This window comes from Vipera berus (assembly GCF_964194415.1).
Source record: "Vipera berus genome assembly, chromosome: 12".
NCBI classification, from domain to species: domain Eukaryota; kingdom Metazoa; phylum Chordata; class Lepidosauria; order Squamata; family Viperidae; genus Vipera; species Vipera berus.
The window spans coordinates 9,274,875-9,563,232 of NC_138215.1; the positions used below are offsets into that span (position 1 = coordinate 9,274,875).

The 288,358-nt window shown below is 40.7% G+C and overlaps 4 protein-coding genes and 1 long non-coding RNA gene across 8 annotated transcripts; 2 read left to right on the forward strand and 3 right to left on the reverse strand.

The window, feature by feature from the left end:
- Window positions 1-9,327: 9,327 nt before the first annotated feature.
- Window positions 9,328-89,458, forward strand: MEF2A (myocyte enhancer factor 2A). 4 transcript variants are annotated; one of them, XM_081337672.1, is made up of 12 exons: window positions 9,328-9,555; window positions 34,280-34,473; window positions 43,231-43,434; window positions 61,043-61,174; window positions 61,239-61,376; window positions 62,884-63,100; window positions 63,215-63,274; window positions 73,482-73,672; window positions 76,376-76,399; window positions 80,526-80,652; window positions 82,642-82,768; window positions 83,818-89,458. In XM_081337672.1, the coding sequence occupies exons 2-12, from the start codon at window positions 34,420-34,422 to the stop codon at window positions 84,188-84,190; spliced, it is 1,647 nt and encodes a 548-aa protein (XP_081193798.1). In that variant the 5' UTR covers window positions 9,328-9,555; window positions 34,280-34,419; the 3' UTR covers window positions 84,191-89,458. The 4 variants fall into 4 exon arrangements, with proteins under 4 accessions (XP_081193798.1, XP_081193797.1, XP_081193796.1 ...); XM_081337669.1 differs by lacking the exons at window positions 9,328-9,555; window positions 61,043-61,174 and adding an exon at window positions 9,829-9,889 and having other exon boundaries at window positions 76,376-76,420; XM_081337671.1 differs by lacking the exons at window positions 61,239-61,376; window positions 76,376-76,399.
- A 1,751-nt stretch (window positions 89,459-91,209) lies between these two features.
- On the reverse strand, window positions 91,210-100,993 carry LYSMD4 (LysM domain containing 4). The gene is made up of 3 exons (XM_081337527.1): window positions 100,073-100,993; window positions 97,402-97,692; window positions 91,210-93,072 (listed from the first exon to the last, which is right to left on the reverse strand). The coding sequence occupies exons 2-3, from the start codon at window positions 97,675-97,677 to the stop codon at window positions 92,497-92,499; spliced, it is 852 nt and encodes a 283-aa protein (XP_081193653.1). The 5' UTR covers window positions 97,678-97,692; window positions 100,073-100,993; the 3' UTR covers window positions 91,210-92,496.
- Window positions 100,994-115,412: 14,419 nt separating this feature from the next.
- Window positions 115,413-241,524, reverse strand: ADAMTS17 (ADAM metallopeptidase with thrombospondin type 1 motif 17; the record flags this gene model as incomplete). The annotated part of the gene is made up of 24 exons (XM_081337520.1): window positions 115,413-115,564; window positions 116,364-116,541; window positions 119,441-119,593; window positions 122,824-123,028; window positions 130,217-130,352; window positions 132,589-132,748; window positions 138,288-138,445; window positions 142,629-142,709; window positions 147,856-147,930; window positions 149,429-149,549; window positions 155,394-155,521; window positions 156,542-156,708; window positions 159,008-159,153; window positions 159,804-159,905; window positions 161,679-161,829; window positions 162,842-162,982; window positions 177,535-177,640; window positions 193,665-193,708; window positions 199,735-199,892; window positions 201,904-201,987; window positions 209,017-209,189; window positions 224,818-224,980; window positions 236,335-236,702; window positions 241,440-241,524. 24 exons carry the CDS (start codon window positions 241,522-241,524, stop codon window positions 115,413-115,415), a joined length of 3,435 nt encoding a protein of 1,144 aa, XP_081193646.1.
- Window positions 118,152-130,148, forward strand: LOC308673660. The gene is made up of 5 exons (XR_014027711.1): window positions 118,152-118,174; window positions 119,341-119,535; window positions 125,587-125,696; window positions 126,650-126,755; window positions 128,778-130,148. It is a non-coding gene; the product is annotated as an uncharacterized lncRNA (long non-coding RNA).
- An 8,907-nt stretch (window positions 241,525-250,431) lies between the features above and the next one.
- CERS3 (ceramide synthase 3) lies at window positions 250,432-274,456 on the reverse strand (the record flags this gene model as incomplete). The annotated part of the gene is made up of 10 exons (XM_081337703.1): window positions 250,432-250,563; window positions 260,623-260,779; window positions 261,013-261,119; window positions 262,441-262,569; window positions 264,329-264,421; window positions 266,728-266,778; window positions 268,331-268,388; window positions 269,419-269,537; window positions 273,216-273,333; window positions 274,275-274,456. The coding sequence occupies 10 exons, from the start codon at window positions 274,454-274,456 to the stop codon at window positions 250,432-250,434; spliced, it is 1,146 nt and encodes a 381-aa protein (XP_081193829.1).
- Window positions 274,457-288,358: the final 13,902 nt, after the last annotated feature.

Here is a 288,358-nt window from a genome sequence, read left to right on the forward strand (position 1 = left end):
CAGTCACTTATCTGAAATGAGGGACTCCTCCTTGAGCAGGGGGCTGGACTAGAAGACCTCCAAGGTCCCTTCCTGCTCTATTCTATTCTGTCAACCCTAAAGGAATACCATATATCCTTCTGAACTGACTCATCCAATTCATCTCTCTTATTCTGGATTTTTTTTTGAGACTTTGAGGCGAAACAGTTGTTTTGTCATACATGAGTTTTTTTTTAATAATGCTGGATTTTTAAAATCCTTCGATTTTAAATGACAGCCACGCAGAGCTGTCTTTAAACATTATTCACACTGGTATTTGGTAAGATCTTATAAGCAGAGGAATTCCCCCCTTCCCCGCTTTTTCTTCTGGCTTTTTAAAGGAAGGTGGCGAGCAGAAGGATGTGAACATGTAATATTACCCCCCAAGGAAACGAATGAAAATGTTTTGGTTAAGCTGGCAGTCCAAAAACCCCAGCTAGGTTGTGTCAGAAGGTTTGACTTGAAAGCTGCAATTTAATGAATGGAAAGATAGGGCTGAAAGCAGGAACGCAAGAGAACTTGTGGAAATAAAATCCCAATGGCTGGAGTGGAAACAGAGACCTCAGCTCATATCCCTGCGTGTACAGTATATACTATTACAAGGAGACATTCAGAGAGTCACATTCCCTCGGCATGAACCAGTTACCATTTAATACCAATGATTAATTTCTAAAATTGGGAGGTGTAAAGCTCACACTGTAAGGCCTGTTTCTGAGGCAGGCTGTCTCAGCAGTGGAGAATCTGCTGTACTCATGGCATGCCCGGACATATTCTCCTTTAGCTATCATTTCTTGCTTTCTTGCTGAATCCTTGCAAGACATGGCTTGAATTAAGTCAGCATCACTTGCCAAGGTCTAGGAGCCTCAGGAGAGAGGTGGCCACCATCACCAGTTCCTCTTCCCCAACCCGGTTGAGGTGATGGAGCGAGAAGAAACAGAAACTGGCTCAGAGAAACATTGGCGCTCTGAAGGATGGGAAGAGCCAGCAGCACAGGATGAGGTTCTCAAGAACCTGGGGCTTCTGAATTCCTAATCATTGGTTATATCAGGTAGGAATTCTGGGATCATCTTTCTCACAGGCTTGGACTTAGATGGTTGAGTTAAAAAATAGTGTCTTCCTGAACATGGCCGTTGTGAGAATAAAAATGTGCATAACCAAGCTACACTTTTATACTGTATCAGCCTACTGGGAGACAATTTTAACCCCTACCTTGGCTGATCTCAGAAAATTAAATGGAACAGCTTGCCTTCAGAAGTTGTGGAGGCTTTCAAGAAGAGACTGGACAGCCACTGGTTTGGATCTCCTGCTTGAGCAGGGGGTTGGACTAGAAGACCTCCAAAATCCCTTCCAACTCTGTTATTCTGTTAAACATTGTCAGGCCTGGCTTGTTCTTGGGTGTGAAAAATCTGAGAACCGAAACAAACAACATTTATTTATCACTTTTATATCGCCGGAGCTCTCACAATAAGTGACTCTGGGCAGCACAGAACAGTCAATAAACCAGCAAACATATTTTTTAAAAATCATCATTAACAATGTAAAAAAACCAACCCCTACTACGATATAGTTATTTATTAATCACAATTGAGAAAGAAGGCAATTTCAGAAGGATGTCACTGTGTGTGTGGGGGGGGGAGGGAAATAGAAGTCAAGAGTTACATAGGACTGCCTTGAACTCTTCAGCAAAACGCACACCAGAAATCTTATAATTGGATAAATAAATGGATCATCTCCATAGTTTTGCCAAGGAAATTGTGTTGGCATGCCCAAGTGATGAGTCAAGGGCAGCTGTCATTTAGTACGGGAGAAAGAAAGAAGATTATATAGCATTATTCAGAGGAGGGGAAGGGATTCTTTCATTGCGTAGGGAGCCACTACCAGTGGGGAGGGGCGGTTAAGGTTGCAGCAGGATCCTCGGTTTCGGGGGGGGGGAAAGCAACTGCTTTTATTTATTTATTTTAATTCCATTTATATCCCGCCCTTCTCCGAAGACTCAGGGCGGCTTACAAGCTTAGCAGTAGCCTTCATTCTATGTATATGCCTGCTTATTAGGGCTTTCATACACACCCCAAGCGGCATTATTACAAAGTCAGCTTAATTGCCCCCAACAATCTGGGTCCTCATTTTACCTACCTCGGAAGGATGGAAGGCTGAGTCAACCTTGAGCCTGGTGGGATGCGAACCTGCACTAATTGCAGGCAGCTGGTGTTACTTAAGGAGGCATCAGCCCACTGCTCCACCAAGGTATGGTGGTGCCATACTTCAGCACCACCACCACTCATAATTGTTCAAAGCTGGGTAAGAGATTCTGGGGTTGTCTTGTACGGCAAGGCTCCTCAACCTTGGCAACTTTAAGACTTGTGGATTTTAACTCCCAGAATTCTGGCTGCGGAATTCTGGGAGTTGAAGTCCACAAGTCTTAAAAGTTGCCAAGGTTGAGGACCCCTGTTGTAGGGGTATTAAGACTGAAAATGGGAGCAGGAGATCTCTCCGATGCTTTCTGCTTCCATTTCCATCCTTAGTTTTGAAAACCAAACAAAATCCTGTACCTCTAAAAAAAGAAAGAAAGAAAGAAAAACCCCAAACTCTATTCTGCAGCCAAATTCCATCTTCCCTTCCCTTCCCTTCTTAAAATATCAGCCGTTTCTCTTGAATACAGGCCAGTCTGTAAGGCAGATAACATCAAGAGTACAAATACTTCACTGTGGTTTAACAGCAGGAGATCGAAGAAAACAGGCAGGCAGCCTACAGAAGCCAACTCCAAAAATCAGATGTACAATCAACATTTGGATGTGTTCAAAAGAGGGTTTTTTTCCCCTACCTGTTCAGTTCGGTCTAGGAAATCGGTGCTTCTCATTGCAACGTTTTTATCCAAGCAGCGTCTGATTTAATCTTACGCCATTTGTCTTAGAAAAGCAAACACTCCTAAAGCCACTGATATATTGAATGCCGTATAATATGATGATGATAACTTTATTGTCACTTTGGAATGTACACCAATCGGCATACATCAAAATGAAATTTCGTTGCATACAACTCTCAAAGGGTCACCACCTCCGATATACAGTATACTCCTTGTTCGTGGCCCACTCAAATTTCACATTGTCCATTTTAGTCTCTAGGGAGTGAACGATGGCAATCAGGACAGATGGAAATGGGGCTCCATGTGGATTAGCCCTCAAATTCGCTTGTATTCCGACAACCTCGCCTTCTTTCCTTTTTCTGATCCTGACTCTTCCACCTTTTCCTTAAAGAGGCCTTGCTTCTTTTCGCCCCTGGAGCACGCTGCTGCCGCCGCCACCAACTCCTCCAAAAACCTCTCTCTCTTCCTCTGGGCCTGCCGACAGCCTCATCCAGTTCCTTCGCTCCATAAGCTCCAGGTCCTCTCCTCCTCTGCCTCCTCTGGAAACAGCCCTGATTTGCAGTAGAATCCATCACTGGGCCAGCAGTCAGATCTTGCTGCTGGTAGAACAAATTCAAACAGCGCCAACATATAAAATGTTATGTAGGGCATTCGATATTTTGAATGCCATACATAACATTTATGGAGCAGTCCCAAACTAGGAATTTATGAAGTATAGCTTTTATTTAGCCAAAATGACATTGATCACCGTAGTTTTGAAATTTAAATATGGTTTTTATTCAACAACCCACAATTAGATATCTAACCAATGAAACTTTAATCCAATGAATATGCTTCTGTAGGTTTTATGTGTGAAGAAGCAGAATAGGAAGAGTCTTGAACCTTGTGAATTTGGGTGCTGGAGAAGATTCCTGAGAATACTATGGACAGCCAAGAAAACCAATCAAGGGATCTGTCTATGGCAGAGGTTCCCAACCTTTTGGGTACCAGGGACCGGTTCCGTGGAGAGAGGTTTTTCCACGGACCAGAGAGTGCGTGGTTTTGTGTGCTGCCTACATCTCACAGATGGGGCTTTGCTTGTTTGTGCCACCCGGTTGCTGGCATGCTACAACTCTGGTACTAGTCAACGGACCAGGGGTTGGGGACCCCTGTTCTATAGACATTCTCAGTCATGTGGATGGACTCAAGAGTAGCAATGTGAACATGGTTGGTAAACTTGACAGACCATATTAGGAACAGATCACGATAGAGAAAAATCTATCTACAGTAGGTGGTTGCTAAGAGTCAACGCCCATGGCCCATAATAAATTGTTCCAAAGCTGTTTAAATCTTACATATTTTCAACCCACATTGAAGGTGGCTAAGAAGAGATGAGTACATAACAAATCAGAACGAAGTGGGCTTTTTAGAAGACGTGGAGAGACGATGCAGTGGATAATTATAAAGCCAGTGTGTGGGTAGAGGCAATTGTGTTACTTCTTGTAAGGAGCTCAGGTGATTTGGGCGACTGTCACTTTAAATGAAAGTGGAGCCACCCTTCAAAATCACAGAAGCTGCGTCATACTTGGGGAATTCCTTAGTTCTATATAAATCTCTGGGTATGCAACACTTTAAAAGAAATGGCTCTTCCCCCGTGACAACTTTGGAAAAGCGGTTGAAAGTGGATTGCATCATACCAGGTTGTTTGCAGACTTTAGGTTACAGTATCTTAAAAGCACCCTTGGCAGACCTTAGCAAGGAAAGGTGGAAGGCTGTATATTTGGTATCTCTTTCCGCTTGTAAAACCTACACACTTCTGAGATCTACAGGGTTATACTGTGAAGTCCTTGGTGCCTCTCTAAGCTTGGCCTTCTGCTTGCAGACCTTTTGCTACCAGATTAGAAGGGAGCGGGGTCGTCTTCTCAGAGTTGGTGCAAGCCTTGTTTTCTCCTTGGTAGTTCCATCATGAGGCTGCTGTTTACTGCTTGGTTGTTTGTTGCAGTTGGTAGTTCTTTGATGAGGGTTTTTGTTTACTGTTTGATGGTAAGTCTGAAGTTAATCCCTGTTTATCCGGGGGTTGATTGCTGGCAAGATGTTCTGGTCTTTTTGTTTCCTTTTTTTTAGCTTTTTTTAAAATTGTCTGTTTCAAATGATGTGTAAATGTTGTCTCTCTCTATGTGGCTGATTTTTCTGAATGCCTAGCTTCCAGAAATCCCCTAGCATTTTTTTTTATTTAGTTGCTCACAGTTTCCCCACTGAAACTATGCTAAGTCTGTCCACGTGTTGTGAAATTAAGCAGCTTTCATTGTGCCTTCTGATGCCAGTGGGTGTTCATGGATGCAGCTCTGCTAATCTTCTGTCGTCTGTCTGTCTTAGACAGTAGCAGTTAGAGCAGACATGTCAAACACAAGGCCCGGGGGCCAGATCTGGCCCGCGAAGTGGTTTCATGCGGCCCATGAAGCCATCCTGGAAACAGTGAGGGAACGGCCCCCACTGCCTTGGCCCTGGCCCAGAGACCCTCCTTCTGCCAGAGACCCTCAGAGCTGTCCCACTCCTGCCCAGCCCCCCATAGGCACCCCTTGATGCGAACAATGTAGAGCTGGCCATGCCCACCCAGTAGGCCACACCCACTCAGACCATACCCACCCGGCCCCCTGAGGGCAACCACAATGCTGATGCAGCCCTCAATGAAATTGAGTTTGACACCCCTGAGTTAGAGTCTTTACATTCTAGGCTGTAGATGACTTTTTTTTGGTCTACTCCTGGGTTGTTTGACTTACTTAAGATGCTTTGGAGAGCTTTAGTTAGCTTGCATGCTATGGTGATACCATGTCGTAATATCCCTCCCAGTATTCACACTGGGCCCAAGAATGCAGCTCAGACTTGCTTTATCTATTACGAGAATAGAAGGGAACACACCCACTTCAAACATTATTTGAATGTGAGTGTTTACTGAGGATGACTCAGAAAAATGTGTTCTAATGGGAGCGCAATGGGAAATACCCAGATTATAATATTGCCAGGTGCTTTGTCAGAGTTCATTAAAATTATTTATATCTGGTAGAAAATTCACTAGAAATGACCTTAGGGGAGAACAATAATATCATCCAGGTAGAAACAGGGCCTGCCATTATTATACGATTGATTGGCTAATCCTCTGGGTATTACATCTGGAGATATTAAGGATAGTTCTATTAATCCCTTAACAGCTTTACTATGATATAGAAAAGAAGGCAGGACTAAAAATGCGAAAACATTAGATAAAATCATGTCACCAAATTATTCTTGGATATTAAAGCGATCTCAAAAAAAGGGACCAAATTATAGGGTCCATAAGTAGAATCGTAAGGCTTGATGGGACCTTGGAGGTCTTCTAGTCCAACCCCCTGCCCACAGCAGTTTTCACACCATTGCGGAGATATGCTTGTCCAATCTTTTCTTGAAATCCTCCAGTGATGGAGCACCCACAATTCTCTGAGACAAGCTATTCCATTGATTAATCATTCTCACTATCGGGAAATTCCTCCTTATTTCCTGATTGGTTTTTGCTCTGATGAGCTTCCACCCATTGCTTCTTGTCCTACCCTCAGGTGCTATTGAGAATAAATTAACCTCTCCTTCCTGATGACAGCCCTTCAAGTACTGGAAGATTGCTATCCTAGCTGCCCTCCGCCTTCTTTTCATTAAGCTAAGCTGTCCCTTTAGTTGTTCTTCATAGGATTTAGCCTTTGGACCCCTTATTGCAGTTGCCCAGGCCCAGGATGGACTTCCGGAAGTGGCATCCACACAGAGAACAAGTTGTTCACACAGTTGAATCCCACCACTGCCTTGTTGTCTTTGTTGCTCTTCTCTGTAATCTTCTTAGGGTGATCTTGTATTGTGATGAACAGAACTGGATGCAATATTCCAAAAATGGCCTCACCAGTGCAGTACAGGTAGTCCTTGACTTACAACAATTTGTTTAGTGACTATTCAAAGTTACAATAGCACAGACAACAGTGACTTATGACCATTATAGCATCCCCATGGTCACACGATCAAAAATTGGGTGTTTGGAAACTGGCATGTATTTATGACAGTTGCACAGTTCTGGAGTTATGTGATCATCATCATCTTCTGACACACAAAGTCAATGGGGAAGCCAGAGTCCCTTAACAAGCGTGTTATTAACTGGACTTCAGTGATTCACTTAACAACTATGGCAAGAAAGGTCATAAAATGGGGCAAAATTCAGTTAACAACTGATTCACTTAGCAACATAAATTTTGGGCTCAACTGCGGTCATAAATTGAAGAGTACCTGTATAGAACAATATTGACTATATTTTCTTGGAACAAGCCTGAAAAAGGGGGTGGGGCTAATTTATAAGGGTGGAAAAAATAAAGAACAAAAGTAATGTTAATGTATAAAAATTAAATACACTAAAGCTCAGGTTTTTGAAATCAAGGGCTACCCTTCATAATAAAGGGCATATAGCCAGCGTCCCAAGAAGGGACGCGGTGGCTCAGTGGGTTAGGACTCTGAGCCTGTCGATCAGAAGGTCGGCAGTTTGGCGGGTCGAATCCCGAGTGCCGCGTAGCAGAGTGAGCGCCTGTTACTCGTCACAGCTTCTGCCAACCTAGCAGTTTAAAAGCACGTAAAAAGGCAAGTAGAAAAATAGGGACCGCTACGGTGGGAAGGTAACAGCGTTCCGTGCGCCTTTGGCGTCTAGTCATGCCGGCCACATGACCACAGAGACGTCCTTGGACAAGCACTGGCTCTTCGGCTTTGAAACGGAGATGAGCACCGGTCCCTAGAGTCGGAAACGACTAGCACGCATGTGCGGGGGAACCTTTACCTTTACCTTTAGCCAGCGTAAATATAGGTCATGTCAATTCAACTGCAAGTCAGTAGAGACAGAGAAAGAAAATTCTGCCTGGCTAGGTCAAGATTTAGCAATGTTGCATGCAAACCTGGGAGTTCCCAGGAATTCTTCAGAGTTGTTGGAAACTCAAGACATCCGCCTGCAGTTTGATGGCAGGAGAAAAGTATTGCTTCCGTGTAGAATTGACTTTGCAATTTCTTCTATCCTTATGCTCCACATCAGCATTTACACATTTGTGCTCTTATTAATCCCTCTGGAGTGGGAGGGACTGTTTTTACTAGGACTTATGAATAATCAATTAGAAACTTGATGGAAGATTGATTTTATTTATGGTAAGACTATTATATGCATATGGATAGAGAAATATTGAAATTCGGTACCCACAATGGTGGCTTAGGTTGCGAAGAGGACAGAATTAGCAGACATGGCAAAAATTGAAATGTTTTATCAGGGGTAAAACAGGAAGTACCTTTATAAAAGATTGGAAATCTTTTATGAACTTTCTCCTGCGGAAAGAAAAAGGTGAAATGATGAGTTCTGGATTTGCCTACTGGAGTTAAATATGGGATAGAAAGAATCTGTGTACAGAAATTAAAATCTTAAAAAGGATAATTAATTTGTAACTATTGTAAAGAAGACGGGAAGCCATTTATTTTTCCTCTCTGATTCTGTTGCCTTTTTCACTTTTTATTTTACCCTTTCCCCCACTTAAATTTTCCTTTAACAATTATGTACATATATAGTGGGCGGGACTGATAGAACGCGTGCTCCTAGGAGGACCGTGATTGGCTGACAGCGGCTTCTTAAGACGCCTTTCAACCAATCACGCTTCTCCTCTCCCAGCGGCCGCTTTCCACGTCTCCCCGAGGCCTGTGGATGAGCAGCGTGTAAAGAAGTGATGTGATGCGTGCATAGCGAGTTTTAACGGTGCTGTGCAAAAAGAAAAGCTGGCAAGAAGTTAGTGCCCGCGAAATAGGCCTTCTCCGTAGGAATAGACTGGCGAGAGACGACAAGCCACTTCTGCGCATGCGCACATCCGTTCTCGCGTCTGCGTCATTTTTCCCTTAAGGAAAAAGGGGAAGGGGCTTTTGTGCGCATGCGTGCTATCATTTCCACTCTCCGTTTCGCAGTCAAGGTCTCTTCGAGCAGTACCCTCATCCTCCTAGCTCTGATTGGTTTGCTCTATCCAGTTTACAGCACCCTGATTGGCAGCGCGTCCTGTCCAGCAAAGGAACGGGGATCCACCTATCAACATTTCCACGATTAGCCCATCGCTCCTCACTCCCCTACATCATCCCTTGATTGGATCCTTGCTGCCTCCGCTCCCGCCCACCGCCCAATCCGCTCGTGCCTTCGCGCTCTGACGTCATGAACAGCGTCACGGGCCCAGCCGCTCCCCCTACTGTTAAGTAAATGTAGTTCCAAGCCGGGAAAAGCGGGGGTGGCTGGGAAGTGAGAGACTTTCAAGAGAGAGAGAGAGGGAAAAAAAAAAAGTCAGCGGAGGAGTATCCGCGGAGGAGTCCCTCCGGCTTCCTCCTGCGAAGCTCCCTCCCAGCCCACCCTCACGGTGTCAACTAGGCCGGGGCAGGCTTGGTCATGAGAAAGACCCGCGGGAGAACACCAAGGTTGAAAGAGGCAGTGAGCCGTCCTACCCCGCTCGGAGAACCTTGAGGCGAAGGGAGGGAGGAGCGAAAGCAGTTCCGGCCGCGTCGCCTAAAAATAGCGCCCCGTGGATATCCATGCGCTCGTGTCAGTGTCTCCGGAGGAGACTCGGCTTCGGAGGCGACGACGAGGAGGAGGAGGAGGCGGCAGAAGCGGCGGCGGCGGATGGGTGAGTGAGTCTGGCGGCTTTGCCGGGAAGGAGGGAAGCCGGGCCCCAACGGGGTGTGGGGGCTGCGAAGAGTCAGGGCCGCCAAGCCCCTCAGAAGTGGGGCGGGTGGAGGGGCGCCTGGTCGTTGCCTCCCCTCAAGTCTTCCCGAGTTCGGGCTGGAGTTGACGGCCTGGCCTTTGGGGGCCCGGGGGGGGAGGGGCGGGGGGAGGGGATGGTCGGGAAGCCAGCAGCGGGCCGGCGAGCCCCCCCCTCAAACTTCGCCGCCCCGAGAGTCGGCGCTGGGATGGAAACAGCCGCTTCTCGCCGCTCTTCTCTCTCCATCCCGACGCGCGGGGTAAGAAAGCCACCCCACCCAACACCTCGCCCTCTAACGTGGGAATGGCCGGACCCGTGTCTGCTGGGAGTCAGGAGGGCTTCATGGAGGATGCTGGCCGTGCGGGAGTGCTCTGGGCCAGCGGGCATGTCCGAAGGGCACAGGCGTGCATGCATGCGTGTCCCTGGGCGTCGTCTGAACGGATATTTGCGTGGGGTGGGGGTGGGGCGTTAGGACGGGTTTAGGGCCATATGCAGAAGAGGAAGCGGGGGGGGCATCGCGTCTGCGTGTTTGTAAACACCTGTGATACGTTGGGGTGAAGCCTACATAGAATGAAGGCTACTGCTAAGCTCGTAAGCCGCCCTGAGTCTTCGGAGAAGGGCGGGATATAAATGTAATAAAAATAAATAAATAAATAAATAAAATGCGTGGCAACCCGTTGGTGTGGATGTGGGTGCAGTTCTTTGATTCTCTCCATAGTAGACGTAGGCATGTGTTGTTTTCTATCTATCTGGATTGCGATTGAATTGACCTGTATTCGGATTTTTCACTCTTTTGGGGGGGGGAGGGAAGAAATGTTCTTTTTTTTTTGTATGCTTAGCAGAATGTGGAGTGGCAAGAATAAGGGCCGAAATGTACTTCTCCAGAGGTTGTGTGTTTTGTGTATACAACCAGAATGTTTTGGATTATTATTTTTTTTTTAAAAAAACACTCCGCCTTTTACCCCAAGCCTTTTTCCGTGGGATCTGTTAGAGATTGGGAACATTGTTTTCTGCGTCTCTTTATTTCTTGCTTTACTGTACAGACTAAGATGTTCAAGGCAGTTTACAAGCATATTAAGATGTCAGAAGCAGGCTTCATTTTTTTTAAATTTAATTCATGCCATCTTGTCTGTTTTTTCAGGGTTTTTTTTTCTTTTTAAGGAAGTAGTGAGGTTGGTGAATAAGAGAAATGTCAGGGAATAAGTTATCTAAATGGCAATCTTCCTAGTATTAGCTCTTTAGAATGAGGAAAAATGTCTTTTTCTTGATATTATACTCTGGTTCCCTCTCACAGGCTGTCAATTCTTCCATATATACTCTCTTGGCAATGTCCTTGTTTTTCCCACTTTACCCCAACCACCATTTGTCTATGAGGTTGCGAAGAGTCACACACAAAAACTTCCTTATGGCCAAAGACCAGCCCCCATTCCATAATGTAAAAAGGATATAGATGTGTAAAACTATAAAAGTGTTAATACAGTTTGTGGAAAGGTCTGTTTTGTGTTGATGGTATGATACTTGGGAGTGATGTTGTATTAGCAGTGTGTGGTTTTTTACTTAAAATTTCTGTTGTCAAAAAGAACTATCAGATGCTGAGACTTGAGTTTTGGATATTTTTGATTCTTAGTTTGCCTGGGTGTGAAATGTGGATGGTAAGGAGGGAAGCATTTCATGGGTTGAGCAGGAGAAACTCTTTCGAATTTAGGGCTTATGCTCACATTATGGCAGATGAAATGGAAGGGATGCTTTCTCATCAGCAAACAGGAGCACATTGCTCTTTTTGTTTTTACTTAAAATTTTGAGCTGGCTTTGACCAGAGTGGCGAAGTCTAGCTGGAAATATTTATCCACATTCTGTAACATCAATAGAGATACCTGTTTTGGTCCACTGGGAGAAGACAACCATGGAAACATTTTCTCATGCTTGCTAAACAATTTAATTTTTCAATTTTATTGTCAATGCTTTTTTTAAAAAAGCAACTTACTATTAAGTTTACTATTAAGCTTGATTTTTATTTTTATTTGCCAGGAAAAAACATAACAAAGTAATAAGAGTTCTTTTTATTTCATTGCAAAACATTGTTCCTACTTGGTGATTGAGAACCCACTTGTTTAGAAATAATTCTGTTTTTATTAAGTGTTTAATGAGTGGCAGCAGGCGGTTTCTTTCAATGGGTGTTGATAGTTTGGTATTGTCTTTCTGGCTTAGTATATAAAAATGGTGTAAAACTTGTAAGCCTTGCCAGGGGTGCTGTTTAGCTCACAGGTTTTCCTTGTGAAACACTTAGCTCTAGGAAGTGAATAGAAGGCAGTATTTTTCCCCCCAGAATTGCAACAATGTCCCTTCCCAGATAATACTAGTTCTTCCAAACAAGAGGTTTTTGCTTGTTTTCTTTCAAAGTGTTCTACTTCAAACCTAAACAGCCAAAACAATGTATCTAATGTGACAACTTAAAGAATAAAATCAACCTTGTGTAGAATAAGAATATAAAACGATTCCAGATTATGGTATTGATGTATAGATACTGGTATATCTATTTTTATTCATGAATTCATGAGGCACAGGTTGCCACATTTCTTAAGAAAATATAAAAGCATATTCTGACAGTTCATTGTTTTTAATATAAAGCTTAAAAGAAATGGCAGCATTTTTTTTAGTTAGCCAAAATTGTCCTAAAATGTTCTTTTTTTCTGTGCTGAAAATTATATGATTTCTTTCTTTTTTTTACTCATTTTCAGGCTAGTTGCTGTTCATACCAAAGATGAAGGAAAACAATTTAAATTAGTATTATAAGCCAGCAACAATAGATTTGCATTTATTTTAGTCTATAGTTATGATGGAATTGTAACTTCTAAAGTTTAATAAGAGTGGGAATAACATGTATTTGTTACCATGAATGATTGGAACGCTTATATGTTGGGGAAGAAAACCAGTCTAAAGCAAGTGGCTTGGGGACCATTATAAAACAAAAATGCAATGGCTCTAAGATTAATTTTGCATATTAGTTGATGAGCAAAGTATGGGTAAAATAAAAGAATGGTTATCCTATGATTATATATTATAAAACATGGCTTGGAAATATCTAACATGAATGTAATAAGATGAGCCCTGGAAGCAAATGCACTGGACTAATTGGCAAATGACTTTACAAAGTGAAGTTCCTCAGTGTAAAATGGTTATAAGTGTACTAATGCTTGCTTACTGCTCTTAGCTAATGTTTTTTCTGTATTTGAGGTAATGTGGGGGAAAGGGGTAGGGAAGAGCAGACGAGTGGCATCTGGAAATGGAAATAGGTGAGGTGACATGATGAGATATGTTCAATAGCATTTTTAATTTGGGTCCATGTAGCAGGTGGATTAAATATAGAAGGTGGGTGTGATATTTTTTTTGAGCACTTGAGAGTCTGATCTGAGAGTCATATTTTAACACTGCTTTCATTACTGCTCTCTGCCTGAAACTCTTTAACTGTTTAAGAAATTTAAGCTGATGATCCAAGTGAAGTTCCTTGTTCTCCAGTCAGTTACTTAAGGATTGAAGACTTGTTTTCTCCTTTAGTATAATACAGGTAGTCCTCGACTTATGACTAGAACTGAGTCCAAAATTTCTGTTGCTAAGTGAGACATTTGTAAAGTGAATTTTGCCCTATTTTATGACCTTTCTTGCCACAGTTGTTAAGTGAATTACTGCAGTTGTTAAGTTAGTAACATGGTTGTTAAGTGAATCTGGCTTTCCCATTGACTTTGCTTGTCAGAAGGTCACAAAAGATGATCCCAGGACACTGCAATTGTCATAAACGGTCATAAATCAATTGACAAGGGTCTGTATTTTGATCATATGACCCTATGAAAAAGGGTCATAAGTCACTTTTTTCAGTGCTGTTGAAACTTCGAACAGTCACTAAGTGAACTATTGTAAACTGAAAATGACCTGTACTACATCTTTTAGATCTGTGGTTCTTCATAATTGCCACTGTCCAATGTTTCTGAAAGAACTGACAATAATATGTGAACACACTTAAGCATTAGAGTGATTATATCATGGCACATAGTATAAAGTTTCATACTTGTGTCTGAAACCTTTGAAGATTAATATGTACCTTTTTCTCTTCTTAATGATCCTATAGAGCGTAGCTATTTGGAAAAATGTACATATGGTAGTTACTGACGTTATACTTGAGGAAACAAGGGAGCCTTATCTTGAGTTCCAGAGCTTCCTCACTTTGTGCATATTTAATTGTATGTATCAACTGCCTACAGTTTTTCCAAATACAGTAAATGTCAAATGTCTTTGATTATGATGTCAAATACTCTATTGGCCACTCTGAGCCGTGATAGTGCAGTGGTTAGAATGCAGTATTGAAGGCTAATTTGGCCGACTGCCAGGAGTTCGATTCTTACCAACTCAAGGTTCATATTCAGCCTTCCATTCTTTTGAGAGCGGTAAAATGAGGACTCAGATTGTTGAGGACAACATGCTGACTCTGTAAACTGCTTAGAGAGGGCTGTAAAGCACTGAAGGGTATATACGGTAAGTCTTAAGTTCTATTGCTATCGTCAGTGACATTATACTTGAGGAAACAAAGGAGCTTCCTCACTTTGTTTCACATTTCATTGTATGTAACAACTGCTTACAGTTTTTCCAAATACAGTACATGTCAAATGTCTTTGATTACGATGCTAAATACTCTTTTGGCCATTCTGCTACGATACTAGGAGTGGCAACCTGCTGTTATGGAAAAACCCAATTATTTAGTGAGAATTCCTCCATTTTTCCCCCTCTACTACCAGAGTTGCAAGGAGCAATATGATAATGTTGCTTTTTATTTAGGTGTCTGGTAACTTGTGACAGTATGTTCAATTCTAGAAAATGCTACTTAACTGAAATTATTAATGGAAATATGCTTGCTTCAGAATAATTTGAAGTTGGCTTATTCCCATTGACACATTAATCAGAAGATAATAGAGAACTTAGACACTAATTCTTAATACGGCTCTTAAAATGGCCAGCATAGAAGTATGCTGACAACAATTAAAAGATAGGTGCTACACTATAACTACAGATACTAATGACCTTCAGTAAACAATAAGTGGTTTAATCTCTCATGTAAATCTAAAATGCAGCTAAATGTTCGTCTTATTACTGAGATCATGCTGGAAGCTGCAAATCGTTTTAATTCCTGCTACTCCAGGTAAAGCTTAAATGACCTCTATCGCTGGTGGGCCAGCTGCTATTTATATGGCAGTTGCTTCAAATGAGTTCCTTCCAGGGAGGCCTGGGCTGGCTGATAAGAGTGACAGTAAAAACTGAAATGGTTCCTCCTCCTGTTTTTGCTTCTCTCTTTGTCATCCTCCATTTTTACAGCAAGCTGGAAAATGTCTGGGACTGTAAGAGTAATTGTTGCTTTACATGATTTGTTTTTAATTGAACATGCCTTTATTTATACCTTCATTACAAATTAATCTGAAATAGTTCTCTTTCCTCAGATTTCCATTTTTGTTCAATTTCTTCATTTCTCATGTGCATTCCCTAAATATTTCTTGTCCTCATAGGCTTTTTTTCCCTTGGTGCTGATTGTACTGATAGCAGTTGATAATTTATGTCTGTATTATGGCTCAAGTGTATAACAAAATGTTCTGAATTTTTGAAATTTCCACAACATACTCCTGAAACTTGAAGGAGAAGTTAATTTTCCTTATATTAGCCTCCCTGTTTTAAACTACCGGTAAATTACATTTTCAGTGTGATGGCTGTTGTTGACAGAATTGGAGATTAATGAATAAATAAAAGACATGCTATGATTGAGGATTCTTTAGGAAATTAACAATAGTCTATCAAAGCTTTGTTCTGCTTTAAATTGTTTTATTAAAAATGATTTGGCTGATTCTATTTACAATAACATGAATGTAAAAGAATAGGAAAGGACAGGTTGAGTTAGCTGGAATTGTATTTTAGTAAACATCTACAAATGACTATGTATTGTCATATGAATAATTATGCAGTAACTTGAGTGGAAGAAGTTTTTCCCTTTATCAAGTGTGGTACTGTGGCCTGACCTTTGGGCCTTTGAAAATAAGTATTGATGTTCCTAGCAGTTGGAGGAAGAAGAGGCAGAATTCTGGGCTCTGGGAATCAGCCACAAAGGACATAATATTAGAGCTTATTAGTCATGTATGTTGCTGCTAAAGTTCTTGCTTTGCAGGAGGAGCCGTTATTCATATGTCCAAATTGTTAGGGCTGCTAAAGTTCTTGCTTTGCAGGAGGAGCCGTTATTCATATGTCCAAATTGTTAGGGCTGTAAAAAGTGTGATCACCTCTTACAGTAATTACTTGTTAACGTTACATCCCAGGCTCTTAACTTTTTTTTTTAATTTAAGAAAACCAGGTGGTATACACGATGCTTCCTTCTTCTGTTTTTCCCCCCCACAACAGCTTATCTGAGAAATCATAACTGATCAAAACTCGGTGACACTGATCTTCTATAGCTAAGAGTAGAGTAGTACAAGAGCCTGGGTATTCTAAAGCTAATCCACCTTAACCTGGAATGATCTACTTAACATCTGATGCCGTGATCCAGATAAGCTATGTGCTTCTACTCAAAACAGGTGGAGGAGACTGCCTGAAGGCCAGCAAAGGTGAGGGAGGAACCCTTGCAGGGTCGAGCCGAGGAATTCGGTCAATATCTGCTGGATAAAATTGCTCGGATTCGAACCGGCCTGGACTCCAACTGGGCTGAGCTGGAAGAACAAGACATGGACAGTCTTGTCGACGTCATCTGGGAGGAATTTGATCCTGTGACTCCTAAGGAAGTGGACAGGATTATGAGGAGGTTGAGCTCCTCCACATGCTTACTGGACCCGTGCCCTTCCTGGCTGGCTTATGCAGCTCGAGAGGGGACACGAGGCTGGTTCCTGGCGGTCATCTCTGCTTCTCTGAGTGAGGGTCACTTCCCCACCGCCTTGAAGGAGGCGGTGGTGAGACCTCTCCTCAAGAAGCCCACCTTGGACCCATCCTCTTTGAATAACTTTCGTCCAGTCTCCAATCTTCGCTTCCTTGCGAAGGTTGTTGAGAGCGTGGTGGCGCACCAACTTCCTCAGATCCTGGATGAAGCGGTTTATCTAGACCCGTACCAATCGGGCTTCAGGCCGGGCTACAGCACGGAGACGGCATTGGTCGCTCTGATGAATGATCTCTGGAGAGCCCGGGACAGGGGCCATTCCTCTGTCCTAGTCTTATTAGACCTCTCGGCGGCTTTCGATACCATCGACCATGGTATCTTGCTGCGACGCCTCAGGGGACTGGGAGTGGGAGGCACGGTTCTGCGGTGGTTCTCCTCCTTTCTCCAGGGTCGCTCGCAGTCGGTGCTGGCAGGGGGACAGAGGTCGACCCCGAGGCCTCTCGCTTGCGGAGTCCCCCAGGGGTCGGTCCTCTCGCCTCTCCTGTTCAACATCTACATGAAACCGCTGGGTGAGATCATTCGCAGCTTTGGAGTAGGGTACCATCAGTATGCTGATGACACCCAGCTTTTCATCTCAACTCCAAACAACATCAGTGATGCCCTCGACGTGATGTCCCGCTGCCTGAAAGTGGTCCGGGAATGGATGGGGAGGAACAGGCTTCAACTGAACCCGGACAAGACTGAATGGCTGTACGTACCGGCAAGCCAGGATACTCAGAACATCCCATCTCTTAACATCGGGGACAAGTTACTACCCCCTGTTGACAGGGCCCACAACCTGGGTGTCCTCCTAGACTCGCAGCTCTCCCTGGAAGATCACATAGGAGCGGTGACCAAGGGGGCCTTCTCCCGGGTTCGACTAGTTCGCCAACTACGGCCTTATCTGGACCTGGATGCCTTACGTACAGTCACCCATGCCCTTGTGACCTCTCGCCTAGACTACTGTAACGCTCTGTACATGGGGCTGCCCTTGAGATCCACTCGGAAGCTTCAACTGGTGCAAAGTGCAGCGGCACGGACACTCTTGGGAGCCTCCCGATACTCCCATATCACACCTCTCCTCCGTGCGCTGCACTGGCTTCTGGTTGCCTTCCGTGTGAAGTTCAAGGTGCTAACAATGACATACAAAGCCCTACATGGCATGGGTCCGGACTACCTACGGGAGCACCTTCTGCCAATGTCTGCACCCCACCGTCCTGTGCGCTCCCACAGAGAGGGCCTCCTCAGGGTGCCACCGCTCAAGGAATGTCGGCTGGTGGCCCCCAGGGGGAGGGCATTCTCAGTGGGTGCGCCAACCCTCTGGAACTGCTTGCCAACCGAAATCCGGATGGCCCCCGACCTCCGCACCTTCCGGCGCGACTTAAAAACTTACCTGTTCCAGCAGTCCGGCCTGGCCTGATAGCTCTAATTGGGGTCCCAGTTTGTTTTTACTATTGTTTTTCACTATTGTTCAATCTGTATACCTACCTTACTCTGTACACCGCCCCGAGTCCCTCGGGAGAAGGGCGGTTTATAAAAACAAACAAATAAATAAATAAATAAAGCTGTGTTTTACATGACACAGATGTCCTGATGTCATGCTCAGAGTGAAGTGCTATTTCATTTTCCATAGCACATCTCAAGGGAGTGGGGGGTCCATCAGTGAAGCATTGATTGAAAATGAACTGCCTCTTGAGGCTTCACAGAAGCCTACAAACTGTGGTTTTGGTATGAGCTGTGATAAAGTCCAGGCAGTTCCCCGATTCAAGGAAAGTTCTTTGAACAGATCAATGACTGGAATAGATTAACTGATTGTAAATGTATTGTAAAAGGTATAAATGAAATCCATTTTCTTCCTATTATATGGGAACTCTCTTAAGTTTATCAGTTTATATAGAGTATCTGCTGCCTGTAAATATTTTATTTAAAACATATAGCCAGTATATAATAAATGCATGAATGATTTCAGTAGAAAGATTTGATTATGGTATAATCAGTACACTTTATTTACTTTATCTTCCTCATTCTATCCTGATTCCTGCTAATGGTTGGAACAAGCTTGTTACAAGATATTATTGCTTCCTGAGTTTTCCTTAAATAACACTTGCTGAAATGTACTACATGTGGTTGACTGTCTGATTTAGAAGTGTATCTGGCATAGTATCCAATGAATGAGTAAAATATAGTGGCAGTTGAAAACAAACATTGAACTACAGCAATCTTACTCCTGCTGTGTGGGAGAATTTTTAATATGCTCCCAGAGTTTGAGTTAGTGGCTGCATAACTAAGTACTGTATGTACAGTAAGTAAGCTTAAAAAGTTATGAAACAATTCATCATTCTGGCAAAATTGACCGAAAGCCCAGTCTTATTACTTATTACTATACCTTTGTTTGTTTCATTTTCAATCATGTTTCCTTGTACAGAGATTAATGGAAGATTTGTTACAGTGTCGCTAAAATCCTTAATGAAATCATTAAGTTGGACTTGCTTAGAATTTTATAATACTTGGTACATAATGGTGTTTTCACTTACCTTTTGAAGCAAAGAATAGCAATCTATCCCTTTTCAGATATATATTGAATAGTACATTTCAACCATAGTGATCTGAAAGCTACTATATAGTTGCGTTGCAAACTAGCATTCTTACAAACAACAGTTTTTGGTAATTTTAAATTGGATCTGTCTTCTATGCCCAGAGAACATTAAAACGGCCCTGCTAGATCAGATGAGGGCCTATTCTAGTTCTCCATTTATTCATTTTATTAAATTTATATGCCACCCACTTCACTAACCGCAAACTCTGAGCGGCTTTCAAACATAAAAACAGAAGTACAAGCCTTGAATATTTATTTCAATTCATATGGTGATCAATTGGAATGGCTTTAGTCAGGCGGTGGAGAAATAAATTCCACTTCTACCTTCCAACTTGTGTTGAATCATGTCTTCCATCATAGTATCTCTTGATAGACTTGTCCTCCATGAATTCATTGAATAATATTTTAAAGCCTTTCAGGTTGGTAGATATCACCACATCCTGTCTTAATTAATTGTATGGCTCTTTGAATAAATACTTTTTTTGGCTGTTATACAAGTTGACCGTGACTTACAAGTTTTTTTTTAGTACTGTTCAAAATTAGAATGACACTGAAAAAAGTGACTTATGACCAGTTTTCACACTTATGGCCGTTGCAGCATCCGCATAGTCATGTGATCAAAATTTGGGCGGTTTGCAACCAGCGTGTATTTTTGATGGTTGCGATGTCCTGGAGTCACATGCTGATCATTCAGAACCCTCCCAGCTAGCTTTTGACAAACTCAATGAAGCAGATTCACTTAACAACTGCATGATTCACTTAATAACTTCAGTGACTTTCTTAACAATTGTGGCAAAAAAAGGTTATAAAATGGGGCACAGCTTGCTTACTTGCTTAGTAACAGAAATTTTGGGCTCTATTGTCGTAAGTCAAGGACTGCCTGTAGTCAGCTTTATTGTTCGAATTCTAGTGCTGAGTGTTTTGAGAAAGGGCAACAGTTTCTCCCTATTTACTTTCCCTGTGCTGTCTGTGATCTTACACATCTTGATCAGATGCTCTTTCAGAAGCTTAAAAACAAATCAAGATGTATTTAGCCTTATAAATGCAGCGAACTGGAATGCTGGATTGTGATTAACATCATTCAGCTTAGTAGGAAGAAGCAAATAGGAATAACAAGTCAGATGTTTTGGCACAGAACAGAGGAACGTAAAGTCAGGAATCTGTATTTCTAATGGCTTCTTGTATGTGAGTCAAAGCCTGCCAGCTGGATTTGGGCTAACATAGGATTAAAACTCACAACCTCTCATTTTTTGCCCAGTGCCTTTAACAACTACACCAAGTTGGTGCTCAGAAGATATATGTAGAAACAAAATAAGCATCACTGAATTTGTGTGATTGCTACTTTTTTAAAGTTCAAAACAAGCATTGCTAGAAAGGTTAGGTACAAATGCCTTAAGTGGTTATTTGTAATCTATCTCACTGTGAACTTCACATTAGTGTGGGTATGTATCTATATATGTATAATAATTTATGTGTCTGTAAATATATATGCATATACACAATTTATTATCAACCCAAATCAGAGTTGATAAAGGCCTCTTCAATGAAGGTTGTGGACTATAATCTGGCACACTGATTGAATGCAGGTTGGTAATGTTTTTCAGCTTCCTAGTCTAGCATACACATACATATATGTATCTCTCTGTGTGTGTGTGTGTGTGTGTGTGTGTGTGTGTGTGTGTTCGTGTGCATAGCCAGACTTTTATAGGATGAAGTTGATGTTACTGTACCTGTAACTGGAAAAGTAGTCATTTTTCTAATTTATTCTCTTGAAAGAGCAAACATTCATGCAGGAACTAACAACCTGAAACCACAAAAGAATATGTGGTAAATAGTTACCTCCTCAAAATGCAAGCTCTGTTGCAGCTACAAGTGAAAACTTTAGGTGAAAAGGGCACAAAATGTTTCCACAAAACACTGGAAAACTCTGAACAAGCATTTAATAAAAAGTTATCCATACCAACAATTTTAAATGCTATGTACCTAGAATAATCAGATTTAAATGTTCTTTCCAATTTTGGCAGCATAAGCACTAAAACACGTTGTAAACTAGTTTGGATTACCTGGTTGTATAACATTTGCTTGGTGAGAAGGGCATACAGTTGTCCAGCGTGGAGACCAAACAGCTGAAAAGCAGCATTGAACAGGATAAGAAAAATAGTTTCTTGGATTAGAAATAAGCTACATTGCTTTCTTGTGCCTCTTTGTTCATATGTCTGCAAATGATAATCCATATAATGTAAAAGATTCCATTTACTTTTTCCACCAATAAAAGTAAGGGGATATCCATTTCAGATTTACATTTATCACTCAACTATTCTGTTGCTGGTAGTGGGTACCAATAAACTGATATACTTTTTAATAGTATTTATTAGTAGTAATGGTATTGATAGACTTTGACAAACTTCAGAGTGATAAAGGTCCTAACCATAAAACAGAATTACTGAAAAAGGAGGAAAATAATTTTTTGTCACCAGTGACCACATCAATAAAATTGTCTCAAATGTTATATTGAAAAATCAGGACTCCAGGTGAATTCCACAAGAGATATTTTGTAATAAAGGTGCTGTCATTGAGACTACAGTGTGTATTTTCTACAATGACAGGTCAGATAGACCTATCTGACCTCCCCGTGCATTGGGCTGATAAGAGAAAAGGCATTTATTTGCTAGGGCAGCCTTAAGATAGGTAAATGCTAAAAAATGCTTTTAAAATGGCAGACAAAACAATTTAGCATGAGTGTAGCATGTTCCTTCCAATAATTTATTATTATGAAATATTTTCATTTGAAGATTAATCAGAAGAATATAAAACACATGGCCTATACTAGTATGAATTTAAATACACAGTGCTGAACGTTCTTAGTTGAAATGTTAATAACACAGTTTTCATATTAATAATACAAAGGTAAAGGTTCCCCCACACATGCGTGCTAGTTGTTTCCAACTCTAGGGGCTGGTGCTCATCTCCGTTTCAAAGCCGAAGAGCCAGTGCTTGTCCAAGGACATCTCCGTGGTCATGTGGCTGGCATGACTAGATGCCAAAGGCACACGGAACGCTCTTACCTTCCCACCATAGTCGTCCCTATTTTTCTGCTTGCATTTTTACGTGCTTTCAAACTGCTAGGTTCGCAGAAGCTGGGACGAGTAACGCGGTCACTCTGTTACGCGGCACTCAGGATTCGACCCGCCAAACTGCCAAACCTCTGATCGACAAGCTCAGCGTCCTAACCCACTGAGCCACCACGTCCCTAATACAAAGGTACCTGCAGTTAAATTGTTAAACATTTTGGAATTTATAACTTTCTGGTATCTTAAATTAAGTTTTGATAGGCTGATTTGAGCATTAAATCCATTTTAAATTCTGTGTAGATGTTTTATTTTTATGTAACTGCAACAAGTGCCTACAAAAATATTGATTGGGATAGATATTCAGAAAACAATAAGACAATTATTCTTCATTTATTATACAAATCGTCACAATTACCAGGTTCATTCCCTATGTTAAGCCAGAATCAAACAAAGCCCAGCATACAAATATTAGAATTGTGCTTCCAGTTCATGTATGGCAGACATGTCAAACTCATGACGTGACGTGCAATGTATCGGAGCCTTTTCGCCATTGCCAGCAATGGGGTGGGCGCAGCTTCCGGAGGATGCATCCGGCCCGCGGGCCGACAGTTTGACACCCCTGATGTATGGGATGATACATGAGAGTAGGTTTTGATAGACTAATAAAATATCTCTCTCAGTGTTACTCATTTTAGTGAAGTTTTGTTTGCTGTATTGTGGAAAATAATGTTTCACTTTTTACTGATTAAATAGTTGAAGGTGGAAGAAAAAGAAGCTACAGTATTAACTGGTAGAGAAAAACAGATTACTAAAATTTGTCACTATATTGATACAATAAGCACTTGATTTACAACCCCAATCAAAGGCATGCTCCAGATTAAAAATGAATAACAATTTCAAGGGATGCTGATACTCCCCAGCCCCCACTTTTTGCTGATGCAAGTTGAAATAGTAGATCAGTGTGGTTGTTGGTATTTCAGCTGTTGCCAGCCGATCATAAGCAGACATTGCTTCAGCTGCTATAGTTCTTCAGGCAAGGAGATAGTGAAAGACTTGAGGATGTACTGCCAACTTTGAATTATTTGGCAGGGAATCCTCCTCCTGTTGCATTAGATTTGCAGAAGCATCTGGCATGCACTATAACTCCACTATTTCCAGTTTGTAGTGTCTACTCAAAAAACATGATATTGGAAAATACAGTCATTATCACCTTTCCGTTTCTAATATATCTGTTTGGAGGTGAGTCTTGGAGGGGGCTGAATTGTTGCCATTGGTATCACTTAAAGACAATTTCAAATTGGTTTAGATTTTGGCTTACTCCGAAGCTTCCAAACAGGTTATTTTTATAGAGTTAAGATTATAAAACACCAAGATCAACTTTAAAAGGGAATATTTAAGTGAGCTACAGAAATACATGCACAGCACAGTCCATTTTGAATACCTTTAGAGAGAGCAATATCTAAGTAATAAAATGTCCCATGCAGCGAAGAGGGTTGTTTTTATTTAAAATGTATTAAATGTTAATGGGTTGATTTCTTACAATCCAGCTTGAGGCAAAGGCCCAATTAAAAGGAAAATAATACAGAAAAGTAAAGGAGTTAAAAAACCCTAATTTTTATTGCTTAACGCACACCACCTTCCTGTCACTCCTTCCTTTTCTGCTCTGGCATTCTAGGAAGCCAGGAAGTTTTCAACTAAACTTAAAGCAGAAAGAATTATTTTTTAACTTTAAAAGTTGTTTCTAGCTTTAGAAGAAAGCACTTGCACTTTCAGTAAAATGAGACAACGCTAGCATAATGTATTTTATATATAATGCTGAATTATTTCCTGTATCTTGATATCAGTTTGCTGCTTGAACATGGGTAGGAAAAAAATGCATAACTTGCATGAAACTCTCATCACCCATCTGGATAGTTTGGTTTGGTGCCTCCATTGATTTGCTAATTTTATAGGGTTCTTTTTCTTATGTATGTATCATTACCGGTATGTATGGATTTTGAATGAAATGTAAGCCATATTAACTTGTTAAGGAGTTATATTCTTGAATCTTGTGATGTCTATCAAACACAAATTTTCTCCTTTCCATTAGCTTTTTGGTTCAATGTTTTATGACTAAATAGATAGCAGAGATAATCTTTTCACTTTTTTCCCCCCAGTGTAATTTTTCCACTGAGAATCTGCAGAGAGAGGGAATTTTGACAATTTTATCTATGAGCGCCTACATTTTGACAGCACTGTCAGAAATTCATAATTAAAGAAACTATTATCCATATAATTAGAGCCTGTAAAGTTGCATTTTATTGAGCTAGTGTGTGTAGCAATTAAGGCATCAGGTGACTGAGTTTTGTTCTGCCCTGAACATGGGCCAGACATTCTCTTTCAGCCCTAGGAATGAGGCAATGGCATGCAAAACTCTGCCATGGAAACTTTAGGGATTAGGTCAAACAGTTATAAAGAGTCAATAGTGACTGGAAGACTGGAATATTTATTACCATATATATGATTGATTGATAGATTGCATCTTATTGAATGCAGTATATAGTGTACTGAAGACCCTGAGCTGAAAGTGTGCTTCCAATGGTTAATATTTAAAAAACACCATATATCCCAAAATATATACTGTGAAAAATAACTTTAACTGCAGCTTTTTCCTAGGACACATTTTCCTGCTCTTTTCCTTCTTTATGTTATATGTCGGAAAGGCGTAACTGACAGCTCACATATTGGTTTTACATTTAAAGAAGCAGCCATTAAATATCCAAATTAGTGTTAATGCTTCAAACTGTGAACTTACATTTAGAGAAGAAAATTGAATGTAAGCTTCAGCCTCCTTGGGTTGTCCTTATGATTTTGCTTAGTCAAAAAATCTTTTTCCATTCCAAACTAAATCAGGTTTACTTGTATGTATATGCCACTGAAGTTAGTTGCATAGTTTATAATATTTTATCATGATGAGAATTGCAGCCTTTAGTTTATTATGTTGTGTTTATGCACTTGAAATGGTCAGTGAAATCTTAAGACAACTTATGCAAACATTGAAAGTTCAACTTTATGATATTAATCATGTTGGAAAAAATACGACACCTATGCCTTAAAACATGGTATAGCAAGGGTTGCAATGGTAGAGATATAAAATATGTGTACTTAAGTGTACCATGCATCACCAGGCTTTTTTTTTCCAAAGCTCATCATGACACGTTAAATAAGTATACAGACCAACAGTTGAATTATAAAGGTAAAATACTTTTCCTAGGTGTTCTGCTATGTTCATGCCATCCATTAAGCTATAATATTTGGTCAGAAATATTGCTGCTTAAAGAATTTGGGGATATAATGCACACTGCCCTTGAGACATCCACCTACACATAACCCTAGATTAGCATTTCAAAATTAAAAGGGAGAAGTAGAAGATACAGGCCATTTCAGAAGAAATGGCTTTTTTCATTAATAAAATAAAGTGGTACATAGAATAGTACACTTGGTAAAACCCTGGTGGTGAGTAATGATCCTGTTGGCCCAACCTACGTGTTAGGTAACACAGAGCTGTGTTAGATTATGAGTGGACTTCCCATCTAAAAATGGGAAAACTTGGGGTGTATTTTTTTTCCAAGGGTGGTACATTTGAGGAAGGAACTGTAGACTCTTTGTTTTCACTCCCTCACCTTGATTTCTTGTAGACTTTCATTTGCTCTTTTGTTTAGGTGCATATGGGCCCACTGCTGTTGCCTACGTTATTATCTCAAACTAGTTGCGATCAGAAGATAGTATAACTTCCAACAATTTAGTATCTGGGGCTAGTCGCACATACCCAGCCTTAGGTAAAACACAGTGGCAAGTAACTTGTGAAATCTTGCCAGGGAAACTTGTCCAGGCAATCAACAGGAGGCAATACTGACTAGAAAACACAAATAAACATACAAACGTTAGTATTATATGGTATGTATGTGTGCAGACTGCGCAGCCTGAAACTGCATTCTTGATAATTTGACACCCCTTCACTGTAGTATTCTAAAACTGATGTCTGTTTTATACCTCTTTCCCTGCCCTATGCATAATCATTTAGATAAGATTAGAAGGAAGGAGATAAGGTTGGAGCTCCTATTTTTAGACTTAAAAGCAATTTTGGGTAGGAGCACTTAAGTTGTGGCTGTGCCTCTGCTCTTCTAAAACTATGCAAGTTGGTAGCCATTACATAATATGCATCATATGACAGTGAATTTCATTTATTGTATTCTAAGCTCCATGAAGAATTTCCTTTTATTCTGAAACTCCCATTATTCTAAAATTGCAGCAGAGGGGGAAACTATGCATTGTCAATATATCCTACATAATGTTATACAACTCTTACATAGCTCTCTTGAATTTATTTTTCAAAAGCCCTAAATACTACGAACTTTTATCATAACCTTTTTTTCTGGTTACCACTTTTCCAATTCAGCAATATCCTCCTTAAGATAAACTGATAAACTCTTATAGAAGTGCAAATAAACATTTGCAAGAAGAAGCATTTCCAGGAAAAATCACCTTGAACCCTACACCTTGCCACCTAGGTTTTGCTTCCTGAATCACAGTTACATCTTTTTCTAAGTGAGTGACTTCATAGCTTCTGGTATAGCTTCTTGAAAATCTACAATTTCATGACAGTAATAATAATTAGTGGAACGGCTTGCCTCCAGAAATTGTGGGTGCTCCCTCACTGGGTTTTCAAGAAGAGATTGGAGGAGCCACTTGTCTCAAATGGTATAGGTCTCCTGCTTGAGCAGGGGTTGGACTAGAAGACCTCCAAGATCCCTTCCAACTCTATTATTCTGTGTTTTGTTGCATATTTCTGCTTGACATTAGTGAGGTCTTTAAAGGAAATCTTAGTTGCTGATTTTGTTTAAAATAAATATTTGCACTGCAGACAACAGCAGCTCTTTGAAATGAGCTATCTGTGAAAAGGTGAACAAGGTGGCTAGTACTGGAATGGATGGCCACCAGGACACTGCAGGACTCTGGATTAAAGTGGGGAATTTAAAAAAAATCTTTGAAAGAAAGATTGATAGGTCTGCCCATGTATTAACCAGTTGCAAAGCCTTTTTAATCAGCTGTGTTAAGGAATTTATTGTGCAGAGGTCTCCTTGTGCTACCAAAGAGTTGCACAGACAAGGAAGGGCACTGAGAGCAGTAAAAGTCACACAGAAATACACTGAGTTCTAAAAGCAAAAAGTATTTTACTTTGAGGTGGTGTAAAAACAAAAATGCACAGTCAAAAATAAACAGTCCAAGTCACAAAGTCTTCTTACCGGTCCAGAGGTCAATACACAGTTTAGGTTACAACAGTAGTAAACCAACAGCAGAGCAAAAACAGTAATAGTAGAGATCAGTGAATTCAGAGAGAGAGAGAAGCTACGTTCCTAGCTTCCTCTTATGGCCATGAGAACACTTACACACCCATTGGCCAATTAACAACTTAAAGACATAGCATTATGGTTAATATATTTTCAACCCAACATTGTAGGCTAACACCATATGCCTAACATTCTCCCCTTTGGGTAGAATAATATATAACTCTTACAATCTTATGCACATTCTTTCACAATTAGCATTGTGTTTCACAGCACTTTGTACCTTCGTAAAATGGTCTGCAATATTTACATCAGATGGACAATACTCTAACTGTATTAATTTATCTTTGACACATTGTCTGACATTTAAATAACGAAGATCAGTATGTTTAGATCTTGTTCTTACTGCAGCATTATTAGCCATCTTTATCGCAGCTTGATTGTCCTCATACACAATAAATGGATCATTTACATTTAAACCCATATCTAACAATAATTGTTTGTACACTAGCAGTTCTGTACATAACACTGATAGACATGAAAATTCAGCCTCCATTGTAGATAAGCTTATGTGTTTTTGTCTAATAGACTTCCATCCAATCAAAGAATCACCCAACATTACAGCCAACCCTGAGGTAGATTTACGACTGTTTGTATCAGAGGCAAAACTCGCATCTGCATATGCAGTAAGGATTAACTCACGATTTGGCTCTAGATATAACGAGTAGTGAATAGTCTGCTTCAAATACCTTAATACTCGTTTAGCTGATTGCCAGTGTCTAACAGTTGGATTATTGTTGTACCTAGCTAATTGATTTACACAGTAAGAAATATCAGGTCTAGTCCAATTACTCAGATACATAAGACTTCCTATCAAAGATTGGTACATAGTCTTATCAAATACAGGACTCTCAACATTAGTGTCCTTAAAATCCATAGCCATCGGAGTTTTAGCTGGTTTACACATTTCCATATTGTATCTCTTTAATAACTGAGATATTTTACTGGCTTGTGACACCTTAAAACCCCTATTCGTTTTCACAATATCTAACCCCAAATAGTGGCTTATTTCCCCAAGATTTCTAATTGTGAATTTAGTTTGCAATCTTGAAATGATAGTTTGTGCTTCTAACTCAGTTTTTGTTATTATTGCAATATCATCTGTGAATAATAAGAGAAAAGATAATGCTCCGTTGTGTTCTCTTCTAAACAAACAAGGATCAGCATTACTGGCTACAAAACCTAATGCACTTAACTCATTAACTATACATTTGTTCCACTCATAGCCTGATTGTTTCAATCCATAGAGGCTTTTCTTTAATTCCCAACAATCATGGTCTCTATCACTGGTCAATCCTGGTGGTATTCTTAAATAAATAGTATGTTGCAATGGAGCATGTAGATATGCAGTTTCAACATCTACATGGTTAACCATATATTGGTTTTTAGCCGCCCATACTAAAGCTGCTCTTAAAGTAGTTGCCCTTAGACTGGGTGCAAACACTTCGTCATAATCCTCAGTAGTTTGGGCAAAACCTTGTGCAACCAAACGTGCCTTATGGGTTACAGTCCCGTCTACACCCTTCTTTAACTTATATATCCATTTACAACCTATAGCTTGCTCACCAGGTGGCAGTTTAGCTTTCACATAAACCTTAAGATCCTGCAAAGAATTCAACTCCCTGTTCATTGCAGCTTTCCATGATGCTTGTTCTTTTTCAGGATACATCCTGATCTCATCATAGTTAGATGGCTCTACACTAACTTGACATATTATACTAGCTTCATAGCGATCAGGTGGATGTCTGATACGCATTGAACGCCAAGGAATTACAGGGCTTTGAATTTCTGTCTCCTTTCCTTCCTCTGATTCATCTATTATCTCCCCTATCTCCTCTTCATCTTTTATATTTACAGGAGATGTATTATCATTACTAGTTACGTTATCAGAGGAGTCCTCAAACACTAGAGGATCAGTATTAACAGTTACTTGCTCTAACCTATCCCAACCAACGTGCTCAAGGAATTTTGCACTAGCACTGTTATATACATTAGTTGTGCCTCGTTCCCAGAAACGATAGGATCTGTGATTAGCTTCGTAACCTACGAAGTATAATTGCCTAGCCCTATGTTGGCCTTTACTCCTGAGTTGTGCAGGAATGTGGACCCAAGCTGGGGTGCCAAATGTGTGCAGGTAATCAAGGTTTGGTCTTCTACCATGCCATATAGTATATGGTATTTTACCAGTAGAAGTATTAACAACTATATTCAGAACATGGTTTGCACATTTTGCTGCCTCCCCCCACAGTCTATCTGTTAAGCCAGAATCTCTTAACATAGTTCTCATCATGGCTTGTAACGTTTGCCCACGTCTCTCAACAAAAGCATTATGTTGAGGCCTATAAGGGGCTGAACGTTTATGCTCAATACCAGCAGATTCTAGCATATCAACAAAGCGCTTGTTTGTAAATTCAGTACCATTATCAGTAATTATGCACTGAACCTTTCTCTTTGTTTTTCTCTCCACGAACTTCAGCCAGTTTGCAAATTGTTGGAAAGTATCTGCCTTTGACTTAAGCAGATAACAAAAACCATATCTAGAGTAGTGGTCCAATATACTTAAAACATAACATGACCCTCCTAAACTTGGTTTCATGGGTCCAATTAAATCAGCAAACACAACTTCCAAAGGTACAGTTGTTTTGAAGCCGTTTATCCTGTTTGCAGGAGTTGCCTTGCTCTTTTCCTGATTACAGGCATTGCAATTCAAATACTTACTACATGGCTTCAGTTTAACTCCCTCTACTAATTCCACTGTTTTACGTAGTGAGTTAAAGTTTACATGCCCTAACCGCCTATGCAATAAATGTATACATTCATCATGTGGCTTCTTGTTCTCACATATTGAGTTAGCTTTAACTGTACTAACCTGGTTACTTGTGAGAATGAATAAACCATCTTTCAAATTAGCAGTTACACAGGTTCCATTCCTCTCAATAGTGCATTGCTCCCCTCTGAATGTTACCACAAACCCAACCTTAACCAATTCCCTTACAGATAACAAGTTGAATCTTAGTTTAGGTATATATAACATAGGTAACTGTTCATCAATGCATGGACAATAGGAATTACCTTCACCAGAGGCCTTCATCCTCCAACCGTTTGCTAGTGAAACATATTGGTTGCTGTTTTTCATAGTAATAAACCTCTTTTTCACTTTAGTAATGCATTGTGAAGCCCCACTATCAACAACCCACAATTCATTATTTCTGGATGTTGGTTCACCAGAAATAGCCAAACCAATGCCCTTCTTAGCCTTCCCACTGCTATTTACATTCTGTTTTTTACCCTTTCTACAGAATTTGGCTATATGCCCTCTAGCCCCACAAGAATAACATTTCTTGACGTTGTAAGCAGTGGTGAATTGCTGCTTCTCTCGTGGCTGTGTCTCTCTCAGCTGGTCTCTGTCACGCCTTCTTCTGGACTCTTCCAGCAGTCTCCCAGTAATGTTGGTCAATGTCAGTTCCTCTCTGGTCAGGACTTCCAAAGAAGAAACATACTCATCATAACTCTCATCCAAAGATGACAGAATAATGTAGACCTGATGCAACTCTGAAAAAATCAGCTCCTTTTCATGAAGCTCTTGAAAAGTTGCCTTCATGTAATTTAAATGGGTCAGCATATCTCCATTCTTCTGCAGACGAGCCCTAAACAGCTTACGTGTAAGGTGTATATGTGCACCCACACTGTCACGAACATAAAGCCTTCGCAAAACATCCCAACACCTAGCAGCAGACTCCTCACCACGAATATGGACAAGCTGCTGGTCATTCAGTGTTAGTCCAATAATGCAAAGAGCTTTCTCGTTGCTTCGTTTAAAGTCGTCTAACTTCTTTGCATCCTCTTCATCATCTGGATCCCAAGCAGTAGTATCTGGTGGGTTATTTACAACAGCCCATAGTCCTTCCTTGCGCAAAAGCAAGCAGCATTTTGTGGACCAGGAAACATAGTTTGTCCCATCCAACCGGGTTATCCAGGAGATGCCTGACAACAGTTCTTGTGCCATTTTACACCAAAAAGCTAACACAAACTCAGCTAGGAATACTGTGTGTACTTACTCTCAGTACAGGCCTGGGCCCATAACCAGTGTTAAGGAATTTATTGTGCAGAGGTCTCCTTGTGCTACCAAAGAGTTGCACAGACAAGGAAGGGCACTGAGAGCAGTAAAAGTCACACAGAAATACACTGAGTTCTAAAAGCAAAAAGTATTTTACTTTGAGGTGGTGTAAAAACAAAAATGCACAGTCAAAAATAAACAGTCCAAGTCACAAAGTCTTCTTACCGGTCCAGAGGTCAATACACAGTTTAGGTTACAACAGTAGTAAACCAACAGCAGAGCAAAAACAGTAATAGTAGAGATCAGTGAATTCAGAGAGAGAGAGAAGCTACGTTCCTAGCTTCCTCTTATGGCCATGAGAACACTTACACACCCATTGGCCAATTAACAACTTAAAGACATAGCATTATGGTTAATATATTTTCAACCCAACATTGTAGGCTAACACCATATGCCTAACAAGCTGTTGTAAGAAGAAAACAACAAAGTGCTTTCTATGTTTTCAGATATTTCACCAGTCAGAGCAGAAGCATTCATTCAGTCTTTATTCTGTGACATCAACTGTAGATTAATGCTGCTTGTAAAATATCCCAAAATGGTTTTTGCCAGAGGACAGCAGTTACTGCAAGATGCATATGCAGTCAGATGTCTACTGCATGTAATATATGCAAGAGTTGGTGTTGTTCCCAGTCCTTTAGAACTTAGCAATCAGCATTGAAACACTGAAATATTCTTGGCAGAGAACAAGTAGCTATTTAGCAGGAAATCAAATTGTCTGGAAGAAATACAACTCACATTTTTTTCTTCTTCAAACTATGCCAGTAAGATTTGCGTGTTGCATTTTTAGGGTGATTATTGTTTGGAAGTTCTGCCATTGTCAAGTCTGTACTGTAGAATTGGTTCCACGTGTCTTTGCAAATTGGAAACATGTTAATAAACTCTGTAAAATTGACTAGTCCCTGCTTTAAAACATAGTTTTAACCTAGAGTAGAATAAATTCTCAGTGGATCATTCCAGGGGCATGCCATTCTTCAGAAACATTGATAGTAAAACTGCAATTTTCAGTTTTTCACTCCTGGTGTGCTTTCTTAATTATTAAATTGGAAATACCCACTCACATTTCAGTAGGCCTCCAACTTCCTGTAAGAAGAAAAATAAAAGCCCATTGGTGTAGTCAAGTTTCAGCAAATCTAAGAAATTGGATCAAATTACTAACTTTCTGTAGGACCAGAGAGTGTTGCAGCCAATAGGAAGGTGGGATATGTTCAAATTATTCCAGGTTCTTATTCTAATCCATGCTTTTGAAGATAATGCCCAATTTGGACCATATTTTGTGATCAGTGCTTGCTTATTGTTCTCCATGGTGGTCACAGCTGCTGTGTACTGTGCTATGGGCCTTGATTCTATAGTTTTCAAAGGAATGGGAAACCTAGATTCTTGAACTGCTGTTGAAGTTACCTCCTGTCACTTTAGCCCTCATAGCCAATAGTGAAAGATACCTGGAAGGTGAAGCTCTTTAGTAATTAAAGGACTACTTGCTTTCTCATTCTTGCCGTGAAGGAGATTTGTTTCCCATTTTCTCTATTTTATGCTTTCTTAGTAAGCATTAGTTTGCTAGATAACAGTGTCTTCATTCTGCTGTTCAGTATGCCCACTGTCTATAAAAAATACTTTTTTCCCATTATGAATGGCTAATTTGAAACTGGTTCGTGTTTGTTGCTTCATCATGATGTATTGCAATCCTTTGTGTAAAAACCTTAGAAATCAGTAGCACAGGTACTTTTTTTAGGTATAGGTTGTCTTTTAATAAATTTACAGGCCTTTAGTTCCATTTCTATGGCCAATGACGCAGTGTTACAGTTGGAAAAATGTGCAAGCAGCAAAGAAATGTTCAGATTGGTAATTGGCTTGTTAGTGATGTGTGAAAACTTACAAGTTTTACAGTAATGAATATAACCTTGAATTTCTCAGCTATTTGTCAATCCGTATGTTCCTGTGAAATAGCCTTTTGGGAAAACGAAGTGCTGCATAAAAAGTCTCAAATGGATTTATTTTTAAACAGCATTCAAAAGTTGTTAGTTCTTGAATAGTATCTTATATGTGAGCCTACAGCATTGTTAAGAGAAGAAGGTACAGAAAATGTCTGAAAATGGAACAAGGCCCAGAAATGTTAGGCGTCAGTTGGACTTTTTTGGTGGGAAGTTATTGGAATGATGTTTCCTTCCAATACTGGAAGGAATTTTATTCTGTTGACAGTGAAAAAAGAAAAGCTACATATTTTGATTTCATGTAAAATATAGAAATTAAAGAAATTTCTCTTTATATAAATATCTCACAATAAATAATGAATACATTTTGCCTTACAATATACTTGTTAAAATTGGCTTAGGGTGTTTAAAAAGGAGCTGTTGATTTTTTTTTTACATAAAGCATTGGGAGATTAGTACAACCTTGACATGGCTTTGATAATGCAACTCATTAAAGCAGACATGTCCTTTTCTAGGTTCACCTGATTGTTGAAGGAAGATGCACAGCAACTAATGTAGAAACATTATTGATATGAAATACATGTTTTAACTAGTTTTCTTCTTTTCTTAATTCTAGATTTCTAAATCAACCCAGTGCACGGTTCTGTGTTTGGGCTTTAGTTGTGGAAGAGAAATGCCTACCATGTGCTAGGATACAAAGTTTGTGAATCCTTTTATTTCCGTGGTTCTGGAATATAAAGAGAGAAACAGGACAAAATGGGGAGGAAGAAAATACAAATCACAAGAATAATGGATGAGCGGAACAGACAGGTGAGAAACGATGCTTCTTTGGAAAAATATTTATCTTGCATTCACTTTTGTAAAAGTTGGAAAAAGATTACTATTCCAAGCTAATATTTTCCCCCTACAACTTCATCGTGGTAGACACTACAGAAGAAAGCATGATGAAAATATTTTTATTTGTTGATATATTTATTTCTTATTATCCTAAGCCTAATGTAATTATTAGCTTTATTTGTGAGGGTTGCACAAATTCATTCATCATTTTTTTAGGTTCAAAGTATTGCAAAAGTTTGAGAACCCCATCTTTAACATATTCGGATTTAAGACTTCATTTTTTCCCCCTGTATGATACAGAATACTTAGTGGATTTATAATATTTCCATTGCACTGGAATGGAATCTGCTTTTAAAAGCTACATATTTATGTAACAGAATTTTACTCAATAATACAGATTTATATATAAAAGTTTGTCAACTACTTGAAGCAGACATTCAATCATGGATTTCTGTGATCAGTGTTAGTAGTTGTAGCTATTTCTTTAACCTATCTCTCTTTGTCTTTTTATCTCTTTGATAATCATGGCTTGGACACATGTTCTCCTTTTGCTTGGTTTGGGACGCTTTGCAGTATCTCATTCTATTACTGCGATGGCTAATTATGTCATTCACTTCCCTTTTACAAGAAGGGCTACATGCAGTTATAACCCAGGAGAAACAGTATAATTTTTTTAAAAAATTCCATTTATATCCCACCCTTCTCCGAAGACTCAGGGCGGCTTACAAGCTTAGCAGTAGCCTTCATTCTATGTATATGCCTGCTTATTAGGGCTTTCACACACACCCCAAGCGGCATTTTTACAAAGTCAGCTTAATTGCCCCCAACAATCTGGGTCCTCATTTTACCTACCTCGGAAGGATGGAAGGCTGAGTCCACCTTGAGCCTGGTGGGATGCGAACCTGCACTAATTGCACTAATTTTGTATTACTTGACATAACCGGGATATTGCCTTGTGCAAAATGGTGTCATCAAATGGTATATACCATTGTTGCCACTTTATCAGGCCGTGGTTTGTAATCGGTCTGTGTGATCTTATAGCTGCTGACTACATGGTCCACCGTTTCTTTAGTTTCTTGGCAGAGGCGGCATTTGTTATCTGTTGTTATCTTCTCAATTCTGACTTTCTGTGTGTTTGTTCTTAAAATTTGATCTTGTGTAGCCAGAGTTAGCCTTTTCTTCAACTTTCCTGCTTTTATCCATTGCCAGGTCTTATTATCTGCTTTCCCTGCTATTTTTTTTTTAAATGGGCTGGCCACGTAATACATCCTTGCCACACCTCTGTTCTCATAGGCCAGTTTGATCTCTCTGGTATTCAGTAAATTTTCATGATGTGTGCTAGCATTAGTGCATCTTTTTCACTGTCCTTCCGATATTCTTCCAATGCCATTTTTTTCTCAGCCATCAGGAGTACTTGCAACATTCCATATCCACCTGGTTTTCATTAGTGAGTAGAGTCTGTCAGTGTCAGTGCATGGCTAAAGGGAATGATTCATTGTCTTGTTTTTCTGGTCTTTCTATCCAGGGTTTTTAGTTCTGTCCAGTTCACTATTTCAGCTGTGTATCTGGAGTTGTCCAGGTGTTAATTGCCTTGATTGTATTTCCTCCACTGAGTTTGGACTTTAAAATCTTCACGATGTGTTCACTTCTAATATTCTTCTTGACTTTAATGGGCTTGATATAGTTACCTACATCAAGTATTTGTAGTGTTCGTCCATCCAGACCCTTGATCATATTTCAATAGGAAATCTTAATTCCTTTAGTTTTCACTGTTTTTCCCCTATTGATGGTAATGGTTGCACATTTGTCCACTCCAAACTCCACTGCAATATTTTGGCTGCATATGCAAACAGTTTTGAGCAACGATTTTATTTCAGATGGTGTTTTTCCATATAGCTTCAAATTGTTGGCAACGGAGTGGGATAGTCTGGCAGATGTTTTTGATGTTTGTTAATCATGGCCTGACTTGTTCAGTATCATTGACAGAGGAATCAGTGCAATGGCAAACAGAATACTGGCATAGCTCTCATCTTCCTCGGAGCACACAAGTCCCACAACCACATCAAGGTAGTGCCTCACTAGGAGTTGTTATTATATGCAACAGTGTGAAATCACTACTGCCAGTGTTTTAGCTGATGTTGGCCTTCATATGCTTCAAGCTCTTTTCAAGAACCTAGGCTGTTGTAACATATTGGCCTAGTATATGTGATGATCCAGTGTGATATTTTGTAACTGATAGATGGAAACTTTGTCAATGCACAGATTTTCTAAGTGCCATGCAAATTTGTTTGGTATTGCAGCCAGTGCCCTGATAATCACTGAGAACATCACAGCTAATTTATGCCATAATCTTTCAATTCAGATTTTCATATCTTGATACTTAACAATCTTCTCCAATTCTTTATCTTCTATTCTACTATTCCCTGCCATTGCTGTATTAATTATCCACACTTTCTTCTTTTCAGCCACAGTTAAATCTGTTGTGTTATAAAATAAGATTTTTGTACTTGAAAATCCCACAATATCGTAACCTGCTCATTTTGACTACTTTTTCAGTAATTTAATTATTAATTATTGAATTTTTATAGACATTCCAGTGCATCACTTTGGCAACTGTGTTATGTCCTGATTTATAATCAGTTTGTGCAATTTTCTTATATGATTATTGCATCATTATTGTAAGCTTGTGTTCAGTGACTACATATTTTTTATTGGTCTATCTAGAAACCATTTGGCTAAAGTGCAGGTTCGTACTATTTTTAAATAAAGATTGTACCATTAAAATGCTAGGAACTTGATTTAATAGCATCTGATTCCACATACTCCTTTGTTGACAGGGCAGATGTGGGTGGGTGTTGCAGAAAATTGTGTTCTATAGGAAAAAAAAGAAATAAGGTAGCAATTTGAAGTGTTAAAATCATGTGGCAGAAGCCAACTAATCATTTGTTTCTGTGTATCCTTGAGAACTATTGTTCTAACAGTTCTAACAAGTAAAGGCAGATGAGGACACTAGGCTTAGTAAAGCTATAGAAAAGGAACTAATAATTGTACCTATCTTCAGTCTTCTAATGGCCACAGTTGCCAGTTGAGAATTAGGCGTTGCCTGGTCCAGATCACACATTTAGACAACTAGATGTGGACTAGAATGGAGAAAGCTTTGTTATATATTCTCAGTTAATTCAGAAAAAATATTTTAAAGTAAACAAAGAGAAGAAGAATATAAAATATAACTAATGGAACAGACTAACAACCTATCCAGTCCAGCTTTGTGTTTCAGAGTGGCCAACAAATATGAACAGGAAGGGTCAATGTTCCACTATTTTAGAAGAGTTAGAATGGAAGTGCACTGCACATACACTTTAGGGATGTTTGAAGTAGCAACACCAACTTGCTTATGTGTTTCCCTTTAAAATCTATACCAATGTTGCTGTTTATTACATCTGTATGTACTAAGTAAACCCTTAAAAACTCTTCAGTTGAGATTACATGTAAGCTTACCAGTCTCTATGTGAATAAACGGATGCTCTGAGGAATTAATATATGAGACTACCATTGTTGTGATTAGGAATTAGTCTTTTTTATTTGCAAAGGAAGAGTTACCTAACTTTGCGCATGTACACAAGAATTTTCCAGCTGCAAAATTTATATTTCTAAGCATTGTCCAGCTGTTGACTGATTTAATATAAATATGAACTTGTGACCTTATGAGATGATGATGATGATAGAAAAGAAATATAAAAAGAATTTGTGTAATGAGGTAGCAAAATTCAGAACTAGGACTGTACATCTTTGTAATATGGCATAAATATATGTGAATGCCGGCATATACAGTATAAACTCTGAGCTGCTTATATGTGATGGATACCTGAGAATGAATAGTAAAATGATGAACCTAAGGAAAATTTATCTTTAATACTTGAAATCAGTTATGGTTCACACAATGTGCCAAGCTCTTTTTTTGGCCATGCTTTCTTGAATAACTACATTTTCTCTGTTTACGTATAAGCTACAAGCTATGGTTTACAAAATGTAACATATTAAGGCTGTACCAAGAAAGGATTGTATTTTCACTTTGCTGACCAACCAGATCTCTATTTCTCAGGATTAAGTTCGAAAAGCAAAGTCCCCTCTTGTGTAATATGCTTTCTGTGGAATGGAATTATAAAAAAGAAAATTAAAAAATGATTTTTCATTTGGAGTACTTCTAACCAGCTACAACGTTTGAAATATTTCATTTCTATTCCAATATATATTCAAGAATATTTCTGGTCATGTTTGGAAAAAGATTTGATTGTGTAGAAAGCTGTGATGAACTGGGCAACAATTTCATTTTCATTTCTCTCTCATTGGCTGGATTACAGAATATGATGAATTTGTACTGTGATAGAAACCCTATTGTATTATTCTTGCCCAGATATTTTAAAAAGGATTCTAGTTTCATGAATTTCTGTGACGTGTATATTATTAATGTATATTAACCTACTTTATTAATTCCATATTAATTACTGTTTTTCCGCTGGCTATTCTCCTTCTAAATAAGATGAGTATTTCAACTGAAATGTTTCCAGTCCTCAGTATCAAACCACCAAATTTCAGTGAGATAGATCAGATTATATACTCTCCTTTATTAAAATGCTTCGTGTATTTATCTAGGCATTGAATGGTATTCCTTCAAAGTGCAAAGCACAGTCCCTAAATTGAATAAATGCATTTTCTGGGTATGTGTATAATTTCTACACCCCCCCAGTATGTAGAGCGGTATTGAGAGAAAGATGCATTGCCCTATTAATTAGGAGTGATAATGTAATGTTTACTTAGGTTTGTAGACCTCCTAATAAAGTCTTTCAATTAATTTTAATACACTTGGCATTTCAGCTCTCTAGAGATAATAGACCTTAGATCCAGTGGGAATGTCAAAGGATTGAAAATTGAGTGATCACTTTTATGAAGGTGAAAATTAGAGAACACTCTCAATTTCCATAATGGACCAATTTTTTTTTATTAGCCTCATAATATTCAAAAACACGTAACATTTCTAAAGGTGTTGTAATCTGTTTTTAAAACGTTTCTTCCCCCCCCCCCCCACTGAATAGATTTCATCTGTTTTCATTGCAACAGAGCTTTGCACTGACCATGCTTACAATTACATTGGAAAGTTTGGTGATCTAAATTTATAGATTTGGCCAATGTGATGTGCAGGGACATGTCTTAGATTAATCACTGGATAGCATGAACAGAATGCTTTGACTTACTGTTTTCACAAAAACTACTACTTGGCCATCCTTGCAAATTATCCCAGTTTTGTTTATTGTTACTCCCTTTCCTGTTCTCTTCGTCTTCTAATCCTAATCCTGTTACTAGAACAATGAGTCTTGCTTTATCTTACAATTACTAATAAAAGATTGCCAGTAATCACATTTTATCATCATTTCTATCTTTTTATCCTTACAGCTCTCTAGGTATTTGCATGTGTTTCCATGATACATTGCAGGTCATAGACTGTTTACCTTAATGTTATTTCTAAGAGGCTTTTTAGTTCCATTTTTAACCAGCAGATATAAGCGACTGCGGAAAACTATATTTTTAGTGTGTTTGTTAAGAAAAAAAATGAAGCATAAAGGATCTCCTGGAGAGTTTTGCAATTATGTGTCATTTGGTAAGTTTCAGTCTGCTAAAACACAAAGGAATACTGGAGTGTCAAACTCAGAAATTTACTTTCTTATCATTGTGTAGCATTTCAAGGAGTTACTTCTGTATCTGGCTTCAGTTAAGTAAATAACCAATCAGTTACGACAGAAACAATACAGTTGCGTCAGTGTGGCTTTTGGAAAGGTAAACTGGAAGCAGAGGCTCTGTGTACAATCACCTGAGCTACTTGGAAGGTTTATACAGTATAAAAAATATAGTTCTACATCTCTGAAGAATATTTGGACAGTAAAACTCTGGTGACATTTTTGTAATGTTTCTGAGAAACAAGCAAGAAAATAGATACAGTGTGAACAGTTTGGAGTATGTTGGAGACTTTGGTTTATGTGGGAGATGCACAAACAATAAATGCCCCTGAAAAGCAGCCATTTGAGATGCTTAGAATCCTTTTGCTTGGAGACTTGTTCAATTTTGCAAAGGCTAATTTCTCATCCTAGCCCTTTCCTACTTACATTGGGAAATTACAAGGATTCCAGTATCTTTTCCTCTATAGGTAAAAAGCAATTTAAGGAAGGCAGCTTTTATCAGAAGATGGTTGGTTGGGAATAAGCAAGCAACCTACGCACAATTGTGCCGAAATGGCTACTGCCTTTTTAGTTTAAAAGTCAAATGGTTGGAGATGGGATTTTGACTGAGGACTCAAAAGAAAACCCATAATTGAGAACTTGAATAAGATACTAAAAACAACCCTGCAGGCTGCTGGCAGAAATTCTATCTGGCGCATCATCCATCCATCCATCCATTTTGGAGTTCATTTCTCTGATCTTAAATTCACCAACAGGACATTGAGACAAATGCTTTAACTTAGCTTTTAGTAGGTAAAGTATTTGGTAGCTAGACTTCCTATCTGGTGCAATTTGCAGCAAAATAATCTCCTCTCGGAATGTTTCCCTGACAGAGCTTTGTGAACTCACTTTTTGGACAACTGCCAGATATGTGTATATCTGTGTGCTTCATTTGACTCTTGATCCCACTTATTACACATGTTTGGCCAGTATCCCAGAAGGAAGTAAGAATGAGCAAATGGATGGCTTTACATGAAGAACTACTTTATAATTCTTAAACTCATACTCTTGCATTTAAACATTCGGTAGTCCTGTGGGAACTGCCAAGCTTTATCTGTCCCTAGAGCAGTCCTATATACCTGCTTTTACACTATAGTAGCAATTAATAATGATTACTCCTCGACTTGAGCGCAAAATTTCAGTTGCTAAATAAGACAGTTAAGTGAGTTTTGCCCCATGTTGCAACCTTTCTTGCCACAGTTAAGTGAATCACTACAAATTTGTTTAGTAACCCGTTTGTTAAGTGAATCTGGCTTCCCTGTTGACTTGGCTTGTTAGAAGGTCGCAAAAGGTGATCACGTGACACACACACACACACCTGGGGACATGGACCCCGTTGCCGAGCATCCGAATTTTGATTATATGATCATCGGCATGCTGCAATGGTTGTAAGTGTGAAAAACGGTCATAAGTCACATTTTTCAGTGCTTTTGTAACTTTGATCACTAAATGAACTGTTGTAAGTTGAGGATCACCTGTACTGTTCATTAAAGCGAGCTGTCACTTTGTTAAATAATGGGCATCCTTCCAAAAACAATAATAGATGGAGCAGCTGCTTTACATTAAAGACCATATTGTTCCTGGTTGTTTTTTCTTTTTAAAAAAATCAAATATGACAATGAGTAAAAAGGAACGGCTGTGGTTTTTCTTCTCAAATACATTGTGTTATATAACCTTGGAGTTACACAGCCAGTTGTTTTTACATATGGTAACCTAAAATCTGTTGAAATCATTGTTTTAAGCCAAGTGTGATATTCCCAGTTCAAACTTACTTTGTAGATCTAGCTTGTGACTAATTGTTCCATTATTTATCTGTTTTAATTTGCTGGACTATCCTTAGTGAGATGGAGGACATAGAAACTCAGATGCTTTCTTTCTAGCCTTTGAATAACATTAAATTGTAGGTAACGGTCTTTCTGTGCTCTTCGTGCATATAAGTATTCAGTGTTTCTTATAAGTAATAAATTGTTTCAGTTTAATATGTTTATCTGATTATATAATACCCCCAAAACATACAGGCTTCTTGGCATGGGAAACACAGCTGAAAATACTGGAGGAAATGAAAAATATTTGCAGAGGTCAAGTAGATCCTTCCTGTTTAGAGAATGTGCTTCAAATTATGTGATTAGTATTGCTTCCAGAGGGCGGCACAAATTTAACATTGGATTATGCTGAGAATTAGGTTTTTTGCAGCTCTGAGTGATTCTGACATCTAGTTCACTGCAAGTCTTTCATTATTCGTCATGATGGACGTTCAGCAATGATGATTTTTAGTAACCCGCCCAGATTAATCTTTGTCCAAATTGATACCTTTCTTTTCTGAAGCAGCCGTTCTTTGTTTCTATGCCGATGATTGGAGCTGTAATAAAACAGAATAACAAGTTGTAAGGGATGTTGGAGGTTTTCTAGTCCACTCTGCTGCTCATCAGAACAAGTGATTGTCCAATCCCTTTTGTAAAAATCTCTAGTGATGGAGCACCCACCATTTCTGAAAGACTTTTTGCCCAATGATGTTTTGTTGTCTGCTTTTTTTTTGGAAGAACATCCTAAGTTCATGGTTGACTTCATGTCTACGTATATTCAATTATTTCTGTTTTTACTTTAATCATTTTCTCTGTTGATAAAATAATAGATTTACAGAATACATAATATAAGATAACATAATAACATATAAGATAACCTTTATTGTCACTTTTTTCTGTGAACCCACTGGCACACATTAAAAAAATGAAATTCTGATGCCTGCTATCTCTCTCTCTCTCTTTCTCATATAGATAGAGAGAGAGAGAGAGAAAGAGAGAGACTTCAAAATGCAATTTATGATATCCTGTAAAAGAGCTCTATTAACATGAAAAAGTAACCTCAAAAGTCTGGTGAGCCTGGCTGTTCTGGAACATATTCAGACTTTTGCCATTAAATACATCCCGCTGAAATATTTCTTCTCCCCTTTTGTTTTTAGGTGACCTTCACAAAAAGAAAGTTTGGATTAATGAAGAAAGCCTATGAACTAAGCGTGCTTTGTGACTGTGAAATAGCACTCATAATTTTCAACAGTTCTAATAAGCTCTTTCAATATGCCAGCACTGATATGGACAAAGTTCTTCTGAAATACACAGAATACAACGAACCCCATGAGAGCAGAACTAACTCAGATATTGTTGAGGTAACAAATTACCATTCCCTACTTCATGTATAATAATTGTATTAAATATTAGTAAGTGGTATTTATTTCTAGATAGATCGTTGTTCTCTTCAGTTCTCATTACTAGTTTGGTGTAGTAGTTAAAGTGTTGAATTGGGTGGGTAGAGACTTGATTCTAGTCTGTCCTCAACTATTAAATCTCATTGGATAAATTTGGGCCACTCTTTTCTCAGCCCAACCTGGCTACAGAGTTATGGGGTAAATATGCTGCTGTCACCTTCTGAATGAAAGGTGGAATATGAAAACAAATCATTGTCATTATCATCATCATCATCTTGAACACCCCCTAAATAAACAGTCCTGGAGTTGAGTCAGGGACATTAGCCATTAGATTTAGGGTGCTTAGATTTATTTGACCAGTTTCAAGTTACTGAAAGAGTTTAAGTAAGTAGAGGCTTTTTAGTGGTTCATTAACAATATTCAGTTGGGGTAAAAATTTGAACTTTTGGAGATAGGGGAGATTTAAAGTAAAGCTCAAAACTTGAATAGTCAGATATAATCCCAAAGATCTGGGGACCTCTTCTCTGTTTCCAGTTCTTTCATTCTTGGTGATTAAAAGTTGTAATAAGTTGAGCTTATACTTCTGGCTACATTCTTTAACTGCCAGTACTTTGAAGTAGAATTTTCAAATAATTCCTGGTCCATTTTTAAATTCTTGCAAGTGATATTGGCATAGTTTACCTGCTACAGTACAGTAAAGAAAATGCATTATGTTCCGTATTCACATATGTATGCGTACTTAGGTGGATTTTACTCTTCCTTTAAAAAAAAAAGATACCCTGAGACATCTTGAACTAAGATATTTCCACAAAACTTAGATTAGATTTTTCTTGAGAATTAAGAAACACTGATTGATGTTTAATTATTTTCCTGTCTCCTGTTTTAAAGTACATAAAAAAGCAAGATAGTTAGGACATACAACCTTATTTCAACACCTACAAGTGTTGTCCTCCAATTTGTCAGTTTTTCAAATTGGCTTTTTGCGGGAATACTTTCTGCCACAATATGTTTCATGCACAGATTCCTTCTATAGTGATTGAAACCGTTTACTTGTTATAGTGTGTATACTTGTCATGAGCAGTATACAATTTCTTGATTTAAAAGTAACATTCAGTACTTTGGGGCAGGTGATAATTCTCTATACGTAGTCTTACGTTATGTCATGTTTTTGGCTGATTGAAATGTTTGTGTTCATAAATTAAAGGCCATTTTATTAATTGCACGGGAGATTGTAAAAGGATAGCCTTCTCCGTCTATAAAGAGAAGAGAAAATCCATACCCCACTACTTCCTGCTTGCTAGAAGTCGGGACCCAGCAAATTGAAAGTCAAACTAAATCCCAGTCTTTAGAATACTGAGCTGAGGAAAGAAAGGTTCGTTACTTTCTTCATATCTGCAGGGTTTAAAAAAAAACCAAAAAACCCCCCCTTCAAACTTGTTTTGCTTCCACTGACCTCTTTTTCCTTATGTATGGTGAGCATGAGTTTCTGCATAAGATTTTCTTTGTATATTACTTAAATAGAATCCCAGTCATAGTGGGGAAAAAAATATCAGAGATCTTTTGTAGGTCCTGCAGATCAGCTGTTCTCTTTGTGGAGTAACTAAAACAACCGATTTGATTCTTATAATGGATTCTTTTTTTATTAATAATCCTATTTATAAATCAACCAAAATCCTTTCTTTTGAATTAGAAAAGCTACTTGTGTGGCAGTAAAATGTCATTTTTGCTCAAGCCATTAAAAACTCCTCAGCCTTGCATCCTATCCCTTCAGGTTTCTCTCTACCACCAACCCCCCCCCCCGTTTCTCTCCCTCCCTCCCTCATTGAGGAGGATGAGATAGCTTTTTTAAGGTAATGCAGTAGAAAATTACACATCTATAAGATGTTTACTGAGTGGAGCAGATGGTAGCAGTTGGCTAACCTTGTTTGGTATGAGGACCTAAGCCAAGTCAGTCCTGGCTAATATTTCAGTAGGAGATCTTCAGAGGATACTATAGGTACTACTCAATAGGCTGTGCTGAGAAGGTGAAAAAAACTACCCAGAAGAAGACAGTGACAAATTACTTCTGTATCACTGCCAAGAAAACTGCAGCTCTATGAAGTCACTAGTTAGTTGTGCTTGATTTTAAGGAGGCTTAACCTTAAAAACCATGTAGAACTGGGAACATGCTGGGTGATATGCAGGGATTAACTTTTTAGTTAAGGATGTAAAGCTTCTGTTCAGGAAAACAATTCACCCATGTGAATTTCTTCCTGAAGAAAGTATAGCTATTAAATGTCTGAAAGACTGTTATGAATATTAATCTTTCTTCCTATCTTATAAAAGTGCGACATTATTGAATGTATTAATGCTAAATTTAAGCAGTTGTTGATTTGGGAAGATATCGTAATTTTTACAATAAATTATAAATTTTGAGTGAAGTTTAGATGCATTTAGTATATTTTGGTTGATTTGTGTATTAGAAGTTAATGTTCTATTGTAGTACATTTAGCTACAAATAGAAATGGCAAGGGGTAAAAATAGATCTAGCAAAGCACCGCTCTTGTTATTGTTTAGGAATTCCAATCTGTTAGACACTTGGTATCTCTAGAAAATGTGGAGAACTTCTCATAAAGACATTTCCTCCCTGAAAATCAGAGTGTGTAGTGAACAGTTGGTTCAGATTCTGTGTTTGTTCCAAACAAATTACAGTGAGTGGATTAAAATGGAATGAAATGCAACACTTTATTGACCTTCAGCAAACCTTATTTTATATAACTTTGTAATTACATCTCCCAGTTGCTGGGATTTTGCCAGCATCATGAAAAATCTGGGATATTAAGAACTCCATCCACTGGATCGTACAAGGGTGCTTGGATACTTGATGTTGTTAGATGAAGGACAAAAGAAAATGGTATCGAACAACGGGACTATTTCTTTGGATTCCAGTATAGGAAGATCGAAATCATGGTTTCAGTTTTGCTATCAGGTTGCTGGATACTGTTTGCTTTCCTACCTAGACTGATAGAAAAAGGATATGACATAATTATGTTTTTAGCAGTTACTGTTTAAACTTTAATTAATAAAAAATTACAACAGCTGGTCAATTGTGGAGAGTACAGATTTTTATTAAATGATCTAAAAAAGTTGTTTGTTGGGAGATGCCTGATTCTTTTACGTCATTGCAATCCTAGAAACGTGTGTGTGAACAGAGAAACATATAGAACATTTTGTAATGAGGTTTAATTAGTAGGCGAGCTTTTTTATCTCACTGAAAATTCTTGATGTTTTTCATGTTGACTTGAATAAAACATGTCCAATATACCAAATTTCAGAAATTTAGACTACTGTATAGCATTTTAATTTAAATAAACTCAGCAGTGTTACCATTCGTCCATAACTGAAGTTGACTGCTGTATTTTAGAAATGCATTAGATAACGTAATTCTAGCTCATTTATGACTAGTATATGAATCAGGATAGCCAGATCTGCTCTTTCAAAGCAGAATTCATTGTCCATGTAGTATTTTATTATTTTTTAGATCTTGTTTATTATTTTAGATTTTTGAAATTGTATTTATGGGTTGATTCAAGAATGCATGATGCATTTTAAGATTAATGCTATGAAGCTATATTTATAATTTTTATTCTTGGTAAGTAGCAGTCTAGTTAGGAAGTGCTATAATTATATGTCATTTTCTGCTAGAAGTTTATCTTCTTTAACGAGATGACAAATTCAGTATAACACTCTAAGTTAATTTAAATTGACACAATTCAGGTAATTGTCTAAATATTATCCATCTTCCTTGTTTGTGCATACAGGTCTAAAAAAGTTGCTACTCACATATGAAAGAATGAGCTTTACTGTGACTTAAATAATGGTTTTTTTTTAAAAAAAAAAACAAAACAACAACCATTGAATGCTTTAGAGGTTGTCATTTTGCTACTTACCCAATATATTTATTTCCCCAATATGTCAATATATTTGCATAAGAATTCTGTAAAGTATTCTAGTTTATTGTAAGTATATTTGGCCTACAGTAGTGTTTGGCTATTCCTGCTTGACTTTTTTAATTGCTAAAATAAAAAGGCTTCTGATTGACAGTGATGACTTCATAGACATGTTCATGCAGTTTTCTTGGCACAGTATGCAAGTGGCTTCTTATTGCCTTCTTGAGAAATGTGTTCCTACCTAACTCTTATAGTAGATTCTCTGATAGGCTCCTATCCAGACATGAACCCTGCTTGATTTCCTTAGCTTTGCACCTTTGGCTTGTCGGTTCTTGCCATCCTTGGATAGGACACCCAGCAGCATCTGCAGCAGAGGCAAGGGGTCAAAGGGCAGCCTAGTCCTAGCTAAAGCAGCATTGCCAGACCAGCCCTGCCCTTTTCTGTGTGGCAACCTTGCATACAGGGCAACGGCAGGGCAGAACTTGTGGAACAGCCCAGTCATACGGTTTTGTCATTCTCATGAAAGCAGTCAGGTCCTGTTAACACTTCTAAGAACATTGTTTTGTGAATGCATAGCTTTAGGTTATGATATTGGAGTTAATTTTCACATGCACAGTTTGCAGCCACCAGGAAAGGAAAGGAAAGGAAAGGAAAGGAAAGGAAAGGAAAGGAAAGGAAAGGACTTTTACCAACTAGATCAGGGGTAGGCAACCTTGGCTCTTTTATGACTCATGGTCTTGAGGAATTCTGGGAGTTGAAGTCCACGAGTCATAAAAGAGCCAAGGTTGCCTACCCCTGAGCTAGATGGACTGTGTTCCTGGGGAACATGAATTAAACATATTCTACAGGCATTCATTAGGTATGTTGATTGTTGCCTTAGCTTTCTAGATGAGCTACCTTTCCCCATTTTTACAATAGGGCACATATTTGAATGAAAGACGAATCCACAAATACAGTAGAAGCAGTCCTCGCTTCCCGGTCACTTGTGGAGCAAATATTCAAAGTTGCGGTGGCACAGCCAGCCCTTAAAGTTCCAGCTATTGCACCACCACCCACAGTTACCTGCTTATGATTCAGTTCTTAGCAACTGTCTCAAACTAGTCGGGATGGTCACTGTGGTTATCAGCACACTGGGTGCTGTACCGAAAATACCTTGGACAACATTTAGTGAATCTCTGCATTGATCAAATTTCCATCTGTCAATTACAAAAGGCCACATTGCTTGGATCAGCACATGTACTATGCCAGTATATTATAAGATCCTAGGTTCTTGGGAAGAAGTCGATACCTATGAGGGCTAAAGAATTGGAAGCTGTGATTTCACATAGTTCCATGCATAATATGCCACAAAAACATGTTAACCTAGAGACAAAAAAGTTTGCATAGCGGATGTTGCAGTACCTGGAGAAAGCAGAATAGAAAAGAAAGAACTGAAGAAAATCACAAAATCCACAGACCCACAAATAAAAGTAGAATGCCTGTGACAAAAGAAAGCAGATATAGTACAATAGTAATGGGCGACTTAGGTGCAATTCCATAACATCTGGAACACCACTTGAACATCATCAGCATTAACAAAATCACCATCAGTCAGTTGCAAAAATTACTTCATACTACATCCTACAGTGATACCTTTAACATCATCAAACAACATCTACCTATTCACAGGTCCTCGGAAAGGATTACATAGGTGAATAAAAATGCCCAATCCACTCTAAATATCTGGTTGATTATACGCACAACTATAGTAATAATTTATTGAATTTGCTGACTCTGGGCAGCTCACACCAATTAAAGAAATTACAGTTAAGTCAATAAAGCATAAAAGATAAAAAAATAAAAGATGGTTAGTACAATGAAATGAGGGGTGTCACTCTTTTTTGCCAATGTCTTGGGTGGAGAGCCAGGTTTTTGTGGTTCTCCTAAACAGCAGCAGAATCAGTCCATCCAGATCTCCGGAGAAAACTCATTCCAGAGAGTAGGTCTGCTATAGAGAAGGCAGGGGTCCCAATATATGACATTGTGAAAGAAACCCAGAGTGCACTATCCCTGCCAGATTGAATCAACCAGTCAGATATTATGGGAGTTAGGCAATCCTTACCTATTTGGGGCTTAATAGGTAACAACCAGCACCTTGAATTGTACCTGGAAGTAAAGTAAGCAGCACTATAGCTCACAAAACAGAGGTATTACATGGGCATGCAAAGGTACGCCTATTACTGCTCATGCTGCAGCCACCTCTTGGACCAGTTGAAGCTTCTGAGTGGTGTTCAAGGGCAACCCCATATCGTGTGTGTTGCACCTGCTAGGTCACCAGGGCACGAGTAAATTGCACTATCAACAAAGAAGAGGATCAAAAAACAGTGTTCCTATTTTGACGTGCTTTTAATTGAATGCCAAGTGCAACAAACATTTTAACTTGAATGCAAAGACTTATGTTTTTTTGATTTATAAATCAAGTATTACTACAGTAGAATTGGATTTTTACATGCCTTACCAACTGGAAAGTATATGCCGGTCAAAACATTTCTCTCTCTCATCACACATCCATTGCCGTCTTCATTTGACGCTTCAGCTTGAAAAAAAATGGTATTCGCAAGGGCTTTTCTCAGTTGGGCCAGGTATGCACAGCTGTGTCGTATTGTGCGGGAGGAGAGGTGGGCTTAATGCTTTACTGTTCCCAATGTAAGGTGCCCATTGCAAATTACACTTGAGAAGAGTTTCGGTTCATATTGGCTGAAATATGAATTTTCCAAGCATACTTACTATGTGTGTGCATGAATTTTCAGGTTATTATGTGCAGGAAATGGAGGGCTAATCCTGCCCCAGAAGTGCCTCCCACAAATTGCTTCCCCAGGTGACAACCTATGTTAGAAACTACTTGGCAAGAGTGTAAGTTCATTTTAAAAAGAAGCTAATTTATGTATGAAAGGAGGGAAGAGGGGGATGCATCTTACATACTGAAGAAGCAAGGGACCGGAAATGCTCTTGGGAAAGTGCTGATATAATGCACTGTGGTGCTCTTCAAATATGGGGTGGGTGGGAGGGGGAATCACTCAGAAGGTCTGTTATCCCATGGTGCAGTGCATGGAGTAATAGCCTTAAAGTATAGGATAATAGATTCTGGTGGGATATTAAGGAAATCTTAATAAGTGACAGTGCAACAAATTCTCTTGCAAAATGATCCCTGTTCTTGTACATATGCAAGCTCTGGTTGGAATTTCCTGAATTTTGATTCCAACACCAAGGAAGGAGTTAAACTCAATCACCTAAATGATAGTTTCCAATTCTCTTATTTTTATGATGATCAACTATAATGCAGTAATGATCCTTTTATGGTTATATACAATTGAAAAACTTATTTAATACATTTCTTTGCAAGTTCTACATAAACTGCATGCAGTCTTTTATAGGCCTGGGTGATGCCTATGATTATCCCGGCAGCTACAATTCGTTTGTCCTAATCAGGGCAGAAATATGCAGAGAATATGCTAGGATTAATTTACTTATCTCAGTGAGCAACCAGTGGCATGTGATGGGTTTTGCTCAAACTACAAAGTTGAAATTTAAGTCCAGGGCTCCAAAACTGCTGAGATGACTTTGTAAGTTGGACATGCAATAGCTATCTAGTAATTCCTAATTTTCTTATGATTTAAAATAACAGATGTTTTATTCAAAACTAGGAAGGATTCACCTGCTGACATTGTATATTTGCCTTTTGGGTAGCACAGAGATATATTCATTTGATTATGAGCCACCAATTACATTTAGAGGCAACAAATTACATTTAAGAGTTAAACTTACGTGTGGTTTGATAGAGATAAAGAATTCAGGATTTTTTTTATAATAAAGTTTTAATTTAAAAAAAATAAATGTACAAGTTTTGTCTTTAAAACATCTATATAGTAAGCACCATTCTAATTTTGACTTTGAAATCAATTGTATTTTTTGTATTCAGACTTTGGTAGTCAAAATACCTACTTATAAATTTGCCTTGTGGCTTGTCCTCAACTACTGGACTTTTAATTTTTACAAATGGGTGAATCTCTGAGCAATTTTGAAGGTTTTTGAAACATTGATGGATTTCCTCATTCTGCATAATCAACTTTCTCAGTGCTGGAAAGAGAAGGGAAAAACAATTTTGTGAAGCTGCAGAAAGTATAGATCTTTTAATTTTTTTAAAAGAATGCTGAGAATTGCAATTCAAAGAATGTTGAATATCACTCTGTTCTTTTTAAAAGAGAAAGATAGTTTAAATTCACACATTACAAGTTATTAATAGCTAACTCAAAACAAATTTTCTGTAGCTCAATTTAACCAGCCCAAGTCAGAAAGTCTCGCCATGTAAGCAGCAACAACAGACTTTTTCCTCAGTGTTACACTCATGACATTGCATTAAAATAGACATCTGCTTGTGGTAAGATGACTTCTCTCAACATACAATTTTATGCCTTTTGACTTTCACACAATTTGACTTTTGCAGTGTAAAAATTCATACTTATTTGTGCACAATTGATTGTGTGTGCTGTATAAGTCAGGTATCAATGGTGCAAAAGAGTTCGTATAAATATTGGGAATTTGAATTATATTTGTAATATCTGGATAACTAATGTGTGCATGAAAATTAGCCTATAAATACATGTTTCTGAAATATGACAATACATGGGCATTGCCACCATGATGAATAATCAACAGCATGTTTTTTAAAATACATACTATTTATATAAGCTGGTATTTTCATTTAAATGCTTGATGAAATTTGGTTGTGCCAGCTTCTTGGTTTTCTTTATTTTCTTCATGAAATAAAGGCCTAGAAAAGGAACTGTGTATTATTTTTAAGTGCAATGCTTTGAGAATAAAAATGGTTTCTTGTACAGTTTGCCTTCCAATAACCACTCTTACCTGTTGAAAAATCTGTAAAATTATGAAATGTTAATATTCCTTATCTGGTCTTTAATTCATGGAATTTTCTGCATAATTCTAATTTATTTGGGCTTACAGTCAAGTTGCTTGTCATTTCAGTTGTATCATACCCCTTCAAAAATTTTCTGGACTTAATCATCATTATTTTTCATATCAGAACATCAGGTTGATTTAAAATCCCTTTGTATTTGATCATTGCATGAAATTTAAGTAGTGTTTTCTGGAAAAAATCCTTTTGTATATTATAGCATAAAACTGAACATCTTTGCAAATATACTCCACACAGTAATGGAATTCTAGGTAGCATAACATTTATCAAAATTACTAGTAGCTTTAGCCAGGTAAATGCAGACTAATATCTTAAGTGCATGAGTGGTCTGTTAAGTACTATAACTACTATAAGTGCAATAAATAATATTTTGACCAATCTCACTTGTTTAAGTGATTTGGGGATATTACTTAAGGACTGCAGTTTTGGAAGTCGGTATATATACGTGTTGTAACAGAAAAGGCATGCTAAGACACTGTGAATATTTAATACAATATATTTTTCAACACAAAGATACTTTTTTCCTATATTTGCTAGTGAATATCACTAGCACTTGGAAAACTGGTGTCTTGAATGTATCAAAAATAAAACTGATTTCACAATAAAATTGTGAAACTCTACCCTTTGTATCAGCCGAATGTTGTTTTTTGGATGATAATATGCATACCAGGCGTGGTACATGGCTTTAGTCTAATAGGCTGTGAGGACAACAATGTCATACCTTTCATCATCCCAACTCAAGGAGATTGACCTTCAGCCCCTCCATCCCTCCGCTTTTTCCTGTTAGGGTTTAAAGTACTGCTTTGTAAGTCACAGAAAGAATAAAGAAAACCTTTCTCTCTCCATTTTTTATCTCCTTTCTGATATTTCTCGCAAAGTAGCAAGAAAGGGAAGAGGCCGTGGGTGACCCAGGCAAAGCCGCAAGCCGCCTTTTTCCATTCAGCTTCTACTTTTTGAATATTCCTGCTTTACAATTCATGTTTTGTGTCTGCAACAAGTAGAACTCCCAAGTGTGTCTTTTCACTCTTTCACTGTGTTGCAAGCTAGAAGCAAAGAAAGTTTTTTCCCTTTTGCTGCTTCCATTGTTTTCTTTGTGTCTCACCATTGTTTGCAAAGAAGCAGCTACTTCATATGGAAGTTTGCGCTTTCTCAGCCACTTTTTGTCTTTGCTTTCAGCTACTACTGGAATTATTTTATTTGAGTTTTTGCTGTAACAATAAAATGTACTTGTATTATTAAATTTTAAAATGTCTTCAACAAGTACCATCCATACTATTTAAGGGCATTTTAAAATGCAATAATAACAGGATATCTGTAAATCTTTTAATGTTTAATGTTAATATTTAAGGGGGGGGAATGTAATTCTTTTTGTTATAATTGTCAGTCACAGATTTCTTGATAGAAAATAGAAAAGTTGAGAAGCTTTGTTGTTGGAAAAACATTTTTGTACCAGAAACTAGGTATTATGGCCAGATATAAATTTAACAACAATAGTATCTGAAGGTTAAATTTCTACATTTTTTCATTCTTAAACAACTTGAGAACTAAGCTGCATGTTTTGGTTAGTGAAGGTAGGCTAATCCAGATTTCAGTAGGTTGCTTTTGTTGATCAGTTAAGTCTTGCCTGTTAATTAAGGTAAAGGTAAAGGTTCCCCCGCATGTGCGTGCTAGTCGTTTCCGACTCTAGGGGCCGGTGCTCATCTCCGTTTCAAAGCCAAAGAGCCAGCGCTTGTCCGAGGACGTCTCCGTGGTCATGTGGCCGGCATGACTAGACGCCAAAGGCGCACGGAACGCTGTTCCCTTCCCACCGTAGTGGTCCCTATTTTTCTACTTGCATTTTTACGTGCTTTCGAACTGCTAGGTTGCCAGAAGCTGGGACGAGTAACAGGCGCTCACTCTGCTACGCGGCACTCGGGATTCGACCCGCCAAACTGCTGACCTTCTGATCGACAAGCTCAGCGTCCTAACCCACTGAGCCACCGCGTCCCTTGCCTGTTAATTGGGAACTACAAAATAATCCAACAGATTTTTTTCTCTAAAAATGTGTTTATATTTATATAGGCAGCATGTTGACTTTGGAGTGGTGCTAAGATGGAGAAATCTTTTGGAAGTGGGCCAGTATACTTAAAAAGGCAATAGCATGATTGCTTATTTTTGGTCTTAAATATGACTGGATTTAATTTTGCCTTTTGTTCTTGATTGTAAATGGTATGATGCAAGCTGGTGTTTGCCGTCTGGTGAGCTTCCCATCTTAATATGTATTTCCCCATGCCTCAGATCACTATGTTTAATGTATATTGGTAGATTTTGCAGGTAGTCCTCAACTTACAATCGTTTTAGTGACCGTTCGACACTGAAAAAAGTGACTTGACCATTTTTCACACGACCATTGCAGCATTCCCATGGTCACATAATCAAAATTTGGATGCTTGGCAACTGGTTCATATTTATGATGGTTGCAGTGTCCCAGAGTTATTGTGCAGATTTTATTAGAACAAGTTCTGATTCCCGCATAATAATTCTAATAGTAGCATGTGGCATTCGTAATTCCAGAAAGACGCTTGCTATTATTGAGTGGCATATGCACCAGAACTTTCACTAATAGTTAACTCATGGTTTTTAAAACCAGCCCTCTGGAGACCCACAGAGGTCTTGTGACAATGCAGATGCAATGTGATTTTGAGTACATGTTGACCTGGATTTGTGCCATGCCAAAGAAAAGCTGCTTCGTTGTCCTCAGTGGATACACGTTCATGTTTTTGAAGTGATGCCCTAGAGCAGGCATGTCAAACTCGTGACGTTGCGTGATGTCTCGGAACTTTTTCCCATTGCCAAAAATGGGATGGGCCCGGTTTCTCCGTGACGCTCCGGCCCGTGGGCCGGCAGTTTGACACCCCTGCCCTAGAGCAATTTGCAGTGTCCACAGATCAGTAACTCCTCCAGGATGTATCTCAATCAGTTCATGGTTGAATTGGTCATGAAAGAGCAATTGGTATCCTTTTCCCTTTGTTTACAGAATTTTAGGCATCACATTTTCTTCACGCCAAAATACTGGTGTTTCTTCGGATATGTATATCTATATTTTCAGATATAAACATACAGCTGGGTATTTTTAGTCAGGAATACCCTGATTCAGACCACATGCACCCCCAAATTATTTACAAAGTATAACTGTAATAATTGTTAGCCTCTAAAAGCTTAGCTGCATGGTAATTTCGTAACCCAATCAGCCACTCTTTGTAATTATAACCGTACAAGTATATTAACGCCATAATTATCTTGTTGCAGAGCCTGAAGTTCTGCATCTGTTGAGGGGAAAAAGCTAATATTTTTTCTGTGCCACAGTGTAACTTGTCTGTGGCAATATCCTGAAAAAATATGAATGGTATGCCTTATGTACAAATTTAGTTGTTGAGTGAGTTATGTAATCGAATGTTTACTTATTAAGTCATGTAGAGGCAGCAACTGGATTAAAAATCTACAACTTGGTTTTTAGTTGCAATTTGCGTATGGCACAGAGCAACGATCCAGATATTTCAGAGCTTGACTATTATATCCCAGAGGAAGAAATTTGTTGGGGATGGTATATTTCTCCTCCTCTGGTAGGGATGGTTTAACCCTGGAGAGTGTCAGCTTTCTCTACTCATTCCAACTTGAACATAATGGGTAGTGAGTAAGAAGCTCGTCCCTATGTACACATGCTGTAGATCCAGCCAGGCCTCAAATAAATGCAGCAAAATGTTATGATGAAAGTGTTATAGAATGACAGTGGTTCTCCACCTGTGGTCCACGGAGCCCTGGGGGAGCCTCTATGTCAGTGATGGCGAACCTTTTAGAGACCGAGTACCCAAACTGCAACTCAAAACCTACTTATATATCGTTGGGTGCCGGGTGGGCGTGGCCCATTGGGTGGGTGTGGTCCATTGGGTGGGCGTGGCTGCGGTGGTAACGGCAGACTGGGTGAGACTAAAAAGTTCAATCAATCAATTCCAACTTTGCAAGATCTTTTTTTTCCCCGCTAGAGGTTGAAATTGATAGAACCTTTTTTTTTTTTGCACACGGTGGTGGAGGCCTAAAGTGAAAAAGTTTTATAAACTCAGCTGAAGGCCTAGGACGGCTCTGTGTGCCACCTATAGCACCTGTGCCATAGGTTCGCCACCACAGCTCAGTGTCATCCCAGGGCATCCACAAAGGCTTGAAGAAATGTTATGATTCCTGGGGGTCCGTGGCTACAAAAGGTATTTAAAGGGGGTCCATGGTGAAGAAAAGGTTGAGAACCACTTAAACAAAAGCTGGTTTTCGTTATACTGCTGAACCATATAGATAAAGTCCTTCCAGGCCCTGTCAAATAGCCACTGAGTTTTGTGTCTGATGAGATGACAGGCATCCAAACAATGGCATTAGTGGAAGAGAGAGTTGGCAGAAGCTGGATCAGGATTTTATTTATGCCCTAACAGATTACAAAAGAGGGGGGGGGGAAATCTTCCTTAAGTTGCAATTCCTCAGAAAAAGAATTATGGCAACAGTATGGTTAGGCACACCACTGGTAAGGAAGAAAAAATATAAAGGAATGCTGGAATTTTTTTTAACATGTACACACTAATAAAGAGTACAATGTCTCATACAGTATGTTATTACTAATCTGGAATGCTATGGATATAGTGGATTGTCTAAAGTATAAAGAGGTGGAGGGCATGTCCTCTACTTAAATAGTATTAGAAGCTTTTCTAGGTATGTGCAGATTTCATTAGTGTAACTACATAAAGAACTGTCGAAATTTCACATTGACAGGAAAAAAACATTTATGCAAGCATATTGTATAAGCTTCAGTCAAGTTTCAAAACAAAGTGTCCTGTTGCTGACAAATACTATGTATCACTCTATTCATGAATTTGAAAAGGAGAAACCTCCATCATTACTTGAGGCATGCAGTTAAATAAAAATAGGTATCTTAATTTTATAACCCCAAATGAGTGATGCAAATATTATGACTTGCAATTAGATACAAAAGCAATGCAATAGCAAAAGTTAAAATCACTACAGTTTAATAAAATAGAATGTTAATTGCCTTTGCTTATTAGGAGTCCAGAAAGCACTCTGCTAATTACTTTTCAACTAGCTTTTATCATGTAACGATGTGACAGTTTATGGGAAATGAAACTGTTTAGTGACAGTATATGAGTTTGTGAAATGGTCATTTGAAATGTGGAATGTTGCTGCTCTTTGCTGTTACTCGTGACTTGTGATCCTATTAAATGACCCTATTAAAATGATAACATTCTGTAAGACACATATTGAGACTGCTGTTATCTTCTGGGTTCTTGGAGGCAGTATCCTCATAGGGTTGGAGCAATATGTGGTTGGGTGGGAACATATCAAGGTTAAGAACCTACTAAACTATTAACCAAGTCATCTGTAATAGTTATATTATTTTAGCTTGAACACCGCTTCTGATCTTACACTTGGAGGCCCTTGGAATTTTACAATAGTGTGAGGCTTAGTGGCTAATGTTGTTCTGTGTATTTGAGAGGTGCTCGGAAGCACCATTAGCAGGACTAACTTTAATGATGCAATTTAAGAAAATATTCTCCCAAAGAAGGGTACGACAGGGCACAGGCCTTCCTTGTGCAGTAAATCCATTCTGATAACAAATCTTAATTACTTTTAAGGTGTCCCTGACACAGGATAGCATTTCATAGCAAGTCATTTTTTTTTCTGTGCTAAGCTGAGAAAACAGCCTGGTTGTGATAACTTGTCTTACTATTAAGACTGGCAAAAACAAACGTTTGTTTACCACTAGTTGTTACCCTGTGTTTTGTTTAAGAGAGAAGAAAACTAAAAAAAAAGAGCACAAAGAGAGATTGCTTCCCAAGAATTAGGACCCTCTCTCTATTATGGATGAGAGTCAGCTGTCTCTGACATGTTGTTGCCTTTGAGGGAACTGGTCTGGCTTATCTCTCACATTCTGTTGGGTTTTGCTTCTAGATGACAGGCATCCACTTGCTTTCCTTTGACATACTGGAGAAACAGTTTTGCTCTTACATTATTCAATAGTGATAAAATGTGATATGTCTATTTGAATTAAGCCTCCAGGACACAGTTTGTGTGAAACTTATTAGATGAGCAAATGTTTAAATATCACAAAATTAATCTTGAATAAGAGTTTTAAGACACCCCAGAACCTGATTTTGAAGGGAAGGTTTCCCAAATCGGAAATGGGAGGTAAATAAGATTTTTCCCTTTCCTTCTGAGTCAAGAGTTAATTTTCTTCTGAAAATAACTGTTAAAAGAAGGCAATTATCTTTTGTTCAGAAATTATGCTTCAGCCTTCTGCAGTGAACTTCACCATTCACAATACTTCTAGATTCCAGTGCAGTCATGTGTTACACACAATACGTATGAGATCGGAATGTGTCTTGGGGAATAATGAAGAACGCTGCTGCGGTATTGTAGTAGTATATAAACTCTGCCTTATATAAACTTTTTTTAAAAAAAAAACTTCGCAGTTTGTAACATCAATAACTTCCTTTTTTCTCAGTATGCAGTTTTAGAGCGTCAGGTCATGTTGGGCAAAATGTATTCATTCCTTTATGAATGCCAGACGCTTTCTGAGTCTATTTATAGTATTCAATAATTTGTAAAGGTTAAATGTAATCCAGACTGTAGTGTTAGCATTTTCCCTGCTGATATCACAGAGTAAAAGACTGGCAGGCCAGCCTTGTTGGAGGTTTGGGAGGGCTAGCAGCTTTCAGAGTCTTAGAGTGCAGGACCATGTATGGTTAAGTCCATATAAGTCTCCACCTGATTGGTTAGACAGTAAAGATAAGTACTGTGACAGGTGTTGGTGAAAGCTACACCTGTTTTCTCAACGTGGCTTGATTTAGTGGGAGTTCAAGGCACTGGGGGTGGGGGGGAGGGGAGAGGGGCAGAATATTATGCCAAGTAACCCGAGAAGGAATTATTTCCTAACGGTGCCTTGTGATCTTTACATGAATTTGATTGTGTTATGTGAAATGCTGAGAGCACTTTGATGCTGCTGAGGGGGAAAAAAAATACCAAGCCAAATGTTGCTTAAATGCACTGTAGCTTCCAAAGTTTAAAAGTTGTTATGGAAATGCAGCTGACCCACAAAGTGAGTTGGTTTTTGTTGTTCTACTTGTCTCAAAGAAGTACCATACGTTTAGTGGAGCAAGGGATGTGTCTGTATGTCTGTGTACACACACACAAAATCTAAAAAGAATGTGTGTGTATAAACATACATACACATTTCAGATCTTACAACTATTTTAATAGTTTTAGATTTTTCAACAAAAGAAAAAAAATCAAGATATTTAATCACTGCTACATTATTGGTAAAAAAATTGCAAGCAGTAATGAAATGAGAACTATGGGTTTTGCTCTAAAATGTAAAAAAGGAAATATTTCTGCTAGCAGTGTCCCAAAAACTTTGTCTTGAACATACAAGCTCACTGTGTGTATCTTTCAAAACAAAAGATTGAGGCTTCCTTTTTAAAGGAGAATAGAATGGACATACTGTGTTCCTTTCAGGATCCTCTTTGTACTTGTAATGAATAAGTATATTTGATCATGCATTTTTGGTTTGTAAACTAAGTTACTGGAGTCGTGGAACAGGACGAAAGAATTGGTCTGAGATCAGAACATACTGTCATATCTTTGAGATGTTAAGCTTGTAGTTTCTGGCAACAAGCTTTTAACTAGTGCTTAGAAAGTAAATTTCAAGCTCACAATAATTGTCTTCTGAGGAACAATTGCATTTTGCAGGGCATTGTGGAGAATGTACCTTTAGTCTATGAGAACTTACACAATTTTAATGAAAATGTTATTACCAAATGTGTAAATGGTCAATATAATAGTGATTCGGTAGACTTGTAAACTAGAGAGGTTTGCATGAAAAAAGAACCTGAAGTTTAAGCTGCTTCATTTTTTTCTATTGAGTGTATTATAGCTCAGAAATCACCTATTTACCTATTCAGAAGTGAGGAGAAGGATAGCTTGTACCATTTCTCTACAAGTTTGGATAATGAATGGTGAGGTGAACAGCAGTTAGGAAGGGGTTAAGAGCCTCTTTCTCTTGCTGTTTTTCCATTCCAGTTCTCAGACTGTATTTGGCATTAAAATAAATAAAAGCAGAGGGGAGAGTAACACAGAATGTCTTGTAACAAGCTGTTTGATGCTCGAGATCTCTTGAAGCTAAAATCAGAGCACAGAGAGCATACTGATCCTTCATGTACCTACCTGATAGAGGGTAGGCAATCTCCTGCCCACTCTTGTTCTAGAACATTGGTTCAGTTTACCCCGGGAACCATTTACACCTGGAATGCTCAGAACCCGTTGGAGATTTAAATTGCAGATGAATACTACTACTAACAATGAAATGGATTATTCCTAATTTCCCATAAAATCAGTTTAAACTTTTTTAAAATGTCAGAAATATGGGGGGGGGAATTGTGGTGGTTACCAAGGAGATGGGGAATTAATAGTTCTGTTACAAATGTTGAAAAGTTGCAGTGTGTTAAGAAAGCAGTATTCCTGTGGCTTTGGCTGTGAAACAGTCAGTGCCCTCTTAATACAGCTTTGCAGTTGAAATGACAACAACATGGCAAGTGTAGCATTTCCTCTGTGTGTGAATTTTCCAATTGTATTTCAGACTTTAAGAAAGAAAGGCCTTAATGGTTGTGAAAGCCCCGATGCTGACGATTACTTTGAGCACAGCCCACTCTCGGAGGACAGATTCAGCAAACTAAGTGAAGATAGTGATTTTATTTTCAAGCGAGGCCCTGTAAGTACTTCTCTTGGCTCCTACTTTTTATTTGTTGATTCTTTTTATTAACTTCATTATTTAGGCTCTGAACAAGAAAGAAAACAGAGGGTGCGACAGCCCAGACCCTGACACTTCATATGTGCTCACGCCACATACAGAAGAAAAATATAAAAAAATTAATGAAGAGTTTGATAATATGATGCGGAATCATAAAATCGCAGTGAGTACTGTGGTATGCCTTGTTACATGCATGAGAAGATTTGGGGATACCACCTTCTGTAGCTATTTTTGCTTGGAAAGCAGAAGTACCTACATGAGGTGCCTCCATCCGAGGTAGAAATCTTGAATGGCCATAATAACCCTATTAGGCAAATTCTGCTGAGCAATGCAATTTGATTGGGTTCATCTTCTTGGTGTAGAATGCTGCAAGGAAAGCCTGAGTACCTGTTAGGTACTAAGAAATTGTACATTTCAGTAAGGAGAAGAAACCTCTTGAGTACTTAGAAACTTAGAAACCTCTTGAGTACTTAGAGTACATCTCCTGATGTACCTGAAGTCATATGCCTATGGATGGATAAAAAATAATTCTCTTTTTTTTTCAAGAGAGCATCCATAACGTTTTAGTTTAAGGAATTGTTTATGTTAAGTAGCGTTACTTCATAATTGTGTGTGTGTGTGTATGTGTGTGTCTGTGTGTCTGTGTGTATATATGTGTGTGTGTGTATTCTTAGTCACATACATATATATATATGTTCTTAGTCACTTTTGGTGGGTTGCTTTTGATGAAATTTGGTGTACAAATTTGATTAATAAATAGAAAAACTAGCAAACTGTTAACAGAGGAGTATCTCTAGTGCACCTTGTAGGGTAAAGTCATGTACTTATGTAATTACCCAAATTGTACATATTAAATCATTAGTTTTTTCATTATACATAGTACCAGTCAAATGCATGATACTTAAGGGACTGTAAGAAGAAAAACTGCTGTCTTAAAGGCCTTAAAATGCCAAAATGCCATACAGCCTAGGAAAAATATAGGAAACACAATAGTACTTAGAGCGGAATATACAAACTAAGGGCTAAAAGCTTCATGTAAAAGATGAATTTTGAGGAAGAATTTGAAAGCCATAAGGGAGCATTACAAATAGAAAGGCTTATAAAGTTTATCTATGTGTAGATGACTTTAGTGTAACATTCTTTCAACTACATTCCTTGCACAAGCTAATGTTTGCTCTCCCTCACACATATGAATACTGTTACAATATCATAACACACACTAACATTTTATTAGCTTCTTGGCAACTTTAAAACTTTTAATGTATTAAATTTATGTTCAACTGTTAGAAAACAAATGATATTTCTGATTGTAGCAGTATAACTGACTGTTTGTGGATTCTTTTTTTTAAGGCCAATATGTTTTTGTTGAATGTTTGCTTGAATGTAACATGTGAATATCAATTAACCTATTTCATTTCCTACTCGCAATGTTGAACAAGCCATTTCTAAACTGATGAATTTGAAGAAATTGAAAGCTATTTGTTAACTAGTTTTGAAACTTTGAGTAGTCATATGTAACTGATGCCAATACTTTGTATTAAACAATAATTATAATTGTGTATTTTATAAAAAAAATCAAAGCTAGTATTCTAACACTCGATTACAACTTAAGATTTCAAAAGATGTACTTTTCTGTCTCACTTAATTTCCTCCCCCCCCCCCCTTTCCAGCCTGGGTTGCCTCCGCAGAACTTCTCAATGTCGGTCACTGTTCCTGTATCCAGCCCCAATTCTTTAAACTATAGCCCTGGGAGCTCTCTTGTATCCCCAGCCTTGGCGGCAAGCTCTACCTTGACAGATCCCACACTGCTAACTCCTCCTCAAGCTTCATTGCATCGAAATGTATCACCTGGGGGTCCTCAGAGACCCCCAAGTACAGGTAGCGCAGGTAAGACCTATTCTAAAAGTCTCTAAATTCTTTCCAACAAATTCCACCTATTGCTGCCTCCGTTCAGAATATTAACATGGAACATCATGTGTATTTTTTTCATTGCTTAACTAGGTGGGATGTTGACCACCACCGATCTCTCAGTGCCAAATGGAACTGGTTCTAGTCCAGTGGGTAAGTTTTAAAATTTGGTATTTTCACTATCACAAAAGACCTACCGGTAATTGGTTTACATGGTGTTTGGGCACTTTGTAAAGAAAGCAAAGGTTAGCGGACAACAAAATTGCTTCTTTCTGTGAAGACCTTTGCTTATTCTAGGATTGCCTTGGACTTGCAAGTTTTTTGGGTACCTGAACCAAAATAAGTACAGTATAGGTGCTTAGAAAATAGGTCCCTTAAATTTTAGCCTATTGATTCTTGGAAGACATTGCCATGCCTTCATTTTTATAGTTTGGTGCTTTTTGTTTTTGTCATGGTACAGAATGCCTAACCGTGTACATATTAATTAAGGAGCGCAGCAGTCAGCAAAGGGGAACAGAATCTGTGAGCTTCCATGTGAACTTGACTTTGAAGGGTGAATATTTTTTCCCTTGGTACTTGTTGACAGTAGGGAGGTGTGCTGTTTGCTGCAGTCAGTGTGGAGGCATCTGTGTTCCAATTCTCAAATTACCGGAAGATGGCACGAACACCTGCTGCCAATATTACTTGCCTACTCCTAGTATCACTTCATGGTGAAGGATCAGCTAGCCTGGAATGAAGAGCATAGAATCACTCCTGGGAAGGAGTTTGATCCTTCCTGCCATTGATATTCCAAAACAGGTCTTTGGGTGTATATACTGTACGTCGTGTATAGGATTGGAAGTCCTTTGGAAAATATATATGTAAAATTCAGGCTATCTTTGACCCAACGGATGTGCGGAATGGAATTCTTTAAAGCTTGCTCTGGCATTTTACAAAACTGGTTGACTTTACCAACGTTTTAGATCTGAGCCTTATGTATATCTGAAGCTATACTTCATTAAATGGTTATGCAATTATTTGTTAATTCAAGCATCAAAAGCAGTCAGGCCTTGAGAGTTTGCATATGTTTTTGGTAATATTTGAACTATGGTGCTGGAGAAGACTCCTGCGAGTCCCTTAGACTGCAAGGCGAAAAAACCGGTCAGTCCTAGAGGAGATCAACCCTGACTGCTCTTTAGATGGCCAGATCCTGAAGTGGAAACTCAAATACTTTGGCCACCTAATGAGAAGGAAGGACTCACTGGAGAAGAGCCTAATGCTGGGAAAGGTTGAGGGCAAGAGAAGGGGACGACAGAGAATGAGGTGGCTGGATGGAGTCACTGAAGCAGTAGGCGTGAGCCTAAATGGACTCCAGAAGATGGTAGAGGACAGGAAAGCCTGGAGGAACATTGTCCATAGGGTCGCGATGGGTTGGACACGACTTCGCAACTAACAAAAACAACAGTAGAATTATTCTCAAATAGGAATTAGGCATGGAGGTCTAATAGTTTGTCTTAGGTAGTTTAATGCTTATGTAACTAAGGTGAGATTTTTGTCAGAGCATCTACAGTTGCTGTAGTCTTTTGCAGAAGATTGTGACTCTGTTAATACATGTTGCTAAGTCATAACATGGTTGGTTTGAATTTAGCATGAACCCAACGATTGTTGTTTGCTCTACACCCTGGATTACAATTATATGAATGATGGTTTACAATCAAATATTTTATTCAGCAAAGTCTGAACATAAATTTTATGTTGGTATGACATATAAATGAGGCAGCGTGATGATGCAAGTAGGCATGATACAAATCAGGAAGAAGTATCAGGCCTATACGCTCATATTTCTTTTATGATCCATATTGTATATGCTATCATTTCCTGTTGGGTTCAAAATTGTAGCTTAAAATTTAAGTAACATTTCAGACACCAGAAAGCTGAACGTTATGCTAATTGGAGACATCACACTGACCAAGGAAGGAGAAGAAGAGAATGTGCTTTGTGGGAGTCTGTTGTGTGTTCCTAGCTGCACTATTCATTAGCCAGCCAAACTTCTGAATCTGACTGATAATTCTACTAGCTTTTGAAACTCACCAAAAGTGCAGTTCTTCCCCTTTTAAATACTTAAAGTTGGATCCAGAATAAAACTGGCAACCGATGAAAACATCTCTGGCATCCAAATGTTGGAAGTGAGTTGGATAGGAATAAGGCACTGCCACATTTGAAAGACAAACAGGTTCTAATGTTATAGAGAACTAACTCAGCCTTTCCTATGGTTGCTATGCAAAATAACAATAATACCACAAAAGAAATTCAATTCTATAGTCAGACATCCATTTCCTGGAATTATCAGATCCTTGGTTCCATTTAAATGTTGATCCTATCTGAATGTTATACTGATAATGAATAATGCTTACAATCCATTTTATTGTATGAAATGCCTTTCCATTTTAACTATGATGAACCCTAAAACAGGAGTAGGGAACTTGTACTTCCCCCCCCCTCCCCAGATAAGAGCCTTGGTGGCATAGTAGCTAGAATGCAGTATTGTAGGCTAACTCACTGCTCACTCCAGGAATTCAATTCAGACCGGCTCAAGGTTGACTCAGCCTTCCATCCTTCTGAGGTTGGTAAAATGAGGACCCAGATGGTTGGGGCCAAGATGTTGACTCTGTAAACTGCTTACAGAGGGCTGTAAAGCACTGTGAAGCGGTATATAAGTCTAAGGGCTATTGCTAAGTGCTGTTGCTATTGATTGCCAATGTACAGCTCTCGCCACCTCGTCATCGTTCACCTTGCTTGGAAGGTTAAAAGGTTCCCTATTCCTTGTTCATTTGGATGGAGGGTAATTTTAGTCCGCTTTAAACAAGTGCTCAGAGCCTGGTAGTTTGCCAGCCATCTTCATCCTCAGAAAATTGGCATAAACGTTTACGTCCGCCTTGTAAATGAAGTTAAGGAGTTAACTGCGATTGTAAAGTTCGAGGAAGAAAAATGAAATCATGTGAAATGAAGATAAAATGGCAGACTCGGTATGAGATAGTACTCAAATAGGATAGGATCCTGCAACGTTATCCTGGGGCAGGTGTATTTCCCTTCATTCGCAATACCTTCATTTTCCATAAATGAAAGGACAAGACAATCCTTTCCTCTTATATCGTTACCGTGTACTTTGCAGCCTTTGGAGGGGGAGAAATGTACTCAAAAGCTGTAAAACGTTTGCCCTCTCTTTGCAAGAACTCTTCGTGCTTTGGACATCAAGGATAATTTAGAGGGGCTTTTTGTCTGAAGGATTCTGTTGTCACTTGTCCTCTGGTTTGAACTGGCAGAAGCAGCAAAGCTTGTGTGTTTGTAGAAGAATGCATCTACGCCACCCCCAAGAAACAATCTATCACGATTAATAGCAACTGTAGTTGATATTAGGAAAGGGTGCCATATGCTGTATCTAAACAACAAAGCTTAAGAAACAGCCATTTCATTTGGAGCTTCAAGGCAGGAGAAACCTTTCCCTAACAAATGGATAAAACCAGACAGCTTTTGAAGTACCTCTGATTTTGCCTGATTGTTTTGATAGCTAGAGATAAGCTATTCAGGCAAATGTGTGTTTGTGTGAATATATCTTGTTCTGGTCCTTAGCTCAAACTGCCTCAGGAGCCTGTTTTGTTTTGTGATCAGAGAAGCAGTTTAATGATAAGGTAAAGGTAAAGGTTCCCCCGCACATGCGTGCTAGTTGTTTCCGACTCTAGGGGCTGGTGCTCATCTCCGTTTTAAAGCCGAAGAGCCAGCGCTTGTCCGAGGACGTCTCCGTGGTCATGTGGCCGGCATGACTAGACGCCAAAGGCGCACGGAACGCTGTTACCATCCCACCGGAGTGGTCCCTATTTTTCTACTTGCATTTTTACGTGCTTTCGAACTGCTAGGTTGGCAGAAGCTGGGACGAGTAACAGGCGCTCACTCTGTTACGCGGCACTCAGTTTAATGATACATACCATTTAATTACCATATTTAACAGTGGATGTATTTATAAACTTTAAAAGCCATTCTTTTCTATAATTTTATATGGCATAGGTCAGGGGTAGGCAACCTGGACTCTTTTATGACTTGTGGACTTCAACTCCCAGAATTCCTGAGTCAGCCTTGCTGACTCAGGAATTCTGGGAGTTGAAGTCCACAAGTCATAAAAGAGCCCAGGTTGCCTACCCCTGGCATAGGTTATACTACATATGCCTTCACTTTTTTCTTTTGTCAAATTTTAAATTCATTTTCAGGGCAACACTAAAAGCTGACGAGCTCTCCAGTCAGGTTTCTTCAGTGTAGTGATATATTACAATTTTATTGTGAAATACCGGGCTGGGATATAGAATTTTATGTTACTTTAATAATGGGTTATTAAATAAGAAAGACCATATTAAAAAGCTTGAAGGTAACAAATAGCTGAAGCTCTTACTATTTTTAGTTTGGGATTTAAATTATTTTAGAGGCCAACACCTCTTTCTGGGATAACTAATCATTGGCAGCAATAAATGCTATTTGGTTTAACCAGGTGGACAGGTTTCTTTGAAAAGCGCATTTGGGGGAATGATTAAGCTTGTCTCTCTGCATTTTCTAAATAGTTATCCAGATGTCCACAGTTTGTGTTCTTCTCTTTTTTTCCTTTTTTGCACTTGTACATTAAAGATGCAGATTATGAGCTTGGCTTGTGCGCAAGACAGAGCTGGCATGGAAAGGGTTACTGGAATTTCATTGGACAAAGCTCTCTGACAATTACATCATCTTATGCTCATGATCTGCCTCTGGATCCTATCCTTAAGCAGAAAAATTCCATGCTTTGTTCTTCCAATTCAATTTACAGTTGGACATTCTTGTTTTAACAACATGTGCCATCTATTTTAAAGCTTCTTGTCAGGTACTGAAAAACTGAGACTTTTCTGTCTCTAAGCAGATTCTTGTGTTGTGAGGAAGTTGCTGCAACTTGAGCAAACAATTCACAAAAGTCTGTGCCCAAGAGAAAGAGAATCCCTTCGAATCTTAGATAGAGTGTCCAGGATAAGCTGTATTCTGAGTCCTTCCTGTGCTGATGCCTTATCTAGAAAATGGCTCTGGCTTTCTGGCAGCGTGTCAGATAAATCTGCCTGCCTGAGTAAAGCCCTGCACAGAATATTCAGTCGAGAAAGGTCTTATGTCTTACAGTGCCATTAAAGGGTATAAAATGTTCTCTTCCACTGACAGTCCCTTGTAAGAAGGCCTTCAGGAAATGATTGTATTGGGTGTGGAAGCGAAAGCACAGCAGCTTTAACTCGTGAGTTGCCTGCACACTCACGGAAAGAGGAAAGCGGGTGTAGCGTAAAAGAAAAGGGGGAGGAAGAAAAATTAGCTCTGTGCACTGATGTAATTCTTGTGATAAACCGAATTGCTGAATAAATATTCATGAGCACACTTGCTTTGAAGAAGTCCCTGTTGCAATTAATGGGAGATTGCTTCAGGTAGCTATGCTTAGAACTTGGTCAGACTTCTGAATAATGCACAAGTTCCAAGCAGTTGTTTACATTGGATGTACCCATTGCTGCCAAATTCTCTTTCTAATGGACAAACAGATTTGTGAGGTTACCAGAAAATTGTAATGGACAATTAACCTCATTGGTAGATACCTGAGTGAGTATAGTATTAGTGATCTTGAGTGCTGTGTTGAATTATCCTTGGATTTAAACAGGTTGCCTGAGAGAAGAAAGTGTGTGATGTATTTGGCCTTTTAAATGGAAAGGCAAGCTTTCCTAAATAGATGTTGCAAACTTCTAGTATTACTCCACTTCCTTACAAGCATTTCCATTCTGTATTGTAGAGTACTGTACTTTGATCCCCATATAATATAGATTGTGAGAGGATGTTTGATTTTTTGGTGATTTCCACTGTTGGAGGACAGTTGGGACACACGTTCACACGGTGCTCAATACTGTGAAGGGTACATGTCTTTATTTTCTCCCCCTTCTAATTGTCAACTCTTATGAGAACTAGAGGTGCATCAGTTTCGCTGCAGAAGTTCCTTTGGTGCCTGCTCTTCTCCACCCACTGTATCACGTGTGTATCAGTTTCATAAAAAGTGGGAAGCTGGCACGGTACAAAGCAAGTGTCTGCCTTTGGCATCTCAATAAGCTTTCTTAAGACAATGCATGGTTACAGCTTGGGGCTCATTTTCAAATCTGTCCCCTAAAACAACGATGAACTGAGATAATCCTTGTGTGTTGGCCAATAAAGTTATTCTATTCTATTCTATTCTATTCTATTCTATTCTATTCTATTCTATTCTATTCTATTCTATTCTATTCTATTCTATTCTATTCTATTCTATTCTATTCTATTCTATTCTATTCTATTCCATTCCATTCCATTCCATTCCATTCCATTCCATTCCATATCCTATCCTATCCTATCCTATCCTATCCTATCCTATCCTATCCTATCCTATCCTATCCTATCCTCTATATTTGGGAGAGTTCAGGGCACGTAGCTAACATGAGGGGCAAATAGCATCCTAGTATTCCGTGCTTCCTTGCAGCTGATTATAGCCTGGACATTTTGTAAAGAAACTCGACTCCCCAGCAGCCTTTGTACAAGCACACACATCACACTTCTTCAAAATTCAGAATTCAAAGTGTAGTCATGCTGCAAAATTTCACCTCCATTTCATGAAAAATTACTATAAATTAGTAGGTGGCTTCATGTGTTCTGTTGACAAAACAGTGAAAGCCTAAAGGAAGTGCACACTGATCGACTGAGATATTATTACTCTCTTGTCCTTGTGAAAGACAGCAACACACCTGAAGGGTGCAGTGATGAGACAATGTAAGGAACTGTACGTAAAATCTGCATGGTTGGATGCAGTAGCTCAATCTATATGGGAATTTTCTAAGTTGCCTACTTCAACTAATTTTAGAACAAACAGAGAGCACAGATGGGGGTTAGATGCTTAGCATCAATTTCTTAAAAATCAGTTGCATGTGTTATGTAAACACTGCCTATCAGTTGATTGTGTGTGCCAACCAGTCTTCTATGACTCTTCGTTTTTGTCTCGGGTCCAACCATCTCTATGCCTGTGTGTGAGTGTTTGTGTTTGCGTGGCCAGAAACAAATGTTTGACCAGATTCCCATCTTTTTTAGACTAGTTAAAATTACTGTGTGTTCTTCCACATGGAAGATTATTTACAGTTTGTACAATGCAGTTGCTAAGTTACAGGCACAGTTCAGTTGGTCAGACATTTAAAATTGTGGTTCTTTGTACCTTGCATTTTAGAAAGATGAAATGGCAGCCTTATGGTTACGATGTTTGTATGCATCAAAATTGAAAATAGGATTAATAATAACTAATGCATAAAGTTAAACAATATAAATGTTTGTACATAATCTAGGACAGTGCTGGCGAATCTATGGCACGCATGCCAGAGGCGGCACTCAGAGCCCTCCCTGTGGGCAAGTGTGTGTTGCCCCAGCTCTGCCTCGCCCACGGCCCCCTCCTCACCAGCAGCCCCCTGCAGGACAGTCACCCCCCCAAACGCGGGCCATGCAGCTTAGGACATGGTAGCCAGGCAGCGGGGACAAGGCTCCGCCCTCGCGCCCCATCACATGCAGTTAATGCTGCGGGGCGCGGGCAGAGGGCGTGGCTGTCATGGCGCTGCTGGGCTGCCTGGCAATCTGCAGCAGGCCGTGGAGGCGGTGGATGGCCCTGCGGGCAGGCAGCGCAAGGGCAGGCTGGGGGCGGGAGGAGCGGGGGGTAGAGCGGGGGCGAAGTGGGGTGGGGCGGGGGCGGTATTTGGTCACTCGGTCTGTAAAAGGTTCGCCATCACTGATCTAGGAGAAAGAAGCACAAGATATGAATGGAATTACGGAAGAGACTGACTGGAGAGAATGATCCAGTAACATTTAAACTGAACGTGTTGCTTAAGTTTGGTTATTGTTGTTCCTTGTAGAATTTGGGACGTATTGTGATAAGTTCTTTGAAAATTCATACTAAGATAGAAAAGTACAAATGTTAGAAAAGAAACCTGTATAAAAAAGAAGGTTTGGGCTGGCGAGTAGAGTTTACATTGTAAACAACAGCTTAGGTGCAAAAAAAAATAGATTTGCATTTCTCTTAACAGCAGCAGAAAAAACCCTCTAGATTATTTGCTTCTCTTTTGAATTAACCGTAGTAATGGCCATATATAGACAAGTGTGTAGTTAATTATGGTTTGCTCAGGCAAGCTAGTTTCAAGTCATAGGTTGAATTCACCACAAAATTATGAGGCCCAGGTGCTTGGGCTCATGTTCTATCTCCTTTTTTCCACTATTTGATCCAACTTGCTACTGCTTAATATTATCTCAGAATCCTAAAATGAAGTTAATCTTAACTGTGATTTGTTAAAGCCATTCAGATTCATGTGACATGATACATCATGTTGAACAAACTATGGCAGTGTGAGTCATACAAACAGCTGAGTCATGAACTGTGTTTTTCATAGAGGCCACATTCTTACAACCACTAAACAAAATAAGCTATATTAGAACAGTGTGTGCGCGCGCGCACGCGCCATTGCGTTCAGACATGGGACTGCTGTGGTTCAATATCATGATAACACAGTATAGGTTAGATTGACCTGGTGTTTGTCAAGTTTATCAGAGCCAAATATTTGTGAAATGATTTTAATCTGTGATTTTGGTATGGCTTCACTTTTTCAGGGGATAATTGCAAGGTACCATGTTAGTTTTAGATTTTGATTTTTAAACATAGAAATAAAATACAGGATGACGGGGGGGGGGAACCCTTCCCATATACTTAACATGTTATTGTGTGAACCGTCCTTATATATGCGTCCAAATAAAATCAAGAAAGATATTTTTTTGTATAAAGTGATATGCAAACAAAGGTAATGCACATTCTGTGACTATATTTTATTTATAGGTGCACATGCAATCCGGTACAGCTAACTGTTCTGTGGTTTTCAAACTGTTTTCCAGGATTAGGGCTGCATTAAGAAACACGTATGCCCTAGGCACATTTATATTCATAGGTCCTTGTTACAGCAGTAATTCAAATACTGAGGGTTATGCAAGTATTTCCTAAATCTATATTTGTTAGTAAGTGACAGGGATTTTTATTTATCCAAGAGCCCAACGTAATGTTTGCAGTTCAAGCATCCAATATAGTACATATGTATAAACATACCATGGCAACTTGGAGTGTTCCATTTTCTAATCAGCTGTAGACTTTTCTAGGTTACTGTAATCTGTACCTTTCCCCCTAACTACTCTCAATCTTTAAGGCATGTTTTGGGGGTTCTCCCCTTGTTTTTTCTCCCCTCAAAAAAAAATCAAGCCAGACTAAACTAAAAATAATAACACCATCTTTCTCACAAGCCTTCAACAGTTCAAATAAATGTTGGTGAGGGGTGGAGAAAAAAGCATGGCAGGAGTTACTTTATTTTCTGAGCAGGAAATTTGGTATCCTCAACGAGAACCGTTAGAGAACATTTTTGTGATTTCGTGACTGCATTTATTCAATTATTCCTGTGTGTTGTGCTGTTGTGTGTAAATAGCCCAGGTGAGGCAAGCATTTTTCCATACCCACAGTGTTCTTTTGTATATCTCCCATTTTGTTTATTAGGCTCCTTGTCCCATTCAATTTCTTAAAAATTTATTTTATTAGAGGGGATTTTTTTTTTTAGAAAGCTGACAAATTACAAAGTGACGCCCCAAGACTTGCACAGTGCCGTGGGGCTCCAGAGAAGTCTGACAGATTGGTTGAAAGTGTTTTGTGAACTACTTTTTCAGAGATAATATAAAGCCAAGATCTACCTGATAACAATTCTACTACCAGCAGTAATGTTGGCCTGTAGTTGTGTGAGAGTGTGAAAGATCATTTATTGGGTAAAGCTGATAAAGAATCTTTAAATACTGTGTTTTTTTAAAAAAGAGACAGTAGGATATCCTTCTCACCATTCCATCTCCTTGAACCGAAGCATGGTTCTCCTTACGTACTGATATTTTTTGAAACTTGTTTCTCCTACGTAGTATTATTCATCAGTACTCCTGTGAGTTACAGATTTGAAGTTTTGAAGGGCATTGCAGTTGTGGGTTCTGGGCTGTTACAACCTGTCATTGCTGGACCGCATTTGAATGTTCAGAAGATCACAATCCTGTCTAGAAACTGAATTTTAGAGAAAAATGAAGTTGTCTTGCAGGCGTTTCTGTACTGTTCTTGATTTTTCTGAGGAAGTTTCCAAAAAAAACCTCTAAAAGCTGTATCTTTGCGAGCTCTCATAAAAGTAATAATTATAAGAATCAAATGTTGTTGTTTTTTATTAAAAGCTTCTACATTTCTTCTCTCACACCCTTCCCCTTCTTCTTTACCTCTTAGGAAATGGTTTTGTGAACTCACGAGCATCCCCAGGTCTGCTTAGCAGCACCGGTGGCGGGAACGGTTTAAGCAAAGTGATGCCTACAAAATCCCCCCCGCCTCCTGGTGGGGGCAGTCTGGGAATGAACAGTCGCAAACCAGATCTCCGTGTTGTCATTCCTCCGTCTAGCAAAGGCATGATGCCTCCATTGGTAAGGTCTTGCTTTGGCTACTTGTGCATGGACTGTATTCCTAGCGGGCTTAAAAGCGCGGCTGCTGATTCTACAGACAAAAACGTTGCCTCAAACGCTGCTTTGCTCTCGTATTTGAGGGTATACCTTCAACAACGCCAGTCATTAAGAATTAGTACTTCTTTGCAAGGAGAAATGAGCCATGCTAGTTGGTGCGCTTTTTCTCTCCTTTTCTTTATTCGTGCATATCAAGTTTTTCAAACTACAGGTAGTCCTCAACCTACGACCACAACTGAGCCCCGTTTTTCTGTTGCTAAGCTGAGACATTTGTTAAAGTGAGTCTTGCACCATTCTAAGACCTTTCTTGCCACCGTTGTTAAGTGAATGACCGCGGTTGTTAAGTTAGCAACACAGTTGTGAAGTGAATCGGGCTTCCCCATTGACTTTGCTTGTCAGAAGGTCACAAAAGCTGATCACGTGACTCTGGGACACTCCAACCGTCATAAATATGAGTCAGTTGCCAAGCTTCTGAATTTTGATCACGTGGCCCTGGGGATGCTGCAAAGGCCGTAAGTGTGAAAAATGGTCACGAGTCACTTTTCCCAGTGCCGTTGTAATTTCCAATGGTCACTAAACAAACTGTTTTAAGTTGAGGACTACCTGTAGGGAGAACATAGAATAATAGGGGTAGAAGGGATCTTGGAGGTCTTCTAATCCAGCCCCCTACTCAAGCAGGAGACCTTTTCGTTGCGAGGCAGAAGTCTTTTTACTCTAGATTTCCGCAATCTTACCACCTTACCACAATGGCTGAGAATTCTTGGAATCCACCCGGAACACAGTATATGGGGAAGATGCTCTTAATACTAAACAGGAGTATGGCTTGGTGGTGGTTGCTCTGAAATCTACCATATTTCTGCATTATTCATGCAATTCTTTATGTGTGCAATCCCATGGGTTGGCCTCGATAAGTCTTATATTTCAAAAATATTTCGGGGTCTAATTTTTCAGAATCCAGGCACTCTGAGGAGTGGCGTGTGCTTTGTTTTGTTTGTGTGAATGCTGCTAATTGCTCATTTTCCTGGCTCTTCATTTGCCTTTGATTAACTTCAAAGGCGGAATCGAGCCTAGGCTGTCTTCTTTTTTCAATCCAGTGAAACAGAGTATGAATAATAAAAAAAATGCACTAACATTTCTTAACACAGCTCTATTAAATTATTCCCACACTTTTTCTCATTGTTTGTATTAATTGATTTGCTTGTCCGCTTGAAGTTAACTTTAAAAGCACAAAACTGTGCAAAGAAAATCCTTGCCAGTGCAGAACAGAGTAATCTGTAGCCCTGCTTTCTGTTTCCCACTGTAGCCAACTTGCTGCTTCTCAGAAGCTCACAGTCAGGACTTTTATGAAAACAAGAGCCCTCCCCAATTTCCCATCTCCAATTCCCAGCATTTAATCTTGAAGAGCACTGCTGTCAGATATAAGCACCACGGATTTGTTTAATTCTTAAAATTCTAATGGATAAGCCAGTGGTCATCTCTTGTGGAAGAATGTTTGCCATGATCTATTCTAATGCAGAACAATTTTGTGTGTATATTCAAGGTTATAGTGATTTGGGGCCTTTTGCAAGGTGTGCATCGAGAAAAGCTGATTGCTTTTGTCAATGTGAATGTGGTTGCTTTGCATATATATGTGTGTGTGTGTGTGTGTGTGTGTGTGTGTGTGTGTGTTTCCACTTAGGAAAAAAATGAAGAATTATGCATTGGAATCTTGGCATAGCATCTGAGCTAGAACCAAGAATTGACTGATAACTTTACTTTCTCAAGGAGTAGACAGATGAAGGGGGGGGGGGTGCTGAAGCTTAACTTTTGACCTTGAGCCATCTGGTCTGTGAAGGTTACCATTTGTCAGCTCTGCAATTTTCATTTGCTTTTCTCATTCTCACAAAGCAGGCGCTACACTTTCAAATTGTTGCTCTTTATCCCCATTTGATTAGTGCTTGAAGTGGAACTTAGTTGAGCCACTAAATTCTGTGCAATCTGGGATTGCAGCTGCCAAATTGGCTTAACCAAATTAACATGAATTGTGCTAACCATAATAAATAAGTGTTCCATGTCAGAATAATACCACAAATAGTCCTTGACTTACGACCATAATGGGGAACACGAGTTTTTGTTGCTAAACAAGGTGGTTGTTAAGCAAGTCACGTCCGATTTTATGACCTGTTTGCCACAGTTTTTAAGTGAATCACGTGATTGTTAAGCAAACCTGGCTTCTCCCATTGGCCTTGCTTGTCAGAAGCCAGCTTGGAAGGTGGCAAATGGTGATTACGTGACCCAGGATGCTGCAACCATTGTAACTACCTGCCGGTTGTCAATACCCAAATTTTGATCATGTGACTGCGGGGATGATGTAATGGTTGTAAGTGTGAGGACTAGTCATCAGTCACTATTTTTGGTGCTGTTGTAACTCTGAACAATCGGTAAAGGAATGGTTGTTGAAGACTATCTGTAGTTTGCTTGTATAGGTTCTGGAACAGTTGTAGATAGAATCTTTGCTGGATAATTTAGCTTTCTTAAATTATGCTGTTATGCCTGATACTCTATGTAAATTAAAAATACTAGCGAGGCTAAATATAGCTAGCTTTTCAAGCCCGAACGTGACTCTTTCATTCTGAAATACAATCTATTCTTAGTAATGTTATTATTCCTCTTATTTGCTGAGTACAGTCGGAGGAGGATGAATTGGAGTTGGTGAGTCTGGGTTCTTACTTGGTATGAAACATCAAAATCCGAAGAGCTTTCATGTCAACTCTGTATGTAACCATACCAATGTTCCCTTTGTCGCAAAGGGGGAAAAAACATTTAGGGGAAATCAATCAACCTTAAAACAAGAAGCTTTTTTCCTTTGAAATGAAAAGGGGAACATTGGAACCAAACCTCTAACAGCAACATCAGGGAAATATACTTAAATGATTATTTGCAGGATGGCTCAGTTACGTTGGTGTTTGGAAGTAGCAATTTGGCCTACAAAGTTCTGCAAATATTGAAACAGATCTTGTGGCTGTTACTTTCCTTCTCGGAGATTACATCACTCCTGATGAGCTCACCATGCTGGAGATAAAAGTTAATTTCATGCTCTACAAGAGAAGGAAGTCACAAGGGGATTCCCTGTTTACCAGAAGAAACTACAATTGCAAGCTGTCCTTTTCTAGTGGAAAAGGCTTTACTCTTAAGAAGAGTTTTTACAAAAGATGTTTGATGTAGTTTCTTTTGTTTATCCTTAAAAAAGTACTCCCCAAATAATGCTGCTCAGCATTACTGCAAATCTACATCTTGATAAACCTGTGCAAACAACACAGAGAACAAGAATTTTGATGCTTTTTATCAATTTAAACCCAATGAGTTGCTGATATGGGGCTTTTTATGCACGACAGCATGGTTTGTGTGTGTGTGTGTGTGTGTGTGTGTGTGTGTGTGTGTGTGTGTTTCTATGTCTTGTGAATGCATCCAGTTATGTACTACATTTATGTTTTTAGACAGAAGTATGATGTCTAATATATCTAATGTGCTGGTTTTCCTATGTAATTGTTTTCACATATATTTGAAAAACTAAGGAGTTAAAAATCCATTTTATTCAGTCAATTATAAGGAACAGTAGATCAGTACTAAACACAGGAAAATTAAATATGACAACCACCCCCCCCGCCGCAAAGTAGCATAAAACCCTTAGAGAACTCTGGCAAGGAAGGATTGTTCTTCACTTCCCTCTGCCATCATTCCATTATGTAGACCCATTATGGAGAAAGCTGAATTTATCACTGAGGCTAAAACATCTCCATAAAAAACCATTAAAAAGGCTGAGCGCCAAAGAATTGAGGCCTTTGAACTGTGGTGCTGGAGAAGACTCCTGTGAGTCCCTTGGACTGCAAGGCGATCAAACCGGTCAGTCCTAGAGGAGATCAACCCTGACTGCTCTTTAGAAGGCCAGATCCTGAAGCTAAAACTCAAATACTTTGGCCACCTAATGAGAAGGAAGGACTCACTGGAGAAGAGCCTAATGCTGGGAAAAATTGAGGGCAAGAGAAGAAGGGGACAACAGAGAATGAGGTGGCTGGATGGAGTCACAGAGAGGCAGTAGGCGTGAGCTTAAATGGACTTCAGAAGATGGTAGAGGACAGGAAGGCCTGGAGGAAAATTGTCCATAGGGTCGCGATGCATCGGACACGACTTCGCAGCTAACAACAAAAACATCTCTATTAAGGGACCATAAAAGATCCGCTATAGAGTAAAATTGCAGAGCAGGCTATTTGGGCATAGGTGGTCCTATAAGTAGCTTGGTCATAAGCCTTATAAAGCTTTATACATGACCGTAAGCAGCTTTCAGTTGACCTCAGAGACAGACAGTTGGTAGTTTCAACCAAGGGGTAAGTGTAGGGCATGAGAAAGCCCAGGTCACTGATGCTCGTTCTGCTACTTTCTGGGCCAGTTGCGATTCCAATACTGTTGTGTATAGTCTCTTGAAGATGAACCGTCTTGAATTTGAAATGCCTGGATGGATTCTGAAACAGTTGTTTCAAGGTCAAAGCAGTTGTTCTGAAGGTAACAAACAGGCTGTCCTTTTGGAAGCATTTCAAGCTTGAAAACACTCTGTTCTGAACTTGAAACACTTCTGGGTTACAGGACGCACCTACCTCCAGCTGACCGGTCCAAAGCACTCTTGGTTCAGGTGAAGGAGAAGGAAGAAGACTATTAGGAGCATGCTGATGACTCTTAAATCATCTCTTTTATGTACCCAGTGGCTTCATATAGGAATTAAATAGCTCTGGAGACAAGTATTTCCTGAGGCACCTTTCAAGTAAGACTATCAGTCAGCTGAGCTACAGTCTTCCAGTGTCTTTTTCAGGGAATTTAGTCTGTAGATAAGAGCAGAACCAATGCATGATCCAAAGCTATTTCAGGAGAATATAATGATTTCACAAGAGAGCAACATTGCCATTAAAGGTAAAGGTAAATGTTCCCCCGCACATGCTTGCTAGTCGTTTCTGACTCTAGGGACTGGTGCTCATCTCCGTTTCAAAGCCGAACGAGGATGTCTCCGTGGTCATGTGGCCGGCATGACTAGACGCCAAAGGCGCACGGAACGCCGTTACCTTCCCACCATAGTGGTCCCTATTTTTCTACTTGCGTTTTTATGTGCTTTCGAACTGCTAGGTTGGCAGAAGCTGGGACGAGTAACGCGCTCACTCTGCTACGCGGCACTCGGGATTCGACCCGCCAAACTGCTGACCTTCTGATCGACAAGCTCAGCGTCCTAACCCACTGAGCCACCGCGTCCCATAACATTGCCATTATCTCCCAATAAAAGCAGTCCTTCAGGACAACTCAATAAACGTCTGGCCCATAGTTACCAGAAACTATTTTTAAAAAATTAATTAGATTTCTTCAGTGAATAGAGAGGCCTTTTGTTTATTGTCCTCTGTCAAATTATACCTTTTTTGCAAAGCTTATGGATAGGAAATTTGTTAGCCTTTTAAGATATTCCCATTTCACAGGTAGAATCTGAAAAGGCTAAAAGTGTTTTGCTAGCAAGTCACAAGATATATTTTGCTTATTGATAGGATTGCAAGCAGGGGTTTACAACCTTGGCAACTTTAAGTCTTGTGGACTTCAGTTGCCAAGGCTGGAGACCCCTGCTTACACACTACCACATGGTTTCCAGTTTAAGTCAGGTGCACTGTATTTGAAGCATTATGAATTGCGCCTGACAGAAACAAAATGGACACACATAGGTTTGCAGTGATTTGTTCAAATGATGCCTGTGTATATTTACATTTCTGTTTCCATATAAACAATGTCCTAATTGTTATTTGCATGCAAATTGCATGGATGCATTTGTTGTAAGATAAAGAGCATGTCTGCTGAGTTTTTCAATGTGTCAGAACGTATTTTGAAGCAGCTCTATGTTTTCCTACACAAGGGTAAACAGCAATTTGTATTTTAGCATTTACAGGAGGAGATTGCCCTCTGGTGGTATTACCGTTTCTTAATATCAAGCCAAGAAAAAAAAAAATGACAAGGCCTCCTCCAGACAACTAAATCATTTAGCATTGCAACTAAAGCCCCAAAACTGGTTCAAACTATGATGTTGCCCAGAAAAAGAGGTTTTAAGTATTGTGGAGCCTTGTTTTCTAAATTATGGCATGCTTGGTCTACCATGGATCAACTTTCTGTGTCAACTTATCCTATTGAGTGTTAAGTCATCAGTAAGCAATTCGAAAGGGCTGGAATTCAAAAAATAATATTGTGGAGAGGAAAGGATTTGAAATTCACTTATTTAGATAGTTTTACCTAAATTTAGATAGTTTTATCAGCATTCCCCCCCCCCCCCAAAAAACAAACAAACTAGAAGTGACTAGATGATCCTTAACAATCCTGGGAATGAGTCCAAAGGCAGCATTTTCTCTTCCTGTCTTGACTAAATTGCCATTCTAAACACTAAATCATTATCGTTTAATTTTTATCTCCCCTGGAATGCGTTCAACTCCTATTCTGGTTGAATGTCAGAAAAGATATTAGATTCCAGTTCCTATAATGGATGTGCTCAAAAGGAGGCTGGACAGCCATGATGGGTGTTTTAATCTGGATTCATCCATCGAGGTGGAAGTGGAACTCTGTTCCAATGTTCAGCCAAACGGTACTTTTAAATTCTATGACTCTTATCATAGTTAATGAAAAATGCGCTGCTTGATTACCTCAATGGAGATTGATTTGATATAAAACCTCAGAGTTTGTATTTGGCCAATGCATGTCTGAATTCACTTCAGTGCATCTTTATTTTTTGTTTGACCACTTTCATTTTTCTGGTTACCATTCATAGAACACGCAGCGGTTAAGTAGTTCTCAGTCCACGCAACCTCTTGCAACACCAGTTGTATCTGTGACAACTCCAAGCTTGCCTCCACAAGGACTGGTATATTCTGCCATGCCTACAGCTTACAATACTGGTAAGTTACACATTTGTTGGCTCTTCATCTCCTGTTTTCTTAATGGCTGCAGCCTTCAAAGGATTCTAAGCCTTTAGGTAATCCTGTCTTTGCAACATTCAACTGTGGCCAACAAAAGTCGCAAATACTGAACTGTTGCTCAGAATTATGTGCTGCTCTTCATAGAATAGTTTATAGAAATCTAAATCAGCCTATAACTAAATCATGTATAGCAAAATATTGCTATATTGCTAAGCACATTGATTTGTGCTTCTTAGATTGTAAGCCGCCCTGAGTCTTCGGAGAAGGGCGGGATATAAATGGGATTAAAAAAAAATAGTATACGGGAAGGATTTGATAAATACCACAGAGGGAAATTATGAGGGAAAAGCCAGTCTGTTGTGGTGGTTAAACCGTCAGGCTAGAGACTTGGGAGACTGTAAGTTCTAGTCCTGTCTTAGGAATGAAGCCAACTAGGTGACCTTGAGCCAGTCACTTTATCTAAGCCCTAGGAAGAAGGCAATGGCAAACCACCTCTGAAAAACCTTGCTAAGAAAACTGCGGGGACTTGTTCAAGCAGTCTCTGAGAATTGGACACAATTAAACAGAAGAGGGGGAAAAATATGAGACGGGTTTGGTAAATTTTAGAGGGGAATTAATTTTCAGGACTTTGTCTGAAAATTTATGTAGATGAATTAGTGGCATGAGCTTCCCTCTGAAGCAGGAAAATGTGCTTTCATCCCATAGTCAATGTTATGATTCCCCGCTGATGTATGGGGAACAGTGCCTGGTTTATATGCTCAGAAAACTCTTATGTGCCCATAGAAAAAACTTGTCTAGCCAGTATCAACTAATAGATAGATAGAAAAAAGCAACCTTTTAAGTATAAATCATTGCTCTTTCACAGGAACCCATTTTTATCCCTGTCTTTCCCCAAGAGGGAAAGGGATATATTAAGAGAACAGTATTAGAAAGTGATTAAGTGCTGAAAAGCGCTTACAGCTTCCTCTCCTTCCATATGTGAGAGAAAAAGGAGTGACAATCATGAAGTGAAATAACCTCCTGCATATTAATCAGAAGTGACAGCTATTTAAGCCCTGATTTTAAAAACCTAATATTTAAGTTTTTGAATCAAACCCTGGAGACATCTGTTCCATAAGGCTGCGGAGGGGGCCCCCACCCTGCAAAAGTGAGGGTGGGGAAAATCAATTCTTCATTATTTCTGGAACAATAATCAGGCAACAGCTTTAAGTACTCTTCAGTTTACTTACCATTAATTTTCAGATGAGCTTCCTGAACTGTTTGTATCTTAATTGGTATTCTTTTGAGTTGGTTTCCAGTCTCTTCCCTTCTCACTTCCTCCATATCCTCCCTCCCTCCCTTCCGAAAGCAGCAGTGACTAATTTTATTTCTGAAGTTTGTAAGCTATTTGGGAAGCTTTTCGAAGGCTTAATTGCAGATTAAATGATACTTTAAATAATGTTGCTAATAAGATTTGAATCCTTGGCTGTTTTGCAATTCATAAAATTGTGTGTAGATATAAACAAACTTTGGATAGCACGATCCCTCCGGGTTTGCTCTTAAAGGAATTAACAGGACCCTGTGACTATTTGGAATAATCTTGTTTTTCTCATGGGAGTCCACCTGAATTTCTTGTGTAAGAGTTGTATCAAGGACTCTGCATCTGCTCTCTTCTCATAAACGAAAGATGGTCTTAATAGGCTTCCCATGTTTCAGCAGCTCAAGTAACTACACTTTCCTTGAGCAAAAAATAATAAAAAAATGAACCTGAGAGTTAATCCTTAGAGATGGGGAACAAATTAGTTTGGCTTGCATTTTAGTACAAATTTACCTAATCTATAGTACTTAAGAGCAGTAAATAGGACCTCACAATTGTTTTAGCTGTTGGCAATCAGTCTGTGAGCTGTAGAAAATATTAAAAAAAAAACCTTAAAACTTTGCCGCAAATGCTTAATACAAAATCCTTTGTATTTTTCTTTCTTGTTTCAGATTACTCCTTGACTAGTGCAGACCTGTCAGCCCTGCAGGGGTTTAACTCCCCAGGAATGCTGTCATTAGGACAGGTTTCTGCCTGGCAACAGCATCATCTAGGACAGGCAGCTCTTAGCTCTCTTGTGTAAGTAGGAGACAATTCTTGCAGCTTCGTTGGATTCGCGGCCTTATTTGCAGTGGGAATCCCACAACCTCTGGTCCTGTTTGGGTCGACTCCATTCAGTGCATTTTTTTTTTAAACTTTCTAGCTTTTAGTTAGTTGGATGCGCATGGTTGTTTTCTCAGGAAGAAATGCTCGATTTATAATTTGCAAAAGTCCTGCATTTTTGCAGGTTTTAAGAAAAATATAACTTTTTTCTTAACACACTCCTTTTGACGCAAAAGACTAAAGAGTGGTGTAGAAAATTACAGTTAGTCCTTGATTTACAACCATCCATTTACTGACTGTTCAAAATGATTAAAACACAGGTATATAATTTTCCAATCACTATTCCCATTCTGATTCATTTGAAATATTCATAAGAAACACATGAGATATAATATGTTGCAGTAAAGGCTGGTTACTGATAAGAACTCCTCTCACTTTTGAATGAACAAATGACTAGCTTCCCACACTGTCCTAAATCATAATCTGATTTATTTCCTTTGGCTTAAGGGATAGGCCCACCCAACCTGATGTAGAGTATTCAGCCAACTCTGCGGATAAATGCTAATTGATTAATATGACATGCAAACCAGTTAATTTTTAAGACTAGGTCTCGGTGCTTGAAATGTTTGGAGAATACTAACACAACTGGATTTTAGAGGGCTTGTCCATGTTGTCATATTTGCCCCTTGTCTTCACTAGTAATGCATTTCATTCACACAGACAGACACACCGCCCTGCCACTTTTCCGTTTGCTTGACTAAACTGGGTTGTCGATGTGGGGGAAAATAAGAGGATGGAGGTGTGTTGGATATGTTCGTCACCTGGAGTTATTTGTAAAAATAAATAAATAACAAAGGCAGGATATAAATTAAACATTGCATTCTAATTTCTTTGATGCAAGGTTGGCCTTCCTAAATGTTGGCTCCAGCAAGCACAGCAAACCATGAATTTTCTTCTCCTCTCTCTCTCCCTCTCCCTCTCCCCTCTCTCTCCCTCCCTCCCTCTCCCCCTCTGGCTTTAATTAGAACGGGAAGTCAGTTATCCCAAGGTTCCAGTTTATCCATCAACACCAATCAAAATCTTAACATTAAGTCTGAACCGATCTCACCTCCTCGAGAAAGGGTGACCCCCTCCACGTTCCAGTCACAGCAACAGGCATCTCAACAGCAGCAGCAGCAGCAGCAGCAGCAGCAGCAACCTCCTCAACAGTTGCGGCAAGAAATGGGCCGCTCTCCCGTGGATAGCCTCAGCAGCTCTAGCAGTTCCTACGACGGCAGCGATCGGGAGGACCCCCGGGGTGACTTCCATTCGCCAGTCGGGCTGGGAAGGCCCCCCAATTCAGAAGATCGAGAGAGCCCGACGGTCAAACGGATGAGGATGGACACATGGGTGACCTAAGCGTGCCGTCCTCTACCTTGCTTTCCACTTTTGAGTTACCCCAATGAACAGTCCTGACATATCTAAATTTATAAATAAGGACATCAAATAAATATTTATATGTATATATATATATATATATATATATATATATATATATATATATATATATATATATATATATGCATATATATATATATCTTTGTATGCATATATATGTGTGAATGTGTAGCAAGACACAAAAAACCGGGCACTTAACACCAACGTTTTATATGGTTGTGGATGCCCTGTGGGTTAAACAAGTGTAACAGAAGGTCCCCCTTGTAGGTCTTGGCCTCACCTGGCACTTAACGCTGGACTTTGTACTTGGTTGTGCAAAAGAAATACTCTCCCCCATATATAAACTATCCAATTAGATGGCTGAACCATCAGGGCCTGCCCTCTAGTAGTGTTCCTGTGTGTTTTTTTAACAGTTGTGTGGTTTCCTGTAATTAAAATTATGCTTTGTAGCAGCAGAGCAGTAGAAGAAGAAAAAAAGCAATACTGTACATAGGATGACCTCTCTCTAACCCAGTCTAGCATGGGTCTCTCTTGCAAAGAATGCATGGAGAAGGGCTGGTATTATTTTAAAAACACACACAAACTCCTGTTTTTGCACGTGCAAAACAATGCTGGGTCTGATCAGATTTTTTTTTTAAACCACGAGACAGACTCATAAATAATACGCATGAAATCTTCAGAAGATGTTAGCCTATGAGATATCTATAAAGAAAAAGAATTAATATATTAAGTTATAATTGGAATATGTTTTAAAAGCTTTCTTATGTTAATCTTACCTTTTTTAAAATATAGAGAACCAATTTTAGCTTGTGTATATTTTTTATTAAAGAAAACCATACATCCCTTGAAGACTATATAGAAAGTTATATATGTACTTTTGAACACATTCTGTATGAATTATTTATACAAGCCAAAGTTGAATGGTGTAGCTTTTTTTTTAAATTTGTAGAGTATACTTCTAACTTGATTTTTGACTGTCTATTGTTTTTATTTTCAGGGGAGGAAGGAAAAAAATTGCAGGCAGAACCTTAGGGAAAAATAAGCCATGAATATTCTTTATGTAAATTAAAATTTGAGCCAAATTTTGTGTATATAGCATCTTAAATATATGATCACCTTTTGGTTGAGGTACGTATGTACTGTACCTTCACCAGATTAAAAAGTATATTTTTGTGGATTGACGCCAACTTGAAGAAAAAAAGAAGAAAAGGCGAGGTCCTTATTAGTAGAGTATTCACTGTTTAATATTTACTATTTTGTTCAATATATACTGTACTTTTGGATTTAATTAATATTCAGATTTTTTCAAAGGGTGTTTTAAAAGGGGTTGTCCCCTTCACTGGTGGTGAATGTGTTTGTTAAAATTGTACTCTTTTTTTTGTGCTGTATAGTAAAGCTTCCCTTACACGTTTTATAAATATATACACACAGAAAGACACATACATATATATATATATATATATATGTATAAGTGTATATTTGTGTGTGCATGTGTGTGTATATATATATATCTATATCTATATATCAATATTTATATATATATGAAAATATATATGTATATAGATAGTAAAGTGATAAATTCTTCCCTAATCCCTCTTATAGAAATCTGATATTGAATTCATCCTGCTTAAATAGAAAAAGGTAACATGGTTTTTAAAGACATTATTCACAAATGTCTCTTCTGGGGAACTATCATAATTGTTCATGTAATGAAATGAAAACATGCACAGAGAAGCAAAAGAAAGAGGGATTTTTGAAGTGGTTTGTGTAAGTTTTGGACAACGTATATTTTACAAGCATTTTGTTAATGTGAGTTATTTAGAAAGCGAGTTTACACTTGGAGGGAGCAGCTGCTTAGGCGTTTCCTCTGGTGTGTTCACATATCCGACACGTATTTTTGAGCACACGTTAAGAGTTTAAATCTCTGGGCCGGCGGGGGGGGGGGGGGCGCAACCTTGGCTCTTTTATGACTTGTGGACTTCAACTCCCAGAATTCCTGAGCCAGCTATGATTTCATTTGCACTAACTTAGATTTAAAGACATCATCATGCCAGGTCTAAATTTGGCCTTATTGTGTACAATACGGGTGCATAGAAAAAAAGTAAAATTCACTTTAGCTGTTTCATTTTAGCAGATTCTCTTCTGCCGTGTAAGGAAGTCATCCCATTGGCAAAAATGGCTGTGTTGACCTGCAAGCATTGCTAACCATCCTACAGTGCAGTTCAAATACGATTCATTTCTGTGGATCAGTTCAGATTTGACATCAGTAATTGCTGTGGGGGAAAAAACTGCTTTGAACTTGGAGTCTGGCAGGAGAAAAGTAGGAAAAGCAGTTATGAGAATCCGTAACCCTCTGGATTCCAGTTGTGTGTAACCACAAATAGTATATCTGAATATGTGACTTACTCTAAATGTGAGCCAGTCTTTTATAAGACACTTAAGTCACTGACTGCTTGCTTTTGACTTTTCCTTGGAATGAAATAGTGATTCTGTTTCATATCTAAAATAGGTAGCATTTTGGAACATATGCAATTGAATTCTGGAATGCTGACAAATTTGTGAGTTTTAAGGTAAAGTTTCGACCTGCATTCCTCCTTAACCTACAACCTTTTAAACCTCTTAAGGCATGGCTTGCTGGAAATCTCCAACTAAACAAAACTGATATTTCCTTTTTTTTAACACTTTACCTATCTTGTTTTCTTCAATCTCATGAATAATTGTATATACCAGTGGTGGATAATGCCCCTTGTTATTTTTCAGTTTGGAAAAAAAATGTTGCCCCTATTCTTTGGATGATTTCTCAGTGTTTGGGGAACTAAAAGCGCTGGAATTTAGCTACTCCAAACCTTGTTAGGGTAGAGCAGAAAATTGCTCCCTCGCGTGGGGATAACATAGCCACTTCAGTGATCCTTCTGATGCTTCAAATGAGCATGTTTCTCTGGCGCTACATGGACAGTCCTACAGATTCAAATGGGAGGGTTTTTTTCCCCCATTTCACATTTACTGTCTCATTTCTTGTGTGCCTTAATGCAAATGGCTGTGCTGACTGTATCTCAATAGTCTCTATTCCTATGCAGGTCTCTTAAGGAGTTACATCATCATACGTCTTTTTAAAAAATCCATACAACAGCAAGTCTTGGGCTTTGTACATTACGCCACCCAACTTTTTTTTTTTTTTAAAGAATCATTTCTGGAAATCAGACTGTTAATTCTCAGCCCAACAGGTTGTTCTAGAATCTCTCCCCGTTTTCTCCTGTGGAAGAACTTCACATCATGAAAATGAAAGTGATATTTTTTTTTACAATTAGGACTACCTTGTGTAACTCTAGACGTTTTTTGGGGGAAATACCCTTTGACCTTGTTGATAAAGTTGCAACAGCAGGTAGGATTGTTTTATGCTAAGTTAGTGATATAGCTGCATCCTGTACTTTGGCATTTGAGTGAGTTGGTGTTTCCGTGCTGTCATTTGCTATTCCTTTGTACCAAATATAAAGTTTTGCACTGACGTTGCCGCAGTGATGCAAAACACTTTATAGGGCGGTGCGTTTGTGAATCATCACCCTAACCCCTCCAGCAGGAATTGTGCAATTATTCCATAGCAGAGACTTCTGGGGCAGGAAGTGGTCAGGCATCCAAAGGGCCCTTCAGTTAGCTGCACATGCCTCACAGACCTGAATTTTCTTTTTGAATAGTTCAGGTGATCTTCATTTAGCAACTGTAATTCTAGCTGGCCACCGTGAAGTGAAAATAATGTGACTGTACTAATGATCCTACTTCAGCTTTCCTTTGTTTTATAAACCTGCGATGGCTATAAATGCAAGGACTTATCACAGTTATTTTTTCACCCCTGTCATAACTACAAATGGCCATTGCCCAAGGCTGTCACTAAACAAGGGCTACCTGTAGTCCCTGATGTTGCACAAAGAACCAATTTTGAAATCTTAGAGGAATTTGTATTACATCAGTGAAGATCTGGCTGGAGAAAGAACTACTCTGAAATGCTGAAATATTATTCCTAGTTATTTGCAAAACCCTCAGCCTAAAGCATGCCTGAAGTCGTTCTTTGGTTTGATCCTGGTTCTCAGACCCAGTCTCTAGGATTTTAGCAACACTCTGAAACATTTTGTGGTTTCTGAGCCAGTACATTTCCATTAAGGAGATCTATAGCTTGAAATATATCCTCAGTACAAACTCTTACGATGAAAACTTCAGGTAAGCTAAGTGTGCTAGGATCCTTGGTCAAAAGAGTGAACAGTCCACCCTTCCCAAGACTGCTAGGGTGTTACCAGCTTGACAGAGGGCTAAATCCTCCTGGAATGACTTTCATCAAGTGACCAACCTCTCTTAATAAGGATATTTGAATACTCCCCCTTTTAAGCTAATGAATAAGTTTAAACAATAGAGGTGATGGTGTAAAACAGTTTTAATGCATTTATGATATGATTTCAGCAAGACTGCACAGCACACAAATCTTTCTAGAAAGGAGTTGCAAAGAATCGTTGACCTATTAATAACATTTTCTTTTTAAAAAAAAGCATATAAAGAAACAAGGCTGTGCAGCACTTTGGAACAGTTCCAGAAAGGTGCTTTGGAATGTGTGAGGATGGGGATGTATCAGCTGTATGCAATTCTTTAAAGCAGCTGCATCTTTTCCTGGGGATTGCACAGCACTGAAAAATCCCAGTAGGGAATGCTTTAACCCTTTTTACCTATTATAGGACATTAATGCATAGGCAAGTGTACTGTGTGCACAAGAAATATATAGTAAATAAGGAACATAAATGACTCCTCCCAGATCAACCATGGGGAAAAAAAACATTTTGAAATTTAGAATGTGAAAGACTTTTAAAAAAGAGAGATTCCCCCCCTCACTTTATTGTGCAAGAAAACACTGCTTTGCTATATTTAAAAAAGAAAAGCTTTTTTTAAAAGAAATAAAAAAATATATATGTACTTAGTAATTGTTTGTAGTCGACAGTTCACAGACGAAGCTGTTTGCGGTTAAAGCCGCCTGGCGGCACAAGCTGGACTTTGTTGCCATCTTTAAGATGAATCTTTAAGGAAAAAAAAATTAAGTTAATCTTTTTCCCTGAATGTGGTGTTTTTTTCTTCATTATACAATAAATATTCTAGTGAACTTTTTATCAAATGGTTAAGAAAATGCTAGAAGTTGTTGTAAAATATTTGTATCTTGCATTCACTAAAGTAAAAATACTGGCTTTTACTGTGTATATCAGACTCACTCCTATTTAGAATGCTTGGTTATTCTACCTTCCCCTGTTTCTGAGTCCTTCCTAAGCTTGATTCATCTTTTTGTTAGTCATTCTTCCAGCACCAGTGCCTACTGTATTGTGTGAACTTGAAAGTGGAGCTGTCCAACTTGATCAGACTTTTGTTAAGTGGCATTGGGAGGGGGGGGGAAGCAAGGCAAATTCTTCTCTTGCCAGCTGAGTCTTGACTGTCTAAATCAGGGGTCTTCAAACCTGGCAACTTTAAGACTTGTGGACTTCAACTCTCAGGATTCCTCAGCCAGCCAAGCCTTAAAGTTGCCAAGTTTGAAGACCCCTGGTCTAAATCAAACACATCCAACTTGACCCCCTCCCACCCCCCCAGAAATGTCAGGTGGCATCATCACAGGTTGTCGCAGATCATGATGGTTGTCACAGATGGTGTGGCTCAGCATTGCTAATTATAGTCCAACTTAGCCGATCGGACTAAAACTTCCCCTTTTTGAAGCATGACCCATTTTCATGGGCAAGCAAGAGTCAGAATCATGCTAACTTTTTTGAATCTGGCCCTCTAGAGACACCCTGTTGAACAGTGGATTTCTGACTGAACTAGTTCTCAGATTTGAACTAACCAACAAATGCATTTGTGGTAAACAAATGAAAAGTCGAAAGTGTTTGTTAGATGCCACGTCAGTTTTTAACAATTTTACAGCCGACTTAGATGAATTGTCTATATTCAGTCCAAGAAATAATAGCTGAACTGGCATATCTTGGGCATTGGCTGGGTTCACACTAAAATGTAACGTGACTTGTTTGAAATTGGCTTGGCGTCTTCTATATGCAAATTGTGGTTTATTTAGCAAGCTGTGGTTAGGTAGTAATGGCTTAGAATAATATGTTTAAGCCGCCTTCATAATATGTGAAGCAGCTGCCTCTGATTCAGATATCTACCCTGGGCCCATTTGCTTTGTTCAGCTGATGTTGAAAAACAAATATTTGGAAAGGCCTCATTTAAACTGTCCCATTGACATCTGAAAACTGTTTTCTTTGGACTGAAATGTGTCGAAAAAGCAGGACCATCTTCACAGAACTGAACAAAATCTGAACTGAAAATCCTTGGAATATGATAACGATGTTATCCATTCAATCGCGTCCCGACTCTTGGCGATTCTGTGGGTCAGGTCTCTCCGTATCTTCCCATCTTGCACTACTTCTTCGTTCTTTGCTGTGGCTGGTGCCATCTTTGATGGCGTGCAGCCACCATGTTCTTTGACAGCCTCCTTTCCTTCTACCCTTGGAATATAGCTAGGTGTATTTAAAATGAGTATGTTTTCTTTCTTTTTCTCTGTAAGTGCCTCAATGTCAGTTTCCTTTTGCTTCTAAAACCTGATGCCTATGAGAGGAGAGTTCCTGTTACTGAGATCCCTAAATGAACATGCAGAAAATAGAAGCATACTTTGACAGGTAAACTTAATACTTCAACTTTATTAAAACATACAGTCATAGCTCAGAGATAAGTTTAAATACTCAAAAATATTCCACAGATTCTTGAACTACTTCACAACCAAAAATCAGGAGTGCTTATTTCTTTTTTATTACAGTACTTGAGTTTTAGAAGAGGGAAGTACTTTTTATTTATTTTTTTAATTACAGTAATGGAGGACAGGTTGATAAACAGGGCAATTTTGCATAGGAAGAATGAAGAGCGACAAGCTTCTGTTTGACCATATTCAAGATGCTCCCATTTACGTCAAACTAGGTTTGTATATTTTGTTTTTGTTGACCTTGGGGGAAAAGCAAGGTATAAAATATGGAACACATTACTATGGGATATTCATGGATCCCTTTAGTTTCAGTTATTTAATCATGAATTTCACAACCACTAGGACTAGAAGCATCTTTAATAAAAGATAAAATTCTCACAAAGTTGGCTTCTCCAATTTATGTTGTCATCTCTCTTTAGAAACAGTGAGGGAGTTCAAGCCATTATAGAATTTAATTCCGGCATGAACCAGCCGGTAGAATGTTAATCATTTTTCATCGCAACATATTTCCACTCTTTTCCATGGGTAGACAACATTGGGAAGAAATGACTGGGAATGCTTGAACGGTCATAAGTGTGAAAAATGGTCGTAAGACACTTTTTTCCAGTGCTGTTGTAACTTTGAATGGTCACTAAATGAACTGTTGTAAGTCAAGGACTTCCTGTATCCCAGTCAAAAAGCTTAAGAGGACGTTTTCTGGCTAGTTGTATATGTCCAGTCACCTACAAGTGGGATGCTGGTCAATAAGAGACATAACATAAATGAGCATTAAAACATGCACATTAAAAATAATACAAAAATCCTCTCCAGTTGAGGGTGATTAATGTCAAAATAGACTTGTAGCTTCCTTGGCCACAAGGTTTACACTAGATATACACTGGCAACTTGCAAAATAAAAATAAATATATGTATGTAAACAACGCCCCCAAATCCTAATTTGTAGACCTCCAAAAAAAAAAGGCTTTTAAACAATTTGTTAAACACATGCAATGTTCTGGCTTATGGTGGATTATCTGGTTGCATCTTATTTCTTCAAAAGGGCCAGACATCACAAAATACTGCAAGAGGAATAGGGACATCACCTAAACTACTTCCACTGAAAAAATTACCCTACTTACACAGTGTTGAGAAATATGTTTTATCAGTAAAAGGAAGATGGAAATGAGGAAAGTAAAACAAAAAAGGGGGGGGGTGTTGGAAGTTGAGGTCTAGTGAGGAAAACCTGGATGCTGCAGTAGGTTGGGAATCTGTCCTCATTTTTTGATATTAAAAAAATGGCTCTTTTCTTCCTACACAGTGGGAACAAGCTCACAATTGGCTAATTATCTTCCCTGAGTCATTTTGCCCTGTTGTACCCCTGCTTGGTCTTCACTCAAAATTCAGTAGTAACCGCAAACAACAGAGATACGTTCCACTGAGGCAATACTTGGAGAAAAACCCAGAATCTGTCATTACTTCCAGATCATTTGGGGTAGGGAAAACAGGCCAGGGGCTGTCACCCCCCTGATGGGATGAAAGCTTGTTTAGTAGTATGGACAGTGGGGGTGATTTCTTGCCCAGCATAGTTTGATCTTCCCACCGAAGAACTGTTCGCTGAGATTTTAATGGGATCCGTTGTGTTGGAGGCACCGGGCACCATATCTAGTTGCTGGGTCTTAAAATAGACAATATAAAACACAGGCAAGCCAATTCCTATCAGGAGCATAAGAAAGACTGCTTTCCACCACTGGATCCCATAATCTGCTCCAGTGCAGGTTGCTTTCTGCTCCTGAGAGGACCAGTTTGAAGGTTCAGTGTGGTGATCTGTGCGCGAAGGGATTTCCACCTGTGTCACCATTTCAATGTTTTGGTCAATCCCTCTGAAATATTGATCAAGCTGTTCCTGGTTGCCGTTCCCATTTTCTGGATCTATGGATACAGAGTGTTCAGATAGCAGAGCAGGTGTGTGAAGAGGCAACAATTCCTCGGTCTCCGTCAGTAGTCCATTAACCTTGACTGGAATCTTAATGGATTTTAGGGCATAAAAGTCTTGTTCTTGGATAAAGTTATTAGCCCGCTTGATATCTGCAACCTGGAAAATTCATAAAGGGAAGCATTTCATTTACTCAAGTTTATAGCATCGCCCACCTTTCCGAGCGACTTAAAGAGATTAAAACAATCAACAAAAATAATAAAAAAGGGATATACAATCCAGCATTCGAAGGAAGGCAGGTCTAACAGGACAGCCTGAAAGCCCATTGGAAAACCCAGCTATGTAATAACTTCCAAATGGCTAGCAAAATTGGGAGTCAACACTCAAGATGGAAATTGTTCCAGACAACAGGTGTTGCTATAAAAAAAGAAAAAAGAAAAGAAAGGAAGGCTTCCTACGGGTCATGTGAAAAATTCTTTTTGTGAAATAAATGGTGACATGGTATAATATGTCACACGCAGTGATGGGATTCAGCCAGTTCGCACCACTTCGGTAGCTAATTTTTTTGTTGCCCAGGCCCAGAATAGACTTCCGGAAGCGGCATCCACACAGAACCGGTTCACATATTTGAATCCCACCACTGGCCATATAAGTTGTTGTTTATATGATGTATTTATCTACTTTTAAGAACTGCTAAGGACCAGATGATTATTACTTATGTCCTGATATGTAAACCACAGAACTCAAAGAGGGCGTACTTTCTTTTTCACACCAGTGTAGGTCCAGCCAGGTGACGTTGGTCCAGAGAAGGGACTTGGAGCATGTTCAACCAGGAAGAGAAGCTAGATGGGGGAATGCGACCTTAGACAGGGCAACGCAACATCAACAAGATGAATGAGCACCATTTCTTTTTTTCTGGAACAGATGGAACATTTGCAACTTCCTATTCAGTTCAAAAGCCACAAATTAGTTCAGGCATCTGTTCCTTCCCTGCAGTTTGATAGGGATGGTACAGAGAGGGCCAGAAAAAGAATGATAATAATTCCAAAAAGAAAGACACCAGTATAAATAAGGGGCAGAGCTGATGTATCCTCTCCTCCTTTTGGCCTACTGGTAGATTAGATGCCTCCTCCTAACAATGCGTTCATGGGAATGTGGTTCTCAGCAGAAAAAAAAAAATCCGAGCTGAATGCCTTGCTTCCATAGTACAATGACAAAGCAGAGTTCATATCTAGCGGTAGCTTCCTATTCAGTTGTGTTCTAGGATTATTCCTTATCTGTTCTTATCTTTCAAAATAGTTTCGCCTTTTACACTGATAAGGTTCCAAATGGAAAAACTCAGAATTAATCACTATCGGGACCTTCTTGACTGTACCACACTTTGTCTCTCCATCCTTTTCTTCTCCGTTCCTTGGACAGCATTTTGGATATTATTTAGATAACTCATTGCAAGGCCTACTCGAGAATCCAAAGGGGTTTAGCTCTAATTACTGAAAGTTTCTAGCCGTCTGAAGTGGACGTCTCTGTGTTCCTGTATACATTTACCTTGTAACACATTGGAACTGCCTTTTAAAATTGGACAGTATTTCAGAATTCAGTAAATCATAACAAAAGACCGAAAAAGAGATGGTTAGGTTAAGCCATGCCATCTAATTACCGCAAAAGAATTTAACATTGCATGTACATTTAATGACAAACTAGCAACATCTTTTCGTGTAAGTCAAGGGTTACATTTTGTTGATCTTGTACTAGCAGCTGTTGGAAGCTAAACCCAGAGGTAATCCTAGGATTTTGTTGCACTTTAGGAAACTTGTTTGTGAATTAGCTCTATTATTATTGGTATTTTTTTCAAGAAGCTTCTTTAATGACAATGATAATAACAGTTCTAGGATTCAGTACCAGGCAGAACTCAGTACAACTCCAGTTCAAAACTGATATTCCTAATTCCTGCCAGTTAAATAATCACATTAGTTGCATTTAGCAAAGTGTTCATTCAGACATAAAAAAATATATTGAGGAAACATCTCTCTTTATGGCCTGGAAGAAAGCAAGAATTTTTGGGTGTTACTCTGGACAAATCAGACTTGATCTTAACTTTGAATCATGTGAATATGACAGTTTCAAATGTTGGTGGTTGTTTTTCCCCCAAAGATTTGGTTTTCACTACTAATTCAGGTGATAAGCTCTACTATTGAGACTAAACATTAAGAAAACCAAGATCATAGCATCCGGCCCTCTCAATTCCTGGCAAATAGATTGGGATGAAATGGAGGTAGTGACAGATTTTATTTTCCTGGGCTCCAAGATCACCGCAGATGGGGACTGCAGCCAACAAATTAAAATACACTTGCTCCTGGGGAGGAAAGCTATGGCAAATCTAGACAGCACACTAAAAAGCAGAGACATCACCCTGTCAACAAAAGTGCATATAGTCAAGGCTATGATCTTCCCAGTTGCAATGTATGGCAGTGAAAGTTGGACCATAAGAAAGGCTGAGCGCCAAAGAATTGAGGCCTTTGAACTATGGTGCTGGAGAAGACGCCTGCGAGTCCCTTGGACTGGAAGGCAATCAAACCCATCAGTCCTAGAGGAGTTCAACCCTGACTGCTCTTTAGAAGGCCAGATCCTGAAGCTAAAACTCAAATACTTTGGCCACCTAATGAGAAGGAAGGACTCGCTGGAGAAGAGCCACATGCTGGGAAAGATTGAGGGCAATAGAAGAACGGGACGACAGAGAATGAGGTGGCTGGATGGAGTCACTGAAGCAGTAGGCGTGAGCTTATATGGACTCCAGAAGATGGTAGAGGACAGGAAGGCCTGGAGGAACATTGTCCATGGGGTCGCGATGGGTTGGACACGACTTCGCAACTAACAACAACAACAAAGCTCTACTAATTGCATGAGGATTGTCTCGTAATTTAGTGTAAAGCTCAAGCATGGCTTCTAAATGCTCCTCTTATAGAGCCAAGAATTAAGAATGGAGTGTCTTGCACCAAACATTTGTTAAAATGTTACTTACACTCATTCAAAACAGCCTTGATCAAACCTTAGTTAAGTGCAGTTAGAGTACAGAATAAAATAAAGTACGGCACAGCCTTCTCCAATTCTTATTTTCATGTCTTTTGAGTGTTGCACCTTACAGTATTTCTACCCAATGTGAAATATTATAGTCCCCTTGCATCTGAACTCTCCCTGTTGAGGAAGTCATATTGCCTAATCAGAAGTACAAGGAGGCTGAGTACAAGATCTTGAGTTTAGTCCAGAACTTTTCTTGTTGGGAATCACGAAAGAGAAATATCCTAAAGATGTGCTATACTTAATGATCCATATTATCACAGCAGCTAGAATATCATTTGCGCAAAAATGGAAAAAGAATGAGATCCCAGGAGAAAAAGAGGTTATTAGGAAAATTTGGGATTGCGCTGAAATGGACAAATTAACTTTGGAATTAAAGAATAAAGACCAATCAGACTATTATAGAATTTGGAATAAATTGTATCTTTGGATGGATAAAAAGAAAGGTCTCTATTAGGTTTTACAGACTAGCTCACTGTCTTAAATATTGTGGTATTTCACCGATTTGTAATCTAAGTGTATTTAAGTGTATTTTTGATGTACATATATACATGTATATATATATATTTAAACATTGTAGACAAAAAGGTTTGTCAGCTCGCTGGTACTGTGTCCAATGTTTTTAAATAATAAATTTAATAAAAATTTAAAAAAAAAGAAGTACAAGGAGGCTAAAGTCACACATTGTTAGGATCCAGAATTGGGAACAGAGGCCCCTACCAAAGGTTAATTCTCATTCTTTTTTCCCCCTAAGACAAGCTATTTCATAAACAAATTGATATGTTGCATAAAACTTCCCAAACACATCATGCAAACTATTAGCAAACCCCCCCCCCCCCTTTCTGTAATCATTTATAAAAATTCAATAATACAACACAACTTTCAGGTCCAAATTAATCCCTGGGGGAGGAAATCTATGCAAAACCCATGGAGACCCATTAACTGAAGTAGACCAGCCCGTGATTCAAGTTCTTTTAAGTGAGCTTCTTCTAAGATCAAATTAAATTCACAGTTTAATCTCAGTCCCACTCCTTCAAGAGGAGAAAGGAGGAGGAGAAAGGTGAATTAGGGAAGTCAACTGCCTTGAGTTATCAAAATAATAAAACCAGCCTTGATTTTCAAGTTGCACAATATTCTTAGATCAGCAAAAAAATAGTCTAAAGAATAGGTTAATCATTAAAGGGCTGAAAGCAAGCATGGATGGAATCTCCTAGTTCACCTTTATGTGTCAAAGCTGGCATCAGGGAGCAGACACCTTTGCCAGTCTCTCAACTGGATAAACCAGATTGTCCTTCCTAGTCTTCAAACTAGCAATTAATTCTGCAAACAACATTGGCTTGAAACAAAATGCTTTATCAATCCAGTTGGTAGAAACGAGAGCAATCGCTTTCCTCAATAGAAGCCACTTCTTACTTTGCATCCGTACTGCAGAGCCAACTTGTTGAGGTTGTCGTCCTTGTTAACGACCCGTTCTAGAAGCTGCACGTCCCCAACTCTTCTCTTGGAAGAACTGGATGGCTGGGGGTCTTTCCCCCTTGCACGTAATTCCATGGCATTGAATTCCTCCTCTGACGAGTCCTCCGAATCGGATTGACTGCTGCTTCTGAACAAAAACACTTGAGCACCTGAGAAGTTTTGGACAGCGGCTGGAGCTTGGAAGGGCCTGATCAGCCTTTCGTATAGCCTCATGTTGCACAGCAACCTCTGAAAGGCAAAAGGGAGGCCATTATTCATCGAGTGAGCAAGTAAACGTAAGGACGGGTTGAGCAAGTCAAGTCTTGAGGCAACAACTCAGACACTAGAAGGTAGATCATTCATGTTGAAATGCTGCACCATGAGATAATGTCCTCATCATGCGCCTGTTGTCCTAAAGGAACAAGTTCCTTTTTCATTTTTAATGTTCGCGTCCCTTGGCATATTTTTCTTATTAGCCTTTTGTCTTATTAGCTTCATCCCTTAGGTCAGGGGTGTCAAACTGCCGGCCCGTGGGCCGGACGCGTCATGACGAAACCGCGCCCACTCCATTGCCGACAATGGGGAAAAAGCTCCGCTACGTCACGCGACGTCACATGACGTTGCGAGTTTGACATGCCAGCCTTAGGTATAAAGGCTGGGAATGTGCTAATCTGGTGCCATCCAGAGGTGGAGAGATGAACGTTAAAGCAATCTTGGATTTCCAAGAACAGAGAAAAATGTGCACTTTGTTGCAAAAGTAGGCTTTTAGTTTGTTATATATATAACAAACTAACAAACTGTTGGGATTCTGTGTCATACATACTTCATGAACAGTTTATAATGGCCCTCAAGTTATATTGAGCTATATACAGTATTATAAAATTCCCAAATTCAGTCAGCTCTCTCTTTCTAATCTGCAATTTTTGTTAAAACTAAACTATGTATTTGAAGATACTGAAGTCAGGTATCATTGTTTATCAAATATAAACAATGTTAGTAACTTATCATCTTCTCTTAAAATACAACCAATGATTTCTTTTTCCCATATCTCTTCTCTATAAATAAATCATTCAAGTCTTCATTGTTTGGTAAAAGTCCATTAACGGTTACCAGAAAGCATAATCTATTTTAAGGTCAAATCAAACAAATAGATTGGTTCAACCAACCAATTTTATCTTCCTGCCTTTTATTTTCAAGAATCTTGATCTTTAAGTCCTTCCAATCATATTCTAGAATTGGATTTCTTTCCATTTTTTTCTTTGTACCTTCTCATTAAATTCTCCAAAGCTTTAACAAATCTCTCTGGTAATTCCCATATAGAAAAGTTATCCAGGTCAATTTCTGGGTTTGTGATTTGTGTATCCCTTCTTATAAGACATCAAAAGTCTTAGGAATCTGAAGGGCAACTTGTGTGATCTCCTTCCCATTGTCCTCATTCCCAAGCTTCAAATTCTGCTAATCTGATTTGGAAATGAGCAATCCAAAGATCTGTCACTCTGCCCACTTTTCTTCCACAGAGGGTGATGTCAAACTGTTTAGTCATGGATCGATGGATGACCAGCAAGTAGAAACAATTGAGCAGAAAGAATTGCTGCCTTTGTGTGGCTGGGTTTACTACTAAGCCTTCCAACTCCATCTAGTCCAGGGATGGGCAACTGCGGCCCCTCTATGACCTGTGGACTTCAACTCCCAGAATTCCTGAGCCAGCCATGCTGGGTGTTGAAGTCCACAAGTCATAAAAGGGGGCAGAGTTTTGCCCACTCCTGATCTAGTCCAACATGAACGGAAATCTCCTAGCATTGAGCCACCCACGTTAGTAGGATGAAATATTGGGCAGCGTGACAGGGGAGAATTTGTGGCTGCAGATTCTTCACCCAGTATTTGCGTGTGTCAGAAAGAGTATAAAATTGACTTGAGTAATACGGTCCGTAGGACAGACCATATACACTGGGACATTTTCCTCCAGTTAAGAAAACTAGCACAGCAAAGTCACTTGTTTTGATTTTTTTTTAAAAAAAAAAACCAAAACAAAAACAAACAACTTCCCAGGATTGTCTTGCTAAATTCTTCCCTAAACTCTTCAAGCTAGCACTTCCCTGCTCTCCAAGGAGGTCCAAGAGCTTCTCCCCTTATAACCACTTTACCTTTCCAAACGATGGACTTTGTAGTCCAACCTGGTGGACAGAGTTTCCAGCACCCCAGCTGGTGTGTGTGTGTGTGTGTGTGTGTGTGTGTGTGTGTGTGTATTCTACGAGTTGAAGCCCACACCGTCTTAAAGTTGCCAAGTTTGAAAAACAAAGAAACAAAAAACAACCCTGGCTGCTCCCAAAACATGCTGGCTGGGAACTCTGGGAGTCGGGGAGTCCCCACATCTCAGAATTGTCCAGATTGAGAAACGGCTCTCCAAATGACCCCTGATTTTCTCTCCTCCTCCTCCTCCTCCTCCTCCGTCGGGGCAAAGTCCTCTTAAGAAAAGGAGAGCCGCCAAGATCAATCGGGGGCCCGCTCTCAGCCTCTTCTCGGAGGAAGGCCCTCCATATAACTTTTCCCCTTCCTCCTCCTCCTCCTCTTCCTCCCACCCCCAACAGCCCAAGGTCCTTCCCCCCCCCCCCCCAAGTTCTTTGCTGACCTGGATTCCGGCAGCACCCTTTGCTTTTTTCTTCCTGCTTGCCCGCTCGAGCTGGCCTCAACTGGTCAAACTCCTCGTTGGCTTTCTTCACGATTGGCTGGCATAGCCCAGGAAGGCGAGGCCGGGCAGCATACCAGTCCCACTCAGGGAGTGGGCGGAGGAAACGGGCACGGGTGGGCAGGGCGTTAAGAAACGAGTGTGCTGGAGGAGCAGACGCCTGGGATTTCAAGAGCGAGCGGAAAAAAATCAAAGCTTTATTTCCATAAGTCCAAAAACAAATAAGGCAAAAAGGAAAGGGGAAAAAAAATAAAGCGCAAAGGAAAAAAAAAGAGAGAGAGAGACAAATACCTAAAGAAACTTGAGGACTTCCGACTTTCTTTTGCAAGAGATAAAAGTAGAATCGCCTCGTCATCTCCCCTCCTCCTCTTAACTATGCCAGAAATCCCTGCATCTCCCTTTGCTTAATTCTCATCTCGTAAGACGATTAAAGGCCTGGAGACGATAACGTTAAGAAGAACGGGTTGCAAGTCTAGAGAAAAAGGACTAGAGGTGTACCAAACGAATGACCCATTGGGATCCCCGTATCAAAATAACTTATCTTATGTCCGGTCAGAACTTGAAAATAACATTTAACGTAGCACAGTATTTAAACAAAATGATCCGCTTAAGATCTGCCTACGTGGGACTGATTGGGGTAGATTGTAAGGGCGACTCCGAAATATAATGTTATCATATTTTATCTATATCTTAAATTTGTACTTTATTACTATTTCATCTTAAATTGTATCTTATTTAATTCCATTTTAAATTGTATTTTATCAAATTCCATTTTGGATTGCTTTTGTCACGTTTTGGTGATGGTTTGTTGCTGGAACTTTGCACTTTGATATGGCCCAAGGGCTAATCAATAAAGTTGTTGTTGTTGACTAGAGGTGACATGATAGCGGTCTTCTAGTGTTTGAGGGGCTGCGGCAAAGAAAAGGGGGTAAATTTATTTTCCAAAGCATCAGAAGGCAGGACAAGAAACAATGGATGGAAGCTAATCAAGGAGAGAAGCAACCTGGAATGCAAAAGAAACTTCCTGACAGTGAGAGCAATCAACCAGTGGAACAGCTTGCCTCCAGAAGTTGTGGGTGCTCCATCACTGGAGGCTTCTAAGAAGAGGCTGCTGGACAGCCGTTTGTCTGAAATGGTATGGGATCTCCTGCTTGAGCAGGGGGGTTGGATTAGATGACCTTGAAGGGCCCTTCCAGCTGTCTTTTGATTGATTGACCGATGCTTCCAATCCAAAAATTGTCCATGGACAATGGATGGATGGATGCAGGCAGAGTCATTAAGCTGAGCTTGTCGATCAGAAGGTCGGCAGTTTGGCGGGTCGAATCCCGAGTGCCGTGTAGCAGAGTGAGCGCCTGTTACTCGTCCTAGCTTCTGCCAACCTAGCAGTTCGAAAGCACGTAAAAATGCAAGTAGAAAAATAGGGACCTCTACGGTGGGAAGGTAACAGCGTTCCGTGCGCCTTTGGCGTCTAGTCATGCCGGCCACATGACCACGGAGACGTCCTCGGACAAGCGCTGGCTCTTCGGCTTTGAAACGGAGATGAGCACCGGCCCCTAGAGTTGGAAACGACTAGCACGCATGTGCGGGGGAACCTTTACCTTTAGAGCAACTGTCAGCTCAAGAATTTTTCTTGAATTCCCAGCAAACTTAGTTCTACAGGTGTCTAAATAAAAAAGGTGGTTGTTGTTTTTTTTAACAAGCCTATCTGCTGCTGTGATGGACAATGGCTGCAGGTTGGGCAGAACTGAAGCCACCATGAACCATGAGTGGCAACATGCCTTTAAAAAAAAAATTAGCCAGAAAAGGTCCTATCAGGCTCCTCCTGTGGAAGTTAATATAGCATTTTTAACAATTTGCCAGCAGATGGTGCTCTTACCCTATATTGTAAAAGGAGTTTGATTACACAGGGATATTTGCTTATTGGCGATTGGTGCCCATGGGGCAACTGGAACCCAGGAGAAAGATATCATTAAGTTAGCTAAAATGACCACTTTCCTTATTTTGGCATCCAGCCTCCAAATATGTTGGCCTGTCACTTAGTCATACAGCCAGAACCATGTTTGAAAAGCTGCTAGTCTGGGTAACTAACATCCATCTACTTCTAAATAATCTTTTTTTTTAAGTTTCAGTTATTAAAGTTTACCAATACAAAGGGGAAAAAATGGACGCAAACTAAAGAAAATAGAAAAAAAAGAATAACTAAAAAGTGAAAAGAACCTGAAAAAAGAGGATGTGTTAAGAAACAACTCGAAATGTATCCTACTTATAAACCAATCTTTAAAGTCTCTTCATTCAGTCCTGATCAAAAAGAAATTTTAGCCAGTATCAGGATGAGGAAGACTTAAATCAATAACAGGGTCAGAAAACACCAATGGATATTTAGGAATAACAGAATAACAGAACTGAAAGGGACCTTGGAGGTCTTCTAGTCCAACCCCCTGCTCAGGTAGGAAACCCTATATCATATCAGACCGATGTTTGTCCAATCTCTTCTTAAAACCTCCACTGTTAAATTGTTCCTTTTTTAAAAAAAATATGTAAGCTGCCCAGAGTTGTTTGGAGTTGGGTGGTCTCTATATTGAATTAAAGAATTGAACAATTTAAAGCAGCACTCTCTGAAATTTGTAAGCGAGCTATCATATGCCAAGGAGGAAAAGCAGCATTGACCTTCAGAATAACTTCTCTGTTGTAAGGTCTACTGACTGAGACTGATTGTTTCTATCCTTTTGCACATGTCATGATCATAAATCACCAAACTTCTACATCGTGCAAAAGTCCCTTCTTTTTACTGTTTTGTTTATCAGTTGTATTCATTTATAACACAAAATGTGAAAATACCAAGTCAAATAGTAGAGGACAACAGTAGAAAAAAGGGGAAACAAATAAAAGTGTGAAGAAAGGGAGGGGGAGAAACAAAAGGCATTGACTTCTGACTCTCTCTCTGTTGCAGTAAAGTCAGACATTAAAATCAAATCTCAACACTTTACCTTTCTATAGTAGTTGGACCATAAGAAAGGCTGAGCGCCAAAGAATTGAGGCCTTTGAACTACGGTGCTGGAGAAGACTCCTGCGAGTCCCTCGGACTGCAAGGCTATCAAACCGGTCAGTCCTAGAGGAGATCAACCCTGACTGCTCTTTAGAAGGCCAGATCCTGAAGCTAAAACTCAAATACTTTGGCCACCTGATGAGAAGGAAGGACTCACTGGAGAAGAGCCTCATGCTGGGAAAGATTGAGGGCAAGAGAAGAAGGGGATGACAGAGAATGAGGTGGCTGGATGGAGTCACTGAAGCAGTAGGCGTGAGCTTAAACGGACTCCAGAAGATGGTAGAGGACAGGAAGGCCTGGAGGAACGTTGTCCATAGGGTCGCGATGAGTCGGACACGACTTCGCAGCTAACAACAACAAGTAGTAGGCACTAGCCATTTCTGTATCGGCAAATCAGTCTAATCAGTAAAACCCAAAATCATATCATTTTTTTCCACCTCAAGCACAAAGTCCAGAAGTGGTTTCTGAGTAGAAACAAAAGGACTTATCTTCTTTTCTTTTATCAGCACAGTCAGTTTGGCCATCTCTGCTAATTCCATCAGCTTTAGTAACCCTTCGTCCACGATAGGAATCGAGGCATCCTTCACTTTTGTGCATAGAGCAATCTTGCTGCCGTCACCGTATATAAAATCAGAGTTCCCGATTTCACCCCCCCCAGTTCTCTTTCCATTGGGCCCAGAAGAAAAGTTTCTGGTTTAATCTTTATGTTCACTTTAAGAATTTTCTGCATTAATGCCTTGGTGGAGCAGTGGGCTAATGCCTCCTTAAGTAACACCAGCTGCCTGCAATTAGTGCAGGTTCGAGTCCCACCAGGCTCAAGGTTGACTCAGCCTTCCATCCTTCCGAGGTAGGTAAAATGAGGACCCAGATTGTTGGGGGAAATAAGCTGACTTTGTAAAAATGCCGCTGGGGGGGGCGAAAGCCCTAATAAGCAGGCATATACATAGAATGAAGGCTACTGCTAAGCACATTGATTTGTCACATTGATTTGTGCTTCTTAGATTGTAAGCCGCCCTGAGTCTTCGGAGAAGGGCGGGATATAAATGGGATTAAAAAAAATGTATGAATCCTACTACACAAGTGGGACAAGAATCCTTTCCTAGCAAGAATTCTTCAGTAGTCTTCCTCCAATGCAGTCACATTGCTCTGGCCCAGCACAGGAACTTTACTGAACTATGTTGACCAGGAATCAGGCAGCATATAAATTTAAGTTATAATAATGTTAACTCTCTAATTAGTCTGGACATTCTGGACAGAGAGGACCACTGGTTTAAAAGAGGGGTCAAAGAGGCCATCTACGTTAAGACTGAACAGCCCGCTCTCAACAGAGGGGGCGGGGATACGACGCCACCTATTTCCTGTTTACAACACAGTCCTTTCAGCAGTTCCAAGAAGGTTCCACACCCATTTGCACCATTCAGGTGACCTTGAAGACACAGCTAAACCTCCAAGTGGCCTCAACAACTCTCAGAAGGAGTGCTAACAACCAGAGGACTGCAAGGCATATAAATCCTTCCATTCCCTGCCATTTAGTCAGAACTGAAGAAGCTTCTTGGATGAAAAGCGAAACAACTTCAAGGAAAAACAAAGTCCAGTTGCCTTTTGAAAAAGCACCTTTGGGACAACCATGACCTGGATGACTGAGAATATCCATAGACCTCCAAGGTCCCTTGCAGCTCTATTCTATTCTGTTCCACTCCACTCCACTCTTTCGTTATTCTATTCTTTTCTATTTTTATTTTTATTCTTATTCCATTCCATTTGTCTGAAATGGTATGGGGTTTCCTGCCTGAGCAGGGGGTTGGACTAGAAGACCTCCAAAGTCCCTTCCTATTCTATTCTATTCTATTCTATTCTATTCTATTCTATTCTATTCTATTCTATTCTATTCTATTCTATTCTATTCTATTCTATTCTATTCCTATTCCTATTCCTATTCCTATTCCTACTTCTATTCTATTCTATTCTATTCTATTCTATTCTATTCTATTCTATTCTATTCTATTCTATTCTATTCTATTCTATTCCTATTCCTTATTCTATTCTATTCTATTCTATTCTATTCTATTCCTATTCCTATTCCTATTCCTTATTCTATTCTATTCTATTCTATTCTATTCTATTCTATTCTATTCTATTCTATTCTATTCTATTCCTATTCCTATTCCTTATTCTATTCCTACTTCTATTCTATTCTATTCTATTCTATTCTATTCTATTCTATTCTATTCTATTCTATTCTATTCTATTCTATTCTATTCTATTCTATTCTATTCTATTCTATTCTATTCTATTCCATAATTCTATTCTATTCTATTCTATTCTATTCCTATTCCCTATTCTATTCTATTCTATTCTATTCTATTCTATTCTATTCTATTCTATTCTATTCTATTCTATTCTATTCTATTCTATTCTATTCCTATTCCTACTTCTATTCTATTCTATTCTATTCTATTCTATTCTATTCTATTCCTATTCCATATTCTATTCTATTCTATTCTACTCTATTCTATTCCATAATTCTATTCTATTTTATTCTATTCTATTCTATTCTATTCCTATTCCTACTTCTATTCTATTCTATTCTATTCCTATTCCTTATTCTATTCTATTCTATTCTATTCTATTCTATTCTATTCTATTCTATTCTATTCTATTCTATTCCTATTCCTATTCCTATTCCTACTTCTATTCTATTCTATTCTATTCTATTCTATTCTATTCTATTCTATTCTATTCTATTCTATTCCTATTCCTTATTCTATTCTATTCTATTCTATTCTATTCTATTCTATTCTATTCTATTCTATTCTATTCTATTCTATTCTATTCTATTCTATTCTATTCCATAATTCTATTCTATTCTATTCTTTTCTGTTCTGTTCTATTCTATTCTATTCTATTCTATTCTATTCTATTCTATTCTATTCTATTCTATTCTCGCGAGTTATCATTTCTGAGTCCCTGGGTAAGCCAATAGGAGATAGATTATATATCTTTTTTTCCCTCTTTAATTTTCTTCATATTTATTCAGTAACATATTTTATGGCATGACATGTTTGAGCTGAATCTCGAAGACCTTGTTGGCCTGTGTCTGATGATGTAATTAATAAAAAGTACTTAGGAAATATCGTGCATATGTGTTTTAAAGTAAATTAATTTTGAAGGTTGGCTTTTTGCCTGCTCGTTGTGCTTCTTCTCAGCCTCTTGAGAAAAGATGCTTAACGACAATGAAAGATAAATTTGGCTCTTCCTGAGCAGGGCAGCATCAATAAATGACTTTGAATAAACTCCATGCATTGCAAATAAAGGCACGGCTTGTTGAAATTTTGGAAAAAATACATTTATTTATTTATAATATTAATATTTATTTCAAACACAATGAAGCTTCTTTCATTTCCAGAGTGAAATTACTTTTTTAAAAAAAAAATACAGTTGGTTTTATTCAGCTTGACTGTATTTCTTTGACCAATTTAAGCCAGCACCAGGAAAAGGAATTAGAAATATTACCTTGACTATAGTTCATATCTAATTGTTTTTAAAGCATATATACATTTTTTTTGCTCTCTATTGAACAACCTAACATTCCATTATTGCCTTGTATTAGAATAAAATATCAATATTCAGCTGCAAACCATTTCTTTAAATCACAAAGGGAGAAAAAGGTAGCACCAAATGGTAGTAAAATACTACACTCATAAGTGACAAATTGTGCAACTATAAATGTACAGTACTTTATGGAGCAGTACATAGAATAAGGCTTTTATCACAGTGGAAATATGACAATGCAGGAGTGTTCAGCTCAAAAGTAACAAAAATATTTCTTTAAGTATAATGAAAGTCACCTGCCACCCAACTGTTTGGGTGTTCCACAATGAAAGTATAGGTAGCTCTTGGCTTGCAACCATTTTTTTTAGCGACCATTCAAAGTTACAGCGGCAATGGAAAAAGTGACCTAAGATAGTTTTTTACACTTATAACCATTGCAGCATCCACATCATCAAAATTTGGATGCTTAGCAACTGGCATTTACTTAAGACGGTTGCAGTGTCCCGGGGATCATGTGATCACCTTTTGTGGACCTTCTGACAAGTAAATTCAATGGGGAAGCCAGATTCATTTAACAACCGTGTTAGTAACTTAACCTCTGCAGTGCTTCGCTTAATGACTGTGGCAATGAAAGTCATAAAATGGGGCTAAACTCACTTAACAATGGTCTCACTTGGCAACTGAAATTTTGGGTCTTACGAAAGTCGAGGAATACCTGTTATTGGTAATGGTGGACAAATGCTCTCAGTAACCCCAAGACAGAATTCCTGAAACTATCTGGCTTGTAGGAAATGATAGAGATGTTGTGACTCTGCCTGATGGTCCACCCAGTTGTACATCCCTACAACACAGTGAGATTTCTTTGCCGTTTCCATTCGTCAACATGTCTTTGCAACAGAAGTAGTGAAGTAAAAATGCTTGGCCAAAATTAGAATGGTTGAAAGCATGACATGATCCCAGAAAATGTTTTGCTGATTATTTCAAGGAATATCCCCAAAGGTGAAATATACTGTACATATAGGTTTAATTATCAAGATAATAAGTTTGAATTATCTTGAGAGAAAGTTTGTTTACTGGTTGATTGGCTGCCCAACTCCATTTTGGAGAAGAGCTGTATAAACAGATCTGATCAGGGACCTAAAGATGGAAAAAAATGTTTGTTATTCAACCTACCTGTCCTGAAATACTTTTGATGCACAGAAATCCACTAGAGAAGAGCACATTTGTGTTGTGTTAATATCTAATACAAATGTTTGCTCTTTATCTTTATGGGATGCTGTGGGTTGTTCACCCCTGACTGTCAAGACGGAGAGTCTTAAGAAATAACAGGAAATGCCAAAAATTAACCATGCGTAAAGGATAGATAAGCATTTCATTCATTTTATTCTTGATAATTTACCAAAATTAATACATTAAGGGGAAAGAATGTGCATGGAAGCAAATCAAATGTGGGAGAAAGTACAAAGGACATTTTTATCTCTCTCAAAGGATTTTGAGAACTTAGTCCTTAAGTATCTTCCATTTCAATCCTTGTGCATTCAGCTGCTTTTGTGCCAAATTTAGACTAACCATCTTTTCTTAGCAGACTTTTTCATCCTTGACTGAGAAGAAAGGAGTTTGCTTAATATGGCTGGTATAAATAGGTGAAAGTTTTTGTTCTGTGTTTTTCAATATTTCAGATTGTTTTATAAGTGCAATGTTTTTTTAAAAAAATAAAATAAAATTGATCTAGGGACAGTAACAACACAATTGATTTGAAGAGGAATAAAAATGGCAGGTTTTTTATAGGGCAAAATGCAGTACTACAAGCAAATGCTTTTAGCAATATGTGTCTCTTATATTGAGACACTATGAGAGTAAAGTTCATTCTCCAAGCTTGTGGGTTGGTTTCTGAACATTTCGTTACCAGGCTAGGAAACATCTTCAGCAGAGTTCAGGGCAGGGGTAGGCAACCTCAGCTCTTTTTTATGACTCGTGGACCTCAACTCCCAGAATTCCTGAGTCAGCATGGCTGGTTCAGGAATTCTGGGTATTGAAGTCCATGAGTCATTAAAGAGCCAAGGTTGCCTACCCCTGCTTTAGGGGATGCCATGTCAGTAATCCACTGTGTTTATAAGGGCTTCAGGTGTGGGTGTGTCGAGTGAGGGGCTTGTGGTGGGTCTTGTGATGGGTCAGGTGTGAGTCATCAGTGAGGGCTTGTGATGAGTCTTGTGATGGGGAGGTTACATCTGGTCAGGATCCTTGGGAGGTGAACTGGGGGGAGGGAGGGGGCTTGTGTGGGTTGGTTGAGGGTCACTGCTGTCTCTGATTGGTTGATATGGATTCTGAGGGGATCGTAGGCTGGCTGTAGGTCAGTGGGTCTCTTGATGGAATTGCATCTGGAGTGCCAGGCTTCTATGAACTTGCGAGCGTGGTGGGTGGCTGCGTGGCCAATGATTTTTGTGTTGCTCCAGTCTAACTGGTGTTGTTTGGTGTCAGGGTGTGTAGAGATTAAGGATTTCGGATCGTGGCGTTTGACTGCCAGCTGGTGTCGAGACACTATATTGATGGCAAATGGGGTACAAACTAATTGGTTGGCTACTTATATCTCTGTTTATTTTCCCTGCCAGGAGTTCAGAAAATACCGCAAATGGAGGAGGCTGATCTATTTTAATTTCATAATAAACCCCTGACACATTGCAGGCGGCCCTCGACTTATAAACATTCATTTAATGACTGTTCGCAATTGCAACAGAACTAAAAAAAAAAGTGTCTTAGGACCATTTTTTCACACTTGCGACCATTGCAGCATCCCCAGGGTCACACGCTGAAAATTCAGACGCTTGGCAACTGGACTCATAATTACGATGGTCGCAGAGTCCTGGGATCACGTGAACTGCTTTTGTGCCCTTCTGACAAGCAACGTCAACAAGCAAGCCAGATTCACTTTACAGGCATGTTATTAAGTTAATATCTGCAATGATTCATTGAACAATTGTGGCAAGAACAGTCACAAAATGGGGCAAACCTCCCTTAAAAACAGTCTTGTTGAGCAACAGAAATGTTGGGCTCACTTGTGGCCGTACGTCAAGGACCATCTGCACTGTCTCAGTACAGAGATAAGTTGGGGGAACAGCCATAATTTGAGCTCGCTGTCGTTTCTCTCAGCATCTGCTACTTTAGTCTTACTTTTCTTGTGGACTGCAACGTGTTGTCCATGTGCAAATCTGCTAACATTTGTCATTGGCTTAACCTATGTTCTGAGTTGCATATTAGCCAAATTAAATTGGTTGAGTTTCCAGAAAAAAAGCAGCAGCAACAAGAAGTTGCTAAGAATGCTTTTGCTAACTAACCCAGTTAAGGTCTGTTGTGTGAACCCAGCCATCCATTCTAATGTTCTTAATCCCAAAGCTGTATGGATACAAGTAGGAACTAGATGCTGAACCACTGAAACTCAAGCGTTGTGAAACTGAAATAAATGGTACAAAATACCTGCATTCTACTGGGTGCACAAGTGAAGATGGTCCACATACTCTATGCTAGCAAGTAACAAAATGGGTACTTTAACTGCACTCATCACTGAACTCCACGGAGATCCAAGTATAGCTGCAAACTCACCACTATATCATTATTTGTATGGACTAAATGTCTAATAACTTGTGTCAGAACCAACCTGTTTCCTCCTGATAATTCAGGAGAGCAGGAGCTTAGCACCAGTGGAATTTGAAGGGTAAACAAACGTCTCCTGCTCCACTTCATATGCATTGCAAACATTCCCGTTGCCTTGAGTAGGGGTAGAAAGTTTGAGCACCATTAGCTTTTCCTCTAGCTTGGAATGGCTGACATGATCCCTTTTTCTTTGTCTGAAAAGTGTGATTCCTTGTATGACATTTATTCCCCCATAAGGGACTTTGAGGGATTTCTAATGCATATGATGGCTTTGTTCCAGCAAGGCATAATGTGCATATTTTTTGCAATAATTATGCTTATCCAACTCTACATCTCTGCATCTTTGCAAACTCCAAGTTGTAATATCCAGAGCATTCCATGCCTTCATCTGTTTGATTGCCACCGCATGTGATATCCGAGTGTCTTGACGTGACAGGACGCTAGGTCTTCCAGGACGGTTGAGTTGCAGAGAACAGATTCAGTCTGTTAATTCCAAATTAGGTAGTTGGTGAGGGATGAAGCCTAATCATATAATTCCCTGAGGGCGTTGGGAGATGCTGAAGCAAACACTTTGTCCAGATACTGTTAATAAAGGATGTTCAAATCAGTTTAGATATGGACACCTTTCAGTCTTAGAGCAATACCTTGCTTGATCCTTTCCATACTTGAACAACAACTAGCCATTACAGGAGGTCCCAGAGATGATGTGTGGTTTCACTGGCCCCATTGAGTTTCTTCCTTCCCTTGGAAGGAGCAGTTCTAGTGCCGGGTCAGAATTTTGAAAAGATGCTCAGTTATAATATAAAATGATGGGGAAATAGCAGAAAAGCACTTTTCTGTCTGCCTGCCTGCCTGCCTGCCTATCTATCTATCTATCTATCTATCTATCTATCTATCTATCTATCTATCTATCTATCTATCTATCTATCTATCTATCTATCTATCTATCATCTATCTATCTATCTATCTATCTATCTATCTATCTATCTATCTCTATCTATCTATCTATCTATCTATCTATCTATCTATCTATCTATCTATCTATCTATCTATCTATCTATCTATCTATCTATCTATCTCATCCAGGGCTTTTTTTCTCATAGAACGCTCAGAACGGAGTTCCGGCACCTTTTTTGGATGGAACCTTGTAAGGTAGGCAAGGCGGGCTGTATGACATGTGTGAGTTCCGGCACCTTTTTCTTTTACAAAAAAAGCACTGATCTCATCTAATAATAATAATAAAGTTGGAAGGGACCTTGCAGGTTATCTAGTCCAACCCCCTGCTCAGGCAGGAAACCTTATACCATTTCAGGCAAATAGCTGTCCAGTCTCTTCTTAAAAACGTCCTGTGCTGGAGCATTCACCGCTTCTGGAGGCAGGTTGTTCCACTGGTTAGTTGTTCTAACTGTCAGGAAGTTTCTCCTTAGTTCCAGGTTGCTTCTCTCCTTGATTAGCTTCCATCCGTTGCTTCTTGTCCTGCCTTCAGGCGCTTTGGAGAATAGCTTGACTCCCTCTTCTTTGTGGCAGTCCCTGAGAGATTGGAAGACTGCTATCCTGTCACCCCTCACCCTTCTCTTCGTTAAACTACGCATACCCAATTCCAGCAACCGTTCCTTGTATGTTTTAGCCTCCAGCCCCCTGAGGTGCTTTAAGCCTTATGGAATTATTTATTAGATAAGAGATGGGATATGGGAAGAAAAGGTTATTTGTTGCATTTTAACAGAGGGTGGTAAGTTACTAAAATTGTTTATACTTATGATAAAGGGGGAGGGGAGTCATTTCTTTATATATCTTTCTTTTCTTTTACTATATTCTTTTTTCTTTTTCTTTCTGTTTTTTTTCTTTTCTGCACCTTCTATGTTTTTCCTTTTTATTCTATTCTTTTTTAAATTTTGTATTAGTTTGTATTGTTGCAACTGTAATTTTTAATGAAATTACTGTTAAAAAAATTGAACTGGCCAGGTATCTAGCAGAAGTCCAAGAAACTGAGAGGAACATCTTTTTTCAAGAGAATTCTAGTTCCAAAGTAATAAGACAACAGAAATTTAGGATTTTTTTTCCTATACTGTGTAATGTTTTCATTTCTCTATATAAATTAAGAAATTTAGTATGTAGCTCAAGCCTTGCATTCTGTTTTTTTCCAGCTACACAGGAAAAGATTAATTTTATTTATAATCTTCTGATGGTCTACAACTGTTCTGTCTCAGAGGGGAGAAAGGGCTTATTTTTACCAGACCAGCATCATCATCTGCTGGAATAAGTGCATTTTATTAAAAAAAAAAAGTCAGGTCTTTTATATATTCTCCTCTTTTTCAATGAAGGTTGATTTCACTTATCTCTAGGGAGATAGGTCTATTTCCCAAGGACAGGAAGAGTGGCTAAAGCATCCGGTTGCATAGATCTACAAAGCCAGGAAGCAGCATTATTGAAATTCTGGTTGATTTTATTGTTTTACTTGCCAGAAAGGCAGCGTAGGATTTTGAGACCGCTTGGTCACATACAATGGAGTTAGAGAGAAGAGGAGAGGGGAGACGTCTCCTAGACCTAGGTGGTGACGTCAAGAACTACCAAGTCACTACGGGGGGGGGGGAGAGCGGGGGAGAGACTCAGTGGATATCTGGTTGAACATTGAACCTCTAGACTTAATTGACTTAACAACTGTGGCAAGAGAAACAGAACTTGTTAAAGATTGTATGATAAAGTGGGCTCAGAATATTCAAGAAGTTATCACAATGGATACTTGGGAAAAGATCTGGGTGAGGAACGTAAAATTTACGCAAGTCCAAAATTTAAGAGAGAACTTTTATAAAATGTTTTATAGGTGGCATTTAGATCCTAAAAAGCTCGCAAGTATGTATCCGAACTATCAACCTAAATGTTGGAGGTGTGGTGGCGAAGACGCAACGTACTTTCATATATGGTGGACCTGTAAAAAGGTTAAAGCTTTTTGGATTAACATTTGGTGGAATATGCAGAAGATATTTAAGCAAAGGATAAAGTTTTGTCCGCAATTGTTTTTATTGGGCATAATTACGGATACTACTGTTGTGGACACTAAGTTGATGTTGAACTTAATTACGGCGGCAAGACTTTTAGTAGGTCAATATTGGAAGAAGGAGGAACTGCCGACTATAGAAGAATGGACTTTAAAAGTTTCTGACCTGGCGGAAATGGCAAAGATTTCGGCTTATTTGAAAGACCATTCGCAACAACGTTATATTATGGAGTGGAAAAAGTGGATTGATTACATCCAGAACAAATATGGGACCAAAAAGTTTCATTTAGCATTTCTATAAGTTTTGATGTGATATTAGTATTGCTTGTAGTCATTTTATATGAGCTAGAGTGCGATAGACTTAATAGCATATGGTTGTTTATGATTGTTTTTACTTTTATACCTTGTATTTAGCTCTGGGAAGTCGGGGATGGGGGAGGGGGGAAGGGGAGGGGGAGGGGGAGGGTTAGGGAGGGCTAGGAAGGGTTGGGTGGGGGGTGGGGGGGAGGGATTGTTAAAGATAAAATGTATTGAAAAACTTTTCAATAAAAAAAACAACTGTGGCAAGAAAGGTCGTAAAATGGTCGTAAAACTCCCTTAACATCTGTCTCACTTAGCAACAGAAATGTTGGGCTCAGCTCTGATCGTAAGTCAAGTGGTTTATATCAGTGGCCCCCAACCTTTTGGGCACCAGGGACTGGTTCCGTGGTGAGACAGGTTTTTCCGCAGACCGGAGGGGGCATAGATGGGGCTTTGCACGGACCGGTTTCCTGGGATGCTGCGGCTTGGTGCCGGTCTAAGGACTGGGGGCTGAGGACCTCCGATTCCTATAATACACTGCTGCAAATGCACATATTGGCTCAAAAGTATTTCCCCCACAATCTCTGAGTCTGGACTGACAGACAGCAAAACCTACGGACATGGTCTGGATTCAAGTTATCCCCTGTATGTAATGAAACGTTTCAATAGGGGCTTACAAAATTATTACTTTATCTTTTTTATTTATTGCTGTAGTAAATATTTCAGATGCATTATCAGACTTCCCATCTTAGGTGAGGCTGGGAATTGTAGTCTAAAATGCTGAGCAGAAGACCAGCCCAGAGGAAAATTAATATAAATACATATATTTTAGGCAAGAGAGGAAAGATGGCTATTAAGTAGGGCTTTTTAAAAAAAAATCTCTGAAATTATACTCAGTGGAGGATTGGGGGGGGCTACAGTAGATTTTGTTCAGAAGTTTCGGAAGGGCTAACCTGCTGCTTACTGCTTTCTGGTAAAATTATATAAGATTTCATTTTATTAACGGCTTTTCCCTTTCAAAGCCATCCTCCCTTCATCCAGAGATGTAGGCAGAGATAATATTCGCCACAGGTACATATATCTTCAGTCAATTTAATTGCTCTCCTAATCTTTTCCTTAAAAAATAAAAAATTTAAAAAATGGTAACAAGCCATCCAGTGGCTTGCAATAATCTATATATTAATGAAAAAAATGCAGCTATGTCAAAAGTATCATAATATTCTACAGGATTGGTTTTTGAGATGAACTCTTTTTTCTTTTTTCTTTTATGTGATGGATTTTGCTTTCATTCATCCAGTCTGCAAAAGGAGCTTCAAGTCTTGCTAGGTAAGCGCCGGAATTCATCGTATGTGAATAACTTGAGTTTGAAATTAAATAGATACTTGCGTTTGCAGTTTTCGGATACAGTTGACCTTGCTGAATCAAATCAAGGTCCATCTGGTCAAGCTTCTTCTTTTTTTTTTCTTAACATCCAGCCATGTGAAAGGTGATTATGGCCTTCCAATGTGACATCATTAGCCCTTGCATTTCAAAAGTATATGGCCTCTGTTCATAGAGGCTCTATAATTAGCTGTGGTGACTATTAGCCACCAATAGACCCCATTCCCCTATAGATTTATCTAATCTAAGCTGAAATAGCTATTGCCACGTCTTGTGGCAGCAAGTTCCATAAGTTAATGATACATCGTAGGAAGAAGTATGTACGAGCCTGTCATATCCTCAGGGAGCACAGGCAGGTTTCATTAACTTTTCTGCTGCATCTTGCTTGCATAGAAGTCTCTGCAGGTTTGACAGCAGCGCTGGTACCAACGCATGTCCTGGCAAAGATTCTTCTCCCGGATCACTCGACAATAAACTGCCCATTGGTCTCCTGTGCACTTGTATGTCAGAGCAGCTGTCAGAACAGGAATAGAGAATATTGGAACAAGAAATTATGCCATTGTATTCATTTAGGAAGACCATAATTCTAGAGAAACTGCATAGCACTATCTGTCTGTCTGTCCTTCCTGCTATCAACTGGTGTCTGTCCATCTGCCAGTCCTTCCTTCCTTCCTTCCTTCCTTCCTTCCTTCCTTCCTTCCTTCCTTCCTTCCTTCCTTCCATCTATCCATCCATCCATCCATCCATCCATCTACAGAGTTGGAAATGGACCTTGGAGGTCTTCTAGTCCAACCCTGTGCTCAGTCAGGAAACCCTATACCATTTCAGACAAATGGCCGTCCAGTCTCTTCTTAAAAACTTCAAGAGTTGGAGCATTCACAACTTCTGGAGGAAGGCTGTTCCACTGGTTAATTGTTCTCACTGTCAGGAATCCCTCCCTCCCTCCATTCATTTCATTTCTATCCAGTCTGTAATGATCTGTTTCCTGACCCGGCCTGTTCCAGATGTGTTCCGAATCAAGATTTCCACACCTCACAGCACGTCTGGAATTCTGGGAATTGGATTCTCAACAACTATCAACCTCAAAAGCATGCCCCGTATATAATTCTTAGTGTTTCCTTACATTAGGTTTTTAGGTGGAAAACTTTCCTTGGTGAGAAAAGAAATGAAAAACCCATTGACCAAGTAAGTCATAACAAATTTGAAACTCATTGGAGGGACCCTGTGTTTTTAACGTGGGCTTCTTAGTTTATTTTGATTGAGAGGAAGATGACAAATAAGAGTTCAAAATTCAAAAGGGAGCGCATACTGACCAAGTCTTGGAGAGGTAATTGTGTTGACATTGATTTTCTCATTGCAGGCCTGTTGGTGACACTGTCGGTAGGCTGCAAGTTTGGAGAAGGCAGGACACTCGTTGCCATGGCGACCTGTGACTTTGTGCATGCACTGCACCACACGGGACTGAAGGCCTTTGCCGCATGTTGAGGAGCACTAGACGAGAGAGGGAAACATCACGGTTTAAGTAAAGCAGAGATATAACCGAGGCAGACGAAGACCTTGGATTTATTAGATTTATATAGATCAGGGGTAGGCAACCTCGGCTCTTTTATGACTCATGGACTCCAACTCCCAGAATTCCCGAGTCAGCTTAGCTGACTCAGGAATTCTGGGAGTTGAAGTCCATGAGTCAGCATAGCTGACTCAGGAATTCTGGGAGTTGAAGTCCATGAGTCATAAAAGAGCCGAGGTTGCCTACCCCTGATATAGATAGTCCCTGACTTACGATTGGTCACTTAGTGACGGCTTGAAATTACAGCTGACTTACAGGTAGTCCTTGACTTACCGCCACAACTGACCCCAAAATTTTATGTTGCTAAGTGAGATATTTGTTAAGTGAGGTTTGCCCTCTTTTATAACCTTATTTTGCAACAATGGTTAAGGGAATCTGGCTTCCCCATTGACTTTGCTGGTCGCAAAAGGTGGATCACGTGACCCCAGGACACGGCAACCGACATAAAGACAAGTCAGTTGCCAAGCATCTGGATTTTGATTATGTGACCACGGGGGAGGCTGCAACGGCCGTACGTGTGAAAAACGGTCGTCAGTTTTTTCAGTGCCATTGTAATGTCAAGCGGTCATTAAATGAACTATTGTAAGTCGAGGACTACCTGTTCTTGGGGGGGGAGTACTTATGACCCAGATACCAAGTTCTGATGGTGCCCCCTCCCCCGGTCATGTGAGTGCATGTTGGGTGCTCAGCAACCAGGCCACATATGCAGTATGTCTGTCTGCAGTGTCCTGTGATCACATGGTTCCATTAACAACTGTCTTGTTTAGCAACGGAAGCTTGGGGCTCAATTGTGGCCATAAGCCGAGAACTACTTATATACCCATCTGGCTGGGGAGATGGAGGAAGCTCAGAACGTGTGCAAAAGTGGCTTGGGTTAACATTGTCCAAGAATCCGTGGCTACCGACTTTGATTGCCCTGTAAACCGCCCTGAGTCCTTCGGGAAAGGGCGGTATATAAATCTAAATAAAATAAATAAATAAATAAATAAATTCTCCCCTCGCAAGGGTTCCTTTTGCATACAGATCAACTGAGCCGCAGACTGCAAATCAGGAAGACTGGGGCTTCTGCTGCCTACGCCCCAAAAGATTTGGCTTCCTCGCCTCCCCGTTGCAGAGAAAACGGGGTGCCCTTGCCAAACAGCTCGGTCACAATTCGAGGGCCTTCGTGGCTCCCAGCAGCGATGAACTGACTGCTGATCCCTTCTCAAGGGGAGAAGACAAAAGCAGGGTTATTCCAAAAAGGAAATGAGAAATTTCTCTGGGTTTTACAGCTCGTGCTGGCAGGAAGAGCTGCTGCCAGGATTTCAGAGGCGAACGCAAGACGCAACTGGCAGCTCCACTCGGGGGTGGGCAGGTGGCTGGAGGCAATTTTTCAAAGGCGCTTCATCACCAGTGACAGGGCTTGGCAAGCCGCCCCGCATTCTGAAGATGTCCCCTCTTTTATTTCTCCCCCCCCTTTTTTTTCCATTTAGCCAAGCCCTTGCTGACGCTTCTGAATGCATTCCGGTTGGAGCGGAGTCCTCCTGGAGCTCGGCGGAAAGACTCTGCCATCAGGTGCAGAACGCGGAAAGAAAGCAGGAGTCGATGCCCAGCTGGGAAGCATGGGACCCAGGCTGGCGGCCAAATTCCCAGGCCTGCCACCCAGGGTGGGGCGGGGCTGCCCGAGAAAGGGGGCGCTCCTTGTCTGCACAGGCTAGCCTTTGAAATGTGCTTATTGACTCTCCTGATTCAATCAGCAGAGGCATTCAAGACGAAAGCAGTTTTTCCCCCCCCCCTCCCCTACACCCAAGTCTAGAAAATAAAGTTTTGCGGGATAAGGTATACCATTGAGAGGTTGGGCCATCAGCTCGTAAGTCTGGCTTCAGTCTGATTTCCCATGAACTGGCTAAGCAAGCAGTGGTCTTTCAATATTAGCTGAAGCTAGGATTATATGGAAGTGGTCACTGGGACGTTTCCCAAAGGAGGCAGTGAATGGTGAATACTCCCTAAAGGACTGCCCAGATGCTAAATGTATGATAACAGACCATAAACGCCACTTAGTATGAATGCTTGAAAGCACCATTATTTTGCTGTCCGCTGTCAACATTAAAAATAATTTCCTTCCTTCCTTCCTTCCTTCCTTCCTTCCTTCCTTCCTTCCTTCCTTCCTTCCTTCCTTCTCTTTCTTCTCTTCCCTTCCTTCTTGCTTTCCTTCTCTCCTTCCCTCCCTCCCTCCCTCCTTCCTTCCTTCCCTTCCCCCCTCCCTCCCTCAGTGATCAGTTCTAATTCTTAGTGTCTTAAAAAGAGCCTTGGTGGAGCAGTGGGCTGATGCCTCCTTAAGTAACACCAGCTGCCTGCAATTAGTGCAGGTTCGAGTCCCACCAGGCTCAAGGTTGACTCAGCCTTCCATCCTTCCGAGGTAGGTAAAATGAGGACCCAGATTGTTGGGGGCAATTAAGCTGACTTAATGCCGCTTGGGGGTGTGTGTGAAAGCCCTAATAAGCAGGCATATACATAGAATGAAGGCTACTGCTAAGCTTGTAAGCCGCCCTGAGTCTTCGGAGAAGGGCGGGATATAAATGGAATTAAAATAAATAAAAATAAATAAATAAATAAATCTATTGTGGCTTTCATTCCATTGGGTTTGCATGTGCAAATACGTATTTGGTTATTGGTCTTTGTTCTTATGAAAAGCAAGAAGTAAACAAACTAATGTATTTCTGTTCCTCACACCATTGCAGGAATTACAAACTGGAACTGGAATGAAATCACATTCAAAAGACAGACTGATCCATACCACCTGCTCCAAATTATGTTTCTTTAAACAGCAGACCGCCTGACCTTAGACCACTCCCCGGTCTTCCATTCATAGCATCCGGTGTGATCTTCACACTCTTCCTCATCCCTTGGCCTCGTAGCTGCATCACACTTCCCTTGTGAGTTGGTACACATGACTTTTCTCTTCTGTTTTCCCCTTCCACAATCAGAGGAACACTGCAAAAGGGAGTGTTCAGCTTTAAAGCATTCCACTTTTTTACAAATGGTAATAATAATTAATAATAATAATAATAATAATAATAATAATAATAATAATATAATAATAATAATAATAATAATAATAATAATAATAATAAATACAAAAAACAAAATACAAAGACCTACAAATAGAAATAGAAAGACTGTGGCAAAGGCAAGCAAGGGTAGTACTAATAGTAGTAGTCACCTTGGGTGCAATCCCAAAACAACTGGAGCACCACTTGGACACCATCGGCATTGACAAATTCACCGTTAGTCAATTGCAAAAGGCGGCTTTACTAGGAACTGCTTCCATCCTGCGATGATATATGTAATACCATCAAACATCCACAACTGCCTATCCCAGATCCTTGGTAAGGACTTGAGAGGTAGACAAAAATGCCAAATCCAGTCTGAACACCTGGCTGACTGTGCGATGATTAATAATAATAATAATAATAATAATAATAATAATAATAATAATAATAATAATAATAATAATAATAATAATAATAATAATAATAATAAAGTTGAAAGGGACCTTGGAGGTCATCTAGTCCAACCCCCTGCTCAGGCAGGAAACCCTATACCATTTCAGACAAATGGCTGTCCAGTCTCTTCTTAAAAAGCATTCACCGCTTCTGGAGGCAGGTTGCTCCACTGGTTAGTTGTTCTAACTGTCAGGAAGTTTCTCCTTAGTTCTAGGTTGCTTCTCTTCTTGATTAGTTTCCATCCATTGCTTCTTGTCCTGCCTTCTGGTGCTTTGGAGAATAGCTTGACTCCCTCTTCTTTGGGGTAGCCCCTGAGATGTTGGAAGGCTGCTATCATGTCCCCCCTCATCCTTCTCTTCATTAAACTAGACATACCCAATTCCAGCAACTGTTCCCTATATGTTTTAGCCTCCAGCCCCCTAATCATCTTTGTTGCTCTTCTTTTTGTTGCTCTTCTCTGCACTCTTTCTACAGTCAATAATCTTCATATGGGTTTTTCACAGGAAAAAATATACACCAATGTATATAACACCAATGTATATTAACTTTTTTTTTTGAGATAGTACTATATTTAAATTAGATAAGCATAAAAAGATTCCTGCCAGTGCATTGTGTGTGGAGAGAGGTGAGATTTGCCCAGTGAAACCGTAGCTCATATCCACTTAACACATCAGGACTGATCTTAAATCTGTTGCACACATATGTGTTTTTTGGAAGAAGAACCAAGATTATATATTTTTCAGATTAAACAGAACTTTACATTATTAATTTCAGTTAGGTCATCATTTATTATAAACTAAATTCTTTATAACTTAGCATGTTGCATAAACCAGACTGGATGTAAACAAATAGGGATCTTTGGCCACCAGGAATGTAATTTAGCCTGTTCTGCATAATGGGAACATCTCTCTCTTTTTAAGTAATAATTTCACTAAGCATATCAGGATATAAAATACAAAAGAAAAGAAAACAGGGGGAAAATAGGGGAGGAAAATGGGAGAGAGAGAAGTGTAAGGCAAGAGAAAGAAAAGAAAAACATTGACTTTCTATTCTTTTTAGCACAATACAATAAGAGAGTAACAATACAGCCTCAACTTTTTTACTTTACTTTTTTTACTTTACTTTCACACACTAATACGTCCTAGCCATTTCTTTAACAATAAACTTATCACCAAAAGTCAAAGTTTCCTCTCTCTTTTTTTTCCATCTCAAGCACAACATCCAGAAGCAATTTCCAAGCTTAGAAACAAAGCTGGATGTGTTCATTTCTTTGATTAAAGCAGTTAATTTAGCCATCTCTGCTAATTCTATCACATTTTTTCCAGCCGTTCATCCATGGCGTGAATTAAAGTATCTTTCCATTTTGGGAACATCCCTTTTGTTAACCAATTCTAAGTCAATTGTCAAGGGGTCGTAGTTGGTATTTGGTAAACGAATCCTTGTTGCTCACAGTACTAATCAAAACCCCAATAATTTCCCCCCCCCTACAAATCATGTTTCACTCCCCGTCCTTCCATGGGTCACTGATGAACAGACTGGATCCAGCACCAAATGAATAGATGAAGATCTTTGTAAATTCTTTTTGAATATGCTCCAAATAAAGCATCTCCATTTAGGGGGGTGGGGTCCAGGTTAGAAGCAAGTCTTAGCCTGATGCTGATTGCAGCGAAGGGCAGATCTCAACATGCATATCTAACCATCTTTCTTAGAAAAGAAAATGTTTTTTTTTAAAAAAGCTATAATCCAGGCAGACGTGACTGCCAACCTTGTTTAGGACATGAATGACAAGTGTTTTATCAGCCAGCTAGCAGGGCAAACATGCTCTGGAAACTACAGCGCAACTGCGAAATGACTTTTAAAATTCTCTCTCTCCCTCTTCCTGTATCTAATTTCATGACCTCCTTGCGAAAATTAATCTCTTAAGCATACATGCAATTTTGGATGGAAGACTTCATTAAGTTAGTTGTTTTTAATTGGTATCCTCCTCTCAAATTCCCCAACTCCCAGTGAGAAGCCACAGTATTTTAATTGACATATTGCCTTCTCCTCCGAGAAGCTTCTTCACTCTTAAAAGTTTTAGGACTGAAGAAGCTTCTTGGATAAGAAGTGCCACGTTTTCAAAGAGAAAAGGTGTAGGGTTTCCTGCCTGAAATAATTCCTGTCTGAAATGGTAAAGGGTTTCCTGGCTGAGCAGGGGGTTGGACTAGAAGTCTTCCAAGGTCCCCTCCAACTCTATTATTATAAAACTTTTATTCATAAAACATGAACCTCAGTCAACTGAACACTCAAACTGACTGGCGCTGATGGTTGACACGGGTTGCTGCCAGCATCCTAGGTATCAACCAGGTATCTCCTTAAAATGTAAGATGTTTCAAGTAGCGCAGTTTTTTGTAGCTTTGCTGGAGTTATGGCAGGAAGTTGCAATTATTATTATTATTATTATTATTATTATTATTATTATTATTATTATTATTATTATTATTATTATTATTATTATTATTATTATTATTTACCAAGAAACTCCAGTTGCCTTTCGGAAAAAGCATCTTTGGGGTAACCATAACCTGGCTGGTTGAGAATCTACATAGGAACTTAGTTATAGTTGTTTATATTATTGTTTTTATGGTCCTGCCTTTGTGTAATCTCAACCAATTGACTTCAGCAGATATTTAGCTACATATCACAATGATCAGTCCTTCCTTCTACCAGACGAAATACCTTAGACCATTCTGAAGCTTCCCAGATGGAAAGACAGTCTCGGCCTTCGCAGCTCTGTATGGTTGCTGGCTTGGGACCAAGGCAGTAGAGGTCTCTAGTGTTGACATAGCTACCATTCTGCAGTTGATAGACACATGTTACTTCCCGATGCTGGAGGCCTTTGGCACAAGTTGAAGAACAAGGACTCCACTGTCCTGTAACCCACCTGTTCAAACAATCACGGAAAGAACAGCAGGACAGTCACAATCCTTGTAATGAAGAGATACTAGATAACCCATGACCCATTGGGTCATTGTTTCGGAGATATTTCCTTACCAGATTCCTCAACATCTTCCACAATGGCAGAGCTTCTAATGTATTGGAAATGTTCTTAAAAATTCAGGGTGCCCTGAACCGATAAACATCAGGAGTTGATCTTAGGAAACATGACATGTTGTCTTATGGATAAAATGTTTAATTAAATACGCCAAATTCCATGGGAGTCGTGGGTTCAGGATTTTGCATACAAGCTAGCCTATCTGAAGTACCTTGGTTCAAAAATGGTTGCCCTACAATGAGCCATTTCCAAATGAAGTTTGCAGAAAAAGAAACATGAGAGTTTTAGTAGCATATAGATTCACCGCCCTTTCTGCTTTATTGTAGGGCAGATGTGATGCTCGGTCTTATTCAACTCTACGCAATTACACTATCTCAAAATCTGCCCATACCCACTTTTTGGAGCTCGATTTTTGAAGCAGAATTAGGCACCATCACTTGGGAACCTGCCAGGCTTCAGACATGCCTGGGTCTCAAGTTGCACCCATTGACAACTCCTTAAACCAAGCACATCTTTTCCCAGGACCGTGTGGCAGCTGTTAAGGGCAGCTGTGTGATCTGGGGAAAAAATACAGCTGGGTGGACACATTATTGTCTAGTGCAGGGGTAGGTAACCTTGGCTCTTTTATGATTCGTGGACTTCAACTCCCAGAATTCCTGAGCCAGCATGACTCAGCTTGGAAACCTCTCTTTCCCCTCAGCATGGCTGGCTCAGGAATTCTGGGAGTTGAAGTCCACGAGTCATAAAGCGGCCTAGGCCTAGGCCAGGGGCAGGCAACCGTGGCTCTTTTATGACTCATGGACTCCAACTCCCAGAATTCCTGAGCCAGCCATGGCTGTCTCAGGAATTCTGGGAGTTGCAGTCCACGAGTCATCAAAGAGCCAAGGTTGCCTACCCCTGGTCTAGTGCTACCTGAGCATCTCCCACCCTGAGTGCCTTTTGAATCTGAAGTGCTGCACAGCTCTGTTATAAATACAGGCAAATGTAATTCTAAAATGTCCAAATTTAATCCTTGTGTGAAATTCTCAGATGCTTCTGAAAAGATCTGGTTGCTCCTTGGATGATTTAAATGGGATCTAACTGGGCTCTAGACTAGGGTTCCCCAAAGCGGACAATGTCAACCCCCAAAGGTTGATAGGACTCTCAAAGGGATCAAGTAAATATCCGGGGGTCAATAGGTGGCTGATAAATGATAGAAAGTTGATTGGGACCAATAATTTTGGGGATCTTGTTAGAGCTCCATAGTTTGAGGGATTAGCAGTGAGACTGTTACTCAGGGTCAGATGTCAGCCGTCGGTGAGAGTTGCTTTGAATTGTCTATTATTACTGTTATTGTTCATTCGTTAGAATAGTGTTTTTGAAATGACTTTCATATGACACTGTACGTGCCTGGGGGCTGATTAATAATCTGAAGCTTTATGAAGGGCTCACTCAGCTGAAAAGTTTGGAAGGGTCCCTGTTCTAGACTCTCTCCAACTTTTCATCAATCTGCTCTTCCAGGTCTCCCAGATATTATTCACGACTCTCTTGGTAGATCTAAGCTATAAAGCTGGAACATCTCAAAGCAAGCCTTAGCTGAAGGTTATGATGAAAAGGAATGCGTCTGATAAATGCGCTTTATGGCATCCATTAAGCACTTAGGGAGATCTGTTCTGAAGGCAGCTGTCCTCTCTCATTTGACAAAACGTCATGTCAAGAGAAAGCAGTTAGTTAGAACCATAGATGTGTGGGAGCATGAAATAAAGCATGAAAACCATCCCCTTTTTTCGGGAAGTTAAAATTCTAGTCTGGCTTTTAAGCCTGTCAACTTGATTAGCCATCTCACTGCCACCACCATTGCAAAGCAAACTCATCTTTGGCCCGGTTCTAAAACACCAAGCAGTATAGGAATTAAGAGACAAGGAACGGTTTGAATAGGCAAAAAAGGCCACAGCAAGCCAGCCATCTTAATTAAAAGAAAATTAAACCCAGGAGCAAAAAATTAGGGCTTTGGTTAACCACTACTGGCTGAAAACTCAAATCAGATGGAAGGCGGTATAACTCTATGGGTGGGATGGCGAGGGAACTGCTTCGCTAATTTATTGTCACGCCTCAAGAACAAGAAGGTTGCCGTGCAGACTTGGCCTGATTGTGGTATTGTAGCTGAATGTGATCTATAGCTGTGGGGCAAAGAACGGAGAGAGAAAAAATAGACGGTGACTTTGATGGAAGGGAAAAGAAAGGCAGCTGAAAAAAGGCAGACTCTCATACTTCCCCCCCCCCCAGTTCAGTGGTGTATAAGAAAAGACAGGAAAATGAACTTGAGAAGGGCCACGAATTCTGTTTGAAGATGGGGGGGGGGGAGTGCGAATGCAGGGTTTGGGATCTTCTCCTTTCAAGAACTCATTGCAAAGCTGCTAAAGAAACAGGCTTTGCTTTATTTTTTATTTTTTTTTACTCAAACTCAGAATTACAGAACAACAGAGTTGGAAGAGACCTAGGAGGTCTTCCTCAAGCAGAAGGCTGTCCAATCTCTTCTAGGCAACCTCCAGTGATGGAGCACCCACAGCTTCTGGAGGCAAGCAGTTCCACTGGTTAATTGTTTTCTCTGACAAGAAATTTCTCCTTAATTCTGTGCTGGATCTCTAATGATCTTCCTCCCATTACTTCCTATCCTGCCCTTGGGTGCTTTGAAGAAGAGGTCGATCCCTCTTCTCTGTGACAGACCCTCAAATGGAAGACTTCCATCATGTCATCACTAGTCCTTTTCTTCCTTAGACTAGACCAGGGGTCTGCAACCATGACAACTTCAAGACTTGTGGACTTCAGCTCCCAGAATTCCTCAGCCAGCTAGCTGGCTGAGGAATTCTGGGAGCTGAAGTCCACAAGTCTTACAAGTTGTCAAGGTTGCAGACCCCTGGACTAGACATACCCAGTTCCCGCAGTTGAGTTGGGTGGAGATATTCCTGGAATGTAAGGGTCCTAAGGCCAAATTTATACTGACAATCTTTTGGATCATTGCTTTTAGAATGGAATTGTAGCTTAATACAACTGATTTTTTTAAAAAAAAAGTTGAAGAGAAGAGAAGCAAGGCAAACAGCTGCTCACAAGACATAATTCTCAGTTGTTCTGACTGATCAACCTGCAGCATGGAAATCTTATAGGCAATTCCTAAAAGGCTATATCTTTCCATATACATTTCATTATGTATGTATAATAGTGTACTAAATTCAGCGGCATGGTGAAAACTCTCTTACCTCCCACTTGGAAGGTTGAGAGTTCAATCCTAGGTAGTGACAGATGCTTTTCTCTCAAAGCTCAAAGAAAAAAAAATATCTGCTGTGAACTCCATGTAGGTGTCAGGAAGGGCATCTAGCCAGTAAATCCTCAGCTCCACTCAGTAGCCCCAACTCTACCCTGAATTAAGGGATTATAAGGTCATAAAAGGGGAGTTTTTGATAGCATACTAAATCAAACGATGGCTTTAACCAAACAGACTGTTCTTCCATGTTATATTTTCTCACATTCCAGTAAAGATGGCGATTCAGGATTAGGAATCTGGTTGACCAACAGAAAAAGGACCCAATGCTTCAATCAAACAGAGAAAAGCTGCATCGTTGTCAATATACAAATTTTGGTTTGTATGTTGCTTCATGTGTGCCCCGTATGACACATACACACAAAACAAATACTTTTGTTTAGTTCACACAAACAAACCGTAGCTTAGTAACATATGTGAACTAAGTAGAGATTTTTATCTTGATGATGTTCTCCATGCCCCCTTTTTTGCTTCACAGAATCTGTCCCCCAACATTTGGCCTTGCTGTATATCACTTTTCTGGTATCCAGGAAGTCCCAAATAATTATCTTACCATTAGTGAAATTTAGAATAAAGCAATCACAAATCTTATTAGAGAACGATGAAGAACAGAAGCTGAAGTAGCACAGACAAGATATGTGAATTATACAGAAATATGTCACCAGATCCACTTTTTTTAAAAAAAAATCCTATTTATATCCCGCCCTTCTCCGAAGACTCAGGGCGGCTTACAAGCTTAGCAGTAGCCTTCATTCTATGTATATGCCTGCTTATTAGGGCTTTCACACACACCCCAAGCGGCATTATTACAAAGTCAGCTTATTGCCCCCAACTTTATCAATTCTCTAAAATAGCTGAAGTTCTACATCTTTAATTCATAAAAAACTAACAAAAACGAAAAGAAGGAACTCTCTTCCAAAGAAAAACATCCTAATCTTAAAAGTCTAGCACTTGTGAAGACAGGTGGGATTTAAGATTGTAAAGGGAGCTTTAATTTTAAACTGTTGTATTTTATAACATCTGGGGATGATGGTCACTCTTAAAGACTATGTTTTTAATAACAGTATTTTAAAACTAAGTATATTGAATGAAACATACCATTGCAAACTTCTGTGCTACATCTTTCATCAAGCATCTAACTCTGTATAATCTTTTATGGATTTTTCCCCCCTCCCATTCAAACTTTCACACTGCAGTATAAGATAACTAAAGGAGTGCCTTGTTTAATGAATGTTTGCTGTTACAACAGTGATGAAAAAGTAAATTTGCAACCAATCCATGCATTTATGACCTCTGCAGGTCGGTAAAGCAAAGCAAAGCTGAAATAAGATCATAAGCACAATTGTTGTGTCCCTTAGTGATTGCTTTGCTTAACGATGGATTGGCCAATCCTAATTTTGGTTGCTAAACGAGGATTACCCGTACTGCAATTTTAGAGCTGGATAATCAAAAATATAACAACTTTTGAAGAATTGAATATCAAAGAGTCAAACACAAATATTTCAGATCTTAAGGGTAACCGCTGACCTCACTTTTTGGTGAGTATCATGTTTAACATCCCAGATTTACTGTTGTAACTTTATCACAGTGTCAGACAGCAGGCCAAAAATTACAACCCCTCTGTTCTCCTTTCCCACAACTTGTGCAGAAAAAAGTCAGAGTGTGATGTGGAAAACAGAAGAACTTCACTGTTAGGAATCCTATAGTAATTCCATTTGGACTTGGAAAACAAACTCAGAATTCCTGAAAAAGAAAATATATCTCTATATTTTAAAAACAAAACAAAACTCTCTTATCCATGGTGAAAGAGAACGTTCTCTTTAAGATGTTCTCGGTCAACGAATATGCCAAGCGTGCATTTCTAATGTCTGTGTGGGCAAACACAAATGGAAATTTAAATTCTACAGAGATGAAGGGAATGTGTTTCAGAAAATGTTTCCATTTGGCAGTCTCTGGAGTGTGAATGTATGGCCAATCTGGAAGGAATGTGAAAATGCTGAGCGGGGTGTGGCCAAGCTTGAAGCATTGTCTGACCATGTGCTTCTAGCACATGAAGCAACAACAGTCCCACTCTTAGTTGCCTGACCTCTAAAGTGACTATAAACCTGCTCAAAGACATTTTAGCATTGTTTCTAATTGTTTGGATGAAGGGAAGCAATCAGTGTGAAGACTGTCTCCTTCACTCCATTTCTGACCAAATAGCAAATGAATATCTTAGCAAACAAAAAGGGTCATTGGGTAGAGGGGAAAAAAACCCCATAAGATGGAGCCTGCTTAGCATAATTATCTCTATTTTGGTTATGGTTTGACCAGCGGATGAATCAAAACTTCTATTACTAGGACGTATAGAAGCAGCTGGAAGTCTCTATCCAATGATGCTCGTTCTTCAGTGCTTCAAACTCTACTGATCAATTTGGGGGCAATTCCAAAACATCTGGAGTACCACCTGAACACCCTCGGCATTGACAAAATCACCAGCAGTCAATTGCAAAAGGCAGCTTTCCTTGGAATAGCTTACATCCTGTGACGATACTTTCAGCACCATCAAAGAACAACTGCCTTTCCAAGTTCTCGGAAAAGGGGCACAAAAATGACAAATCCAGCATAAACAACAACTGGGTGACTGCACAACCAACCATTAATAATGATGGAATTGAGAACATGTCACTCCTAAATAATAGGACACAGGGTGTGCCTGTTCATAAAATGGCAACCATTTGTTGTGTGGTTAGTTCTAGGAGGAAGATTGGTGACTTGCTCCCAAGACCTCCCCTAGCTCATTCGATGCTCTTTCAGCCCTAACTCACTTCCATCTTTTTTTCCCTGGATAGGTACCCACAGACGCAATGAAGATTCCAAATAGAAATGTTTCTTTGGGGGCTCAGAATTGTTCTTTGCTCTTTAGGTATTCCAGGGATGACTCACACCCTGGACGGCATCTCTTTACTCTCCTACCATCGGGTAGGAGATATAGGAGTATAGCCAGCCGTACCAACAGGCTGAAGAACAGCTTTTATCCATGGGCTGTTAGGCTTTTGAACAGGATATAATTTTATAAACTTTATGCATGATTAACTTGCGAGGCCAGTGTGTTGTGCAATTAGCTCACATGGTGAAATAAGATGGTTTGTGTCACTGTAAGTTGGGGGTCCTGTCAACAAAAGTGCGCGTAGTCAAGGCTGTGGTCTTCCCAGTTGCAATGTATGGCTGTGAAAGTTGGACCATAAGAAAGGCTGAGCGCCACAGAATTGAGGCCTTTGAACTATGGTGCTGGAGAAGACTCCTGCGAGTCCCTTGGACTGCAAGGCGATCAAACCGGTCAGTCCTAGAGGAGATCAACCCTGACTGCTCTTTAGAAGGCCAGATCCTGAAGTTGAAGCTCAAATACTTTGGCCACCTAATGAGAAGGAAGGACTCACTGGAGAAGAGCCTAATGCTGGGAAAGGTTGAGGGCAAGGGAAGAAAGGGACGACAGAGAATGAGGTGGCTGGATGGAGTCACTGAAGCAGTAGGTGTGAGCCTAAATGGACTCCAGAAGATGGTAGAGGACAGGAAGGCCTGGAGGAATGTTGTCCATGGGGTCGCGATGGGTCAGACACGACTTCGCAGCTAACAACAACAAAGTTGGGGGTGGGGACACGAAGGGAGGCTCAGCCAATCTCAATATATACATGGTTGTACTTTGACAATAAAGGTTCGTTTATTCATTCATTCATTCATTCATTCATTCATTCATTCATTCATTCATGTATTTCTGATATTTGCAACACGCTTCTTACCTGGACTGGCAGGGATGGGCATGACATTTTCTCACTTGTGGCTCTGGTCGGGTTGCCCTCTGGCAAGCGCTGTCGTTCACCAGTATCATAGTCTTGTTAACAATCTGGGTGCAGGACACAACGGTTTTCCGTTCCCCTGAATGCAAAAGACAGGAGGAAAGAGTGATTCTGCAAGACAGAGCTCTTTATTGAAATATTTATCTGCTGTTGTTTGGCAAAGGATTTCTGGATCCCGGAAAAATTGGTGCAGCAGAAAATAGCCGGAATCCCACTTGACTGTAAGCAAATTGTCAGTGGTTTCTCCCCACCCCCACCCCCAAAATTTGCTACTTTGCAAAGTAGCTTCTTAGGAACCTGAAGCAAAAACAGATCAGATGACATATTTCTTGGCAGGCAAGTCTACTTTTGTTTCTCCCATCATGTAATAGTTACGGACCACTTTCGGGAGCGAGCCTTTGCTATCTACTTAGGTGGAAGGAATATTTGATCGTCTCCAGCTCATTGTCTTGAATTTCTGATTCTCTCCAGACCAATTTTGTCTGCGATGATGGAAAACATTTGATCATCAATCTTCCCAGATCAGTCAATTCAAGAGCTATAGTTCAGTAGAGAGGAAGGAAAAAAAAGTTTGCGTTCCAGGTCAAATGCTGAGATTTCCGATTAAAAGAGATATTTTTTTTAGCCCAGGTTTCTTGGAGCCTTCACCAGATATGATAGCTTAAAGCAGGGGTCTTCCAACTTGGCCCTTTTATGACTTGTGGACTTCAACTAAAGGTTTCTCTGTCCAGTTATGCCCGACTCTACGCTGCAGTGGTCATCTCCATTTCTTGGCTGGGGGAGCCGGCATTATCTGAAGACATTTTCTGTGGTCGTGTGGCCAGCGTGGCTATATGACAAAGGTGCACAGAACACTGTTGCCTTTCCACCAAAGTGGTACCTATTAATCTACTCGCATATGCTTGCTTTTGAACTGTTAGATGGGCAGGAGCTGGAGCAAGTAATGGGAACTCACCCCACTGCATGGTGCTCAGGTCTCAAACCTAGGTTTATCTTTAACCACATCATACCTGATAATACACACAACAATAAATAATACAACTATATTAATAATGGTCTTCCTAGTTGCAATATATGGCTGTGAAAGTTGGACCATAAGAAAGACTGAGCGCCAAAGAATTGAGGCCTTTGAACTATGGTGCTGGAGAAGACTCCTGCGAGTTCCTTGGACTGCAAGGCGTTCAAACCGGTCAGTCCTAGAGGAGATCAACCCTGACTGCTCTTTAGAAGGCCAGATCCTGAAGCTAAAACTCAAATACTTTGGCCAACTAATGAGAAGGAAGGACTCACTGGAGAAGAGCCTAATGCTGGGAAAGATTGAGGGCAAGAGAAGAAGGGGACGACAGAGAATGAGGTGGCTGGATGGAGTCACTGAAGCAGTAGGCGTGAGCTTAAACGGAGTCCAGAAGATGGTAGAGGACAGGAAGGCCTGGAGGAACGTTGTCCATGGGGTTGTGATTGGTCGGACATGACTTCACAACTAACAACAACAACAACAAAAGGGATGGGACCAGTTGTAGTAGCTCTTGGGGCTGCTAATTTTATTAACCATATGCAACCCAGTTACAGCAGATGAGAAGATGCCTGTTAAATGCTTGTTGTGAGTTTTGCTCTCTCTCCAAGCCTGTTTTCTCCCAAAGGAAAAGCTAGGAGAAACTTGAATATCAGTAGGGTAATTTATCATGCCCTGCAAGAAACAGTTATTTGCTCCAGGACCAAATTCATAATTGATACCATATACTTTAAGATCTGCCATGGTCCAAATGCTAAACAATACGACGATTGTCTCAAAAAGTACCCTGTAGTCTGAAATGAAAATAGCATACCTTTTTTTTTTATTCCCAGCAACCTAGCTCTCATTTTGCTGTAGTTTATAAATAACAGGAGGGGCGCGGTGGCTCAGTGGGTTAGGACGCTGAGCTTGTTGATCAGAAAGTCGGCAGTTTGGCGGGTCGAATCCCGAGTGCCACGTAACAGAGCGCCTGTTACTCGTCCCAGCTTCTGCCAACCTAGCAGTTCGAAAGCACGTAAAAATGCAAGTAGAAAAATAGGGACCACTCCGGTGGGAAGGTAACAGCGTTCCATGCGCCTTTGGCGTCTAGTCATGCCAGCCACATGACCACGGAGACGTCCTCGGACAAGCGCTGGCTCTTCGGCTTTGAAACGGAGATGAGCACCGGCCCCTAGAGTTGGAAACGACTAGCACGCATGTGCGGGGGAACCTTTATTTTACCTTATAAATAACAGGAGTCATCTCAAGAATTCCAGCTGGCAGGTAGTGGTACCAAATCCTTAGAAAAATAAATGAAGGTTACCTCCTCCACACTGCACATTGCAATCTTCCCATCCACTGTGTGTCCATATGTACAGCGAGTCCTGCTGATGTTCTGGCTCACTTCTATTTTCAGTAGAATAATTCACAGGGATGGTATATTCATAATGTATCCCATAGTTTTGATCATGGAATAGCAGTACCTGGTTGAAAGAACCAACATTTGTTTGTATGATGCCTTTATTATTATTATGATTACTATTATTATTTTACAAATAACTCAAGGCAACAAACATATCCAACACATCCTTCCTCCTCCTATTTTACCCACAACAGCAACCTTGCAAGATGGGTTGGGCTGAGAGAGAGTGACTGGCTTTTTATGCCTAAGGTGGGACTTGAACTCACGGTCTCCTGCTTTCTAGCCTTGTGCCCTAACCACTGGACCAAATTGGCTCTCCATTTGGGCAGGGCGATGAAGAGATATTAACATCGAAACACCTGACATGATATAAATGAATGAATGGATGAATAAATAAATAAATAAATAGTCCCAAAAGATAAATCATAGCGATGCATTTCTGAAACTATGAGGTTAAAAAAAGAAAGAAAGGAAAACAGCTAAAAATTGGAGATGGGAGGAATTTTAGGGGAAACAAAACATTTCACAAGCCCCTTGCAAGCTGGACACACCTCTCTCTCTCCAGCTAAGGCAGAAAAAAGCTAAGATTTCTTTCAATGGGAGGATTCAATGTAAGCCCAGTTGCTCGCTGTTTGTATGTTTCTTTAAAGAGTAATGGTACGGCAACTTGAAATAGTATGGTAACACTTCTAAAAAAGAAAACAAAACAGCAGCGTGCAATCAAAGAAACACAAGCCAGATTGTTTGATTATTCAGCTGGGAATGCTAAAATAGCATATTTGGAACTTAGTAACTCCCCAATCTCGTTCTTGTTCCACATCCCATCAGTTAGGAGGGGCACTCATTGACCTTTAGCAAAGAAGAGTCATTAATCAACTTCTAGATCAGTTTTCCAAACTTGGTGTATTCCAGATGTGCTGGGTTTGCAAATCCCAGTTTTCCGAGCTGATATGGTTAAGACTAAGCTATAAAAGAAGTCTGACACACAACCAGGGAGTACCAGTTTAGGAAAGACTATTTTTGTTTGAGGCCATTATTTTCGTTGCTTCAGAGACATTTTGAGGATTTAGCATTGAATGAGCTGCGTAAGGTTATTTCATGGTCCTTCCCCCCCCCCTTTCTTTCTTTCAACGTATATGCTGCTCTGAATGCTAATTTATAAACAGCCCTACTTTCTCATGAAATTCATGGTCTCAAGTCCTCTTTCCCATTTTCTTCTTCCAACTGGAAGACTTAGAGCAACTCACGAATTCATATGGGCCTTGTTTACCTTTATGTAAATAGGTTATGTAAATAAAGCATTGCTGCAGCCAGTTTTGGTCACCATACCACAAAAAAGATGCTGAGTTTGGAAAAAATTCAGAGAAGAGCAACTAAGAGGATCCAAGGCCTGGAGACTAAAACATACGAAGAACGGCTATGGGACTTGGGTTTGGCCAGTCTAAAGAAAAGAAGAAATAGGGGAGACATGATAGCAGTGTTCCAGTAATTGAGGGGCTGCCACAAGGCAGAGGAGGCCAGGTTGTTCACCAAAGCACCAGAGGGCAGGACGAGAAACAATGGTTGAACACTGATCAAGGGGAGAAGCAACCTGGAATTAAGGAGAAACTTCCTAACAATGAGGACAATTAACCAGTGGGACTGCTTACCCCCAGAAATCATGGGTGCTCCATCACTGGAGATTTTCAAGAGGAGACTGGACATACACCTGTCTGAGATGGTATAGGTTCTCCTGCTTAAGCAGGGGGCTGGACTAGAAGACCTCCAAGGTCCCTTCCAGCTCTATTCTATTCTACTAATGGAGTAGAAGCTTGTAGGTGATTGAGCTTTAAGCACCTAAATTAAAGGAAGTAATGTTTTAGCATCCAGTAGTGCTTCCCCCCCCCCCGATAAAATACATTTGTCGGGGGCTGAGCTCAAAGTGCCTGAAGATACGTTCCTGACCTGACAGCAGATTGGAATGAAGGATGAGAAGACGGGGGACTGAGTCTTTCTACCCTGCCAAATGGCAGGAGTGCAACTGATACAGCCATGAAGAATTTAGAAGCCACTCAACAAATTGAAATGAATACAGAAGTGCATGATCTAATACGTAGTATGGAATCTTTCCAACTAATCTAAGCCATCTGCAACTGCTTTCTCCTCTCTGAACAAGACAAACTAGGAGAAATCAAGTGCTGCCTTTGACGGGAGGATCTTGAATCGCAAAACTTTGGGAGCAGAATAGACCACGACACCCACTTAACCTTTGAGGGATGTTTTGGGGAGGCACAACAAAGAGTAGGTGAAGTCAGACCAAAGAAGCCGATGGAGTCAGGACAAAAACAAAATTTGATTTAATCAAACCTTAATTTAATGTAAATCAAGTTAGTCAGATTATTCCCCCATATGTTTATTTAATTTCCTTCTGTTGTATTTAATTTGGGGGCAATTCCTGTGAATATGTTGGGACAGAAAGATAAGTTCTAACCGCTCTGTCCCCTTCAGGACCAGAATTCGCTTTGACTTCTTGATTCAGCCCAGACTATTTGGACGAGGATGGCTACTAATAGGCCATTTTATGTGGGAGGCACGACAGAGCAAACTTATCCTTTGACAGTTATACAGCCTACTCCTTTTATCTATCGAAGAGGCGAAAACTGCTTTGCTGTCTCATGGTTTTAAAAACTGGTAGAAAAAAAAATAGTAATGCTGATGCAAGGATGCAGCAACGGCTGGTGGGTACCTCCCATCCCTTGGCCTCTGTAAGTTGTAAAAAGGCCCTGAATCCAACTCAGCTGGAGGGAAACAGCTTCATGAAGGCTGATCTGAATGTCCCAAAGGTGTTTTTTTTCCAAAAGGAAACCAGATTTTATTGGTTTTTTTCCCCCTTTGGGAACGTTTTGCTTCTCATATAAAAAACGTCTTCCGTTCAGTTCTTCAGAACTGAGGAAGATTCTTGGATGAGAAGCGAAAGATTTTTGAAGAAAAAAAAAAACACCAAGAAACTCCAGTTGCCTTTTGGAAAAAGCACCTCTGGGACAACCCTGAACTGGCTGATTGACATTTAGCCCACCCGAATGGTGAACTAGCCTGGAAAGATCAAAGCTTTACTTTGCCATCGTGGGAAGACTCACTTTCTTTTAGCATCATTAACTTCATCCTTTTCTCGCAATGATAAAAGGCAAGGGAAGGAGAAGAAACGGTGCTTTTTCTCTTGAACTCCTCGGAGGAAGGCTGAGAAAGAAACAGGCCCACGAGAAATAATAAAATCTCAAGCCGAGAGAGATCAGTCTACCGAATTACTTGAGAAAATTGTTCGTAAACCTCGGGGATGTATAGAAGCAAGCCCCATTAGAACAGGAAGTTTCCAGTTTGGCCTGACCTGGTTAAAACACTTGAAATCTGGCTTCCAGTCACCACTTGGTCGCTAAGACAGGCCCTTCTCTTTGCTGCGCATCAGATTCCAGCCAGCTGTTCCAGCACATGATGTCAGAGACCAGAGGTTGACAACTATACACTCCAAGTTTGATCCAGGTCCAAGCTAGACCCCTATAGCATGCAAATTGATCACTGCTTAAATGCTTTCTTGAAGACAGAGGCTCACTTTGAAGGCATGTGTTTATTGAACATCTGCTGTGAATTTTGCTTCCGTGAACACCCCAGAGGTTATTCTGGTCCCTTTTCTTTCTTACGAAAGCAAGCACTTTTTGCCTTTTAAAAATTGTTCTGCTGGCTTTGTATGAAAAGAGACAAATATCTTTTGCAAGACAGGGTGGGGGGGTGGGGTGGGCGAGAAAATAGCCGACACATCTGCGGCTGCAGAAGGAGCTTTATTAGTCTGTGTCAGGAGCCAACGGCCAGGCAATCAGACAACTGGAGCTATAGTTTGAGAGCTTTTTTGCAAGATCCAAGAAGCTTCAGCACCAGCCAGCGCAAGACATGAAGCCCCACCCTGCCCTTATTTAACCAAATGAGATGCGAATAACTTTGCTGAACAGCTTGGAAAGATGCAGCCTCCCTTGGACGCTCCGGTTGCCAAGCGGAGGTCTGAAACATACCTAACTGTAGACTCATTTCTCCAAGAAACATACTTACAGTAATGTATTTCAGGCAAGTTCTGTTAAAAAGGGGAGGCGGGGGAGAGAAACTTCTTAAGTCTCTCAATCTGGAAACAAGACTGCAGAAACTAATGGATCATCTGAAACAGATTTCGTGCAACAGTTCTACGGTGGTGTCTCCTGGCCACTCTTTCTCGTTCTCCCTTGTTAGTTTCCAACAGAGGTCGTCATACCTTCATGATTATGTTATAAGGTTCTTAGAAAAATTGATTCTAACTGATTCTAAAAATTGAAGCTGGAGGGGGATGTATTGTAAAATCTTGTTTTTGTAAAACTCTTTAATAAAAAAAATAAAATAAAAATAAAATAAAAAGCAAGCTGCTTAAATCTGATCTCCCCTTGCAATGCACACCTGCAGGAAAGTGCCGGACATGTCCTAACGTGCCCTTCTTATTCCTTAAGAATTCAAGAGAAGACACTGCTGAGATTGTATCCACAATGTGTTCCTTAAATATTCACAATGCACCGGACTTTCCAGAGGGTTTATGCCACCCTACTCCAGCCCATAATACTCCAAGATGCGCCTGGAATCCTGGGAAACACAAGCGAAACACATCTGGGAAGCACCTGGCTGGGTTACATAACGTTTCTCTGTTTGTTATTACTATTATTTTCAAACTCTTTCTCGGCCAAGTGTTCAGAATAGCAAACAATAAATTTTGCCTAGTAACAAGACATCACATCACAAAAGTCTTTAATTAAAACCCTAGTTCTGGACCCAATCCTAATTTGCATCTCTTTCATTCTAATGAGCTCAGGCTGGTTCATTTGGGGACCAGCCCAGTTTAATTGCGGTCTGCAATCTAGACAGGAACACAGCCTACGACCAAGAGAGAGTGCTTTAAACATAGTAAAATTAAAAATTAAATAGATGGGAGCTTTTTCAAAGAGAGAGCCAAACTAGAATTAAGGAGAGATTTCCTGTCATTGAGAACAATTAATCGGTGAAATGGTTTGATTCTAGAAGTTGCAGGGGCTCCATCACTGGGGGGTTTTAAGAAGAGATTGGACAGCCATTTGTCTGAAGTGGTTTAAGGTCTCCTACTTGAGCAGGGGTTTGGACTAGAACAGAGGTCCCCAACCTTTTGGGCACCAGGGACCAGTTCCATGGAGAGAGGTTTTTCTGTGGACTGAAGGATGTGTGGTTTTGTATGCTGCCTGCATCCCACGGATTGGGCTTTGCTTGTCTATGCAGACCAGTTGCTGGCATGCTGCAGCCCGCTACCGGTCCATGGACCGGGGGTTGGGGACCCCTAGACTAGAAGATCTCCAAGGTCCCTTCCAAATCTGCTATTGTGTAATCTGTAAATTATTTGATAAGGACTTGGCCAACCAGGGGAGTGAGACCAGGATCTTCCTGATTCCACCACTTTATTTGGAGACATTTTACATCTCTTTGACATTAACAGGCAAACTGTTTCAGTGAGCACGGGAAGAAATTAAGTCAGAACGCTAACATTTACATCTCCAGAAGAATACAATGAAAAGTCAGACAATTACCAAAAGATGAAGTGGTATTTTGGTTGGTCCTTTGGCAGACATCTTCTCCCACAGACCTCGTCGTACGTAACGAATGGTTGTCCCCGCTATCTGAAACTCACCGGGAAGTTCAATTTTCCAATCGCTATTAATGGATTTCTTACTGGAATCTTTCAAAGCTGCAAAGAATCAAATAGGCAAAGGGGTTCAACAGAGTTCTTCTTAGTCTTCTCGGCTACAAATTCAAGCAAGTCTCCTCAGCAAATGGTCCAACCATCCATCCATCCTTCTGTGAGCTTCTTGGCGTTTTGAGTTGGAGCTTCCAAACCTCTAAAAGAAGCCCATGGGAATTTGTAGCCTTCAAGCCACTACTGTCTTTCTCCATACTTAACTTTTGTTAGGTGCTCCCCCACCCCCCACCCCCACACATCCTAAACAGGAACCAATCCTCTCAGCCTGTTCTCCAAATTTGCATTTACTCTTTCTTTCAAGTCAAATTCTTTCCAGCTCTGGATACCTCCAAAGTGTAAGGCGTTTTCTGTCCAAAATAATTTGGAAAAATCAATCAAGCCAGCCAGCGTGGGATGAAAGTAGGTGGAAAGGAACTCGCTCAGGCTTCAATTCAACATGAAGCACCCAGGTTCATTTACAAAGAGTGTTGCCCAGTCCAGAACAAAAATAAGACATACTTTGCCTAAACTTTGCCTGTGCAATTAGCTCCAGCCATCACTCCAAGGTTAAACCCAGCAACGTTTGCACAAACCTCAGACCCAGTGGTGGGATTCAGCCGGTTCGCAGAACCGGTAGCTAATTTTTTGTTGCCCAGGCCCAGAATGAACTTCCAGAAGCAGCATCCCCGCAGAGAACCGGTTGTTCACCTATTTGAATCCCACCACTGCTCAGACCTTATTAGAGTTACAGGGGCAGGAAATTGTTCTTTTGAGTTTGCAATTATCCTACTTTTCTGATTGGATTGGTGCCCTCATTTTTCTGCAAGACTCTGACAAAGCAAAACTTCCAATTGTTATGTTCAGACTCAGTAACTAATCTGTAAATACCCGAAGAATGTTCTTTGGAAAATAGCAAATCCTGTTTATCTGTCACCTCTGCTGATTGAACTAGAGAAACAGAACTTTCCCTGACCCATTTCCTCTCCACACCTCAGGTCCAGTCTGGGTCTTGATTAAACCTATTTGCCTGTTGTTGTTTTTTTTAAAGCTACAAGGAGTCCTCTACGTATGGCCACAATTGAGCCCAAAATTTCAGTTGCCAATCAAGACAGTTGTTAAAGGAGCTTTGCCCCATTTGACAAGCTTTCTTGCCACAGTTGATAAGGGTATCTCTGCAGTTATTTAGTCACACAGTGTCAACGCTGCCAACATCAAATGTTTTTGCTTTGACAACATATGGAGATGCAACCATTTTTCTTCTTATGTTTTACTCTTAGAATTAGAGTTAGAATTAGATGATACTGGGGACAGTAGGAGGAGGAATGTGCACAGGAGTTTAGCTAAACATAACAATACTGAACCAAGTGTGGGAACCAAGGTTATTGAAATAAGAGATGATAAGAATTGGCAGGAAAGCCTGTCTTTCAAACTAATTGGGGAATGTGATTTATGACTGCAAATTGGAGGAGGGAATTGTGCTTGGATACTATGTGCCCAGGGGAGGGGACTTCAGATTTTGGCTTCCATTATGTAAGTGCCAATGCTATGCTCCTCGAATAAAGATCCTTTAAGGCAGGGGTCTTCAAACTTGGCCCTTTTATGACGTGTGGACTTCAAGTCCCAGCATTCCTCAGCCAGTGTGCCTGGCTGAGGAATTTTGGGAGTTGAAGTCCACATGTCATAAAAGGGCCAAGTTTGAAGACCCCTGCTTTAAGGTAAACAATGCCTCGAAGTTCTTTGAAGAGTTTCATCTGTCGGAACCACGACACACAGTTGTTAAGAGAATCTGACTCCCTGATTGATTTTGCTTGTCAAAGAGGTCACCAAAATTGATCTCATGATCCTGGGACACTGCAACCATCATAAATACATTCCAGCTGCCAAGCGTCTGAATTGTGATTGCCGGACAGTAGGGATGCTGCAGTGAAAAATGGTCACAAGTCACTATTTGCAGTGCTGCTTTAACTCTGAACCGTCACTAAATGAATGGTGCTAAGTCAAGGACTCCCTGTACTGAAATATTGCAAGATGGCAATCTTCTGTAGCAATTGGAGCGAGAGAGAGAGAGAGAGAGAGAGACAGGGAGGGAGGGAGAGAAAAGCCGTCTTTAAGGATTTCAGTTTACAGCGGCCTCGCAAAAGTGGATCTAGCAACACAAGCTAATTTGTTTTCCTTTGAGACAAAGATCTCCTTCACAAAACACGAAGACAGATGAGATAATTTTAATGCAAGGAGGCTGATCAGGCAGAAGTGTGAAGCGGTAAAGGAGCTGGAACCTTAATGCGAACAGTCAAGTTTGACAACCAGATTAAAAAAAAAAGTCACGTTTGACAACGAGCATTTGATCAACAGGTAGGCAAAAGCAGAGAGAGGCTGGGATCACTCTGTGGATCTCATACAGGTGCCTTTTTATCCCTGTCTTCATTCCAAATGATACCTGACAACGCTCGACTGGCAGCAGCTATCCAAATTAACCTAACCTTGTTAATAACGATGCTGATTTTTCAAAAATTCGAAAGATTTGCAAGATATCAGAGCACTGGCCGACACTGTTTTCCTATGTCAAAGCCTAGAAAAATGGAGACCTTTTCGGTCCAAATACCGCCTGCCATACAAGCAGAAACAAAAGCAGCAAAGCAAGCAAGACATTGTAATTTTGGCAGTGATCAGTTTTTCTGGAGGAGAATCCTGCAAAATGTGATGCCAAACATTCTAGGCATCTTTCTGGGCATCCCTTTGTAAGAAAGAAAGTTTCTAACCCACGTGGACGTGAAAACAGACTTGAAAGCCTGCAGACAACACTTAATGGAATCATAAAAGCCAAATACGCGACTAATTTCAAAAGCTAAGCAGAAGCAAGAGCTGAGGAAAACAGACTCCATAGGCAAGAAGGAAGATTTGCACTAAGTTTCAGAATTCTGGGTTTTGATGGGCAGACATTTTCTCCGTTCACATCATAAAAGTTGGCTGAAGCCCGGCCACTTCAGTTACATCACTCTTCAGCTAGAGAAAACAGGCTGTACAGTAAATAGACAACAATAAAATGCCCGTCTTAATGTCTGGACAATAGTTTAAAATAAAATTCAAGAAGATGTAGCGTATGATAGTGACCAATCACTAATTCCTATGACTTTTTATTAACACAGCATGGTTGAGATCACCGTTTCTTAATCTTTGCACTTTTAAGATGTGTGAACTCCCAGAATTCTCCAACGAGCCTGGTTATTACTTTAATGCCGGAAGCCACCCAAAGTCTTTTGCTACGAGATAGGCAGCATATAAATTAAGGAGGGAGGGAGGAAGGAAATGTCTTGCAAGAAAGCATGGCTAGTTGGGTGCACATTGAATAGAGCCCTAAATATTTTATCCCAGGCCCTATTTCTCTTTATTATTAGGAGTGTTGGTGTTAAACCAAAAATATGGTAACCAAGGATGTTATCTAAATTAGATGGCAACCAGTTCCCAAGCAGGTCAGAGGTGGGAAAAGCTGAAGAACAGGAGGCATTGTCAGCAGGAACCATGTGCTTCCAGCAATGTGTGTAGTGACTAGGCTTCTTCCACTCTCCAGGTAATGACTAGCCATGTTCTTGATCATGTTGGGGCGACATCAACAGATGCCTCTGATGGAGCTGTCTATTTGCCTTTGCAACCATTCCCACCAAATGGCAATAGCTTTCAGGCTTATATACTGCCCCATAGCGCATTTCGGTTTACAATGTCAGCATATTGTCCCCTCATTTGACCGACTTCGGAAGGATGGAAGGGGGTGGATCAACCTTGAGCCCCATCAGAATTGAACTCCAGGCTGTGGGCAGTGTTTGCCTGCAATACTGCATTCTAACCATTGGGCCACCGGGGCTCAAATGCCAAGCAGACGGCCTTCCTTGAATGGACAAAACTGAGCCAAGAACCCAACTGGACTTGGGAACTAGACAAAGGATCATTGTTCTTCTAAATATAGAAAATAAGTTAGCAACTGATTTGCAAAAAGTAGCCCGTCATAACTGGATACCCTCTCTTTAGCTACCATTAGCCTCTTTCTGAAATGTTTACTTTTCAATGATGAGAATCCTAGTAGTAAAAGTCTCTGAGCTATAGCGATGGTCAATAAAATAAACTCTTCCCCAAAGCCCCATCCATGTTGTTTCAAATGTTATGCTTCAACCAAGTCCCTATGCTTTTCTCTCTTTACCCAAAAAACTGTGACCAGGTTTGTCCTCCATCACCCGGATACGTCGTGCTCCAGCCGGGATCACAGCTGCTTCGATATAACCTACAACCAAGAAAAAGAATGTATGAGCCACATTATATCCCAAAGTAAACACACAGGGAAACCAATAAGTGGTCCTTGTGGCTAAGTATGCAGCCTTTACAGTTTGGAAGAAAAAAATCCACAACTCCAACACTCATTTTGAAATTTGGTGAGAGACTCGGCCACCCAAATTTCAAAGATGTGAATTATGACTTAAAGAGGAGAAAGAAATGAATGTGCCCATGTTTCAAATTCAATTCCTACATAACTAAAATTACGAGGAAATAAACTCCAATTGGTGATTTTTGGATTTCTTTGTGTGATCAGATCTCAGTTAAAATTGTTGTCAAGGCTTGCTCTTACAACTTGTTCCATGAATCAAAAATTGTTCTGAGAAAGCCCTTAAGGATATTTCAATTTCTTTTGGCTTCAACTAATGTGCCAACCATTTTAATTTGTGGGAAACTTGATGCCATACTTCACACATATTCAGTCACTGTGGTGGGGAAGCCATGGCTAACAATACTATGTCAACCCAACCAATTGGTTGATTTAATAAATTATGGCTCAACAAATTATGCTTTTGCATAAGTGGGAAATTAGGGCAATACCTGCTTAAGATAAGCATGGAGACCATATGGTAAAAACTAAATTAACTATCTCTATTTCTCCCAAATAATTCAATGAATGCATCATTGGAAGATTTAAAAGTTTGGTAAGATGGAGAAAATCTAACTATGTGGTTGATAGGAGTTGAAAACAACTTGATGGCACATAATCAATCAATCAATCAATCAATCAATCAATCAATCAGGCCCATCCTGGCTAGTCCAGCTTCCCAGACCTGGTGTCCTGTTGTGTATCTGGAAGGAACCATATTAGAAAACTTTGATTTGGTTTCTACCAGAAGCATGTCCTATCTATCAAGAACAATATGATAATAGAGCATCTGTTTCAATAAGCATTCCTTGTTTTTGTCTTTTGTTTTCCACTTATTAATCTTTTTATGTAATGACCCCCGCCCTGACTACACATTCATTTTTCATTTTCTTCTCCTTTTATTAGTTTACCAAAGAAATAGCTTAATACCACAGAAAGGAAAATTGAAGAGAGGGCTACAATAAAAAAAATCAGAGTTAAGAATCTGGTGCCAACATGTTGGATTCAGTACTGCTATGATTTCAATGCATGTGACTAACATGTTGCCATTAGTATTAACTATTGTTTTGATCATTATTTTTACTACCAGAGTTATGCAAGTTATCATAATCCAGGCAAACAGCTGTCTAATATACAGCTTGTCAGCAAGAATTTGGGCTTAACCTTATTCAGCATGTTCAAGCTGTATTGAACTGTCCCATTCTAAGATGGCCAATTATTTCAGTGGACCTTCAGAAATTGGAAGGGTTTATATCCCTTCTACAGGAAGAACTGGCATTACAGATGTTCCTTAGTATTTGAGAAATTTACATATTTGGAGTTTGGGGTCTTATCTGAATTTCATTATTCTCCTACAGATGTTTCATGAGCAAGCTAAATAACATCATCATGCCTTAGCAATGCACTGATGATGTTACGGAGCATGGTAATGAAATTCTCTGCTGGAATCAACCAGCTTTGTGAATGCTAAGATCCCAACAGTTCAACCTATGATGCATATATTCTTTACTATTGAAAGTCTACATTGTTATATTATTGTGGGTTTTTTTAAGCTTTAACTTTATTACTGTTGGATAACAGTAGCTGTTTGGCGCCAGACATAACTGGAGTGATATATAAACCCAGTAAAATAAGTGCTTATATAAACAAACAAACAAACAAACAAACAAACAAACAAACAAACAAACAAACAAATATCTTGGCAATACAGACAGACCCCAAACCAAAGATTATTACCACCGATAAGGTGACATATTAGAAGCAGCCTGAAAGTACACGTTATCAATGTTAGGACAAAGTTTATGGACATTCTCTAAATGTGCAATTTCAAGATTTTATCCAGGAATTTAAAGAATTAAAATAAGTAATCTGTTGTTGGATCCTCCATGGCTAGCCCCTGATTTATACCAAATATCCACTGACTGAACACATCAGAGCAATACCAATATTCAGGAGAAATGGAGAAATCAATCCCAGTGGGAAGAGTCTTCAAGTCCCTTTCCATATTATAAGCAAAAACCAAAGGCAGTCATACCAGGAGCTGGGCAATTCTGATTTGAATAAAGAGATAATTTGTTAAATTCTGCCTGTTGAAATCTTACAGATGTTCACTTAAGCATGATTTCCTTCATCTAACTTCATGGGATTTTAGTAGAAGACAAAATAGAGGTGGATGTCTCAGTCATCCAGGTCATGGCTGTCCTAAAGGAGCTTTTTCAAAACGCAACTGGACTTTCTTTGTTTTTCCTTGAAGAGGTTTCGCTTCTCATCCAAGAAGCTTCGTCAGTTCTCTTTTTCACTTCTCAGCTTCTTGGATGAGAAGTGAAACCTCTTCATATTAAAACAAAGAAAACCCAATTGCCTTTTGAAAAAAGCACCTTTGGGACAAGTAGATGTAGAGCTAACAAATTATTTTGCAAATACAACACTACCTCTATACCACTAGACTCCTGGGGTTTTGAATTTCTTTTTACCCTTATAAATTAAGGGACATCAATTTCTCAGCATTTGGAGAAGTGTAAGACTTGAGACTGTCTCTCACCATTTACAAGGCACCACTCCCTTAGCAATCTGTAATTGCAGCATGGTTGCCAGAAAGTTCGCTAATTTTCAGTTTACTATGACCAAAAAAAAACCCCTCTACAATTAAATCGTTCTCAACTTTCAATAGAATCTGGTCCATTCCTTTCAACACCAATTCCGGAGAGACAGTTAAGACAATTGCGCTACAACAGAATAACAGGCTCCATTCTTGTTAGGCTCCATTCCAATCCGTTTAGCTCAAAATAATTTCAGATCGAACAATAAGGTGCCCAAAGTCTCCTGGGAACTCTTTGTGGTTTGTTAATTCGTAGTATTACGGTATGTGCAAGCGCGCTCTACCCCAGGAACAATTCTCTCTTTCTGGCAAAAAGTCCTCTTTCTCTCTCGTCTGCGTTACATCGAGGCCTCAGGAATGCACAACTGGGCTTGGAGAGAATGGCACGTGAAAATTATATTGCAGGGCTCAAACGAGGGAGACACCTGAGCCGATGGGAAGGGAGCAGAGCGAAGGGGACAGAAAGATTGCCTTTATCCCTGTGAAGGTTCACAGAGAGAGAACAGCTGGTGCTGTGCCTTCCCTGAGAAATCAGGAAAGAACGAGTGAGCAACTTCTTCCTTCAGCCTTTGATACCATAATTCCTTTTTTTTTTGCTTGTAGACCAGGGATAGGCAACCTTGGCTCTTTTGTGACTCGTGGACTTCAACTCCCAGAATTCCTGAGCCAGCCAGGCTGAGGGGAAAGGGAGAGGTTTCCAAGCTGAGCCATGCTGGCTCAGGAATTCTGGGAGTTGAAGTTCACGAGTCATAAAAGAGCCCAGGTTGCTTACCCCTGCTCTTGACATACTCATTGGAGGAAAACCCTAATAATGAAATAACAGAGTTGGAAGGGACCTTGGAGGTCTTCTAGTCCAACCCCCTGCTCAAGCAGGAAACCCTGTACCATTTTAGACAAACGGTTGTCCAATCTCTTCTTAAAAACCTCCAGTGATGGAGCACCCACAATTTCTGGAGGGAAGCCGTTCCACCGATTAACTGTTCTAACCGTCAAGAAATCCCTCCTTAAGTTTTAAGTCGCTTCTCTCCTCGATTAGTTTCCATCCGTTGCTTCTTGTCCTGCCATGATTTCTTGAAGTTATGGATAGATTTCAAAGCCAACAGTTAATGGCATCAATGATCAAGTTTGGAATTCTTCATGAAATTCTTATAGTATCTGCTAGGAATCCAGTGAATTACTATTTTCCAAAGACATGACTATACCTAAATGTGTGGATGTTGGTATGAAATGCGCCAAATGGTTGTTTTCACCTTCACTGATGGAAAGCTGGTTTTTATTCCCCCAGAGAGAATAACGCCCTTTCCCAGAAGAGAAAGACACAGCCGACATAATGAATGCCTTCTTCCCAATATCTTCCTCTTTCACATCCAGCTCCCTTTGAATAACCAGTGGGACATATTAGGTGGATGTGTCTCCCTCTCTTCCCGTTGGCCTTCTCCTTCAAAGGCAGAGTCATCAGCTGGCGGAATCGTGAAGGTTTACATTCTGGTTGCGGTGAAGAAGCCTCTTGATTTATATTTCAATCAGATGACATGTCCATCGACTGCTCTGTCATCAAGCCGGTCTGTTTCTCAGCCTAGAAACCCCACCACAGGTAGTTCTCAAGTTATGACAATCGGGATCAGATTTTCTGCGACTAAGCAAGATGATTGTTAAGCAAATCATGCCACATTTTTGCAAAGGTGTTTTTTTTCTTCTTCTCTTTTTGGCCATGATTGCTAAGCAAAGAAGCACAACTTTTAAGTGAATTGCGTGGTTGTTAAGCAAATCCTGCTTCGCCAAAAGTCAGCTGGGAAGGTCACAACTGGCGAACACGTGACCCTGGGATGCTGCAGCCATTGTAAATACGTGCCGGTTGCCAAGCGCCTAAATGGGAGCACTTGTGCACGGGGATGACCGTGACAGTCATAGGGCAAGGCCTGGCCATCGGTCACTTTTTTGAAAGGGCCATTGTAACTCTGAAGGGTCTCTAAAAGAATAATCATAAGTCAAGGACTACCTGTAGAGTTAGCCCCACTCATGCTAAAAGATAGAATTAGGGAGGACCCCATTCACTGGAAAATGAATGTCCAAGATGCATTTTTTTTCTGACAGTGAAAAGATTCAGATAAAGCAAGGGTCTTCTAACTTGGCCCTTTTAGGACTTGTGGACTTCAACTCCCAGAATTCCTCAGCCAGACACGAGGAATTCTGGGAGTTGAAGTCCACAAGTCCTAAAAGGGGCAAGTTGGAAGACCCCTGATATAAAGAAAGGACATAGGAAGTAGAGCTTTGAAATACATCCACCGTTTCTCCTTTGAGTAGGATCCCGTGTCTGCATTTCAAGCCAATGAAAGAATAGAGAGGCAGACCCTTCACCAAGACAGTATCTATCTACCGGCGCTACCGAAAGCAACCGAGGCATCTTACACGAGAAACACTTCGGGACTGCCTTTGTCCTTGCCATCACGCAGGTGGAAACCTTTTTACATTGATTATTGGAGACTAAGAAGAAAAAAAAAAGGAATTGGCACAGGTTTAGAGACATGATCAGCAAGTCAGCAGTCAACAGAAATAATCTTTCTTCAGGACGGCCCAATTCAGCAGCAGGAGACAATGCGCCTCGCAAGAGCTTTCCGATACCTATTACAAAGCAATCCTCTTTGGGAAGTGGCTACTTGGACACCGAACAGCAAATCTGAATGGAAACAAAACAGTCCAGTAGTCTAATAGGGCTCGTTTGCGCTTATACAAGAAATGCATTTCAAACTATATAACTAACCCGTCGCTTCTCTGCTTTTTTTGGCTAAGGTCACGTGCGTTTATAAATAGCCCTTTTTTTCTCTTCAAGTTCAGTTATAATTCACAGCAAAACAATACGTGCATCAAGCTGTCCCACGCAACCAAAACCAGAAAAAAAAATACTGAATAAGGGTCAGTAGAGATTGGCCATTAACATCAGCAGCAAATAACAAACCGAAAAGACTTTAACTGGGCAAGAGAGAAAAGTGGACAAATGAGAGAAAAAGTTAGATCCCCGATGCCAGTAAATAAAATGTATTGATGGTCATTGACCAGCCACATTTAGAATGGCAAAAGACAGGAAAAAAAGGGGTTTCCCAGGCTAGCTGTGGCATTAAAAAATGTTCCTTCCAGGCTTATGGGATTCTGTCAATTGAAATCAGATCAATTATTCCTAGATGATCTGTTCTCGCCGGCCCAAACTTGACAAATTGGATTTCTGTCATTCAAATCAAATAAATTATTCCTAGATCAGGGGTAGGCAACCTTGGCTGAGGAATTCTGGGAGTTGAAGTCCACGAGTCATAAAAGAGCCAGGGTTGCCTACCCCTGGCCTAGATGATCTGTTCGCCTGCCCAGACTTGACAAATTGGAATTCTGTCATTCAAATCAAATAAATTATTCCTAGGTGATGTGTTTCACCTGCCCAAACTTGATAAAAGTGCTGATACGTAGAATATAGAATCATAGGGGCTATAAGGGACATTGGAGGTCTTCTAGTCCAACTCCCTGCTCAAAGCAGGAGGCGTTATACCATCCTGGACAAATGGTTTTCTTGAAAAACTTCCAGTGTTGGAGTACCCACAACTTCCGGAGGCACGTCGTTCCACTGGTTAACTGTTCTCACTGTCCGGAAATTCCTCCTCAGTTCTATGTTGTGTTTCTCTTTACTGGTCTTTCCACCCATTACATCTTATCCTACCCTCAGGTGCTTTGGAGAATAAGTTGACCCCTTCTTCTCTGTGACAGCCCCTCAAGTACTAGAAGAAAGTTATCGCGTCTCCCCTAATCTTTCTCTTCGATAGGTTAGACATAACCTCGCTCCCTCAACTTTCTCTCATGTGATTTAGCCTCCAGACCCTTTATCATCTGAACTGTGGTTAATCGTGGTTTATCATCGTAACAGGGCTAGGCCAAACGCTGTAAAATGTTAAAGTTAAATTAGGATATTTCAGTCTTCGTATGTGCAAGAACTACTCACCCATCCCTTTCGTATGGTTGAAGTCCCCTTTCACCACTTTGCAGGTTTTGCCATTTCCATTACAAATGCCACAGTGATCTTCTTTGGCAGCGGATCCAATGATCCCATCGCAGCCGATTTTCTAATGGGGATCAAGAGGGGGTTTTTTCCCCCGTTATTGTCATAACAAAAAGAGATTTTAGATATTTAATCTTTTTTAGAGTTCAGTAAAGGGTAAATCCTGGAGAACAGAATATTCTTAAGTGGGACTTATTTTGGGGGTAGGGCTTATATTACAAGAATCCTGAAAAATCACACTAGGGCTTATTTTCCAGTTAAGTCTTATTTTCGGAGAGACAGGATAATGGACCACTAGATATTTGACAAACACCTTTTCCCTTATCTCTTTTTCTGATATTTGGTAAAAAGACTTGACTTCTGGTAGATTCAATGTAGCTGGTGAATCAAGTATTACACGCTATGAGCCCCTGATTCTAAGAGGCACAATACGTTTGGGGGCTTTGACCTGATAAGCATTTTAAGAAGGACCTTTTACAGGGAAAAACAACAACAATACTTGGATAAAAGAGAATTTCCCCTCCGCGATTACAACCTTACCCTGCATTGCGATGTGGCCACAGCAGAATAACTCTGAAGCAATACAGGCTAAACAGATTAAAAGATATTTATCTGGGCCCAGGATATTCGGCACAGAATCGTGCTGGAACCCGTGTCTTGTATTCTGGGATCTGCAAGCAATTTCAATCTATATGGGGCAATTCCCATTAAATGATCTACCAGCTCAAAAGTGTAAAATCTCTCAGTGCTTTTGCTTAACTCCACTGTACTACTAACTTTTTTTTTAAAAAAAAAAGTTATGTCATTTCTCTTGGCACACAATCTGAATTTTATCCAAATATGGATGGGGTATTTTCAACAAAGCTTTTTAAAATTCCTCGGGGAAAGAGCCCATTCATAGTTTGGGTGTTACTCGACTAGCACAATTGTAATTATTGCCTCATGTAAAAAAATGACAATGCCCTTTTCATGCAGCACGTTAATGTTTCCCGTATGCTCAGCCTGCCATAGCAGATTGTATATAAACACAAATATTGCCGTTGTTAAGTTTCATTCTGAAATTTAATCATGCCAGGATGATATCACTGTAGCAAATTTTCCAACTGTCAACACTTGTTCACACTATAATAATCATATAGACCAGGGATTCTTAAACTTTTTGCTCTCAAAATCCCTTCCCATTTTTAAAAATTATACAGGATTCCAAAATATTTTTTGTTTGGATGGGATCTCTCTCTCTCTCTCTCTCTCTCTCTCTCTCTCTCTCTCTCTCTCTCTCTCTCTCTCTCTCTTTTTCTCTCTCTTTTTCTCTCTCTTTTTCTTTCTTTCTCTCTCTCTCTTTCTTTCTCTTTCTTTTTTCTTTCTCTCTCTTTTCTCAAGATATTTACCATATTAAAATTACAACTGATACCTTCAGACAATATTTACTGAATCATGTAAAAATAACAGTATAAAACCATTCATTATTAACACAAATAAAATCAGTCGTTGGAGAGAAGCCTACAAAAGAACTCAGAACACAGTACAGAAATAGATATCCATAAATTATTTAACTGAGATAAAAATGACTGTGACACAAGCAAAACACCACCAATACCTTAAAGCTCTCTACCTACCACATAGTATGTATACTTATACTTTCTTATTAAATGTATTTAGTGCGTAGATGGGTCAATGAATGAAAACTGAGCATAAAAGGAAAAAAGTGCCCTCAACAAATAAATGCAGATGTTCCAGGTTTTTCTTTTAATGGGGGGGGGAATGAAAGAATGGAATGCTACACTAATGTCAGGATGGCGACATGGCATTGATTTGGACTAGTCTACTCATCTCATCTGTAAGCCCAAGCTGAGCAATAACTTCCCTTACCCAGTGCTTTTTTTGTAAAAGAAAAAGGTGCCGGAACTCACACACGTCATACAACCCTCCTTGCCTACCCTACAAGGTTCCATCCAAAAAAGGTGCTGGAACTCCGTTCTGAGCGTTCTATGAGAAAAAAAGCCCTGCCCTTACCATTTTTAAAGAAAAAGCGCTAAATACGATCGCCTCCCCTGAAAAAGTTCACTTGCTTTGGAAAAAATCTCCCTGCTTCCATTGAAAACTGCTCAGAGCTTTCATTTGAATAGAAACCAACAAATGTTCAGTTGAGCAGGTTAAAAGATGCTCAGTAGCCTTTTGAATTAAAGTTGCAGAATACGTTAATTTCTCAAACGAAAAGAGTTGCTCGGCAGACGGGCATCCATACAAATTGAATGAATGAATGAATGAATGAACGAACGGATATCTGTACTTCAACAAATACCAGAATGCATACTAGGGAATGCTTATGGTCTCTTTGGAATATCCAAGATCCTCTGAGTTCCCAACGAAAGGAATATATTCCAAAATTTGAATTATAGATTTATTTATTTTTTGTAAATACGCACACATAGCAGCGACTCATATCTTTTCACCTCTGAAAAATTTCTGTGATGGAAAAAAGGGAATCTCCAAGACATGCCCTACTTATTTCACTGTCTATTATCCTCCCTTCTTGCCTCCTTGTGATGGTGGAGGAGAACAATAAGAGCAAAACTGCCAACACTGGGCAGAATCAAGTAAAAGTTATTTAGGTAAGTCCAGTAGCCTGCCCATTCCTTAGGCAACTTCCTTTCCTGCTCTTGAGGCATTCTGCAAATTGTTTCTGAAGCTGTCCCCCGTTACTGAAAATAGTTATTTGTATCTTGGCTATTCATAAGTGGACGAAAATGGGGAAATTGCCAGGTGCTTATCTAATGTCAACTACTTTTTATTTTTGAAGTGAGTTGAAAGTGGTTTGAGAAGGAGGTGTTCCTTCCTAGGGTGTGAACTTCTATTTCTTTCATCCTTCCTGTTCTAACCAGTCTTACCAGTCCTCTTATAGGACTAGAATAAGATCACACAAAGCAGGGCTCTGTTCTGGGCCCAGTGCTCTTCAACATCTTCATCAACAATTTGGACGAGGGGATAGATGGGGAACTCATCAAATTTGCAGACAACACCAAGCTGGCAGGAATAGCCAACACTCCAGAAGATAGGCTTAAGATACAGAAGGATCTGGACAGACTTGAACACTGGGCACTATCTAACAAAATGAAATTCAATGGTGAAAAAAGTAAGGTTCTACATTTAGGCAGGAAAAATCAAATGCACAGGTATAGTATAGGTGGTACCTTGCTCGATAGTAGTAACTGTGAGAGAGATCTCGGAGTCCTAGTGGACAATCACTTCAATATGAGCCAGCCGTGTGCTGCAGCTGCCAAAAAAGCCAACACAGTGCTAGGCTGCATTAACAGAGGGATAGAATCACGATCACGTGAAGTACTAATACCACTTTACAATGCCTTGGTAAGGCCACACCTGGAATACTGCATCCAGTTTTGGTCACCACGATGTAAAAAAGATGTCGAGGTTCTAGAAAGAGTACAGAGAAGAGCAACAAAGATGATTAGGGGACTGGAGGCTAAAACATATAGGGAACGGTTGCTGGAATTGGGTATGTGTAGTTTAATGAAGAGAAGGGTGAGGGGTGACATGATAGCAGTGTTCCAATATCTCAGGGGCTGCCCCAAAGAAGAGGGAGCCAAGCTATTCTCCAAAGCACCTGAAAGCAGGACAAGAAGCAACGGATGGAAACTAACCAAGGAGAGAAGCAACCTAGAACTAAGGAGAAACTTCCTGACAGTTAGAACAACTAACCAGTGGAACAACCTGCCTCCAGAAGTCGTGAATGCTCCAACACTGGAAGTTTTTAAGAAGAGACTGGCCAGGTTTCCTGCCTGAGCAGGGGGTTGGACTAGATGACCTCCAACATCCCTTCCAACTTATTATTATTATTATTAAATTTACTTTCATTTTTTTCACTTTTAACCTCTTTCGATAAAACATAAAGAAAAAAAATATTTTATAGATCATTGGTCCACTTAATGTGAACATTGCTTTCTTTTGGAAGTTATGCCCATCCACCTAGAAAAAAAATGTAGACAAGGAGAACTATTTGAGTAGGCATCTGGGGGTGTAAGGAAGCCACCGTATGTTATGGTACAAACCATCTGATGAATGATTGGGGGAAGCCGGTATGTCTAGTAGCCTATCAAAGAGAAGGACTTGGGCGATATGATAGCTGTCCTCGTATACTTGAGGGGCTGTCACAGAGAAGAAATGGTTGACTTATTCTCCAAAGCTTCTGGGGGCAGGACAAGAATAATAGGTGGAAGATGATCAAAGACAGATCCAAGCTGGAATTAAAGAGAAATTTCCTGACAGTGAGAACAATTAATCAGTGGAACAACTTGCCTTCAGAAGTTGCGGGTACTCCGTCACTGAAGGTTTTCAAGAAGAGATTAGAAAGCCATTTGTCTAGAATGGTGCAAGATCTCCTTCCATGGACAGGAAGTTAGACTAGAAGGCCTCCAAGGTTCTAACCCTATTATTCTATATTGTATGTTAGCTTCCCCATTCTGCTTTCGTCAATGGCTCCCCAGTCATGAAACTTCTCTGGATAGCAGGTATTTTGTCAGATTTTTGTCTAAAAATTCCAAACATGGCAACAAGCACAATAACAGAGCATATGATTGGCCTATAGAAAGCCCTGAGTTAAGTGACTGGTATTTTCTTTTCTTCTTGTTCTTTTTTTTAAAAAAAAACGTATTCAGTGATATGAACTCTGACATTTTTTTCCCAATGGACTCCCTAGGTCAACCAGCCATCTGCTGAGCTGAGGGAAGGCACTTCCTGTGTTTGACATTCTGCCTACCTTAGTAGCTACAAGAGATTGCCGTGGGACCAGTTTGGGCTTCCTGTCTTGGACATGCCAACGTAATGTGCAAGTGAATAAAAGTACCTGCCACCACTAGGAACATCATTCTGTTTCCTGTACTAGTTCTCCACCCCCCAAAACGCTGAATTTAGCAGAGCAACGTTGCCAGTCCAAAAGTTTGATTCTCTCAGCAAGGCAGAGTCCAAGCTATTTCTCTTCTAAGGCAGGGGTCCCCAACCCACCTGGTCCGTGGACCAGTACCGGGCCACGGCATGCCAGCAACCGGTCAGCACAAAGAAGCAAAGCCCCATCTGTGGGATGCAGGCAGCACACAAAACCACGCACCCTCCAGTCCGAGGAAAAACCTCTCTCCACGGAAGCGGTCCCTGGTGCCCAAAAGGTTGGGGACCTCGGAATTCAACTATTTGAGTTCAATTGAGGGTCCTTCAAAGAAAAACAGGTCTCAGGAATCCAAAGCGACCGTGCTTTTGCTATCACAAAATTCCTCCTGAATTGCAGTGGGTGCCAAATCTCAGTTTTGCAAAGGTTTTTCTCTATACAGTACCAAGTATTTTCCAACGTGTGTGATGTAAAGCTCAAAGCTTTTGGGAAACTCTGTTTTTTTTAAGTGCCCGATTCTTAATGTCTTCCAATTTATAATGAAACAATTAAAAGAGAGCACCATCCATTTCTGAAGATTGCAAACCAGGGCTTTTTTTCCTCATAGAACACTCAGAACGGAGTTCCGGCACCTTTTTGGGATGGAACCTTATAGGGTAGGCAAGGCAGGTTGTATGACATGTGTGAGTTCCGGCACCTTTTTCTTTTACAAAAAAAGCACTGTTGCAAACAATGACAAACCACCTGGAATCTTACACGAGGACATAGCAACTGAATATCTGTATCAGTACAGAGGTAAGGGGGTTGGACTAGATGACCTCCAAGGTCCCTTCCAACATTATTATTATTATTATTATTATTATTATTATTATTATTATTATTATTATTATTATTATTATTATTATTATTCCGTAGTCACGGCTTTGCATTTCCCCCATAAATATTGAACTCAGTATAAAAGTATATTCAGACGTTAGTTCAGATGAAATAACAAACAAAAAGTTACTCCACCTGGCACTTGCCATGAACGCAGAGGTCAGTCTCATAAGGTCCACATGGTGTACCATCAATGACCCTATCAGACACCAACATAGGAGACTCTTTCCCAAATGGAGAGCAGTAGAGCTCACAAGGTTTTTCTGAAAGAAAAACGACAGATGAACTGATGATGTTACCTAGTCAGGTCATGAGATGTCTACAAGAAAACCACCAAGCTCAGAGAGCACCCCACACTTTGACCCAGAGCTACAAATATTCTTTTCTATTGTAAGAACAACAGAGTAACACTCTTATGGGGCTTTTAAATTTGATCAGCACCAGAAGTATAACACACTGGACAGAACACTATTTGGTTGATTGATGTAGCTATCCCAAGAGACTGTTACGTTGAAGTCAAGAAATTGCAAAAGATTACACAATACAGTACTGAGGTTTGCAAATAGAGACTACAAAGAGTGAAAAGTTTATATTCTTTTAGATTTCTGACTATCTGGTATTTTTTTTTCATTTCAGGGTAAGATCTGAGATCACTTTCTGTCAATTTAGCACAGAAACAGGAGCAATATTCTCCTTATGGACTTTTTGCTGAAAAAACCCCTATGAATCTGATGATTAGACAGGGTAGATTATGGAAAGCAGGAAACTTTGATGTTACCTTAGAGAGGGCAAGCATAAATGTATTTATAACTGCTGCCGTTAAGAAGATCAGAAGGCACTTTATTATTCTTTCTTCTTTTCTTTCTACTTCTTTTTCTATATTTCTCTTTTCACTTGTCTGTTACTTTCCTCTACTTCTCTTATCTTTAACTCAAATGTTGCATTGTTTTTAGTCTGTGGGAAAAAGTTCTTTAATAAAAATTATACAGTGATGCCTCGGTACTCATCATTAATTGGTTTCGGCAAAGTGATGAGTATCAGAAACGATGAGCGCTAAAAAAAAAAATCCCATAAGGAATAATGTAGTCAGTCACAAGGCAGCTGACATTGACAAGTTCTAGCTTGTGCATTGAGTACCAAACCAACGATGAGTCCCGGGATAAATTTTTTGCATCAAAATGCGCTGAGTACCAAATTCGATGAGTTTCAAAGCAGCTGAGTACCAAGGTCCCACTGTGTACAAAAAGTAGCAGTGGTTTTTTTTTTCATCTGCTGAAACATACCATCCATGATGACAGCCGTCCACAGGCTTTTCTTCTTGTTGGCCGAGCGATCGTGAGATTGACACTGTTGGTCTCTGAAAGAGGACACTCCTCTGGGACACGGCAAGTTTTCACACACAGTGTGTTCCACACTTGCCCCCTGGCAGTTTTTACCTCCAGGCCCAGGTCTGTTAAAGGGAGACAAATACGGACAGCCTGCATTAGTTTCTATCGTGTCATCCACCAAAGATTGATAGGGGAGTTGGTGAATGTAGAACTTCTTTTTGGACTGTTTTGAAATGAAAACACAAATGAAAAGCAAAAAAAAAAAAGATTTCCTTTCAGATGAATTTGACTTCTGGTGATTTCATACACTTTACTGAAAACATCCATATGGACTAATGAGAATAGCAGGGGGGGGGGAAGAGGGGAGGGAGGCAATAAAGCCAATAAATCAGGACTTAGAACAACAGAGGGCACAATTCAGCCAGGTGTGGCCATCCTTACCATAGATTGAAAATTAAAAAGAAGTGGTTTGTATTTAATGCAAACATGTTTATTTCACATTTTTGAGGCAATGGACAAATCAGAATCCAGTGTCTTTCCAAACTTGCATTGAATTTGAAATATCGTTTAGTGATTAACACAGACACACACACACACACTGGGGAAGATCTGTACAAACAACAGATAAATTCAGAAAACCCTTGACTGCAAATAGCCAAAGTGGCCAGCAAAAATGTGTCATTTGTAAAGTGTGTAAAATGCATTTTGCAAATGTTTTTAAGTTACTCAGTTTAGTAAAGGAAAGGAATTTATAAATGAGAAATGAGAGAGTAAGAAAAACAGATTGGCATTACTGAGTGTCCTTAATGCAGATTTACAGCCACTGATCGTCTGTCCTCAAGTCACATACAGACCCACAATTTTTTTTTCATACTGTTGTTATACACATTAAGTTTTAAAACAGTCTTAACTGACATCAGTAGAGATTTTTTTCTGAAGCCTGAATGTGGAACAGAAGAACTATTTTTCAAGAGAGGCTCACAATAACACTTCCCAAATTGTGCCAATTATTTATGGCAACGATACAGAAGTGGTTTTCCATACTTTCCTTCAGGATGTTTTTTTAAACATCCCAATCCAACATACCCCCCTTGGGATTTACTAGTGACCTCCCATTCAAGCACTAATAAAATCTGACCTTGCTTAGCTTTTTCAAGATCAGCCAAGGTCATCTGCTAAAATGCAGAAAAGATTTAACACTCCTAGGAAAGCAATGCTTTGGAGGGGGATGTTTCGTGACTGACAAACACAGCGTGGCAAAGTGCCTACAACGTGCTCTCCAAAGTCAGCTGCCAGCCCTTCAAGATAGTCCAGGCAAGGAGCACTATCCTTAATGTAAGTTTAGAGTGACAAAATCTTGCAAATCTGAAAGCATTTCTCAGCTTCCCCACCTGTACTTTTCAGAGAACTGGGGGAAGGGTCTCTTTCTGAAATGCTTTCCACTCTCCTGTTCCTTCTGAGGGCTGAGGTGCCTCTTGTCTGACCCATCTAGGCTGTCAATTTAAAACAAAAATCAACTAAAATTCAGTATTAAACTGGTGCCAGATAAGGGTCAGGGGAATTCAAGAGGAGTTGGACTTGAATCATTTGTGGCAACGTAACAACTCCATTCTGATGACATGTTTAACTCCACCGCCCCCAGCTCTGCCTGCTTTTCTCTTACACCGTGTTAATGAAAACCAGTGAGAAAGTGAGGAAATGAGAGTGAGAGATTTAACTGAGTGGCAAAACTGCTTTCAAATCATAGCGGTGTTGGAGACGGGAGTGGTTTGGCTTAACAAAAAAATAGGTGTCATTCTGAAACATACAGGAATGAAAACTGAGAAGACGGCTCCCCACTTAAGTCCAGACTCTCCAAATGCTTTCATCGCTTGAAGTACAATTACAAATAAAGCACTGGGCTTCAGCCCTTACCATGCTTTGTTTTAATTTTCTAAAAATACCTCTGGCTCAAAGCAATAAAATAAAAGCAATGGCAGATGCTTTACAGCATGATTGTCCACTATTAAAATTCTCTCTCTTCTTCTTCTTCTTCTTCTTCTTCTTCTTCTTCTTCTTCTTCTTCTTCTTCTTCTTCTTCTTCTTCTTCTTCTTCTTCTCCTCCTCCTCCTCCCCCTCCCCCTCCCCTTCATCTCCTCCTCCCCATCTCCATCTCTATCTCCTCCTCCCCTCCCCCTCCCCTCCCCCTCTTCTTCTTCATCTCCTCCTCCCCCCATCTCCATCTCCTCCTCCCCTTCCTCTCCCCCTCCCCCTCCTCTTCTTCTTCATGTCCTCCTCCTCCTCCTTGGACAGGCACCCCATCAGTTACTCCTGGATTAGGTAGCAGAAGACGAGATGGGCTGAGCTCCCTATGAAGACATCTTTCTATGCTCCCTTAAATGCTCTTAAGAATTAGGTGCTCATCAGAATGAATCAACTTACGGAGGATTGTCGCATTTGCGCTGCCTGAATCTGGCCCCTGTCTCACACGTCCGGCTGCACATGCTCCATTGACTCCAAATGCTCCAGTCACCATCAATGTGCTCAGGGATGGGGGTTTTACTGACACACTCCCCCATTCGGCACCACTGGAACAAAAAGAGAAAATCTTTGGTTTGTATAGTTTAGAACTGCGACGCTTGCGGTCAGTAAGCTGTCATTTCCCATCCTGATATGCCACAGAGCATATGCAGATATATATTTCAGAGCTTGACTATTACATCCCAGAGGAAGAAATTTGTTGGGGATGGTATATTTCTTCTTCTCTGATAGGGGGGGTTTGAACCCGGAGAGTGTCAGCTTCCTCTATCTACTCATTCCAAGTTGAACATAATGGGTAGCAAGTAAGAAGCTCATCCCTGTGTACACGTGCTGTGGATCTAGCCAGGCCTCAAATAAATGCAGCAAAATGTTATGATGAAAGTGTTATAGAACGACAGTGGTTCTCAACCTGTGGTCCACGGAGCCCTGGGGGAGCCTCTATGTCATCCCAGGGGGTCCACAAAGCAGAAATGTTATGATTTAGATCTTGAGTTAAGTCTTGAGGGTCTGTGGCCATGGTTCGTGGCTACAAAAGGTATTTAAAAGGGGTCAATGGTGAAGAAAACGGTGAGAACCAATGTTCTGCAGCATTACAAACAAGCATTGCACCCAAGTACTACAAAGAAACCATCATCTGGCCAGGAAGTGTAAATACAATTTTTTAGGAAGTAGAGTTGATTTTCTCCAGGGCTTTTACCTTGTCAGCCCCACATTCTGTCCCATCCAGGGGGGGATCCAGTTTGGTTTTACAAGAGGTATCTCCTTCCACAAGGCACCAGAGACCAGCACACATCAAATGCTGCCAACAGGAAGAGGGGAAAAATTGCATTTGGCTGGAGAGACCACTATTGCAAGTAAAATGGTGCAAAGCTTTGTTAAACCTCTCTGAACTGAGCATTATCTGATTTATTTATTTTTTTTACAAATATGTTTTCAAAAAATAAACCTGCATGCAAGAATTAACTTTGCATCAAACCACCAAACAAATTCAGAAATCAAAATATTCCCCTACAGAAGATGAGGGAAGGGGGAGAGAAACAGTTTAGATTGTATTCCTGCTAACTGTGACTGATATAACTTTGAAGAAACTGCTGGATAATATGCAATACATCAGGCAGAGATTTTGACTCTCAGATTATTAATTTTTATTTGAAAAGTTTCATTTGCAGAAAACGGATGTTGGTTTGCATTTGTGCACACCTTTCACCCCAATGTAAGAGAGAACACGAAACATCTACAAAGCAAATATTTTCTATTTGCTCTGCACTTTATGGTGAGATGGGAAACAAATTAGATAAATTAATTTTTTTAAAAAAAGTAAATAGCATCAAAATTTCATTCTGTATCCCACTGTGCACACAGAAAAGTGACAATAAAGGTTATTTTGTCTTTTCTTACCTTACTTTATCTGCCCTGCCCTGCCCTGCCCTGCCCTGCCCTATCCTATCCTATCCTATCCTATCCTATCCTATCCTATCCTATCCTATCCTATCCTATCCTATCCTATCCTATCCTATCCTTGTTGCTGCAAAGGTTTAGGGGAAAACAGAAAAACCTGTATGCCTAGCTATCCTCAAGACTTTGGTGTTTTACAAATGTTTCACACAGAAAAAAAGTCATGTGGGAAAAAAAATTCTTTGAATGAGAAAATGCAACACGGAAGACTTAAAAGTGAAAGAAATAACCAGGAGCTTCAACAGAGGCAAACTAGTATCTCCCTAGAAAAGTCATTGAAAAAGTTCTTTATTTTAGTCCCTTCTCCCAGGACAATCTTTCAAGAGATTCTATCACTAATAATAGGTTTGGTAGTCCTCTGAGAAACACGAGTTAACTTGATTTCCTTCTGGGGGAAAAAAAGCGAAGCTCACTTTTTCATGTTGCTTTAAGGAGTTTGCCAGGATCAACATAAATAAAGCAGAACAGTCAGGACTTGAAACTCAAGCACACAATCCAAGCCTTTTTATTACTTTGGCACATCTTTTTTATGCAACAGGGGAAAGTAGAAAAAGTGCAACTTATTTTCATATCAGATTTTAGGTAGCTGAAATTTTTATGGTAAGGGAGATGGGGGGAACTATTGAAATGAATTGCTGTGCTAAACCAAGAGTATGCAACTTGTCGAAGGCTCCCAGGAAAGGTATGGCTGGGGGTGATATCCCCACAAAGTCACTTTGGTAACCTGGGGGTGGTCTGAGGACAGGTGGGCAGGATCTAGTTTGACTCTATTTGATTATTTAGTAATTCACTGACAGCAGTAAAGTTTCATAATAATAAAGCTTCAGTCATTTAGCAACTCATCCTCTGCAGGTTAAGCAATTAGTACATTCTGGAATGTTATATTCCGACACATTACACAGCAGCTTTTCTTAAAATAATGGAAGTATGGCATCAAACAATGAAATATTTCTAGTTTTTATACCTTGCAAAAAATACTGTCTCCAAAGCAAAAGGAGGGGTTTCCTACTGGTTTTTTTTTAAGATTGCCCCAGGAAGAAATCTCTGTTCTATAATCCCAGATAATGCTACCATTTTACCAAAAGTTTGTTATCTGTTCTTTTATGATCCATATTACCTCCATATTCTTACAGAAAGTTGCATTGGTCCCAAAGAGGATCTGGCATTGCTCATCTGCGCTATAATGCATTCCTGGGAGTTTATAAGGCAGGCGAACAGCGTATCGGCTACGTGGGTCTGTTACCAGCAAACAGTTGCTGACTTTGGACCTGGAGAATCAAAAGACATGTAGACGTGCTTGGCCATCTCTGTTCTAACATATAGTAAAGCTTCTTCAAATTCAGAAAATACCATTTGGGCCTACAAAGAATGCTAAATGTGGTTTACATTATACAGTAAATTTTACAGCCAACATTAAAAGCACTAGTACATCAATAAACACCAGGCACTTTCAAAATACCAAAGACTTCTGTGAAACTCCCAGAGATACAGACTGCAATTTTAAGAGGTGCACCTGAAATTAAATCCCTGCTTGATGATGATCTCAGATTATAACAGAGGAAATCTGCTCTATTGCTTATCAACAGATTCTGGTGAACACATATCACATCAGCTCTAAAGATTGGGTAGAACTAGGCAGTGACTTTAGGAACTAAATTGAAAATGGTGGTAAGGGTGTAAATTGCTTCTCCTGCACATCCTTGGAACACACTGTCTAATCACATCTATCGCATCAAAAAGCAAAATCATGTTCTTCATTTTTTCATTCTACCCAATGGCCAGGGTTGGCAATGCCACAAGGTGCAGAAATGCTGGATGTTGTGACATGATAATGCAAAATAAATTTCACTAGACAGTACAGAGGGGAGGTAGATCCTTCACAGAGCTCAGTTTAGCTCAAAGATTGAGAGAGATCACCTGAGAATCTCAGGTTTCTGTTATTTTTGCCAACACTTCCTAAACATAGAACCAGATATTTATTCCCAACTGAAAGAGCCATTGAGAAGCATATTTCTATTGTCACAAAATATGGGCAGAACTGAAGTAAAAATGACAGCAACTCCAGGAAACTTTTCAAGAAGTTGTCAAGAGGCTGAAATTTGGGCATCATAAAAGCTTCTGTTCTTCTGCCAATAATTTTTCTCAGGGCCGGGATGCAAAAAAAACCAGATCCAGTTTACCTTCAGTATCTGTCACTGAGAATTGTTCCTTATTTCAACTGAGAAGATAAAAGACCACTGACTATCATTCAAATGCTTTGCAATTAGCAAACGTTCTTACTTTAGAAACTTTTCAAGATCATCTCGGCTGCAGGAAGACCAGGATAGGTCACTGGGATTTCTGCCCTTCACCCATTCTCCAGACATGATGTGAGATCTCCCAGTGCAGGACAAGTGGTCGTCATCGTGACTCATACCCATGCTAAAAGAAGAGAGAAGAGAGAAAGAGAAAAGAGAGAGAGAGAGTGAAAGAGAAAGAGAGGAAGGAAGGAAGGAAGGAAGGAAGGAAGGAAGGAAGGAAGGAAGGAAGGAAGGAAGGAAGGAAGGAAGGAAGGAAGATAAAGGTAAACATTGTGCCTATGATCTGTAGATGCAGATTCTTATTCTTTTTTTTTAATATAACAAAATACTTTTTATAATACAACAAAAACAAAATACTTAAATGTTGGCAGACCCAAAGTTCTGGAAAAGAGATTTTGAGTCAGATAACCTAACCAGCTGCTAGCCTAAGAGCTCATATAGTTAGTGGACGGCAGTCGTTCAAAGAGTATGTTACAGAATGAGAAACGCAATCCGTTGTCTTCTCAGATCATTAATTTGATTTGTAATCTACTGTCCTCATTACAAATGCTTCCAGAGCAATCACCAGCTCTATTAAAATTAAACACATTCTAAAAATCAAACTCAATTTAGGGGATAAAAAACCCCAGCCATTAGTTATAGCAAGAGATAAAACATGAAGCCTTCTTAAAACATTTACAAGAATGAAGTCTCTTTAATATTGCAGGGAGAATAAAAAAAAATTATTGCCCAACAACAGGATCACAAATAGGATATAAACAGTATCTGAACATGAACCTTTGTAACTTTCTCATAATAAATGCTTTTGAATGTGACTAATCATCTTTTTGCTTGGTCTTGAAAAGTACTGTTGTCAAAAGGTTGGATTCCTGATATTAAATAGGGCTGTAGTAGGACTTTGGTGGGACCAAAGCAGCATCCACAACAGATGAGATGTGATGCTGCCTCATGAAAAAAGACCTAGGAGTAAAGCTGTGGTCACAAAAGTCTCTTACAGCTGGGAATATATGAAGGGATGGCTATGGAGATTCTCAGTCCTCCAGGTCATGGTTGTCCCAAAGATGCCTTTTCATGAGGCAACTGGACTTTCTTGTTTTTCTCTGAAGACCTTTCGCTTCTCATCCAAGAAGCTTCTTCAGCTCTGAAGCGAAACGTCTTCAAAGAAAAACAAGAAAGTCCAGTTGCCTTGTGGAAAAGCATCTTTGGGACATATGAAGGGATAAGTCTTTGGCATGACATAGAAGACTGGAAATCTTATGAAGATTGGAGAAAAAAAATGGCAGACTGAAGACTACCCAGGTATTAACTTCCTAATAGTGATGGAATAGCTTGGTTCCAGAATTTGTGGGTTCTCCATCACTGGGGGCTTTCAAAAAGAGACCGGACAACCATTTGTCTGAAATGGTACAGGGTCTCCAAGCTCAACCTACTTGGACTAGAAGACCTCCAACGTCCCTTCCAACTCTGTTATTCTATGTTCTATGAAGCTTCAAGCAGTAAGCTTAACAACCACAATTGTTTAAAATAGACATCGGTTTTGCACATATTTACACACATAAACGTATCTGCATTGAAAATGTTTTTTTTATTCTTTTTCCTTTTTTGTTCAGTGCTTTGGGCCACTTTACTTGTCAATGTTCTGACCATTTTCAAATCAAGGCACATCACAACAGCACAGTTTCACAAGGTTATAAAGAATCTATCTAAAAGTGTTCATAAGGAGGACAGATATTTTTATTTCGAGAGTTGGAGGGCTCTTGGGCGGTTAAAATTAGTAGGACGATGAAAACGTAGTCCCTGGCGCAAAGTTTTTCTGGCAAGTGTAGATCATAGATCAAAAGTGGGACATTGCTCCTCAGAAACTCGCTTCCCTGCCTGCCTAAAATGATCAAGCAGTAACAGGAACAAATAATGCTGATTTAGAAAGGGAGCATTTTTTTAAAAAACAGGATTGTTAGGGAACAATCTTCTTATTTACTATACTTGCAGCCTATCACCTCTACTAAGGAGCTCAGTCAGTCCCTGACTTGTCTCTACCTGTGAGGAACGTCAGAGAAATGTCCAAAGGAAAACTAGTGAGCATTTAGGGATCCAAACTCATTGAGACACAGTTTGCCCTAATTCTTACACCATGTTCAGTTGTTAGCATCAAAATCAAGGAGAGAAGCAACCTACAGCTAAGAAGAAATTTCATGACAGTTAGAACAATTAATCAGTGGAACAACCTGCCTCCAGCAGCTCCAGCAATGGAAGTTTTTAAGAGACTGGACAGCCATTTGTCTGAAATGGTATAGGGTTTCCTCCCTGAGCAGGGAGTTGGACTACATGACCTCTGAAGTCCCTTCCAACTATTCTATTCTATTCCATTCCATTCCATTCCATTCCATTCCATTCCATTCCATTCCATTCCATTCCATATATTATTCTATTCTATTCTATTCTATTCTATTCTATTCTATTCTATTCTATTCTATTCTATTCTATTCTATTCTATTCTATTCTATTCTATTCTATTCTATTCTATTCTATTGACGCGGTGGCTCAGTGGGTTAGGACGCTGAGCTTGTCGATCAGATGCTCAGCAGTTTGGCAGGTCGAATACCGAATGCCATGTAACAGAGTGAGCGCCTGTTACTCGTCCCAGCTTCTGCCAACCTAGCAGTTCAAAAGCACGTAAAAATGCAAGTAGAAAAATAGGGACCACTACGGTGGGAAGGTAACAGCGTTCCGTGCGCCTTTGGCATTTAGTCATGCCAGCCACATGACCACCAAGACGTCCTCGGACAAGCGCTGGCTCTTCGGCTTTGAAACGGAGATGAGCACCGGCCCCTAGAGTTGGAAACAACTAGCACACATGTGCGGGGGAACCTTTACCTTTACCTATTCTATTCTATTCTATTCTATTCTATTCTATTCTATTCTATTCTATTCTATTCTATTCATTTATTCCATTCCATTCCATTCCATTCCATTCCATTCCTTGTTCTGTTCTGCTCTGCTCTGCTCTGCTCTGCTCTGCTCTGCTCTATTCCATCCCATCCCATCCCATCCCCTCCCATGCCATCCCATCCCCAGCATAAAGGAAGATAACTGAAGAAGAACTGAAGAAGCTTCTTGGATGAGAAGTGAAATGTCTTCAAGGAAAAAACAAAGAAAATCCAGTTGCCTTTGGGAAAAGCACCTTTGGGCCAACTGCAACCTGGATGACTGAGAATCTCCATAGATGTGCAAAGAAAAATAATTTTAATGAAACTGATCATCGATGATCCAGTTGGTGGGCCTTCGTGATCTAAAACAGCATATGGCAGCCGTAACATAATAGGAAAAGACATTACATATGTTACTATTGAAAAGCAAAATAGCTTGTTAACAGCTGGAAGCCCTGTGCCTCAGCAGATGTGCATTCAGGAATACCCAGACCTCTTTATTCAGTGAAAGGCTCATAAACCTCCTTTAAACAATGCCTTGGTGTTTTGCACACTGAGCTCTTGGTTGAGGTCATATAATCCCATCCTGAAATGAGCTGCTTTTTTAAATGGGAATTCTGGGAAAACTGCCCCTCTGAGTCACTTACAAAGGCATCTCTTTGTTCAGACTCAAAAGGCTAAAACAAGTGGGAGGTGCAAGGAATGTTATTAATTGCCTTTAGGTTGCACAGCTCTATCCAAGGAGGCTATAATATTCTCAAGGCTGTACAATTCATTAAAATGTTAATTGATGCTAGTTAACTTACCCGTATTGCTTTGGCCAAAAACAGCCCCTTTTCTTGCAGGAATTGGGAATGGCTAGTCTAGAGAAAAGCAGGACCAGGAATGATATGATAGCAGTATTCCAGTATTTAAGGAGCTGCCACAAAGAAGAGGGGGGGTGTCAACCTATTTTCCAAAGCAACAGAAGGCAAGACAAGAAACAATGCATGGACACTAACCAAAGAGAGAAGCAACCTAGAACCAAGGAGAAATTTCCTAACGGTGAGAGCAATCAAAGAATGGAATGGCTTGCCTTCAGAAATTGTAGGTGCTCCATCACCAAAGGCTTTCCAAAAGAGACTGGACAGTCATTTGTCTGAAATGGTACTCCTGCTCAAGCAAGGGGTTGGACTAGAAGACATCCAATACTGATAGCAGTATTCCAGTACATGAGGGGCTGCCACAAAGAAGAGGGGGGTCAACTTATTTCCCAAAGCAACAGAAGGCAAGACCAGAAACAATGGATGGAAACTAACCAAGGAGGCAAGCAACCTAGAACTGATCAATCAAGGAGAGAAGCAACCCGACATTAAGGAGAAATGTCCTGACAGTGAGAACCACAATTCATCAATAGGACAGCTTGCCTCCAGAGGTTGTGGGCGCTCCATCACTGGAGGTTTTTTTTTTTAAAAAAAAGGCTGGACAGCCACTTGTCTGAAATGGTATAGGGCAGACATGTCAAACACAAGGCCCGGGGGCCAGATCCGGCCCGCGAAGTGGTTTCATGTGGCCCGCGAAGCCATCCTGGAAACAGTGAAGGAACGGCCCCCACTGCCTTGGCCCCGGCCCAGAGACCCTCCTTTTGCCAGAGACCCTCAGATCTGTCCCACTCCTGCCCAGGCCCCCATAGGCATCCTTGATGCGAACGATGTAGAGCTGGCCACGCCCACCCAGTAGGCCATACACACTCTAGCCACACCCACTCAGTAGGCCACACCCACCCTGGCCACACCCACCCGGCCCCCTGAGGGCAACCGCAATGCTGATGCGGCCCTCAATGAAATTGAGTTTGACACCCCTGGTATAGGGTCTCCTGCTTGAGTGGGGGCCTGGACTAGATGACCTCCAAGGTCCCTTCCAGCTTTTATTCTGATGGATTGATTCTCTCAGGATTTCTCCACAAACAGAATCTGCTTCCGACTCATCTTTTACTGGAACGGCTCCAGAAATGGGATACAAGAAAAGCTTGCCAGAGATCTCAGATCGGAATTTTTTGGTTTGATTACACCCCCCCACCCTTTTGGAAAAATTAAACATAAATTCAATACTTTCTGCTGTTTGATATTCCCAAAGAGGATTTCCTAAAATAGGATGGGATTATTATAACAATGTCTTACTTTCCCAGGCAGCCCATTCCTCTTCTTCTTCTTCTTGCACAAACCAATCCATAGCTAATTTCACCAGGTTTGGGAGCTGGATGGCTACAATGTTAGGGCTGGTGCAGCTGTTATAAAAACTGGAGGGAATGGAGGAATTCCTTCATTCGTTTGTGATGCTATCCAGATACCTTTTCCATGGAGGGATATCAAACATAGGTAACCCTCGACTTATGGCAGCAATTGAGCCCAACATTTCTGTTGCTAAGCGAGACATTTGTTAAATGAAGAACTGTTGGGACAGTAGATCTAGCTTAAATTTCTCTCTCTCACACACACACACCACCGTTATCCTAGACAGTGTTGGGCTACAACTTCCATAACCCTTGGCCAACATCTGGCTGGAGAAAGCTGGCTTAGCTTCCAGACTAATGGTCTCACACCAAACCTCGCTAGAATCAGCATTCTGCTTGATGATAACGTGCCGTTATATCTAGCATAAACCTTTGTCTTATTAAAACAGTATTTTTTTCCCTTTAAAGGTAAAGGTTCCCCCGCACATGTGTGCTAGTCGTTTCCGACTCTAGGGGCCGGTGCTCATCTCTGTTTCAAAGCCGAAGAGCCAGCGCTTGTCCGAGGACGTCTCCATGGTCATGTGGCCGGCATGACTAGACGCCAAAGGCTCATGGAATGCTGTTACCTTTCCCACCGTAGTGGTCCCTATTTTTCTACTTGCATTTTTACGTGCTTTCGAACTGCTAGGTTGGCAGAAACTGGGACGAGTAACAGGCGCTCACTCTGCTACGCGGCACTCAGGATTCGACCTGCCAAACTGCCGACCTTCTGATCGACAAGCTCAGCGTCCTAACCCACTGAGCCACTGCGTCCCTTTTTCCCTTTAGGGCCATCTAAAAAGTCCACCCAGTGCCAGAAAGCCATTTTCCCATCCCAATAAAACATTTATGGTTAACTGTTTGGAAACATTCTACTCCCCCCCTTTTTTTTTGGTCAATGTGCCTAAAATAAAATTAAAAAAGAAGAAGAAAGCTACAGCTTAAAATAGAAGCTTACCCTAAAGCTTTGAAGAAAGAGGGATAAAGAGCTGCAATGATCTGTATGATATATTCTGCTATCTGGATGGAACCTGGGAGCTTTTCGTTCGAAGCAGAAAGCTCATGGTGGAGCTGAACGTTAGGAATTTTTATGGGTGTTTCATCCTGAAGCTGCATTAACTGGAAAGAAGCCAGTGGCTGAACTGATTCAGCATGTTAAAATTATTTTGTCTCTGAAGTGCCTAGGCCAGAAAATTTTCAGGTAACCATGTTTGAGCCTTTATAACCAGGATCCTGAACTTGGACTTCATGGCAGGGAGCTGAGAAGCACGTTCAGGATCGCCCGAGGCCAGTTGACAGAACTCTCTTCGGATTTAGCTCTGCAAAAGCTAGTAGGGGTTGGCAAGCAGAAGACCTTTTGATTAGCCTGGCCACATTCCAATATTAACAGCCTGGCTTTCTAAGTTAGCTGGATTGAAACAAAAAGATTGTTTGCTGCCCAACATGCTTCAAATTGCAGGCCTAGCTCTTGTCACTGGAAGCAGGGATTTGAACTCGGGATGCCTTCTTGAAGCTAGGTTCCAGTGACATCAATCCTTAACCTTTTCTAGATAGGTTCTGGAAACTGAAGACCTCTTATCATCTAGACGTGTCTCATTCTGGAGAGCTTTTGGGAAGGTGGTCTTGGGCGTGTTTGGTGTCTTGATTGGTCTTCAGGCCTGTTTTATTTCTGTTTCTGAATTAGCCAGATGTTCCTTTCCATCCTACACATTCCTTACCTTCTTCTAAGACAGCAGTCTTCCAACAGTTGAAGGGCGGTCAGAGAGAAGAGGGGGCTGACCTAAAGCACCTGAGGGGCAGGACAAGAAGCAATGGATGGAAGCTAATCAAGGAGAGAAGCAACCTAGAACTAAGGAGAAATGTCTTGGTAATTAAAACAATTAAATCAGTGGAATGGCTTGCCTGCTGGAGTTGTGGGTGGTTTCACGGAAGGCTTTCAAAAACAGATTGGATGGTCATTCGACTGGAATGGTGTAGGGTCTCCTGCTTGAGCAGCAAGATCTCTGAGGATTCTTCTAGCCCTGTGATTCTATGTTCTAGATTAGAAATAAGGACTTAAGGCTTCAAACCTGCTTTGCAACAGAGAGAGATACAGGACTTCTGAAATGTGCAGACTCCATCCTACAGGCCAAATGGAACCACAAGTTCTTTTTGAAAGACTCTAGACTTGGCTGTTTTAAGTTGTGGTCCAAAACCTTCCAATTTTCATGGTGGAACAAAATACTGCCTCAAACCATCTCACGTGTTCTTGCCTGCAAAACTAGCAAGCATTTGCCCCCAAAAGCTATGACAAAGGATATCTCCAAATTATGGCCTTTGAGCAGGACAGATGCTTTGGCCGGCTCTGAAAACAACCCGATTTCTTCCAGAATCGCATCTATTCTCCTTGAAACGCCACAATTTAAATGCACCATTATTCACTTTGGTGGCAAACATTGGCAGGCAAAAAAACAGAAGAATGACAGTGGTGAAGAAAGGCCTTGAATTCTGGCTTGCGCCCTATCGCTTCTTGATTGGTTTCCTTCCTTTTCATCGCTATTTACGTGAGTGGTTTCTCCTCCACATGCAGGTAGGTGACTAGACTGCTTCTCTAGAATCCGCCAATCTAGAATCTATCAAGTTTAGGTTCCTCAACCAACTCCTTAAGCATTTCTCTAATCCAGTGTTTCTCAGCTTTGAGATTTGAAGATGTGTGGACTTCAACTCCCAGACATCTTCAAGCTGCCAAGATGAAAGCTCTAATGCTTTCAGGGAAATGACAGCTTGCCTCTGAGCCAGCTAAGCAATCTTTCTTTCTGTGTATCTTGCAGCATTTTCCTTTGACACACAAGCGCTGCCTGGAAAACTCTTAACTGTGCTGAAACTTTGGGAGAAAAGCAGCCAACAGCCATCTTCCTTCAATCAACAGTTTTGTGGCTCAGCAGGCTGTCCTTACTCAAGTTCATTCTGCTGAGTAAACCAAAGACACATTAAATAGCCAGCCTACAATAAGCTGGCAAAACCAGCCACTATTTTGTGCCAGAAAGATTCTGGTTCAACCTACGGTAACCTCGGCGAGCAATCAACTCTTTCACCCAATGACGCAAGCCCCAAATGTGCAATTTTTGTGAAGAGCATTTCATTTCATCCACATTTTCATGGCTTCGAGCATCACTTCCCGAGTGGCAGATTGAATTGGAATCCAAATCATCATCATCATCATCATCAGCTGCTTCTTCTTCTTCTTCTTCTTCTTCTTCTTCTTCTTCTTCTTCTTCTTCTTCTTCTCCTCCTCCTCCTCCTCTTCTTCTCCTCCTCCTCCTCTTCTGTTTGTCCCTTAAAAATCATGCTTCCCCAAATTCTTGGCTGAGCAATATTAGAACTTGCACGGAATGTATCTGAGCTAGTTGCATAAATAGGTCTGTTTCCTTTGCTCTTAGCATTGAACAAAAGAAATACACCAAGAAGGCAGAAGATCCCGGACTTCAATGATAACCTGAGGAAATTGCAGATTTTACTAATTTTGCATCCAGATTTATAATGCACCGTAATTTATCCAGTTTTAGGGCTGCATAATTAGCAAAGATGCTAATTATGCAGCCCTAAAACTGGATAAATTACGGTGCATATAAATCTGGATGCAAAATTAGTAAAATCTGAAATTCTGGTTTCATGAAGTGGGATCTCTGTTCTTGGTGTATTTCTTCTTGTTCAATGCCTAAGAGCCAAAAGGAACAGGATTAGATGAGAATAAATGTATCGACTATTTATGACAATCTAATATAGATTCCCTCTTTGTTCCATAGTATAAAAGGGATCAAACAGAAGGGCAGCTGTGCATGAGCAGCTGGACTTTATTTGTGGATCAGAACAAATTCATCTCAAAAGATTCTTCCTCCATTCACTGAGGGGTTAAGTGAGTTTGGCTTTGTACAAGAACTGAGGACTAGGCCACGCCTTGTTCCTCCTTTGTTATGATATCCATCTCAATCCGCATTCGAGATTAATAATAATAAAAAAAATCTGTGTTATGCCCCTAGGAAAAGAAACAATGAAACAGGCTGATTAAGAATTAGGGATATGAAGAACCTCTCCAGAGAAAGTTTTCCCCTGAAACTCTTTGCTTTCTTGGAAATTCCACTGCATGTTGCAAAGCAGCAGAAGTCTCTGATGCTGCCTAAGAGTTTTGTTTTATGGGAAGCTGCTGTTCTGTTTGGAAGGTTATCATTTCCATCTACATCCAGTAAAAAATATTGAACTAGCATTGCAGTTTAACTCGAACTGAGAAGAAGAGATAATGCATCTGGAACAGTTCGTCTTGAAGTTGAGAAGTTAAAACTGTCTCCGAATAGCACTGAACTCAAAGAATAAACATTGGTGTCTGCCGGGTATGGTCACAAAAATCAAGATTTGGACTAGACCATGCTGCCAAAGCTCCCTCTGCTTTTTAAATCTGTGTCACAAGTGTGCTGTATATAAACAAAGAGTATCAACAAAAACAGCAGATGGAATCAATCACAATGTTGCGGGGCACCAACACTGACCACACCCTGGAGACCTCGAGAAGGACGTTTTGAAAAGGAGTTGGGAAATAGATATACGGTGGTCAAAAGCTAACCTGAAATAAATCCAGTAGCATTTCTCTCATCAGAAAGACAATTACATACACTTTATGAAAACCACCCACAAAGTATGAAGCTGCATGGTAAAAAGAGAGAAAAAAAATCCCCAAACATGTTCATTTTGACTGTTGTCAGGCCGAGCCCAAATGAGGTCTGAAAAATATGTTTTCAATTATCTATGGAATAATGAATAATTAAAAGAACAACAACCACAACAAAAAATTTCCACTGTAGATGTAGAACAGAAATGCCAGAAAATCATAGCTGCAGGAAAAGAGTAGGACTTCTTAAGGTATTCTTTCCGTTGGATAGTGAACTGCAGAGGATAAAACTCAAACTTCCCAGTAAGCTGGAGTGAAGGTATTGGCACACCTTCAATATCAGAAGCTCTGGAAGAATGGAATGGAATGGAAAGGAGTGGATTGGAGTGGAGTAGGGTAGGGTAGAGTAGAGTAGAGTAGAGTAGAGTAGAGTAGAGTAGAGTAGAGTAGAGTAGAGTAGAGTAGAGTAGAGTAGAGTAGAGTAGAGTAGGGTAGGGTAGGGTAGGGTAGGGTAGGGTAGGGTAGGGTAGAATAGAATAGAATAGAATAGAATAGAATAGAATAGAATAGAATAGAATAGAATAGAATAGAATAGAATATATGGAGTAGAGTGGAGTGGAGTGGAGTGGATTATATAGAGTAGAATAGGAGCTGGAAGGGACCTTGGAGGTCTTCTAATACAGCCCCTTGCTCAAGCTGGAGAACCTACACCATCTCAGACAGGTGGATGTCCAGTCTCTTCTTGAAAATCTCCAGTGATGGAGCTCCCATGATTTCTGGGGTAAGCTGTTCCACTGGTTGATTGTCCTCACTGTCAGGAATCTCTTAAAACAAGAGATGGACTCAAGAAACTAAAAAGGAACTGGTAGGAAATAAGTAAGCTTTACTGATAATAAAAACTGAGATACCAAGACATTATTCTTGTCAATTCACTTTAGGAGCCGTGGTGGCACAGTGCTTAGAATGCAATATTGCAGGCTGACTCTGCCCACTGCCAGCAGTTCAATCCTCACCAGCTGAAGGTTGACTCAGCCTTCCATCCCTCTGAGGTCAGTAAAATGAGGACCCAGATTGTTGGGAGCAACAATCTGACTTTGTAAACTGCTTACAGAGAGCTGTAAAACACTATGAAGTGGTATATACAGCAAATCTTAACTACTATTGCTATTGCTATTAAAAGCAGAATTTTATTAGAGCCAAAATCTCTCCTTGGGTCTCTTCCTTCTTCTGTTCTGTGGATGCTGATGTAGAGAAGAAAAATCTGACTGATCCAACCCAAGTGAATGAAACCTTCATGAAACAGTAAGAAGGCTGTCATGGAGAACTAGTGTTTAATCTTCTATAGTAGCCCCCTGTCTCCACCACAGAACATTCCCATTTTGCACAGATGTTCCTATTTTCTCTCGCTCCCATCCACCATAGCCTGAAAGGAGAACATAATATCTGCAGCCCACAGCTGAAAAGTTTGTATGCAACCTTGGAGTTGCCTCCAAATTGTGCCAAAATTTGGGGGGAAACTCTTGAGCAGAGAGAGAGGAACATTTTTAAATAGACAGAGAACCAGGTTACATTAGTGTAATTTTTCAGTAATTGCTTGAGTTCTTGTAAGCTCCTACTCTCTGATTTACACAGCCTCTTCCCACCATTCCCGAGGTGTCTGTTTTGGCTTGGAGAAAGCACGTTAGGTATTAAAATGTCATACCAGGTATCTTGAAAAAATAACCATCAGTTGCTAATCTGGCTGGTTGTGATTCATTCAGTAAACCTTGGAACAGTACAAGACATAGCTTTGTGGGATGCTCAAATTACACCTGTGACTGGACACATCCGTAAGGCGAGCTGCATCTCACCCATGATGAAATTAGAGCATTAAGAAGGTATTCTTGACTTCTGCTTTTAATGCAACAAGGGCCATGCATCATGTAATCTACACCCAGCAGAGATTCAGTCCAAAACTCAGGAGCCTTTTTTTTTGAAAGATTCAAAGAGGAATTGGAGGAGATACAAGTGGATCCAACAGAAGGGACCATGCAGCAAATGCAAGAGACTGAGAAAGAGATTACTTCAGTGGGTGCTACAGAGATAGATTTTCTAAGTTGGCAGCGCGCATATGGATTTTCATTGCCTAACTTGGCATATAAATAGGAAATTCTCCACAAAACAGGGTGACAAAAAGCTATTTCAAACTACACCTGTGACTGCCACATCACAGTAAGGACAGCTGGATGTTACCCATGTTGAAATTAGGGTGGTAAGAGGGTTTATTTATTTATTTTTTAAAATGCAAGGAAGGCCACCTGCGAGCATGAACTGTCACCCATAACAATTCTCTGGAGAAAACAAGAGAAGGAAACAAACAAAAACACCCAACGATCACCTCATTGTCATTATGACATTCCCAAAAATCCTTTCCGTTCTTTGCCTTACTGTCTGTCTTGTACCCTCAGCTGAGGAAAACCAGCACCTATCAAACCTAAAGAGAAAAAAATGGCGGCTTGCCAGTTTGTTCGTTGTGGACCATGCACTCTCCTTCTCAATTATTCTGGGCTGCTCCAGGATCCCTTGTGAGGCATAACAGCTTGTTATATGCATTACAGGCCAGTCTCTGTACTTCACACATCTGGATCACTGTATTTTTTTGGTGTTTTTTTTTGTTTTACTGCCAGTTTAGGGAATTGAGAAGATCAAGCTTGTATCCCCATGTCTATCATCTCCATCGCGGTAGTCTCAGGGATGTAATTTGGTCCAGGCCTCCTAAATCTTGGAGACCCGTTTTGCTCAAGTTCACTGTGTGGGCTCATAGGTTCTGTAGTTTTGCAATAGTGGCGAATAGGTTCTGTAGTTCCTTCAGATTATGAGCAGGGCCAGGCATCCAGAAGCAAATTTCCCTAAACGGTCCTCAAAATCACCTCCTCAGCCCATGAAAAATGGGTGCCAGAAGGTAGACTAAAATAAGAAAGGAGAGGCACATCTGCTTAAACCCCTTACACTAGAAAATTATTCAGTTCTGATTATACATGAGCAGAAAAGAGAAACTGGGGGAAAAACAGGCAAGAGGTAGCAGATTAAACTGCAGGAGTGATGTCCATGCTACATTTCATTTTAGTTCTTTAGAGAAGCCAAGATAATTAAAAAAATAAACGTTTGCAATAGAAATAAGCAAGTCCTCAGAAGCTGGGGAAGCTAATGAGCAAGCATCATTTCCTTTCATCCTTAAACAATGGTTTCCCACTTCTGCAGTCCAAAGGTTAGTGTGTTATTAAAGCTGAAAACTGGCATAAGTTTCTTATCATTCACTTCTGTTCAAACAGCTCCTGGTTTGGCTCAGGTATCGTTTGGTGTCAAAGACAGAAAAACTCAGTATTTCTTTTCATCTGGTCAGATTACGGTGGGACCCTAATTATTTCTTGGGACTCCCCCTAAACCTCCAACAAAAACTGAGAAGGTTGGATACTGTATGCCACCCAGGATCTTTTGGGGAGTTGGGAGGCTCCAAAATATAATGAATAAATACCCGCTATTTGATTTAATCTGCCCAAAGCATCAAGGCATCTACAATGCTCATCCATGCAATCACTAGTTCTTAACTTTTGTGCTTGGAATCATTGAATCCACGTCTAGAAAAACAAAAAAATATAATTCATAATAATCATGCTAGCTCGATAATCAGCAGCTTTGGATTCTTGCATTTGGAGATGCTATTATTTTCATGGTTGGTTTTGAAATCTCAGTGACTATTTGTTGCCTCCCGAATCAACATCCATCCTCTTCTCCAAACAGATATTTTAAATACTAAAAGGAGTAACCAGCACCCATCATTTACCCCAAAATGAAGACTTTTTTATGAACGATTCACAGAGTATCCATTAAGCATAAAAACAAAGGCACTTTTATGAAACATTACTAATCTTGTGGCATCCTTTAAAATATTTCCCCTAAAAAGAAAATTTTCAAGATGTCCTCACTGTTCACCTTGGTAAAAAGCTAAAAAGCAAACAATCATTTAATGACCTTATCTGCTGGCAATTTGAATGGTGGTTTTTTTTGTTTTTATCTTGTAAGCCACCCAGAGTCATTGGATACACAATAGGCGGCAAAGAAATATCAATTATTTGAAATGAAATTCTGAAGATGGGCTCCAGTATGAGTCCAAAAGCTCAGAAGACTAAACCTCTCATCCCAGTGACTGACCCAGATTGGCAACGTTATCCTAGGATACATATATTTACCTTCATTCGTAACTGTTGGCTGAGCAGGTACAAAGATAGCCAGTGATTGAAGCCTGGGAAACGGGCCCCTTGTCAGTCAACAAGAGTGCTGATTTACCACCAACTTATCAAGTATTTGGGAGCTGAGAACTTGGCAGCACAAGAAAACAGCCAATGACTGGCCAATGACTGGCCATCAACATCCCAGTCAACCAATAAGAAGCCAGACTCAACCAGGCACCACGTAAATATTACACATAGAAGAGCCCAAAGCCCACATTCCGGTACAAAGAAGTTCCTTGAGGATGGGCTCCAGCACAAGTCCAAAAGCTCGGAAGACCAACCCTCTGGTCCTGGTGAACGTCCCAGATTGGCAGAGTTATCCTGGGACACATATATTTACCTTCATTTGTAATAAATTACAAAATAAGTAAATGTGATTTTTTACGGGCTTCTTGGGGGTTTTCGTTTGGGCTGGAGAAATATCGCTCTCTTCCAACTAACAAGTAAGATTTTTTTTTTCCTTTAGATCATTTTTTTTAGAAGGAATGCAACTTAGAGTATCAGTTACAGTGAATCTGTACCAAGGTCTCTAGTGCTAAGACCGACTCGAGCAATACAGCAAATGCCTTGTGTTGGTCTTACTTGTGTCCCAGTTCATGAGCAATGGTGAAGGCCAGATTCAGTCCATTGTCTTCCGCCAGGACACACTTCCTCTTCAAGCTGCAGATTCCTCCAAGGTAAGCGATGCCTGAAGAAAACAAGAACATGCCCCATCAACGATGCGATCTGAAGACGCACTTATTCAAACAAGCCGGCCTGGCCTGATGGGGGGATGGGTTTGGGATTTTATTGTTGTTTTTTAATATATGTACTTACTGTTTTAGTTTGGGCATTGTATTTAATTCTTTTTTAACTTTTGTATTTTTGTATTTTTATATATTTGCCCTGTTCACCGCCCTGAGTCCTTCGGGAGAAGGGCGGTATATAAATAAAATTATTATTATTATTATTATTATTATTATTATTATTATTATTATTATTATTATTATTATTATTATTATTATTATCAAGGCTAGTATAGTGCGGGTGGTCCTTGAACTGTGAGCACAATCGAGCCCAACATTTCTGTTGCTAAGGGAGACATTTGTTAAGTGAGGTCTGCCCCACTGCACGACCTTTCTTAAGGGAATCCTTGCAGTTGTTAAGTCAACAACACGGTTGTTAAGAGAATCTGGGTCCCCCGTTGACTTTGCTTGTCAGAAGGTCGCAAAAGGGGATCACATGACCCTGGGATGCTGGGACCGTCATAAATGTGAGTCGGTGGCCAAGCGTCTAAATTTTGATCATGTGACCACGGGAATGTTACAACGGTCGTAAGCATGGAAAATAAGAGCCTTGGTGGAGCAGTGGGCTAATGCCTCCTTAAGTAACACCAGCTGCCTGCAATTAGTGCAGGTTCGCATCCCACCAGGCTCAAGGTTGACTCAGCCTTCCATGATTCCCACCAGGCTCAAGGTTGACTCAGCCTTCCATCCTTCCGAGGTAGGTAAAATGAGGACCCAGATTGTTGGGGGCAATTAAGCTGACTTTGTAATAATGCCGCTTGGTGTGTGTGTGAAAGCCCTAATAAGCAGGCATATACATAGAATGAAGGCTACTGCTAACCTTGTAAGCCGCCCTGAGTCTTCGGAGAAGGGCGGGATATAAATGGAATTAAAATAAATAAAAATAAAATAAATAAAACCATCATAAGATCATTTTTCCAGTGCCGTTGTAACTGAACAGTCACGAAATGAACTGTTGTAAACAGTTTGCACAGTACTTTCAGACAATTCCCAGGCCATTTAGATCTGCCTCAGCTTATCTTCTCTGAATATCTCTATTTTTTGATTTTTAAAATCAAAAACAAAGTTGGACGATACACTTATTAAACCAAAAGCATGTGCAAGCTTTCAGGTCCTTCCATCTAAGTGTATGAAGAAATGTCTCCTTGAGCTCTAAATTTTGCACAACAAAATTAGCTTTCCTCTCTTGCTTTCACGACTTTTCTTGGTCCACATTTCCAAATGTTTCCTAGGTGACTCGGCGCAGCAAAAGGCAGCATCTAAAATGCTAAGTAATTTTTTTTCCCCTTAGGCGTACTTACAGTTCCATGCAAAAGACAGACCATCCCAAAGGCAGCATTTCTATCTTAATTAGGACCTTATTTGGGTCTTTCAAAAATCCCTTTTTTTTCATCCCCAAAGACAAGGGGTCTATTTATTTGCAAGAAATGTTGCTCCCACACAGAGGTGGCCTGGGGACCAGTTCCTATTCAGAAGGAAAGTAAAACAGTTGAGGCAACTGCACTATTTAACAGCTGTTCTCTCTTCCCACCATCATTTAAAAAAAAAAGGCAATAAAGGAAAAAAATGTCCCTTTGATGAGCATGAGAAACTGTCCAATACATTTATTTTATTTTATGAGAAATCATATTGAATGGATGCTAATTTTCACAAAGAAAAAGAAAACCATTTCATATTTTTTGCCTTCCTAGGGAATAACTTCCAATGATGCCCAAGACTATTTGTTCCAAATATAGTGACTGTATTTTTAGGATAGTAGCTACAGCATGCTTGCAATCGTGGGTTCTTCATACTGACGTATCGCTCTTAAGCCAGTGGTTCTCAACCTGTTTGTCTGCGGACCCCTGCAGAGGGTATGATATGGTCACAGGGGGGTCCGTGAAGCTTTGAAAAAAATATGCTACGATTTAACTCTTAAGTCTTGGGTCTCCTTGGCCATGGTCTGTGACCTCAAAAGTTATTTAAAGGGGGTCCGTGGGGAAGAAAAGCTTGAGAACCACTGCTCTAAGCTATAATGGCTTTGTCTGAGTTTTTAAAGAACAGTTACAGGAATTGGGTATGTCTAATCTAATGAAAAGTTGGCTCAGTGGGTTAGGACGCTGAGCTTGTCGATCAGAAGGTCAGCAGTTTGGTGGGTCGAATCCTGAGTGCCGCGTAGCAGAGTGAGCACCTGTTACTCGTCCCAGCTTCTGCCAACCTAGCAGTTCGAAAGCACGTAAAAATGCAACTAGAAAAATAGGGACCACTACGGTGGGAAGGTAACAGCGTTTTGTGCGCCTTTAGCGTCTAGTCATGCCGGCCACATGACCATGGAGACGTCCTTGGACAAGCGCTGGCTCTTCGGCTTTGAAACGGAGATGAGCACCAGCCCCTAGAGTCGGAAACGACTAGCACGCATGTGTGGGGGAACCTTTACCTTTTACCTTTAGTCTAATGAAAAGAAAGACTGGGGGGGTTAACATAATAACAGTGTTCCAATATTTGAGGGGTTGTCACAAAGAAGACGGGGGGGGGGTGGTCAACCTATTTTCCAAAGCACCAGAAGGCAAGATGAGAAACAATGGATGGAAATTAACCAAGGAGAGAAGCAACCTGGAATTAAGGAGAAATTTCCTAACGGTGGGAGCAATCAAGGGAACAGCTTGCCTTCGAAGTCACTGGAAGTTTCATGAACAGACTGGACAGCCATTTGTCAGGAATGATATAGGACTTCTGCTCCAGCAGCGGGTTAGACTAGAAAACCTCCAGGATCCCTTCCAACTCTACCATTCTACGTTCTAAAGCCAATTATTGTTAAAATAACCCACTACTAAGTTGCTCTTCTGTCTCTGCTTCACAGATATTTTTTTCCCCAGTTAGAGGATAAAGAAACGTCTGGGCCCCATGGAGTCAACATAAATGAACCACCTGTAAAAAAATCTATGAACCACCTGTAAAAATCCTGTGAATGTGGGGGGCTCTGCTGTCTTGAAGCGCCACTGAAATGTTCACATTTGATGAAAAACTAAATTCAGAATGTCCTGATAATCCTTACTCATCTTAGATAGTATACATTAGAATCCAGTTTAGACTTGCCTCAATGGAGTCATTAACCAGAATACGAACACAAGCTGTTGCAATATATATACTTTGCAGAGAAGAGCAACAAAGATGATTAAGGGAGTGGAGGATAAAACGTATGAAGAATGGCTGCAGGAACGTGATATGTCCAATTTAACAAAAAGAAGGACTAGCGGGGACATGACAGCAGTGTTACAATATCTAAGGGGCTGCCATAAAAAAAAAGAGAGTGTCAACCTATCCTCCCAAGCGCCAGAAGGCAAAAAACAACGAATGGAAACTAACCAAGGAGAGAAGCAACCTAGAACTAAGGACGAATTTCCTGACAGTTAGAACAATCAGGGTTTAGTGTAGCAACGTTTCTAGCCTTTGGGATCTTGGAGACTGCTTCACAATCTTTAACTTCTGGAGTTAAGTTTGCCACCAACGTGATCAGAACCACATCTTTTTGCGAGTTTCTAACTCGGTACACCATTTGACATCCCCACAGATCGGGAGGGGAAGAGGCAGAAGTTCAAAACACAAGCGTGCAGACTGTGGTACTGCAAATCATCCAATATCAACGAAGGAGCAAAAGGTGCTCCTGTTTCTGAATCCTGTTTTCGGATTCCTTTTCAACTCCTGATCAGCCAGATGAAGATAAGAGTGTTGCACTAACCAGACAGACCGTTCATCTGACGAAACACGGTTCCTGCATTCTCTAAAACATTGCTTACGTAACAAGCATGTCCAGGTATCTATGCTTGGAGCCTCAAATCTTCTAAAAGAACCAAGCGGGCTTTAGGTTACCAAAACAATCTTAATTTGGAGATTTATCCTGCACTACATTCTAGCTGACACTGGACTTTTTTTAAAAAAAAAGAAAAACAACTTTGGTATACGGCAAGAGTGATGAACTCCAGGACTTTGCTATTTTCTCCAAAAAAACATCCATCTAGCTCTAATCTGTGCAAGCTATTCTATTCACGTCTGCCTCCAATGTCTCACACACCCAGTAGCAAGGCAAGAATCCAGAAGTTTTTGTTGACATTTATTTGGCTTATGGTCCCTAGCTGGACATCAGCTGAGTTTATGTCTCCAGCCAGTTCAGCAGAAGATGTGACTGTCTGCATGCTTCTTGAGCAATGCAAAGGAATTACTTTAAATTATGATGGAACTAGCAATAGACAATAGATCTATTCCACATGCCAATATTCACTGAAAGAGGCCACGTAGTGACTCAAAACTTTTTATCCTGGAAGTCAGCTCTCCACCCTTTGTTAAAATACCTGCAAAGAAGTGAAGCACCCTCTTCTTAGAACAGGCAACAGGCAACAGATAGGACCTCTATGATGGAAACTCATGTTTACTTAGCCTCTTTACAGAAAGTCCAAGAAAAGAGGAGAGTAATAAACATTTGCTGTGACTTCATAAATGTAATGAGGGGAACAAACAGAAATGGACCCCAAACCCACAGTAGGTATAAATTAAGATTAGATTACAACCTACCATAAAAGATTCTTGTGTTCTTGACTTTGGTCTTCGGTACAGGGACTGGAGATCATTGAAAGATGATGCTCTCCCATGAGAAATATAAAAATGTTGGAATGGTTTATGTAAAGGAAATGTTTTAGATACTTAAGTGAACTTGATCTTGAGAAAACTTTGAATGGATAAAAATGCTTTGATTAGATAACTGGATTTATTTAAATGGAACACTTAAAGATTAAACATATGCTTGAATATGGTTAAAAAGAAGAGACAAATTCTGGATAAAAATGTACATTTGTCTAAGAGGGATATGTATTTTAAGTAGTATACTATCTTCTTATTTCTTTTTTTTTTCTGATTCCTATTCTTTTTTTATATATATGAGAAATGCAAAAGTGTTGGGATGGCCTGTATGAGGAAAAAGACTTAAATACTTAAGTGTAATGAAAATCTTAAACCACTAAGAATGTTTTGAATATTGTGGGGAAAACAAATTTAAATAAGAATTTTAAACAGGATCTATGATAAGGCAATCAAGATGATCAGTTAGAAAAGAAGTTTTATATCAATGCAGTTATTATTTGCAGAAATATTAGAAAAAATGTCTATATTTAATTGTTATTTATCCAAATAATAATTGTATTAATTCAAAGATGGCAAAAGAGAACATTTTTGGAAGAACAGAACATCAAGCCAAGCTATTATGTGGACTATAGAATTATAGAAACTAATTGTTATTGTTTTTTTAAATATAAACTCAGACAAGATGACGTTTACCAAATATTAATGTGATTATGTAAAAATAATAAAACTTTTTTTTAAAAAAAGGAAAATGATGGTCTCAGCTGCCACAAATCTCCTCAAGGGCAGAAGAGAGATACTTCATTTGTGAAATAGAGATAGAGCAAATAGAAGCCAGCTGTTTCTACTTTTTTTCCTCCAAGAACTCCCAAAATTTCAATCTTCCTGTTGCCCACCGAAGAAGCAAGTCGAAAGGATATCCCTTTGCCAATGGAAGCCACTCTACCAAATGTTATTTAATGCAAAAAAAAAAAAAAATCACCTGGAGACTGTTCACCTGGAGAGAATGTCTTGGGGTTAATCTATACCGTACAAGGCGTAGAGCAAAAGAGGCGAAGGCCAAAGGACGTGAGGCAGAACCAGAAGAAGATGGAGAGACAACATCAAAGACATCCTATAACAGCATCGAATAAGAACGGTTGAAGTGCGGAAGTGCCAGAAATGCAAGAATCAGATTTTCGTATTTCCCTCGACACCTGAAGAGGAAGAGGAGGAAGAGGAAGAAGACATCTCAAAGAGAGGATCATCAAAGCCCAGACATTGAAAAGATGATCTTCTTTACCCAAAGTCGTCTCCAATGGATGCTGGTTGATGGAGGAGGAATGACTAGGCTTCAGCTCCCAGCAGAAGCTGCATTGATCTGGAGGGTTCTAGGAGTTGAAATATACCTAGATTGGTGAAGGCTGGTCCAGTGTTGTTTTCCCCCCCACTTTCCTCCCATGAGGTCGGTCCATCCTCTAACTTTTCTGAAACAGTTTGAGGTGGTCACTCTCTCTGCTGCCTACCTTTGAAGCTCTGAGAAAACCCTGCGTGACATTCCAGCATCCAGTGGGTAAATACAAAGACATTGGCCATTATTTGTGGTTGTACTCTGTGTGTACCTGTGTATATGATAGCAGTGTTCTAATATTTGGAACTCAATATCTGTCATTCAAAGAGCTTTCCATGGGCACCCTCTCAAAATGGTTTCCCGGGATGGATATTTTTTTAATCTATTCACAAAATGGGTGTTATGGGGGGGGTCCACACCTAATGATTAAACACCACTAGTTAGAACAGAAATTATCAATCTTCTGTTCTAACTATTGGTGTTTAATCATTAGGTGTGGACCCCCCCATAACACACATTTTGTGATTGGTCATAACCAATCATTTTAGGGGTGACATGATAGCAATGTTCCAATATCTAAGAGTCTGGCACAAAGATGAGGAGGTCAGCCTATTCTCCAAAGCATCTGAAGGCAAGACAAGAAGCAACGGATGGAAACTAATCAAGGAGAGAAGCAACTTAGAAGGATACATTTCCGCGAGTTAGAACAATTAATCAGTGGAATGACTTGCATCCAGAGGTTCTAGGTGCTCCAACACTGGAGGCTTTTAAGAAGAGATTGGACAACCATTGTTCTGAAATGGTATAGGGTTTCCTGCTTGAGCGGGGGGTTGGACTAGAAGACCTCCAAGGTCCCTTACAACTCTGTTATTCTGTTGTTCTATGATCCGTTGAGGCACTCTTCTGCTTTTTCAAATACACAGACTTTATGGGGGCTCAAGTTCCACAAAGAGGTGGCAAAGGCTGGGGCTAGGAGTTAAGAGACTCTAAGCAAGATGGAAGTGTCATTAAGGCTTTGTGTGGAAGCATCCTAAGTCTGATAGCTGAGTTTGCTTGTTCAATAACAAGATCCGTTTGAGATTCAATTGCCTAAAAGGCAGAATGCTCATTCTATTCCTCCCACAGGATATTAAGCCTTAGATACTGAACTTTCCGTGCTTGGCTGGATCTGAGGCAGCGTGGCTGGAAGGAAGTTTCAGCAGGAAGCAGGAGAACCCATTCAAGTCACAACAAGACAGAAATGTCCCAAGGCAGATGGCTGCAGCCTACAGACTGTTTAACGAGCTTCCGTCAAGGATGAATGGAATAAAAGCAAGTTTTTCTGCATTTCAATGCTAAAAATTTGCTTGGGGGCTCTCTCTGCAGTTACCCTGCCTATAGTGATCTTGCAAAAAATATGTAATGTCAATCTCTCCTTCTCCTAACATCTTTCTGAAGAGAAAGAGGAGGGGGAAGGGAGAGGAGAGGAGAAAAGAGAAAAGAGAAAAAAGAGAAAACAGAGGAGAGGAGAGGAGAGGAGAGGAGAGGAGAGGAGAGGAGAGGAGAGAAGAGAAGAGAAGAGAAGAGAAGAGAAGAGAAGAGAAGAGAATCCAGCTGATTTTTAGAAGGAGGTGACCAACCGAATAGGCACATTAAATGCCTGCACAGAGTCTTTGGTTGTTCTGCTTCTTGTCTGGCACAATCTCATCCCACAAATGCATACCTACATACTTTCCTTCATTTTTGAGCTCAGCTCAGTCATTATGTAACCTTCAAAGCTACTTTGGCAATGGAATTCCATTCCTTAAACAACCCATTCCAGGGAAGACACCTTGCCAAAACTCAAATGCAACCTGCCTGGTGTGTATCTTTCCTCTAGCACAGCTTCCAAAAAGGACAGCAGCTTTTGCAGAAACCGTGTTCGCCTCTAAGTTAAGGCAAGTTGAGCTCAGAATGTGCAGAGATTCTGGCAACTGGAGACAGGCAACGTCGATCGATCGTGGCAAACGTGTAGCCACAGAAGAGGGCATTCTACACATTTTGTGTAGACTCCCAAACACAAACATTGCCAAGGCAGATACATTGAGAACTTTGTGTATTACCTAGCCAATCTGTGGGCTGAGATGTGTGGTATTTTGCCTATGCTGATAGTGGGCAAATAAATCACATTGCTTAAAGAAGATTGGGTCATTACACAAGGCCAGAACATGAGATTGTTTAACTAATATCTAATAATGAAAACCATGATGCAGATTACAGATAATCCTCAACTTATCACTGATCACTTAGTGACTGTTTAAAGTTACGATGGACCCCCAAAATGGGACTGACAATCCAGATTTGAAGTTCTGATGTATACACACAGACACACACAAACACAACCCACACATATGACCGCAATTTGGGGCACTAAGCAGCTGGCTTGCATTTATAGCTGTTCGCAGTGCCCTACCCGGGTGACTGTGATATAGGCTGTTCTTATTGGAAACTGACATTTATTTCCAGTTTCCAGCAAAACCAGCCCCATAGAAAACAATGAGTTAGCTGAACAACTGCAGCATTCATTTAACGACCGCTGGAAAAAACATTGTAAAACCAGGTCTGGCCATGTGGTGACCCAGCTTATGACCACCACAACTGTGCTCAGAAATATAATGAAATGTTCAAACGATTAGCAGAGACTTCCTAAAATTCTTCATAGTAAGCTGGTTCTCATTTTTAAAGTTAGAGATATAATTCCCATCATCTACCATATCATGAGAGAACATAAATATGCTGTGCTCCAGCCATTGCAGATGTTGATTCCCTTTTGCTGAACTGTCCACTAAATGCCCCTCTTCGGCTTAGATACTTAGCATCCCTATTTGGAAGAACAGCCCACTGAGATCTGAATCACATATTGTCCTATTTCATCCTGGACTCTAATGCAAAAGTGCTACGTTTATAGTTAAGGCAGTTCAGCTAAGAACTTTTATAGCCCATTCATCTTGTAAAGGTTACGTATTTATCTGAATATTGATTATTTGCATGTGCCACATATGTATTTTATTACTGTATTTTTAAATTTATTTTATCCTAGAATTAGATCCTGTATTTTTGTTAATTTATATGATTGTAAGACTAATCATCTATCCATCCCTCTCTCTCTACCACTTCTCTATCTATCTATCTATCTATCTATCTATCTATCTATCTATCTATCATCTATCTATCTATCTATCTATCTATCTATCTATCTATCTATCTATCTACCTACCTACCTACCTATCATCTATGTCTATATCATCTGTATCTATCATCTATCTATCTCTATCATCTCTATCTGTCATCTATCTATCTATCTATCTATCTATCTATCTATCTATCTATCTATCTATCTATCTATCTATCTATCTATCTATCTATCTATCTATCTATCTATCTATGAATGAACCTTTATTGTCAAAGTACAACCATGTATACATTGAGATTGGCTGAGCCTCCCTTCATGCCCTCACCCCCAACTTACAGTGACACAAACCCTCCATCTTATTACACCATGTGAGCTAATTGCACAATGTACCGGCCTCGCAAGTCAATCATGCATAAAGTTTATAAAATTATTTCCCGTTCAAAAGGCTAACAGCCCATGGATAAAAGCTGTTCTTCAGCCTGTTGGTATGGCTGGTTATACTCCTATATCTATCTATCATCTATCTATCTATCTATCTATCTATCTATCTATCTATCTATCTATCTATCTATCTATCTATCTATCTATCTACCTACCTACCTACCTATCATCTATGTCTATATCATCTGTCTCTATCTATCATCTATCTATCTCTATCATCTCTATCTGTCATCTATCTATCTATCTATCTATCTATCTATCTATCTATCTATCTATCTATCTATCTATCTATCTATCTATCTATGAATGAACCTTTATTGTCAAAGTACAACCATGTATACATTGAGATTGGCTGAGCCTCCCTTCATGCCCCCACCCCCAACTTACAGTGACACAAACCCTCCATCTTATTACACCATGTGAGCTAATTGCACAATGTACCGGCCTCGCAAGTCAATCATGCATAAAGTTTATAAAATTATTTCCCGTTCAAAAGGCTAACAGCCCATGGATAAAAGCTGTTCTTCAGCCTGTTGGTATGGCTGGCTATACTCCTATATCTATCTATCTATCTATCTATCTATCTATCTATCTATCTATCTATCTATCTATCTATCTATCTATCATCTATCTATCTGTTGTGATTCAGGGCCAGCCTGTGGGTTCGGCAGTTGGGTCGGATGACTCAGAGGAGGAGGAGGAGGGGGGTGTTGAAGAGCTTGATGAGAGTCCTCAGCCAGGCCCCTCTCATCTGGTCACGACACAGACCCAGCTGTGTGAGCCTGACAGCGTGGATGAAGATGACCCACAGCTGGCCCTGTTCAAGGACGCCCGACGCAGGAGGCAGTCAATCAGGAGTAAACAGAGGAAGGCAATGGGGCTCCTCGGAAGGAGGCAGAGAGAAGCCACACCCTGAACTGTATTTAAGGGGGAATGCGTGGGAGGGCTGGTTTGCTGAAGGCAACCGCTTGAAAAGCTCCTGTTTCTTGTTTTGTGTCTTGTTCTATTTGTTTTTGTAGCAATAAATTTGGCAGGCGTAATTCCAGCCTCTTGCCTTCTTGTAAAAGGGGTTGTCCCTGCCTTTTCTGCAGGGCCGGTAGCAGGCTGGTACAGAACACTATCTATCATCTATCTTCTATGTATATATCATCCATCCATCCATCCACCCATCAATAATTCTGCACACCGATATGGCACATGATGATGGAATTCTTTTTCATTCTGTCCAAGCAGCTTCCCTATCCTCTTTCCATACTTTCTATGTGGGAGATTAATCTTTCTTCTAATACTTCTTCATCCAGGACTAATCTCTTCCTGTAGTTACTCTACTTTGTTTCACTTCTTTCCTTTTCTTTCATGAGCACTTTCCACCAAGATCCATTCTTGATACTACAAAGAACCATTCTACTCACAGACAGAATCTTTCGTCAGCAAGCTAATTGCCCCAAACTTTTATTGTAAACAATTAAATCACTCATGGGGATACTTTTGTTATGAATACGTACAAAAAGCTTTCGGCTGAAACCACGTCTTCGAAATGGACATCTTTCTGCTAACTAAACAATCACTGTTCTCAATCATTCTTGGATTGTCAAGTGGCGCAATCATTTCTTTTGTTTCTTGTCACATTCCCACCCATCCATTCATGTATGTTTCCTTTGGGTGACATTCATTCAGAATACTGTACAGTTCCCCACACCTCCCATTTATTCTCCAATTATTATCATTCACTCAAGTGTAACATACAATTAGCAACAACTTATGAATTTTTATTTTCATAAGCATCCACACCAGCCTAGATGACACCAGTTCATACTTGCTGGTATATATTTTAGGCACTTCATTTATAATTAAACTTCTACATAAGGATAACTCCAACTGCACATAATCAGAACACCTTCATTCAAATAGTATTCTTCTCTTAGTTTCAAAGACATACAACAGATCATTTATTCTTCTTATATTTTAACCATATGCCAGAGTTATTATCAGATGGACCATTAGATATCAAACATACTGACATTGGTCAACCTACACACAATATTTTGATTATGTTTGAGAAGATATTGATTAGGTTACCAGCATCCTTGTACCACAAATGGCACTCCATGCTAATGGTAAGGATAGTACTGTTCAAACAAGACACATTTTATCCGGTATGCCATTACTTCAACTAAATCCCGGTTTATTCCAGGAATGCTCATGCTGTAATATGAAAGCTACCGATAGTATTTCTAAACTATAAACAATTTTGGAAGCTAATATATTCGTGATCACATCTCACAGGAATACATGAACTATAACGATACACGCTTAGGATTCTTGCATTAAAGACATGCAATTTACATACACAGTTACTGTATACTCATGTCAAGCAGGAGAATTCACTGGAGAAAGCAATTATGTTTGGAAGAGTTAGTGGTAAAAGGAAACCAGGCCACCAAAAAACACCATTGCTGGACACCACCAAAGTGGATCCCAGCCAGAGCACAGAACATGTCAAAGAAGTAGTGCAAGATCAGAAGATGTGGAGAGACCTGGCACATAGAATCACCAAGAGTCGTCTTCTTCTTCTTCTTCTTCTTCTTCTTCTTCTTCTTCTTCTTCTTCTTCTTCTTCTTCTTCTTCTTCTTCTTCTTCTTCTTCTTCTTCTTCTTCCTTCTTCTTCTTCTTCTTCCTTCTTCTTCTTCTTCTTCTTCTTCTTCTTCTCCTCCTCCTCCTCCTCCTTCCTCCTCCTCCTCCTCCTCCTCCTCCTCCTCCTCCTCCTCCTCCTCCTCCTCCTCCAAACTGGATTGCAAACCCTTTTTGTATTAATTTCAATACAAATTAAAATTCAAAATTCTAATCTTCTCAAATCCAGCTCTTCCAACTATCTACATGAGCCAATCACAGAAGCACAGTTCAACCGATGCCCGGTTATGTAATAAATCCAATCCTGGCACTGGTCTCTAGATCTGTTTTGGATTGCTTCTTCTAGCAGACCTAATTTAACCAAGACAAGGAGATGTTCTTGCCAAAAAAAATCCCAACAGAGTCCCAAAGAGGAAGAAAAAACAAAATCCTTTCTATCATCCCCACTCTTGTTTTCACATTGAGATTGCACAAAGATAACATATCCCTTCCTTCCCTCCCCATAAAAAAAACAATAAAAAAACCCTTCACATTTTTTTTTCAAGGGTTCGAGGAACTATGAAATGAGATGCTGGCTCCTAAGCGGTTGCATGTGTCTTCCATCAAGATGGTTTTAGCACATGATTGGCTGAGCACATGGCTCATCTGTGGCTACATCTGGACTCAGGTAGACAGTTTGAATGCTTATCCCATGGAAATATGGTTTCCATTGGCTTTGTAGACAATAATGGTGTTGTGAGTCATTAGTTTCCACTCACAGAGCGAGGGTTTAGGGCAGCTCCAATAAATACTGAAAACAGAGAATGTACGTCTCAACTTTTCCTTGCAGCCTCACCATGTCCTGTCTTCTTTGATTATCCTTCCCCATCCAAGATAAAATAATAATAATAATATATGACAAGCTATTTTTCACAGGAGCTAAAGCTGAATGGCTACAACTCCATATGTTCTGAGACCATAAAAGGACTTCTCATCTTACCAGAAGTATTCCAACATTGTTCTGACGTTACCAGGAAAAAAAGTTCCTAATTCAAAATGTACAATTTTATCCTCTTTGGGGCAATTAAAAAGAGTGAGTTTTGATGTCAAAACTCCTCTGATAAGGCTGGAACAACAAACAATGACTTCCAACACGATCAGAATTGCTTTAGGATCAGAACATTCCACCCTCACATTATGTTGGAGATCTCTCTTCATCGGACTTCTCCTTATGCAGCCCTCATTCTTCCTTCCCCGGTAATATCAGCATATATATTAGAAGACAGCGAGAGAATTTCTCAGCATTTAAATTCTGTACAAGAATCACAGCATGCCGTCACGCAACATGAGGACTAGGACTTTGCCATTGCAAAGAACCCACAAATGAAACACTTTTAAAGCTTTCTAAGGCCATCGCATGCTAATTCTTCAGTCTTTGGATATAAAATATTTATTGACCGCCATCTCATGAGCTCAGTATGGACAAAAGACTGTTGAAGTGCCAGTGGTGTCTCTTATCTCTTATGACAGTTCGGTCATCTCTAGCATCTAAATTGCTCGCAAGCACTCCGTAAATATTTATTTATTGAAAACATTTTAAAAAATGTGGAGGAAGCTTCTTGGATGAAAAGAGAAACACCTTCTTCTTCCTCAAGAGAAAAGGGGGGGGGGAAATACTCAGGCTTGTTGCCTTTTGAAAAAGCACCTTTGAGAATTCTCCATTATCAGGGAAAAGACCAATCTCCTCCCAGCAGCCCAAGAAGGTGTCAGAAAGAATTTTTTAAAAAAAAAAAAAAACGCCAACCAAATAGACATGAAAGACCTTGGTTCTAAAAAGAAAATAGTTCATCTACTGGGCCCAGGCAGTCCTTGACTTATAACGGATCATTTAGTAGCTGTTCAGAATTGGACAGCACTGAAAAAAGCGACTTATGACTGTTTTTCACATTTATGACCGTTGCAGCATCCCCATGGTCATGGGATGGAAATTTAGAGCCTTGGCAACCGGCTCATATTTATGACGGTTGCAGAGCCCCGGGATCACGTGATCCCCTTTTGCGACCTTCTAACAAGCAAAGTTAATGGGGAAGAAGCCAGATTCCCTTTACAACCATATTACTAGCTTAACAACTGCAGTGATTCCCTTAAGAAACGGTGGCCAGAAAGGTCGTAAAATGGGGCAAAACTCACTTAACAAATGTCTCACTTGGCAACAGAAATTTTGGGCTCAGCGGTAGTCATAAGTCGGGGACTACGTATAGCTTTGGAACGCCTTCATCCCCTTCATCTTAGGACTGTAAAGCATGCCAAAGACTATTTGCTGAGACTCATGCTTGAACCGAATTGCTTTTGGTTTTCAGCACCTGCAGAGATGCTGAGATGTATGATTTGTGCAAAACATCAGACACAGCTACGAGAGATTGCTAGCAGAGCTGCACGCGCCCCCTGCTACACCCCGCTTTGCAGCTCCAGCTGCACAGAAAAAACAACGAATGTGAACATTCAAATGGGCTACATCCATTTTTCATCTGTGGAGCAATTAGTAACTCTTATGGTTTCCATGTTTAGTCAGACAAACTCTTTACATACCGTATTTACTGAAAATGATTGTCTGGGACACCACACACCCTCTTCACACCCTAACCCTAACCCTTGTTACCTTCTGGGAGGAGGGGGCTCCGTGGTATCCGAAGCAGAACATCCAGATTCAGTCACAGTTTTGTTCCATACAGTATTAACCTTGTGAACGCTCAAGCTTCTCCTTCCGTTATGTATTCAGGTTGGACAGTGATTAATATTTATATGTTACTTACATGTAAGAGTGTAGGTCTGTACATATGTTGTATATAGTATGTTTAAATGTGAGAGCAAGCAACTAAATTTCATTTTTAATGTATGCCATTATCTATCTATATACATATACATATATATACATATGTTAAGTGTTTGTTAAGTATTTAGAATACCTTGCTAGGCCCCAAACACAGGGCAAATCTTATTTCCTGTTTCAGCCTAACCCAAGGCCATCAACAGGCTGTAGTCACACAGTGACAGTTCATATTTGTGTAAATTTTTTTGGATTGCTAACAAAGAATTAAAGGGAGACTGATATAGCTATTTCAAACTTATTTGTTCTCATCAGTCAGCCACACCCTTCTGAGATTCGAACCTGGGCTGATTGCACATTAGGCAATTGTTCTAACCCCTTAGGCCACAGGCTCTTTCTCGCTTTGTTAGCTGAGAAACAAGGGAGATATGTATTAAGTGTTTGTTAAGTATTTAGAACACCTTGCTAGGCCCTAAACACGGGGCAAATCTTATTTCCTGTTTCAGCCTAATCCAAGGCCATCAACAGGCTGTAGTCACACAGTGACAGCTCATATTTGTGTGTATGTGTATGTGTATGTGTATGTATATGTATATAGCATGTATATATGTGTGTTCTGTATGTGTATGGGTAGATATATACTTTCTTTTGAGAGCAGGCAACAGAATTTCATTTTTAATGTGGGCCAGTGTGCACACAGTGAAAAATGACAATAAAGGTTATCTTGTCCTTATCTTAAAAGGAAGACAACCATGATCATGAATACAAGGGTTCCATTCCCAAAAAAGAATTAGGAAAAAAAATCTTTCTTCTTTATTGCAATTCTCCGCCCATGTAAGACAACCACACCATGTCAAAGGTAAATTATCTGAAGGGGGAAAAATAATTAGTTTTCCTGACTGGCAAGTACAGTAAAACAATGCATTGTACATGAAATCCATCTGTAGGTTTACTTACCTACTGTGTCACAGGGCTCATCCTTATGGACACAAAAATCTGTCCTGAAAATAATAAATCATGATTAGGAACATTCCTTAAATTATGAGATGTGGGTTGCGTAAATGGACACATGTTTCAGAGTTGTCTATCACCTACAAGCTTCTAATGTACGCGATTGTACTAGGGGCAGGTATATTCCTCTTCATTCATTTTCTTTTCATGCTTCATTTTACAGATAGTCCTTGACTTACAACTATGATAGGAATGTTCATCGCTAAGCAAGGTAGTCATACAGTGAGTCGTGCCTGATTTTATGGAGAAGGAATGGCAGGATCTGGGGTGGAGGTGGGAGTGAAAAGAGGAACCAGCCTAGAATCCCTAGGTAGCCACAAATGAAATAGGTCCAATTCCCCTTGAGTGATGTTGACCCTCATCTAACTCTAACCAGGTGGTGGGCAGTAGTTGAAAAGATTCCTGCACGCAGGCTTTTAGCAATAAATCAGCTTAATTGATCCTTCAAGGGTGGATCTGGTCTTTCACACCTGGCATTTTATGATCCTTTTTGCTCTGGTCATTAAGTGAATCACCATAGTCCCTTCCTTCCTTCCTTCCTTCCTTCCTTCCTTCCTTCCTTCCTTCCTTCTTTCTTTCTTTCTCTTTCTTTCTTTCTTTCTTTCTTTCTTTCTTTCTTTCTTTCTTTCTTTCTTTCTTTCTTTCTTTCTTTCTTTCTTTCTTTCTTTTTCCCCTCACCCTATTGTTCCCAAATTTCAGTCATCTCAAGGTTTCTCTTGACAATTTCTCTTGACAGTGAGAACAGTCAACCAATGGAACAGAAGTTGCCTCCATAAGTTGTGAGAGTTTCATCACCGGAAGCTTTCAAGAAGAGACTGGGCTGTCATCTGTCAGAAATGATGTAGGGTCTCCTGTTTGGGCAGGGGTCGGGATGACCTACAAGGTGCCTTCCAACTTTGTAATTCTAATTCTTTCAAGTTGGCCATCAAGAACGATTTATTTCAGGCAGATGTAGGACAACACTCTAGCTTTCTACGATGGAAACAGAGAAATCTCGAGCTGTTTTATGGCACTTCAAAGCTTGCAGTGCAAAGATAGCCAATGGGCAATCAATGGCATTCTCCTCTTGACTCAGCTGGCACCATCATCCTTGCAGACGTTGCCAGACTCAGCTTAACAAGGCTTATTGAAGGACTACGTTATATTGTTATATAAACGGGTAAATCAAACAGATGTTTTTATAGGGCACTTTGAGTACAGGGACGGGAGGGTGCAGCTGAAAAAGCTTCTCTCTCAAAAGGGGATTTCTAGCTTAGCAAATGAAAACACAGCATCTCTGTCTCTTGCATTCTGGAGGACCATGGATGACAAGAGTCTGGTAGTTCCAGGTAATTCCCCGGATTCAAATTCCTTTTTCTAATGCCAAGGCTCCCTACAATAAAATAGTGCAAAAGCAATAGCTGTTCATGACTGGAGGAAGCCCAAATCATCTCTCAGTGCCAAGGGCCCATCTGGGAGTTATTAAAATAGCAGCCGGAAAGGAAGTTTAATGCTGGCAACTGAAAACCAATCAATGTTTTCCTTAAGGTACAGAAACTGAGGTTGTCCCCTTTCTAGTCTCACCTCAAGTAAAATTAATAATAATAATAATAATAATAATAATAATAATAATAATAATACGATAATAATTCCAGAAACAAGGGTATAATTTTTATAGATACCTTTCAGAAGGCCCTTATCTTACATTATGATCTTACAACTAATTATAATGTATTTTGTGTCAATTGTTCCTTTGCTCTATGTACTTGCTTAGTAATAAAGGTAAAGGTAAAGGTTCCCCCGCACATGCGTGCTAGTTGTTTCCGACTCTAGGGGCCGGTGCTCATCTCCGTTTCAAAGCCGAAGAACCAGCGCTTGTCCGAGGACGTCTCCGTGGTCATGTGGCTGGCATGACTAGACGCCAAAGGCGCACGGAACGCTGTTACCTTCCCACCGTAGTGGTCCCTATTTTTCTACTTGTATTTTTACATGCTTTCGAACTGCTAGGTTGGCAGAAGCTGGGACGAGTAACAGGCGCTCACTCTGTTACGCGGCACTCGGGATTTGACCCGCCAAACTGCTGACCTTCTGATCGACAAGCTCAGCGTCCTAACCCACTGAGCCACCGCGTCCCTTATTGCTTAGTAATAGATACCTAATATATAAATGATTATACTATTAAGAGCCCTGCTGGCACAGTGGTTAGAATGCAGAATTGCAGGCAAACTTTGCCCACAGCCTGGAGTTTGATCCTGACGGGGCTCAAGGTTGACTCAGCCTTCCATCCTTCTGAGGTCAGTAAAATGAGGACCCAGATTGTTGGGGGCAATAGGATGACCTTATAAACTGCTTAGAGAGGGCTGTAAAGCAGTGTGATGCAATTGCCCTGTTCACTGCCCTGAGTCCTTCGGGAGAAGGGCGGTATACAAATTTAATAAATAAATAAATAAATAAATATAAGTCTTAAGTGCTATTGCTATTAACCAAAGTACTATATAAAGGTTTCACTATGGTTATGAGGGAGCATCACATCAACTCTCAGAAGTGGTGGATGCTCCATCACTGAAGGCTTTTTAGAAGAGACTGGACAGCCATTTGTCTGAAATGGTATAAGCTCTTCTGCTCGAGCAGGGGGTTGGACTAGAAGACCTCCAAGGTCCCTTGCCACTCTGTTGTTCTATGTTCTATTTTGCTAAGCCACCATGTAGCTGTGAGGTTTTTGTCTCGTTGATTGTATGACCCAAGCGATATTTGCTATTCTAGACTTAAGGAAGCCTTTATGAGTTGCAACCAACAGGCAAAAAGAAAGTTTTCCAAGGTGAACAGAACTTGGCTTCCTTTTTGCTGAAAAGAATGCTCCGTGCAGAAAAAAAGAGGTGTTTTTAGAGGTCAATCGTAAAATGTCTGGTTCTAGTTACAGGCGGAGAGGGAAAAAAATCGAATGTTGAAGATCCAGCTCTTGTTTCCCCCCCCCCCCTTGGCTTAGCCATTCCATGCTGGACACAGCCCTGTTTCTGCATCCTTTGCCACTGGTCCACATCTGTACAATTTGGGGATCATCCAGACACAACACACACACATACACACACACACACACACACACACACACACACAGAGAGAGAGCGAGAGAGAGAGAGAGACACCACACATACTGAAAGACAGCACTTGATCGAAAAAGCACAAATGCCGCGATTTCTGTGCCCCAGGAACCAAAGCAGCGGAGCCAGGAGTTTGTTCAACTGACAATTGTTCCCGATCGTCCCTCCTTTAACAGAGGGAAGTTGAAAAGGGATAGGGGAAAATGAGGATATACAGGAAGGGAAGGGTTGTGAGAATCCAGGGCCAGCTTATTTTGCACAGTGGATGTGGTTTTATTGAAGCTTGGTCTCTGTACGCTGCCTAATTCTATCACAATACAAACTAATCTTTTCATTTATCCAGCACAGTTCCTTCCAGGACTGTTATGACTGGCATCTCCCTCTGTAAATCCACCCTATTTGAACAGCATTCTGTCACTTTTCCCTGCTTGACCAGCTCTAACACATGTGGAATTTCATTAGATGTTTCAGTCCTGGGTGGGGAGGCTGGGTGTGTGTGGGGGGGTGGAATTCAGAAAATCCAATCCCATTTTTGCTCCAATATTTCGAACACAGGTAGTCCTCAACTAACGATCACAATGGACCCCAAAATTTCTGTTGTTTAGCCAGACATTTGTTAAGTGAATTTTGCCCCATGTTACAACCTTCTTTTTGCCACTGTTGGTAAGTGAATCACCACAGTTGTTAAGTTAGCGACACGGTTGTTAAGTGAATCTGGCTTCCCCATTGTGTTTGCTTGTCAGAAGGTTGGGAAAGAGGATCACTGCAACCGTCGTAAGTGCATGCCAGTTGCCAAGCCTCTGCATTTTGATCATCTGACCAAAGGGATGCTGCAATGGTTGTGTGAAAAAAGGTCAAAAGTCACTTTTTTCAGTGTTGTTGTAACTGCAAAGGGTCACTAACTGAATTGCTGTAAGTCGAGGACTACCTGTACAATACGTTAGCTCTTTAATAAGTTGAATATTTATCAAATTGCTCTACTCTGTTATGTGATAAGTGCTCTAAGGGCTCCTATTTTAAAATGCTTCCCCAATGGGTTTGACAAATCAACTCCGTGTGTATAAGAACTCTATGGCAAAGATTTCAGCGTACTTGAAAGACCATTCGCAACAGAGATATATTGTGGAGTGGAAGAAATGGATTGATTATATTCAGAATAAATATGGGACTAAAAAGTTTCATTTAGCATTTGAATAAGTATTGATGTGATATTTATATTGCTTGTAGTTATTTTATAAGAGTTAAAGTGCGATAGATTTAATAGCTTATTGTTGTTTGCATAAGGTAGATTATGATTGTATTTTTATACCCTGTATTTAGCTCTGGGAAGTCGGGGAGGGGGGAGGGGGAAGGGAGGGGTTTTGTTTTGTTAAAAAAATGTATTGTAAAACTTTTCAATAAAAAAAGAACTCTATGTTCTTATACACCTTGACATTCAGAGTTAAACTTTGAGTTTAACAGAATCTGGGTCCTACTATTGATATTACTCTCATCGCAGAACTTCAACCAATTCCACAGACTAAGCGGACACGTGATTTTCTTTAAGGTGAAGGGAGCCTTTTTCATCTGCAAGGCATATAATTTGTGCTGCTGATTGGGTGATGCTTTTTAACTTGGGTTTTTCTTATGAATCTCACATAGCATGTTGCACTTTAATCTATTTTAACTGAAACATTCCAGGATCCAATCTGAGTCGGTCACCAGGACCAAACCTGTATTCTTCCGAGCTTTTGGGCTCATGCTGGAACCCATCCTCAGGGATCTTGAATATTCTGGAGAGAGAAAGAAGTTCCCCAAGGATGGGCTCCAGCATGAGCCCAAAAGCTAGAACAGAATTCAGAACAGAACAGAACAGAACAGAACAGAACAGAATAGAATAGAATAGAATAGAATAGAATAGGACAGATTGTAGAATAGAATAGAATAGAATAGAATAGAATAGAATAGAATAGAATAGAATAGAATAGAATAGAATAGAATAGAATAGAATAGAATAGAATAGAATAGGACAGATTGTAGAATAGAATAGAATAGAATAGAATAGAATAGAATAGAATAGAATAGAATAGAATAGAATAGAATAGAATAGAATAGAATAGAATAGGACAGATTGTAGAATAGAATAGAATAGAATAGGACAGATTGTAGAATAGAATAGAATAGAATAGAATAGAATAGAATAGAATAGAATAGAATAGAATAGAATAGAATAGAATAGAATAGAATAGAATAGGACAGATTGTAGAATAGAATAGAATAGAATAGAATAGAATAGAATAGAATAGAATAGAATAGAATAGAATAGAATAGAATAGAATAGAATAGAATAGAATAGAATAGAATAGAATAGAATAGGAATAGAATAGGACAGATTGTAGAATAGAATAGAATAGAATAGAATAGAATAGAATAGAATAGAATAGAATAGAATAGAATAGAATAGAATAGAATAGGAATAGAATAGGACAGATTGTAGAATAGAATAGAATAGAATAGAATAGAATAGAATAGAATAGAATAGAATAGAATAGAATAGAATAGAATAGAATAGAATAGGAATAGGAATAGAATAGGACAGATTGTAGAATAGAATAGAATAGAATAGAATAGAATAGAATAGAATAGAATACAATAGAATAGAATAGAATAGAATAGAATAGAATAGAATAGAATAGAATAGAGAGTTGGAAGGGACCTTGTAGGTCATCTACCTTAGAAGAGTAAACCTTTGGTCCTGGTGACCAATTCAGATTGGATCCTGCAACATTATCCTGGGACATTTATATTTTGCCTTCATTCGTGAAACATTCCAATCAACTTTGGAGAGCCTCAGAAACTTGTTCAATGGCTGCCTTCAGATCTAGACCTAACTCTCCTAGCAAACAGACAGGAGCGCTGTAGAAAGCCTACTGATCACTCAATCCAAATTCACTCCATACCTTGTAACAAAGACAGCAGCATCCACTGGAAGAGTGTCATCTCGTGCTCCAGGAACCTGGTTATTCCCCAGGTACTTTGCGCCGCCAAACTCTTCATTTTGCCATTGACAAAAGCTCTCCAGAGACCTCTCTCCATGATGACCTATGGACAACCTGGCCTTCAAAGAAAAAAAAAAACAGGAATAGAAGAAAGACAAAGTGAAAGCCACCGATGTGCTTAAGTGATACCAAAGCTCACCTTGAGCCAATGGTAGACTATGGACATGCATTTTATAAATGAAGTCATAAAACTTTTGCCTATGAATCTAAAAAAGTGGCTCAGCTACTTTTTTTTTAACCTAAAGAAATACTCTGCAGTGGAAAATAAGTGCAGTTGCCTCCTTCCTTCCTTCCTTCCTTCCTTCCTTCCTTCCTTCCTTCCTTCCTTCCTTCCTTCCTTCCTTCCTCCAATCTCACTTTGCAAAGCAACTTTTGCTTTAAATGGAATTCATCTTCTCTTTCTTCATTTGTGCAGGGAACTAAGGGGACACTATTGCTCACTAGACTGCATTGTATTAACCCAAGCCATATAATATCTTTTTCTCAAGTATTGGCATTTGAAAGCCAATAAACGTATACAGTGTCAAGGAAGATTAGTGGCCTCTTAGGTTGGATAAGGCTCTACCTATACTCCACCAGATTGTCTACTTTGGTTTGTTCCCAATTGCTACATTTTATGATGAAAGATTCCTCCAAACTCTAACTCATCTTTTTTTTAAAAAAAAAAGACTATTTTTTTTTAGAATCTGTCCTTTACTGACACTATCAGAGGAAAGTATTTCTCAAGATAAACCTTGGCAACGTTTCAGTCAATTCAGAAAAACAGTAAGACAAATTGGCTATGAAACTTCCAATCTTGGAATAGGTCATCAAGAGCCACGGTGGCGCAGTGGTCAGAATGCAGTATTGCAGGCTGACTCTGCCCATTGCCAAGAGTTCGATCCTGACTAGCTCAAGGCTGACTCAGCCTTCCATCCTTCCGAGGTCGGTAACATAAGGACCCAGATTGTTGGGGACAATAGGGTGGCTCTGTAAACCATTTAGAGAGGGCTGCAAAGCACTTTGAAGCAGTATATAAGTGCTATTGTCACAGTTGTAAGTCACTATCTAAGAGCATGGGGGTGCAGTGGTTAGAATGCAGTATTGCAGGTTAATTCACTGCACGCTGCCAGGAGTTCAATCCAGACCGGCTCAAGGTTGACTTAGCCTTCCATCCTTCTGAGATTGGTAAAATGAGGACCCAGATTGTTGGGGGCAAGATGCTGACTCTGTAAACCGCTTAGAGAGGGCTGTCAAGCACTATGAAGTGGTATATAAGTCTACGTGCTATTGCTATAAAGGCAAACTGAAAACTGGACTAAACTGAAAACAGATCTCTTCTAGGATTTTCTCTCCCAATGAACTGGTCCAAGATATTCTGTAGCCTGAAGCAGTCAAGATACTTACTATTATTCCTTCACCTTACATTGAGAGCAGCTGGCTTGGCAGATGCAATGCAGAAGTATGGTCAAATTTAATTTTAATTAATTTTATTAAATTTATATAATTTAATAATAATTTGTATAATTTTAATTAATTTATTAAATTTATACATGTGTGTTGTGTTACCCCTTCACCCTAAATGTCTGTTGAAGAAGTGTGCTGGATGTACCTCTGCCTCTGAAGATAACTATACTTAAGGACCTGCTCATCTCTCCTCTTCCCTACTTTGAAATCTCCACTAGGATGACACCCTTGTACATGCAGCATAGGTGTCAACTAGGTTGTGCACTCCGCTTATAATAACCATATCATTAGCATTTAGACTTATATACCGCTACGTAGTGCTGTACAGCCATCTCTAAGGGGTTTAAAGAGTCAGCATATTGCCCACAAAAATCTGGGTCCTTATTTTACTGACCTTGGAAGGATGGAAGGCTGAATCAACCTTAGTCAGGATCGAACTCCAGATTGTGGCCAGAGTTTGCCTGCAATACTGCCTTCTAACCACTGTGCCACCAGGGCTCCTAATCATCTACATTAATGATCTTTTTATGGTTTTCAGAATATCTCAGCCCAATTCCTTTTTGAACAATGTTTAGAATGCCACCCCACTGCCACAGTTTCAATCAAAGCTCGAGAGGAACTTACAGGACGTCTTCGAAGCAAGACAAGCTTAGTTACTCGAATGTAGACTTTCACCCCAAGACTCTGGTGTTGAAACATGTTATACACCTGAATAAAAGCAATAAAAGGACCATCATGTCAAAACATTCATTATAACAAAAATATATTTACAAAAATGTCGGACCAGCTTTATTCTCTGCATATCTTTTTTTAGCGAATGGAGGAATTTTTGCAGAGGCAATAATGATGTCCGGTTATCTTGGACATTGGAAAGAACCAAATTATTGAGCCAAGAGCACACAATAGAACTGTTTAAATGCACGATTTGTGCTTTGCTGAGCAATCAAGAAAAGGATATAGCAACTCTGCCAAAATAACCATCACTAGGCTCTGCAAGTTTATATCCCAACTATGAATTAGCTGTACTCCCACACTCAGATCAACTACCGAAAAATGTTTAATGGGAGAAGGAGTCTACAATTAAAGAGCAGTCCTCTAACCTCTTTGCAGGATGTGAAGCTCCGCAGCCAAGCTCACCCAACCGTAATGTTAAAAAAAAAGGCCTTAAATTATGACAATTGCTTTCAAAATAGATGCATCAGATATACTTTCTTTCTGGCTTTCAGATGAACGTGCATCTATTTCTCAAAAAACCACAAACTGACAAGCAATTGTAAATGTATATCCTCAGTACTGCTGCAGCTGCTGTTAAACCATATAATTAATGTAAGGGTCTCTTGAAGGAGCATGCAGTAACATGAAATTAGTGATCCCTTGAACCTTATAAAAAAAGAGAGAGGAAAAAAAAGAGAAAGTTTGTCTTTTGGAACAAAGCTAGTGGTTGTTTTTTTGGGGGGGGTTTTTTGGGTAGTGTCCTTCTGATTTCTGAAGCGCTCAATTTTAAGCCTGCCTCTCAACTAACACATGCTTTAAAACAGGAAAAAAAAGAAGTAGGGGAAGTAAATGTGATTTCCTTTCAAACATACTGATCTTCATTTTTGAAATTATTCCTTCAGGTATTATTAAATATTTGGAGAGAGACAGGGAGAACGTTGGACCCTCTTCCATGAAAATCGAGCATATCCATGCAAACATGTTAAATCTGATCATCAAGGGGAAAGGATTCTAAAACGGATATGACTGAAATAATATGTGGCTGTATTGTTTATTTGTATGTATCCAAGGGCATCAATGCATAGCACGTTTTAAAGATTAACATATGCAAAAATGATAGAATCTTGTCTTAAGCAGTTCTGAGTTTAATACTGTACAGACAAGAAAGGGAAGCTAAATGAATGAAACTAGAAAGGTGACCACCAAGTAATTAAAAACATTGCATAATTAATCAGCTGGCAATTAACAAGGTTGGAAGAGACCTTGGAGGTCGTCTAGTCCAGGGATTCCCAACCCCTGATCTGTGGACCGGTACCAGGCTGCGGCATGCCAGCAACCGGGCCGCACAAACAAGCAAAGCCCCATCCGTGGGATGCAGGCAGCACACAAAACCACGCATCCTTCAGTCCACAGAAAAACCTCTCTCCACGGAAGCGGTCCCTGGTGCCCAAAAGATTGGGGACCTCTGTTCTTTTCCAACCCACTACTCAGGCAGGAAACCCTATACCATTTCAGACAAATGGTTGTCCAATCTCTTCTTATAAACCTCCAGTGATGGAGCACCCACAACTTCAGGAGGCAAGTCGTTCCACTGATCAATTGTTCCAACTGTTGGGAAATTTATCCTTAGTTCTGGGTTGGTTCTCTCCTTGGTTAATTTTCATCTGTTATCTTTTTTTGTCCTGACTTCAGGTGAGAGGACAAAATTCATCTTCTGAAGCCTACCCAGTACAGTCCAAGGGCCATTTTTCTCTCTTCCTATTCTCTAAGATTCAGGAAAGGCCATCACAGAGGCATATATACCATCCTTCGGGAGAAGGGCGGTATAGAAATTAAATTAAATAAAATAAATAAATAAATAAATAAATAATAAATATATGTATTATACCCCTTTGAGGGGGTTGCATCTTCTGGAAAGTTTCTGCATGACAACGCAAGAAAGGACTTTTTAAACGCAAGCATGTCAGGTGTAAAATTCCCTCCCTGCTTAATTATGTTAACTGTTTTTACCTTCGTGCACTTATTCAGATTTTTAGTTAAACAGGTGCTACTGTGTCATTCTGGTCAGGTCATTGCTTAAAAGTGTTAGTTAATTTTTTTAAAAAAAATGTTTTAAGGGGTTTTAAGATGTTTTAGTTATTATTTTTAATTCTGTTCAAAATACGGTTAAACTTTCCAGTAAATAGAACTCTGCTTGGTATTGTTTTTGCTAATAAAAAAAACAAGCAGAAATCATATAACTAAGTAAGATTTGGTCTTGGAATTCTTGTCTTTCCAAAATTCCCAACATGTTTCATCAATCCAGAAAAGATTCGGAATTTCTGCAGTACGTCATTCACAGTTCCATCCTATGCATGACTACTCAAAATAAAATTCCCAGTGACCTCATTGAGGTTTACTTCCAGGTTAGTATCAGGTAGAATTTGCTGAGCATATATTAAAAAACAAGAAAAGAGCGTAGCATGGATTTACATATATGGTAATTTGTGATTTGCTTAATCATATTATATCAGTATACCAGATATTAAACATAAAACCAATTACATCTATTAAACATGAAACCAATTATATCTATTAAATGTAAAACCAATTACATCTATTAAACATAAAACCAATTATATCTATTAAACATAAAACCAATTACATCTATTAAACGTAAAACTAATTACATCTATTAAATGCAAAACCAATTACATCTGTTAGAATAGAACAGAACAGAATAGGAGTTACGAAAGAATAGAATAGAATAGAATAGAATAGAATAGAATAGAATAGAATAGAATAGAATAGAATAGAATAGAATAGAATACAATACAATACAATACAATACAATACAATACAATACAATACAATAGAAGTTACAAAAGAATAGAATAGAAAAGAATTGAATAGAAATAGAATAGAATAGAATAATAATTAGAATAGAATAAAATAGAATAATTAGAATAGAATAGAATAGAAGTTACAAAAGAATAGAATAGAATAATAATTAAAATAGAATAGAATAATAATTAGAATAGAAGTTACAAAACAATAGAATAGAAGTTACAAAACAATAGAATAGAAGTTACAAAACAATAGAATAGAAGTTACAAAAGAATAGAATAGAATAGAATAGAATAGAATAGAATAGAATAGAATAGAATAGAATAGAATAGAATAGAATAGAATAATAGAATAGAATAGGATAGGATAGAATAGAACAGAATAGAACAGAATGAGTCAAGCCCCCTACTCAAGCAAGAGAACCTATACCATTTCAGTCTCTTCTTAAAAACCTCCAGTGATGGAGCGCCCACGATTTCTGGAGGCAAGCTGTTCCACTGGTTGATTGTCCTCACCGTCAGGACGTTTGTCCTCAATTCCAGGTTTTTTTTTATTAAATTCTTATTATGTTATTAAGCCAGGGGTTCCCAACCGGTGGGGGTACGAGACAATATTCCAGGGGGTGCAGAAACTTGGGTTTAGAAGTTTCAAAATTAAAAGTGTATATGCATAATTCGTTATTTTGAACTTTTGTAAGAGCTGCAAGAATATATCAGAAGCATTCTAGGGGTGTGGGGTATAGAAAAGGTTGGGAGCCCCTGTATTAAACTTAAAACCAATTACGTCTATTAAACGTCAAACCAATTACACCCATACTAACTAAACATTAAACAATAATTTAGGCCAATATCTGAACCAACTTCATAGAAGATTAGGAAAACAAGGTTGTTTTCTTAATTACAAGCTTTCTACAAACAGGGAATTTGACTTTGTGTGATTCTTCATTTTAATTTCTGAATTAAGACACCTTGGACAGCATGCATCACGTTTTCCTTCTAAGCACACAGATCCTATGCCTCCGAAGTGCTAACTAATATTTATTACCAGCATTTATTTCTACATCTTATGTAGAGAGCATAAATGTGAAGAATATGAATTATTTCATATTTCATTATTTCAAAGCTTTAAAAATAGATTAAAAGTAGATACGGAGCCTCTTTAGTAGGGGATTGACTTCATTTATGACTGTGACTTTTTTTAAAAAAAAATCATATTCAGGAGTTGCAAGTGATTTTAATGAGAATTCTGCAATGTTTTATTTTTCTCGGAAGGAACAGGAATGAAATTGCTTTAAGAAGGTCCAGCCTTTAAAAACCTGCAAGCATAATGTGTGTGCTAATAAGCCATTTTAAGTCTTTGTGATTTTGTGATTTTGACAGTAAATGCAATGCCTTACAGCAAGGACCTCAATTAATAAATAACCCCCTTTGCCTGGCAGCAAGGTTCTGTTTGCTTAAATCTTGACATGCATGCCAAAATTAACATTCTGGTTTCTTTTAGAAGCAGTGGTTCATCCCCCTAGCCCACTCCCAACCAGACGCTGAACAGTAAGAGGCCAAAATCTGCAGGTTGCTACATAGGAGCTCAACATATCCAGCTGGAAACGTATCTTTGCCTTCACTGACTACCAATTAATTCAAAACAACGATTCAGTTTAGCCATTTTTCACTGGCAACAAAGGCCAGTGTTAGGTAGCAATGCTTGAGTCCTGCCACTATTCTACTGAGTCGTAATCCATCTCGTTCAGAGAGCTGTTTTTCCCACTCAATGATTGATGAAGGTTCAGGAGAAAACCGATCACATTTGTTCTACACAGTGCTTTATGTGGGTGTGGTTTTTTTTGTAGAAGCAAACAGAAGTCATTTGTCCAGATGGGGGAAATGAACATGGTGCTACCACTGATTTGGAAATGAACTGCCCCTTCCTAACTGGTCCCTAAAAAAAGGAGATGGTTTGAAGCCCTTTTGATAAGGTTTCCATCTGCACACCTCCCAAAGGTCTGTGCAAGTTCTGAGGTTTTGCTTGATAAAAAAAAATAGAGGAAACCAGAAGCTGCCTTCAAGCTTTACATTTTTACTCAGCTGAACAAAGACGGGCTTCTCTAAAAAGAGGGGGGGAAAACCCAAATATCAGAAAAAGCCTTATTTTTATACCTTCTTTAATTACATAAACAATTCACCCAGCAAAGCTGACACACATAAGATAAAGACTTCGCCCTTTAAGGCTGGCACACTGTGGATAAGAAGGAAGACAGCAGAAGTAGCTAAAAATGTTCCCTTTGGGGTGTTCCCCCAAGATACCAGATGTCCCCTTTTGGGTGGTTTAGGTGTTTCCCTAAGACACCATAGATTCCCGGGTGGGTTAGGATATTGGGTGTTTCCTTTGCTGTCCTTTTATGACCTTGCATTCATGGTTCTGCAAGGGGCCAAAGATAGCAGGGCCATCTGCACGTATTCACAATTGATACTGTCCGTTAATTCTGGGTCAACAAAAACTCATTGGCAAGATTTCCACACATCTAGCTAAAGCATGAGGGTGAAGCTTTATTCTCCAAGCTTGTGGATAGGTTTCCCAATGTTTCATTACCAGGCTAGGAAACATCTTCAGGGGAGTTTAAGGGAGGTCAGTGTTCTTCTTGTCATGGTTCCGATTAATGAGACAGATCAAAGAACATTCAGGCATTGTTTTTCTAAAAAGTCTATAACAATGAGAACGAAGCACTGGCACTCATGGATGGATGCCAGAATCTGAATTCTCCTCCCCTGAACACATCGTATCATACATAATTCCCTCCCTTAATTGCACGTCATAAATCACATTCTCCAATTAGTTTAACATACAAAGTTTCACTTCCTTTCTGTAGCTCTGCCATTCCTTATCTTATTAAAACAACTGGGTTAGCATTCTCCTCCCCCACCCCAGCTTCACTGATTCAAAGCAAAACAGTTTAAAGGAAAAGGCTGCCTCTTATATTGTCAGAGCAAAAACATCCAATGTTTGCAGCGTTGACACTTCTGTTTCTAAGGGCTTCAGGTGTGGTTGTGTCAAGTGAGGGTCTGTGATGGCTCTTGTGATGGGTCACCCAAGACCTATCACCCTGAACCACCACAAGACCCACCACAAGACCCTCACTTGACACACCCACACCTGAAGCCCTTATAAACTGAAGAACCCTGACTGACATCCTCTCAACTCCACTGAAGATGTTACCTAGCCTGGTAATGAAATGTTCAGGAACCAACTAGAAGCTCGGAGAAGGAAACTTCACCCTCATCCTACACCTGAGCTACAGATATTCGCCACTATTGTAAACTAAAGTATATTAGCATATTGCAACCACTGGATTGCATGTGCTAAGTCATGCTTATAGATTTTCCCCTGAAGGAGAATATTTGTAGCTCTGGGTTGAAGTGAGGGGGTCCTGGTACTCTCTGAGCTGGGTTGTTTTCTTGTAGATGTTTCATTACCCAAACTAGGTAACATTAGCACTGATGATATTACTTAGTTTGAGTACTGAAACGCCTACAAGAAAACAACCCAGCTCAGAGAGCACCAGAACTCCTCATGGCTTTCCACTCTTCCACACTGATGCTTACCCTCAAATATAAGTGTAAGCCCTGGACTAGTTTTGAATAACTGAGCAAGCTCTTGTGTGCTCTAGCTATTTTCTTTATCCAAAGTACCTGAAGATAGGACAAGAAAGAAAAGGTGGGAGATCATGAAAGAGAGAAGCAACCTAGAACTAAGGAGAAATTTCCTGACAGTGAGAACAGATAATCAGTGGAATGGATGCTTCTTCACTGCAGAGTTTTCAAGAAGAGACTGCACAGCCATTTGTCCAGAATGGTATAGGGTCTCCCTCCTTGAACAAGGGGTTGGACTAGAAGACCTCCAAGGTCCATTCCAACTCTATTATTCCACGTTTCGTTCTAGGTTCGAAGTTTTATCAGCATAGAGATTTCCCATAATTTCATAAGAATGAAAGCTTTCTGGCTTTCACAAAAGCAAATTTAGATGATTGGTTTTTTTATCAGCATGGAGATTTCCTATAATTTCATAAGAATGAAAGCTTTCTGGCTTTCATAAAAGCAAATTTAGATGATTTTCCCCCCAAATATATTCATGATCATGAAATGTAATGGGTTTCCCCCCCGAAGGGCAGAGTAGAGGCACAAAATCCGCATGGTGTTCACCTACCATGTTCATCACAGTAAGGATGAATCGTTGAGCCGCATCAACCCCGTGATATTGGACCATGTCAGCATCAGCCACCACAAGCGTTTCCACCGTGTACTCATTCGTGAGGTGAATGGCATTTCTCCGTCCTTTCCAGTCGTGGAGAAGCTTGCCCTTTGGAGGCTTCTTTTTTTCTAGAAAGCAAATAACTTGTTTCAAAAGCTGCGTCTAACACCTTTGGCTTTTGGTGCTCGAGCCGTTTAGAAAAACTCGGGCAAATATCAACAGCACTTAGACATACTGTATATGCCACCTTCTAGTGCTTTACGGCACTCTCTGGGCAATTTACCATGTCAGCCCCCAACAATCTGGGTCCTCATTTTACTGTCCTCAGAAGGGTGGAAGGCTGTGTCAACCTGAAGCCTGTCAGGATCGAACTCTGGGTTTTGGGCAGAGTTCGCCTGCAATATTGCATTCTAACCACTGCACCACCAGAGCTGAAGAAGAGAATATTTTCAGCTCAGAGTTGACCTTGTTCTGATGCTGCTGCTGCTTAGTTTGGTAATGAAACATCTGCAAGAAAACCACCAAGCTCAGAGAGCACCAAAGACTCCACAGTCCAGGGCTTTTCAACCTTTTCACCCATTGTACCACTTTTAGGATATGGCAACATCCGAGTACCACCAGTCGCCTAGCAAGGTGTCAAAAACGTGATGACCCAAAAAAAAGAAGGAAAAAAGTGATGAAGTACAGATAGTCCTCGACTCACAACAGTTCGCTTAGTGACTGTTTGAAGTTACAATGGCACTGGAAAAAGTGCCCCCCAAGCCACAGCCGAGCAAGACACCTGCCTGCCCGCCCAGCAGCGCTCTTCCTCCTGTCCGAGGTTTTCATTGTTGGGAGCATTTCTGTTGAGATTGGTAGCAGGGGTGGGGTGGGTGTGTGTGTGTTTGGTTTTTATTCCCCCCATCTCCTGGGTGGTTGTAGCAGCTTTTGGTCACTTCACATGACCCTGGGACACTGTGACCGTCATAAATATGAATCCGTTGCCAAGCATCTGAATGTAAATCACAAGACCCTGGAGATGCTGCAACATTCTAGCTGATCGGCGCTTCTTCTGGGCTCAGAAGCGCCAGGATCAGCGCCAAGCTCCGGTTGGAGCCTGGCACTGATCCTGGCGCTTCCACTGAGCCCTGACAGCCCTGCAGCTCCAGCCATCTCTCACTCAGGCTTGTGCGGTGCTGCCACTGGTTCAGCTCATTTCCCTCCCCTGCTACTACTTCTCTAGGATGGTCACGTACCACCTGCCAGGTGCCAATGTACCACAGGCGGTACCTGTACCACTGGTTGAAAAGCCCTGGTCTAGTCTTCCTCCTGTTCCTCTCTCCACACCCCACTGCCTTCTAACACTGATGGTGTTACGTAGTTTAGCAATGAAACATCTGGAAGAAAACAATCAAGCTCAGAGAGCACCAAGGACGCCACAGATCTCTGCAAATCAGGTAGGGCAAAGACAGGCCTGCCTGAGAATTTATCACATAGATCTTTCCACAACTTTAGAACGGCTTGGATGAAGGAACGTAGGATTTGGGAATGGGGAAGGAAGAAAAAGAAGAAGAGAGAGATCAAGGAAGAAACTCAACACTTTATTTGCCTTAGTACAGGAGGGGACAGAAAGGAACTTCAGGGCCTTTTCCAGGCTGATGCTAGTCCCTCAAGCTAGACAAGGAGGGATTTCCCCCCCCCTGTTCCATATATTTACATAAGGAAATAATTGACAGAATGAAGATTTTAGACACAGAGATTATAGAGTGGAAAAGAGAATACTCTCACTTAAAGCTCTGTGCACTTTTCTTTGACAGAAACCAGTAGCAATTCTTCCATGAAACCGATATTGAAACTGTTAGGGGAAAATGCAAAAAAATAAAATAAAATAAAATAATAAAATAAAATAAAATGGCACTGCCTAACTTCATCTGTAATTAATATCAAGCCTTCTGTTCATCCACGTATCCATCCCATCAGCACAGCCTTTGTACACATTCAGCCCACCCTCTATCAAAGAATCTGGCAGGCTTTATTGCTTTTTTGCCTAAGGCGCTACCGATCATCACCTATAGCTCTCTTCCCTTCCATATTCCATACTGAAACACAAGATATTTTTGCCCTCTCCCCTCCTAAGGAAGCAAAACATTAAACAAAACAAAGAGAAGGGAAAAATATACACCCTGGAAATACCCTACTGGGATAAAGATCAGTCTTACACATATACCCCCACATAGAGAATCTTAATGTTGGATTAATAATAAATAATAGCAATTTCTCCACCAGTAGCTACAATCTCACTCAACCTGTCTGGGCAAATTCCTATCCATCTGCACTGTCTGTGTGTGTTCAAAAACAGGATATGAATTATTAAACTAGACATATTAAACCCACCTCCTCCTAAAGGCCCTAAGGCAGGAATCAGCCATTTTCCATCAAGGACTTCTATCAGCACAGAGCTGGCAATTCCGCTCCATCAGGGTTTATTAGAGCTTTCAGTCCTCCATCAGCTAAACCCAGTTTTTATTCAACTAGAGCACGTGAAATCAGTTTTAGACAATGATTTCTGGTCAGTGACCATATCTGGAATTCAAAGAACTTTCCATGGACATCCTCTCAAAATGGCTTCCTGGGATGGATAGAGCAATGTTCCAATATCTACAGGACTGCCACAAAGAAGAGGGGGGTCAACTTATTCTCCAAAGCACCTGAAAGCAGAACACAAAGCAACAGGTAGAAACTAATCAAGGAGAGAAGCAATCTAGAATTAAAGAGAAATTTCCTGACAGTTAGAGCAATTAATCAGTGGAATGAGCTGCCTCCAGAAATTGTGACTGCTCCGTCACTGAAGGGTTTGAAGAAGAGACTGGACAAAGAGTTGTCTGAAATAGCGTAAGGCAGACATGTCAAACACAAGGCCCGGGGGCCAGATGCGGCCCGCGAAGTAGTTTCATGTGGCCCGCGAAGCCATCTTGGAAACAGTGAGGAAACGCCCCCCACTGCCTTGGCCCTGGCCGAGAGACCCTCCTCCTGCCAGAGACCCTCAGATCTGTCCCCACTCCTGCCCAGGCCCCCATAGGCGCCCTTCATGCGAACGATGTAGAGCTGGCCACGCCCACCCAGTAGGCCATACACACTCTAGCCACGCCCACCCAGTAGGCCACGCCCACCCTGGCCATACCCACCCGTCCCCCTGAGGGCAACCGCAATGCTGATGCGGCCCTCAATGAAATTGAGTTTGACACCCCTGGCGTAAGGTTTCCTGCTTGAGCAGGGGGTTGGACTAGAAGACCTCCAAGGTCTCTTCCAACTCTGTTATTCTGCTAGTGTGTTAAGTAAAAAAAATACCTGATTGGGGGGAGGAAAATGTACAAAAATCAAGTGCCCACCAAGAAGGCACAGGACAACGAACTGAAAGTTTGGCTAGGCACACTGCATTCAATCTCATGAAGGCTACATGGAGTGTCAATTCAACCCAGTGGGGAAAAAAAAGGATTTCAGAGCAGCAGAGAGAACAGCGATGGATTTTGATTGCATTTTGGAACTGCTTTTTTAAACTTACTTTCCGTCTTGCCTTCTGACCCTTTTAGTGAATGAGAATGGGTGGTGAGAAAGGAACTCTTAAGACTGACAATTTAACTAATTCATAAGAGCCTTGGTGGAGCAGTGGGCTAATGCCTCCTTAAGTAACACCAGCTGCCTGCAATTAGTGCAGGTTCGAGTCCCACCAGGCTCAAGGTTGACTCAGCCTTCCATCCTTCCGAGGTAGGTAAAATGAGGACCCAGATTGTTGGGGGCAATTAAGCTGACTTTGTAATAATGCCACTTGGGGGTGTGTGTGAAAGCCCTAACAAGCAGGCATATACAGAGAATGAAGGCTACTGCTAAGCTTGTAAGCCGCCCTGAGTCTTCGGAGAAGGGCGGGATATAAATGTAATAAAAATAAAAAAATAAAACAAAAATTTTGCAGCATTGAACAAAGTGACCCATCGGACTCTCTCAAATACCAAGTAAGTCATACTTTAATAGGAGATCTTCAGTGCATGGGGGCACATCAAGGCCCCTCCTTGTCCCTCAAAGTTTTTTTTCCCTGCAGACAGTTTGTTAAAATACAGGCCTAGACTATAATAATGATGGATTAAGGAAGGGTGTGTGTGAGAGAGAGTCTTTCAACAGAGCAAGCCAATTGCTCCGTTCTTCTCCTGCATCTGATTTATGAACCTTGGAATGCGAATTCCTCTGCAAGTCAATAAAATCCCAAACTAAAATAAACAGCAGCCATTAAAGAAAGGATTAAATGAACAGCACCCGTCTCCTCTTGAACAAACTGATATTATAAGCTCTGTGGTTCAGATGTGGAGGGTTAGCAGAAAAGGCAAACAAAACACAAGGAAGAGGAGCGCAGGCCAAGGAGAACATAATACATGAAATAGTAAATTGAGGAGATCTTCCAAATGAGAATGAGCCATAGGTGAAGAATCAGAAGAGAATGGGCAGTGGGGTGCTGGGGTATTTGAAGAACAAGCTGGAGGAATTGGGAATAGTTGAAGAACAGCTGGAGGAATTGGGAATGGCTGGTCTGGTGAAAACCAAGACTAGCAACATACGCTTTCCCCTTTTTGGCATGTGATGCATGGTAGCAGCCTTCCAGTATTTAAGGGGCTGCCCCAAAGAAGAGAATGTCAAGCAATTCTCCAAGGCACCTGCAGGCAAGACAAGAAACAATGGATGGAAACTAATCAAGGAGAGAAGCAATCTAGAACTAAGGAGGAATCTCCTGGCAGTGAGGACAATTAACCAGTGGAAATTGTAGGAGGCGCGTCAGAGTTTGTAAGTGCTTCCTTGACTGGAGGATTTTTAAGCAAAGATTGGACAGCCACCTGTCTGAAATGCTAGGAGGTTGGACTAGAAGACCTCCAAGGCCCCTACCAGCTCTATTCTGATTGATTGAAATCCTGCAAAATAGCTACATTCAAGAAGATAAGAAGAGCTTTCTGGATCATGCTCTGGATCTAGCTCGTCTAGCTAGATACATTTGGAGAAGCTCACAGATTTAGGATGGAGGGTAAGAGGCTTTTTTCACTGTCACTTCCTAACGACTAGCACTGAAGGTTTGCTTCAGCAAAATAACCATTGGTATTAGTCGTCACCGATGCCTGATCCTACAGGAATCTGTCCAATTCTTTTTGAGAACCCTCCAAGCTGGCTGCCTTGAGCGAAAATGCTGGCAGCAAATTCCAGAATTTCACTACGCTCTGTGTGAAAAAGTGTTTCCTTCTATTGGTCCTGAATTTAGTTTCATCTGGAAGCCTTTGAAAACCAACTTTGTGAGCAGAGGGTGGGGGGACCCTCTCTATCTGCACAATTTATGCCACGCAGGATCTTATATGCTTGTAGTTAACGGACCACAAATGAGGTCATCTTTCCTCCTTAGAGAAATTGCTCCAGTTGTCCTTTTAGGTGCCTTTTTTTGTTCTGCAATATTTTTAAAGGCACAAGCAGGCCTACATGATAGTCTCAGAGCAATCTAATCCAGGATTTATATAAGAGTAGTTGTGCATCCCTTCCCCTTTTTAATGACCCCTAGGTTGATTTTTCCGTGTATTTTGCTTTAATAGCATTTCAACACAAATGACGTTTTCTTCTAGCTATTCGTGTTCCATTGTGAAATGAAGAGAGAGAGAGAGTGGAGAGCAGCATAAATTGCTTAAAGGTAAAAGTCAATTTAAAAGTTTCCCCCGTTCAGTTGTGTCTGATTTTTAAGGGGTGGTGCTCATCTCTGTTTCTTAGCCGAGGGAGCCAGCATGGTCCAAAGATGTTTCCGTGCTCATGTGGCCAGCGTGACTATACATTGAGGTGCATGGAATGCTATTGCCTTCACATGGAATGCGAAGTGCTACCTATTTATCTACTTGCATTTGCATGCTTTCAAATTGCTAGGTTGGCAGGAGCTGGGGCAAGGAACAGAACTCACCCCGTCACAAGGTGGTTGGGTCTTGAACTTGGGTTCTCAAGCTCAGCGTCTTTAACCACTGAGCCACCACACACCCCTTATAAATTGCTTAAGAGCCCCTTATTATGAGAAGAGCTGTAAGAAGAATGAATGAGAGTTATCTGAGGTCCTAAAGCACCGGTCCTTGCTTGCCAGCGCAGTTCTGTACTGAAGAAGAGATTACTGTAATCATAAAACTTGTCAGGAGATCATAGTGAAGAATTGGCCTCTGTTTATCTCCTCAGTGTCTTTTCAGTGCCTCGCCAGTAAAACCAATTGCTGACTCAAATGATAGAAAGTACATTTCATCCAAAATTAATGCTTTTAGTTGGACCCATACACACAAATTGAGTCCTACCCTTATTAATTAGGTTACCGCTGAAGACTATTCAGAAACTTCACAGGCCTCAAAACACAATTATATCCCTGCCAGAAACCCAGCTATGTGAAACATATCTTGCCAGTTTTAAAACACTCATTCCTGTGTTCATTTTCAAGCTCTTGCTTGCTGCTCTGATCTTTCAAAGCTTAACAACGGTTGAGGATCTCAAGGACCACCTACTTTACATAAATCTGTCCAGTTCTAAATATATCCTTAGTAATGCCACTCAGAGCCAGTCTGGTGTTCTGGTTAAAGTACCAAGCTTGAAACCGGGAGGCTGTGAGTTCTAGTTCCACCTTAGGCATGAAGCCAGCTCACTGTCCTTGGGCCAGTCACTTTCTCTCAGTCCTAGAAAAGAGGCAATGGCACACCAGTTTTGAAATCTTGCCAAGAAAACTGCTGGGATTTCTCTAGGCAGTTGCCAAGAGACAACACTGACTCAAAGTTACCAATAAATAAAGAAAAAAAATCCATTCCAGCAATACAGCAAGGCAGATGGAAACATGGACAAATGTTTTCCTGTCAGAGACATCTTCAAAGGAAGATAAAACAAAAATAAAGATGGTGGGTTCAACTATACAATCAATGACTTGTCATAGTTTTTACACTTCTTGTCCCATTTGTTATGCATCTGATTGTCAAATATGGGGATTCTTTACCTGCTTACAATAATATATACTGTACCTGTAGCAGCTTATTTGTTATATCCTTACTGACCCATCCTCCAGTCAGCTAAACATAGTTCTTATGGGTCTCCCTCATTCCCAATTTATCTTTGTAATAACCCTGTGATCTAGGCATGGCTGGATTAAAGTTATTCTTAGTAAACTTACCAAGGTTAAGCTTCATGCTAGGTGGATATATGAGAATATAAACACAATCCGATGTTGGTTCATTTAATCACCCAGAGGAATTGCACCATTCTGCAAAATAAACTTTTACCTTCCTGAACTACAATGAAAACCATGGTTTAAAGAATATACATCTTGTTCATTCCTAAGTAATGATATTCAGCATAACCATCATAAATAGACAAGGGCAATTAGGGGTGCGAAGAGAATCTTTAACAACAATCAAGGGGTACAATTCTGACGTGCTCAAGGTTGACTCAACCTTCCATCTTTCTGAGGTCGGTAAAATGAGGAACCAGATTGTTGGGGGCAATATGCTGACTCTGTAAACCACTTAGAGAGGGCTGCAAAGCACTGTGAAGCTGTATATAAGTCTGCCATTTCTATTGCCATTACTATTTAAATTAGATTTAAAATGAGTTAGCACAGGAAAAGCAATCCTCCGGTAGACTGTGGACTCAATAGATTTGGAAAGTATAACTCCTAGCATTTCCAGCCAACATGTTCCAAAGAACATCACATTAGGAAAATCTGAGGTCAAGGAACATAGGTAACCATACAAGATGGTTGCCAGTTTTACAGCCTGTAATGTTTTGAGTTCACAATTGATCTAACACAAGCTGTCATCAAAAAATGCACTTGTTCCTATTACAACATGTACTTCCTAATAAGGGATAAGAGAGTTTTCATTACATTGCTTGCTATTTTTAGCATGCCTAGTTTTTGGCCACAACAATAGGTGTTCCAAGCCAAGTTAAACCTACAGCTTAGAAGAAATAACATGGCAGAAGGATGATGGCTAAAGATGCAGGATAAAATTATTTAAACCTGGAGCACTACATGTATAGGATCTATGCCTGGGAAAGAGTGATCCACAGTTGATCCCTGGGCCTTGGGTAAACCAGAAAATCTTCTAAACATCATTATCTCTTTGTGAACTTTGAAATTTCCAGCTTGAAATTTCAAAATGAACAGCACTGTGGTGGAAATAAAATAATTGGCTTTTGAAAAAAAATCTCCAGAGCTTTTTCTTTTCTTTTTCTTTTTAAAGAATTTTATTAGATTTTATAGGGTTAGGGATAAAATAGGATCGGAATTAGGATTAGGGTTTAGGCTAGGGTTGGGGTCGGGGTTGGGATAAGGACAGGGTTAGGGTCAACATTGGGGTTATCCCCCAGTGACATTTTCAATATTTAACAAACAGAATATTGTCTGGGTACATATATTTAAGTAACGATAGTTAATATAGTAATGAATATCAATAGTAAGTATGACTAGTTATCATAGACAGTATAGTTAATCAATTCATAACATTCTTCTTACTAGTATGTATTCAAAATAGCATATCACATTCCTTTCTCACTAGTTCTTTTTCTTAACCATTGATAAAAGTTATCCCATGTTCTAAAATAAAGGGACGCGGTGGCTCAGTGGGTTAGGACGCTGAGCTTGTCGATCGGAAGGTCGGCAGTTTGGCGGGTCGAATCCCGAGTTCCGCGTAACAGAGTGAGCGCCTGTTACTCGTCCCAGCTTCTGCCAACCTAGCAGTTCGAAAACACGTAAAAATGCAAGTAGAAAAATAGGGACCACTACGGTGGGAAGGTAACAGCGTTCCGTGCGCCTTTGGCGTCTAGTCATGCCAGCCACATGACCACGGAGATGTCCTCGGACAAGCGCTGGCTCTTCGGCTTTGAAATGGAGATGAGCACCGGCCCCTAGAGTCGGAAACGACTAGCACGCATGTGCGGGGGAACCTTTACCTTTACCTATATGTTCTAAAATAAACTGAATCTTCTTTCTCTTTAATCTCTAAAGTCAATCTATCCATTTCTGCACAATCTAGACTTATCTTAATTAATACTTCTTCAGTTGGTAAGTTTTCATTTTTCCAATATTGGGCAAATACCATTCTCGCTGATGTTAATACATGTAATATTAAATATTCGCTCTCCTTCTCATAATTAGCTCCTAATATTCCTAACAAGAACAGTTCTGGTTTAAAAACTGATTTTTTAGTCATCTTTTCCAACTATACATGTATCTTTTTCTAGCTTTTTCTAAATGATGGAAGCTTCTTCAGAGCTTTTTCTAAATTATGGAATCAATAAAAATTTGCTTGCTTAATGGCAAGATCTTTATTTTCCTATGTTCGCCTAACTGCAAGTGCTTCTATGAGTAAGGCAAGAATGCTCTTACTAGGAAGTGCTATCGCTAATGAGTTTTGTCTATGTAGTCTCAAAAACAAGAGGACAAAACAAAAAACAAAAAAGTCCAGGTGTCTCCTGAAAAAGCACCTTTGGGACATCCATGACCTGAATGACTGAGAATCTCCATAGACATTTAGCTATGGATTTTGGGATGAATACCTTTCGAACGGCGCGGGAGCATGAACGGATTTCCAGAAAACATTGCAGACCGCAGGAACCATTTGCGCTTCATTTTGAGATGCAGACAAGACAGACTCATCCCCAACAGCCTGTGCCTGTCTTCAACAGGGAAGGGACGCAGGGCAGAAAACATCCTGCATCCAAGAAGGCTCCACGCAGGTGGCCCTGAGGACACAGATTAACCTCCAAGCGGCCTCAACAACTCTCTAAAAGAATGCAAATGACTAGCTGTCTGCAAGGAATATAAATCCTTCCATTCCCCACCCTCCGGTCATTGCTGAAGATGTGTCTTGGCTGAGAAGTGAAAAGTCTTCAAAGAAAAACAAGAAAGTCCGGTTGCCTCCTGAAAAAAGCACCTTTGGGACGACCATGACCTGGGTGACTGAGAATCTCTATGGACACAAAAGAGGCCATTACAGAACTCTATCACAGACATAGCTTAGGCTACTAATGTATTTTACTAGCAAAACAAGATTCCCCCCGCCCCCCATATCCTATTTGGGAATAGGGATTTTAAAGTTTGATTAGACCAACCAGGGAGACCAAACACCATAATGTGTTTCAACTTTTCTGACTGCTTATTATTCAGAAAATTTACATGACACCTGCTCCCTTAAGGTACTTTACAAATCTCTAAAATCAGAACATCTATTTAAAATAAAACAACTATCAGGGATAAAATTAAATCAGAGGCTCCATATAGCAATGGCACTTAGACTTATACACAGCTTCACAGTGCTTTGCGGCCCTCTCTAAGTGGTTTTACCAGAGTCAGCCTCTTGCCCCCAACAATCTGGGTTTTCATTTTACTGACCTCAGGAGTATGGAAGGCTGAGTCAACCTTCAGTTGGTCAGGATCGAACTGCTGGCAGTGGGCAGAGTTAGCTTGCAATACTGCATTCTAACCACTGCGCCACTATAGCTCAGTACAAAAAGCTTGGACATCAACTGGGAAGATGTGTATTTTCATTTCTCTTCATAGATAAGTCCTAATAGGTTTTGTAAGGATAGTGGCAGAAGAGTATGTATTCTGCCTCTTATCAGATATAGTTCTATCCATACATTTATGATTCACAGCTCAAAATTTCAGGAAATGCAAGGTTTATGACCAAAAACATTTTCCCCCAATCTAGAACCACACACGTGCTTTAACACTTCATGTAATTTTTCATTGCAAAGAATTCTGCAAGCTGTAAATCCATACATCTGAAGGGTATCCGGTTTGGGTGATTATTGTGCACCCAGCCAATTAGGTTTATTTGACCAATTATGATTAACAAAGCCGAGCGTAGCATTACGGGTAAGCTTAGATTCTAACCCACAGCAAACCTAAATAAATTTATTTTGACTATAGCCAGCCTACAGATTGTTCCTAAAAACCACTTTCTCTTAAATCTGCTTATGGGTGCGATATTTCTTTTGCTCTTGCTGGCCCAATTCACACCTTTGTCTCTTGTTTCATGTTTTTCATTCTGATTGAATTTTTGTTCTATGATTTATGCCGTGAGCCTCACTGTCTTCATTTGGGTGACCCCTAAATTGAATGATTGAATGAATGAATGAATTACAATCTTCACTGAGACTTGAGATTTCTTCCCCCTTGTTTTTTTGTGCCTGCCTTTTTTTTGCTTGCTTTTTAGATGTTAAAAATAAAGCCAGTGTGTTCTTTTGAAACGTGTTCCTGCCTCTCACACGATTTAAGACTTTACCAGAAAAATGCGGTTTAGCAAACCCAAACTTTTGCAGCTGACATATTTCAGAACAATATACTGGGCTGGTGGCCTTGTCTCAGAGGGCAGATTTGCTTTGTTTTCAGCTGTGTTTTATACCAAATCCATCCTCTGCAATGAGAGTTTACATCACCGGCTGAGATCTTGGGGAAAGAGATTAAGAAGGAACACTAGATTCCCCAGGAAAACTGCACGTTTGCAGCCATCAAAAGAACCCTTGCATGTCTGATTACATTTTTACAGCTTAAATAAGCATTTCTCAAGAAAGGGGTGAGATGCTTTTCTCCCGAATATTTGTGCCATTGATATATCTAACCAAACAAAATAAGTGTGTTTCAGAAGGTGCCAGTCAGATTATAAACTTCTCTAAAAAAAATGCAAGGCTGCCTCTTATTTTCTACAAAAGCTGCATTCCCACAAGACGGGCAGTCCTTGACTTACAACCACAATTAAGCTCCAAAATTTCTGTTGCTAAGCAAGACAGTTGTTACGTTTTGTCCCATTTTTACCACCTTGCTTGCCACAGTCATTAAGTGAGTAACACAGCAGTTGAATAAATCTGGCTTCCCCATTGACTTTGCTTGTCAGAAGGTCCCAAAATTTGAATCGCATAACCCTGGGACGTTGCGACCGTTATAAATCTGAGTCGGTTGCCAAGCAACCAAATTTTGATCACATGATCACGGGGTGCTGCAACAGTCATAAGTGTGAAAAGTGGTCATAAGCGGTGGTGGGATTCAAACATGTGAACAACCGGTTCTCTGTGTGGATGCCACTTCCGGAAGTCTGTTCTGGGCTTGGGCAACCAAAAATTAACTACCGGTTTTGCAGAACTGGTGCGAACTGGCTGAATCCCACCACTGGTCATAAGTCACTTTTTTCTGTGCCATTGTAACTTCAAACAGTCACTAAACGAACTGTTGTAAGCCGAAGACTGCCTGTACATAACAAATTATGATTTATTATGATTTATTTCGGTATGTATAAAACCATATTTCTGCCTTCTGTAAAATGTTAAGGCAAAATAAGCCAAGCAAAGTATAGCTTAGCCTTAGCACAATATTCTGGTTTTCATAATGTGGTTTGTTTGATTTTTGACTTAGCCCTTGCAGCTTGGACATAAACATTTATGGTTTATTACGTTGCGAGAACATAGCATTATCACGATAATGGCCATAGTATTATAATCCCCTTGCAACACTGTGCCTGTTTGATCTCTTCTATCGTCTACAAATACCGTAATATGTGATCCACCCTGTACACAAGACACACAACGGAGATTTATGGCATTCCACAGGCTGATGTAATGTATACCACAAATTCTCCACAGCAGGCTAAAGAAGGCTGAAGACATTGGCTGTTTCTGCTGAAAATACTTTTGCATAAGTTTGAACGTTACGCTGAGCCATGAACACAGGTTTGCAAACCATAGTTACTGAGTTTCGGGGGGTGCTGAAGAGTTGGCAGAGTGGGGAATTTTTATTTATTTTTATTTATTTTATTTTAATTCCATTTATATCCCGCCCTTTTCCGAAGACTCAGGGCGGCTTACAAGCTTAGCAGTAGCCTTCATTCTATGTATATGCCTGCTTATTAGGGCTTTCATACACCTCCCCAAGCGGCATTATTACAAGTCAGCTTAATTGCCCCCAACAATCTGGGTCCTCATTTTACCTACCACACCCATCACGACTTTGCGTCCATGATGTAAATTTCATCATTTGTGTCATTTGCACAATGATGTCAATGGTACGGGTGACATAACGTCGTTAGGGCACATATCGGATGCCTGAGGTTGAGTTCCTACACCACGGTAAGCCAAAGCCAAACACATCACATATAACAAGTTGTAGGAACGTATCCTAGATTGCAGTGCTCTGAGTACTGAGATGGCATTTTGATGTGTTGGATAATTCTTTTTCTTTTTCTGAAAAACCCTGCAGAGGTCTGACTGAGCAAGAAACTGCAGTGTGAATACAAAACACCACATATTTTTTTAGCATTCTTTTGTCATTTGTAAACCTTGCAACAAGGTATTCTTTGTGTTTTTCCTTGTGTTTGTGTACTTTTGAGAGTCTTTGGGCATTTTAAGGACTAACACATTTATTAATCTAGGTGAATGGGGCAATCTGTTCTCATGGAATCCTCCCTATAGTTTGATAGTCCATGTCTGATAGGCCATATGCTAAATAAGTTCTTCCTTCTGCTCACTCAATGTGTCAGCCCTTTAATGAGGCCTTCAGTTATCTGACACACTCTTAAAAGATGCTGAGAGAATTTCTGTTCCCATACCAGCTTCTAAGAAACACATCCCTTTTTTTTTTTTTGCAAAAAAGCCCGAAACACCACCTTAGCCCAAACAATATCCTCAAATCCTGGTGATTATACAGTTATAGACCTGTAGCATTCTTGGCAGCAACACGGAAACGGATTGCCCTTAGTTCTGTCTGGGATGGTTTTCCGCTTCCCAATCTTGGTTACAATCCAGATGTTGTCCATCTAAGTAGGAACCAGGCCTGACTTTGTTTAGCTTCAAAGCCCAGACGATGTCATCCAATTGCAAAGGAGAAGGAAGTAAATCATTATTTCACTCAGCCTACTGGAAGGCACAACTCTCTTGGAGCAAAGAAGGAGCAAAAGCATCAATGAGCTTTGTTGGCGCAGTGGTTAGAATGTGGTATTGCAGGCTTATTCTGCCCACTGCCAGGAGTTCGATCCTGACCAGCGTAAGGTTGACTCAGCCTTCCATCCTTCTGAGGTCGGTAAAATGAGGATCCAGATTGTTGGGGGCAAGAGGCTGACTCTGTAAACCGCTTAAGAGAGGGCTGTAAAGCACTGTGAAGCGGTATATACAGTGGTGGGATTTGGCCAGTTTGCACCACTTCGGCAAAAGCAGTAGCTATTTTTTTGTTGCCAGGCCCAGAATGGACTTCCGGAAGTGGCATCCATACAGAGAACCAGTTGTTCACATATTTGAATCCCACCACTGGGTCTATAAGTGCTATTGCTACTGCCATCGGTGTTTCTATGACTTAGAAAGGGTCTTAAACCCCATTACCTCAGCATGGAGACACTTGGTAAGGAGATACTGCAACTGTTGTAGGAATTCAGCTATTGCAGGGGTCTTCAAACTTGGTCCTTTTATGACTTATGGACGTCAACTCCCAGAATTCCTCAGCCAGCATGCCTGGCTGAGGAATTCTGGGAGTTGAAGTCCACAAGTCATAAAAAGACCAAATTTGAAGACCCCTGAGCCGTTGGGTCAAATACTAAACAAACCCTTACTGTAATTTGTTTGAGTTTGGCTAAGGATGCTACAAAACCCCAGGCACCCTAGTTTGCAAATTGGATTTCTGGCCTTATGACTGAGCATGTGGTTTTTTTTGCCAAACAGTTGCAGGCTACTCAATAAATCCCACGTGATCAAATAGTGGCTTAACATAATGTGTAAGCCCAACCGATGAGTTGCCACCTTGGGTCAAGCCACAATAATGCTTGTTGGCATGACTTAACATGTTGTGTGAAAAGCGCCAGGAAGTCTTGTTCATGAGAACTTTAAAAAAAATAAAAATCATTCACAGGGTTTGCCCAAATCAGGACCTTCTCAAACTGTAGTTGATGTTTGAAATAAGCTCACCCTTTAAACGCAAAGATTACCTTCCGCTAAAAATATATAAAAAAGAAGGAAACGAAAGAAAATACTATACATGACAATGTGACCATGTTCACATCATACTGCCAGCACTTCCATTATTTGTAAGTGTAGATCCTGGCCATCAAAAGGATAGCCATCTTTTTTCTGACCATCGCTGTACTCCAGGCTCAACAATTTCAGACTGCTTCTCTCCTTGCTGCCCAGGGTACTCCATAAATGCAAACTCTCCAGCAGGGGCATTGATGGCCAAAAAAGTCAAGATAATACTTTAAAAACTTCCAATCGTGGACAACTGCCTCGATTTTCCCCGAGAAAGCTGGACATCCCTGCTCTCCAGCTTTCTGCAAACAAGACCGTTATGCTTAGGCCTGGGGTACGCATGGAGTAAATTGTCCAGACACTGCTTGCAGATCAAAGGAAGAGACAGGTAATATAAGAATAATAACCAGATCTGTTGGACCAGGGTATATGCTCCTATTCCATCTCCCATTCCACAGTACCCAATATATTAAATGTAGGAGAAGAGCGTGCACAGCTCTGGGGTGAGAGTCAAGATAGGAATCACCCTAGCATCATTATGTTCCCATAAACAGTCTAAGTCCATCCCCTCTTGAATTCCTTTGGCTGTTATCTAGCGCCAATGTAGTGTTGATGGTTAGTTGACTAGATTCTTGTGTGTAGGCACGAGCTTACATCATCTTAACGGAAACTTCAGGTGCGGCCCTGATTCTTCCAGACTGACATTAAGTGCTGTAACCAAATGGATCTCTACTCACCCACCTGGTAAAACACTGCAATGCTCCATAGGGATCGTTGACTTCAAAGGACGGCCCGGGCTGGACCTCTTCCGCCGGATGAAGTGCTCTTTCCCATGGAACGACGATTCAGACTCGTTTACAGGCTGTATCTGCACCTGTTCTAGACCAATCTGGATATGGCCGACCTGTCCACCAAAACAGAAAACCACCCGAAAGGTTAAATGTCTGAGATTCTCAATCATCCCCAAAGATTCTTCAGGACTGAAGAAGGGTCTTGGATGAGAAGCGAAAGGTTTTCATGGAAAAAAAGTCCACTTGCCTTTTGGAAAAGTGCCTCTGGGACAATTAAAGGTTAATGTTGGGTCCAAAAAAATCATTCCATTTCTCCAAAAGCTGAGTCAGGAATTCTGGGAGTTGAAGTCCATGAGTTATAAAAGAGCCGAGGTTTCCTACCCCTGCTCTAGGCAATAATCTTAATTTCTACTGTGTTTTCAGAGGCTTAAAAATTTGTAATTTCACTTAGGGGCTCCTTTGGGCTTAGGTGAAGGTGGACCATGCTGTTCCTGGTGCTGGGGGGGGGGGTTTCCCCCTCAAATCTCTTTCCATCCTTTCAAAGCCTCTCTTTTGGCACACATACACCCCAGTGTGGGTAAATAAAAAACAGAAGTGGCCTCTCCTGTGGTCTTGCCATGAGATTGAATGGGTGGGGGGACCTAGAGATGCTGGACCCCTAGGGAGAAGATTGTGCGGTGAAAGAATTTAGAGAAGATCAGACATTCACATGTCACCCTTGGTCACCTCCTAGCTATGAAAGTGCCCATGCCCTATGTGTGCTTTGCAAATTCCTCCGTTCTTTTTCCTTTTGACTGCAGAGAAGGAAAGTTATTTAGAAAGCATATGAGCTGGCAGACCTAGTGAATTTTTTAGAATAAGTTGAGATTATGTCTGCCCAAAATGTTTGAGCAATCAAGAAAACAAGATCCCATCCCAAAAGACAAAACATTTCTTGCTACACTGGAAATAATGTCTAGAAAGGAGCAGTCCTTGGTGCTCTTTGAGCACGGTTGTTGTCTTACAGAAGTTTTGTTACCCAAACTAGGTAACATCATCAGTGCTAGAAAAGGGAGCAGACCCCACTCCCTTCTAGCACTGATGATGTTTCCTAGTTGGGTAAAGAAACGTCTGCAAGAAAACATCCAAGCTCAGAGAGCACCAACCCTGAGCTACAAATATTCATTTTATTGGTACTGTCTAGAAAAGCTTGTGATCAAGACTGCACACTCGTAGTTTCCAACTGTTCCTTTCGTGCAGATGTTTGGCAACTTAGTGCTTATCAATTACATGGTTAAGCACATCCCATAAATGTCACCACTTTTGGGTCCCCTTGATCTGATTATCCACTCTGCAAAGATCACAATATCAGGATTTAAACCCCAATAATATAAATTAAGGATATTGCATCTGTGTCACATTATTCACGATTCACATGAAAGCAGACCATAAAGACAGCTGAAGCAGCACAGAAACATTCACAAGCTAAGCTAAGATGATAAATCTAACTATGATAACACCCCATCACCACCACCAATCAGCTTAAGCCACAAAGACACGCTGGAAAAACAGTACCCTACAGGCTTGCAAAATGCAAGAACAGATGAAGTCAAGTCTAATTCTAAAGGAAATGCAAAGTAAACGAGATTATTAAATCAGGCCCTCTGCAATACCACGAAGATATTTTTAGCTACTATAAATATACAATATATAAACCATTTTTTAGAGTTTTCTACAAAATCCCAACAATCCTTCAGTATAAAAGGATGTAGGGCACTCATCTCTCTAATTTCCCTCTTATGCAAACCCACGTAGAGAAGAAAGCTAGAAATACAACATTCGTTTAAAGATTTCTATACCAGCCAAGCAGTCACCCAAACAAACTCTCCAGGATATAGAACAGCTGTCTGCATTAATGTGATTTACAACCTACATTACATATGTGTTATAATTTATACAGACTCACACATACCACACACATTCCTTGTCTTTGCTTACAACTGAGATGTGTCATTAACACAGCACAGCTCCAAGCAGTCTGCAAGATATAAGCTTAAAAAGTAAGAGAGCCATTCTCTCCTACATCACAAGATTATTTAGCCAAAGCAGGAAATGTTTGGAAATAAAACAAAGCTCTTTCCGAACGTTTTAACTGTGTTTTGGCATTCTAACCAATGCATCTGATCTAAATCCTCATCCTTTTAGGTACCTGGGGAATGGAAGCTGTAAGCTTGAGAGCAACCCAGCAAGACTTAAGTGTATTATTCTTGCAGTTAGGATCCAACTCCTAGGAAGAGTGTCATACTAAATCCTTGGTACAGTGCTTGAGTTCATGCAACATGCTCTTCCTAAATGTGTGTTTCTCAACCTTTGTGATTTTAAGATCGCTAAAGGTAAAGGTAAAGGTTCCCCCGCACACGCGTGCTAGTCGTTTCCAACTCTAGGGGCCAGTGCTCATCTCCATTTCAAAGCCGAAGAGCCAGCGCTTGTCCGAGGACGTCTCCGTGGTCATGTGGCCGACATGACTAGATGCCAAAGGCGCACGGAACACTGTTACCTTCCCACCGTAGTGGTCCCTATTTTTCTACTTGCATTTTTACGTGCTTTCGAACTGCTAGGTTGGCAGAAGCTGGGACGAGTAACAGGCGCTCACTCTGTTACGCGGCACTTGGGATTCGACCCGCCAAACTGCCGACCTTCTGATTGACAAGCTCAGCGTCCTAACCCACTGAGCCACCGCATCCCTTTTAAGATCACTAGAGGCAAGGAATTCGGGAGCTGAAGTCCCCAAAGCTTAAATTTGCCAAGGTTGAGAAACACCATCCTAAACTGAGAAAACCATGTTATGGATAAGCACAATGATCAGTCATGAGGTTGTTTGTGATGCCGCTTCAGGGCCTCTCTGATCAAGCAATCAATGAAATTAATGAAACGAACAAGGCTTACGTTTACTACCGGCCCTGCAGAAAAGGCAGGGACAACCCCTTTACAAACGGCAAGAGGCTGGAACTAAGCCTGCCAAATTTATTAACATAAAACAGAGCAAAACAAGACACGAACCATGAAACAGAAGCTATTCAAGCGGTTGCCTTCAGCAAACCAGCCCTCCCACGCATTCCCCTTTTAAACAGTTCAGGGCATGGCTTCTCTCTGCCTCCTTCCGAGTTGCCCCATTGCCTTCCTCTGTTTACTCCTGATTGACTGCCTCCTGCGTTGGGCGTCCTTGAACAGGGCCAGCTGTGGGTCATCTTCATCCACGCTGTCAGGCTCACACAGCTGGGTCTGCATTGTAACCAGATGGGAGGGGCCTGACTGAGGGCTCTCATCATCAAGCTCTCCAACACCCTCATCAAGCTCTCCAACACCCCCCTCCTCCTCCTCTTAATCGTCCGACCCAACTGCCGAACCCACAGGCTGACCCTGAATCACAACACGAGATGACCAAAGGCTTCAAAGCAAAAGCTGTTTCGTCTATGGAGATTCTCAACAATCCGGGGTGCTTTTCAAAAGGCAGCTGGGCTTTCTTCTTTTTTTTTAAATCCCATTTATATCCCGCCCTTCTCCGAAGACTCAGGGCGGCTTACAATCTAAAGCACAACTCAATGTGCTTAGCAATTGTTGTTGTTGTTGTTGTTTTGCCTTGAAAATGCTTTCGCTTCTCATCCAAGAAGCTTCTTGAGTTCAGAACTGAAGAAGCTTCTTGGATGTGAAGCGAAACGTTTTCAAAAAGTAAAAAAAAAGTCCAGTTCCCTTTTGAAAAGCACCTTTGGGGCAAAAGGCTGTATCTCATTACAGAGCCCATAGAGCGGGGGGGGGGAGGGGGTCTTCAAACTCGGCCCTTTTTATAACAAGTCTTAAAAGTTGTCAAGGTTGCAGACAGACCCCTGCTTTAGGGTCTTTTACAAAGGTTATCTGGAGGGTTAGGGGAGGAGCTTTCCTAACATGCAAATGCAGAGTAGGTATGCAGAGACATGTTCCAAGGAATATCCCCCCCTCCACGTTGTAATTAAAGTTCCAAGAACAGGTGGGACTTTGGTCGTGTTTCTTCATGCAATTTCCACCGAACAGAGGTGAAGGGCTCACTCGGCTGAACATTCTTCGCTGAGCTCTCCACAAAAGCCCGGGGGGGGGGGAGAAGAAGCACAGAGGCAGAGAATAAGCATGGAACGTTGCTTATTTGCGCCATCCAAATGCCCATTCTGCCCCTTGTTTACTTTATGCGGCGTGCAGACACTAGCCAAAAGGAGTGGAATTCTGCAGGAACCGCCTGGTGTTTTGATGGAGGCGTCGTTCTTTGGCACCATCGAGGATCCCTACAATTCACCTTCTAACATGGGGCTGCCCTTGAAAAGCATCCGGAAGCTCAAAAATGCAGCAGTCTGCATCGTTTTGTGCAGCCCATGTGTCACCTCTCCTCATCCAGGAGTTGTACTGGTTGCTGATTTGCTTCCAGGTGCAATTCAAGGTGTTGGTTGTCATCTTTAAAGCCCTCCACGGCTTGAAATCAGGTTATCTGAGGGACCATCTCCTGCCAGTCATATCCACCCAGCCCACTAGAGCGGGACGGCAAGAAATGTTGTGGGTCCCGTCCCTTAAGGAGAGACATATCTGGCAGGACCCAGAAGAAGGGCCTTCTCCGTGGTGGCACCCTCTCTTTGGAATATCATCCCTGCAGAAATTAGACTGGCCCCTCCCACCTTGATGCTATTTCAGAAGGCCCTGAAGACGTGGTTCTGCCAGTGGGCCTGGGGAACCCAGAGTGGGATGGAGCCCATCAAATGGCTTATTTGGTTGCGTGCTGTTGCCGGGAGGGGGGCTGGGGGGAGGGAATAGGTGAGGGTGGGTTATTGTTTTTATTTTATTTTATTTTTTTATACTGTGTTTTTGTGGTCTGTAAGTCGCCTAGAGTCGCTGTGAGCGAGCTGTATACATTTTCTACATCAAATTCAAATGTAAGCAATTCCTTTCCGTTGGAAAGCAAACACATCTTCGAAAAAGCCAAGGCGACTTCCTTCACACCTTTGGGCTGTGTGACATCAAGTCAATGTCCAATTTTAGTGGGCACATAAGGATATCTGCAAGAGGGATCTAAAGGCCTTGGGAATGGACATTTAACAGCTGCGAAACCTTGACCTCTGATCGCTCATCCTGGAGGCTAAAGACACAGCGTGGCCGTCTCCAATTCGAAGAGACACTTGTGCGGCAGGCTGAGGCAAAGAGGCAGTGCCAGAACCAGAGGAATCTGAGGGCTGGACAGGGGACAGATTGTACCTGCCCTCAGTGTGGAAGGGAATGCCACTCTCGAATTGGCCTCTTTAGCCACACCAGATGCTGCTTTAGGACCTCTTTCCCGAGCACGATACCACAGTCTCTTGAGACTGAAGGATGCCAATGATACAGGCAGCCCTCAATCTATCCAGCAGTCCTTTAATGTCCAGTCGGATTTTTAATCACCTCAGAAAAGGTGCTTTGTAGCTCGTGAGGCGCTTCCGGCTGTCATAAAATGCTACGCTGCCCCGTGGTCACGTGATAACATTCGAAAACCTGGCGACGGCTTCACATTTACAATTCGCTGCAGCATGCCAGAATGGCGTGACCCCAACTTGTGTCTTTTTTGCGAAAAGCAACCCCTTGCAAGAATGACGCCTGTAAAAATGGTCATGCCCAGATTTACAATCCTTGTGAGTTCCAACCAAAATTCCAATCCCAACTGGGGCCATAAATCAAGGATTACCTGTACGTACCCTTTTCTCAAGAACGATGCTTCGCACATTACACTAAGCATTACATTTTCCTTGGTCTGGGTTTATTGTATGTGTAGTTTTGGTGTATTGTGAGAATACAACCAAATGCTTCTTCTAAGAAAGGTAGTTTTCTAAGTGAATGAAATTATGAGTAGAGGGAAACATGATCTCTCCCGGGAGCCCGAAGTGGCAACGCCAGACAGGAATAATCTGTATGGGAATGAGACCTCCCACAAATTTTTCTACTGTGTTGTTTTTCTAGACAGTGCAATTAAATTTAAAACACGCATAAGCTGCATTACTACAGCAGGGTTATCCATGATTAACTGTACTATGCTTTCCCCCAATAATTCCATTTCCTTCGTATGAGACTCTGAGCCAAAAAAACAAAGAGCCAAGTCTGACTTCAGGCAACATGTCAGGCTAAAAGAGGGCGACTGAATTTGTCAAGGAAGTAAGCTAGTTTAATTTGCTTAACTTGCAAATTTAATTTGTCAAGTAAGTCAGCCGACTGATCTCGGGCAAGGTAAATTCTTCTCTGACTTGATCTCAACTTCTGGTGAATCCCAGAAAGAAATTAGTGGAGGATTAGTATGATGAAATGGATGCCATCATTACAATCACCTGTTTAGTGACTGTCCGTTGTTACAATGGAACAAAAAAAAAGTGACTTAGGACCATTTTGTAAGCTTAGGACCACTGCAACATCCCCAGGGTCATGTGATTAATATTCGGGCGCTTGGCAACTGGCATGTACTTATAACGGTTGCAGGGTCCCGGTGTCATATGTTCACCATTTGTAACTTCCCACTTGGTTTCTGACAAGCAAAGACAATCAGGGAAGCCAGACTCATTTAACAACCGCATGACTCAGCTGCAGCGATTCGTTTAACAACCAGGGCAAGAAAGATCACAAAATGGAGTGCAACTCACTTAGCAACTGTCTTGCTTATGTTGGTCTCCACTGTAGTCACAAATCAAGGTGTCATGGTTCCGTTGGAGGAAACTCTTCAAAGAACTTCGAGGCATTGTTTTCCTTAAAGACTCTTTATTCGAGTAACATAGCATCAGCACGAACATAGGTGAAGCCAAAATCTCTCGAATAAAGAGTCTTTAAGGAAAACAATGCCTCGAAGTTCTTTGAAGACCTTCATCTGTCGGAACCATGACATGAAGCCAAAATCTGAATTCCCCTCCCCTGAACACATAGTGTCTAGGGCAAATCCCTCCTCTAATTAACAGTCATAAATCACATTCTCCAATTAATTTGAGATGCAGGCTTCCCCTCCACTTCTCCAACCCGCCATTTCTTATCATCTCTTATTTTTTTAAAAACCTTGACTCTCATACTACTGCAATATCATTATGTCTAACTAACTCCCCTACATATTCCTCCTCGTCCCCCCCCAGTATCATCTAATTCTAACTCTAAGAGTAAAACATAAGAAGGAAAATGGCTACATCTCCATATGTTGTCAAAGCAAGAACATCCGATGTTAGCAGCGTTGACACAAGGATTACGGGTACTCAATCACCATTACTTTCTGCTTACCCTAATTTGTAAAAATAGATTCAGAGACGGGGGGGGGGGGGAAACACCCAGAAGACATTTAAGTTCAGAATATGGCTACTGGAGAGAACCCAGTCTCAGTTGCCTTGATGCCTTTCTTTTTCCATCACCAATGCAGTGCCCTGGTGGCACAGTGGTTAGAATGCGGTATTGCAGGCAAACTCTGCCCATAGCCTGGAGTTCAATCCTGAAAAACAGAATAACAGGGTTGGAAGGGACCTTCCAGCCCAACTCCCTGCTTGAGCAGTATACCATTCCAGACAAATGGTTTTCCAATTGCTTCTTAAAAACCTCCAGTGTCGGAGCACCCCAAAACATCTAGGGGCAAGTTGTTCCACTGATTGTTAGAAAATTTCTCCTTAGCTCTAGACTGGTCACCGGGCTCAAGGTTGACCCAGCCTTGAATCCCTGGTAAAACGAGGACCCAGATTGTTGGAGGTAAGATGCTGACTCCATGAACAGCTTAGAGAGGGCTATAAAACACTATGGAACCGTATATAAGTCCAAGTGCTATTGCTTTTACAAAATTGGGATCAGCTTCTTAGAGCCTACAGCTGTCCCAAGTTATATTATGTTCTCTATTGCAAGTCTAGGAGTGCTTTTCAAGATGCGTAGTTTTTCCCTCCGTCTGCTCTCTGCCAAGGCTGATGCAGTTAGCAAGGCTGGAAGGGCACCAGCAATAAGAGCTGGTCCATGTTTCTTGCTCCAGTGGTTAACTCATTGTGTAGCCCATGTTATTTGATTTATGTATGGTGCACAGATGTCCTAAGTGTAACTGCTGTTCACAATCATGGCTTTATTCTTCCCCAGATGGAATTCCTATTAAAAGTTACACCAAGTCTTGGAAGAGAAAGGAGGGTCAGGCAAACGACTGAAAACAGGGGAGGTATTTTCAATATCAGATGGAGGGATGCAGCAAACCACAGCGTCCTTGAGATTTTCTTATTCCTCTCCTTAACTTTCTGGGACTGAAGCTGATTGCATAGGGGAAAAAAAAATTTACACTTGTACATACAGTTCCCGAGTTACCACTATGTTTGGGACCAGAATTTCCACTGCGGTTGTTAAGTGACTTGCTCTCAATTTCATGATACTTTTTGTCACAGTTACTAAAAGCAAATCGCTGAGGCTGTGAATCTGGCATGATGTGAACCTTGACTTTGCTTATCGGAAAGTCACAAAAGCTGATCGTGTGACCCCGGGACACTGCAACCTTCATGAATATGAGGCAGACACGAAGTGCCCAGGAGGATTTTGCAACAGCCGTGCAAAAAGCAGTCATAAGTCGGTTTTATTTTATTTTTTGGAGCGCCGTTGTAACTTTGAATGGTCATCAAAACCATAGTTGCAACTGGAGGACTCCCTTTATAGCATGGAGTATGAAGCAGCTTGCTGGCTGCACTGTTTTGTGACTCAATTCTTTTGGGATGCTTTTGTTTCTTTATCCCAAAATGTTACAAATGCAAAAGAGACCCGTATTTACAAAATATTAAAAAGATGCCAAAAAAGGGTTCTCCTGCTTGAGCAGGGGGCTGGACAAGAAGACCTCCAAGGTCCCTCCCAGCTCTATTCTGTTCAAACCCTCTTTTGCAATATACTGCAAAGGCAGTGGAACAGACTAGCTTCATCCCCCTCTTAATTCGACATTTAGCCTTTTGCTTGCAGAGTGCATTAGCTGTTTTGCTGCTTTCCTCTCTCAGACAATCAATGTTACCACAGATAAATTCCTACCTGTCTGCTGCTGCTTTATTCTTATTATTCTTATTATTCTTTAATTGAGCGTTCTTTCCATTTCTACCGGCCCAGGAAAGGCAGTTTTGAATGCTCAGCAGCTCATGAATGAGCTTAACAAAGGAGGGGGGAAATGTTGACAGCTTTTCAAACGGGGAAAGTAGCCCGATCACTTCTAAGCCCCAAGAAACTTTTAGTGGTAATCTCCTTTCCTAACATCAATCAGGGAGCCGCTGAGATGCCATTATCTGCTTGCAGGTGCTCACCTAAGGCAGAGCATATATCTCTGTTCTTAAGCTCTGTCATCTTTCCAAACTAAACTCCACGCAGCTTTTATCCCAAAGGGCAAACAAGGCACAGGGCATAGGTAGGGAAAGGGCGGCAGAGGCAGGGGGGGTGGTGTCCTACACAGACTCATAATATAAGGATTAGAAGTGACCTTAGAAAAGATCTAGTAGTCCAAGGTCCAGCTCATGCAGAATCTACTATAGGTAGTCTACAACTTATGATCATAATGGAGTCCAGGATTTCCCTTGCTAAGCAAGAGGGCTGTGAAATGAGTTTTACCCCATTTCATGACCTGGTCGTGAAATTGTAAAATGAATCACAGCAGTTAAGTTAGTGTCATGGTTGTTAACTGAATCTGGCTTCCCCACTGACTTCACTCATCAGAAGGTCGCAAAAGGGGACCACAGGACCCTGGGATGCTTAAACCATCATAAACAGGAGCCAGTTGGACTTGGACCACATGACTGTAGGGATGCTGCCACGGTCATAAGTGTGAAAAACAGTCATAAATCTCTTTTTTTCAGTGCTGTTGTAACTTCGGTCACTAAACAAATCGTTATAAGTCAAGGACTATCTATACCGCAGCATCCCTACCAGGACTTCCAGTCTCTGAAATATTCCCTCTGAAGAAGAGTTCACCGCTCATTCCCTAGAGAGCCTTTTCTATTGTTGAAGAGCTCTTAGTCTGGGGGATTTTTCCTAATGTCCAACTATAATGTACTTCTTTGCTCTTTAAATCCAGAGTTATCTGTCCTAACTTGTGGAACAGCTCTATCATCGTGTCCATTTCCTCTGTCAAAGGGAAGACACGAACCAACTGCTTACAAATATAAAGGACTCATGGCAGACAAAGCATAGACAGAGCCCAGAGAAAATTTTAAATGGCACACACCTAAAACTTCTCTGTATCCCACGTATCTTTATTATAGACAGAAGAAATCCCTACAGACTAGGAACTAATGTTGAGAAAAGTCTTTTTCAGGGCAGCAAAGAAAAAAGAAATCTGGTTAACCTAGGGCTGAACTTATTGAACTACACTTGACTGGGGAAACCCACAGCAATTATTGTAAAGTATTGTAAAGTGTGTATCTGTATACATCTGTATGCATCAACGTATTCTCCAAAGTGCCTGAAGGCAGGACAAGAAGCAACGGATGGAAACTAATCAAGGAGAGAAGCAACCTGGAACTAAGGAGAAACTTCCTGACAGTTAAAACAATTAATCAGTGGAACGGCTTGCCTTCCAAAGTTCTGGGTGCTCCATCCCTGGAGGCTTTTAAGAAGAGATTGGACAACCATAGGTCTGAAATGGTATAGGCCAGAGGTCCCCAACCTTTTGGGCACCAGGGACCAGTTCCATGGAGAAAGGTTTTTCCACGGACTGGAGAGTGCGTGGTTTTGTGTGCTGCCTACATCCTGCGGATGGGGCTTTCCTTGTTTGTGCAGACCCGTTGCTGGCATGCCATGGCCCGGTACTGGTCCACAGACTGGGGGTTGGGGACCTCTGGGACAGGCTTTCCTGCTTGAGCAAGGGTTTGGACTAGAAGACCTCCAAGGTCCCTTCCAACTCTTATTCTGTAACACGTCTAGCCAAAATGGTGCAATTTGCACGGAGAGCATTATAAGCTGGCTAAGAAAATTCCAAAGTTTGCAAAAGAAGAGAGAGGGAATTCCTAAACTCTGATTGGAAATTGAATATGGCCATTAACACACTCTGTTTTCATTCAAGAGTTTAGGAATTCTCTCTTTCTGCCTCATGTCGGGCTAGCATCAGGGGTAGGCAACCTCGGCTCTTTGATGACTCATGGACTTCAACTCCCAGAATTCCTGAGTCAGCATAGCATAGCTGACTCAGAAATTCTGGGAGTTGAAGTCCATGAGTCATCAAAGAGCCGAGGTTGCCTACCCGTGGGCTAGCTGAACTGGAATCTCTATTTCAATATGCAATTGCAAGTGCCCGGTGTTTTGTCAACACAAATGAGCAACTTTTCTGCCTAAGGAGATGAACCCAGCCTTCCTGTTCATTCCCTTGGATCTCTGTCTCTGTCCTACTTTGCAAGGCTGTGCCTTCCTCTACCCATTCCCCCACAACACACACACACACACACACACACACACACACACACACCGACAACAGGTTAATGCAGATAACTACCAGTCCACCGCAGGTGCTGAGTGAAGCAAAAGAGTCACGACTGTGGTTTAGCACGTGGCCCGTGTAGAAGCAAAGCTGGTCTATGGCCTGACGTCGGTGGATTCTTTGGCTCTCATCAATTTCTTCCACGGAGAAACCAGGAGCCAAAAACTGGTCATCGTGGTGGAGCATCAGGTAGAGATCCGAGGTAGGATAAAGCCCAGCCCTGACAGGAAGGCGAATAAGCAATTGGGCAGCATCTTCCTCAAACTGCAGGGACCCAGAACGTTGCCTACGAGCCTTGTTAGGGCCACTTTTGGCGGGGTGAAGAAAATGGACTCTATCAAGTGGAATCTGCTCCGGAATCACCACGGCCAGCTTTGCGACAGCTGCAAAGGACAAAGAGAAGAAGGTTGCTATCAGAAAGCATCCAGGTACCCCAATCTCCCACAATTAAAGCAACTTTCTTCTTTCTTTCTTGATCACATTCAGAACTCAAGAGGAGCCAGAACGTGTCTACGCTGAAGTCTAGAATCTCTTGTCCGATCAAGGCTGGAGAAAGAGCCCCCGACTAGAGAGTAAATGAATGAGGCAGCACTAAGTGGAATCTCGCATGCCCTATAGAACTTCTTGCTGGGCTTTTTAGATTTATTTATTTATTTAGCATAAATAAATAAATAATAATAAATTATTTAGCCAGGGAGGCTATAATCTGTCATGCACACAGTAGAAGTCCTGGCTGGGCTTTGTAGAGATGTTCCACTTCTGGTGGAACCAAATCTTCCCGTCCTACAATTATCTTCAAACACAAAAGGAAGCTGACAGCGAACGGTGCAACTGTACAGCAAAACAGCTAAAGGAGACTCAAGTACACATACAGATAGTCAGACTAGACTAGACTAGAATAATAGATTTGGAGAAAATTTGCTTTTCATCGAAATAGAAAGGAAGGCAAGCATCCCATGGCAAATATTCTCAAAACGCACCAAACTACAATAGGGCAATTATGGCTGTCATACTGTACGAATCACTAGTCCACATTTGTTCATTTCAACATATAAAAGGACGGTCGCATGTAAATCTTGAGGATAACATTCAGCTGGCCCATTAATAAACAATTCGTGCAGTGATTAGCAACTGTTCTATTTATGTGGAATGATGATGATGATGATGATGATGGTGATTATGATGGAAGGGAACTTGGAGGTGATCTAGTTCAACCCCAGTGTTCGAACATTCACAACTTCTGGAGACAAGTAGTACCACTGGTTAATTGTTCTGACTGTCAGGAACCTGGAACTAAGAAGAAATTTCCTAATAGTCAGAACAATTAATCAGTGGAACAACCTGCCTCCAGAAGTTGTGAATGCTCCAACACTGGAAGTTTTAAAGAAGAGACTGGCCAGCCATTTGTCTGAATTGTTATAGGTTCTTCTGCATGAGCAGGGGGTTGGACTAGATGACCTCCAAGGTACCTTCCAACATCATCATCATCATCATCATCATCATCATCATCATCATTATTATTATTATTATTATTATTATTATTATTATTATTATTATTATTATTATTATTATTATTATCATTATTATTATATTATCATTATTATTTTTATTACACCACATAAACAGAACTGTTGCTAATCACTGCATGAATAGTTTATTAATGGATCACCTGAATGTTATCCTCGAGATTTACATGTAACCATACTTTTATATGTTGAAATGAACAAATGGTGACTTTTAAATTAGATTTACATACATGGAATTATTAACAGGATAACAAAATAACAGAGTTGGAAGGGACCTTGGAGGCCATCTAGTCCAACCCCTTGCTCAGGCAGGAAACCCTGTACCCTTTCAGACAAATGGCTGCCCAGTCTCTTCTTAAAAACCTCCAGTGTTGGAGCATTCGCAATTCCTGGAGTTCTCGACTTACAGCCATTCATTTAGTCACCTTTGAAGTTACAATGGCCTTGAAAAAGGGGGATTATTATCACCATTTTTCATACTTATAACCATTGCAGCATCCCCAGGGCTCATGTGATCAGAATGCCCGTGCTTGGCAACGGGCATGCACTTATGACCCTTGCAATATCCCAGGGTCAGGAGATGACACTTTTGCAACCTTCAGACAAGCCATCCATGGGGAGAACCAGCTTCATTTAACAGCCACGTTACTATCTTGACAGCTGCAGTGATTCGCTTAATGACCCTGGCAAGCAAGGTGGTAAAATGGGAAAACTCGCTCAACAATTGTCTCGCTTAGCAATGGGAGTGTGGCGCTCAATTGCGGTCATAAGTCAAGGACTATCCAGTGGTGGGATCCAGCCCGTTCACACCACTTCAGCAGAACCGGTAGCTAATTTTTTTGTTTGCTCAGGCCCAGAACGGATGTCCAGAAGAGGCATCCACACAGAGAACCGGTTGTTCACCTATTTGAATCCCACCACTGGGACTACCTGTGTATATACTTCTCAAATTGAAATGCCCCCCCCCCGTTTCCCGGCAAGAGTAAGCACTGGAGGAGATGGGGGGGAGGATGGGAGACTTCCTCGAAACATGTAGCTGCTGGCAGTAACAATAAAGAAAGAAAATACTGGGGTAAAGGAAAGCCTTAAAGCCAACTTGATTATTTCTCTGGCTCGCAAGCTAGCCTGCCTGTGTAGTCTGGAGGCTCCCCCCCTTTTTTTTTCTTTGCAAAGCATTCCAATTTGGGAAAGGTTAAAGGGCTTTGCTTCTGCTTGGTGATCTAAGGATTGCTTTGAACGACAACTGTTGCCCTCCCTGCACAATCTCCAAGGGACCTCTGGCAGTGGGCAAGCTGCGTTGGTTCCCTGATCCTGACGCCAGGGAATCTTATCCAGCATTCTCCTGTTATTGTCTCTTGGGACCTTGGGATCAATCTCGACTCCTGGTGACTGCACGGATGGGTCCCTGTTCTTAATCCATCATATGTGACTGTTTAGTAGCCATCTGAGGTTAGACCGGCAGTGAAAAAAGCGACCCACGATAAATAGGACACATTTGGAACACTGCATCCAGTTTTGGTCACAATGTAAAAAAGATGTTGAGACTCTAGAAAGAGTGCAGAGAAGAGCAACAAAGATGATCAGGGGACTGGAGGCTAAAACAGATAGGGAACGGTTGCTGGAATTGGGTATGTGTAGTTTAATGAAGAGAAGGACGAGGGGGGACATGATAGCAGTGTTCCAATATCTCAGGGGTTGCCCCAAAGAAGAGGGAGTCAAGCTATTCTCCAAAGCACCTGAAAGCAGGATAAGAAGCAACGGATGGAAACTAGTCAAGGAGAGAAGCAACCTAGAACTAAGGAGAAACTTCCTGACAGTTAGAACAATTAACCAGTGGAACGACCAGAAGCTGTGAATGCTCCAACACTGGAAGTTTTTAAGAAGAGACTGGACAGCCATTTGTCTGAAATGGTATAGAGTTTCCTGTCTGTGCAGGGTTTGGACTAGATAACTTCCCAGGTCCCTTCCAATTATTATTATTGTTATTGTTAAATTATTATTGTTGTTGTTGTTGTTGTTGTTGTATTATTATTATTTGTAGTTTTTCATGCTTCTGACCATTTCTGCATCCCCGTAGTCACGTGAGCCAAATTCAGATGCTTGACAATATATTTGTGACGGTTGCAGGATCCCGGGGTCACGGGATCCCCTTTTGCAACCTTCTGGCAAGCAAAGTCAACGGGGAATCCGGTTTCACTTAATAACCATGTAACTTAACAAGTGCAGTGATTCACTTAACAACTGTGGAAAGAATGGTCATAAAATGGGGCAACAACCATCTCAGCAAGAGAAATTTTGGTTTCAAAATTTTGGTGGTAAATCAAGAACTATCTGTATTCAAATATCTGCAGGGCAGCTTTCCTTAAATTCTGGCCTTCCTTTACAACAGGTGAGGCGATTGAGACTCATGGGAGCTGTAGTCCATCTGAGAAGTTCCCCCCCCCTCTCTTATCCTGCCTCATTTCCCTAACCTGAGGACCTGATTCCTGCCAAGCATCCTTGGAAATGTTCAGGCTGCGTTTTTCTACACCGACACAATGACCACTTTTTAGCACCGCGCGCGTTGGGTTGTTAAGCCAACCCACTGGAGTTAAATGATGGATCCCTGGGATCTTGGAAAAGTGGGTTCCTTCCGCGAAAGCAGGATTCTGATCGGCCAGTCGGGAGAAGCCAGTCCAGGCAGCGACGGTTTTAACTCTTCCCCCCTCCCCCGTTTTGCAGCAGCAAAAGGGCCACGGAAGAGGGGAGAACCACCGCCAAACAGAGATAGAGGCACTTCAAGACCCCCCCACCCCTCCCCGCCGCGCGGACGAGGGACGGCGGCGGACGAGAAGCGCTTCGCAAAAAGCAACTTTGCGCCGGTCCTGTCCTCTCACTAACGGAGTCTCTCTCTCTCTCTCTCTCTCTCTCTCTCTCTCTCTCTCTCTCTCTCTCTCTCTCTCTCTCTCTCTCCCCCTCCCTCCCTCCCTCCCTCTCTCTTTCTCTCCCTCCCCCCCTCTCTCTCTCTCTCTCTCTCCCTCCCTCCCTCCCTCCCTCCCTCTCTCTCTCTCTCTCTCTCTCTCTCTCTCTCTCTGTGTGTGTGTGTGTGTGTGTAGGGAGGCATTTCCAAACTAAACTCCAGACAACTTTTATCCCAAATAAGGCACAAGGGGAAAGACAGGGAAGGTCCTTTCGCTGCCTCTGATTCTGCAAAGCGGGATATCGCCAATCTGGAAACAAGAGACATCCTTTTTGGGGGGGAGGGGGGCGGCAAAAAAATGGGACCCCCGTCTAGAGCAGAAGATGGGGGCGCGGAGGGAGGGGAAGGAAGAAAGTGTGGAAAGAAGAGAGGCGCGCGGTTGGGCTTCGCAACACCCCGCATCTTGGGAGCCAGGCGAAGCGGCTTTTGCAAACAGCCCCCCAACCCACACACACACACACACACACACACCCACACCCACCCCACACACAGACACACACAGTCCGACCAGCCGCATCTTTCAAGAGGCTTTGTACAGGCAATCCCCCGCGCCCCCCCGTTACCCGAGGATCCCAGAGCTAGCAAAGATGCTCCGGGACGGGGAAGGAGGAAGAAGCTCCGAGAAGTCTCCTTACCTGTCTCGGGACCCGGTTGGCCGAGGGCGAGCAGCAGGGCGAAGAGCGGGGGCGAGGCAAAGAGCAGGAAGGGGCCGTCAAACATTGCAACGGTGGTCGAGGGGGCCCCAGGAGCTGGGCTGCAGAAGCCGGGAGAGGGAGGGAGGGAGGGAGGGAGGGAGGGAAGGAAGGAAGAAAGAAAGAAAGAAAGAAAGAAAGAAAGAAAGAAAGAAAGAAAGAAAGAAAGAAAGAAAGAAAGAAAGAAAGAAAGAAAGAAAGAAAGAAAGAAAGAAAGAAAGAAAGAAAGAAAGAAAGAAAGAAAGAAAGAGCCACGCAGCAGCAACACGGCCGGGACGAATCGCCAAACCTTCCCAGACTTCGGGGAGGAAAAATAATAATAATAATAATAATTAGCGCTACAGAGAAACTCAACGTGCTTTACAGAAAGGGAGGAAAGGGGAGGGGAGGGGAGAGGAGGAAAGGGGGGGAGCATCTCTTTTCCCCCCCCCTCCACACTCCCCGTCCCCGACTTTGGAGGCAGGTGCTGATTGGAGCTGAATCTGCCGGAGCTACACCTCTTGCCCGCTGATTGGTCGTGGGAATTTAACACGGCCGGGTAAATAGCGAGGTTGTAAACTGAGCTGCGGTACACGTGGGTGGCGGATGAAAGGCCGAGGGACGGCAGCAGGGGGCGCCCGAGAGGCGGCGGCGGATGGCTGGCTGGCGTCTGGATGGTGAGACGCGGCAAGCACCACCATTCCTGGCTTGGCGTTTGGTCTTCCAGCCTCCGCTTCGTCTGCAGATGTTCCCGCAGGTGGGAAGGGACCAATAGTTTATTTACCGCACCTATTTGGGGGGTCCGCTTGGATTGGGACAACGTAGAGAAGAACCGCGGTTTGCTTAATTGAGCCGCAACTGGCTCCGTTCCCAGGGCTCGTCTTTCTGCAGCCTGCTGCTTAATCATGGTTTGTTGGATTAACCCGGTTTTTGATAATGCCACACGGTGAATGAAGCACGAAGGAGCCCACTCTGTTTTAGCTGACGGGGGGTTTTGTGTAAATTCATCCACGGGGCTACGTGAATCCTGAAAGGTGGGTTAATTCAGTAGACTGGGTTAGGCTGCCCATTGATAAGTGTGCTGAGTGAACGCAGCCTGGAAGTAAAACTGAATAGCTTTCTAGATATGCAGTAGCAATGATAGCCAGTTGTTTCAGCAGTTTACCTCTTGAACTCTTAATCCTACTTTGTTGCATAAGCCACAACCTCTGACTTTACATGCTGAATTATACCAGCCTCTCCTAACTAGATGCCTCGTTTATATTAAACCACAATATATCTGCAGGGCATAACATGAGGAAATACTGCAGTAAAACTTCAAATGGGATGGCTTGCAAACTATTAAGACCAGCCGCATTTAGGGCTTCCTGCAGTGGGTGAAAATCATCTACTCTGCTTCGCTTTGGTTAATAATTAGCAGGCCGCGCTGAAATTAGAATTGAGTGCAGTGTTTGATCCAGCCACTACTTTATGCAGGGAAAGCTTTTCAAGGGATGGAGAAACTGGTGTGAGGTTGTATTGCCACAAAAGCATCTGTTCTGCCTTGCAACTAGAGAGGGTTAAATGCAACAGGAGCCCTGAGAGAATGAAAAGATGGCTACTTTGCTGGGGTGCTGAATAGAATAGAATAGAATAGAATAGAATAGAATAGAATAGAATAGAATAGAATAGAATAGAATAGAATAGAACCTTGGAGGTCTTCTAGTCCAGCCCCCCCCAACGCCCCGCTCAAGCAGAAGTCCCTATACCATGTCAGACAAGTGACTGTCTAGCCCAGGGGTCAGCAGCCTGAAACAGTGAAAGAGCCACTCAGAACCGGTTCCCTCACAAAAGGAAAAACTGGGAGCCGCAAAAAATGTGTGCACATGCGCGTACATGCGCGCATGCGCAGAACAGGGTTTGACTGAAGAGTGGAGCCAAGGCGAGATATGCACCTACCCTGCATATCTGAATTGATTGGTTGAACTTTTTTAGTCCCACTTTTTTTTTTTTGGACTGCACATGGCAGAGGACTGGGAGCCGCAGGAGACGGCTGAAAGAGCCGCATGCGGCTGCGGAGCCGTGGGTTGCAGACCTGTGGTCTAGCCTCTTCTTAAAAATCTCCAGTGATGGAGCAACCACGATTTCTGGTGGCAAGCTGTTCCACTGGTTGATTGTCCTCACTGTCAGGAAGTTTCTCCTTAATTCCAGGTTTAGATCTGCCTTGCTCTAATTAACCCCTTGGGTTAATTTTCTCCAGCTTAGTGCATTGTGCAAATCCATGGTGCTTATCGATTCGGTGTGTCCTGCAAGAGCAAAGTTGGATAAAACCATGCTTCAGCTAACCGCAATCGGCACATGTAGCCTCTGACATGCCGATAGGAGGTTTCACAGAGGGACACATCCTTCCACCAAAAGGCTTGGCCTCCTGCTTCTTTCGCTGGTCCACACAACTGACTACGCCTCCGATTTCTTCCTTTTACTCCTCCTTTCTCGGTGTGGTAATTCACACCTATCAGACCTTCGGGTTGATGGAGCTTCTCGGTCGCCCAGGTGATGCTTGTCCCAAAGGTGCTTTTTTCTTTTTGTTTTTTTTTAAGAAGGCAACTGGACTTTCCCGGTTTTTCCTTGAAGACATTTCATTTCTCATCCAAGATGCATCTTCAGTTCTTAAGAAGCTTCTTGGATGAGAAGCAAAACTTCTTCAAGGAGAACAAAAGAAAGCCTAAGCTGCCTTTTGAAAAAGTACCTATCAGACCTTCCAGTTCCAGCTCTGGACTGTCCTGGGGTGCTTGAGTCATTTGTAAGTGGTAGACTTTTTTCTCTCTCTTTTTTTTTTTAGAAATATCTGCCTCTGCTCCTTGTTTCAATTTTTTATTTCATCCTTCCTCTTGAAATACCCTCAAGAGAAGCCACGTTTTGCAGCTATTACTGCAAAATTAATAACCCCTTAGAGATGTTGAAAGGGACGCGGTGGCTCAGTGGGTTAGGACGCTGAGCTTGTCGATCAGAAGGTCGGTAGTTTGGCGGGTTGAATCCCAAGTGCCGCATAATAGAGTGAGCACCTGTTACTCGTCCCAGCTTCTGCCAACCTAGCAGTTCGAAAGCACGTCAAAATGCAAGTAGAAAAATAGGGACCACTACGGTGGGAAGGTAACAGCGTTCCGTGCGCCTTCGGCGTCTAGTCATGCCGGCCACATGACCACGGAGACGTCCTCGGACAAGCGCTGGCTCTTCGGCTTTGAAACGGAGATGAGCACCGGCCCCTAGAGTCGGAAACGACTAGCACGCATGTGCAGGGGAACCTTTACCTTTACCTTTAGAGATGTTGAACACATGTTATAAACATCTTTTGCAAGAAGATGGCTGGTGGAGGGTTAACTTGGATGGTCATCGAAGTATTTTCCTTTACAGCTCTTCTCCTCTAGATACCATGGTTGGCTTCCTCTCCAAGGGATATATATACATTCTCATGTACTTGTGACAGTGACGCTTCTGAAACAGTTTGGCTGAGTTGTTGTCCATTTCTATGAGGGAAGGGAAAGTGGATGGCTTAGCAGAGGTCAACATCTTAACCAGAATTCCAAAGACAGTGGATTGCTGGTCACATAAGGACCAAATTCACAAAACGTGCTAAACTCGAATCGGCAAAGCACAATTGCTGTGTTCATGTACAACAGAGAAAAGGAATCTGCCTTGATCTACTTGAACTTTTGTTAATCCTCAAGGAAATCCACTCTGATTGTTCCTTGGAAGGACAGGGCTTGAAGCTGAAACTCAAATCCTTTGGCCACCAAATGAGAAGAGGGGAACTCAGTGGCAAAGACCCTGATGCTGGGAAAGATGAAAGGCAAAAGGAGAAGGGGAAGGAACAGAATGAGATGGTTAGATGGGGGTCATGGATGCAATGAACATGAGTTTGTGCAAACTCTGGGAGACAGTGCAGGATGGGGGGGGGAAACCTGGTGTGTTGCAGACCTTGGGGTTTCAAGGAGATGGACACGATTTAGGAACTGAACGACAATTATTTGAATTTTCTAAAGCTTCCTTGGCATAATCCCGCCAACTTTTGGAACGCTATTCCTAAAAGCCATGCCACGGCTATCTGGAAGAGCACGCTAAGTTTTGGCTACAAGTTTCACCTTTACATTCAACAAGCGTAACTGCAGGCATCTCATACAATCCACAAATCATATCACATGATGTCTGCTGTGCTGAGTGAACTCAGGCACTGGACTGAATCAAATTTTCATGGTTTGCTTTTGAGCAGGGGTCTTCAAACTCGGCCCTTTGAGGACTCGTGGACTTCAACTCCCAGAATTCCTCAGCCAGCATGTCAGGCATGCTGGCAGAGGAATTCTGGGAGTTGAAGTCCACGAGTCCTAAAAGGGCCGAGTTTGAAGACCCTTGCTTTTGAGTAAAAGGCTGTGAGACTATAAACACCCAGTGTGATGTAGCCAAGGGCAAAAGCCAATTGCTTTAATGCAATGGGGCCTCAAAGAAAAGGGAATGGAGATCAGGGCATAAAGGGGCACTTTACCCTTATCCGCTCGCTCTGTTGGTCACTTAATACAAAGCGAAAAAGCAGATTTTCATGAGCAGTGTAGCTTTACTACCACCTGGTGATCATTTTCAGCAATACTAAACCTTTTACTAAGAATATCTATGGAGATTCTCAGTCACGGCTGTCCCAAAGGTGCTTTTTGAAGAGGCAACTGGACTTTATTTTATTTATTTATTTAGTTACATTTATATACCGCCCTTTCCCTGAGGACTCAGGGCGGTTTACAGGGAATTAAAAAAATCCAACATACAAAAGTTAAAACCAAATTAAAAAATATTAAATTGACCCTGTACACATTAAAAACCCCAATTAAAAATTTCTCCTCAGCCTGGGCCCGAGAGCTCAAAGAGCCAGGTCTTCAGGCCCCGGCGGAATGATCGGAGGTCAGGGGCAGTTCTCAGCTCCACCGGCAGCTGGTTCCAGAGGGCAGGCGCTCCCACTGAGAAGGCCCTATCCCTGGGTGTCACCCGCCGGCAATCTCTCACCGGCGGAACCCTGAGCAGACCCTCCCTGTGGGAGCGCACTGGGCGAAGGGCGTTTGATGCCGGCAGCAGGTGTTCCCTCAAATAACCCGGACCCAGGCCATGTAGGGCTTTATAGGTAATAACCAGCACCTTGAATTTCACCCGGAGGGCAACCGGAAGCCAATGCAGCTCGCGGAGTAGAGGTGTTACATGGGAGTATCGGGAAACCCCCATTACAACTTGCGCGGCCGCATTCTGCACCAGTTGAAGCCTCCGAGTGGTCTTCAAGGGCAGCCCCATGTAGAGAGCGTTACAGTAGTCCAAACGGGAGGTCACAAGCGCATGAGTAACTGTGCGTAGGGCGTCTCGGTCCAGATAGGGACGCAACTGGCGCACCAGGCAAACCTGTGCAAAAGCCCCCCTGGTCACGGCTCCTATATTCTTTGTTTTTCCTCGAAGACGTTTTGCTTCTCATCCGAGACGCTTCCTGAGTTCTTCAGTCCAGTTGCCTCTTTGGGACATTTACTAAGAAAGACAGGTGACTTCCTAATGGCAAAGGTAATTTAGCTCCAGGATTTATACCTCCCCAGGAAGGAGCCAACTTCTCCTTTATTTATTTGAATCATTTAAGCGAGGGGTCTTCAAACTTGGCCCATTTGAGACTTGTGGACTTCAACTCCCAGAATTCCTCAGCCAGCATGCCTGGCTGATGAATTCTGGGAGATGAAGTCCACAAGTCTCAAATGGGCCAAGTTTGAAGACCCCTGATTTAAGCAAACGTTGCCCATGGGGTTGCAATGGGTCAGACACAACTTCGCAACTAACAACAACAACAACAAGTAGACATTTGCCTATGATGTTCTGATTTGGAATCCTTTGCCAAGAGGGAGCAAGATTTGATGGACAGGTTGCCATGATTGATTGATTCCCTGTATAAGTTAGGATGGTGGCAGCATTTGTATCTTGGGCCAAGAGCTATGTTTGAAAAAAGGGTAGGTGGGTCTGGCACAACCTAGTGGTGCCAATCTTGATTCTTTGGGGAAAAAGTTTCATTGGGATGTTCTTCTCTAAAAATAACTCATTTTCTCTGCCCGCTAACCTGTCCCTTAGTGGTGGCAAGAACTATAACTGGGTTTCTATTAATTATTATAAATTATAAGGTGGTTAATATGTTGAAGGCTGACCTTCAGATATTTATTCCAAATAGCCTTTGTATTGCTCATTCTGAGAAGAGCTGGGTTATTGATCGGTTTGGAATGCATTTGTTCAAAAAGTCCCAGGAAGTCAAACCCAATTAATTGGCATCTAAGTGACATCGTATTTTCTTTCTTACGTTACAATTAGTTAACCATTCTAAAAATCTGTAGTGGTGAAAGTGCACAACAGAGTCACACATCTTGATTCACACATTATAAGAAGCCACACTGGGCTTTGCTTGTTTTTAGCATCTTTTGTGAACCCAGAAAATTGTGGTTTACTTCACAAACTGTGGTTTGCATTCAGTTATCCAGCCCATTCAACAAAAACCAACACAATCCTGTTCTGTTCTGTACTGTCCTTTAAGCTCTTTGCTTAAGCCTGGTTTGCTAAATAGCTAAAATCCATGGTTTACACCTCTTCTGTTAGGTTAAATCCAAGCTATAATGAAACATTCCGCAAGCCTTCTTGTCATCAGTGATGACAAATTGCAGCCCTCTTGAACACTGGGAGGTTGAGAAGAGAAAGTACGGTAGTTGATTTATTAGGATAGCATAAATACTGTTTGTCTATCACTCTCAGTACTTGAGCATTGTGAAGAATTAGTGCAACATAGCTGTATTTGTTTATTTTCCTAACATAGGAAAAGGGGCACCCGTAAAATGCAGTCGTTGCAGCTGTATAGATCACAAACAAGTTTTTAAAACATTTATTGAAAAACTGGTCAGTTAACTTAAATCTTAATTTAATGACCTGATGAAGGATTTCTTTTTCTAAACAGAACTTTTAAAGGAGTGTTTTCTGTACACAGCGTTTGCCTGTCTTTTTCAGCCAAGCGTCCTTTTCACTCGTGCAACTGATACCATAACTCACAATCTTGTCTCTTGTTTCTTCTTTTTCATTTCTTCATTGTCCTGATAGCCAGTCTTACGTACTTAATTCCAGACTGAGGCCTAGATTCACACTCTATCTCTAAATAAAATAATTCAGAATGCACAAAGAATAAAAATCAAGACTCTATAAGGAAAGAGGAAGTATAAATAAAAAGGAATGCAGAGTTGAAGAGTTCAAAAAAGAAAAAGGGTTGACATTAATATAGTTCAAGCAGATGGTTTTAATCCTAATCTAGATATTCCTGTCTACCTTTGCTAATTTTCTATATAAATAGTCCAACATATTTGGAACAATACTTTGGTGTAGTGGTTAAAAGTATTGGGAGACCAGCTGCGTGATTTGGGGAACAGTCACTCATTCTCACTCATGGGAAAATATTTATTTATTTATTTATTTATTTATTTATTTATTTATTTATTTATTTATTTATTTATTTATTTATTTATTTATTTATTTATTTAAATCCCATTTATATCCCGCCCTTCTCCGAAGACTCAGGGCGGCTTACACTCTAAGCACAAATCAATGTGCTTAGCAATAGCCTTCATTCTATGTATATGCCTGCTTATTAGGGCTTTCGCCCCCCCCCCAGCGGCATTATTACAAAGTCAGCTTATTGCATATATATATGTGTGTGTGTGTGTGTGTGTGTGTGTGTGTGTGTAAATTTTTTGAATTGCTAACAAAGAATTAAAGGGAGACTGATGAGAGCAAATAAGTTTGAAATGCATATCAGTCTCCCTTTAATTCTTTGTTAGCAATTCAAAAAATTTACACAAATATGAGCTGTCACTATTGTGACCACTGCCTGTGGATGGCCCTGGGTTGGGCTGAAACAGGAAATAAGATTTGTCCCATGTTTGGGGCCTAGCAAGGTAATCTGAATACTTAGCAGACATTTAACATATATGTATGTATGTATGCAGTGCTTTCTTTGTAAAAGAAAAAGGTGCCGGAACTCACACATGTCATACAACCTGCCTTGCCTACTCTATAAGGTTCCATCCCCAAAAGGTGCCGGAACTCCGTTCTGAGCATTCTATGAGAAAAAAAGCCATGTATGTATGTATGTGTGTGTGTGTATATATATATATAAATTTTATATGGTCACCCAACTTGGTCTCAATGACTCCTGCTGGCTTATGACATCAGCTTCCATGGCAGTTGCAAGAATTCAATATTGACTGCAAATTGCACTCAGGAATCAGTGGCATTTCTTTCAACTTGAGTTGAAAGCTGAAACTTGAATTGAAAGAGCACTAAAATCAGAATTCATTCCTGGGCTCTGCAATTGCATCTGACAATTACATCCAGGGCTTCCCTGATAGAGATGAATTGAGAAAGAGCAGGATTGACAAAGCCTTCCTATCTCTACTTGGAGCCCACCAATAAGCAGCCTACCGATCAAATATGGTTAACCTTTCCCTAAAGCAGATTCCAGCTGCGTGGATTTTCCTTGTATAAAGCCATTCCGCTCTTCGATAAAATCAGTAGGAAGCCACACTTCTGAAATCATATTAAAACATTATTAAAAACTTGTCCAAACTGTTTTAGGTCTTATCAAAATTTAAATGCATGAAGATCTCTGTCTAAAAAGGTTATGCTCTAAATTCTTTCCCATTCTTAAGTGTTCGGAGTTTTGTTTTGTTTTTAAAAATAATAATAATAATTTCATTGCATATCCCCCCAGACTGCATATTACAAAAGAGGCTCTTTTTTTCAAGTTCTCTGCTAAGTCTACTGATCTGCAATAAAACCAATCATGGACTTTGGTTTAGATGTGGATGTAAAAAGTCTTATTTGGTGGGTTGGGTTTATGATACAGCAGGTAATGACACGAGATGGTACTGGCTGGGCATTAATTAATATTATTGTTATTTAGGAGAGGATTATTTAGTCCATTCTTCATTCCATTCTTCATACATTCCCCTTCCGTATCGCTGAGAGAGTTGTCTTCTTCTTCTTCATCACTCCGTTCATCTTTAACATTCTAGGAAGAGAGAACATCAAGAGCGTTAAGAAGAGTCAACTGTGCACTATGTGAATTGCTTGGTGTCACGTCAAACAAGGAGAGAAAAAAATGTGACGTTCAGAAGAAGTGTAAGCCGGCAGTTTTTGATCATCAGACACAAAGGATCAGGACCATATGTGAAGTTGGGATAAGTTTCAGTACCATTCAACCGACTTATGGGTAAGTGTTTTTGAAAAGTGTACATAGAAGTTCCAAAGCAATGAGAAAAGATTATAAGATTTTATAGTCGTTATGGGCATCTTTTCCATTTGTGGCACTCCCTAAAATTTGATGCTCTAGGGGGATTGTTTATGTTGCCTAAGCATAGAACTGGCCCTAGAGCAATCATATACACATATATCTTACACCAACTTTGCGGAGGTTTATGAATTATTTAGTTACTTTTTATACTAAAATAGTACAATGCACGTTAAACCTTTAGCTTGGAAGAATGTTACTTTGACAGCGACACAAAATATTCTTGCACAACAAGAACACATTTTCATTGGATCTTTGGCGGGGGGGTGTTTGTTGGGTTTGATTTGGGATTTTATTTTTGTAAATCACCCAGAGTTCTCTTGAATTGGGCAGCCATATACATTTTCTTAATAAGTAAATAAATACATCTTAAATTATTCTTAGATCTGCCTCTTCATATATATGCTCAAAAGGCCATATCACACTACTCTTAGGATAGTAGTCTAGCCAAGTTTGGGACTGAGCGGTCTGTCCTTGGTGCTCTCTGAGCTTGGTTATTTTCTTGCAGATGTTTCATTACCCAAACTAGGTAACATATCAGAACTGATGATGCTACCTAGTTGGGTAATGAAACATCTGGAAGAAAACCATTAAGCTCAGAGAGCACCAAGGACCCCACAGTTGTTGTCCTCTCTTTTTCCTCTCCACAAACCCCACTCCCTTCTAGCACCGATGATGTTACCTAGTTGGGTAATGAAACATCTGCAAGACCAACAAGCTCAGAGAGCACCAAGGACCCTACAGTCTACTTCCACCTCCTCTTCCTCCTTCTCCCCATCTCTGCAAACCCCACTTCCTTCTAGCACTTTGATGTTACCTAGTTGGGTAATGAAACGTCTGCAAGAAACCAAGCAAGCTCAGAGAGCATCAAGGACCCCCCTCCATTTCAACCCTGAGCTAGTAATATTCTCCTTTATTGGTACTGTAGGTAGGCATCAAACTTCAGAAACCATGCAAGTTTGGGATTGCCCATTTTCAGCTCAGTACACTTCGGTTTGATGAAAACGGAGCAAAGCTAGAACAGAAAATGAAAACATAAACTCCATCAGCTTTGGCCACACAGCACAGACTTCCTGGAGTTTTCTTTTCCGAAGTTATATGCAGAAGTGTATCCAAACAAACAATCTATAGTGTAAATATTGAAAGATAAACTTGGCAGACGATCAGATAAAGGAAAGGAAAAGCATCTTTCCGCACACAAACAATTGATGAGGTATCATGTTGGCCAAATCACCCCTAGGACTTCCTGGGTAGAATTTCCCTTTGCCCTGAACATAAGGCAACAAGTTCTTCTGGGGCTCCATGACGACCGTTGTTAGCATTTTACAGAGAGGGGGGGGAAAAGCCCTCCACGAATCAAAAAATAATATATGTGCCTCCTACAGAGAGCGGAAATATTTTGATGGAAACCTGGCTTACGTTCCAGGGTTGGGTCAGCAGGTTTTAAGGTTGCCTTGTTGATCAAGCTCTTGATGATGTGTCATTGTGGAGATGGCTCTTTGAATAGTCTCTGAGTGCTTTTTATATTGAACTTTATGCTGACTTTTGCTTTTGGACTATCAAAGGGAAAGGTATATGCATAATTGCTCTGTTGAAACATATGTGAAATTTTGCCAGATGGCATTAAGCATATTAAGGAGCCCAACCAGTTCTGCATCAAATGAATATATATTGTTTGGCTAAAAAGATAATAGAATAATAGAATGAAGAGAAGGATGAGGGGTGACATGGTAACAGTGTTCCAATATTTGAGGGGCTGCCACAAAGAAGGGGGGGGGTCAAGCTATTCTCCAAAACACCTGAAGGCAGGACAAGAAGCAATGGATGGAAACAAATCAAGGAGAGGAGCAACCTAGAACTAAGGTGAAATTTCCTCACAGGGAGGACAATTAACCAACGGAACAGCTTGCCTCCAGAAGTTGTGTGTGCTCCAACACTGGAGGTTATTTAAGAAGAGATTGGACAACCATTTGTCTGTAACGGTGTAGGGTTTCCTGCCTGAGCAGGGGGATTGGACTAGAAGACCTCCAGGATCCCTTCCAACTCTGTTATTTTGTTATCCTGTTAATTATTCCATGTATGTACATCTAATTTAAAAGTCAGCATTTGTTCATTTCAACATATAAACAGATGGTTACATGTAAATCTTGAGGATAACATTCAGCTGGCCCATTAATAAACGATTTGTGCAGTGATTAGCAACAGTTCTATTTATGTGTATTAGTACCGTATGACAGCCATCATTGCCCTATCATAGTTTGGTTCATTTTGAGAATATTTATCATGGGATGCTCATTTCTAGCCTACTTTGATTGAAAGCAATTTTTCCCAGTCTGGTGTTCTCCAAATCTATTAGATCACAATTCCCATAAACCATTGTCGATTTGCAGTTTTGACATTGGTGAATATATCTGTTGAGAATTTCCATTAAAGACAGAATATTGATGTCGGGGAAATTTGTCTCTTAAGGAAAACAACTTTAATAGCTGTGGGTTTTGCCAAATTACAAAGATTGGGAGATTTCTAAATTCTCAGGGATCAGACTGATGAGCCAACTCAGCAATTGGAAACTTAAAGGAACTATTGAGCAATGAAAATATGACTCCAACCTATCTGTAAATTATTGTTACCAAATCATTCCAGGGGCATCCGTGTAACTCCATCCACATTGTTAATATAATCAGCTAAAATAGCCAGCCCTTTCCTATAAAGTTTAACTCAAAAGTGAGTTTCCCCGAGTTAGAATGGGTATTACTCCAAAGGAAGTGTATATAAAATTATAGGCCCTCTATAGAACACAGATAGTTCTCGACTTATGACAAGTGAGCCCCAAAGGACTGTTGCTAAATGAGACATCTGCCCCATTTTACGACCTTTCTTGTCACAATTGTTAAGTCGGGGGTTTTCAAACTTAGCCCTTTTATGACTTGTGGACTTCAACTTCCAGAATTCCTCAGCCAGGCACGCAGGCTGAGGAATTCTGGGAGTTGAAGTCCACAAGTCATAAAAGGGCCAAGTTTGAAGACCCCTGTGTTAAGTCACTGCAGTTGTTAAGTTAGTAACACGGTTGTTAAGTGAATCTAACTTCCCCGTTGACTTTGCTTGTCAGAAGGTTGCAAAAGGGGATCCCAGAAACACACACACACACACACACACACACACACACATCCCAGGACACTACAACCATCATAAATATGAGTCAGTTGCCAAGCGTCTGAATTTTGATTACGTGGCCCTGGAGATGCTGCAATGGTTGTAAGTGTGAAACATGGTCATAAGTCACTTTTTTCAGTGCTCTTGTAACTTTCAATGGGCACTAAGCCAAACAGTTGAAAGTCAAGGACTGTCTGTAAATGACAAAACAGCAAGTAATCTTGATTGGGAGTGATCCTGCAAGAAGAAACGAAAGGCGGTTGCCTTTTACGTTTCTACCCAAACAAACCACATTAATTTGCCGTTCTCAAATCTAAGTCCTGGCGTGTCCGTGCCTTTTCTGAAACCAAAACAAGCCTCCAATATTATCATTCCTTACATCTTGCCAAAGCTCAGTGCTTCTTTTCAGGTTTGCTTCATAATTGTTTGGCTGAATCCAGTGGAGATATAATGTCTGTAAGTAAACAGTTTTTAATACTGGTTGCAGACTTCCTTTATTCTGTTAACTGGGTTATTGAAATTCAATAAGTTCTCCCGGGCACAAATCTCTGGACTCATGTCAAAAGCCTAGGTGATCAAGTGTGAATCCCGAGGTCCCACTGTTTTCTGAGTGAATCCAATTATGAATCTATTCTTGGCAGTAAAAACAAAGGACACCATCCCAAGACTTCTAGTATTGTTTTAAATGCCTTTGTTAACCCTAAAATGATGCTGTGAGTCAAGCTGAAGGGGTTTCTTGCTATGAGAATTTGATCATCTCAAAGCTAACCAAAACCAATCCAAAACAATTTAGATAATAAGATTTACTGCATCCTGCTGAGTACTGTAATTGGAGGGATTCAAAGAAAAACTGTAGGCTTGCATTTTCCTCTAATCCTTTCTTTGAAACTTTCCTCTGTGTATATTCATCTATTCTGAAAGATCATTCATGATGCAGTTTGTTTTCTAGACCGCCCTGACTACAAGGACCAGCAATCTTACTGAATTATCCATTTCGGTTTGCAATTTAACCTCGCTTCCTTCTCATCTACTGCTGTCAGCTAAGCGATTTTTAGCAACCAAACACTTAATCTGTGATTAAACCTGGACATTGGAAGGGGCCCACATCCCAGTTATTAATAAACGTTGCTTCTATATGGAAACTTGGTTGGCAAATTCAAACTAGGTTCTCCTTTGCCGGAAAGTGCATTCTTGTAAAACGTGGCTTAGTTCATTCCACAGCTGCCCTCTTTGGAGAAACGCCCCAGATGAGTCTAGAACAAGGGTGTCAAACTGCCAGCCGGCGGGCCGGTTGCATCATGCAGAAGCTGTGCCCACCCTGGCTCCAGCAATGCAAAAAAAAGTTGCAATACGTTGCCACAAGTCACGTGACGTGGCGAGTTTGACACCCGTGGTCTAGAATAAATCCCCACTACTTCAGGACTTCTTCATAGTTGGTGGATCTGGCAGGTAGTCCTTGACTTATGGTCACAACTGACCCCAAAATTTCCAAAAGTGAGTTTTGCCCCATTGTGCCAGCTTTCTCACCACAGTTAAGTGAATCACTGCAGTGGATAAGTTAGTAATACGGTTGTTAAATGAAATTGGCTTTCCCAATGATTTTGTTTGTCAGCACTTATTAGGATAAAATACAAATGTGAAACAAATCTATACACAGCTGAAGTTCAGCATGACAGGGATGAGATAAGAAAGCACCACATTCAGTACCTCCCTCCAGTTTGTTGAAAGAAAATGCTACTAGTAATAATGATAACAACAATAATAATAATGTTGTTTGTAGAAGATCACCCAGACTGACTACAAACAACGGCATAACAAAGTAGCAACAATGGTGCATTGGAAGATCTGCAAGAAATATCATTTGCCTGCAAACAAGAACTGGTGGGACCATAAAATAGAAAAAGTCATAGAAAATGAAGAAGTTAAATTGCTCTGGGACTTCAGAATTCAAACAGACGAGCACCTGCCACATAACACCCTAGTCTTAACAATTGTCGATAAGAAAGACAAAAAAGTCTGGATCATGGATGTGGCAGTGCCTGAAGACAGCGGAATAGGAGAGAAAGAACTGGAGAGGATAACAAAATGCTAAGACCTACAAATAGAAATAGAACGACTGTGGCAGAACAAAGCAAAGGTAGCACCAATAATAATAGGCGCCTTGGGTGCAATCCCCCCCAAAACTGGAGCACCTCTTGAACACCATCGGCATTGACAAATTCACCATCAGTCAATTGCAAAAGGCGGCTTTACTGGAAACAACTTCCGTCCTGCAACGATATCTGTAACACCATCAAACATCCACATCTGCCTATCCCAGGTCCTTGGTAAGGACTCCATAGGTAGACAAAAATGCCAAATCCAGTCTGAACATCTGGCTAACTGTGCAATGATCAATAATAGTAATGATCAGAATAGAGCTGGAAGGGACCTTGGCGGTCTTCTAGTCCAATCTCCTGCTCAAGCAGGAGAACCATTTCAGACAGGTATGATACATGGCTGTATCATAAATACATGCAAGTTGCCAACCACCCAAATTCCGATCCTGTGACCATGGGGATGCTGCAACAGTCATAAGTATGAAAAACAGTTATAGGCCACTTTTTTCAATGCCCTTGTAACTTTAAACAGTCACTAAACAAATGTTTGTAAAGCGAGGGCTACCTGTACAATATATATATATATTTATTTTTTTATATTTTAATTCCATTTATATCCCGCCCTTCTCCGAAGACTCAGGGCGGCTTACAAGCTTAGCAGTAGCCTTCATTCTATGTATATGCCTGCTTATTAGGGCTTTCACACACCCCAAGCGGCATTATTACAAAGTCAGCTTAATTGCCCCCAACAATCTGGGTCCTCATTTTATCTACCTCGGAAGGATGGAAGGCTGAGTCAATCTTGAGCCTGGTGGGATGCGAACCTACACTAATTGCAGGCAGCTGGTGTTACTTAAGGAGGCATTAGCCCACTGCTCCACCAAGGCTCTTAGGAAAGTGTCTATGGAGATTTTTGGTCATCCAGGTCTTGGTTGTCCCAAAAGTGCTTTTTCAAAAGGCAAATGGACTTGGTTTTCCTTGCAGACATTTCTCTCGTCATCCAAGAAGCTTGGTCAGAACTAAAAAAGCTTCCTGGAGGAGAAGCAAAATATCTTCAAGGAAAAAACAAAGTCCAGTTGCCTTTTGAAAAAGCACCTTTGGGATACATAGGAAAGCCTTTTGTTTCGCCTTTGATTGAGAAATGATGCTCTTTTCTAGGGTGGGCAATCAATTTGCCCAAGGGGTCATATGAAAAACTGGGATTGCTATGGATGGCCAGACTAACAGGGCTGTGAGAGGCATATAGGTACACACAAATGTAAATTGAAAATAAGCAGTCACGTACAAAATAAAAGCAGTGCAGTTGCATTGTGTGCACGGTGTACACTTGAGGTGTTTACATTTGATTTCTAATTTCCGATTGACCTCAGGCAGGCAGGACACGGGCAGTCAAAAGGCTGTAAAAGGCCCAGGTCTACTCTGTCTGGTAAAAGTTCTCTCCCTGCCAAACATTTAAATCTGAATGGAACTTAAATGTTAAGTTAATTAAAAGTTAACTTCAAAGTTAACATTTAATACTCTACATCTAATTGCTATGCTAATTCCAGCCTTCGCCAACTAGCTATGCAGGAGACCCACTCTAAAGGGAAGTTGCCCAAAACCTAACCTTTTTTTGCCTAAGTAAAAAAGGCAGGGGAAAAAAAATGGAATTCTAGACGCTTACAGGAACATTCCACTTGTTTAAATCCTTGGCTAGCTAAGAGGAAGTGACACCATCTTCCCCAAATAAAATAAAAATAAAAAAGCCACCCAGATGTAGGAGGAAATTAGAGTGTCACGGAGATTCTCAAAAAACATTTTCTGAGAGAAACTCTACTCGGTTCGACACTGTTTCGAGACCTGGTTTGGAAACTGATTTGATGGGGTTTGAGCCAAAATACTGGGGAGGAAAGGGAAGAGGACACTAGATATTAAATAATATACAAAATGGGGTTGAGATAGTGACAGCAAGCGTGTTATGAACTGTTCTAGTCTTCCCAAAATGCGGATCAAATTGTAACATAAAAAAAATAAGGTCTATACTTTTTCCAGTTATTGGCGAGTGATTATGCACCCTTCGAACAAAGATAATTTGTTCATGAAGAAAAATAGCCAAGGAGCAGACATCAGCCCCTCCCTCTCTCTCATATGCTACTTCTTTAGGAGCTCTGGTGCTGCAGTGGTTAGAATGCAGTATTGCAGGCAAACTCTGCCCACAACCCAGAGTTCAATCCTGACCAGCTCAAGGTTGACTCAGCCTCCCATCCTTCCAAGGTTGGTAAAATGAGGACCCAGATTGTTGGGGGCAATAGGCTGACCCCGTCAACCTCTTAGAGAGTGCAGTAAAGAACTATGAACTGGCATACAAGTCAAAGGGCTACTGCTATTTAGAGGCACTCAAGATTCCCCCACCACAGAGGAAAAAAATGCTGAACCCTGATGTGTCTTTTCCTTAAATCCAAGAACGTTTTCTCCATTTGATTTTGCAGATTCAAATTAGAGGTTACAAAGCTTTTTCGCTGTGTGTGTAATAGAACAAGGTTCCCAAAAGAGGGTTTCAAATAGTTTGACTTCAGATCTTCAGTTCACTTATAAAAAGTAACTGTCATGAGATGTGGAGATAACAAGAATTTACATGGTGTCTAAGAAAAACCCCCAGACAATTTCACAGAGACCCCTTACCGCTATTAATTTGTATGTTCTGAAGTTGGAAGCAAACAGCAGAGAAAGAACTGTGATTTTGGGGAGGGGGCATTACTCATGTGTCTGCTGGAAACAGTTGGCTTGCAGTTGGTGGAAACATTATTCTGGCTATGTGAAAATAGATTGGAAAGACCCATTCTTGAGTCTGGAACTGGGATGCCTCAGGGGATCTAGCATATTAACAGATGTTTTGTTTGGGGAAAAAGTGAATAGCAAAGTACATCCATAATTAGCAAAGCTGAAATACAGGAAAGTTAAAACAAGAGGTAAAGTTGTGAATGGCCCATGTAAACAAAATGGCACTGACATCTGACAATGTCATCAATTCATCAATCCTTGGCACATGCATTGCCATGGCGACCACTTGTTTTCTTCCTGTGTGCTTCACAGAAATTTAAGCAATAGAATCTATTTTAAAAAGTAGCGTTTTCCTTTACCATCTACTAAACATGCTCCTGTCGAAGCACCTGAGATCTGGTTTGTCAAGCCCAAGATCAGCATTGCCCACTCCACCTTGAATTTAATGAGAATGCAATCCAAAGAAAGTGATCAGTGTCGTAAAGGAAACGATCTGAGAAATCTGTTGGATCTCTGAATATCAGTGACAGCCAAATCAGGAGAGGGAGAAAAAGAATTTAAGACGATCAGCCACCCCAGTGTGGAAACCTATTCTTCCATCAAATCAAGTCAAGATTGATATTGAAAGTCTACCAGTTACATTAGGCTAGTAGTGTTAGTTTTTTTTTTAGGATGATTAAAAGGTTGGTCTTCCATCTACTGGGGGAAAGCAGTAGAGGGAAAACTTGATTGTGAAGAAAAACGATTTTCAGAATCAAGACAATCAATAACCCGTTTAGAGAATGAATTGTATTTCAAGAGGAGATGACTGGACAGTACATTTCGAAACTATTCATTAGCAGGTAATTTGGGTTGATCCAGAGATTCCAGTTGATTTTTCACAAGGACACAGCTGTCCTCACATCAAACATCCAAGTTTGAATACCTCTGATAAAGCATGCATAGACCACACACTGCTTACCTTATCATTGCCTATTTTAGCCCAAGCTGGTATAGGAATCCTGAGCACCTGGAAAGGGTAACTGGTTGTAGAATAAACAACACCCAAGATGCAAGATGCTGGGTTGGCCCAGGGAAAGGTGATCTTCTGCTCACTTCTTGAATTCAAACTTAAATGTTTGGCCTTGAAGATTTGACACCATAGTTGTGGTTTGTAGCTATGTTCTTCATTGGAAGTCATAAAACCATTGCTTGTAAAACTGTCATTTAAACTAAGAATATAAGGAGTTACGTGCTTATGAAAGAAAAGTCAATTCTTTAACTCATCCTTTTCTCAATCCTAGCACATAGGTAGCAGCCCGATTCTGAATTTAGGTGGCTGCATTCATGTTTCCCAACATGGCGTCCATCTCTGTTTTCTCTGTGGAGATTCTCTGTCATCCAGGTCACAGTTGTCCCAAAGGTGCTTTTTCAAAAGGCAGCTTGACTTTGTTTTTCTTTGAAGGCATTTCGCTTCTCATCCAAGAAGCTGAATGAGGAGCGAAACGTCTTCAAGGAAAAACAAAGCCCAGTTGCCTTTTGAAAAAGCACTTTGGGGATCTCTGTTTTCTCCTCCTGTAGCCTGAGAGAGCAGGGAGTTTTGAAATCCAATATATTCAGAGTTCACCAGCTCAACTTGATTACCCAGTTTTTGTGATTTCCAGTTTTGAAATAGCAGTAACCTTTTTTCACTTCTTTGCGCATAACATTTCGCTACTCAGAGGCCCTTTGCAGGAAGGCTACTAAGAAAGCGATGCATTTAAATATCTAGTGTACTGTCCATCCTTACCTTCACAAAAATGAATTTCTTCAGAATCTTGAAAACTAAATAGGCCCAATAGAGGTGAAGACCTTGGAGGACCAATAGCTGCCCATTGTATACAAAATATGCTAGGACAAGTGTCTGGGTATAAAACACAGGATAATATAGTGAGGCCCGTAAAATCCTGTTAGGAAAACAAGAGGGGAAAAAAACATTTTTAGCTGCTATTTCTCCTACCCTAAATTTAAGCATAAATATTCATATAGGTTATGAATATGTTTGGCAAACATGAATCATGTTTGGCATCCAGCCTAAAAAAATATCTAGAGTTCATTTGTTTCTTGGGTGCTTGCTAAGAACAGGTGTAGCATCCAGAGATCAGATTTCTCAAGCCAAACAGTCCAGAACAAAACTTACCAAAATGGAAAGAGAATGAGCCGTGTGATAAAGAACACAACTGCGAAAATGAGAAACAGACCACCGCAGGTATTATCCCAGCGAGCGTAGTTAAACAACTTTGCAGCCTGAAATTGAACAATTTGGAGAAGTTACCACCTTGGGATCATCTCCTGAAAAACCATCAGCTGTAACTGGTTGGAGAAAAAAAATGCTTAGTGAGTTCTGGAAGTGACATTTCCTTCTCAGGATAAAATATAAATGCCTTTATAACAGCTGTGGCTGTGTCTTTTTCTCTGTTTTCATTTCTTATTTCTGTACTTATGGGTCTTCTCTTCTTTTGTTTAAATTTTTTATTATTTTTACTCTGTAACAATGTCTTTAATAAATGTAAAATATTGAAATATATTATGCTATACACACACACACACACACACACACACAGAGAGAGAGAGAGAGAGAGAGAGAGAGAGAGAGAGAGAGAGAGAGAGAGAGAGAGATACAGGTAGTCCTCGACTTTCAAGAGTTCATTTAGTGACAGTTCAAAGTTACAACGGCACTGAAAAATGAGACTCATGACCGTTTTTCACAGTTACAACCTTTGCAACATTTCCCGGGGTCACGTGATCGAAATTCAGACGCTTGGCAACTGACTCATATTTACGACGGTTGCAGTGTCCTGGGATCCTGGGATCCCCTTTTGCAGCCATCTGACAAGCAAAGTCAATGGGGAGGCCAGGTTCACTTCACAACTGTGTTTCTAAGTTAACAACTGCAGTGATTCACTTGACAACTGTGGCAAGAAAGGTTGTAAAATGAAGCAAAACTCACTTAACAGATGTCTCACTTAACAACAGAAATGTTGGGTTCAACTGTGGTCGTGAGTTCAAGGACTACCTGTATACACTCCCCTTCAACCCTAATCAAAGAGGAATCCATTGTTTTTACATCTTTGTAACTTTAGGAAGAGATACCTTTGAGGGGGAAAATCTACCCAATGTTAACGTTGGACACTTGGTCCAGAAACATTACTAGTTGGTAGCTGTCCCAGACAAAAGGTACAATATTTATATTTCAGTTATAAGGCCTATAAGATGTAACACTGCTTCCCTCTGACAAAAATAGTTTAGGACAGAGTCTTGAAGATATGTAGAACTGGTTCCAAAGTTGGTAGCAACATTGAGAGACAGCCTTGTCTGTTCTTGGGGGGCGGTGGGGGGATTGAGCTGGGTTAGGCCTTAGTTTCGTCTTGGAGGGAAGACCACCAGGTATGTTTTTTTTTCTGGGTCCAATGAACCAATATTTAAGGTCAGGCCTTGATGGGACAGCTCATCATTCAGGCTGAGGGTTCCTTTAGAACTCCTTCAGATATCACAGTGAATTAAAAATGATATTAACGAAATTCTGACGTGTAACTGAGCACAGGCATAGACAGATGTGGAGATTTACCTCTAGCCAGATATCTGCAGAATCGTGGACAATCATCACCACTGTTCCAAGACGGAGGTAATTGGCACTAAAGGAACAGAACATCAAGCTAAGGGCGGCAAAATGATGCACCACATGGGCCATGAAATCCTGAGGAAAAGAAATAGATAACTTCTTAAAGCCAAGAAGATTTTGGAAGGTGGAGATTGATGGCTCTGTCTTAGGTAAATTAGGATGGAGGTGCTGAAGCCAGTGTGGCCAAAAGGATTCTGGATGAGTAGCTGAAAATAAGGAACTCATCTATTTAACTGCTTCAAAGCCATAAAACGGCAATCCCCCAACTTTTTGGGCACCAGGGACCATTCTGCGGAGAGAGATTGCACTGGTAAGACCACACTTGGAATACCGCATCCAGTTCTGATCACCACAAAACAAAAAGGATTTTTAGATTACAGAAAGAGTTCAGAGAAGAACAACAAAGATGATTGGATTTGTGTGTGTGTGCAGGATAAAATATACAATGATAAAATATACAATGATAAAATATACAACTGCTCATACAATGAGCAGTTGGAGGAAGTGGGTGACACAACTTCTCCCAATATTTGAGGGACTGTCCCAGAGAAAAGGGTTCAACATATTCTCCAAAGCACTTGAAGATAGGACACGAAATAACAGAAGGAATCTTATCAAAGGGAGATCCAATCTAGAATTAAGGAGAAATGTCTTCCGTGAGTACAATTAATCAGTGAAACTTGCTTGTCTAGACATTGTGGGTGCTCCATCACTGGAGGTCTTCAAGAAGAGGCTGGACAACCATTTGTCTGGAGTGGTATAGGGTCTCCTGCTTGAGTAGGGGGTTGGAGTAGAAGACCTCCAAGGACCTTCCAACCCTGTAATTCTATATTCCAGAGGTCCCCAACCTTTTGGGCACCAGGGACCATTCTGCGGAGATTTTTCCAAGGACTGGAGGTGGTGGTGGTTCCATGTGATGCCTGCATCCTGTGGTTGGGGCTTTGCTTGTTTGTTCGGCCTGGTTCCTGGCATGGCATGGACCAGTGCCAGTCCATGGATCAGAGGTTGGGGACCTCTGGACATAAAAGGTAAAGGTAAAGTCTTGCCTGAGTCTAGGGAGCAGTGCTCACCTCTGTTTCTTGGCCAAGCCACCCAGTATTGCTTGGAGACATTTCGGTGGTTGTGTGGCCAGCATGACTATGCACTGAGGCGCACGGAATACTGTTACCTTCCCACCGAAGTGGTACCTATTTATCTACTTGCATTTGTGTGCTTCCAAATTGCTAGATGGGCAGGAACTGAGGCAAGTATCGGAAACTCACCCCATCCTGCAGGATTTGGGTCTCAAACCCGAGCTGTTGCCTTTCCAGCTAACAAGCTCGGCATCTTTAACCACTGAGCACCCCTAGCAAAGCCATATACTCTCTATATAAAGACCTGTTCTTTCTGAATCTCACTGAAAAATAGCGGTGGGCAATGGTGCACCTCACTTGGATGAGTAAGACATGAGTAGAAGTACTGAAGATATTCTACAAGGAAACAGCTGCAACGGGCAACGGGGCATAGTTTAATTTGGAGGCAAGCCAACTTTACAGGCGTGAGAGAATAACAAGGAAAAAGACCTAAGGTTGTTTTGAAGATAATTGAGTAAGTCTGAGTAAGTCTTAGCTCATTGTGGCTTTTTATTTTTTTAGTGCCGCCCAGCTTTCAATGCTACAAATAATCTGGGCCACCCTGAATGTCAGAGCAAGAATGGCTATCAAATTTAGAGTGACAAAGGATTCAGTATGCCATATATTTGTCCTCCTGACAGTTCTCTAGCATCCTGGAAACCAGGATCTGAGAGTGGCTTGCATCCTGTTCCTAAGCAGAGGACGTTGATGGTCCTCCTTACCTTCCGTTTAGTGTCAGTTCCCAGAGTAAAGAGCAATGACCAATAAAAGCTCATCTGGAGCATGTAGTACCAATATTGGGAGGGGAGCATGGGCTGCAAAGAGAGGTGAAAAGAGAAAAAGGCAATTACTTGTTGTTATGATTATGATCATGATTTATCACTTCTTGTTCTTATGCACACTGCGAGTTTATGCACTGGAGACAAATTCCTTGTGTCCAATCACACTTGGCTAATAAAGAATTCCTATTCTATTCTATTCTATTCTATTCTATTCTATTCTATTCTATTCTATTCTATTCTATTCTATTCTATTCTATTCTATTCTATTCTATTCTATTCTATTCTATTCTATTCTATTCTATTCTATTCTATTCCCATTTTCTATTCTATTCTATTCTTATTCCCATATTCTATTCTATTCTATTCTATTCTATTCTATTCTATTCTATTCTATTCTATTCTATTCTATTCTATTCTATTCTATTCTATTCTTATTCCCATTTTCTATTCTATTCTATTCTATTCTATTCTATTCTATTCTATTCTATTCTATTCTATTCTATTCTATTCTATTCTATTCTATTCTATTCTATTCTATTCTATTCTTATTCCCATTCTCTATTCTGTTCTATTCTATTCTATTCTATTCTATTCTATTCTATTCTATTCTATTCTATTCTATTCTATTCTATTCCCATTCTCTATTCTATTCTATTCTGTTCTGTTCTGTTCTGTTCTGTTCTATTCTATTCTATTCTATTCTATTCTATTCTATTCTATTCTATTCTATTCTATTCTATTCTATTCTATTCCCATTCTCTATTCTGTTCTGTTCTGTTCTATTCTATTCTATTCTATTCTATTCTATTCTATTCTATTCTATTCTATTCTATTCTATTCTATTCTATTCTATTCCCATTCTCTATTCTATTCTATTCTATTCTATTCTATTCTATTCTATTCTATTCTATTCTATTCTATTCTATTCTATTCTATTCTATTCTATTCTATTCTATTCTATTCTATTCTGATGGAACCAGTATTGGAGCAATAACTAGTAGAAGAAGACCAGAGCGTGGGGAGTCAAGAAAGGAATTAGTCCAAAGTCACTATGTTCCCACAAGCGGTTCAAATCCAGCCCTTCTCGAATTCCATCAACTCTTAACTAGCACCTGTGCTCGCTTCGGCAGCACATATACTAAAATTGGAACGATACAGAGAAGATTAACTCTTAACTAGCACCAGTTTAATTCTGACTTTTAATTGACTAGATTCTTGTATATAGGCATGAGCAATAAATCATCTCAACTGGAACTTAAAACATTGTCCTGATTCATCACATCTGATATGAAGAATCAAGACTATACAATTAAGTTCCAGTTAGCAATAGCAGTAGCACTTAGATGTATATATCGCTTCACAGTGCGTTACAGCCCTCTCTAAGTGATTTTCAGAGCCAGCATCTTGCCCCCAACCTCAGAAGGATGGAAGGCTGAGTCAACCTTGAGCTGCTCAGAATCAAACTCCTGGAGTGAGCAGTGAGTTAGCCTACAGTAAAAGGTAAATGTAAAGGTTCCCCCACACATGCGTGCTAGTCGTTTCCGACTCTAGGAGCCGGTGCTCATCTCCGTTTCAAAGCCGAAGAGCCAGCGCTTGTCTGAGGACGTCTCCGTGGTCATGTGGCCAGCATGACTAGACGCCAAAGGCGCACGGAACGCTGTTACCTTCCCACCGTAGTAGTCCCTATTTTTCTACTTGCATTTTTTACATGCTTTCAAACTGCTAGGTTGGCAGAAGCTGGGACGAGTAACAGGCGCTCACTCTGTTACCCGGCACTCGGGATTCGACCTGCCAAACTGCTGACCTTCTGATCAACAAGCTCAGCGTCCTAACCCACTGAGCCACTGCTATACTGCATTCTAATTCACTGCACCACCATGTCCCTAAGCAGATTTATCCTTTTGAGTTCCACCTGTAGCGAAGATGGACCTGGGAGGTCTGTCATTGTAAAACTGAGTACTACCTATATTAGCTTTTCATCCTCCCTTTTTATATATCTATCACTCAAGGAACCAAATATAACTTAATATGTCTAATACAGGGTATACTAATAATACTAGCAATAATAGCATTCCTAATGATGCATATTGAAGCCAGGTCACTGTTTGTGGTCTGATGATTCTTATTTGTTTCGTCACGATAGTTTCTCATGACCACATGAGAATGCTTCATTTACCATCTTCCCCTAAGGGAACCCTTTATTCCTGGAACCTGCAATCCAGAATGGTGAAACAGCTATTCATGTGCCATCAAAAATGAAGGTAGGACTATTTCTTCGCACAAAGTCAACGGTGGTACCTCCAAAGAACAAGAAGCACCGGCACCCGTAAGACACTCACATGGTTTGGATAGTTGAGCCACACGTGCCAAATGTCATAAAACCAGGATTTCTGGAAGGAATGTAGAATGAGACAGGAAAAAAAATCATTAACTGACCCACATGACAACAGTGCAAATCTCATCTCTGCCACCAACTCACTAGGTAACTTGGGGGCCAGGCATTATTTCTTTTTGCTGCTCATAAGGATAACCTTATTGGCCTCGCCCAAGATGGTGGCCACCCCAGAATGGAACTGAAAGTCAAAGACCTTCTGATTGTAGTTCACCTTTCTTCCTCACAGCTACCCCTGTGAAGTAGGTTGGGCAGAGAGAAGGTGGATTAATGCCCTCCCCCAACTCTGTGACTCTAGCATTAGGACTTGCATGTTCCTGGCCCACTCTAAGGATCTTCACCCTTCTCCATTTTTGGAAGATCCAAATTGGACATGGCTATGACAAGAGTCTTATGGGTAACTGAGAAAAAAACATACACAAAATACTTTGTTGAATGAAGGCAAATGTACATGTCTCAGGATAATGTTGCAGGATCTAATCTGGGACGGTTACCAGGACCAGAGGTTTAATCTTCCAAGCTTTTGGACTCGTGCTGGAGCCCATCCTCATGGAACTTCTCACATGTTCCAGTAGAGAGAAGCTGCCTGAGGATGGGCTGTAACATGAGTCTGAAAGCTTACCCAGATTGGATCCTGCAAAGTACTGTACTTTGTGAATCAAACACGTAGATATCAATTGGGGTTAAATGGTATGCAACTCTCTCAGTCATAAATGAAACTGCCAGCCCTGTGCCAATTTAAGCTTCAAGTGAACGTTTTGTTTCTCTGTTTTACCAAACCAAAGAGCCAATTTGATGTAGTGGTTAAGGTGTCAGGCTAGAAGCCAGGAGATTACAATCTGGCCTTAGACACAAACCCAATTGGGTGATATTGGGCCTGTCATTTTTTAAAATCCCATTTATATCCCACCGAAGACTCAGGTTGGCTTACAATCTAAGAAGCACAAATCCTCTCAGCCCTAAGAAGGAGGCAATGGCAAACCACTTCTGGAAAAAAACCTGACTGCAAAAAGCTTGTAGAACCTATCCAGGCAATCTCTGAGAATCGGGCATGTTTGTCATGGGAGGATGCAAAACTTTATCTAACCTCAAAATCATTATAGCGTTGGTAAACTGTTTCGATAAAACTGCCAAGAAAATTGCACAAAGACAGCCAAGCTGGGCCAGAAGGCATCTATATCTTTAAGAATTATGGAATTATAGGACCACGGAGGTCAAAACTGTCTTCTCTCCCAGGTCATTTTCTGACAGTGCAAATGTGTGTGTACTATTCCTGCTTAATGCCTCATCTGGTTTAATTCCCTTAATTTTAATGCTTCAGACAAAAGTGAAACAACCCAACCTCCCCATAAAATTACAAATTCTTGATTATCCCAATGAATCTCTCTGGATAATAACAGTAGAAGTTTAGCTTATCCTATTTGGGGGCAGATTACACCTGTCTTTATACTAACCCAAGTTTAACAACTCATGGGAAGCTGCTGTAAAAACAACCTCAGGTTAGGCTCTTACCACTTGAGTCCTCCTTCCCTGTCCCATATTTAACTTACATCACAGAGAAATATAATTCCAGCAATAAATGAGGTACTGTAGAATAAACATCGCCAACTGCAAGAATAAAATGAATTTTAATACCAAGGAGTTCACATGGACACAGAGGAAGATGGTAAGATAGAACAGACTTGTCTAGTCTTCTCATCATAGCTAGGAGAGCAGTACTGCCTGTTTACCCATCTCTCTCTTCCCAAATTAATTTGCCTCATTTTTATTATTTACATTAACTACAGTGATTTGAGCCACTTTTAAGTGTAACTGCAAAATAAGCCAGAGTACTGACAGAGAGTATTGGTAGCTCAGGGTTGAAATGTGGGATCCGTGGTGCTCTCTGAACTTGGTTGTTTTCTTGGAGAGGTTTCATTACTCAAACTAGCATCATCAGTGCTAGCTAGTCAGCTAACTAACTGGCACTGATGATGCTACCTAGTTTGGGGAATGAAATGTCCGCAAAAAACAACGAAGCTCAGAGAGCACCAAAGATTCCCCCAAGCTTTAAATTGTTATGTCACTTCATTACAGGAATAAATTGGCATTATTTCTGTACACACACACGAGGAAGCACAAGATATGGAAGTCATTAGAACAGAAGAAAAAATTAATTTCTAATCATATTCAAATTTAGTAAAAAAAAGGCCTATATCCATTTGGAAACTCAAGCTACAGCTTCAGTGTATTCAAGATTGGCTGGAGGAGGCTAAAAAGACAAGACGGTGACTGCAATTTTGCAATCGAAGCTGTAATGTAACATAATCAGTGTTTCTGGAGAATGTGCAAGACAAGGCTCATGGATAATAGGATAATAGTTTATTATTGTTATTATAGTTGGCTGCACAATCAGCCAGATGTTTAGACTGGATTTAACATCTTTATCCACCTGTCAAGTCCATCTCAAGGACCCGTGTTAACGTTGTTGTTGTTGTTTGATATTATTATTTATTTACGTTGACTGACAAGAAAGGAAATATCTGGTTATCCAATATCCAGAATGCCACTAAATATCAAATTTCTGGCTATTTTTCTACCTGAGAAGATTTTTGTTTTTTACAAGCAGAGAATGGAGGACAGCGGGCTCTTTTCTTACCAAGCTTCCTTGAATTTTTTATGCAGAGTTGGGATTTCTAGGTTGCGTCTTCGCCTGAACCATTTTTCCACCTGGTGCACAGTCCAATTACACTTTTTAGCTAGACTACGCGTTTCTGACTGCAAGGTTGGAGAAAGAAGGAGGCAGAAATCAGCATGCTGGAAGTCAAGTTATCAAAACAAGCACTGCAGCTTTTATGAGGAGGAGGTCACTGTCCACCCTTCTCAGAGAGCAAATGTGTTTGTTAGATTAAAAGTTTCATGACACTAAAAGTTCTAAAAACGACCCCATCATTGTTTTAAAAAGCACTATATGGATATTCAAATGAAGAAATGCTAATGGTTTAAGCTTTCTTAGACTGGAGACTGCCTAATCCACTGGAGACTATGTACAGGGAAGGTCAGAAAAAAGGCTAGGGGTGACATGACAGCAGTGTTCCAGTATTTGCGGGCTGCCACAAAGAAATAGGGGTCAAGCTATTCTCCAAAGCACCTGACGGCAGGACAAGAAACAACGGATAGAAGCTAATCAAGGAGAGAAGCAACCTGGAACTGAGGAGGAATTTTCTGACAGTGCGGAGAATTAACCAGTGGAACGCCTTGCCTCCAGAAGTTATGGGTGCTCCATCACTGGAGGCTTTTAAGAAAAGCCTGGACAGTCATTTGTTTAAAATGGTATAGGGACTCCTGCTTAAAAGTAGGGGGTTGGGTAGAAGACCTCAAAGGTCCCCTTCTGTTAAGAGCATCACTTTTCTGGGTCTTCTGCTCTTCAGAGCTGCTGCACCTCCTTGCGACTCCTCCCCTTGTTATCTTGCAACATAATTCCTAATCGATGAAAAATGCATCAGGATGCATCTCATTTTTTTTTTGTTTTTTTAATCCCATTTATATCCCGCCCTTCTCCGAAGACTCATGGCGGCTTACAATCTAAAGCACAAATCAATGTGCTTAGCAATAGCCTTCATTCTATGTATATACCTGCTCATTAGGGCTTTCGGGGCCCCCAAGCGGCATTTTTACAAAGTCAGCTTATTGCCCCCAACAATCTGGGTCCTCATTTTACCTACCTCAGAAGGATGGAAGGCTGAGTCAACCTTGAGCCTGGTGGGACTCGAACCTGCACTAATTGCAGGCAGCTGGTGTTACTTAAGGAGGCATTAGCCCACTGCTCCACCAAGGCTCATTGTGCTTCAAAGGGTTGGGAATTCAATGATATATGAAAGAAGCCAGATTGACCAACAGCCTTCCCATGCCACCCGTTTGTTGAAACTCCACCACAGTTAAAAAGTTCAGAATATGAGAATCTTCAGCAGCAGCAGCGGTGGCGGCCTAGCTGTGCAGAGAAGCAGTTTAGTTTGCTCATGCTTCAGAAAACAAAATGGTCAGGATCACCTAAATGAGGTATCCACGCCAAACACAATCTCTTTCCATAGCTCCTTCCCTTCACTTCAGTGCTAAATTTAGTGGAAAGAACACAGGTCCTCCTCGAGTTACGACTCTAAAGGAGCCCAAAATGTTCATTGCTAGGCAAGAAAGTTAAGGGTTGTTGCACGGCTCACTTGTTAAGTGAGCTGTTCCCCATTCTACGACCATTTTGCTACAGTTGTTAGGTGACTCGTGCAGTTATTAAATGAATCTGGCTTGCTCCATTGAGTTTGCTTGTCAGAAAGCAGCTGGGAAGGTTGCAAATGGAGATCAAATGACCACGGGACAATGCAACTGAGATAAGTCCATGCCAGTTGCTGAGTACCTGAATTTTTTTCCCAGGGATGTCGTAACTTTGAACAATCAGTAAATGAATGGTTGTAGGTTAAAGACTATCCTCTTTATAAAGCAAGGCAGAGCTAATCAAAATCACTTCATATCTTTATTCTCATACATGCAGATGACGAGTCTGCGTTCCAGCCCGTTTTCAAATTGTGAGGCAATCATGCAAGGCAGGTAAAAAATTGCCCAGCTTTGTACAGCATAGAGCTTGGAAACTCACAGAAGCTGGGACAACCCCTTGCGCCCGCAAATGAATTATGCCAATCTAAGACTTGTAAGCTTGTTAGTTCCAATAACCCTGGTTTCAATGGGGCTTCAAACTCCTTGGAAATGAAAGATAAGATCTGGTTTTTAATCAGGCTAGGGAAGTTGTGGCAAAATATGCATAGACCGGATGAATATTTCCCAACAGTCTGGACATGTGTGAAATTTTCACCCCAGCTCCCTTTAGTCTTAGCAACAATGAGTACACAAGGAATTACCTAATACTAAATAAACTGATGGATTGTGATACTAAGAGTTGTGATTCTTAAGTATTCTTTGTTAGATAATACTTTGCTCTGTTGCAAAGAAGAAGTGTTTGTGGGATGGGGCTCCCACACTAGCAACAACCCCTGAAAAAAGACCATTTTGTTGTGATGGCATATATAACAGTGCGTTTTTGTGTGCTGTTTGTTCATGCACAGGAATGTACTGAAAAGGCATTAATGTGCTGCATGCACGCACTCTCGCAGGGTGTAATCTTTATACAGGTAGTCCTTGACTTACAACACTTTGTTTAGTGACCATTCAAAGTTACAATGGTAGTGAAAAAAGTGACTTATGACCTCTTTTTCCCACTTACAATCTTTGTAGCATCCCCATGGTCACGTGACAAGTATGAGGGTTGCAGTGTCCTGGCGTGATGTGATCCCCTTTTGCAACCTTCTGACAAGCAAAGTCAATGGGAAAGCCAGATTCACTTAACAGCCGTGTGGCTAACTTAACAACTGCAGTGATTCACCTAACCAGCTGTGGCATGTAAGGTCATAAAATGGGGCAGAACCAGTGGTCGGATTCAGCCTATTCTATTCTATTCTATTCTATTCTATTCTATTCTATTCTATTCTATTCTATTCTATTCTATTCTATTCTATTCTATTCTATTCTATTCCATTCCATTCCATTCCATTCCATTCCATTCCATTCCACTCCACTCCACTCCACTCCACTCCACTCCACTCCACTCCACTCTTTCGTTATTCTGTTCTGTTCTGTTCCGTTCCGTTCTGTTCCATTCCATTCTTTCATAACTCATTCTATTCTATTCTATTCTATTCTATTCTATTCTATTCTATTCTATTCTATTCTATTCTATTCTATTCTATTCTATTCTTACTCTACTCTATTATTACTCTATTCTATTCTATTCTATTCTATTCTTACTCTACTCTACTCTATTATTACTCTATTCTATTATTACTCTACTCTACTCCACACCACTCCACTCCACTCCACTCTTTCGTTATTCTATTCTATTCTATTCTATTCTATTCTATTCTATTCTATTCTATTCTATTCTATTCTATTCTATTCTATTCTATTCTATTCTATTCTTTATTACTCTACTCTACTCTACTCTACTCTACTCTACTCTACTCTACTCTACTCTACTCTACTCTACTCCACTCCACTCCACTCCACTCCACTCCACTCCATTCCATTCAAATGTGATGGACAGCAGGTGAGGTCTTCAACAGCATGGCTGGTTAGGGAATTCTGAAGCTGAAGTCCACAGCCCTTAAAGTTTCTCAGGGTTGAGAAACACTAAGTGGAGAACTTGTAAGAAGCATGCAGGGGGCTAACAAGATTGGGAAACTCCAGGTGTTACTGAACTACAATTCTGACACCCCTCTCTGTGAGCTATCGTCTGGAGTTCATGCTCTGAAGGTTGGCTGGCTCACCACCATCCCTGGGCTGCAGAACCAGGCAGTGATTTGGGGCATGAAAATCTCCCATGGGACAATTTAAAAATAAAAAAAAAATCCTCACCTGGGATGGCTTTTTTGTGCACCTCCGGAAAAATTTTTCCAGGGTGGGATTATCCTGTGGTTTGATCCGCCTCACATTCTTTATGCCCAGATAGTCAGCCAGAGGAAGAGCAATATGTCTGAAAGAATTTTTAAAAAAGGAAGTTTGTAAATGTAATGATTTCAGTATTAGGCTAAGCTGTATTATTGCACAGGAAAATTAAGCGCTGCCTGCTTGGGCTGAAGGACAGGTTTCCTGTGTTCATGGCAGCAACCCATTTGCTTTCTCTCATGGGGAGTTGTGGAAGAATCCCTCGGTTGTTGCATTGTGTCATCTCTTCATTAGCATAGCTTAGTCCATGTTCCAGGACAGATGAGCCTTCCTTAAATTGGGCATCCTCCAAAGGGTTTAAAACAACAATTAGAATTGCAATAGTGGTGAATATCTGTATCTGTTGACACACTCACACCTGAAGCCCTTATAAGCGTAAGAACACAGACACAGACTGTAATGTATTGGGCCTTGTTTTACTGATTGTACCATGTGGGGTTTGAATGCTGGAAGGTTGCTTAAGCAGGGAGCTGGCTAATGGCTCCCAGCTTCTCAGACAATCCGTCTCCAGCGCTGCCATTGGCTGCCTCTAGGGCGGCAATAGGTTGCTTCAAACCTATTGGCCGCCACCTAGAGGCCAGGGTATAAATAGCTGGATTCACAACCCTGTTTCCCAGTTCAGTTCCTGCAAGCAAATAAAGAATGTTCCTGACTGAACTTACTCGCCTCGTCTCTTCTCTCAAGCAACAAACCCAGTACACAACACAGACAATCCCCTAAACTCCGCTGAAGATGTTACCTAGCCTGGTAACGAAACATTTGGAAACCAACCCACAAGCTTGGAGAATGAAGCTTCAGCAGAATTTCCAGCTAACACGTACCTTTCAGATGGCAGATCCAACCCATTTCTTTCTAGTAGTTAAGGAAGTTATACCACAGGTGCATGGAACAGTAGGAAATTGTTATTTTGAATTTTTTGAAGCGGAAAATAAGATTTCTTTAAAAAAGAAAAGAAAAGAAAATGTTTACCTTTCAACAAAGAACCTGATAACCAACATCACAAAGGCATATGGAATTGTGGCAAATAGCATTCGTGGTTTGGGAAAGATGTATCCATTATGATCTTCTAAATCTGCCCATGTGCAGTTAGCAGGCATCCATATGTTCTCCCACCAAAACCAGCTGTATATAGTTTGTATTATGTAATGCATTGTAAGTGGGCTGTAAAGAAATAAAAATTGAAGCAAATTAATTCCATTTACAGGTTAAAAACTAATACTCTTTATATGGATCCAAACAAACTTAGCTGAATTTACATCCCATTGAAATCAATGAGAGAAAGTATCTGTCAGTCAAGTGCTATTATATGAAGAGCCTCAAGTTTCCATGAAATGGGAATTAATGTCAACAGTCTTTTAAATCAGGCCACTGAGCCTACTCATTCCAATATATTTACAGATAAGGACAAGATGCACGCTGCCAATCAACCAAAATGAATTATTCATGATACGGCAGTAGAACATATCCTTCTGTTTCACAAGTTCTTAGGTTCAACTCAATTTTTCAAACAGGACTACAAAATAGTCAAGCAATTCTTGGCTGAATGAACTTACACTTTGACGTAATAGAAGTTGGCTTCCCAAAGTTTGATTTATAACTTGTGGAAGTCAGCTCTGGAGTGTGTAAAAGCCCTCGCCATGACTGCAACCTTCTCCTATTGCAGACGTCATGAGTCCAGATTGTGCATAGGGCAGTGATGGGATTCAGCCGGTTCGCACCAGTTTGGCAGAACCGGTAGCTAAATTTTGTTAAGTTCGGAGAACCGGCTGAATGCACACCACTTCCAGAAGTCCGTTCTAGGCCTGGAGGCCTGGAGGAGGTCTCCCAGGCCTAGAACGGCCTGCTGGAAGTGTGGGAATGCCACTTCTGGAAGTCTCGGAGGCCCAGGCCTGCATCCACGCAGAGAACCAGTTGTTCAGAGATTTGAATTCCACCACTGGCATAGGGTCTTTTTGAGATAGTACAATCCCATCCAGCACCAGAGATGGTATAGCTGTAGAGCCAGAGGGCCTTAAAGCCCAAAGCCATTCAATCTTGCCAGGCTTTAGCTGAAGCCTGATGTCTTCCATCCAGACACTCAAAGCCTCCAGACACCAGAATAGGAGATCTAGTACAGCACTGCTTACTTCACCAGAAGCAGAGATGTACATCATCACCCCAAGGTGACAGTTGAGTTCGCCCAGCAATCTCATGTAGATGTTAAGTCCTGGGAACTCAACTGCCAACTTGGAGATAAAGTCAAGGAACTCAAGCAGGAAGATTGCTAGGAAAACAGCAAGAATCCCAACTGATCCCTAGAGCCCAGCTTAATAAGCAGGGTATCCCATTGGGTGACCTGCAGAGTTTGGACCCTGAAAGCTGTAAACAATTTCTGGATGACATCACCCATGCCCAAGTTCTCGGCTGCTGCCACTTGAAAAACTGCTGGGCATAACTCTGAAATTTAATTTATTTAAATTCTCTCTCCATTGGCAAGAAGATAGGAAAATCACAAGAGATTTCCCTTTCTTAGGAAAAAAAATTCAGGCTAAGACAATATCCTCTTCCCCTGTTGACTGTTTCAATGTGCAGTGTTAGCTTTGGTTGACTGTTCAACTATTTCTGGAGAAAAACTCGTCAAACACCTTTTGGGAAGATTAGGAAACCGCTGACAAGATGCTTATTTTTCCTTGTGAGACACAGGTGGGAGTATTTATGACTCCTACTGCAACACTTAAGTACTGACTATTAAAAGGAAAGTGGAATGTGTATATCCATGCACCAAGCTAAAGTCTATTCTTTTTGCAGCACTTGTATAGCCAACATGTAAGCCCATGAAAAATGTATAAAACCGCTACCGAAGTAAACAGAGGTTGGTTGACTAGATCCAGAGAGAAGAAAATTTGACTCTGGCCCCTATTTCAAGGTCAAAAATTGCAGCATTAAAAGTTCTAAGAAGTCTGTATTAAAAATATACCAAATAACTTTATAAGAGTGAATGAAGTGGGTCAATCAGATTTTTTTTTAAATCACAATCCTGACAATTGTAACCCTGTGTCTTCAAACTGTAACTTAGAGCAACGTTTTACTGCTGACCAATAAAATTAAATTTTATTGAATTGTCCAAAGGATGTTTCTTAAAGGCCTTCCATGCACCACATCAGAAGCGGCTCTTTAAGAGATGTCATTTAAGGAGAGATTTTAAAATAAAAAAAGTGTTAGCCTTGTCTTTCACAATTGCTGTGTGGGAGAGTGTTAGTAACGAAAGCAAAATAAAGAAATGAAATCCATCCATAATCATAAGAAGCAATTTACAGCAGGGTTGGTTCATGGGAAAAAAAACTCAGAATTAATAAGATAATATCTTTTCCTGGTTAACAAAAGTAATCTGAGAATCTCAGAACCCTCTATTAGGCATGATGTTAATCTTCTTAGAAAACAAAAACTGGAGCAAGGGATAGAGAAGAAGTAAGAAAGACCCCTAATTAGCTGAGACTTCACTTGATCTACCATCCAAAATCAACCCTAGATAGAGATTGAAGGTGATGCTGATACACCTTTTGGGTCTCTGTTCACACTTTGTATCCTGGCAGAAAGAAAACAGTGCATCTACTCCACTCAGATTCAGACGCTTGGCAACCGACTCATATTTATGATGGCTGCAGTGTCCTGGGTGTGACCTTCTGTCAAGCAAACTCAATGGGGAAGCCAGATTCACTTAACAACCGTGTTACTAACTTTACAGCTGCAGTGATTCACTTAACAGCTGTGGCAAGAAAATGGAGCAAAACAGCTGCCTCTCTTAGCAACAGAAGTTTTGGGCTTAACCGTGGTCATAAGTCAAGGACTATCTGTAGCTTGGACTGTAAAAAGGCTCTTAAACTATGATTAAAAATGCCACTATCACTGTGGACTGTGATAGAGTAGTGTTAGTTAGTAGAATATAAACCAGACTGTGATGCTGTATGACAGTCCGGTTTGGAAGCATCCCTGCTTCAGACAGGAAGGCAGTGCAGAGAGTGGTGAGGATGCCAGAAAAGTTTATTGGCAGTTCCCTCCCTCCCATCCAGGACATAGCACAGAAGAGTTGCTTGAACAGGGTCCGCAGGATTGTCTGGGACACTACACATCCTCTTCACAACCTGTTTTCCTTGTTACCTTCTGGGAGGAGGGGGGCTTTGTGGTATCCGAAGTAGAACATCCAGATTTAGTCTCAGCTTTGTTCCATACAGTATCAGCCTTGTGAACTCTCAAGCTTCCTCCTTTCGTTATGTATGTATGGAGCCTTGGTGGAGCAGTGGGCTAATGCCTCCTTAAGTAACACCAGCTGCCTGCAATTAGTGCAGGTTCGCATCCCACCAGGCTCAAGGTTGACTCAGCCTTCCATCCTTCCGAGGTAGGTAAAATGAGGACCCAGATTGTTGGGGGCAATAAGCTGACTTTGTAATAATGCCGCTTGGGGGGCCCCAAAAGCCCTAATAAGCAGGCATATACATAGAATGAAAGCTATTGCTAAGCACATTGGTTTGTGCTTAAATTGTAAGCCGCCCTGAGTCTTCGGAGAAGGGCGGGTTATAAATGGGATTAAAAATAAAAAAATTAAAATTAAAATTAAATGTATTCAAGATGGACAGCAATTAATATTTACATGTTACTTATACGTAAGGATGCAGGTCTACACATATGTTGTACACAGTATGTTTTAAATGTGTGTTATGTATGTGTACCCTTTGAGAGCAAGCAACTAAATTTCATTTTTAATGTCTGCCATTGTGCTCACAGTTAAAAAAAATGACAATAAAGGTCACAATAAATCTATCTAAACATACCCAAGATACTGGTCTACACATATGTTGTACACAGTATGTTTTAAATGTGTGTTATGTGCGTGTACCCTTTGAGAGCAAGCAACTAAATTTCATTTTTAATGTCTGCCATTGTGCTCACAGTTAAAAAAAAATGACAATAAAGGTCACAATAAATCTATCTAAACATACCCAAGATACTGGTCCTTCGGAAAAGCGGGAGGATCAGAGTACTGAATCGCTTGGAAGGATGTTGGAGTTATAGTAGTATCCTGGAAGTGCTTTCCAAGCTCGTAAGATCACATCCAACTAATTATTATTTTTTTTTTAAAAAAAAGTATGTATGTATTTATGGTCCAGGACCAAGGTACAGATTTTACAAAATACAGCACGCTATTAATACATGTGTAAATGACTATATTACAAAGTCTGAAGTTAGGTTTTCACATTTACTGAACTCACAATACATGGTAATGTTTTCACAAAGCTCGCTCCTTCTCCGCAGAATGGTCATCAAAAAAGAAAAAGAATGGATTCACTGAAATGACATTTTTTTTAGTATAAAATGATTGTATTTGTTCATACATCTGTATTTGTCAACTTATGTGTACACAGCTAGTCCTTGACTTACGACAGTTGCTTTAGTGACTGTTTGAAGTTACAGTGGCATTGAAAAATTAACTTAGGACCGTTATATACACTTAAGACCATTGCACCATCCCCAGGGTCACGTGATTTATATTCGGATTCTTGGCAACCGACTCGTACTTAGGACGGTTGCAGCGTCCCGGTGTCACGTGATCTCCTTTTGCGACCTTCTGGCAAGCAAAGTCAATGGGGGAGCCAGATTCACTTAACAACCATGTTACTAATCTAACATCTGCAGGGATTCAGTTAACAACTGTGGCAAGAAAAGTCGTGAAATGGGGCAAAACTCACTTAAGAAATTTCTCACTTAGCGACATAAATTTTGGCCGTAAATCGAGGCCTACCAGTACGTAACTGAGTATGAATGTGCTTGTCCATTTGACAGAAGATGGCAATAGCGGTAAGTTATATTTCTGTTCTTTATTTCCTTCCAGCAAGGGCTTCTCTTTGAAGGCTTTATTAAATTATTTAACATATAGCCATTCGTCTTCCAACAACTTTGGGTGGTTCCCAAACTTCAGAATGACTCAAAAACTTCAGTTCTTATGAAATACAGAGGTCTGTGAGTTGATTTGAACACCTAGATTTACAGATATAACAAACAACAACTACAGGTTTGCTTAGTTTCTTCCTGTGAAGTTGTGATGTTGTTATGTATCTCTAAAGTCCTAAAGGTCCCAGGGTCTAATTCCTTATGGAGCGTTTGTTCCCATATAGGTTTCATATACGTATATATGTAAATATGTATAGAAAGCATCAGTGAAAGCTTTAGTCCAGATTCTCCCTTTGTTGAAGATGAAATATCCATCAAGAAAGGTGATGGCTTAATGCCAAATGTGCAAATTTTTTCAGCAGCATTTATTTAGGGATGTCAAACAGCGTTAAGCTATTTTTAGTGGGGGTTTTTCCATTATAGGTAGTCCTTGACTTATAACCATTCATTTAGTGACTGTTTGAAGTTACAAAGGGCCTGAAAAAAGTGACTCATGACTGCTTGGTCACACTTAGAACCATTGCAGCATTCCCGTGGTCATGTGATCTAAATTCGGAGGCTTGGCAACTGACATATACTTATGACAGTTCTGTGGTTATGTGACTCACCTTTGGTGAACCTTGACAAGCAAAGCCTATGGGGAAGCCAGATTCACTTAACGACCGTGTTACTAGCGTAACAACAGTGTGATTCACTCAACAACTGCAGCAACACCGGTTATAAAATGGGGCAAAATTCACTTAACTGTCTGGCTTAGCAACAGAAATTTTGGGATCAATTGTAATGAATGATTGAGGAGGACCTGTAATATTTATTTATTTATTTATTTTAATTCCATTTATATCCCGCCCTTCTCCGAAGACTCAGGGCGGCTTACAAGCTTAGCAGTAGCCTTCATTCTATGTATATGCCTGCTTGTTAGGGCTTTTGCCCCTCCCCCAAGCGGCATTATTACAAAGTCAGCTTAATTGCCCCCAACAATCTGGGTCCTCATTTTACCTACCTCGGAAGGATGGAAGGCTGAGTCAACCTTGAGCCTGGTGGGACGCGAACCTGCACTAATTGCAGGCAGCTGGTGTTACTTAAGGATGCATTAGCCCACTGCTCCACCAAGGCTCTATATGTGCTCATATTCATTCATTCATTCATTCATTCATTCATTCATTCATTCATTCAATTTCTGATGCCAGATTGTTCCAGGACTGCTGTATATAATTGATGCAAGGTTTATTTATTATGTGTTACTGTAGCGCTGAAGTTGCAAAAAAAACACAAACCCTCATAAAAAATGAAATAATTTATAAAAAGATTTAAGGAAGCACTGGCCCCTCAACCTCAACTGCCTTGAGGTTGTTACACCATATCATATGAACTACAAATAAAGAACACGGGAAATCACATAAATCCAGCCTGTGCGTTTAGTTTCTGGTTCAATGTGTTGAACAAATCCAGCAGCCCAACAAATCCAATAAATTGGAGTGAGTAAAAAAAATGGTTGTCATGAGTTTCCATGGGAGAACATGGGGACAAGTTTGGCCTCAAAAAAACCAGCATTCCAGAGTAGCAGGATTGACAGCAGTTATGCTGAAGCAATTCAGATGTTCTCCATTGCCTTAGCAGTCATGGGTTGAAAATTAATAGGTCTTTAATGACTTCAGAGAAACAAGAAACTGAACCTGTTCCAGGACTTATCCTGAACAAGGACACAAGGTGGAAGAAGCTGCTGGAACTAGAACAAGGGTTGTTGAGTTGCGTCACATGAAATGACTAAGAAAGGCAGTTTATTATCATCATTTATAGACCAGGGGTAGGCAACCTTGGCTCTTTTATGACTCGTGGACTTCAACTCCCAGAATTCCTGAGCCAGCCAGCCCGTTCCTGGGCTTCCCACAGCTGATATCAGCCAAGGTTCCAAAAGTCTTATCTATAGTCTGGGTGTCAAGCCAAGTCTCTTTCCGACTCTAGGGGCCGGTGCTCATCTCCGTTTCAAAGCTGAAGAGCCAGCGCTTGTTCGAGGACGTCTCCGTGGTCATGTGGCCGGCATGACTAGACGCCAAAGGCGCATGGAACGCTGTTACCTTCCCACCGGAGTGGTCCCTATTTTTCTACTTGCATTTTTACGTGCTTTCGAACTGCTAGGTTGGCAGAAGCTGGGACGAGTAACAGGCGCTCACTCTGCTACGTGGCACTCGGGATTCGACCCGCCAAACTGCCGACCAGCTGATCAACAGGCTCAGCATCCTAACCCACTGAGCCACCACGTCCCTTAAGTCTCTTTTAGACAATAACAAATTTTAATATCAGGTTTAGCCACAAGATGTCAGCAATACCATTTAAGATTTTTTTAAGTCCAATTTTTTAAAAATCCTTTTTCCAATTTTACTTTTTTTTGTAAGTACCGGTAAAAACCCAAATCTTCAATAAGAATAAGACATCTTTTAGTCCTCAAATTTTAATAAGATTTATTTATTTATTTATTTATTTATTTATTTATTTATTTATTTATTTATTTATTTATTTATAAGATAGAAATCCAGTTAAAATCAGGTTATGCTTTCAGCGTTTTAAACTCCCCTGGATAGTCAGTCACTGCTGTTTTTAGAGGGTGGGATAGAATTTCCCTTGCCTCTCTCCACAGGGGGGGAAGATACTTTGGGCAGCTTGTACAGGTAGAAAAAATAGGATCGAAGAGAGGTTCAGATCTCACCCAGTCTCATCCACGCTGCTTTATAAGTGCCTGGTGGTAAGTTTGACTTCGGCTGTCTGCAGCCTAGTGACGGGCCATATTTCTATGGCTGGTCTTTCATCTGCTAGTTTGCAGGGCTGCCCTGGATCGGGCAGAAGAGGTACCACCCTCCTGCAATCAAGTGGGGGGGTTGCCTCCTTGCTTGTCACCCCAGAGTGTGACTTTCGACCCTTTCCAGGGTCCCCCAGCGGTGCAAAATCAGACGTGGAAGCTGGAGCTCGCCTTCCAGCGTCTGTATCGGCTGCATTGGCAAACCGGAAGTCCAATTTTATTTTCTTCATTTGTTGATATGTGAGTTCAGCTAGAACATGATTTCTAGATGAAATATATGTTAATGTAGAAACAAGCAAGTGCTCTATTTGAGATCTTTTCTCTGCTGCTGGTTGACTGGTTAGCTTTTTGGATTTTGATCCCTGTTTGTTAGCCAAGCTGGCCATTGCTGAGAAATGGAAACTCAAACTTCTAAAGATAACCTAATTCCCCTCTAAATAGATCTTTGCTTCAGGTCTGAAGTGGACAAGGAACCCCCAATCATCATTTAAATTGATTAAATATAAAAAATTGTATAAGCACTAATTAGATGGAAAAGGCATCTAAAAATGGTTGGTTGGTTGGCTGTCTGTCTGTCTGGCTGGCTGGCTGGCTGGCTGGTTGGCTGGTTGGCCAGTCCATCAGTCCATCCATCCATCTGTCCGTCCGTCCATCCATCCATCCATCCATCCATCCATCCATCCATCCATCCATCCATCCATCCATGTCTTTGTCTCTGATTTGAGGCTTCCCGTTTGCAGCTGCTTGCTTTCTTCATATCAATCCCAATGTCTTTACTTATTTTTTAAACTGATAGGCTGACACATTTTAATAATTTTAGCAGCCTACTAAATTAAAATGCAGCAATGTTAGACAGTGAAGTCATTCATGGTTCACTACAACTGCATCTAAATTGGAGATACTTTATCAATCACCCTCAAGGTCCTCAGGAACCATTTCATTTTCTTTATATTTTAACAGTTCATCTCTTTTCTCAGAATCTCATCTCTTATGGATCTTTTAAGAAATCTAACATGTACTTGGAACAAAGCAATAGATATTCTCCAGTTCTGTTAAAGTTCTAAAGGTGAGACTTCCCTGTGGTTGTAACACATTCAAATTGCAGAATTAGTGCAACCTTCATTTCCCTTGCAAATTCATTCTGCCCAAAGGAAGACACCACGTTAGCTATGTCTACAACCTGCAGAGGCAAATGCAATGCCAACAAATCTGAAGATTGTAACAGAAACTGGAAAAAAACAACCACCAATTTTTGCTAAAATTAGCATCCAATCTACTTGTCCGGCTTGGAGCCACAAACATGATTCTGTAGAATCAAACCACAGAACCCAAAACAAATAATCAAGGCTCACTGCAGTGAGTTATTAGGTACGGGGTCCTTCTCCAAAAGAATAGTGAAAGACACACCCCTGTAGACAAAAGAGATGCACTCCTGTTTAAACATTTTAGACGGGAGGAGAAAATGACGCATGCACACATGTTCATAAGTAATAAAATACTGGATCTCATGTTATTTCTACCCTTCTGTTACCTGCAGAGAACAATGGTCTTAGCTGAAAGAAGCATTTGCATCTTGAGAGCCTGGAGTTGCTATGGAAATGTTCACAGTTAGCATAGGCCACTGTGAGCGACAAGGGCATCATAGTCTTTATGTCTCAATTTGTCTATTAAGAGGGACGCGGTGGCTCAGTGGGTTAGGACGCTGAGCTTGTCGATCAGAAGGTCGGCAGTTTGGCGGGTCAAATCGCGAGTGCCGCATAGCAGAGTGAGCGCCTGTTACTCGTCCCAGCTTCTGTCAACCTAGCAGTTCGAAAGCACGTAAAAATGCAAGTAGAAAAATAGGGACCACTGCGGTGGGAAGGTAACAGCGTTCCGTGCGCCTTTGGCGTCTAGTCATGCCGGCCACATGACCACGGAGACGTCCTCGGACAAGCGCTGGCTCTTCGGCTTTGAAACGGAGATGAGCACCGGCCCCTAGAGTCGGAAACGACTAGCATGCATGTGCGGGGGAACCTTTACCTTTACCTTACTTGTCTATTAAACAGTCCCATGCAATTGAAAAACTGATTTCCCCCACATCTGGAAGCCATGGTTCTTTTATGACTTGTGGACTTCAACTCCGTGCTGGCTCAGGAATTCCCCACCCCTGCTGTAGGCCAACATTTCTCCACTTTTAAGGAGTGTGGTCTTGAAAACGTCCAGCATTCTCCAGCCAGACATGCAGGCTGTGGATTTCTGGGAGGTGGAGTCCACACTTCTTCAAATTCCCATGGTAGAGAAATACTGTTCTAGGCGGGTTTTCCCATGGCACTTAGAAGAGACAGGAAGACTCCACCAGTATGAAAGCCGCCGAGTTCTCTGCATGATATTGCTTATGTATGAGAGCTGAGTCTGTTTATTTCTGACTCGTGTATAGTATCCATTAAACTGCAGTAAAACCTGGTTAGTAATCACCGTGAAGCACTCCGGTGAAGTGAGCCCTTGATTTCGCCACTTGATGGAATTCCTGCCTCATTCTATTGGCTCCTGGGCTTTTAAGGAGAAAGATGGAGATTTTTACAGCTTTCTCATTGGAACTGCTTTTTTTCACCTTTTGTATGGAACAGGCTTGAAATTAGGATGAAGATAAGAAGATGGAAGCAATTTATTCTATTTTCCTTTTTCATGAAATGGGGCTGAGATTTTGATTGCTGCTGGGTCTACAGCAGTATGTGGTGGTACGTTCATGTTTGCTCTTTGTCCTGGGGTTTTCAAGGTCCCGAAGCTTCAGTTGGGATCATTTTCAAACCGAAAATGGAGAAGGAGAAATAGCAGTATGGAATGAGGTATATGGAGTCCTTGCTGCTCTCTGAGCTTGTTTGTTCTCTTGTAGACATTTCATTGCCTCACCAGATAATATCAGTGTTACTGAGGGTGGGGCCTGTGTCCTGTTTATATACAGAAGCTTGCCTTGCCAGTGCTGGTGAGGTGTGGTTTTTTGTTTGGTAGATCCTTGATTAGCGGTATTGTTTCCTGCTTGATTGTTTGTACGGTGTTCATCTTTGCTTATGTAGGAGTTGTTTACTAGAGAAAAAGTGGTCTGGTCGTTTTGTTTCCTCCTTAACTATTTTTTATCTCTTTCGAATGATGTGAAAGTGGGTTCCCTAGTATGTTTGGGTTTAGCTTTGTGAGATGGCCTCACGAGACCGATGGTTCGTTAAGGTGCTTCCAAGTAAAAAAGGCAGCACACAGGGATGCAATCAGATAAGGCTTTATTTAACGATAGAGTAAAGAGAAAGAGTTCCCTGGCGTGGAGGCATCCATGCCTGGATTGAGCTCATGGATCACTCCCACAAGAGAGCAACAAGAGAGAGCAAGCAAGCAGAGCGAGAGAGAGCAGCCCCTGAGCAGAGGTTTTTATGGGGGTCCTCAGCCCCTCCCTTACCAATTAACTCTCTCCAATGGGGCTGCAGGGGCTGGGGACCCCTGACCCACCAGTGGGAGCAAAGATGCCTCTTTGCTCCCATCTGATGACCTTTTTGGGGAACTGCCATGGCTGGCCCAAAAACATCTAACAAGCTTGGTCTAGGACAAAGGTCACCAACCTTTCTTGGTTGGCTGGCTGGAGGGAAAGGAAGGGAGCAGTATTTTACATGTGCATGTGCGCGCGTGTGCAAATGGGACTGCGAGCACATGCACGACACAATTGGGGGTGTGCTAGTGCCCACGTGATACTTGCTAGGAGTGCCCCATTCTTGTGCGGCACGGTGCCCCTTTTTTGCGCACCACAGGGCGTCATCCCATTTTCGCACCCCGCAGGGCGGCAGTGACCCATTTTTGCGGCCCGCAGGGTGGCAACATCCCATTTTCATGCCCCATGGGGCAGCAGCGATCCATTTTTGCACCCTGCAGGACAGCAGCATTCCGTTTTAATGCCTTGTGGCACGACGTCCCATTTTCATGCCCAGCGGCTGCAGTGCTAGCACAAATGGGGTGTGTGCACACACACATACACACACTGGCCAGCTTGTCCCACAGCAGTGGGCCACGGCCCCACAGGTTGGAGACCCCTGGTCTAGGATGCTCATGGTTTGCTGCTTACAACTAAGGCTGAGTCTGTCCATGTGTTAAGGAGATTTTGTGGCCTGCTAGTTGGTGTTCATGGATGCGCTCTGCTGTTCTTTTGACTGTCTGTCCTTTGTGGTGGCTGTTACAGTCCTTACCCTGTATGTTGTAGATGAGTTCTGTTTTTTAATTCTTGGACATCTAGGTCTTTTGGTTTGCTTAAGTTGTTTCAGAGGGAAGATGTTGCATTGTTGGTCTAATTTCATTTTTCTGGGATTCTGGGTTGCTGCATTTATACTTATCTAAATGATATTCTTAAACAGAGGGAGATTGGGTTGTTACTTTGCTAATGGAATATTTAGTTAATGAGTGTTGTTCTTTGATAGACAGGCATTGCCCAAACCAGCTCAAGGGCTCCAAAAGCAAACCAAAAGACCCAGAGGACCGCATTGTTCAATCCTGAGCTACATCCCCTACTATTGGGATGACAATGATGGATGTGAATATGTCCGACTCTTGGCAATCTATGGGCCAAATCTCTCCATGTCATCTAATGTTGCATTACATATTAGGATGGTGTACACATATAAAAGGAATTACAAACATTAGAAAATCCCATCATTTGAACCCAGGTCACACTTACACACTCACAGATAGAATTGCTAGGCTTTTGCAATATTTTTCTAATCTCATTTTTCGTCATCTAACATATTCTGCAACCTAGCTGTGAAGAAAAGAAATAAGAGAGTACTAGACAAGAATTATGTAATGTGCAGAAGTTTTTTTTAAAGGCAAAAGAAATCTCAGCATTGCTCTCTGCTTTTCAGTATCTTTTCTGCACACTGTACAGATCTCATTTTGTCTCATTATAGGACCAGATCTGCAAGGATGCTAATGTTTACATTGCTTTTGACTGAGTTTATTTATTTATTTATTAGATGTATTTTCCACCTATCTCGCTACAAGCTCCTCGGTATTCTTCAGAACGAGTCAATCGTTCATCCTTCAAAACTGCTCACCTTTCTTTCTTAAGACCAACTGAAGTGAATTATCTGAAACAGAACAATTAGGAAAACTGGTCATCTTTCCAGCTGTTCCCTCCATAGATTATAACTCTATGTCTCTTTCTAATTTGTTCTCTCCTTAAAAATTGACTGAATGTTTTCAGATAAAGCCTGGATCTTTCAGGAAATTTACATCTGGGTTTCCTTAAAGGTAAAGGTTCCCCCGCACATGTGTGCTAGTCATTTCCGACTCTAGGGGCCGGTGCTCATCTCCGTTTCAAAGCCGAAGAGCGAGCGCTTGTCCGAGGACGTCTCCGTGGTCATGTGGCTGGCATGACTAGACGCCAAAGGCGCACGGAGCACTGTTACCTTCCCACCGTAGTGGTCCCTATTTTTCTAGTTGCATTTTTACATGCTTTCAAACTGCTAGGTTGGCAGAAGCTGGGATGAGTAACAGGCACTCAGTCTCTTACGTGGCACTCAGGATTCGACCCGCCAAACTGCTGACCTTCTGATCGACAAGCTCAGCGTCCTAACCCACAGAGCCATGGCGTCCCTTAATGCTTCCACAAATAGGAGATCAACCAATATGTCTCCATCCCCTGTTTGCAGGCAGCTGAGAAGCAACTGGGTAGTCACTGTGAGAAACCAAATGCTAGATTGAAATTGATCTTGTCCTGAACATATGTCACATTCCTTCTCCTTGTTCTATCCATGACCATGGTAGAAAAAGAGCTGAGATAACATTCACGTGCTGTGCTGTTTTCTCATGGAAATTCTCCCAGGCTTTGCAGACATGACAAATACGGAGACATAGCATCATTTTCCCTCCAATCTGTGATATCCGACTGCTGTAATCTGCTCAGTTATTTAAAAGCAGACATCTTTGGGGAAAAGGAAGTTGCCCATTCAGGAAAATCCCAGTGTAATAAACTGGAATGTTGCCTTATTTTTCTTTGAGCAACTGATTAAAATGTAGATTTTGGAAAAAGACAAGACATTTTTGGTCAAAAAAGCAAGCAAGAAAGCCTACGGAACGTACTCCCATTTTTGACATAAACTCTGAACACATGTGCACAGATGACCAAATGTGAGCGCAGGGTACTACAGTGGTACTATAGTATTATAGTGGTTCTCTTCTGTCTTCTGTCTAGTCTAATGAAAAGAAGGACTAGAGGTCACAGGATAACAAGTGTTCCAATATTTGAGGGGCTGCCGCAAAGAAAAGGGGGTCAGTCTATTTCCCAAAGCACTAGAAGGCAAGATAAACAATGGATGGAAAC

Bases quoted from the DNA above. Each gene is read 5' to 3' on its own strand.
- LYSMD4 (XM_081337527.1), bottom strand. From the start codon at position 97,677: ATGAGGCTATACGAAAGGCTGATCAGGCCCTTCCAAGCTCCAGCCGCT. The intron at 93,073-97,401 runs GTAAGAAGTGGC...TGAATTTTCCAG, and splicing joins CTCTGCAGTACGGATGCAAA to GTTGCAGATATCAAGCGGGC.
- MEF2A (XM_081337672.1), top strand. From the start codon at position 34,420: ATGGGGAGGAAGAAAATACAAATCACAAGAATAATGGATGAGCGGAAC. The intron at 61,175-61,238 runs GTAAGTACTTCT...TTCATTATTTAG, and splicing joins TTATTTTCAAGCGAGGCCCT to GCTCTGAACAAGAAAGAAAA. The intron at 82,769-83,817 runs GTAAGTAGGAGA...GGCTTTAATTAG, and splicing joins GCAGCTCTTAGCTCTCTTGT to AACGGGAAGTCAGTTATCCC.